Source organism: Carassius carassius, chromosome 7 (assembly GCF_963082965.1).
Source record: "Carassius carassius chromosome 7, fCarCar2.1, whole genome shotgun sequence".
Classification (NCBI taxonomy): Eukaryota; Metazoa; Chordata; class Actinopteri; order Cypriniformes; family Cyprinidae; genus Carassius; species Carassius carassius.
The window spans coordinates 28,256,615-28,519,080 of NC_081761.1; the positions used below are offsets into that span (position 1 = coordinate 28,256,615).

Below are 262,466 nucleotides of genomic sequence, written 5' to 3' on the forward strand. Positions count from 1 at the left end.
ACAGACGGTCAGATGTTATTGCTTCCATTGAAACATCAGTTGCTCTTTGGATCATCAGAATCATCCTGGATAACATGATCATTAGGTTTTACACAAATTTGTCAAGTTCATGCAACTTGTGTGCTGCAGAGTTCACAATATTCAAAATCAATTTTTTTACCATATCTATTTTTCTTGATTCGGTGGAATGCAATACATATCATTTACAGTAGAAGATCCAAACTTTTATCAACCAATAAAACTCTGCCATTAATTACTCACCCTCTTGTTCCAAATCCAAATCCTTTGGTACTCTTGTGAACGTGCATTGAAGACTGACACAGAAGAGAAGAAATTGTTGAATAAAGTTGTTATTTTTGTTTTCTTTGCACACCAAAAGTGCTCTCATAGCTTTATAATATTATGGTTGAAACACTGATGTCACATGGACTATTTTACCAATCTCATCATTACTACCTTTCTGGGCCATAAAAAGTGGCAGTTGCATTGTTGTCTATGCAGGGTCTGAAAGCTCTCGGATTTCATCACAAATATCTTAATCGATGTTCTGAAGATGAACAAAGGTCTTGCGAGTGTGGAACAACATGAAGGTGAGTAATTAATGACAGAATCCCTGTAAATGATGGCCTGTTCTTTCGCAATCATATGGCTTCAAAGAACAAAATGTTGCATTAAAATCATATGTACTCGTTTTTATCATGTTTTTGTTTACATCTGACAGTTTGTCAGCCTCTGGCCAACATTCAGTTTTACAGTATGGAAAAGAACTGCAGTAGCATTCTTCAAAACATTTCATTGTGTGTTCCACAAAACATGACAGACCAAACACAAGAAATTCTTAAATTCATGTAGTTAAAAAAAATAAACACACACACACACACATACATACATATATATATATATATATATATATATATATATATATATATATATATATATATATATATATATATATATATATATATATATATATATACTTAAGTTGTTATACTGATAATGTAATTTGTAATAACAATTTAATGTTATCTGCATATGTGTGGCCTGGGTTAAAATTAGCATTAATATTAGTATTAACTCAGCAAACATATTGCATTTAAATGCTTTCCATCTAATTTCTAAGTGTGCAAATATTTGTATTAAGATAAAGCACAAACCCAACATACTTTGCAGGCATTTGATGAACAGAAATGGAAAAATTAGTACCAGAACAAAAGTAGCAGTAAATATCTTGTGTGGTCACCAGCTGCTTTAAGCACTTCAGCGTGAGATGTTACCCCACTCTTTCACCCAGGAACTTGCAAGTTCTGGGGGGAAACCTGGTTACATTTTGATACTTTGACCCTGCAAGGACAATGGCATGTTCACACAGGTGATCATCAGGGACCATGGGCATCTTGTTTCTGGATTTTGAGAGTCAGTAGAAAGGTCTCTTTATTATCCTAAGTAACTGTGTCAGTAATTGACTACCGACTGTAAACTGTTAAGGACTACTCCACAGTTGCATGAGCAAAAATTACTATGGTTCATTGAACAAGCATGAAAAAAAAACCTTTTCAATAAAGACCCTGTTGCTGAGTTATATATGTATGTAGTCAGTAATCTAAACAATGCAAGAGAACAGAAACAGGAATATGGGTCATGTGTGTTTGAGGGGCTTTGGTTTTGAGTTAATTTGTGTTTACCAGTGGCAGGGAAAACCTCAGGGGTAATCCAGCATGACTAAAGCCAGTGAAGCAAAGAGATGCAGAAAAGATAAAAGCTTATAAGGCCATCCCATGATTGTGACATCTGGTTTGTAGACTGTAGTTCACTCAGAAACATTAGTCATCAATTCCAGGATATGATGTTCCACATGATAAAGTCACATTTTGTCATCCCTCTCTCCCTCATTTGTGGGGCAGTTTTTTAGGCCAGTGAGGTTGATGGAGTCCTGCATGCCATTCTGAATGTGAGTGGCTCTGGTGGGGGTGGGAGAGCTGGGTGAAGAGAGGAATAATGAATCTTTCTTCCTCATCCTTTCTGTAACCCATATTATGGGTCCAGCTTCCTCCACCAGCCCATCGAAAAGAGCCCCCAAACTTTGGCGGATGCGAGTGCAGAAGTTTGGACAGCTAAAAGTGTAGATAATTGGGTTCAATACAGAGTTTAAGAAGGAGAAGGTTGTCAAGACAGGTAGGTACACCTCCACAAGCTCCACAATCTCTGTCTTGTACTGAGCCGTCACCTCCAGCAAGCAGAAGACGTGGTAGGGCACCCAGCAGAGAATAAAGGTTGCAATCACTGAGGCGACCATCTTCATGAAACTCTCAGAGAGTCGAACGCTGTTTTGTCTGCCTGATGAAGATAGACTGCGGAAGAATTTCAAGGATCTCAGTTTGCCATTTCCCGCACCCTGTCGTCGACTCTCAAGCCTCTTTCTGCGAGCTTGCAGTTCAAGAAAAATGGAAGTGTAACTGATGGCGATGACAATCAGAGGTACGACAAATGCCAGCAAGACTTTGGACACTGCTGTCGCTGCCTGACGCACCTTACAGTCTCTGTGCAGTGTGTTTGAGGAGGAATAGAGTGCAAAATTGTGATAGCAGAGTTTGCGGCCATCCTTCTTTTCCACAACAGAACGGAACATGAAATACGGAAGTGCGTTAACCGCCGCCCAAGCCCATCCTAGACCACAGATCTTCCATGCTGCCGACACTGTACGATTGTTCTGAGTCCAAACCGGCTTAGTCACCAACAAACAACGGTCCAATGATATCACAGCCAGTAGGAAGGCAGAGACAAACATGTTGAGGAAAAAAATGGAGGCCTGGGCTGCACACAAAGCGCTGCCCAACTCCCAGCTGTGGTTCATCAATAGGTAATGAGTGAAAAGCGGCAAGGTTAGTGTGGTTAGGAAGTCCGACAATGCCAGATTGAGGACCCATACTGCAGCAACCGTCTTGCGACGAAGACGGAAACCAAGCACCCACAGCACCAGTCCGTTTTCCAGAATCCCCAGAGTGGATACCACACCGTGGATGCTCACCACTGCCAAGTTCACACCAGTGTCTTTGTTTAAGGTGTGAGAGCTCATTGTTTGCAGAAGAGGGCAGTGGAGCTCTGAGGTGGATGATGGGCTGAGGGTGGAATTAGGAGGGAATGAGGAAGTCATTGCTGTCACAAAAAAGAGAAAGAATATTAACATATATTATTACAACCTTCTGCAATGAAGCATATCAATGAAACTTTTATTATGTGTGTGTCAGTGTGTGTTTTATCTTGAAGATGAACATCTGTAGGACCTTCAGCCAGGTGTTGTATTGCATCCACACTCAGAAAAAAGGTACAAAAGCAGTCACTTTGATGGTACCTTTTAAAAAGGTATGCCTTTGTATGTAAAAGGTCCATATTAGTACCTAAAAGTTATAAAAGTGTAAATTTGGAACAGGTACCGCCCCTGTGTCAGCTTTCGTAGCTTTTTCTGAGAGTTTGGGATCTGCCAATTGTTTTAACTTTTTGGAAAATTTGTGAAAGATGTCTCTTATGCTCAACAAGTCCGAATTTATTTGCAAATAAAATACAGTAAAAAGTAAAATACTGTAAAATACTATGAAACATTAGTACAGTGGGTATAAAACATCATGGTTAAAACTGCAGCTTTTTGAGATTTAAAACTTAGCATGATTTGTTTGCATAAAAATTCCCTTTGTAATAAGACATCTGTTTTGGAATTTGAAAGGAGTGGTATTCCAAAGAATATGGTATCTGCCAAAGATTGATGAAAAAAAGAAAGAAAACATATTAGGCTGCCAAGAGACATACTTTAAAATTAAAGGAGCTGCATGAATGTGTGGAAAGTAATGGCCACTTGCTGCATGTTGCAATAACATTCTTTCATTTTTACCCAACGTCATTTACTGTAATGAACCGCCTTAGTCTCTTAAGTCTGTTAGACTGTCTGTGAAACATAACACTTTACATCCAAGACAAGGTATGTTAAATGTTTTTCTCTGTTTAGGCATGTGCATGGATGATCGTATAAGTGTTTTGAGTAACAGCATTTGTCTGCATTTTGTTTTATCTTGTTATCAAAAAAGAGCAGTAAGGAACAAGTCTTGCCAAAATGTAGTGAAATCTGAACCATAGTTTATCAAGTTCACTCATTCTCTAATCAATATAACAGTAGTTTACAGTGTCTAAACTAGCATATTGCTTTATAAATGTGCTCAGATTTAGATTCATTTGGTTTCACAGTGTGTTAAACAGGAATGTATTTCACACTTACATAACAATTGGTGTTTAAGCAGAAATGATGACTGTGCGATGTCTACCGTTCGTTTATCCTACATCATCCATTCATGTCAAAGTTGTCAGTTATTATTCCTCAGGAAAATCTTGGTGTTGATGATGTAAACCTACTAGAGTTTCATTCAGGAATGGTAATGGTTCTCATTGTACCTTGAAAAAAGTAGATTACGATTGGGAACACGAGCATGTCAGTGCCTGCCCCACAATCTCTCTGCAACAACAACATTTACTTAGAAACATGGAAAGGGCTGTGGGAAGATGAAAGGCAGTCTTAGAAGAAAAGTGAGCAATCGGTTTTTATTTGAATTATAATGTAATGACACAGGTGTTTACTCATCTAAGACTTAAGGATGGGTCTTCAGAGGAAACCTCCTGAAACACAGAAAAATACAGTGATCGTAAGGATAAATTATTTCATTTTGTGTAAAAACTGATGTTCATGTTCTCCAGCATGATGTTACAAATAGCATCTTTTGTTTCACAGAAAACAATTTATTTAGGGCAGAAACTGTAATCCCCATGTTATTGCAAACCTGTATGAATTTATTTATTTATCGGAGCACACAAGATATATTCCTGTCATATGAGGTCAAACAATAGCTTTGCCTGAGGAACAGACTAAAATGTAGTCATTGTTCACTAATAACTTTAACAATCAATATTGAAACAAGAGCAAAAAGCGACAACTTTTGTGGTATTTCATGGCACCTTTGAGCCTTGATTTTTGTCTGCCTTGATTCTTCTTCTCTTTTATTATTATTATTAAGAGATCAGTGAGGATATTCTTAAGTCCTTCTTACTTACTTCTTATTTTAGTTGATCAGTATCTTGTTACTGTAAAAAGGGAATTTCAGACATATAAATCTTTTTTGTACCATATTTGAGAGTAATACTATAAAATATGATTTTAAATTATCTCTTTTATTTTAATATATATATGTATTGTAATGTGTATGTGTGTGTGTGTGTGTGTGTGTGTGTGTGTGTGTGTGTGTGTGTTTGTGTATAAAGTGATACTTTCATATTTCAAATACATTTTGTGAAAATAAAACGTCAAAATATGGGGGAAATACTGTTCCTAAGTGTTATATATGTCATTCAGTGTAATGATCTGGACTTTGATTTTGCCATTACATCTTTAAATAAACATATGAAATACCAGGTTAAAACATTAAGTTTTTTTTTTTGGCCATTTTCAAATAAGTTTTGGCTGTGTTATATTAAAAGGACTATGTCTTATCAGTTATAACCAGGGGACTTCCGTACCGGAAATGCAGTTTATCAGAAATCATTCAGTGTAACATGAAAAAGAAGCCACTCTGAAATCATATAAAAAACTGACAGTCATTCGACAGTCTGTGACATCATCAGATGGCACCCTGAAGACAGTGCAGTGCTGCAAAAAAGTGAATTTATTGCTCTTAAAAATTTTATAATTACACCTTTTGTGGTATCTAAAGTTACAAAAACACATTTCATTCAGTGAAATGCCAAAAATCACTTTTGTGATTGTTAGATGTTTAGAACAATTGTTAGATGTTTTGAAAAATAAGTGAACAGGACAATCTGGCATCCACAGCCAGAACTCTGGGCTCTGCATGTATGGTCCCTCGATGGGAGCCTCTAAGCCTCCCCAGGGACGTGCTACACACCATTGCTCAGGCGAGAGCCCTGTCTACAAGACGCCTCTATGCCCAGAAATGGTCAGTCTCCGTTTACTGGTGCTCAGCGCGAAACAAAGACCCTGTTAAGTGTGTCGTATCTCAGATACTGTCATTTCTCCAAGAGCGTCTAGACAAGGGTCTCACCCCTTCCACGCTCAAGGTGTACATAGCAGCCGTCGCAGCATTTCAAGCTCCTATCGCTCCAATCAGTGGGTCGAAACAGCCTCATTGTGCATTTCCTCAGAGGTTCTAGGCTGTTGAAGCCCCCGCGTCCTCTCACCGTTCCCACTTGGGACCTTCACAGAGTCTTTGGAGCACTCAAAGGACCTCCCTTTGAACTGCTACGGTCAGCTGACGTTCAGCTCCTAACGCTCAAAACTGCTCTGCTACTTACTCTAGCATCGGTCAAGCATGTTGGTGATTTGCTGGCCCTCTCGGTGAGCCCTGCATGCCTTGAGTTTGGGCCCAATGACTCAAAGGTCATTTTAAAACCCAGGCATGGCTACGTCCCTAAACTGCTCTCGACACTGTTCAGAGCACAGGTAATTTCCCTCTCAGCTCTGCCTCCATTGTCAGGTGAGCGAGAGCTGGATTTACTCTGCCCAGTGAGGGCTTTGAGGATATACACTGAGTGGTCACAGACGTTCAGGCAATCTTACCAGCTTTTTCTGGTCCTCGCCGTCCACTTTTGTCAGGTTCTATAACCAGGACATCCCGACCTTGCACGCTCGGGTCCTTTCAGTTTGATACGACGGCCTCTATCAGACTCCGTCATCATGGCACCTCCAGGGAGCTAGCTCCCTCTAGCAGTGTAGCGTCAAGGGTTCGACGGCTACAGCCCTCTCACTTATCCTCTGGACCCTAAGGTGTTCAAGATAAGTCTGGTCGTTCCCTACTGTGGTACGGCGCGGTTGAATTCGTTCCCCATATGCAGTATGAGTGAAGTATCGAAAGGGAACGTACTCGGTTACGAACGTAACCTCGGTTCCCTGAGATATGGAACAAGTACTGCGTTATATGCCGTGCCTCGAGGCTGCGGCTTCAGTGTCGTCGCTTCAGTCGCATGACCTGATTTCCTCTGGCGATTTGCCTGCTTATATAGCCATTCGCCCCGCCCATTTTGGCGGGCTTTGGCGCACTGCATCACCACAGGCTTGCAGCGCTGTCATTGGTTTAAAAAGTTTACAGATTAAACCAATGGCAGTGCAGATGCACTGCGTTATTGAAAAAAGGCTTCAGTATCGAGGAAAAAAGGAGCTTTTCCCCATACACAGTACTCGTTCTGTATATCAGGGAACCGAGTTAACGTTTGTAACCGAGTACGTTTCTTGTTTTCAAAGTCTTTTCTTAGTTTCTTGTTTTCATAGTCTGGTTTCAGTATAGTTTCCATAGTCAAATCTTTTCTTTGCCCTGCCCTCTTTCTTGTGTTTTGACCCGTTTGCTCTGGTTACTGGATTACCCCTCTTGTTTACCCCTCTGGATATTGTTCGCTCATCAAAGACCCACACTTGCCCTAGGATTATTCTTGTGTCTTGCCCTCTATATACCTGTTTGCCAGTATTTGACCCATGCCTGTTATGACAACGTCTCTGTCTAATAAAAGCCTGCACATGGATCTGCACGACTTGTCAGAAACGTTACATACACCACATTGTCATCCATTATTATTAGTATTAGTATTATTATTATTTTTTTATTTTTCTAAAATCCTGTCAAACGTGCACAAACTACTAGCTACTATTAAATATTGTAGAAACATAATTTTCTGTAAAGTTGCTTTGTAACGATTTGTATTGTAAAAAGCGCTATACAAATAAACTTGAATTGAATTGAATTGAATCCATTACACTGAATGAGACTATCACTGAATAAATAAAAATTTTAGAATCTTATTTATATTACAGATAAATAAGGAATATTTAGCACTGACAAATGTGTTAAACTTATTAATATATATTAATATTTGAATGCATTTTTGCATTGTTTAGTTTGTGTTATTATTTTAGATGCCCACGAACCAAAAAGAGCTGCTAAGCACTGTCAAAAGCCAAAAAGCAAATAAAGTAAATGCAGACCCAGTAGTTTGGGTTGCACTTTTAAAAACCCATTCACACCAAGAACAATATCTATAATGATAGAGAACAATAGCTTATCAATATTTCTGAACAGAGAGTATCCTCACTACAGTATGTCACATGTCCAGTAGAGGCCATTTGAGGGGATTCTCCACTTAAAATATTCAGCCTAATAATTGTCCTTTATATATGTTGGCAAAAAGAAAGTACTACCTTTAAGCAGCAATTTTTTGGGCAGAGCAAATCAAAAACAAAGTGACAAGCTAAGCTAGCATGGCAGAGATCTTCAGAACAGTAGAATAAAATGCTTTTTAGTTTTCAGCATCTACTTCTGCCGTCATTTACTCTTATATTATTAAAACTAATTTAATGATACAGACTAATACTAAAACATTGCAATTATGGGCACAATGACAGTATTATTTCCCTCTTTGGCAAAACGAACTGAAAAAAAAAGGTCATTCATCGTAATGAATGCAATGAATTTAGTGATGATTCAACAATAAACTTATTCTGATCTGTACTTATTTAAATACATAAAATAATATGTGATCATACTATTTTTTTTATAATAATTTAAATTATTTTCACTTCTTTGCAAACACTCGTGGGTAAAACCTATTGGTTTGAAGGACATTGGCAAAGAATAAAGATTTAAAAATGAAAGTTGATTAGTATTTGAGGGCTGCACTTTGATCCTTAAATAAAGTCTTTTAATTTGCCAGCAAATGATTCTTGTTTTAAATATATTTAACAAGATTTTTTTTTGGTATATAAATATTGTTAATGAAATTTAGTGGGTTTCTTCTGTAAATTATAGGGGAAAAAATGTATCAGAAAAACATAAATCCCAGTTACAGTTAAATTACACTATTAATGTATCAATATTATTACTGTATTACAATTTTGTTGATTCTTGAAACACCTTTTCCTCTTTGACCCATATATGAAATATATTGCAATAAACATTTGTTGTTGTTATTTTCAGGGTTGACATTTTAAAGGATCCTTTAATAAATAGGAAGTTCAAAGATTTTAAGATTCCTTGTTCTTTTTACGATAAAATACAGTGACAGTATGTTAGTCAGGTTGACTTTTCTAGCTTTTTACTCTGCCACTGTCATTAGTTCCTCTATTCACAAAGCAGCACCCGGATAGACTAAATTGAAACATACCTTTTATGAAGTTTGTTTACTGTGCTCCCACAGAGCATCTTCTCCAGGTGATCTTTAGGTGTCCCTCAGTTTCTTTCTTCTGTGAATTCTTCTTCGCCTCTGCCTCATTTCTTCTTGCTCTTCACTCTCTTTTTTCCAATCCTGTGTCTCTTACATCATTTTGTATGTAGTTTTGAAGAGGTGGGGCCTATCACAGTTGAAGAACAGTAAAAAGCTGTAGGTGTAAGTGGGATCTTTGTGTTTTTCTGTTACATGACAGTACATCTATTCATAATTATTATGTTTTGTTTCGCCTACAGATAACAGCTGTTCAGACTGTTTGTATGTCTTTTAAATGTATGAATAGTACTGAACAATACATTTGAATTGTTTTATTAGCAATTTGAGGCCACAGAGGAACCAAATAAATAAATAAATGAGCAGAGACAATGAAACGTTTGACAAAATACAGACAAGATAATCACCACAGTAGATTTAAAACTTCTTAATGTGTGAAAATCTCATTACCTTGCTGTAACATGATGGTATGGCTTCTTTTTTGGCTCACATCCTTAGATCTTTTAATTTAAATTATCTGAGAGACATGGTCATATTTGCTGATATATAACAACCCATTCTCACTCCAAAGGCGTCAAAAACCGAAGCATGGTCAAGTGCCCCTAGCGTCACTTTTATGACGCCAAATGTGCCTCTCGGCGTCGAATATCGACGCACTACGACCTTCATTGCTTTCAGTGGGAAACTTTTGGCGTCTTCTTCTTCTTCTTCTTCTATTTTTCCTGGCGGTTGACAACTTGTTGTTGTATTACCGCCACCTCTGGACTGGAGTATACCCACAACTTATATTATCTCTATACTTTTAAATTCTTTTTAAAAGCCCTGTATTCTTTAAAAAAGAAAACAAAATTTGACACATCTTATCAGAACTTCTATGTAAAATATTTCTATAATTAAATATAATTTCATTGGCTTCTACTTGCTCAATAAACCTTTCCCTCTCATTCTTATATTTCTGACAATAAAACAATACATGCTCTACAGTTTCTGAGTTATTTCCAAGACAATACTCACAGATACCATCACCATGCTTTTTCATTAAAAATAATTTACTGTTAAGTCTGGTGTGCCCAATCCTCAACCTGGACAACACCACTTCTTCATGTCTAGTTCTACCTGACCCTGCATTCTTATTTAGGCCTACTTTAGACTGTAAGTTAAAAAGATGTCTCCCACTTGATTCATTTTCCCAACAGCGCTGCCATATTTCAAAAGTTCTTGTTTTAATAATACTTTTAACTTCTGCTTTACTGTGTTTTATGTCAACATCAATGATATCTTTATCTGCTGCTCTTTTGGCCCATACATCAGCCAGCTCATTCCCCTCCACCCCTATGTGTGCTGGAACCCATAAGAAGGAAAACATTTTACCCGCCTTCATGGGCGTGGTAGTAGGGGGAAAAGTGGACCTGACTACCCAGGGCCCCGTCTAGGGAGAGGGCCCTTTGAAATCCCATAAAAAAAATTTTTTTTGTATATTTTTTTATTTTTTTTGTAGCCTAATTCGAATTAATTGGGCCCTCCAATTGATGTCATTATTCATTTCAAAATATATTGATAACACCAACTGAGAGAAAATGGTTTAGTCCGACCATAGACGGCAGCCGGCGGCAAACAAGTAACGCAGTGAGTCTTGAGCGGTCTAGAGCCTGGGAGCCTGATCATGCTGCGCAAAAAAAAGCCCAAATCGGGCTTTCAAAAAAATGAAAGACAGGAAGGAAAAAGAAAGGAGGCAGAATGAGGGGAAGCAGCTGATGACTGCTTTCTTTCCAAAAGGTGAACTGAGTTTGCTTGTTATGCAGTCCAATGTATGTATGCTAATGTTAAATCTTTAGCTTAGTTTGTCAACCAGGCTGCTTGTTGCTGTAAGTAAATTATGGGCCAGGCCTAACGTCAGGTTGCCAACATTAACCAGTTTCAGAAACAAACAGTGCGGTGCTTAAAAGCTATAGTCAATGCTCAATAAATTCGTGATGTTATCAAAGCCAATGAATAGGGTTGCAAAATTCTGGGAATTTTCAAAGTTGGAAAATTTCCATGGGAGTTAACAGGAATATAAGGGAATTAATGGGAATTTACAAAACTGAAAAGTTATTCCTTTATAGTTGACATTTTTTTTTCATTATGGCAGGCTTAGCTTATTTGATTGGTTTCTGAGGGTACAGTTGTCTCGTGTTCTCCTGTTCAAAAATAAATGTTTTTAATTTAAAACTTGCATCAGTATCATGGATCAAAATGTTAGTACACAAACGAACCCGATGTAGCCTAAGGTTTAAAGGTATTTGAGCACAAGTAGGCCAAATGCATCAATTCAGGTGGTGAATGAAAGAACCAGTCATTACTATAATCTGATTTGATTATAGATTTAAACACTATTTATACTTGTTTATATTTAAATAATTAAGAAAAAAAAAAATCACTCAAAATTGAATTTTCATTTTGCTAACCCGCATCGTACAATGGCATGTGTAGGGGGCCCACTGACATTGAGAGTATACAGGGCCCAGAATTTGGTGCTACGCCCCTGCCCGCCTTTTGCAACCCACTCACTAACTGCAATACTTCAAGCAGAATGTCTTTCCTGGACCCTGAATGGGAATTCTTGATACTTAAAATAGAAGAACTGGAATTAGAAGCTATGACAGATTGTCTATTCCCCCCATTACTTTCTACCCATAACAGGGCAAACCATATAGCTACAAGCTCTGCCGTATATACTGCCAAATCATCACTTAGCCTATTTCCTACAGCCAAACCCAGCTCAGGCACCACATAAGCCACTCCCACTCTTTTATCTGATCTTTTAGATGCATCTGTAAAAATAATCCTGTCATTTCTGTAGTTTTCTGTTATATATCTATTAACTATCCCCTTATCTACTCCACATACCTGCTTTTCCTCCAGCAGCCCTTTTAATTCCTCAAAGGTCCACGGGGGAACTGTAGAGTATGGTACTGTCATACAGATATTAAGAGCACTTAAACCCATACACTCAACTTTTTGTTCAATACCCCACCCAAAGCTTTTTACTTTTTTATTTAATCGCTCTTGACAATTTCTTAGGGTTATGTGAGCAATATGATCCTCTCTATGACCTTAAAGATTAGCCCAGTACACTAGGGCCAGTTGATCTCTTCTTAAATTCAAGGGCATCTCCCCCACCTCCACTTGGATGGCTGCCACCGGAGAGGACTTGACTGCTCCACTGCAAATTCTCAAGGCTTGGTTTTGCATTACATCCAGTTTATATAACAATGACTTGGAGGCTGATCCATATGCTACACTCCCATAATCGAATGCTGACCTCATTAAACCAGTGTAAATTGTTGTCAAAGCTGCACCAGACGCACCCCACTCAACCCCACACAAGCACCTCATCAAATTTAGAATTTTCTTACATTTATCAACAATATTCTGGATATGGAAGGCCCATGTCAACTTCTTGTCAAACCATACACCCAAGTACTTAAAAAGCTCTACTCTTTCCAGCTCTTTTCCTGACAAGCTAATCTTAAATTCCGGTCTTATACTCCCCCTAGAAAAGAACATAACTTTTGTTTTCTCTGCTGATATCCTAAATCCCCATTGAACTGCCCATTTCTGAACTTCATTTACTGCTCAACTTTTGGCGTCAGAATTTCGACGCGAGGACATGAGATGTTTATCGCTATGAAATCACGTTCAAGAAGTCTCATTCAGCACACATCGCGATACTTGCTATCAGTTCCACAGTTTGGGTGAGTAGTCGTATATACGCTCTTTTAATGCCTTTTCTAAAATGTATTCTGTCTTCTTTATTAATCAGATTAGCGCCATATGTTTAATCGCTGTATTATATCGGTCATCCGCGGCTGTCTTTGAGCTTCATTGTGTTTAAATAAATGAACACAGCTGCTAATTAGTGTGATTAAACTCTATCTGTCACGTGATGTGCCATAGACACGTGCCATAGACGTGCCTTCATCCGTTTTATATTAATTTCAGGTTCAACGATGTAAGTTGTATTTGTAGTAAAATCATGTTAATCACGACACTTACAATTGTAATAAATGAAATGTGAAGTTAAAACACAGTAAACGGGACATTAGTAACTATAACTGTAGTTTTACTATGGTATATAAATAATCAATACAACAATACAATAATCACCAAACCAGCTATGTTTGTATCACTGTAATGTTAGTGTTTTTATGTGCTTTTATATGACAGATATCACAGTAATCATATGTTCTGTACCATGCTTTTAATACCTTTTAATGTAAATCCAAAAAAACAAAAACAAATTAAAAATAAATAAATAATTAAAAAATGTATTTTTTCATCTTGCAGTTCATTCATATCAGTTTATATCTAAATATTATGCTCACAGATCATGATTAACATTCTGTATATAATTCAATTTTATTTTCTCTCCCCTTTTTTATTATTTTTATTTTAGCTGAAAAGACCTAAAGGAAGCAGTCAGCCCAGTGGTGTTTCTGGAGAGGTATTCCTTCAGAAATGGAGAAGGCAGAAAGCTGCGGAGGCAGACAGTAAGTCTGTGATAGTTTGTCCCTTTTATCAAACATTCCTGCTGTTATCATTTGTACAGCATTTGTTGTTTCTTAAACTGTTGCACTGTCCAAATACCCACACTTGCCATCTTTGCACTTGACCACTTGAGTGAGCATGATGACCATAAGTGTGTGTCGAACTTTTCATGACCTGATGACTGTGTTTCCCAATCCTGATCCTGGAGAACCCCAGCACTGCATGGTTTTGTTGTCTCTCTTATCTGACAAACACACTTTTGAGGCCTTGGAGTCTTCACTGATGAGCTCATGAGTTGAATCAGGTGTGTTTGAACAGGGAGACATCTCAAATGTGCAGTGTTGGGGTTCTCCAGGACTACGATTGGGAGCCACTGCCTTATGGGACACACTTATGTGTTTACAGAGATTTTTTATATCTATTAATTATCAATATTTCACATACTGTACATTGGACAGCTTTCAGTGACCTCTTGTGAGATCTCGGCAAAAAGTCTGATGATTTATTCCAAAACATGATGCATGATGGGATACACTAAGCATTGTATAGTGCTCCGGAGCAGTATTGGAGAGGTTTAGTGTGTGTCTCATCTGACACTATCAAAAGAATTCATATGACTATAGCTTGCTATTAATTACTTGCTTTTAATAATAGATGCATTTAACATTTAATTTTACAGCATCTTTACAGAGGCTGCTTTTATGGTCTAAACAAAACCCAGTGTAATGTACAAGTTGCACGTAATTAATAATATTTCTTTCCTTTCTGTCTTACAGGATTGTTTGCAGATAATGCTGTTCTTCTTTTTCAGGTCTACAATATCGAGCTCAACAGCTCTTTTAAGAGCCAACCCTCACAAACCTTCCTAAAAAAGCTAATACTGAGTCTCAGTGAATCTTGCCATGATCAGCTCTTCCCAGGTACATTTGTCTAGAGTTTTTTTGAATCAACATTTACTCATCAAATGCTCTGATCTGAATCTTACTTTAAATTAACTTAATTATATGTTTAATGAGCAATATTAATTGCACACAGAGTAAGTAGAGATTATCTTGTTTCACAGAAGAGAAGGAAGACCAAGGAAATGATTTGCACAGGATGAATAATGAAGACGGCCATCTTGTGCTCAAACAAACACAAGTCCTCTGGTATGTGTGTGTTGAAGCAATGTTGTGTTATTTGTTACAGCACTTTATGATGATCTCTTACGGGACTGGTCATGTCAGCCTTGATTTAAAAAATAATAATATTACAATTACAGCATGTTAAGCAAAGTGTGACTGGACATTTTTAATCTTATGTTTTTTAAAACACACCACCTGTTTAACAGCAGACAAGTGTCATGAAATTGGTTTAGTTGATATAAACACCAATTGACATTATTTCATTGTTTTGTTAATGTTGTGTTATAAATTGTGGATTGATAGTTGATTGGTTAGAAGCAAGAACTTACACTGCACAGACTAAAACACATTTGTGAGAGAAGTCAGGAACTTTGGAGAAAGATTCTAGAGGAAAAAGACATATTTACTGCAACAATAGATAAATTATAGAGGCAAAAACTCCAGTCTCTGAGAACTAGACATGCTAGTTGAGCAAGTCCTTTGCCTCTGTAACTTTTTCTTAATTCTTGCAGAATGACATTTTTATTGCAGTATTTTAATTTGTACAGATGATCTCATCAGCCAAATGAGGGGTTTTGACCAAGTGATGCTCTTGAAAGGAGTGAAAGAATAGGATGTGGTAAATTGTCTTCAATGAAAAAGCTTTTCTAAAGGTCTTAAAGCAGCTTGAAGAATGGTAAGTGTACAATACTACAAGGGTCATAGTTGCTCACCCTGCTACAATCACACAGAACATAAGCTGAGCTCTCTGTCCATTAAACAACTTCATCTGGATTGTTGGTTTCACTTTGACCAGGTCTGGGATGTTAGGACTGAGAGATCCTCTGGCTGAGAACAAGCTACACCACATCAGTGCTGGATATCAACCACAAACTGTTTCCAGACACGAGAGAAGAAGATCATGATGGGGAGATGAAACCAGTTTAGATGTGATGATAAGGAATCATTATTTTCTGGAACAGTATCACATGTCTTATATGTATCACATGATCTGAATCACAGCTGACTGGATGGGACTGTGTGACTTTTAAGGACATTTCATCACTCATCTGTGTGAACTGATTAATATATGAGGTTAATGTATTTTGATGATAATTATTTTCCTTGAATCTCATTTGTCTTGATGCTACTTTATCAACTTTATAGTCTATGCTTCAATAAAATGAAAATGGTGAATATTGTGTTCTGAAGATTCTTGGTAAACACATCATTTTACTAGGTAGGTTCATATGTGTTTATTTTAGACTTGGAAAAACTACATATTAATTATTGGGATTATTTTTTACTTTAGACATACACATTTTTGATCGGATTAATAACATCTGGGACATCAGTACACCAGAAAGTTATTTTTTATATTTTAGTAACAAATATGCACATTTTTTGTGAAATAAAGGGAGTTACGAGATTAAATATTTTGTATTACAAGATGGTGCCATGGGCTTTATTTTTACAAACACTTGAGGGATAACTGAGAATGTAGCAGGAATGATCAACGTGGATCTTGTACTGAATTCAAACCAAGAGCACGCACATTACTGATGTCCAGCACATGAGGAGCAAGATACGCGGGTGAGGAGGACATTTTTATACTGATTTTTGCTAATTAGTTTATATATATATATATATATATATATATATATATATATAAATATTCTTAGCGCTGCATGAATTTGTCCTTGTGTTATAGTGAAGTATCACAATGTGTATACATTGTCCTTGATTACTGCTTTACAGTGGGGAATAGATAAAGGCAAGTTGTTGCAGGTTTATCCATTATATTTATTGCAATTTACTTCAAAAATCAAAGAAATAATCTATTATTTTCATTATTAAATAATTTCTTTATAATTTTTCCATGTTTCATCAGATGGCCTCACAATGTCCTGTCAAAAGGTATAATAGCAATGATGTAAGAATAGAAAACAGAGGACTGTGAAAACTGTCAGATATAAATGTAACTCAGTTTGTTGTCCATGATGAGGAGAATACATATATGTAGGTTTTACTGCCCTTCTACCCCCAGGGGCCCAGTAGCACCCCCCCCGGAAGAGCCCAAAACTGTACAGTTCAAATGGCTGTAAATCAGAGTCCAATTAACATATCAAAGAGAAAATGGGCAGGATTATTACTTATGCTATGCTGATAAAATAATGTTGAACTCAGTTTTCAGAAATAAATGGAAAGCTGGCATAAAGGCATTTTAAATATTGCTCACTGTAAAATACCACATTTCACCCTGCCTCTCAAATATATCATAGAGGTATAACATATTTAGATATCCAGTTTTCCTTAAAATAAATAATTTATTTAGTTTCGTTAATAAAAATTTTTAACTACATTACCCACAAGCCTCCGTCGTTCTATCTATGGAAAGGCAAAACTAGGGGGCTGTTTTTTGTAGTTCATTGAAGTTATGCTTAGGGTTAGGGATAGGATCTCGCTAAAGAGGTCATTTTTCTCAACATAGCAACACTTCATTGTTGACTTAATATATTACTAATGTGATGATAGCAGCAAAACATTACTTTTTAACATGATCCTCCGTTGTTCAGCTTGACAAAAATTGGGGCAATATTGATGTGGACATGCCCAGCAGTCGCAGTTGTATTCAACAGATAGATTCCTCTCATTAAATATAAGACACATTTTTAAGATTTTTTTTTTTTTGACCAAAGACAAATATATTTACTAATCAAATGATGTGCTTCTAAAATTTACATTGTATATTACATTGTGTTTTAAAGTTACAATTGTTCACATTTGTGTTTCTGTGATTTACCATTCTCTACTTGAACTCTAGGAATAAAAACAGAAATTATAAATGAATGAATGAATGAATGAATGAACAAATAAATACATAAAGCATAATGAACATGCATAGTTTTGTAAGGATCTTACATTATTTATTGATATGTCAAACTCATTTAAAGACGTACCCAAATTACTCTGTCACCAAGCTCGTTTTTGCCACCATAAAGAATAAAAAGGCAGTTATGTTGTAAACGTTAACTATTTTCAGTATGAAAATGAAAATGCTTGTATTAAAAAACCAAACAGTAAATACAGTATGTCTTTCAGAGAACACTGGAAAAAGATAAATTTTCTTAAAAATTAAATTGACCAAAATGTTATACAACACAATGTAAATGTTTCAAACTCACAAAATAACACCATGAAGACATGGCATGTATGTCAAGTGTGTAATTATGGAAGCACATGGGTAGCGATATTCAATTTGCAATGTAATATTCAAAATGACAATGCAATATGTAAAATGACAATGCATTTCTGTATTTACATTTACTTTTTCCAATACATTTGTGCAACGTTTGGTGCAAAATGAAAATTAAAATTAAATTACATAATTGCCATTTCATACACCAGTTTTAATATGTAAAATGAAAACTAATTTTAACGCTTTATAAGTTGCAAAATTAAAATGAAAATGTATTACAGAAATGATTAGATATGTCTAACATGTTCAAGCAAAAACTGTGGCAAAATTATCTTTTAAATGCTATTTTTCTTAAATGCATTTACACTCACAGTCAAGACACTTACGATTGCATTTTCATTCAGTGTCCCGCAATGAATGTAGCAAAATTCAATGTGCACATTGAAAATGCATTCCGAGCCGATCACGTGTCCGCCCCCTCCCGACACGTCAATCACTGCGTGAACAAGGCGGGGCTTGCAGAAGGTCAAGAGACTCAAATCTCAATAAGAGGATTCAAGTGAGAGAACATGGACAAGACCGTTGGTCCGTGTACGTTTTGATCATTTCAGTTTATGGCTTTAATATTTCATTCGCACTGGTGGGCGGAGCTGAAACACTCCTTTCATCTGATTGGTCGAATCGCTCCACCTTCAGCTCGGTCTTTCCATTCTTTCAGGCAGAATAAGAGTCAGTGCGAGTGCAGCACTGTAATGTCTGAAACCACCGCTCACTGTTAATTAGATTAATATTTGAATCAGATGTAGCTGGGCACATAATTCGTGCTGTTGAGACCTGCAAATTATTTCTAGGTTGTAGTATTGTATGAATATTGTCCCACTGATAAATACAGTGCAAATAGTTCTGTCTCTTTGGAAAAAAGTGAAGTGGAAATAAAAATCAATAATAGACTGAACAGTTCCATGTCTGTAACATTTACCACTCTCATATTTTAAGTCATAAGGCAACACTTAGCAACATAGCAACACTTCATTGTTGACTTAATATATTACTAATGTGATGATAGCAGCAAAACATTACTTTTTAACATGATGCGCGGTTTAATATGGGTTAAAAGATAGTCCAACCACAGACTGTCCTGAAAATTCACAGCCAATGACATCAAAGCTGAGCAGCGGCGTCACATTTCCTTATCAATTTATGACAGATGTCTTTCGTTTTTTGGCTGAAGGGATAGATTTGGTTAACAATAGATTAAGTTTGCTACTTATTAGATTCTGTTTTATTAACGTCTACACCTTCCTCCGTTGTTCAGCTTGACAAAAATTGGGGCAATATTGATGTGGACATGCCCAGCAGTCGCAGTTGTATTCAACAGATAGATTCCTCTCATTAAATATAAGACACATTTTTAAGATTTTTTTTTTTTTGACCAAAGACAAATATATTTACTAATCAAATGATGTGCTTCTAAAATTTACATTGTATATTACATTGTGTTTTAAAGTTACAATTGTTCACATTTGTGTTTCTGTGATTTACCATTCTCTACTTGAACTCTAGGAATAAAAACAGAAATTATAAATGAATGAATGAATGAATGAATGAATGAATGAATGAATGAATGAATGAACAAATAAATACATAAAGCATAATGAACATGCATAGTTTTGTAAGGATCTTACATTATTTATTGATATGTCAAACTCATTTAAAGACGTACCCAAATTACTCTGTCACCAAGCTCGTTTTTGCCACCATAAAGAATAAAAAGGCAGTTATGTTGTAAACGTTAACTATTTTCAGTATGAAAATGAAAATGCTTGTATTAAAAAACCAAACAGTAAATACAGTATGTCTTTCAGAGAACACTGGAAAAAGATAAATTTTCTTAAAAATTAAATTGACCAAAATGTTATACAACACAATGTAAATGTTTCAAACTCACAAAATAACACCATGAAGACATGGCATGTATGTCAAGTGTGTAATTATGGAAGCACATGGGTAGCGATATTCAATTTGCAATGTAATATTCAAAATGACAATGCAATATGTAAAATGACAATGCATTTCTGTATTTACATTTTCATTTTCCAATACATTTGTGCAACGTTTGGTGCAAAATGAAAATTAAAATTAAATTACATAATTTTCATTTGCCATTTCATACACCAGTTTTAATATGTAAAATGAAAACTAATTTTAACGCTTTATAAGTTGCAAAATTAAAATGAAAATGTATTACAGAAATGATTAGATATGTCTAACATGTTCAAGCAAAAACTGTGGCAAAATTATCTTTTAAATGCTATTTTTCTTAAATGCATTTACACTCACAGTCAAGACACTTACGATTGCATTTTCATTCAGTGTCCCGCAATGAATGTAGCAAAATTCAATGTGCACATTGAAAATGCATTCCGAGCCGATCACGTGTCCGCCCCCTCCCGACACGTCAATCACTGCGTGAACAAGGCGGGGCTTGCAGAAGGTCAAGAGACTCAAATCTCAATAAGAGGATTCAAGTGAGAGAACATGGACAAGACCGTTGGTCCGTGTACGTTTTGATCATTTCAGTTTATGGCTTTAATATTTCATTCGCACTGGTGGGCGGAGCTGAAACACTCCTTTCATCTGATTGGTCGAATCGCTCCACCTTCAGCTCGGTCTTTCCATTCTTTCAGGCAGAATAAGAGTCAGTGCGAGTGCAGCACTGTAATGTCTGAAACCACCGCTCACTGTTAATTAGATTAATATTTGAATCAGATGTAGCTGGGCACATAATTCGTGCTGTTGAGACCTGCAAATTATTTCTAGGTTGTAGTAGTGTATGAATATTGTCCCACTGATAAATACAGTGCAAATAGTTCTGTCTCTTTGGAAAAAAGTGAAGTGGAAATAAAAATCAATAATAGACTGAACAGTTCCATGTCTGTAACATTTACCACTCTCATATTTTAAGTCATAAGGCACTAGGTATGTGTGTGTGGCATTAATAAATAATTGTAAAAATTAATATTGTTACATTTCTGAAATAAAAATAGTAAAATTAACTCTGTGCTGCTCAGTGCTCCTGTAGCCTACCGCCCTCTCGCGGCTGTAGACGGTAATGCTTTCTCTTGGTTCTGAATAAATGTGACTTATATATGTTTTTTCCCTCGTCATTACGTATTTTTGGACTGATGCAACTTATACCGAAAAATACGGGTAACATTATTATTATTATTTATTATGAGAGTAACTGACACTGACTAGAACTTTAATGTTACACCAAATTCAGCTCAGATCTTCAGACTCGTCTGACTCGTATTTCTGTATAACTGGCCAGACTTACCTTCCCAAAAAAATCCTATTTAATTTTATTTAATAAATTTAACTATATTTATTTCCACTTCACTGTTATCCAAGGAGACAGAACTATTTGCACTGTTTTTATCAGTGGGACAATATTAATACAATACTATAACCTAGAAATAATTTAATTTAACTGGCCAGACTTACCTTCCCAAAAAAAATCCTATTTAATTTTATTTCATAAATTTAACTATATTTATTTCCACTTCACTGTTATCCAAGGAGACAGAACTATTTGCACTGTTTTTATCAGTGGGACAATATTTATACAATACTATAACCTAGAAATAATTTAACGGGGTCTCTTGCAAGTCGCAGCAGCACGAATTATGTGCCCACTTACATCTGATTCAAATATTATGCTAATTAACAGTGAGTGTAGTTTCAGACATTACAGTGCTCCACTCGCACTGACTCTTATTCTGCCTGAAAGAATGTAAAGACCGAGCTGAAGGTGGAGCAATTCGACCAATCAGATGAAAGGAGCGTTTCGCCCACAAGTGCGAATGAAATATTGAAGCCATAAACCGAAATGATCAAAACATACACGGACCAACGGTCTTGTCCATGTTCTCTCACTTGAATCCTCTTATTGAGATTTGAGTCTCTTGACCTTCTGCAAGCCCCGCCTTGTTCACGCAGTGATTGACGTGTCGGGAGGGGGCGGACACGTGATCGGCTCGGAATGCATTTTCAATGTGCACATTGAATTTTGCTACATTCATTGCGGGACACTGAATGAAAATGCAATCGTAAGTGTCTTGACTGCAGTGTTAATGCATTTAAGAAAAATAGCATTTAAATGATAATTTTGCCACAGTTTTTGCTTGAACATGTTATACATATCTAATCATTTCTGTAATACATTTTCATTTTAATTTTGCAACTTATAAAGCGTTAAAATTAGTATTAATTTTACATATTAAAACTGGTGTATGAAATGCCAAATGAAAATTATGTAATTTAATTTTCATTTTCATTTTGCACCAAACGTTGCACAAATGTATTGGAAAATGTAAATGTAAATACAGAAATGCATTGCCATTTTACATATTGCATTGTCATTTTGCATATTACATTGCAAATTGAATATCGCTACCCATGTGCTTCCATATGTAATATCATCTATAAAACTCTATCAGCACAGCATCAAATAAACACTGATTGGCCGAACAATGGAAGACAGAGAAAGTGTTCAGGAAAACAAACACCTGCTACCTTTGACAATAACATCATGAATTCACTTCATGACTGGAACTAGGGGATGACTGTGTATGAATACCTCCTTTACTAAAACTCTTAATTAAAGTCTAAAAATTTTACTGTATGAAGCTTGAAAAAGAGAACACAATGCTTTATCAATACGAAAAATACTATTTTAACTATTGTTTTCATCACTGGTTCTGTAATGTATTCATTATGAGCTTATAATTAAAACAAAGTTACATCTTCTGCAAAAATCAAACCACTGCAAAGTCTAATCACTGATCCAGGGACCATTTCTGTGTGTGCGGGGGATAAAGAGTTAACGAGGTGAGTCCTTTTGCATGATGGAGAACTACAGTGTTATCTGCAAACAATCCTGTAAAACAGAAAGGAAGGAAATATTACATTACAATCAACTTATACATTACACTGGGTTTTGTTTAGACCATAAAAGCAGCCTCTGTAAAGATGCTGTATAATTAAATGTTAAATGCATCCATTATTAGAAGCAAGTAATTAATAGCAAGCTATAGTCATATGAATTCTTTTGATAGTGTCAGATGAGACAATATCATACAAGTGTTAAACTGGATTATTAAGACAGTGATGTGCGACTGTGTTTAGGGTTCATTTTTAAGACTTTGACCCTGTCCAGATACCCACACTTGCAGTCTTGGCCACTTGAGAGTGTGTGTACGTTACAGTGTGTGCACAAGACTGTCCCCGGTCTTAATAATGCCAAAGCACAGCATCCTTAACACACACTAAACCTCTCCAATACTGCTCCGGAGCACTATACAATGCTTAGTGTATCCCATCATGCATCATGTTTTGGTATAAATCGTCAGACTTTTGGCCGAGATCTCACAAGAGGTCACGGAAAGCTGTCCAATGTACAGTATGTGAAATATTGATAGTTAGATATTAAAAATCTCTGTAAACACATAAGTGTGTCCCATAAGGCAGTGGCTCCCAATCCTGGTCCTGGAGAACCCCAACACTGCACATTTGAGATGTCTCCCTGTTCAAACCTGATTCAACTCATGAGCTCATCAGTGAAGACTCCAAGGCCTCAAAAGTGTGTTTGTCAGATAAGAGAGACAACAAAACCGTGCAGTGCTGGGGTTCTCCAGGATCAGGATTGGGAAACACAGTCATCAGGTCATGAAAAGTTCGACACACACTTATGGTCATCATGCTCACTCAAGTGGTCAAGTGCAAAGATGGCAAGTGTGGGTATTTGGACAGTGCAACAGTTTAAGAAACAACAAATGCTGTACAAATGATAACAGCAGGAATGTTTGATAAAAGGGACAAACTATCACAGACTTACTGTCTGCCTCCGCAGCTTTCTGCCTTCTCCATTTCTGAAGGAATACCTCTCCAGAAACACCACTGGGCTGACTGCTTCCTTTAGGTCTTTTCAGCTAAAAATAAAAATAATAAAAAAGGGGAGAGAAAATAAAATTGAATTATATACAGAATGTTAATCATGATCTGTGAGAATAATATTTAGATATAAACTGATATGAATGATATGCAAAATGAAAAAATACATTTTTTAATTATTTATTTATTTTTAATTTGTTTTATTTTTTTTGGATTTACATTAAAAGGTATTAAAAGCATGGTACAGAACATATGATTACTGTGATATCTGTCATATAAAAGCACATAAAAACACTAACATTACAGTGATACAAACATAGCTGGTTTGGTGATTATTGTATTGTTGTATTGATTATTAATATACTATAGTAAAACTACAGTTAATGTGGTAAAAACATGGTAAATGTCCCGTTTACTGTGTTTTAACTTCACATTTCATTTACTACTATTGTAAGTGTCGTGATTACCATGATTTTACTACAAATACAACTTACATCAGCACTGAGGAGCACTGAACCTGAAATTAATATAAAACGGATCGAAGGTCTATGGCACATCACGTGACAAATAGAGTTTAATCACACTAATTAGCAGCTGTGTTCATTTATTTAAACACAATGAAGCTCAAAGACAGCCGCGGATGACCGATATAATACAGCGATTAAACATATGGCGCTAATCTGATTAATAAAGAAGACAGAATACATTTTATAAAAGGCATTAAAAGAGCGTATATACGACTACTCACCCAAACTGTGGAACTGATAGCAAGTATCGCGATGTGTGCTGAATGAGACTTCTTGAACGTGATTTCATAGCGATAAACATCTCATGTCTTCGCGTCGAAATTCTGACGCCAAAAGTTTCCCACTGAAAGCAATGAAGGTCGTAGTGCGTCGATATTCGACGCCGAGAGGCACATTTGGCGTCATAAAAGTGACGCTAGGGGCGCTTGACCATGCTTCGGTTTTTGATGCCTTTGGAGTGAGAATGGGTAATGATTGACTTTTTGAAAAATGAGGTAAAAAGAGCTGAGCAGGGCACGATTCAACAACCATGTGATGTAAAAGACAGGTTGAAGTCTGCCACATTTGCGAAAGAAATTAATCTTTTGTCAACCTGATTGATAATTGGACCTAAATTGCACCTACATTTATTTTTATTTTCAGTTATGTAAGGAACTTCACATGAAATAATGAAAAAAAAAATCTGGTTTCACTTTAGAATTCAGGTGATTCATTGGCAAAAACAGTTGTCAATATTTTCCAAAAGTACTATTCGTTTATTTATTTTAATAAGGACCATTTTTGTACAAATTTAAATAAAGTAATAGTATAATACAAAAATAAATTCTGATTAAATGATTTAATTAATCTAATTATGGTTATATGGATTTCCTCATTGCATCCTGGCAAGTCTCAAGATAATGTATGAATCTCATTTAACCTGTAACGAAATACAGTCAATAATATTATTGACTGAGCAATTTACTGAACTTTCAGGGGGCCTCAGTGTTCGAGAACAGGTCTGCTCTTATTGCAGAATGTGATTGTTGTTTCTATAGATTATAATAAACTGGGACGAGGCTCATACATTCATAAAGTAAATTAAAATTAATCAATGTAGAATTTTTATATGTATGGTCAAAGGCGGTTTTGACCCAATATAAACTTATCTGACATGCTAGAGATCAGAAACAGTTAATTCGTAAACTCAGTTTTATCACAGCTCTACAGTCGTGGCCAAAAGTTTTGAGAATTACATAAATATTGGAAATTGGAAAAGTTGCTGCTTAAGTTTTTATAATAGCAATTTGCTTATACTCCAGAATGTTATGAAGAGTGATCAGATGAATTGCATAGTCCTTCTTTGCCATGAAAATGAACTTAATCCCAAAAAAACCTTTCCACTGCATTTCATTGCTGTCATTAAAGGACCTGCTGAGATCATTTCAGTAATCGTCTTGTTAACTCAGGTGAGAATGTTGACGAGCACAAGGCTGGAGATCATTATGTCAGGCTGATTGGGTTAGAATGGCAGACTTGACATGTTAAAAGGAGGGTGATGCTTGAAATCATTGTTCTTCCATTGTTAACCATGGTGACCTGCAAAGAAACGCGTGCAGCCATCATTGCGTTGCATAAAAATGGCTTCACAGGCAAGAATATTGTGGCTACTAAGATTGCACCTAAATCAACAATTTATAGGATCATCAAGAACTTCAAGGAAAGAGGTTCAATTCTTGTAAAGAAGGCTTCAGGGCGTCCAAGAAAGTCCAGCAAGCGCCAGGATCGTCTCCTAAAGTGGATTCAGCTGCGGGATCGGAGTGCCACCAGTGCAGAGCTTGCTCAGGAATGGCACCAGGCAGGTGTGAGCGCATCTGCACGCACAGTGAGGCGAAGACTTTTGGAAGATGGCCTGGTGTCAAGAAGGGCAGCAAAGAAGCCACTTCTCTCCAAAAAAAAACATCAGGGACAGATTGATCTTCTGCAGAAAGTATAGTGAATGGACTGCTGAGCAAAGTCATATTCTCCGATGATGCCCCTTTCCGATTGTTTGGGGCATCTGGAAAAAGGCTTGTCCGGAGAAGAAAAGGTGAGCGCTACCATCAGTCCTGTGTCATGCCAACAGTAAAGCATCCTGACACCATTCATGTGTGGGGTTGCTTCTCATCCAAGGGAGTGGGCTCACTCACAATTCTGCCCAAAAACACAGCCATGAATAAAGAATGGTACCAAAACACCCTCCAACAGCAACTTCTTCCAACAATCCAACAACAGTTTGGTGAAGAACAATGCATTTTCCAGCACGATGGAGCACCGTGCCATAAGGCAAAAGTGATAACTAAGTGGCTCGGGGACCAGAATGTTGAAATTTTGGGTCCATGGCCTGGAAACTCCCCAGATCTTAATCCCATTGAGAACTTGTGATCAATCCTCAAGAGGCGGGTGGACAAACAAAAACCCACTAATTCTGACAAACTCCAAGAAGTGATTATGAAAGAATGGGTTGCTATCAGTCAGGATTTGGCCCAGAAGTTGATTGAGAGCATGCCCAGTCGAATTGCAGAGGTCCTGAAAAAGAAGGGCCAACACTGCAAATACTGACTCTTTGCATAAATGTCATGTAATTGTCGATAAAAGCCTTTGAAACGTATGAAGTGCTTGTAATTATATTTCAGTATATCACAGAAACAACTGAAACAAATATCTAAAAGCAGTTTAGCAGCAAACTTTTTGAAAACTAATATTTATGTAATTCTCAAAACTTTTGGCCACTACTGTAGTTTTATAATAACAGTTTTAGATGTTATTTCACAGTTGATGTTGGCTATTATAGTAATGATTCATAATTTTGTGTTTGTGTGAGATGTAACAATATTTTAAAGGCAGCCATGTCTTAATAATGTAATTCCTCCATTGTGGTTAATCATTTGCTGCAGTCTGATTGCATGACAACTTCTGAGCACTGTGAGATAAGACATTATGTATATATATACTTGTCATCAGAGACTAACAAGGATCCACAATTAAGGGGAGGAAAAGAAGCAAATTGCAAGTTGGTATAAGGTAAGAAGGTCTTATATTTTCATTTCATATCATATATCATATCATATATCATATCATATTAGATCCACATATTCTAATGAAAGTAATAGTTTACTTTTATACTATATATATATATATATATATATATATATATATATATATATAGGTGTGTGTTTGTGTGTGTGTGAGACCCTGGACCACAAATAAGTCATAAGTCACTGGGGTATATTTGTAGCGATCGCCAACAATACGTTATATGGTTGAAAATGATTGATTATTCCATTATTCCAAAAATCATTTTGTCGATTTCCTACTGTAATTGTATCAAAACTTAATTTTAATATGCATTGCTAAGACTGATGAAAATTTCTCTTACATAGTTATTTTCACATATCTGTAACTAGTGCTGTTGCACAGGCCAGCTTTACTGAAAGTAAATAATTGTTCACTTAATTCAGATGATCATGAAGTTATCGGTGCCCGTCGTGGCCCTGATCGCACTAGCGGTGTCCAGGCTGCAGGCATTTATTTCAGTTGGGAAAAACGAAAACACCCATGTGACCATTACTCACAATGCGGTAATGGCGAAGATCCGTGAGGTGTGTGAAGCAGTGGCTGAATCAGAAGGAAGAGATTTCAAACCCATGGTGAGTTTGTATACAAGCAGAGGCATAAAACAGCACTACCATGAAAGCTGTGCACTTGAATATGAAAGACATATAATAATATTTTTCCAAAATTATGACACAAAATTTAATTTCCCACTTTAACTCAGGGCTCATCAGCAGAAGAGCTGCTGCATGCGTGTCTGGGCAGAGCCACAGGCGAGGTATCGGGGGCCAAGTTCTGGACAGCACTGAATCAGATCTACAAGCAGAATGGCTTTGTGGACCAGGACTTCATGAGCAGCGCACCACACCACTTCAATAATGAGGCCTTCAAAGAGGGTCGCAACCTTATCATTCAGGGGACTGTAGCCATTAAAGCGAACGTCCGCACCAACAACTTTCAGTCTGCCCGAGAAACACTGGGGCGAGTGTGTCACACACTTCAGGTCAGCAAGAGGGAGATAAGTCAGAATCAGTGACATTGCACAAGTATATTGCATCAGATTTGCTCAAGTCAAGTCAAGTCGAGCTTTGTTGTCTTTCCGCTACATGTGTGGACGCACAGTGGAATGAAATGTCGTGTCTCGCATGACCACGGTGATACAGAAATAATCATAAATATACAACACTAAATATAATACCACATAAATATAATCATAAAAATACAACACTAGAAGTAAGAACAATTTTTAGACCTACATAGCTAACTTTTTCTGAAGCGGTAATCTTACTATACATATACTATAATAGTTGACTATACATACATATAACCTAAGACAGACTACACAAGTACTTTACATAATAACTGTACATGATATTGTGCAAAAGAGTTGAGGTTAAGATGCAAGTAGTGCGATATGATTTGTGCTGAATTCACAAGTAAACATTTGTGTTATCTTATTAAGTCCTTGTAACATGAATTTACAAGAAATATAAGAAATTCTGGTGGAGTGGTTTGGACGGTATCTGATCATCATCAGTCTGTCTGGAATAACATGAAGAAACAGAACAAACTGAGACAGACTAAATCCAGAAGAACTGTGGCAACGTCTCAAAGATGCTTCAAGAAAACTACCTGCAAAGCTACAGGACTGTTAAAAGTTTTAGGCACTTGTGTAAAAATGCTGTAAAATAAGGATGTTGTCAAAAATAATGTCATAAAACTTCTATTAATTAAACTAACATTTGGTGTGAATAAACAAAAATCTTACTAGATTACAATTAATGGCAAAATGAATGTTTGTAAATGTAAACTGTAATTTCCTGTTGAGACACTACAACAAAAGACAGAAATAACTGACTTAAAACCATTTTTAGCTGGTGAAAATACTAGTGTTTTAATAATTGTGGCCACCACTGTGTGCGAGTATATATGTATATAAATAAAAGAATGAATATAAATATATAAATTATTATTTTTTATAAATTATATATATATATATATATATATATATATATATATATATATATATATATATATATATATATATATATATATATATATATATATATATATATATAAAATTTTTTTTTTTTTTTTTCAGGATTTTTACAGCCACAGTAACTGGGTTGAATTAGGTAACCAAAGTCCTTATGCCAACCTCATCAGTCCGGATCGCAACATTGAGAATATTGCAGGTAAATAAAGCTAGTGGCTGTGATTTATGAGAGAGGCTCATGTAGAAAAAAAGAGATTACTCTATTTTTTTGGTGTTGACATATCCAATGTTCATGTGTAATAGCTCTTAATAATCAATATTTTTAATGAAAACCGGAGGAAAGTGAACAGATGACTTGGTGCTTAACTGATTAGAGTTTATACTTGGGAGTACATATCATATTATGTGAGATTAATCTATTTTGACTGTTCCTAAACAGATTGCATTATTGTGATTTGCATGTGTTAATGTGCAGACATTGAAATGCCAACATGCAGTGACTGTGCCAGTGGTACCTGTCCAAACCAGCTGCTTCCAGCCATTCTGAATGGGAAGTACCTCACTTCAGGATATATGGGCTTGTTCTCCTCTGGAAAACCTCGAGGTGAGGAGACCTACCTAGATACATGGATGAGCAAACATACTGCAAAAAAAGTTGAACTCAAAATGTATTAGCAACTAGTTACTTAACTAACTTTACAGTCTTGGTTTTGCAAATCCTATAAACTATGTAAATAGATTAGCTGTTGAAAACACAAATCATACCCAAATGACCAAGTTTTGGTGTTCAGCCCTAGTATGGGTAAACAACTGAGCATGGACTTTTTTCAAATGATGTTGTAACTAGGATGTTGTCGGATGTTGTAAGGTTGTGGCAAACTGGCACATTTTTTCTTTCATTATTACATAATGCAGCAAAATCTATTTGATATATTGTATTCATGGGGTAAGAAGTGGCTTCAATTGAGCAGTGTCCAAATTTTCAAATCTGTTGTGAAAAAAAGAGTTGCTTTTTCAAATAAGTAACTCCAGTTATTCTGTTATTGACTGACAGCTCTCGTGTTGCAATGTTGAGAGAAATCGGGAGTAAGTGCAGAGTCTCACTTGCACAAAACAAATTTATTATTCTTCAAAATCAATAAAAACAGTCAAATGCAAACTCAGAATATTAAACAAACCTTTAATAATTAAATATGTTAAATAATACAATATAATTTATGTATTTAATCCCATTTTATAACTAACTTAATTACTTATTAGGGAGTAAAACAATATTGTAATGCATTACTTTTAAAAGTAACTTTGCCCAACACTGCTCTTATTAGTCTTTTATGTGTGTAAAAGGAAAATGTAGCCATGGTGGGGAGACTGATCTCAGCAGTAGCCAGAATCCTCGAGGTGGGATCAGTAAAGATGAGAGCCATTCCTATAATGCTAATCTACACAGGAATGCTGTGAACCTGGCAGCTGAAGCCACAATGGAGCTGCTAGAGGACATCCGTGGAGCTATAGGAAACAATAACTACCTTCGGTATGGAGATAGACTCCTCCTAAAGGGTTAGTTCACCCCAGAATGCAAATTTGTTCATCTTCTACCCTACCTCGAAGAATCCTAGGTGAATGTGACTGTCTTCTTTCAGTATAATCCAATCGAAGTTATAATAAAAATTGTCCTTGCTCTACCAAGCCTTTCAATGCGGGTAAGCAGGTGTTTGTTGTCAACAGTTCAGAAGACGGGAAATAAAGTGCGCGGATCTGTAATAAAACATCCCTCACACGGCTCCAGGGGATGAATAAAGGCCCTCTGTAGCGAACCACGCAGTGCTGACATACTACGACATCCACCTGTACGTCTTCTGGTAATAAAACATCCCTCACACGGCTCCAGGGGATGAATAAAGGCCCTCTTTAGCGAACCACGCAGTGCTGACATACTACGACATCCACCTTTACGTCTTCTGGTTCCCCACAGTCAGCCAAACTGAAAAAAAGGTGTTTATTGCGTTTGAAATCTGGATATTTATTTTACAAAAATGCATGGATTCGCTACAGGGGGCCTTTATTCACCCCCCGGATCCATGTGAGGGACATTTTATTACAGATGCACACTTTATTTCACATCTTCTGAACTGTTGACAACAAACACCCATTTACTTCCATTGAAAGGCCTGGCAGAGCAAGGATAATCTTTAATACAACTTCGATTGGATTATTCTGAAAGAAGAAAGTCACATACACCTATAGGAAGCTTCGACAGTGAGTAGAAGTTGGACGAATTTTCATTCTCGTAAGTGAACTAAACCTTTAAGACAAACCTTCTTAAACTTTTAAGAGATTTGCAAAGAACTTACAAATTTACGAGGTTGTTCTCTTAACAACCTGTTCTCTACACCACTATTCAAATGGTAATAGTAAATAAATTGAGGACAGTAAAAAAAATAAATAAAAAAATCTGTTTTAGAATCCATTAACCAAAATATTTCTCTCTTTTTCCTCCCCCATCAGGTTGATGGGTATTGTGCGATCTGCAGTGCTGGCTTTTGTGATTGACACCACAGGCAGCATGTCAGACGACATTGCAGAGGCCAAGAGAATCGCCTTCAACATTATTGACAGTAAGAAAGGAACTCAGGATGAACCATCTGAATACATTCTGGTGCCGTTTAATGATCCAGGTGAGTGCAAAAAACATAGCATATAGCACATAAAAATATTAGGTAAAGTTATCCATTTTAATTACACTGAACTGTTTCAATTTATTATAGGTTTATTTATTACCAACATTTGTTAATTAAATTATCCTGTAAAAAAAAAAAAACATGCATTGCTGCCTTAGTATATATCTTAGGAAACATAAGCAAAATGAATCATAATAAAGGCTTTGTGATATGGTGACTTAAATATCACCTTTGTAGGTAGCTCACTAGAATTTGAAATAGGGCAATGATGTACTTTTTCAATCGTATTATGGTAAAATTGAACAGATTTAGTCTAAATGAATATAAATCTAAATTATTTACAGACACAATATGTATATAATTTTCATGAATTTGTAGACTTTGGACCGCTATTAAGAACCACAGACCCAGATGTTATGAAGTCAGAGATCTCCAAGATCAGCGCTAATGGAGGAGGAGATATCCCAGAAATGTGCCTGTCAGCACTTCAGGTACTGTGTTTTATTTGTGGACTTTCAGCCAATCCTCTCACTTGTCATATGTGAATACTGCCAATATAATTAATTAGAACTAAGAAATATTAGATAATTGAGCAAGGAGTCAACCCTCTGTTTCTCCCACAGTTGGCTCTGACAGGAGCTCCTTCCTCCTCATATATATATGTATTCACGGATGCTCCACCTAAGGATACACACCTGGAGAATACCATAAAAGCCCTTGAGAGCAGCACCAAGTCTACAGTAAATCTATCCATTCTTATTTCACATGCAGTTCTTGTCATCCAAATGTTCAGCAGCCCTCCATCAGTTTCCCACTTTTCCATCTCTTGGCCTTTCTTTTCAGGTAACATTCATGCTGACAGCATCAAGCAGGAGAAGAAGGACATTGAGTGCATCGTCACAGTTTCAGATGTATTATGACATGGCCTTGGCCTCTGGCGGTCAAGCCATTGAGGTCTCCAAGTCCAGCATCTCTCAAGCCACTGCCATCATTGTAGACACCTCTACTTCAGCCTTGGTATGATCAGTGTCTTATAGTCTTTTCACAATTGTAAACATCTCACAAACAGAACAGTAATGCTAGCTCACTGACAAAAATACAAACAAAATAGCATTTTCAAATAACTTTCTATTATTATTTTTGATTGCACACTGTTTCTTTATCTATCAGGTGACAATTCTTCAGTGCTCTAGGGATCCAGGACGTGAAGAGAATTTCCCCTTCTTACTGGACAGGTCTTTGTCCAACACTATTATCTACATCACAGGAACTGGCCTCACGTTCAACCTGCGCAGCCCCACAGGTAAATTCAGGATCATTCAGGTAAATTCAGAGACACCTTGAACTAAATAAACTAAAATACTAATATTTTTTTCTAACCAAATTACATTTCCATGATAAAAAAACAAAACAAAAAAGAAAATAAACAAAAACTAAATAAAAAATTTGCAACTATAATAACTCCAACAAGAATGGATTGTATTATATTGTGTTCAGCTTCAATATAAGATATCTAGGTAAGTTCTAACTTGATTCCAGGAGTGACTCAATCGAACACTGTTGTCAACGGACCTCTGGGAACAATTCAGACAGTGGGAAACCTGCAACGAATCCAATTAAATGGAACAGAGATGGGGCTGTGGCACATTGACATGACGACAACACGGCCCTACACCATAAAAGTGATGGGTGAGCCATCATGTACTTATATGATAAATAAATGCAAAGCCAAACATAAAAACTATTGCCAACCTGTTATGAGAAGAATACAGATAAAGTCCCCTCATGAAGCTCAGGCATGTTGGGTCTTTAACACAAACTATGATATTATTTACAGCATTGAAACCAAGCTGATTGGTTCATGTTGGACATGCAGCCAATGAGTTTGCTGCTTTACATTTGAATGGATGGTTAGCATTTGCTTGAGCTTTTCAGAGTTCCTCTGAAACTCTCCACCTTCCCCAGCTCCACCTTTATAGATCTGCTACATATGCTATTTGTGCAGCAGCAGTATATCTAATACAGCACCGTATCAACAGCAATATCAGCAATAATCTAAAATAACAGCAGTAACAAACAACAGCAGCAGCGTAGCAGAGCTATTCTGCCAAGACCAAATACATTAACATTGTCATATCCATTACCATGATAAAACCTACAAAGAGTCATGATAAAAATTTATATTTATTCTTTAATAGGCACCCAGAGATGGATGTTGAGAGTATTCAGACCCTTTTTTGCCTTTCTAATTTTAAACCTTGTTTTACAGGTCAGAGTGCGATTACATTCATCTACGACTTTGTGGAGGAGTTCAAAGGTCCCCATCCTGGATTTGCTGCCATTGATGGGCGGCCGAAATCAGGTTTAAACTGTCGCCCTGTTTATTAAACAATTCTTATTGAATGATTTGAATGGAAGCATAGGGCTACAGATATTTTGCTCTTTATTTAGGCTCACCGGTTAAGCTGCTGCTAACACTGACTGGAGAGAAAGGTCCAGAGGCTCTAGAGCTACAGGAGGTTGCTCTCATGGAGGTGTCTGGGGTCAAAGTGTCTAAAGGAACCACTGAGAAAATGGCTAATGGAGATTACCTGGTTACTGTGAACGAAGTGCCAGAAGGAGAGTTTGTTGTAATGCTGAAGGGAAAAGACAAGACCTTCACCAGCCTGTTCCAGAGGCAGACCACCACACTGATGTCTCAGTCTAAAGTCACCATCAAGGTGCAGACTGCATTCTTCTTATTAAAACTTGAAATTAAAAATTAATTATATTTGTGGACTGTGTTATTTAGCTTATTTAAGTGTTGTGCTGTTCGCTTAACAACATGCTAACATAAACATCTATTGAAATAACTAACTAACTTGTGGGTCGAGAAAATCAGTCACTTCCAGTTCCCATGACCATTATACTTCCTTTTCGAAGGCAGTAGGCAGCTAGCTAATTGTTTAAACAAATGTAATTTTTTTTCTAATGTTATTTTCTCTCCATCTACAGGCAAGAGCAGACAGCTCCATGCTACCAGGACAAGTATTTAAACTCAATTTTACTGTTACAACCAATGGAATCAGTGGCACCTACACAATTCGTGCAAGGAATGACAAAAACATCCCTATGAATCATCCATCAACGTAATTCCTTCACTTAGTTCTCAAATCACTCAGTGATGATTGACATACATGCTTTAATCAGCTTTTCTTATAAAGAACAAAACTCAGTGCTACTATTCTGTTTCTTTGCCCTCACAGGCTCAATCTCGTGAGTGGCAGCAGTGCTCAGGGGACTGTGTTTCTCACTCCACCTGGAGATACAGTCTCAGGCACAGATGTTACGCTAACCATCCAGGCAGAAAGCCCAGGAGGAAGTGATTCTAACTATGCTGTCCTTCGCTTTTCTGTTCTCTCCAAGGTAACCTCAAGAGGTTTCAGAATGACTGACGAAGCATTCTGCTATTGTGAAATTTCCATGGAAAAGAATGTGGGCTTGGAATATTTACATGTGAATGTTATTTCAGTCTTTTCAGATTCTCTGCTGATTTTGCACTTGCATAAGAAAATGGACAGTTTAGATTTCAACATGATTTCCATGACAGCCAATTGTTTCGTAACACAAAACAAAACAAATTGTGTTTGACTTATTTTGAATAAATTCTGCCGAATTTCTATTCATCAAAGAATCCTGAAAGAAAATGTATTATGGTTTTCACAAAAATATTTAGCAGCTCAACTGTTTTCACCATTGCTTATAATAATTATACATAAATGTTCCTTGAACAGCAAATCAGTAGATTAGAATCATTTCGGAAGGATCATGTGACACTGAAGACCGGCGTAATGATGCTTTGCCATCACTGGAATAAATTACAATTAAAATATATTTAAACAGAAAAGTTATTTTAAATTATAACAACATTTCACAACGCTATTCTTTTTACCGTCATTTTAATGAAATCTCTATACCGCATAATTCAACACTAAGCTGTTGTTTCAACTAACGTTTACTGTTTCATCCAGGTTACTGACTTCACACCTCCAAAATGTGAAATCGTCGATGTAAAGGGTATTTGCTACTCCTCCTCTTGCTACTCCTCAAACTGGGAACTGTCTGTCAACATCACAGACGGTAATGGCACAGGCATCGAGAGCATTTCCATCCAGCAGGGAAGTGGAAACTTCACCCAGAGGGAAGTGTTAGACGGTGTGATCGTGGTGATGGGTCTGTATGAGGCCTCATGTTGTTCACCTTCTGTGACTTTGTCTGCAGTTGACAAGGTTGGGAATGTGGGCAGATGCAGTAACACCATGAAGTCCAACACAGGCTCGCGCCTTATTAGCATGTCCCTCCCTCTGTGGGCATCTCTGCTTTTATTCACTTTCTTACCTGACGCCTTCCCTCTGTAGTGAAATGGAGTTCATCCAGCCAAATACACAGTCAAACCATTATTTTATGCCAATATAAATGTAAAGCATTCTTAAAGCTTTGAAATTACAAAGCATTTCATCCCAATTAACTGTAACTCGCGAATCACCTGTTATTTTTATTATTTCAAAAGTTATGATCGTCATTTTTTGTCATATACTAGTTTTGTGTATGATCAGTACAAATAAATGTTTTCCAATCCACAATATACCATTTTCTGCTCAAATATAGATTTTTATTTTAGTATATTTTGTGTAAACATATAAGGTCACATATATTTTGAATATGAAAAGTTATCATAAATTGGAATGTGTACAACGTTCAATGTGCTTGTATGCTTGCCTAAAATGAAAATATACTTCTTTCCGTTAACAATTCTTCACAGTGTGTTACTGCTCCTGTTTTGCTTTTCATCTCTATGGCAATTCATGCAAGTTATTTCAATCTTGAGCTTTATAAACGGCGTTAGACAATCTGTGGTATCATACACTGCCTCCCAGTGGCTGATATGATTTCTTTCTTGTCTGCGTCACACTAGTACAATTCACATTCATACATAGAATATTTCTAATACTATTTCAAGATAAACTGTGGAGCAAACAAACTCAGTTTACATAGGTATCATTTTACAAAATGCCACCCAAGGTGTTTTATTTATATTTATAGTAGGATGGACAATATAAAAACTATCTATATATATCTATATATCTATATATATATATATATATATATATATATATACAGTGTTGGGGAGTAACTAGTTACATGTAACGGCGTTACGTAATTTAATTACAAAATTAATGTAACTGTAATTAGTTACAGTTACTAAGAAAAAATGAGTAATTAAATTACAGTTACTTATGAAATTTTGAACGATTACAAAGTGGATTACATTTGAATATTTACACACATCCACATACAGATTTAAATGATTCCTTTCCCAAATTGCACTGACTACTCTGAGACATACCACCCTAATAATTTCCGGGATGCGGAAACACAAGTCTAGTTTGTAGAATCCAGTCATAAAAACGGAATGCCTAACGCGGACGGAATATCCCACATTTTGGATGACTAAATCAAAAGTAGGTCAGTACACTTGAATCAAAACATGACATCGACTAGTGTCTGTGAATATTAAGCCCCAAAAATGCAATATATGACTCCTGCACATTCTGCGTGTCTGTGGAAATCAGGTGCGGACTGGACACCGGGAGAACCGGGACAATTCCCGGTGGCCTGGCAGCCGATTTTGCCCGCTATTTTAATATCATTATTGTATAATTGCCTGCCGAATGTACTAAAGCGATCATTTGCGAATCCGCCATTTGATAATTAAATCTCTAATAAATCAGGAAGTGTTAGTCATGACTCGCGCGCTCTCCGCGCCTCCGGTTTGGATCAGACTCAGAGTAATCAATGCGAGAGAGAGAGAGAGAGAGAGAGAGAGAGAGAGAGAGAGAGAGAGAGAGAGAGAGAGAGAGAGAGAGAGAGAGAGAGAGAGAGAGAAAATAGACTGCTGGAGCAGAGAAGCAGAACTATACTGTTCAGGTCAGTTTCATCTGTAAAGATGCTTTTTTGTCTTTGTTTTTTTATTTAATTAATCAAGCAGCAGCACGTTGCTCATCAGTCATCACTCAAAATACTATATAAAGGACATCATTATTATCTGTTGTGATGTTACAGTAGTAATTTAGCTAAAAAAAAAAACAGATTTTTTTATAGGTTTAGGGGGAGCTACGACAGACAACAACACAACCCTTACGAAAATTAACGTTTTAATATATTACTATAAATCCAGAGAAAATAGTTACTATTGTTTAACTGTGATAACCAAAAATTTTAAATGATTTTACAAATTGAGTTATTTAAAAATAAATACAAATCCATTTGCAAAAAACAAAACAAAACAAGGTTATTGTATATAGGCTAAAAAAAGCATGGTCAATTTTTGTAAGGGAAAAACATGACTCGTGTACAGTATTAGGATTTTTCTATAAAGATATTGTAGTATTGTAGAGTATTGTATTGTAAAGTATAGTTTTGTTCAATCTTGAGTATTAAAGTCATGAGAGAGATGGATAACAGAGCAAAATAAAGAGACTAAAGAGAAAAATGGAAGTGAAGGTACAGTTCAGGAGAGAACTTTTATTTATTTTGCATGTCCCCAAACTAAAGATTTAAACCTTTTTTATGTCAGGTCCATACAAAAAATAGTTTTGTCCATGAATTTGTTTGTATGAGTTTGAATTTTCCAGTCTGAATTGTTTTCCCAGTCCGCCCCTCCTGTAAATTAATGGCAAAGACATGGTTTCATTTACTACACATAGGCCTACTGAAGCTCGCAGTGTTTTCAACCTCTGCCATCTCAATATAGGAGTACACGAGCACATAAACATAATTTCTAGAACTGCTCTGTCACTTCATGTGCATTTTACTTATTTTGAGAAAACTATCATCATATACAGAGACAGCAGTTTCAAAAAAACACCAATGTTTCAGGAGTTTATTACACAGGATGCGACACATGCTTATTAGATAACTGTATTTGAGTTGATGTATATGCTTTTATTTATTATTCTTTAATTTTCACACATTTAGAAAAGTAATCAAAAAGTACTCAAAAGTAATTAGTTACATTACTTTAATAAAGTAATTGAAAAAGTTACACTACTATTACATTTTAAACAGGGTAACTTGTAATCTGTAACCTATTACATTTCCAAAGTAACCTTCCCAACACTGTATATATATATATATATATAAAGATGCAGTATGTTTCACACTGACAAAAGAATAGAAAAATCTTCACATTTAATTACTTCATATTTAAAATATGCTTCATTAAAGCACATTTCATTAAGAGAGCATCAAGAGTTATTTTTCTACTTTTCTATTTTAATAATGGCATCTTTATAAATTCATCTACAGTTGGGCCTAATACTGTTTTATTTTCTGTAACAGAATATTTATCAGTAGACCAACTAAATGCATAATATTTAACAATTCAAATCATTTTCTTCATGTAACATGTTGTGTGTTGACATGTTTCTTGAGATGGGCCGACTGAGTAAAGCGCTTCCCACATTCCTTGCACTCAAACGGTCTTTCCCCCGTGTGGATGAGCTTGTGTCTTTTAAAATTGCCTAGATCCACAAATCCCTTTTCACAGAAGGGGCAGATGTAGCGTTTCTCTCCTCTATGCCCCTGCATATGCATATTCAGAGCGACTCTATGTTTAAACTTCTTCGAACATAGAGTGCAAGAGAACGGCTTCTCTCCAGTGTGCATTCGCATATGGGTAGCCCAGTCCGCCTTGGCCAAAAACCTCTTTCCACAAACTTTACAAGGAAATGGCCTTTCTCCAATGAATAAGCTGATGTTTAGTGAGGGTAAAGTGGTATACAAAACTCTTCCCACACTGATACTGCTTCTCCTCTGCATTGACCTTCATGTGCCGGTTAAGACCTCGTACACTAGGAAACCACATCCTTAGATCTTTTAATTTAAATTATCTGAGAGACATGGTTATATTTGCTGATATATAAGCACTGAATAACACAATAATGATTTACTTTTTGAAAAATTAGGTAAAAAGAGCTGAGCAGAGCGAGATTCAACAACCATGTGATGTAAAATACAGGCTGAAATCTGCCACATTTGTGAAATTAATCTTTTGTCAACCTGATTGATAATTGGACCTAAATTGCACCTAAATTTGTTTTTATTTTCAGTTATATAAAAGGAACTTCACATGAAATAATGAAAAAATTAAATAAAAATCTGGTTACACTTTAGAACTCAGCTAGTTGGCTCATTGGCAAAAACAGTTGTCAATATTTTCCAAAAGTACTATTCGTTAATTTATTTTAATAAGGACAATTTTTGCACAAATTTAAATAAAATAATAGTATAATGTCAGGGATCTGGGAAGGAGGACCCAGTTGCAGGGAAATAACAAGGTTTTGACAAGACAGACTGATACAAGAGGTAGTGAAGAGCACAGATACCACAACAGGAACACAAACAGAACAGCTAGGGAAGGCCACTGGGAAGGCTTCAGGAAACAACTGTCAGAATACTTGGGCAACAGAGGGGGCAGCAAGACCAGGCTGATAAAGAAGGCCACACAAGGCACCATAGAGCAGAGCTCAGAAACTTGTTGACCACTGACTCTGGAGACAGACCAGATGCCAGGCTGGTAGAACCAGGCCAGGACACATGGGGACAGGTCAGGAACTCGAACACAAGACTAGACAGGACAAAGCTCCACAAAAACACAAGTTAAAGCCAAGACAAAGAATATAAACCAATGAACTAATAAAAGTAAAGTAACAAAATAAGAAATTACCAATTTAACCAACATAAGAGAATGATCAAACAAAACCAAGAATCAAGACTAGAAAACTAAATACTACAAATGAAAGCAAAGGGCAAGAACAAGCAAATTACTAAAACAAGGAGCAAGACAAGAACATAGAATCACAAGGACTAGACAAAACAAGGGCACAAGACAAACCAGACACGTATTCAGCCACATCCACAGACAAAGACAAAGACAAAGACAAAGACAAAGACAAAGACAAAGACAAAGACAAAGACAAAGACAAAGACAAAGACAAAGACAAAGACAAAGGGAGAGCGAATGACAATGGACCAGCAAACACAAAAGGGTAAGGTGCACTATAAATAGGGAGGAAAATATATGAGGGACAGGTGAGCCCAATTAGACCAAGTAGGCTAACAAGAGGGTGTGGTAAAGAGGAAACAAGGAGGAGGGGCTAAAGGAGCACATGGCCGAGAAAATAACCCACAAGGCCATGTGCAATGAAAACATGAAACAAAAACATAAAACAAAGTGACAGTGCAAAAACCTGACATATAATACAAAAATAAATTCTGATTCAATGATTTAATTAATCCAATTAAGGTTATATGGATTTCCTCATTGCATCCTGGCAAGTCTCAAGGTAATGTATGAATGTCATTTAACCTGTAACGAAATACAGTCAATAATATTATTGACTGAGCAATTTACTGAACTTTGAGGGGGCCTCAGTGTTCGAGAACAGGTCTGCTCTTATTGCAGAATGTGATTGTTGTTTCTATAGATTATAATAAACTGGGATGCGGCTCATACATTCATAAAGTAAATTAAAATTAATCAGTGTAGAATTTTCATATGTATTGTCAAAGGCGGTTTTGACCCAATATAAACTTATCTGACATGCAACAGATCAGAAACAGTTAAATCGTAAACTCAGTTTTATCACAGCTCTAGTTTTATAATAACAGCTTTGGATGTTATTTCAAAGTTGATGTTGGCTATTATAGTAATGGTTCATAATTTTGTGTTTGTGTGAGATGTAACAATATTTTAAAGGCAGCCATGTCTTAATAATGTAATTCCTCCATTGTGGTTTATCATTTGCTGCAGTCTGATTGCATGACAACTTCTGAGCACTGTGTAGGATTAATAAGGGAATTAAGATCAATATAACTCAAAGGGGATTGAATTACAGTGAATAAGAACTGAGTTAATATGCAAATTATTCAGAATTAATATTTAACACTTTATCAACTATTCGTCCACCGATAAATTGAGATTAGGGTATTTTATCAATTCTGGACAAAATATTATCCCGTGGTCTATGGTAATAATATCATAAAATTATGATGACTGATTATTAGCAAGGTAACAGAATCTACAGTTTAAGGCAGTAACTTGTAAGCACACAGCACAAGACAATGGTATGTAAAATCAAACAAGGCTTTATTGAACTACTCTAATACACACAAACATCCATTCAAACAGTAACAGAGAAAAGTGATGTTATTAACGGAGGGTGAATGGAGTCCCAAGTGTCTAGCGTTAGACACTATTTCTTGACCGCGACCTGAGAGAATCAATCTACCAGCACTTTAATCTTTAATAATCGTTTTCTTAATAAGATTTGCACCAGTTTCAGCCAGAATTAGTAGATATTGTGCACTTGCATTTGGATGCTCCTGTGGGCGCGTTGCTGGAGACGGATTCTTTGGCGCTGATTGGCTGGCAGTCAGTCGATGACGTGTTCTGAGGGACAGCAATCGATGGTGATGGTTGGTTGGCTTTGCCGGGTGGCGCTTCGTTCACAATTTTGTGAACTTCAAAATTGTGCAGAACCTCCAAAATGGGGCGGGGTATCCTTTCGCAAAGAATTTCACCATTGGTTGTGGCTTCAGCCAATTGTTACTGACTTACATTTCAAAATAAAACTTTATAAATTAAACATTGTTTCTAGTTCATCTAAAATAAAATATGCTATATAAATAAATGTTCTCCATGAGAGAAAGGGACAAAGCTTGTGGCCAGTGGTGTTTGGACCCAAGTTTGAACCTCTGCTTCATGATGTAAACCGGAATCACTCAAGAGCTGTCCCAGCGGATGGGAAAGATTTTACTCTATTGTTTTATTCCAAACAACAGGGCCGTCCCGGTACACGAAAATTGCAGGCTAGGAGGGTGTAGTGATGCTTGGTGTAACTAAAAAGGTGCCATTGGCCGGTGAGTCTTATATCGCATAATCTTATTAAAGGTCCCGTTCTTCGTGATCCCATGTTTTAAACTTTAGTTAGTGTGTAATGTTGTTGTTAGAGTATAAATAATATCTGTAAAATTCTAAAGCTCAAAGTTCAATGCCAAGCATATTTTATTTAACAGAATTCGCCTACAAAAATCGACCCGTTTGGACTTCATCATAGACAGTAAAAGAAATGGACACAGCGACCCCATTGGAACTCAATTGAGACAATTGAAGCCCATTTTTAGCGTCTTTTAGCACTTCCGTTTCTGACGTGCAGACTCAAACGAAGCTTAATGACGTCAGCAACCTGTCTGACAGATGTAAATATTCTAGTAGCTGTGCGTGAAAACTGCCATCGTTAATCTTCCAGAGACGGCGAGCTTGAGCGGGGAGTTCTTTGGCGCGAGTGAGCAGGAGTAATTATTCTGATTAATTATTTTGTATAGTATTTTAAAATGTAACGCCAGTATGCCATATTAAGTTAATGCATACTATTAAGAAGTTATGTAAAATGATGTTCAAGAACTGATATGAATTCATACCCGATAGTTATTTAACGGCCCAGGGATCAAATATTTTAAATATAATTTAATTTTTGATGCATATGATGTTGTATAACGTTAATGGGCGCCGAATATAATCACAAAATGGTGTTAACTGTTATCTACATCGCAAGAGAAATGGACGAATCAGTCATATAAAAAAAGTTATTCAGTAAATTGCTTGGACAAAAGCGTCTGCTTTGGCCTGTTAAATAACATATAGATAATAAATGGACAATAACGAATGTCACCAATAACATCTATAACTAATGGTTTCCCTTTTCATTTTTCTTTCCTCATAGGTAAAAATACAAACTTGAATTTCTGCTAACACCAGAAAAAGAAGAACCATGGCTAACTATGCTACCAACAAAGGTAAGCCATATTAATATAGTATCATTTAGAATATATTGTATAAAATATGGAAAGCAACACTGTAAGAGAGAATAAAATAATAAATTAACCTTGTGTAATACCTATATTGTTATTATTTTAATGAACTGATAAGAGCAATTAATTTGTGTTTTATTGTATATTTGCATAGACTTTTTTTCTGCTTTGTTCGGATATAAATAAAGTAGCTACATTCGTCGTGGGGAAGAGAGGGCCAGAGAGACCATCGGGGCCAAGGTTTACTGGTTTGGCTGGGGTGGACTTCGATGGCACGGACTCCTTCCTTTCTTCTACCGGTCCCTCAGAGGAAGAGCAGCCCCGGATGTCCTGCTGATTCACTGCGGCGGGAACGACTTGGGATGCAGGAAGAGCATCGATCTCGTTGCAGCTATGAAGCAGGATCTGCAACATCTCTATCGGCGTTTCCCTCAGATGACCATTGTGCTGTCTGACATCACCCAGAGACGTCGGTGGAGATCGGGCCTTCCGGGGAAAATTGACAAGTCCCATAAATGGGTGAACAGTGTCATGGCTACCTTTGTCTTGGGAATGCAGGGGGGTATTGTGCATCACCCTCAAATTGTATTTAACAAGCCTCAACTGTTTCTAAGAGACGAAGTTCATTTATCACCTGGGGTAATGATATTTTTTTAAATAATTTAGCTGAAGGCTTAAGAGTCTTAATCCAGTAGGGGTGATGCTGGATTAAACCTCTCAACATGTGTAAGAGCCACATAAGGATTAGTTCATCTGAAATAATAATTTAGTAAAAATAATAAGAAAATATTTCATGAAAATTCATAAGAAATTTTTTGGTTTAAAATGCATATTTAGTAATGTTTAGATCTGGTTATATTTAATTATTTTGAGCTTCCAGTCAGATCGCACTACGTCATAACGTAAGCGATTGGATAGTTTCAGTTTTGAAGTTAGAGACGTTGGAAGCAACACAGTTTTTTGACCATGCGTACCATGTCTATGTAACAGTTTTTATTTTATGTTTTTGAAGTAAACATTTTAAAAGAAGATCGTGGTTTGCTCGTGTTTCAAATACTGGTTACAATTTGACTGACTTCAAAAGGTGGTACAGAAGAATTAGACGCAAATAGGTGCCACTGCCACTTCATAGTAAAAAAACTCGCTAATAACGGCGCTGGATTACCTGGATAACGAGGACGTGGCTAGCTTGTTGTCGAGGAAGCAGCGGATTGGACTTTGGCGCGACAAACAAGCCACAGAACCGGGTCAGTTTTGCTCAAGAGACCCGCGACGGATCGACATGCACCAATCGGCAGCTAACGGTTGGTCGACCTGTCAGTCAACAGAGAAGTAACGCTGCGCGCCAAAGTGAGGACTTTTTTCTTCAAAAGACGTGATACGGACGCACGAGGATAATGAGTGAGTTTTGAAGAGAAAAGGTAGATCAACTTCTCCCTGTAAAAACGTATGCTTATTGCAAGCTCTGATTCAGTCAATGTGGAGTTATGGCGATCTTTAAGAAGTTGTTTTGCACTCTGTTTATCTAGAAAAGTACCTTTGAAGAAAGTGTTTGAAACATTTGCATATAACTAAAGCATTAACTCTGCTATTTGTAAGATGGCTGAGGAAGATGAAAAAAGATGTATTGAGGATACAATAAAAAAGGGAAGGTCACAAAAGCTGACAGAGAAGGCATTAGAAGAGAGATTACAGAGGTGCATTGCACTGAGAAGAAGAACATTAGGAATTCTGACAAGCAAAAAAAAGGAGTTGGAATCAACGATGAGTGATGCTCAAAATTTAAGGGTGAAAAAGGGTGAAAAACATGATGGAAAATGACTTTGCAACATCACTAAATGAGTTTAATCGTCTCAACAAAGAAGTTGCAAATCTTTTGACTGAAGATGAAAAAACAGCTGATCAAGAGATCTGGTTTGAACCTAAAATGGCAGTAATTAGAGGATTTATGAAAACTACAAAAAATTGGGTTGCATCTGAGTTTGAACCCATACTGCCAGTGGAAAAGGTGCTGCAAGAAGAAAATGTGGTTGATTATCTGCAAGAAACTGTTAAACCAAATGACAGTGTTTCACAAGTGGGGGTCACTGATGTCACACATGCCAGCACACGTGGATCACAAATCAGTCGCACCTCAGCTGTGTCACGAGTATCGTTAGCAAGAGCTAGACAGGAAGCAGAACATGCAGCCCTGCTCGAACGTGCTGCAGCATTAAAGAAAATGCAACAGCTTGAGTTTGAAGCAGCTAAAATCAAAGCTGAAGCAAAATTAAGGGTGCTTAAAGAATATGAAAGATCTGAAGATGGTTTAAGTAGCTATTCGGCAGTACAAAAGCTACAAGGTGGACACGTGAAGGAAAGAACTAGCATTTTGCTTCCACAGCAAGCTAATTCAAACACTCATGTTCAACCACAAACTCAGCACTCCCGAATACATCAATCTCAACCGGTCTCCAATTATGTGTCAAATGCGCAATCTAACAGAGGTGACGACATAATAGCGGTTATGCAAAAACAGAATGTAATCACTGAGCTACTAGTAAAACAACAGCAGCTATCTCATCTACCAACCAAGGACATTCCTGTGTTCAAGGATGATGCGCTACAATACAAGTCTTTCATGAGGGCGTTTGAGCACGCAATAGAGCAGAAAACCAGCAATGATCAAGGCAAATTGTACTTCTTGGAACAATTTACGGCCGGTGAACCTCAAGAGCTTGTTCGCAGCTGTGCTCATATGATGCCAAACAAAGGCTACTGCGAGGCGAAGTGACTACTTCATAAGCATTATGGGGATGAATTACGGATTGCCAGCGCGTACATTGACAAAGCACTCAAATGGCCTCAAGTGAAATCTGATGGTGGGAAAGCATTGAGCGCCTATGCAATGTTTTTGATTGGATGTCGCAATACTATGGAAGACATCAAATTCTTAGAGGAGATGGATAACCCAACCAACTTACGTACAGTGGTGTCTAAGTTACCATATAAACTGAAAGAACGTTGGCGTGCTGAAGCTTATGACATAAAAGAGCGAAGAGGCAGAAGAGCAAAGTTTGCTGATTTGGTGAGTTACATAGACCGCCAAGCTAGAATAGCAATGGATCCCCTCTTTGGAAATATCGCAGACAGCCGTCCAATCTCAAGTGGAAAGATTGACCAAAAAGAAAAGCATCATGGAAAAAGAGAGGTCCGTGGAAGCAGTTTCGCAACAAATGTTTTCACCGAAAGCAAAGGGCCTCAAGAAACGCATGTTAAGCCAACAAATTCAATTAAAACTGTGAGTGCCTTTGAGAAGCCGTGTTTGTTTTGCCAGCAATCACATACCCTTGCCTCGTGCAGCAAAATCAAACATCAACCACATAAGGAGCGTGTGGATTTCTTAAAACTGAAGGGCTTGTGTTTTGGATGTTTGGTTCCGGGTCATCTTAGCAAATTCTGCAAAAGAAGAATTGAGTGTAAAGAGTGTGCTTTGAAGCATCCAGACATTCTGCACATAATGAAGGAAGAAGGTTCCATCTCACCTGAAAAGAAAGATGGTCGTCATGGACGTGAAGTATCTTGTGCTCAAGTTTCTATTTTGCAAGAGTCCTGTAGCCTCACGAGCCTCAGAAGCAGAATGTGTGCTGTCAATAGTACCGGTGAAGATAAAATCGAAAAGGAGTGACAAGTGTGTTGAAACATACGCCTTTCTGGACCCGGGAAGCACAGCAACGTTCTGCACAGAAGACCTGCAAAGGAAACTAAACCTCAAAGGGAGACCGACACGAATACTTCTTAGCACCATGGATCAAGACAAACCTGGAGAACAGAAGCTCATGAACAGTTTCGTCATATCAGACTTGGAAGTGTGTGGGCTGGAAGACACCAAGTTCATTGATCTACCTAAAGTGTTTACTCATAGCAACATACCTGTTCACGTCGAGAACATACCTAAAAGGTCAGATATCCAAAAGTGGCCTTATCTCAATGAAGTACGCTTGCCAGAGATAGAAGCTGATGTAGGCCTGCTTATTGGAGCTAACTGTTCAAAAGCAATGGAACTAGTGTTGTCACGGTACCAAAATTTCAGTATTCAGTACCGATACCAGTGAAAATCCACGGTTCTCGGTACCAATTTCGGTACCAAAGCAAAACACAAAAATATGCTAATTAAAAAAAAAACTTTTTAGCACTAAAAATAAAACCAATGCCATTTTTTATACTCATTTACAATTCTGTTTAAAGTTTTTCTACAAGTTATATAATTATGAAAAACAGTAAACAAGTTTCACCCAAATTTAATTTGTCTTTTAATTTATGAAATTTATACACATTTTATTTTTGGTAAATAAAGGGGATTTGCTATTAAAATTAAAACATGGAAGAAATATTGTGATTTATTTCTTTAAAATATAAAGTTTTATAAATTTTTTCAACAGTAGTAGCAGTATCACATACATTTTACTAAATAATAGTAATATTTCTAGCACAATGCCTTCATGTAAAAATTAACTTTTAGGCCTAATGAATGCATATTTGTCATTTTAACTGAATTTAAGACTGGTGGTGATGCTTAAGATATTTTTGGTCATTGAGGGTTTCTGTAAAAAAATAGTAATAGATCATATTAATTATTATTTAAATATAATACTACTACTAATTCTACTATCATACTAATGTATATACAATGCACTATGAATTGATGAGCTGCTGGGTTCATGAATATTAATCACGTTGTCTGCGTTTGGTCAAAATGATTTGCTGAAATCAAAACAGGGACGGTAAGAGATCAGCGCCAGCCAATGAAATTGGCATTTGCGCATTAGCTCCGCCCACTACCGGAGAAACCGGTATGTCTTCTGCTTCGAAAATGAATATGAATAATTCTAAATGAACTCCATTATTTTGACAGGAGAAGACAACAAAGAATAGTTTACATATAGCGTGTCGATTCAGCGTGGTAAGACTATCGCTCTCTCTCTCTGCATGTGTGAGAAACAGCGCTATCAGTAAAGCGACGGTGAGTCGTGCGCCTTCACAGAGTTTACAGAGCATCAATTACAGGTGCGCTGTGCATCCATTGAGATGAACTGAAAAGTTCAGATCGCTTGATGGAGAGGGAACTCTGAAGCTCAGATGCTGAAATTAATGCAAGCGTCATGCGCTTCGGTCTATGTAGTAAACAAACCCGCACGTCTCTGCCATTCATTAATTCACACAGAGACGCGCAGAACACGGATTCATATTTCAAACAACTTTTGCGGCTTAACATTTACAGATACTGGTCCATATGGAGATTTGATTTGATTAATTTATGCTAACTTTGACAAATTCCATGACTGTCCATCTTAAAATGTAAGTTTCATTTTCATGACTGGATTTTGAGATTCCGTACTCGTTTTCTGCTTCGCGGAAATCATAGCGCTGAACCGGGTTTGAATGGGCCTCGGTTCTACCGGTACTTAAAGAAACGTGGTACCGTCACATTTAATTTTTTTTAGTACCGACTTGGTACCGAAGTACCGGGTCTTTTGACAACACTAAATGGAACCATGGCATGTTATTAATGCTGAGGATGAAGGCCCTTATGGTGTGAAGACTGCCACTGGCTGGGTTGTGAATGGGCCTGTAAGAAAGGAACTGAATGATGCAATGAATAAAACGCCTACTTTTTCAGTTAACAGAATTTCTGTGATGGAGATTGAGAAGCTGCTGGTCCAACAGTATAACACTGATTTTCCAGAGCGTAACTACGATGACCAAGAGGAGATGTCTTGTGAAGACAAACAGTTTTTGCAGTCTGTGCAGAAAACCACAATTTTTGAGAACGGGCATTACAGCATTGGACTGCCACTAAGGAATGAGAAGCTTCAAAAATGCCAAATAACCGTTGTGTGGCGGAACAGCGCATAGACAGTTTGCTTAGAAGGTTCAAGAAGAATCCTGAATTTTTTCAAGAGTACAAGAGCTTTATGGAGACCATCACTGAAAAAGGGTATGCTGTCCAAGTTCCAGTCCATCAGCTCAACCGTGACGACAACAGGCTGTTTTACATACCACATCATGGGGTGTATCACCCGAAGAAACAAAAGTTGCGGGTGGTCTTCGACTGCACAGCTTCGTTTCAGGATAGGTCTCTGAACAGCGAACTGCTCCAAGGACCTGACTTGACCAACACGTTAGTTGGTGTGCTTTTAAGATTTCGTGAAGAGCCCGTAGCTATAATGGTGGACATCGAGTCGATGTTTTATCAGGTCAAGGTGCTGGAGCGTGACGCAGACCTACTCCGTTTTCTTTGGTGGCCCAACGGCAAGTTGAACGAGCCTGTGGAGGAATTCCGAATGACTGTGCACCTCTTCGGAGCCACTTCTTCACCAAGTGTTGCCTCATATGCACTAAAAAGAACTGCTGAAGATCACAAGGCTGATGTATCTCCAGAAGCTGTCCAGACAGTTCTGCGTAACTTCTACGCAGATGACTGTCTGAAGAGTGTAGCTAAAGAAGAAGATGCAGTGACCCTGGCTAAAGATCTTCGTACCCTGTGTGCCAGCGGAGGATTCACTTTAACAAAGTGGATGAGCAATAGCAGGAAGGTGTTAATGACAATCCCTGAAGTGCATAGAGCCAGCGAAGTGAAAGACCTGGATCTAAGACATGACACTTTGCCAGTCGAGAGGACCCTCGGTGTACAGTGGGACACAGAAACTGATACTTTCACTTACAGTATGAAGCTGCAAGACAAGCCAATGACCAGAAGAGGCATTTTATCAGTCGTGAATTCTATCTACGACCCCCTTGGCTTTCTGGCTCCGGTCATCTTGCCCGCTAAACTCCTGCTGAAAGATCTTTGTAAAGAACAATATGGATGGGACGAGAACATTGGTGGAAAACACGCTGAAGTTTGGAAAAGATGGATTGAAGATGTCAGTCATCTCTCTAACTTCCATGTGAGCAGGTGTTTGAAGCCTACAGATTTTGGATGCACTACAACAGCACAGTTACATCATTTTTCAGACGCTTCTGAGTCTGCATACGGCACTGTGTCTTATCTGCTGTTAGAGAATAGCCAAGGTGAGAAGCATTGTGCATTCCTCATGGGGAAGGCAAGAGTGGCTCCACTCAAACTGGTCACCATTCCCAGACTTGAGTTGACAGCAGCAGTTGTCGCTGTCAAAATAGACAGGATGTTACATCAAGAGCTTCAAGTTCCATTGCAACAATCAATTTTTTGGACAGACAGTACTACTGTGCTCAGATATATTGACAATGAAACTGCTCAGGCCTAAAAAAAAAAAAGGTTTGGTTCCGGTTGGTTGTCAGTTGAGGTCATTGGTCGGTAGGGATTTATTATTTTTTTTATTTTTTTATTTTTTTCTCCAGTGGCAGTTTTACACACACACGCGCTGATTTTAAATGTGTGTACCGGTACTTTTACGACAGTGATTCTGTATTCCCGTTTAAAGTCTGTTGTTGCCATAGACAAGCAAAACGCACACACACACACACAAAAAGCCTTCGCGGGAGTTTGACAGGCGATCTCATAGTAGATTAACATGGAGGATTTGAACTTGAAAAACGGAGTGTACAGACATCTTTTTGTAGTCAAACAACATTCTTTGTTATGTTCATTTATGTGGTTTATTTGATTTTGATGCTATAAATTAACTAGAAGCAAGAGATGATCAGTTAATTTTTAACTGATGATCTAACTTACAGCGATCTGTTCGACACATTCAAGAGCCACAAAACGGTATTTATTGTTTACATTTCTTTAAAAAATGACCACATTTGAAAGGTGAAATAACCAAATGAGACTTTGTTTCATATTAAAAGTAAGCTGGTAATGTTAATGTCCTGTCTGTCAGCATGTTGTCAGTGCCCTCTCTGTTCCGCGATATATTGTTTACTCCCCCCTCCCCCCGTGTTTCTCTTAATGTTACGATTTCCAAACCTTAAGTTATAGCTCACTTTAGGAATTGACAGTTAAAGGGTTTTGATGCAATACTTAATGGTTTTTAACGGATTACTTAAGTGTAAAACAGCATTTAAAGGAAACTGTAATTTAATTAACGATGTGTGAAAGACCGTTCTTCCCCAGTCTCATAAAATAAATTTGGGTCGCACATAAATTGACAGGGTCGGTCGGAAACCGGAACCAAACAAATTTTTTTTTTAGGCCTCATTTCAAAACCTTCGTTGCGAACAGAATCTTGTTGATTCGAGAAGCAACCAAGCCATCACAATGGAAGTATGTCAGAACAACGGAAAATCCTGCAGATCAAGCCAGCAGGGGCCTGAAAGCTAAAAGTTTGACACAAGGAGGAACCTGGATCAATGGGCCGGAGTTCTTGCTGAACAATGAATGTGATTGGTCGGAACAGCCTGTGCGAAGGAAGGAAAGCCTTCAAAATGATCCGGAAGTAAGAATGGAGCTACAGTCAACATGATCAAAGTTGAAGAAAACATGGAACCAATCGACAAACTGATCAGCTATTACTCAGACTGGCATAAACTAAAAAGATCAGTGGCCTGGATTTTAAATGTGAAGGAAAATCTTTGGAAACTGAAAGAAGAAAGAAAGGAAGTATGAAGAAAGATCAGGGAAACCGAAAAGGACCCTGAAAAAACAAGATCAAAATTAGAACAACAAATGAAGAAATTGAAAGCAACAGAAAAGAAATCACTTACTTTGGATGATCTGGATGTCGCAGAATCGGAAATAATCAAATTCAGTCAAAGACAGCAGTTTGGAGAAGAAATCCAAGTACTGGAGAAAGGTAAACAGCTTAGTCGCAGCAGTCAGCTGTTTAAATTGGATCCGATTCTTCAAGATGGCACGTTAAGGGTTGGCGGAAGACACAATAAGTCTGCCATGCCAGAAAATGCTAAACATCCAGCAATTATTTCAAAACACAGCAGAGTTGCTACATTGATTTTGAGAGATATACACGAAAGAACAGGACAATGCGGACGCAGTTATGTCTTGGCACAACTGAGATGCAGGTACTGGATCCCACAAGCCAATTCTGCAGTTCGAAAGATAATCAACAAATGTACAGTGTGTCGCAGGATTAATGGAAAGGTTGGCGAACAAAAGATGGCAAACCTGCCTGAAGATAGGCTCTTGCCAGATAAGCCTCCTTTCACAAATACCGGTGTTGATTTCTTCGGGCCGTTTGATGTCAAGCGGGGCCGGAGTACAGTCAAAAGGTACGGCGTGATGTTCACTTGTCTCACTCTCAGAGCGGTGCACATCGAAGTTGCAGATAGCCTTGACACAGACTCTTGCATTAATGCAATTCGTCGCTTTATGTGCAGGAGAGGTCAAGTTACCATCATGCGTTCTGACAACGGCACAAATTTTGTGGCCGCTGAAAGAGGGTTGAGAGAAGCCATTCAACGGCTGGATAATGACAAGATTGAAAAGGCCTTGCAACCAAAGGGAATAAAGTGGATATTCAATAGCCCAGCTGCTTCGCACCAAGGCGGGGTTTGGGAAAGACAAATTCGGACTGTGCGAAGAATCCTTAACTCCCTTCTGAAAGAGCAAGCAGTGAACGATGATTGTCTTCTGACAATAATGTGTGAGGTCGAAAGCATTATCAATGGTAGGCCGCTTACCACTGTTTCAGATGATGTGAATGACGTAGAACCTCTAACACCCAATCATTTACTGCTGTTGAAATCTCAACCCAACATGCCTCCAGGGATTTTCAGCAAAGATGACATGTACACAAGAAAGAGATGGAAGCAAGTTCAATATCTTGTGGATTTATTTTGGACTAGATGGACGTGTGAATACCTTTCACTTCTTCAGGAATGCCAGAAATGGTTAAAGCCAAGAAGAAACTTCATGACAGGAGATGTCGTGTTACTAGTGGATAGTTCTTCCCCACGGAACTCCTGGCTCATGGGAAAGGTAGTTGAAACGTTGTCGGATTCCAATGGAACAGTTAGAAGAGTCAAAATAAAGACCAAGACCAACACTCTGGAAAGGCCTGTAAACAAACTGTGCTTGTTGGAAGAGGCGATGTCTGAAGAGTGAAGAAAGAAGAAACAAGTTGATAGTTTATGGACATTTAGAAATTGTTTGGCTCTCAGTGTTTAAGTTTATAATTGCTTAGTCTTCTTGCCTAACCAATTAGGGGCCGGGTAATGTAAGAGCCACGTAAGGATTAGTTCATCTGAAATAATAATTTAGTAAAAATAATAAGAAAATATTTCATGAAAATTCATAAGAAAGTTTTTGGTTTAAAATGCATATTTAGTAATGTTTAGATCTGGTTATATTTAATTATTTTGAGCTTCCAGTCAGATCGCACTACGTCATAACATAAGCGATTGGATAGTTTCAGTTTTGAAGTTAGAGACGTTGGAAGCAACACAGTTTTTTGACCGTGCGTACCATGTCTATGTAACAGTTTTTATTTTATGTTTTTGAAGTAAACATTTTAAAAGAAGATTGTGGTTTGCTCGTGTTTCAAATACTGGTTACAAATTGACTGACTTCAAAAGGTGGTACAGAATAATTAGACGCAAATAGGTGCCACTGCCACTTCAACATGTTTTAAACATGAAACAGTTGAAGACTGTTAAATTTTTTTGGGGTTGTGTATGTGCCTTTTGTCTTTAGTTTAATACATGTTCACATTGGTAGACATTACACTGTTCAATAGTCACTGCTCTTTCTCCCCCCACCGTTCTTTCTCCCCTCTGTGCCATTCATGTATCACCCTAGCCATCCACCCCATGGCCTCTCACTTTTCTTCCCCATGACGAATGTAGCTAGAGAGGATTGTTTTTGTGTTTCAATAAATAAATATTTATTAATGAAATGATTGAATATTTATTATCAAAACACACAGTAGACACTTCAAGTAGACATACTTTGACAGAAATGTCATGTGGTTTTATTACTTATGGTTTAGAACTTTGTAATGATACATATTCAGTTTTTCATTTTCGCACGAGGGAAAATATGCTAGCAACAAGTAAATTGAAGTAAATGGGAAGATGAAATCACGAAAAAAAAAGGAAAACAAACAGTTAACACACTGAATTAACAAAATACCACCTATAACACAATACTTAGATGTCTTGAATGATGATCAGAAGTTTCTAAGGTCGAAGTATCACGGCTTTCCAGAAATAAGGGCTCAGACTAGCCAGGTGTATATAACGTTACGTTAAGTGCAAGCAAGCTGAACTTAAACGCTCAATGACGCATCAGAATAAACTCACATATGTCTGTGTGTGTGTGATTTTGGAAATCAAATCGTATTGTATAGTAATAACATAATATAATATAATAACCTGATATAATATATTAATATTATAATAATTATATATAATATCATATTATGCTATATATAATTACAATATAACATCTTACATTAAAACATTATAGGCCTGACAAAAGAAGTGGCTAAAATCGACTTTTATTATTATTATTGACTCTGAAATTATAGCCTATTTTTGGATTGTAATCGTTTGCCTTTCTGCAGTACTTAGTCATTTTAGTTAGTTTAATTAGCTTATTTTGAACACACATAGATAACAAACAGATAACAAAGAACATGTACAATCATCCAAAATTATTAAAATTGATTCAAATAGCACATGCACACATACATAAACGCACACATTAAAAAATTTTCGTCATCTACATCAACATCAAACCGAATAGTAACCCATCCAAAACAGACATATATAACCCAGGAACCATACTGTCAGTATACAATATCCCCTCGAGTCATTTTCGTATCAATTCAATATAGGCTGTTCATTTATAGTCTCTTAAATTGCTTATTGTTCTACATGATTTCATCTCTTCACGTAAAACATTTGCCCATAGACTAATATTCAAATAATTGTGAGCTAGGTGTTAAATCATGCAGTTTTGGCTAATAAATCATGGTCAAAAACACTTGAACAAAAAACTTTTTTCTTTATTTCACGTTATGTAGGCTATGACATTTCATGGCTTCCGACCAGGATGAAAGGGATCACATTCATCTTCAAGCGTAGATCTGTAAATAAATAAAAGAACGTTAACCGCGACTGACATTGAGATTTTTCTTACACTGTCTGTAATTTCCTGATAATTTCTCCATTCCCGTCAATATACCGGCCGTTACCCATACTTCATTATTTAATGAAGTAGATAAATTATTAAAGTTCGTGGGTAAAAGCTACTTCATATGTATTCACTTGCCAAGTACCAAATTATTTCCAATTCCCCAAAAACGTTGTTTAAATATTTTGTCCCGTTGCTTTTATGGACTCTATATCAATGGGCTTCTCTCTTGACGTCTCCCCGATTGCCTGCGAGCTTCTCCTCCTGTCTGTACGGTAATTTCTCTACTGTGAGACAGAGAGCCGCGTGGTTATGACGCAATCGTTAGCCTATTTTTACAAAAACTGTTTCTACGGGGCCATAATGTAACATAGAAGGTAATGGAGCCCTTTATACATTGTCGTGTATCTGTAAAAATAAATAATGGACAAATGGAGTCTTTAAACGCCTCAGATGTAAAGTTATTCGCTGTCAAAGTGACGCCAAAATGAATGGGATGTCAATGGGATGCTAACGCAAGTGAAGTTCTGCTACAAGATGGCGGCCCCCAGCCGACTTCAACTTCCGGTCGACTTCCTTGCCGCCTGGACTACATCCGTCTAGTTCCTGCAGTAATTACGTAACTAAAACAGTTTTCTGATTAACCTCCGCCCACATGAATACACAAACAGGGGGGCGTGGTCTTGTTGCGCTCCGACGAGAAGAGGAAGAGCTGCGTTTGTCGCCATGTCTTCGAAACACTGTTATTTTCATCTCGGAGTCCAATCACCTTTTTTTGGGCTTCCCAGGGACGCTGTACTTGGAGATTAATGGTTACAATATATGTTTAACTCGGTTCCCGAAATTATAATCCACATGTAAAACTATGGGCAGCACATTTTGCAATTTCTGCATTGACAGTTGGGGTATAAGCCATAAAAACGTAACCATACATGGTAGACTTAAAACCAGCTATGGCTGTACTAAGCGATAGTATATGCTCATATAAACGCCAAAGGTTCTTGTTTTGAGATGAATGCCTTTTATTCACGATGTCTTGGATAAGTACTTCCTTACCCACAATCCCACAGTGATGCATCTGATTGGTGGAGCTTGTGTAACCATCTGGTTAAACCCCGCGAAAGTCTGTGAAGACTGAAGATCATTAATAAAAAAATAAAATAAAATAAAAACTTGTGTTGCGTTTTTGCACAGTAGACTTATCAGTGCAATCATGATCTCCTTGGCTGCCATGATGGCTTTTTTCAAGGAGGAGAACAAAAGTGTTCAAAGGGGTGAAAACCACTTCAGATAGGGTCATGTAGTTGATTGTAGCAAGTCCGAGGGTCAGCTTGTGGGTTTTGTAAGGGCCAGCATGAGGGACAAGACCCACAAAGTTTTGGTGAGTTTTGCAGGGAGGTTGGTAACGTTAGTTAGCATTATCGTCCACTTTAGCTAGGCTACCGTAGCCTTCATATGGTATGAGTAATATCAAGTATCAATCCCGCCATTCCGTCAATTTCACTGGTTAAGGTAAGGTGTGGGGTAGGTTTAGGGGTTAGCTTTTTTGTTGCATAGTTTAGGCAACACTTTAACTGACACAACCAATAAAAACTTCAGAATCAGCTGTGGGTCGGAGTTTGCACTGAAGTGGATTGGGGGAAAAAATTGTGCGCCAGTCTCTCAATGGGAGGAAGCCACGCCCTATTTTGGAGCTCCCACCCCGTTTTGGAGTTCTCCAGGCTGCAGTTATACCCTTCTGGATATACCCAGACTTCCTGGATTGCGGGTTGCTATACAACAGAGTTTGCTCTAAGGCTGGAGCGACTCTGAGAGGGTTTTCTTTGAAGAAGTTCAGCGAAGGATCTTACGGAAGTTTTGAGTGAGCTCTTGGTGGTTTGACGAGTACACGCTGGACGATGGAAAGGTCAGCACAAAACATTGGCAAGAGCCCAAGTCACTGCAAAAGCAGAAAAAAAGCAAGGCAAAACTGCTTGTCATTGGGTTATATGCTTGTCCATCTGACCCGTCCTTCTTATTGCACAGCCAATCAGATATTGTCTTGGGCGGGACATACGCCCCGTTCTCCGTTTCTTGCATGTAATTAGCGTAATGTCCATGTGATCGCGTGTGTCCAAACTCCTAAGAGTTTAGTTTAAACGCTTTAATAAGCAAACTTAATAGTTTCAATATGGTGCATCCTACACACATCTACTTTATATCAAAATTATAGAAATCATTTACCCATCAGGTAGGTACCAAAATACGTATAATTCCCATAGTTGAGGTGGAAGTAAATAAGGATTTAGCCGTGATAAGTGTTTAACTCACAAAATTACTTGAGTAATATAAAGCATGCATAATACAGAGAATACACATGTATGAGGCAACTTCTGGTGATTAGTTCCTATAACTGAGGTAGAAAACCCTACGAATAGGCTGCAATGAAAGATAAACACACAGAAATAATTCCACAGGTTATATAAAACATAAATAAATACCAGTAAATACTGGTTATCAATTCAGCTTATTGGAAGCAATTTTGAGACCGTTGTTTGTATTAAACCACAAGTGGGTTAAATTTCAGTCTATTGGTTTTGGAGACAAAAGTCTCTGGAATTTACAGCTGCAGAAAGGAGGTGTTCCCTGGTTTAAGGTTTAAATCTAGATTAAAGACCCATCTCTTTAACCTGGCTTACACATAACATACTAATTACGGCTTTTAATATCCAAATCCGTTAAAGGATTTTTAGGCTGCATTAATTAGGTAAACTGGAACCGAGAGCACTTCCCATAACACCCTATGTACTTGCTACATCATTAGAAGAATGGCATCTACGCTAATATTTGTCTGTTTCTCTCTTATTCCGAGGTCACCGTAGCCAGCAGATCCAGTTTGTATCCAGATCAGAGGGTCACTGCAGTCACCCGGATCCAGTACGTATCCAGACCAGATGGTGGATCAGCACCTAGAAAGGACTTCTATTGCCCTGAAAGACAGCGGAGACCAGGACAACTAGAGCCCCAGATACAGACCCCCTGTAAAGACCTTGTCTCAGAGGAGCACCAGGACAAGACCACAGGAAACAGATGATTCTTCTGCACAATCTGACTTTGCTGCAGCCTGGAATTGAACTACTGGTTTCATCTGGTCAGAGGAGAACTGCCCCCCCACTGAGCCTGGTTTCTCCCAAGGTTTTTTCTCCATTCTGTCACCGATGGAGTTTCGGTTCCTTGCCGATGTCACCTCTGGCTTGCTTAGTTGGGGTCACTTCATCTACAGCAATATCGTTGACTTGATTGCAAATAAATGCACAGACACTATTTAACTGAACAGAGATGACATCACTGAATTCAATGATGAACTGCCTTTAACTATCATTTTGCATTATTGACACACTGTTTTCCTAATGAATGTTGTTCAGTTGCTTTGACGCAATGTATTTTGTTTAAAGCGCTATATAAATAAAGGTGACTTGACTTGAAATTGGGGTCACCACAGGGTTTCTTGGCCATTTGGTCTTAAGTTTGGGGAACAAAGAGAAATCTTTTCCTGCCGTCCTGGCGTCGCTAGTATGACATTACACTCTAAAAAGTAAAACATTGCTGTTTTTCGTTTGATATATATTTTTTTCATTCCAATAGCCTAAGATTATTAGATTGTTAAATAAAACTACATTTTGTAATTTGTATGTGTCTTTCAATCTATTTTCTTAAATTGATACAATATAAAATTATAACATAACAATGAAATGAAAATTTTACATTCGATCAAACGACTTTTATTAGATTAAGCATGGTTTGCGCATGCGCACACATGAAAACTCGAGAGAAAGTTCTGGAAGAGACCGAACGCAGCTGAAGTCGGAGGAGGCTGGTTATCTGCTGAACAGCGCGTAAGGGAGGAATTAACCAAAATTGCACGTCTGCGTTATCCTTGCCTTTTATTTCAGCACTCACGCTATAATTTTTATAAGGTGACTTTCTTGGTACAGTTTTTACTGATTAGGTTAGCGTTGGCTAATGGCAGTGACCGTTAACATAAGCATTTACAGGCTAGCGCGACCTATCTACAGTAGCATAACCTTAATGTAAAAGGGGAAATTCATTCAGCATTTAAATACTTGAATAACATACGTAATATCATTTTAATGAACAGACACGCAGATTAGAAGTTATTATAACTTTAATTCTGAATGTTGTAAAAAAAAAAAAGTTGTATTCATGTCTAAGGCTTGAGTATATTGCATTTCTTTTTTTTCACAAATATCTTTATTGAATTTTTAACCATTTTCCAGACAAACAAAATAAAAAAAATATACAAAGAAATACATATACATATATATATATATATATATATATATATATATATATATATATATATATATATATATATATATATATATACTGTACACACACACACACACACACACACACACACACACACACACATACATATATGTCTTTTTTATATAATTGTTTAATTTCAGCTGCATAAAGATAAGATGTCAAGGGTAGCTTCAATGTATTGTTCTCAATGTGTATCCAAGATGGTGTATCAGTGGTAGAAAAATAATAAGTAGCAGCACAAAGTTGAGCTGCCCAATAGAACAACTTGACATTAGGCAATCTAAGCCCCCCTCGGTCATAGGGCAGATATAGAAGGGAGAGCCGCAGCCTGGGGCGTTTATTATTCCATATAAATTTGGTAAAGGTTTTATTCAATGAGGAGAAGAAGGATGCTGGAATGTGTAAGGGGATGGACTGGAAAAGATATAAGAATTTTGGGAGAATGGAGAATTTAATAACATTAATGCGACCTATCATAGAAATTGGCATTCCACCCCATCCAATACCTTGTCCAATACCTTTTTTACTAAGGGATCATAATTAATAGATACAATTTTCTTTATATCAGGATTTATTTTAATATTGCATTTCTTTGCCGACAATTAACATTAAATGAATCACCTCAATATGCCAGTGACGTGTAACGTTTCCCACTCAGAGTTTAGGCTAACAGTCTCTGCTCCGGGCGCTCAAATCCAATATGAACGAGGATTTTATATGCTTTATGTTTTAAATTTGCGAAGGCGGAAATGAATGTGAGGAACATGAATTTACACTTTGAAACTGTAAAACTAAAACGGATTAATGTTTGATTTGAATTTTAGGAAAGCTGTTGCTTGGTAGACCTAAATCCTGGTGCCAGTTTTGGTTGTCTGTCTTGTCTGTCTTCGCTGACTGGTAAGTAGTTTTACATTCAATACTGATTGCACTGATTCAGGGTTGGAGCAAATGATTACATATGTTGCATCCCAAATCACCTAACGTTACTTATACCACGCCCTAAAAGTATGTACCCTTTTTGTGGAGAAAAAGTATATACTTTTGAGTGTGTATCAAAAGAGTATGCAAGCTTTGGGACATACTACTTTGTCATCTTTAACAGACGGATCTGTCGTGTGCATCCTGTCACCGTAAACTGGCCTGTCAATCATCTTTTCACAGTTAAAATCCTCTATTCAATCTATTTTAATTTCCAACCTTTTTGAGAGAAATCTCCCAATAATTCTTTTGTTCAGGTCGTGGACATCAACACAAGGAGGGAATCCGTTCTTAAATGTTTAATCATCTACTTTGGTGAATGTGTTCACCATTTCATCAAGGAAATTCAGGTACGTACATTGCTCAGCCATCCACACACATACTTACTGGTAGGGCTAAAAAATATTGAATGTCCTCTAAGTTACAAAACAGTGTAACTAGTAAATTATATATATTCATTACACAAAGTGAAATATTTCACGCAATTATTTGTGCTACTTCTGTTGATTGCAGCCTATGCTATTTTCACGTTTATGCACTAAATACCTGGTTGAGTATTTTGGCCTCCTTTTGCATGAATTGCTGCATCAGTGTGGTGTTTTATGGAGGCAATCTGCATGTGGCACAAGTGCATGTGGCACAAGTGTTATGGATGCCCAGGTTGTTTCAAAGGGTTGTATCAGCGATGTCAGGCACAAATATAAATTATCATATTCATCCTCACGATCCGCTAGCTGCACGCCCCATAAGCAGGCTGTCAAAAAATATGCGTCTGTAGACAGCCTAGGCTCTGAGATCTGTACATCGACCACAACAGTGCTACCAACCACTCAAAGCCAAAATAGTGTTCCAACTGATCACTGATGAGATGAAGAAGAACATACTTTTCTTCAGGCATACATTTCTGTATTACAAATCTTTGTTTTTATTGGTTCTGTATAATATTATATAATGTTTTGATTGTCTGAAAGCTGCAACCATCAAAATTTACACAAATTTTACTTGAAATATTTCACTTTGTGTAATGGATCAATGTAATATACAAGTTTTCACTTTTTACCTTGAATTATTGAAATTTATGAACTTTTTGACTATATTCAAATTTTTTATCCCACACACACACACACACACACACACAGAGTTTAAGACACACACGCGTCAGCATGTCACAAAGTTGATTCATGACAATTATGTTTCAGGGAGGACACTGGTATTTGGCTACATGCTTGGTTCAGAACGAACTGTACAAGCAGTAGTCTCTCATACACAAGCAGGCACACACACAACTGGTGTCTCACACATACTCATGCAATGAGCAGGTGTGTCATACAGTTAAAACCAGATATTTACATACACTTCAGAATAGACAAACTTTTTTCCTTTACTGTCGAACATTAAATTTGACAGTAAGCTTCTCCTGTTTTAGCTCAGGCTATCCTTAGAAATATATTCACTATCCTTGGCTGCAATTTAATTCAAAGTTTTGCCTCTACTGTTTTGACTAACTTTCTTTTCATCGTCTAGTCTGTGAAATTATAGCTGGACAGCAATGGAACTTGTTAAATTTGCTTTTCAACTGTATATTCTCTCTCTCTCTCTCTCTCTCTCTCAAGCAGGGATGTCATATAAACACAGGCACAAACATAACAGGGTCTTTCTCATACATGCAGCTTATGAAATGCATAACAAGCAGTGGTGGACTCATTTATGCTCACACAACAGGGGTTACACACTCACTCAGTTCAGGAAATGTAGAATAAGCAGGAGTGACTCTCACACACTCAACTGGGTCTGGTCAGCGCTCTTTATTCATTACTATGTATTGTCTCGCCAGGATATGCCAGGTGATGGACTGGAGCAAACAATGGCCATCTTAATCAGTGACACAGACACCAGGGTTCTCATTGAGGGCACAGAGGTCCTCAGTAACGTGCCCTCAACCGCAGCTGCTGAAGCAATGGATTGACATATCTGCTAAACCTCGAGTATCCAAAAGAACTGAAATTCAATTGAGTTTTTTCAGAAAGTTTTAATGGAACTGGACACAAGAAAAATGACCCCCAAAATGACCCGCCTCTGCACTCTGCTGCATAGTCAATGACTGACTGACAGCCTCCATTTCAGTGCTTTGATGAACACACACACACAAACAAACAGGATGGCAGAAATGCTTTCACCCCAGTCTCCACTACATCGTAATAATAGTTCAGTAGTTGTTTGTTGTTTACTGGATGTGGCAATATCTGTTTTGTATTTGATTTACATTTATTTCTTCTGCCAAAAATGTTAATTCCTGAGAGAAGCAGACCAATTGTTTTTAGGTATTTGTTCTTATTTCTTAGTCCTGTTCTTATTTGTTCTTATGATATAATCACATTTTAATACTACTATGTATGAAATTCAGCTTGAAATGAACTGATCTCTGTCTCAGTCAATGTTTGTTTTGCCAAAAAAGTATCTTAAAAACAGTGATTTTCATACAAGATTTAATAAATCTTTAAAAGAACGTTTGATCTGACTCATTTAATATATGTGTATATGTAATGTATATACATTTTTTTTTGAGAGTTTACATTTTTTCGATTATGCCAATTGTGAAGCCTTTTATATTACTTACAATGAATACATATTTCAGATTGAAGAAAATTCAATTTAGATCAAGTCTCTTAAAAACCTTTATTTTTTTTTTAAGCCAATTTAAAATATTGATTTACACCAAATTCAGAAAAGAGTTTGCATGAAATGCAGAAAATTTGTTTGAACTGAATGGTTTCTGAACATTAGGTCAATGTAAAATCTTTATTGTGAATGGTTACTTCAATTTTATTAAGTTAATCCAATGTTTCACTTTTTACAGTGTAGACAGGCACAGAAAGGGAAAGGGAGGTGAAATTTCCTTTAGTCATCTTGGCACCCTGACTGTGTTTTATGACGCACTAATGGTTCGATGGAGAATGGACTGTTCAAGGATAATCCTACAACTGTGAGATAAGACATTATGTATATATACTTGTCATCAGAGACTACAAGGATCCACAATTAAGGGGAGATAAAGGAGGAAAAGAAGCAAATTGCAAGTTGGTATAAGGTAAGAAGGTCTTATATTATTTTATCATATCATATCATATTAGATCCACCTATTCTAATGAAAGTAATAGTGTACTTTTATACTATATATATATATATATATATATATATAGAGAGAGAGAGAGAGAGAGAGAGAGAGAGAGAGGTGTGTGTGTGTGTGTGTGTGTGAGACCTTGGACCACAAATAAGTCATAAGTCACTGGGGTATATTTGTAGCAATAGCCAACAATACGTTATATGGTTGAAAATGATTGATTATTCCTTTATGCCAAAAATCATTTTGTAGATTTCCTACTGTAAATGTATCAAAACTTAATTTTAGATTAGTAATATGCATTGCAAAGAACTTCATTTGGACAACTTTAAAGGTGATTTTCCTCAGATTCCAGATTTTTAAATAGTTATATTGGCCAAATACTGAGAAACATGGTCATATATTCTGACATATTATCACTGAATAAGACAATAATGATTGACTTGACTTATTTATTCAGTTTTAAGATTATGTATAAATCAATAAATTCAAAACATTATATTATATATATATATGTTTGTGTGTGTGTGTGTGTGTGTGTGTGTGTATATATTGTTTTTTTTTTATATAAAGTGGGACAGTTCCATCTTTGGAAGGACAGTCTGGTGCTTCTGGTTCACAGTCTAAGTGCGTTTTACATATGTAAAGTATTTGCCACAGATGATTCAAACGCGAGTTTTGAGCAGTGTAGAGTATTGCTTGTTGTTTGTCGTTTCTCCATTCCCAAATGCAGACATGGTATTATGTTTACGCAACGCTTATTAAGACAGTGTAACTCATTATAATCAGTATTTATATCCCCACTGGATGCAATAAATGTCTTGTTTGTAATGGGTTTTATTATTTTTGTCTTGTCCTGCTGGGACACACATCATCACAGTATGATGAGGGGCATAACATTTCTGTCACATGCTTGAGGCATTTGTCAAATCAAAAAGCACTGCATAGCTGGCCAATCAGAGGACACTTCACTTTTCAGAACAATGAGCTTTGTAAAATACAATGCATTACAGAAAGGCGGGGCATAGAGGAGAAACAATAATGTACAATATGTGGAAAATAATGTGGTTTTTTAAACTTTAACCACATAAACACATTGCATTACACCAAATACACAAAATAATGTTATTTTTTAGCTACATCATATGACCCCTTTAAGAGAATAGGGAAAACCTTTTTAGACCATGTGCCCGGGCACGCCAATCTTTTTTTCCCCTCGTTAAACCATCAAAAGCGGTTTAGTACACTCCTGTGTGCATCTGCGCCATGCGCTTTAGACCATGCGATTGATGAAAATTTCTCTTACATCGTTGTTTTCACATATCTGTAACTAGTGCTGTTGCACAGGCCAGCTTTAGTGAAAGTAAATATTTGTTCACTTAATTCAGATGATCATGAAGTTATCGGTGCCCGTCGTGGCCCTGATCGCACTAGCGGTGTCCAGGCTGCAGGCATTTATTTCAGTTGGGAAAAACGAAAACACCCATGTGACCATTACTCACAATGCGGTAATGGCGAAGATCCGTGAGGTGTGTGAAGCAGTGGCTGAATCAGAAGGAAGAGATTTCAAACCCATGGTGAGTTTGTATACAAGCAGAGGCATTAAACAGCACTACCATGAAAGCTGTGCACTTGAATATGAAAGACATATAATAATATTTTTCCAAAATTATGACACAAAATTTAATTTCCCACTTTAACTCAGGGCTCATCAGCAGAAGAGCTGCTGCATGCGTGTCTGGGCAGAGCCACAGGCGAGGTATCGGGGGCCAAGTTCTGGACAGCACTGAATCAGATCTACAAGCAGAATGGCTTTGTGGACCAGGACTTCATGAGCAGCGCACCACACCACTTCAATAATGAGGCCTTCAAAGAGGGTCGCAACCTTATCATTCAGGGGACTGTAGCCATTAAAGCGAACGTCCGCACCAACAACTTTCAGTCTGCCCGAGAAACACTGGGGCGAGTGTGTCACACACTTCAGGTCAGCAAGAGGGAGATAAGTCACACTGTTAACTATTTCCTTGTTAAATAACAGGAAATTACTGGCAGCAAGGTTGCCATTATTTTCCTGTTATTTTTACAGTTAATTCCTGGCAATGTTTTTTTTACAGTGCACTCCCCGTGATGTTTTTCAACAGGAATTTACTGTGCATCACAGAAAAAACAGGAAACAACAGGGAGCATTGTTACCATTATTTTCCTGTTAAATTAAAATTTATTTTATTTCCATTAAATATTATTAATTAATTTTAGCATAGTAACGTGTACCACGGATTGTTATAGACATAGCTTGAGTTACAAGAACAGACATAATCCATCAGATAACACTTAAGTGAAAGAAAACAAATAGTTCTGTGTTGAAATTAACTTTTGTTTTTTTGTAATACAAACACTGAAAGGTAAATACTTACAAATGTAGGCACTCATGGATCAGACCAATCACAGAAATATATTGTATATCATGTTCATTGCTGACATCTGTTGTCGCTGGATGGTAAATAACAACTGCGTCTGTCTTAAACTAGCAAAGACACTTGCGTTTGGCTTTGCGCTGCGTCGGGGCAAGATAGGACCCTAATCCTCAAACATTTAATGTTCCCTGAACTTCTAAATTTCAACTGAAAAGACTCAAACCAAGGATATACACTGTGACTCCTGGTCACATAAAAATGTTACACATACACTAAGCAGACATCGAAAACGCCTCTTTTACCGCCGAGGGTACTGCCGCCGCGCCGTCTGTAAAGTGCATTTGCAGCTTTTGACCGCTGAGTGGCGCTTTAACCACAAGTTATCAAACAAGCGCATCAAAGCACATTTTCGCAAATAGACGTCAGTTTTGCCTTGCTGATGTGTTACATTTGACTGCTTCAGTCACGGAAAATGAAAGAAAAACACTATAGTTTAAATATTTAATATTCACAGATGAAAGTTTGGTATTTATGAAGTTATGTGCATTTCTTAGAACGAATTCAAGCAGGATAAATGTCAAGACTGTGCCTGAGTCTGTGCTTATATTTTCTAAGCTACATGGTATTAAACCATATTTTAGATTTGACACATTTAAAAGGTGTGCTGTATTATTTATATTATATTAATTATCCGTTATATTATTCAAAAGAAATTGTGGTTTACTTTGCATTGGAGCATTAAAATTGGTAGCCTATTTTAGGGGGGTAGGCTACATGGATTAATATGCAAAATGTCAATATTTTAATATATTATGCCTATATTTTAATTTATATTTTAAATATAAATATATGTTTTCCTTTAATAAAACAACATGCATTTTTGTTATTCGTTACCTGTCCTTTATTTTGACATAACTTATTGGGAAAAAGACATTTGTCTGTAAACTGATTAAGAAATTGTTGCATGTTTAAATGTGAAGCACTGTATAATTTCGTTCCCATTATTTAGGCCTAATTTGCCTAAAACAAGAAACAAATAAAATTAAACCTGCACGATTAAATCTTTGAAACTCCAAAGAATTAATAAAACGTCCTCACGATTAAACTCAAGTTCTCTCATTATAATCAACAACATTCACACGATGTAAAAAAAAAAAAAAAGCTTTAGTAATTGAAAAAAAATCTGTTTTTTTTTTAATTTTAGAAAAAATCTGATTTATGATTTAAACCGATTCTTAAATCAATATTTAAATGACGAAGAAATTTTACAAAACAAGGTTTAAATATAGTTCTTTATCATTCATTTAGCAGTCAAATTTATAACTGCAACAAGATTATTTTAAAAAAACAGTACTGTTATACCTAAATGCTGGAAAGACCTTTATTTTTTCATTTATTTTTATTTTTTTTAATACTAGCCCATCATGCATCTAACCATCCACTCAGCTTTAAGAGCTGTTCAGATTAAAACTGCCAGCTTTGCTGTGAGTCAGTGTCATGGATGGAGGACCTGTTAATATTTTTTCTAGTTTATATTTGCGCTGTTTTTTTTTTATTTTTTATAGAACTTATTTGTAAATAGAGCAGTCACTGTCTGTGTCTACACCGGACGCGAGAGTTGTCATCTGTGCCCCACAGCGAAAAGTGTGTCTAAACTTGATGACATCACACTATAGTGTCAAATCATCTGAACGCAGTGTCAGAACATTTCATCATAAACAGAACGAGCATCAGTTCAGTGATGGGGATCGTGTCCAGTGTATCCATCACTGTGTTCTGCTGTCTTTTGTTGGATCGTTCCACTTGTGTCCGGTGTAGACCTGGCGTGCGTTTTTTATTGTTTTATTTTACAGCCCTGCTTGTTTTAATGTTTTTATTAAATATCTGTATTGACTGCATGGTCATATTATCGAATTATTTCCTGCTATGCGACCTACAAAAGTAAAGCTTGGCGAGTCGATAAACGAGCATTGCTGCAGGTTGATTTTTGGTAGATGTGCTGTGCTTGTGCAGCCGTCTTCATTTCGTCTGGTGAAACATCTCTCTCACTCACAGCAGAGTCTGTGAGCAGCAACAACTTCCCCTCCGCGCTCACTGATACCAGAGACACGCTCCGCCTTCACTCCGTGAATAAAGTATTTCAGTATGTTTGAAATGTTATGTTCATAACAAAGCTTATAAAATAATAATAAAAAAAATAACAGGAGAGTTTCAAAGTGGCTTAAGCTATTTTGTGTAAACTTTTTTCCCTATATCACATGCCAAACTAATAACATTGTAAGCATTACATCTTTAATTGCTGCTTTCTGCTGTGAACATTTTGTTTGTTATGAAAATAACAGTATGTTTTTGTCAGTTATTTTATCTAAACAGATCGATTAACCTCTTCAAGATTTCAAAATCAGATAGCATGCTGATAATAGCAGCACTGTAAGATTACATTTGTTTGAACGCATTATTGCAAAAGCGATTGAGTGTGAATCTGTTTATATCATGCTTTAACCCGAAAATAATCAGTAAAAGAAACAGACAAACTTCCCGCTGTACTCTTGCAGTCAACCTTCTGATCAAGCTAAATGGCTGTTGGCATGAATTTTACTCGTGATAAGAAGCTCATATTCAAGTGTTTGTGCAAAAATTATTAATGTGCATTAATGACAGGGAGGCGCCATCTCATCACTTTAATTTTTTTCATGATAATGAATGTATAATTTTTTAATTAACATAATATCGTGGTGTCTCACATAGGTACATTAAAAAATATATCTACAGAAAGCTTGAAATGTTTTTTAAACGAAAACGAATGTTGCATTTCTCTCGTCCGGAGAGAGCCAGCACTGTGAATATAACCAAAACAACAGTCCTATATAAACCAGTTCAGCTAGTGAAAGCCTCATAAGACACTGTCCATATGAAAGAGCAATTCACACCTTTATCTCGACCCCCACATCCATGAATAACTACCCAAAACCCAACCCACTCCAGCTGAACAGAATTCGGTCTGTGTTTTGGCTCTGAGGAACGGTGTGTTACTGGGCTGAAACATGCCTGCACTCAGCAGCACTACTCTTTGTATTCATAATTTTATTATTTTCACAAGACCATAATGATAATAAATCATCAATTAATAATCATTATTTTAAGAAAATCATTGTTATTTGTGATCGTGAGCTAATGCTGTTAAAGAGAGAGAGAGAGAGAGAGAAACGAGTCTAGGGCTATTCTTAAACTTGGAGCTCATTATATTGAAGTACAAATCCAAACACCAGAAACATTATGCATTTTATGAATAATGAAATGTTATGAAAATTATGCATTTTATTTATTCACATGCTGTATGGTTGAAATAATATTTTAGTTCACAACTTTAAGTTTGTTGTTTAAAAAAATGCTTTATTGGCTAATGTTTCATAAACCTTCAGTTGTTATGCTCTAAAATCCATGCCATTATTAATTTCACAGTATTTTTACCACCTAAATGACTAATCTTTAAAGTCACAATTCTATAATGGTCAAAATTACTCAGGCCAATGGTATTTTTTATTGACATTATTTTATCACTATTATTATTTTTTTTTTTTTTTTGAATAATTGTAGCTTACATAAGTAAAGCAAAACAAATATTCGGATTGTCCCTTATTTTTCCCTTGTTTTCTTAAAGAATAAACACATTTTTTTACAAGAATAAACATGATAACATTAATTAATAAAAATAATTTAAGCAATTAAAACCTTTTTTTTAACTTGAATTTAAATACTATTAAACTAACTTTAAATTCTCAAGGAGTTTATAAGTAAAAAAAAAGTTCTAAATGAACTTGTGTTAACAATATATTTAGAACTAACAATATAATTAGATTTTTTAAAATGAACAATTCCTGTATAAAATGGGACAGCAACCTTTATATCAGTGGTTCTCACCCTTTTTTTTCCAGCGGGCCGCACTATGGTCTAAGTGCAAGTCTACGCATATAATTTACATATTACGTCAGCAATACAAACCAACCTGATTTATAATATTATAGCCTAACTATTATGATATATAATCTATTACATTTATTGAAATAAACAATTATAAACACCCATAAATAAAACACCTGATGCTGTCGGGAGCTGACCAATTTTGTGAGATTCAGCTTGAAAGGAGTAACACAAAGAAGTTGCGATTGTAACGCCTGTGTTATACTTTCCGCATTAGCAATCCGGACGCGTACACGGCCAGCGCGGATGCAGACGGTCCGCTCTGCAATTGCCCAGAATTATTGCACATCTGACTGTCTTTATATTCTTTTATTGACGGATTGCACAGGTTCGAGTAGCAATGAGCTTCTTCACTCTGCCTGCACATGTGCAATTTTGCTTTTGAAGCCTACTGACCACGCGCACCTGTCCGTGCGGTCGTCTGCTCAAGAGCCTCGGCACACACTCTCCAATGACGATTTTTACGTCACGCCTACCTAACGGTCCATAGCGGACTCGCGGACGCAGAAAGTTTGACAGAGGCTTTAAGATGCAGGCTTGCATGACCTGACGCGCAACATTTCAGAAAATGTGCGTTCACAAATGTAGCCTATTTTGATCCAAATATGGAAAGCACTTTTGAATTTAATAATATGAGGTTCTCTCCAGAGATATTTTGCCAAATTTCTTCAATTAAGGATTGTTACAAAGTGTATGGTGTTTCTATTTATCTGAACTTCTTCAAGTGAGTTGCGGGGCAAAAAAAAAAAAAAAAAGAAAAAAAAAAAGAAAATCCAGCACTTCTCCTTCAATACTGATACTGCGATAGTTTGTAGGCCTACATGTTCATTCGCTGGCATTTTTTGAATTTCTTTTTTTTCTCCCTTCAAAAACAAATTTGTCCATTCTGATGCGCAATTTTACCTTAAAGGCAATTTACCTAATGGCTGTTGATGACTATTTGAATTGAATTCTGCCAAAGTGCGCCTTTGTATGTGTTCGTTAAATGCTTATGCCAGTAGGTCTGCTCATGACTGAAAATAATATATGTAGAAAAAAAATCACATAAAAACATTAGGATATAGCTTATATTTCATTAGTAGCATTTTTTTTAAAATTGATGTAAACAATACAATTTTACAAACTGATAAAGTTTTTTTTTTTTTATTTATTTATTTATTTTTTATTCAGCATGTGGTGCGGGCCGCATTTGAATTCGTGACGGGCAGCGGGTTGAGAACCACTGCTTTATATCAAATATTTTTAAATCGTCCACAGCTGAGCATCGCGGGAGGCTGATCTGCGCCAGAGCGCGTGAAGTGAATGTAATGAACAAAGTCATTTTCAGGTGCAATGAAAAAAAAAAAAAAACATGGATAACCTAGATTTTACGAGGCTCTGTTCTGAAGTAAAATAATTATAATTACTGTTAACCGAGAGTAACACATTTTAACGGATTAATCGCCTATTTTCATTTGCTGAATGTTTTCTTTATTTTTTAAACACGCTAAAAAATAAAGTTTGTCAGAGGAAAAAAATATATGAGTCGTGTATAGGTTTCATTTTAACGGATCAATCACCTATTTTCATTTGCTGCATGTTTTTTTTTAAACACGCTAAAAAATAAATCAGCGTTTGTGAGAGGAAAAAAATAGGCTATAAGAAAATATTTTACAACAAATCCTTTAAATTTAACAAATTTATCAGAACAAAACAATAATTAAAAATATATAATTCTAATGGATAAATATAATTGCAGTATATAATAATATAGGCTTAGTAATAAAACAAAAAAACAAAAAATAATAATAATTTAAAGCTAAGCATAAGGTAAGGTTGGGCTTTCTCAATCGGGAGAAATCAAACGTTTCCATATTTGTGATGTTGCCCATTTGAAGCTTAACTATTATTCATGAGGTAAATAGGCTGTGTGCGTTTCAGTATCAAGGAAAAAAAAATCATAATTAACAATATGTCAAAGTGCTCACGCCGAATGTCTGGTGAACCACTGCTGTTTCCAGTGAATATGTGCGGAGGCACCAGCACGCTCAAACAGCTGAAAACAAATAATACTTAATTTTTGGTCACACATAAGGCATAATTCAAAAATGCTGGTAGTTTGAAAAATCAAGAATAATAACAGGGTTAATATACTAATTATTGCTAAATGCTGGACCCTTCCCATTTCGCTCTGCATATGGAACCTGAAGATTTTTTTAAACCAAGAATGAACCGAAATGAAAATGAAATTAAAGCATTTAGCTTATATACATTGGCGTGGTAGTGGGGGGGAAAGTGGACCTGACTACCCAGGGCCCCGTCTAGGGAGAGGGCCCTTTGAAATCCCATCAATTTTTTTAATTTTTTTTGTACATTTTTTTTATTTTTTTGTAGCCTAATTCGAATTAATTGGGCCCTCCAATTGATGTCTATTCATTTCAAAATATTGATAACACCAACTGAGAGAATGAACTCAGTGCCAGACACTCCCCCCCCCCCGCCCCCGCCCATAGACGGAAGCCGGCGGCAAACAAGTAACGTAGTGAGTCTTGAGCGGTCTAGAGCCTGGGAGCCTGATCATGCTGCGCAAAAAAAAGACCAAATCGGGCTTTCAAAAAAAAAGAAAGACAGGAAGGAAAAAGAAAGGAGGCAGAATGAGGGGAAGCAGCTGATGACTGCTTTCTTTCCAAAAGGTGAACTGAGTTTGCTTGTTATGCACCTACATCCAATTAAAGTTAACGTAGTCAACTCCAGACAGCTGCTGCTAATGTATGTATGCTAATGTTAAATCTTTAGCTTAGTTTGTCAACCAGGCTGCTTGTTGCTGTAAGTAAATTATGGGCCAGGCCTAACGTCAGGTTGCCAACATTAACCAGTTTTAGAAACAAACCGTGCTGTACTTAAAAGCTATAGTCAATGCTCAATAAATTCATGATGTTATCAAAGCCAATGAATAGGGTTGCAAAATTCTGGGAATTTTCAAAGTTGGAAAATTTCCATGGGAGTTAACAGGAATATAAGGGAATTAATGGGAATTTACAAAACTGAAAGGTTATTCCTTTATAGTTGACTTTTTTTTTTCATTATGGCAGGCTTAGCTTATTTGATTGGTTTCTGAGGGTACAGTTGTCTCGTGTTCTCCTGTTCAAAAATAAATGTTTTTAATTTAAAACTTGCATCAGTATCATGGATCAAAATGTTAGTACACAAACGAACCCGATGTAGCCTTAAGTTTAAAGGTATTTGAGCACAAGTAGGCCAAATGCATCAATTCAGGTGGTGAATGAAAGAACCAGTCATTACTATAATCTGATTTGATAATAGATTTAAACACTATTTACTTGTTTATATTCAAATAATTAAAAAAAAAATTTCATTCAAATTTGAATTTTCATTTTGCTAACCCACATCGTACAAATGGCATGTGTAGGGGGCCCACTGACATTGAGAGTATACAGGGCCTTTTTACAATTACATTCATTTCGCAATCCGTCCCTTTGCGCCACCTGGCGGTAGTTTTGCGAATGATTTTAACACGCGATTGAATTACAGTTAGATAGGATGGCCACCTACTGTAGGTTCAGATTAATCACAAACAAATCTCATTTTCTCATGTTCATGGCTTAAAAAGTAGCAAATACATTTTTAAATCAAAATACATTGTTCATTATAACAAAATGCTGAACCTCAACACTTTGTGTTTACGTAAACCACTAAAATTCAACATGTATGAATACATTCAAACCAATAGTTAACACTTAATGGAACTATTCATCAATAAAAAGCAAAAACACTGTCACTGCTTAGACCACTAACCATTGTCTCAAAGCACACAATGAGGATCCTTTGCAAAGTCTTGGGTCTGTATATATATATATATAGAGAGAGAGAGAGAGAGAGAGAGAGAGAGAGAGAGAGAGAGAGAGAGAGATAGATATGAGTTCCATAATTTCAGATTTTTTATCCAAAATTATATTACATGGCTTGACCTAATAAAAGCTAATTTTAGAAACAGAGCACCAAACAGACAATAACAAAATAATAGAAAGTGTGCTGAGTACAATTCATTGAAAGAACAAAAAAAAGAATAGCAAAAGAGCATGGAAGAGGAGTTCAGCATTCTATCTTTGAAAGGCAGTTGAGAATGAACATTAGAATGAATTTCCCCAGCCTCCTGAGTCATTGCTGTTTGAACAGGTGCAATGTACAGGTACTGGTCATATAATTAGAATATCATCAAAAAGTTGATTTATTTCACAAATTCCATTCAAAAAGTGAAACTTGTATGTTATATTCATTCATTACACACAGACTGATATATTTCAAATGTTTATTTCTTTTAATTTTGATGATTATAGCTGACAACTAAGGAAAATCCCAAATTCAGTATCTCAGAAAATTAGAATATGGTGAAAAAGGTTCAATATTAAAGACACCTGATGCCACACTCTATTCAGCTAATTAACTCAAAACACCTGCAAAGCCTTTAAAGTCTCTCAGTCTAGTTCTGTAGGCTACACAATCATGGGGAAGACTGCTGACTTGACAGTTGTCCAAAAGTCAACCATTGACACCTTGCACAAGCCCCAACTAAGTACTGAGTGCTGAACATGCTCATACTTTTCAAGATTTCTAAAAATCCTTTCTTTATAATTCTAAGTAATATTCTAATTTTCTGAGATACTGAATTTTGGATTTTCCTTAGTTGTCAGTTATAATCATCAAAATTAAATATATCCGTCTGTGTGTAATGAATTAATATAATTTACAAGTTTAACTTTTTGAATGGAATTAGTGAAATAAATCAACTTTTTGATGATATTCTAATTATATGACCAGCACCTGTATACATCTTACTCACCATTTTCAAATGAAATCCCACTGAAAGTCCATGAGCCAAGAGGCTGGCGGTGTGTGATTTGACAGTTCTTCTTTGTTCCCCTTTGCAGCCTCTGTCTCTTTTTCTGGGTTTATACCCACAAAGCGTCAGAAAAATTAAACACTGGTTAAAAATCTAGTAATTAACACAGACTAAAAGCACAACAAAGACAACAAATGTACATGAACTGTGCTCGACAAGCACTATCTTCTTGCCTCTGTGAATATTGTAAGTTGCATTAAAACTTTCTAAATTAAAGTTAATTGCTAAATCCCATCACCAGACCTGTTGAAACCATGCTTGAGCCACAGCTAGGCCAGAAAAAAATGGAGGTGTTAGCAGACAATATCTTTCCTCTGGATGAATTTAAGCATGCAGGCTGCCTTCTCTTGGTACTGTAGGTTAGAGGTGTAAAAACAGGAAGAAAAAAAAGATGCCAGCCTAGTCACAAAGGTGGACTGGATCCCTGATTTGGCCCTCAAGGCTGAGCATCCAGCGCTGGAAGCGGCTTCCCGTTTCTCCTGAAACAGAAATATTTTGACTGTCAAATTTCTGTTTTAGTTTTCATTTTGAATACAGTTTAGTTTGATACCATTGAATTCACAACATACAACACTAAAGCCAACTGTCCTATCTAAAACCAACTTACCAAGAAGTATCAGATGAGGAGTTGCAGGTATAGAGGGAACTCTCAAGGTCAGCTGCAGTGGCACATCCCTACGACATAGAAATGACATACAACGACATACAAATTAAGCACAATATTAATGACATATTAACGAAATATTAATTCCACCTGGTTCTGAGATAGTCCTTGGATATCATCTTGAACAGCAGTGTGATCAGGGATGGTACCCTGCATCTGCATCTGTAATAATTTAAAAAATGTAAACATTGATCTACAACTCAATGATAATCAAAACAGCAAAAAAAAAAAAAAAAACACACAAAATAGGGTGCACTATGCCAATGCAATTAAAAGAGAACAGCTGTTCACATAGCCAGATGCTGCACTAGCCCGATCAGTACTGTTTTTGCTGGATTTACCTCACTGATAGGCTGAACCTGCACATAAAAAAGTCACACCAGCATGTCTGGTAGCCCAAACAGCTTTAATCCATCAAAAAGACAAGCAGCAGAGAGGGTAATGTGTGGGTTGTCTCAAAAAATTTGATTGATGAGGGTCATAAAAGCCATCTGTTCTGGACACCTGTTTGTACACCCCCTCCCCTCCCCTCCCTGTACACCCCAGTGACCTAAATATGAACTTATGAACCTAAGAAGGAATTTCGGTGAGGGAGGGGAAAGGGTTTTGTGTGTGTGTGTGTGTGTGTGTTGGGATCTATGTGCTTTTTTAAAACATTAAAATGTGAAATCGTGAAAATGGTATAAGGGAAGTTTTTATTAAGGTTTTAAGTACACAGTGCATTTCAAGAAAAAGGTTATAAACACATACGAAATGGAAACAATGTAATGATCGTTTTTGTCATTCTTGGAAAAGTGTAAAAACGTTACAAATGAAATTAAAATAAAACTAGGTTGCTGGTTATTTATCTAAAACAACTAAACAAGTCAAAAAATATCAGATATGTTTCGTTAAGCAACACGTGAAAAAGATGTGAGAGCTTGTAGCATTGCAGTTTAAAAAGGAGTAAATAGTTGCTAAAGTTGTTACAAATTAAATAAAAAGAAAACTAGTTTACTGGATATTTATGTAAAACGACTAAAGTCAAAAACTATCAGAAAAAGGTTATAAACACAGACGAGACGGAAACAATGTCATGGTTGTTTTTTTTCCATGCATCGAAGTGTAAAAACGGTGTTAAAGTTGTTACAAATTAAATAAAAATAAAACTAGGTTACTGGATATTTATCTAAAACAACTAAACAAGTCAAAAACTAACAGATAAGTTTCGTTAAGCAGCACGTGAAAAAGATGTGAGAGCTTATAGTATTACAATTTAAAAAGCTGTTTTGTTACCAGTTAGAAAACTAGGTAACAGTTTTAGCATTTGTACCTTACCTCATACTAAAAAAAGAAGTGAATGTAAAGAAACGATACAAACCAGAAAAGTTGGCGTTTGTCACGTCGGGATGAAAAATTAAAACAAAAGAAAAAATATGGTAGGCATTTTACGCGGATCTAAAATAAAATACATCAGACAAAATACTTGTCAAATCTATGCAGTACTTTACCACTAACTACAATTTAAAAAAATCGAGACTGTTACTGACAGAGTTAAACAAAAGAAAAAAAAAAGATCTCACAGCAAAGTGTTACCACGTCTCCGGTAAAGTTAGATCGACTCAAACAAAAAAAGAAGCTAACGTAAAGCAATGTTACAAACCAAGAAAGTAGGCGTTTGTCACGTCGGGTGAAAAGTTAAAACAAATGAAAAAAAAAAAAGGTAACGTTACGAATTTACGCTGATCTCAAATAAAATACATCGGACCCCGTCTTTAAAACACCAGCACAAGATACTTGTCAAAACTATGCTGTACTTTACCACTAACTACAATTTTAAAAATCTAGACTGTTACTGACAGAGAGTTAAACGAAAGAAAAAAAAAAAGATCTCACAGCAGAATTTGCGAAGCCTCCGTAAAACAACCTCCCAGCACCGCAGACACACTCAGAATGCTTGCGTCCGGTCCCACTCAAACCACTCCTTCTTCCTCTTTCACGCAAGGCTTTAGGTGCATTTACCGCCACCTACAGGGCAGGAGTGTGGAGCATTGACGTTAATGAAAACTAACTCAAACATAAGAGATAAAAGAAATACAAAAATAAAATTAATGATAATAATAAACTTAGTAGTGATTCTTTAAATACTGTTTATCAACTCTTTGAGATACTTAATCTGTGAAACATTTCTATAGCCACATCTTTATTTAACAAAATCTAAAATGAGATCTGATTTATTTCTATATTAAGTGCTTCTGTAAGTTGTAATCTTTCGTTGTCATATTTTTTACATTTTATTAAAATAGATTCAACTGTTTCAGAAGATCACATTTAACACAAAGTCCAGACACATGTTTTTCCTCTTATAAATAATGACTGATTAAGTGCAATGTGTCCAATTCTGTGGCAAGATCTTCCTTTCTATTCCCAAAAATTCTCCTTTCATTTCCAACTGTTCTTTGAATATTATATAAATGCCGTCCTTTATTCTCACCACCCCATTTAATTTGACACGTATCTTTTTATTTTTTATTTATTTTTTAATTAGACCTTTTATTTCTAATTTACTCATTGGAGTATTAAATACGATGTCTGACATTTTAATGCTTTTATCTGGTCCACTACTTTCATTACCTTAATTACCTATATGTGTGGGTATCCATACAAAATAAATATTTGTTTTGCTTGTATTCTGAACAAACCCTGTAAAATGACTGACAAAATGTCTTGTCTAGTAGAAGCTTCACCACTCTTTAAACTTGATAGTACTGAAAATGAGTCTGAACATATGACTATAGGTATATTAATGTGTTCAACCCCACTGAAGAGCCAAAAATATGACAATCATTTCTGTAGTATAAACAGACGGATGATCAGATGTTCTTTCTGGTATTCTATACCTAACCCTTGGAACATATATAGCTGCTGCTGCTGTATGGACTGTTTCAGGATCTTTAGATACATCTATGTATATGAGTTGCTTTAAAACTAGGTTAGCCTATATGCTCTTTATTTTTAATCTAAACAAAAGTCCTTGATGTTTCATTTTATTTTAATAAGCCACTCACACTTACCTTAGTAGCCTAAATCATTGAATATGTCTTTTATTTTGTTAATATTAACTTCTGGCACGAAATTCTACATACATAAATGTATGTTTTTCAATATTCCACCCACGTTTAGTGGCGTTTAAAGAAGAATTTGTGATGTATTTGGAGACGTTAAAAGGAATGAAAAGTCCCAAAGCAAGATTTTTGTATTCTTCATTAGAGGACTTTGGTTTCTTAATGTGAAAATCTGTTACAACCCCCCCCCCCCCCCCCCCACATTTTCTTTATCATTATATTTTTCTTTTTTCTTAAGTGTTGTTTTATTTATTTTACATTTATTATGTTTTATGATGTACAGAGTGTGAACAAAACATTTAGTGTAATCTCAGACCGTATTTGTAAATCTACCAGTAATGTATGCCTTTCTGTATTAATGTTCAAAGCAACCGATGTTTTTACTTTAAAATTAGGTTAACCTATACGGTTTAATTTTTTCATCTCAACAAAAATTCCTTGTTGGAAAAAAGTGTTGTTTTATTTAATTTTAATAAGTCACTCACACATACTTTAGTTGTCTAAATCCTTGAATACGTCTTTTATGTTGTCAATATTAACTTCTATCATTGATGTATCGTTGCTATATCAATTAAAACATGCGTTTAGACATACAAATATTAAACAGGAATGAATGTAGTAAGTCAAGATGGACTTTTCTTGCCAAAGAAACTTTTACAACATTACAGGAAAGACTAAATATTTCATCTCAAGTATAGTGCGTAGAAAAGCGTCTGGTGTCTGGCATCTGATGTCTTTGTGTTTACTTTTACGACCATGTCAGCGAAGATTGTAAAACATCTAAAGGTTTTTGGGGTTTGCAACTCAACTGTAATCTAATTAGTTTTCCGGAGTTCTGGTGTTGTAAATGGTGTGCTGCAGGTCAGCTATAGTACAAAAAAAAAATGTTTGTGTATTCAGTGATCAAAGGGTGACAATTTCAACTTTATGGCTTAGGTCTGTGATCACGACGTTAGCTGAAAGTTAATTTACTGGTCAAAAGGATGTGAAATCTTTTAACAAGTCAGACCATAGAAAAATGTTGTTTAACAAAATATTGTTAACATCAACATCGACGTACTGAGAATGCAAACAAGTACACAAACACAACCATACAATCATAAACACACACACACACACACAAATGTAAACATACAGAAAACATGAACATGTAACCAAACAAATACAAATACACACAAACAAGTACATAAATACACAAACAAACAAAATAGGTCACAAACACGAAAATACCTATATTAGATTGAAAATGAGTTGTCATAAGTTTTCTTTGAAACCAAAAGTGTTTGTTGCTACAAATGTTGCTACAAATTGTTGTGTACAAATTTTTTAGCTTTCATGTAGGATTCATGTCAGCACTCAAATGTTTTTAGCAAGAGTCCAGAGACAGATGAAAATAGATGCGTGAAGAAAAAAAAATGTAAGAGGTTTTTAATGACAGACTAAATGCTTTAGATTGTTTAAAACAATTGAGTTTATGCATTTCTCTTGAATGTGTGTACAGTAACCATTGCATACATGAAACAGAAACGCATTGTGGTTGATGTTAAACAATAACAAATATTATTTACATATCATAACTTACTTTCTTTTAAAAAACACAGTAAACATTCTTATGACTTTTTTAACTGAACAACCGGTTTGGTTGGAAAATAAAAAATAAATAAAAACATTATGTTTCTAAGTTAGAATGCTTATAGTTTGTAGTAAAATCACATATATAAACTAAAACATTTTTCTTTCAAACCACGCAGTTTTCACACACACACACACACAGACACACACACACACACAAGTATAGCCATTGCAGAAATTTATTATAGAGATGCAGTAAGATAAACTCTGGATGCAAGATTGACCGACTTATGACATGTTTACCATATTATTACAAGGCCCTGCTTACCTAGGTTTATGATGAAATATGTCTGTAAAAATAAACAAACATACACACAATCTCCAGAATGGGGGTCTGATGATGGGGGTTCATCATTTCATGATGAAGACAGACTGGATATTCAGACCACAGCAGCAGGACACGATTGTCTTTTTCTAAAGATAAAGACAATTATTTGGTTTCAGGACACACAAATCCTAACGCCCCAATGGTTCACAAGATAACATAACGGTTGCTCCATTACAACATAGCCAACCCTATTTTAGCCTGTTTTAGCACATGTACAGTATATCGTATTATTCTTGAATATAGTCGTTTAGTCTAAATATGTGTTAACAGTTATTTTATTGTTATTATATGTATTATATGTTTTTGTTTTACGAAGGGGTTCAATTTAATACGTTTAACTAATACCTCATTCAAGCTATGTAGATCTTCAGGTCAGGGAACTACAATACCCATCATACACCTCAGGCTTCAAACATGACCGTCGTGGATACGTACTCATATTGTATGTGGCAACGCTCTAAATCATTGGACATCTGATTAAACGCATGCGCAGATAACCTAAATAAAAAGAAGTAAAAAGATTTCTACACTGTTTGTGAAGTATACGCTCCTTCCATGTTGTGACGTTACAAACCCTCTTTTTTGTGATCTGTTTTAGTGATGCAAAGTCCGATTCACTTCTGAAAAATGATTCATTTGGACAGTTTGGTTCAATGAACTGATTCATAGGGCCCTTAAGTCATTTTCGCAGTTATGTCAGTACACATTTTTTTTCTTCTAACAACTCAAGAGTCATTTTATTTCTGTGAATCATCTAAATAAATGTATTGTGTGAACACATATTGGTGGTTATCATCTGTTGATTTAAGTTAGTGATGTTTGTTTTCGCAGTTTTAGGCACAGTGCCTCTGTCATTTGTTTAGCTTAAACATCAGTTTTTAGTCAGTTACAAAGGTGTCAGGCATTAAGTTTTTGTATTTTTAACTAACCTAATTATGACAGAGTTACAGGTTTCCGGTGTTTTTGGTGAGTGTAAGCGGTGAAAACTTAAATGTGACCGTCGAGTAACGTTAGCTACTCAAACGAAGACAAATTGTGTAAGTGTTCATTAAGATGCCGAAATGAAAATAAGCGTACAAATATTCATAATGACAATAAGTACAATATACCCTAAAAACACAATAGCCCCTGCTAAGTACACCTAAAATTTGCTAGAGTGGTGAGATATTTACATTTACATTAATTTAGCAGACACTTTTATCCAAAGCGACTTACAGATGAGGACGGTGGAAGCCATCAAAAACAACAAAAAGAGCAATGATATATAAGTGTTATAACAAGTCTCAGTTAAGGTTAACACAGTACACGAAGCATGGGCTTTTAAATAATATAATAAAAAGAAAACAGATTGAATAAAAAAAGAATAGATCAAGCTGTGTTAGAGATCTTTACACACACACACACACACACACACACACATATAAATAGATATAAACAGCAATGTTTTTCATAGCGTTACACTTTGAAACCAGAACGATAAGTTTCCATGATTTTGTTAGCTCTTTCTGTTTGAATCTGTTTACCGCAGTTTCTCCATCCTAATTGCAATGGTTTGGTCTTACGCTTAGGGCCTTATACGAGTCCTTTTCTAAGTTTTTGCTCTCGTGTTAGTGGTCTCTTTGTTCATACAAAGCAATATTTCTGTGAATTTGGGTATTAAAATATTGCTTTAAACATCGTCTTCATTCGAGACGTTTACTTATCATTATATTATCCTTTATATTATCCTAGTTTATATCAGATATAAGATACAAGATCGTTGCTTATTATTATTGAATTGTTAACAAACAAACAAGTTTCTGAACTCAGAGAACAGAATAGCGAGTGAAGTGGATCAATCTTTTATTTCAACACTATATTGTTGAATATACATAGATGTAGTGAAGAAAATTATCAAATTGTCATTAAAAACAAATATGACATTACAGGCAATCTAACCAGAATAGAAAATCTCTGCAGATTAACATGTTTTGCTCCAATATAAAATCAACCAACGATGCAACAATTTCACAGGTCATAGAATCATAATTTTTGGAAGCCAACAGCACACATTGATCTATTACAGATGTACGCAGATAGAGAATGTCATTAACGTCCATCTCATCTTCACATTCAGACATCACTTCCAGAATTTTACGTGCAGAAACATACACCGGGTCACACCCAGTTAAAAATAAGCTCGTCAAATCAGGCCATGTGTATTTCAGGCTTCTTACAAGTTTCATTTGGTTACTGAGATTTTTTTCCCCGCTTGCTATCGCCGTACAATCGTGATTTGGGTCGCATTCCGCCGTGATGATCTTTTGCATCAGACCGATCATCTGTCCTCTGTAGTGTAGTTTAAAAACAGGTTCGATAATGTCTTTTACAAAACAGGTGTTTCCCGCGGCGCACTCCAGTTTTTCGACCTCATCAGCGCCGCTCCATTTACCCTCCATGGGTCGTTTGTGCAGCGTCAGACGACTTTTTCAGAATTCGATTCTTTCCAAGGCATAAACTTTACCCCTAATCGATATAGAACTTTGTCGCCGAATGCGGATGTACTGTTTTAATTCACAATGAATTTCCGGTTTATTGATTTATTGTATTGTTTATTGTTCACAGCAGGCAACTGTAGCGTTTATCAGACGGTCTTTGTTGGTTTTAGTGATCGGACCCACCCTCAACCCCTTGTATGATGTACACGATGGGGGGTTCTCATCAGGAAGTCATAAACATTGGTCACGCCCAAGATAAGTTTCACTCAAGTCGGCCGTGATATTTTGGTTTATGATTAAAAGGTTGGATAATAATAATAATAATAATAAGCAACGATCTTGTATCTTATATCTGATATAAACTAGGATAATATAAAGGATAATATAATGATGTTAAGTAAACGTCTCGAATGAAGACGATGTTTAAAGCAATATTTTAATACCCAAATTCACAGAAATATTGCTTTGTATGAACAAAGAGACCACTAACACGAGAGCAAAAACTTAGAAAAGGACTCGTATAAGGCCCTAAGCGTAAGACCAAACCATTGCAATTAGGATGGAGAAACTGCGGTAAACAGATTCAAACAGAAAGAGCTAACAAAATCATGGAAACTTATCGTTCTGGTTTCAAAGTGTAACGCTATGAAAAACATTGCGGTTTATATCTATTTATATGTGTGTGTGTGTGTGTGTGTGTGTGTGTAAAGATCTCTAACACAGCTTGATCTATTCTTTTTTATTCAATCTGTTTTCTTTTTATTTATTATATTATTTAAAAGCCCATGCTTCGTGTACTGTGTTAACCTTAACTGAGACTTGTTATAACACTTGTATATCATTGCTCTTTTTGTTGTTTTTGATGGCTTCCACCGTCCTCATCTGTAAGTCGCTTTGGATAAAAGTGTCTGCTAAATTAATAAATGTAAATGTAAATATCTCACCACTCTAGCAAATTTTAGGTGTACTTAGCAGGGGCTATTGTGTTTTTAGGGTATATTGTACTTATTGTCATTATGAATATTTGTACGCTTATTTTCATTTCGGCATCTTAATGAACACTTACACAATTTGTCTTCATTTGAGTAGCTAACGTTACTCGACGGTCACATTTAAGTTTTCACCGCTTACACTCACCAAATCACCCGAAACCTGTAACTCTGTCATAATTAGGTTAGTTAAAAATACAAAAACTTAATGCCTGACACCTTTGTAACTGACTAAAAACTGATGTTTAAGCTAAACAAATGACAGAGGCACTGTGCCTAAAACTGCGAAAACAAACATCACTAACTTAAATCAACAGATGATAACCACCAATATGTGTTCACACAATACATTTATTTAGATGATTCACAGAAATAAAATGACTCTTGAGTTGTTAGAAGAAAAAAAATGTGTACTGACATAACTGCGAAAATGACTTAAGGGCCCTATGAATCAGTTCATTGAACCAAACTGTCCAAATGAATCATTTTTCAGAAGTGAATCGGACTTTGCATCACTAAAACAGATCACAAAAAAGAGGGTTTGTAACGTCACAACATGGAAGGAGCGTATACTTCACAAACAGTGTAGAAATCTTTTTACTTCTTTTTATTTAGGTTATCTGCGCATGCGTTTAATCAGATGTCCAATGATTTAGAGCGTTGCCACATACAATATGAGTACGTATCCACGACGGTCATGTTTGAAGCCTGAGGTGTATGATGGGTATTGTAGTTCCCTGACCTGAAGATCTACATAGCTTGAATGAGGTATTAGTTAAACGTATTAAATTGAACCCCTTCGTAAAACAAAAACATATAATACATATAATAACAATAAAATAACTTAACACATATTTAGACTAAACGACTATATTCAAGAATAATACGATATACTGTACATGTGCTAAAACAGGCTAAAATAGGGTTGGCTATGTTGTAATGGAGCAACCGTTGTTATGTTATCTTGTGAACCATTGGGGCGTTAGGATTTGTGTGTCCTGAAACCAAATAATTGTCTTTCTTTAGAAAAAGACAATCGTGTCCTGCTGCTGTGGTCTGAATATCCAGTCTGTCTTCATCATGAAATGATGAACCCCCATCATCAGACCCCCATTCTGGAGATTGTGTGTATGTTTGTTTATTTTTACAGACATATTTCATCATAAACCTAGGTAAGCAGGGCCTTGTAATAATATGGTAAACATGTCATAAGTCGGTCAATCTTGCATCCAGAGTTTATCTTACTGCATCTCTATAATAAATTTCTGCAATGGCTATACTTGTTATGGTGCTTTCAAGTCGGGGTCTGGGGTTGTTTTAAGAGCAAACCCTTGTTTGCCAAACTAGTGTTAAGCGACACTGTATGCATTTTTAAAGTTAAAGAGGGTAATGAACTCTTTCACCATCTATTATTGTTAGAACGCATAATCAGTGTTAGGGGGGGATCAACTAGTTACGTATAGTCAAATTATATAATTTGATTACAAAAATAAATGTAATCAGTTACAGTCAGTGAGAAAAAATAATTAAATTGCGGTTAATTATGAAAATGTTACATCTGAATATTTTTTCACACACGTACAGATTTTATTGATACATTTCATAAACTACCTTAACTACTCTAAAATATGAGTCAGATGTTTCAGGAGTTAAAGACCTATGCTAATTTCCTATTTGGCTGGTGTATATATATTTGTTAAATTGAACTGTTTTACCAACCCATTGTTAGATGCCGTGGCATTTCCATTCATAGGTGTGCAAAAACCTGATTTCAAAACAGTATCATAACTGTTAAACTTCCTTGTTGTGTTTTTAAATATGTATTTAATCTCCAAGTAAATCTGATTTCATGGTGGTTGTGCTTTAAAATGAAATGATCACAATCCTAATTTAAGTGATGAAGGATTTTGAAAAGTCTGACGGTCATTAGTTGTTGAGCACTCTAATGTTAACCCCGTCCTGTTTACACGTTTCAAAAGATTAACGGTTGAAAACATTACAAGTCTTAAAACGTAATCAAATGTTATCAGTTACATTACTTTTTTAAAGAAATTGATATAGTTGCACAACCTTTTAGATTTTAAATAGGGTAATTTGTGATCTATAACCTGTTACAAAGTTCATAGCAACCTCCCCAAAACTGTGCATAAAATAATTCCACCAAGGTCTCAGCTACAGCTAAACGTTAAAACAAAAACTTAGGGTCCTTGTTAGCAGTTTTGTGAGGAGTGTATGTGTGTGTGTGTGTGTGTGTGTGTGTGTGAAAACCGCGTGGTTTGAAAGAAAAATGTTTTAGTTTATATATGTGATTTTACTACAAACTATAAGCATTCTAACTTAGAAACATAATGTTTTTATTTATTTTTTATTTTCCAACCAAACCGGTTGTTCACAGTTAAAAAAGTCATAAGAATGTTTGTGATTTTGAAAAGAAAGTAAGTTATGATATATAAATAATATTTGTTATTGTTTAACATCAACCACAATGCGTTTCTGTTTCATGTATGCAATGGTTACTGTACACACATTCAAGAGAAATGCATAAACTCAATTGTTTTAAACAATCTAAAGCATTTAGTCTGTCATTAAAAACCTTACATTTTTTTTTTCTTCACGCATCTATTTTCATCTGTCTCTGGACTCTTGCTAAAAACATTTGAGTGCTGACATGAATCCTACATGAAAGCTAAAAAATAATACTTTTAACTATTTTAAACATCATGGTTAACAACACCATTTGGAAAGTGAGAAAGGACGTCTAATCTATTGTATAAAGTTATATGAGACATTTGTAGCAACAAACACTTTTGGTTTCAAAGAAAACTTATGACAACTCATTTTCAATCTAATATAGGTATTTTCGTGTTTGTGACCTAAGTAGTCTTATCATATCCTTAGTCTCAAATCTGGATGATTTATGATCCTGATTTATGGCCTGATTTATGTACGTACAGTCAGCGTAGACTGACAGGTAGTCAGAAGTGTACATGGTCAGTTTGGATTGATTTATGACTATATGACCTGTCAGTCAAAGCGGTTGCCATGTCACTGGGTCCTGTCCCCCTTGATTGACATGACAGAGGTGTGTGTAAATCAAAAGTTCAAACATGTCTCAGATTTGACTTGTGTTGCGTTTATTACTGGATATATGATGGTTTGTATCTGTAACCGGAGCTGTGGGGGTTTCTGTGAAGTTCCTTCCTGACCTGTTACCCACTTCCAGTCAGGGGTGTTTGGGTTCTTCCTGGGAAAAAAATGGCTGAGTAAAAGTGTGTGTATTGACGCCTTGACAGGATCAATGTTTAGACACCCACAGACCACATGCTCCCTGTCTACATCCACCTCTGAAAAGGAGGAGGATGTCTGGAGTCTTTCCAGGTGAGAATTTTATTTTTATTTTAGGAAATGCAACAGGAGAAAAGGAAGTACCGATTTAACATCTTAGAAACATCAAAACCTAGGACACTAGGTTTTATGACTTCTATGACAAGTCAAAGAGAGAGAGAGTGTGAGAGAGAGACAATTATTTAAATCAGCAACTAACCAAGCCAATGAAGAGATAAATTTAATGTTATCTGAAATTAATAAAATCAAACAGGCATTCATTAATGTTAAGAAAATACTATCCATAATATGTGATGTAAAAGGTGTTGAAATCTCATGTTAAATTTAAAACCAACTTTACACACACACACACACACACACACACACACATTGGGTTTCCATGTTCTATGGGACATCCCGTAGACGTAATGTTTTTTTATACCGTACAAATTGTATTTTGCAACACCGTACACCAACCTTACACTTAAACCTACCCCTTACAGAAAATTTCTTTCATTTTAAGATTTTCAAAAACACTTAATTCTGCATGATTTATAAACTTGTTTCCTCAAGGGGAGAAAAACAATCCCAAAGGATTTTCGATATTGCCATCATTGTTCCCCACACACAGTAAAACTGAGTAAACTAAATTTTAATTATGAGCAAAATCGTATTTGTTGTTTTTACTTTGTGTTATGTAAGAAATGTTTTCGTTTAATAATCTAACCTGTAGTACGTGTACTGTCAATGAACAAATATACATTTAGCTTAAACTCGGTAAAATAATTACACCTACCATTTTAAACATGTTTAAAAGATTACACATTGTGTGTCACTAAAGCAAGGCACACTGTCTATTGTCTTAATTATTTTTTAAATAAACTGATGACCAGCATTGTTTCTTTAGATCATTTATGCACACAAGTGCTTTTTTCACACGAGTAGAAAACTCTTTGGATGTGTTTGACAGAAACAATTTCTACATCAGAAAACTTTTTTAAACGCATGACTGAACTTTTCTCATTCGACAGAAATACTATTTTCAAATTTACCCAGGCCTATAACACCTTGTGTAAATGATCTTACCTAGAACAGAAAACATATACTTTGACTATTTGACTATTTTGTAGGCATCATGTAATGTTAAATGGTTTACTAAAAAAATTTAAGCACCAGCAGCTGTGATTTTCAAAATGAAAGAAATGTACAAGCTAAGGATGTTTCAACTATCGTCATTTCCTTTTGACCCTGATAAACCGGTAATGAATTTTCTATGCAAGTGACACGACAGTTCTCATACTATTTGTGTAAATAGCTGTGCTAAAACATTTATGACTATTTTTGCATGCCAATAGATTATGTCAAGGGTGTTTCACATCTAAGAATCACAATGTTTTGTGAGATTTAACCATATCAAGATTTTGGACGACCGTTCACAATTTGTTTGTTGGACTGTACGTTTTTAGGTGATCTTTGTGCGGTGTCATCATAATAGGAATAAATGAAAATTAAGAAATTAAGTTACAGTTTTTCTCTTTGAGATATTTCTTTTAGTGCAACTTTGTGTCCGTCCAAAAAGTGTGATCACATGAAGCATCAGCACAAAAATGAAGTCTAGCTGTTTTACACTTAAAACTGTTACAACCTAAACAAATCAAACGGTTTCACTGAAAGCTGCACACTCGTTTATGTTTGGGCGTGTTAAAGTTTCCACACTCTTGTGTATATACATTTTATCCATAACCTTTTGCGTATTCGAGCGACCAAATCACTAAGAAAGAGATTATAGCAGGAAAACAAATGTTTACAATGCATATAGAATTCAGAATACAATTGTAAAAAAAAAATTAAATGTTGATTTGTAAATGATATTTTTGTTAATTCACTAGATTAAGTCATCTTGTTCAGATACCAGATGACACAATTCACGTTTTGTTTGTTTGGCCGTTTTTGTTTTAAGACTCCTGTAAGTTCATGCTAATCCTTGCATGGGAAAGAGAGCAAGGTGAGCACATCCCATTCATTTAAGAAAAATTATTAAACATTTGAACGAACTTTTTTATTATTTTGACGAAACACAACACAACAACATTAAAGAATGTTATCAGTTCCTATGGCCGTCGTCTTTGATTCAAATAAAGCAACATCTACAATCGGTGTATGTGCTAAACATCTTTGTTTCTCCACTTCTGCCAGATTTGTTAGATGGGCTACTCGTGTAATACAAACACATTTGAGAACCACGATGTTCTCGCTTTTTTAATGGTTATAGAAAAATTCAAACATAACTTTTGCATATGGATTATCTGTGAGCAAAACTGACAAAAAAAAAAAAATCACTGAATTATGAAATGCAAAAGTGTTTACGGCATTTGGCAAAACAGGATTTTAGCTGTAATGAGCACATAATGTAGTGGAATTTACGAACAACTACAGCATAAAAATATCGCCCCTACATCTAGAGCTCTTGTTCATATAGCTGATGACAATGTTCACGTTTTTATTTGTCGTACTCGTTTGTTTCGAAATTTCCGCTTGACATTAAAGAGTAGGCCTATGTGTACACGGTCAGAATTGTTAGCATCTACCGTGTGCTGAGATTTTTCTGCTTTGTCCACTTTTGGTGGATTTGCTAGAGAGACTATGTCACCTTGTTGTAATGTGATTACGTTTAAGATCCATAAGATTGCACTAAACGCCCTTGAATAGGTTATAGACATTCTTCTATACAGGAAATATGTTTCCACAACAGAAATATGTATCAGAATAACAAATACCTAATAGTGAAATCCTCACTTCTAAACTATGGTGAAAACTTTTAGTGTTGATCTGGCCCACCAGCCGTGTATCTTTTTCATTGTTTTTTAGATAAAGACTATTCTCAGAGTTTGGTCAAACAGGCAAAAACATGAACAAAATAGAGTATTGAGATGAAAAAATTAAACCGTATAGGTTAACCTAATTTTAAAGTAAAAACATCGGTTGCTTTGAACATTAATACAGAAAGGCATACATTACTGGTAGATTTACAAATACGGTCTGAGATTACACTAAATGTTTTGTTCACACTCTGTACATCATGAAACATAATAAAATGTAAAATAAATAAGACAACACTTAAGAAAAAAGAAAAATATAATGATAAAGAAAATGTAGGGGGGGGGGGGGGGATGGGGGAGTAACAGATTTTCACATTAAGAAACCAAAGTCCTCTAATGAAGAATACAAAAATCTTGCTTTGGGACTTTTCATTCCTTTTAACGTCTCCAAATACATCACAAATTCTTCTTTAAACGCCACTAAACGTGGGTGGAATATTGAAAAACATACATTTATGTATGTAGAATTTCGTGCCAGAAGTTAATATTAACAAAATAAAAGACATATTCAATGATTTAGGCTACTAAGGTAAGTGTGAGTGGCTTATTAAAATAAAATAAAACATCAAGGACTTTTGTTTAGTTTAAAAATAAAGAGCATATAGGCTAACCTAGTTTTAAAGCAACTCATATACATAGATGTATCTAAAGATCCTGAAACAGTCCATACAGCAGCAGCAGCTATATATGTTCCAAGGGTTAGGTATAGAATACCAGAAAGAACATCTGATCATCCGTCTGTTTATACTACAGAAATGATTGTCATATTTTTGGCTCTTCAAAATGGGGTTGAACACATTAATATACCTATAGTCATATGTTCAGACTCATTTTCAGTACTATCAAGTTTAAAGAGTGGTGAAGCTTCTACTAGACAAGACATTTTGTCAGTCATTTTACAGGGTTTGTTCAGAATACAAGCAAAACAAATATTTATTTTGTATGGATACCCACACATATAGGTAATTAAGGTAATGAAAGTAGTGGACCAGATAAAAGCATTAAAATGTCAGACATCGTATTTAATACTCCAATGAGTAAATTAGAAATAAAAGGTCTAATTAAAAAATAAAAAAAAAATAAAAAGATACGTGTCAAATTAAATGGGGTGGTTAGAATAAAGGACGGCATTTATATAATATTCAAAGAACAGTTGGAAATGAAAGGAGAATTTTTGGGAATAGAAGGGAAGATCTCGCCATAGAATTGGACACATTGCACTTAATCAGTCATTATTTATAAGAGGAAAAACATGTGTCTGGACTTTGTGTTAAATGTGATCTTCTGAAACAGTTGAATCTATTTTAATAAAATGTAAAAAATATGACAACGAAAGATTACAACTTACAGAAGCACTTAATATAGAAATAAATCAGATCTCATTTTAGATTTCGTTAAAGATGTGGCTATAGAAATGTTTCACAGATTAAGTATCTCAAAGAGTTGATAAACAGTATTTAAAGAATCACTACTAAGTTTATTATTATCATTAATTTTATTTTTGTATTTCTTTTATCTCTTATGTTTGAGTTAGTTTTCATTAACGTCAATGCTCCACACTCCTGCCCTGTAGGTGGCGGTAAATGCACCTAAAGCCTTGCGTGAAAGAGGAAGAAGGAGTGGTTTGAGTGGGACCGGACGCAAGCATTCTGAGTGTGTCTGCGGTGCTGGGAGGTTGTTTTACGGAGGCTTCGCAAATTCTGCTGTGAGATCTTTTTTTTTTCTTTCGTTTAACTCTGTCAGTAACAGTCTAGATTTTTAAAATTGTAGTTAGTGGTAAAGTACAGCATAGTTTTGACAAGTATCTTGTGCTGGTGTTTTAAAGACGGGGTCCGATGCATTTTATTTGAGATCAGCGTAAATGCGTAACGTTACCTTTTTTTTTTTTTTCATTTGTTTTAACTTTTCACCCGACGTGACAAACGCCTACTTTCTTGGTTTGTAACATTGCTTTACGTTAGCTTCTTTTTTTTGTTTGAGTCGATCTAACTTTACCGGAGACGTGGTAACACTTTGCTGTGAGATCTTTTTTTCTTCTTTTGTTTAACTCTGTCAGTAACAGTCTCGATTTTTTAAATTGTAGTTAGTGGTAAAGTACTGCATAGATTTGACAAGTATTTTGTCTGATGTATTTTATTTTAGATCCGCGTAAAATGCCTACCATATTTTTTCTTTTGTTTTAATTTTTCATCCCGACGTGACAAACGCCAACTTTTCTGGTTTGTATCGTTTCTTTACATTCACTTTTTTTTAGTATGAGGTAAGGTACAAATGCTAAAACTGTTACCTAGTTTTCTAACTGGTAACAAAACAGCTTTTTAAATTGTAATACTACAAGCTCTCACATCTTTTTCACGTGTTGCTTAACGAAACTTATCTGTTAGTTTTTGACTTGTTTAGTTGTTTTAGATAAATATCCAGTAACCTAGTTTTATTTTTATTTAATTTGTAACAACTTTAACACCGTTTTTACACTTCCATGCATGGAAAAAAAAAAAAGAACCATGACATTGTTTCCGTCTCGTCTGTGTTTATAACCTTTTTCTGATAGCTTTTGACTTTAGTCGTTTTACATAAATATCCAGTAAACTAGTTCTCTTTTTATTTAATTTGTAACAACTTTAGCAACTATTTACTCCTTTGTAAACTGCAATGCTACAAGCTCTCACATCTTTTTCACGTGTTGCTTAACGAAACATATCTGATATTTTTTGACTTGTTTAGTTGTTTTAGATAAATAACCAGCAACCTAGTTTTATTTTTATTTCATTTGTAACGTTTTTACACTTTTCCAAGAAGGACAAAAACAATCATTACATTTTTTCTATTTCGTATGTGTTTAACCTTTTTCTTGAAATGCACTGTGTACTTAAAACCTTAATAAAAACTTCCCTTATACCATTTTCACGATTTCACATTTTAATGTTTTAAAAAAAGCACATAGATCCCAACACACACAAAACCCTTTCCCCTCCCTCACCGAAATTCCTTCTTAGGTTCATAAGTTCATATTTAGGTCACTGGGGTGTACAGGGAGGGGGTGTACAAACAGGTGTCCAGAACAGATGGCTTTTATGACCCTCAATCAATCAAATTTTTTGAGACAACCCGCACATTACCCTCTCTAGCAGCTGAAAATAATTAATCAAATACAGCCTTAGACCAACTATCTAGCATCATAAACAGCTATCAGTAAATAGATTTATGTTAGCCATTTAATTTTTTAGGATGAATATGCTTTAACCAGACGTGCACATGGCAAGAATGCCACACAAACTTGACCACGGGAATGCTACTTAAAAGTTATAGTCCTAACGTAAGCCTATTGTTTATAGATTTGGATCATATACATAAATGGACATAATAAGCGCATTGTTTCTAAAATTAATGGACAAACTATCGAAATGTTGCTAGCTTGAATCATCTTGGTGGCATTTAGTAGGCTATACATCAACATTAGTGATAGATGTTAAGACACACACACACACACACTGGGAGCGCAGTTCCTCAACTAAATGTATAGGCCATCTCGCTTAAAATCCGGAGTGTAGGGTATTAATAGGGTAATAAAAGGCTATTACACCCACGATAACAAACACATTTGCGCATGCACAGAAAACACTGCAAACTTTCTTATTTCGGTCTGTGAAATAGGCTATGCAAGATTATTCTTGATAACATTTGCAGTAGAGAAATCAGGTGCTTAAATTGTCTAATCTTCATTCAGTAAATGCATACAATATTTAATTTGTTCGTAATGGATTGCACCGTCGACTATTGATTGAATCAGTTATTGCGTTATAGCAACCTAAAAAAAAAAAACGAAATTGCTAAATTCTCCACTGTTAAATAATAACTCTTTGTTTATAATAAGCATAATATTGCATATCGGCATTTATCTCCAAACATACCAGACCATTTTTCTCTATCCGACATTATCGATTTTGCGGTTAAATAACAAAAATTAGGTGTTAATTAACAATGAGGTGTTAAATACCCAAAATTAGGCGTTTAAGATACATTTCCTAAATTCAACAGTAAAGCAAGCACAGTTATTAAAAATAACAGGTTAATCATGTTGAAATTTGGGTGTAAATTAACAGAAACATTTAACAGTGTAGAATCAGTGACTATGACATTGCACAAGTATATTGCCTCAGATTTGCTCAAGTCAAGTCAAGTCGAGCTTTGTTGTCTTTCCGCTACATGTGTGGACGCACAGTGGAATGAAATGTCGTGTCTCGAACGACCACGGTGATACAGAAATCATAAATATACAACACTAAATATAATACCACATAAATATAATCATAAAAATACAACACTAGAAGTCAGAACAATTTTTAGACTTACATAGCTAACTTTTTCTGAAGCGGTAATCTTACTATACATATACTATAATAGTTGACTATACATACATAACCTAAGACAGACTACACAAGTACTTTACATAACTGTACATGATATTGTGCAAAAGAGTTGAGGTTAAGATGCAAGTAGTGCGATATGATTTGTGGTGAATTCCCAAGTAAACATTTGTGTTATCTTATTAAGTCCTTGTAACATGAATTTACAAGAAATATAAGAAAAATTCTGGTGGAGTGGTTTGGACGGTATCTGATCATCATCAGTCTGTCTGGAATAACATGAAGAAACAGAACAAACTGAGACAGACTAAATCCAGAAGAACTGTGGCAACGTCTCAAAGATGCTTCAAGAAAACTACCTGCAAAGCTACAGGACTGTTAAAAGTTTTAGGCACTTGTGTAAAAATGCTGTAAAATAAGGATGATGCCAAAAATGATGTCATAAAACTTCTATTAATTAAATTAACATTTGGTGTGAACAAACAAAAATCTTACTAGATTACAATTAATGGCAAAATGAATGTTTGTAAATGTAAACTGTTATTTCCTATTGAGATACTACAGCAAAAGATAGAATTAACTGACTTAAAACCATTTTTAGCTGGTGAAAATACTAGTGTTTTAATAATTGTGGCCACCAGTGTGTGTGTGCGCGCGTACATATATATATATATATACACACACACACAGAGGTGGAAAGTAACGAATTACATTTACTCGCGTTACTGTAATTGAGTAGTTTGTGTACGAATACTTTAAGTAATTTTTAAAATCTGTAATTTTACTTTTAAGTATATTTTGATTGAAGTATTGTACTTCGCTACATTTTAAAACACATTAATTACAGAGTAAAAAAAAAATAAATCGCTCCCTGTAAACTACGGCAGTAAGTAATGGGCAGGAGGGCAAACTGGCACTTAAAAAAAAAAAAAAAAAAAAAAAAAAGCAGACGGACAAAACGGGCGTTAGTCGTGCAGACACCGCTGAAAACGAAACCCCGTCATATTCTGAAGTTGAACTCGAAGGAAATGAAGTGAACCCCTGGCCATATGTATGCTCTATTATGCAGTGTAAGCTGTACTTGCCTAGGAGGACCAAACTAGCAGCTTATGTGGCGCCCCCTAATTCTACAACTGACTACGCCACCCCTTGAGTTTAGCTGGTATCTAGTGTCAGAGCAAGGAGAACTCTGCCCCAATACAAGGTACAAACACAGGTTCGTAGAAAAGTATAAAAATACAATCTTTATTAATAAATAGTTGAAGGTGTTGGTTGGCCTAAATGTACACAAAAATAAGTCAAACAAAATAAATCTAACTAGAAGTCAACAAATCATCAGCATGGGAGCCAGTAGAGCGGTTTGAGAAAGCACTAAGAGAAGGCCAAGTTCTCACTGCCACCAGTGGACAGAGGCACAGAGCCTTATAAGTAGTACACACTAGAACTCAACGTCTACACACCGCAAACTCACAGCACTAATAAGTATGGTTAAGAGACATTAAGGTTCACGCTACACAGCACTGCAAATGTCTTAAGAGAAAAAAAAAAAAAAGAAAAGAACAAAAACCCACTTTACAGTGAAGTCTCTTGCACTACCCTGGCTCCACCCACACAGAGGTAGTTTACAAAAAATAAAAACAAAACAATTGGGAATAAATGGAAAAAAAAAGAAAGTAAATAAAACCACTCTAGCCTGTGACATACAATTCATACACTCACATACAATAACATATCGCCAAAAGGCTAAAGGAAAAACAAACAACAGCAAAAGAAATGAAAGTAGAATATATACTATAAGCAGCACCACACAATCAAATCACACAATATGGAGAACAGCAGCCAGCAACTCAGGTGTAGCTGTACAGGTCTGTAAGCACAACCACACCATTAAGAATATTTGTTTGATCATGATTCACATTCAATACAACTCACGTTTTAGATGTAATCTTCACACATTACATGATAAAATAGCCTCAAACAAAGGTGGTCAATATTGCATTGAGCGGTCTTCATATACCAAGCATATAAAACAAATACCCTCCTATATACATATATGTTAAAACAACGAAGGGAAATTAAACATACCGGTCGTAGCATTAACAGTGAAATAGAAAGAACTAAATTGCAGGTAAACATCCCACTGTAATCGTGGTATCCAGTCGACACTCGTTAACCACGGAAGTCGTTTTGGCATTACTTTGCCACAGTTCGCTCGCCCATTCACGGTCGCTCAGGGAGCGGGGTCAAGTTGGTTTTGTTTTCGATATTCGTGACACATTCAGCGGTAAACGCCAATAACTCCAAAACGAATTGCCCTAAAAAAATCTGAGCAGTGTGACCGCCAAAAGGGCAAAGTTGATCATGTTTCACATCCTTCTTTTACTATATTTTCCCTCGATATAATAGACACGGCCCCGTACAAGCCGTCGCAATGTGCAGAAAGCCGGGAGAGAACGCTCTCAGCAGAGCCTTCAGTTAGGGACCGTAGGGAAAGTGCAAACTTTCTTCGTTTTTTGCTATAGCTCAGTATGTGTTTTTGTAATAGCTTTTTAGTTAAAGGGCATTTAGACATGAAACCAGTGTCAATCAATAGTGGGGGACAGTGGACATTTTTAACAACCTTTCTTTTTACCACTACTGGTGGAAAAGGGAATTGCATGTCCAAAATTAGCCTTCTCTTTGTAATAACTTTCTACAGCAGGGACACAGAAACATGAAACCAGTGTCAATCAATAGAGGGAGAGAGGACATTTTTCACAATTTGCTTTCTTTGCCCAAAGTGGCTGAATAGGGAATTGCATGTCCAAAAATAACATTATTTTTGTAATAACTTTCTTCGGCAGGAAGATATAGAGATGAAACCAGTATCACTCAATAGAGGGAGAGAGTGGACATTTTTCACATCCTTTCATTTTACCCCAAGTGGCTGATTAGTGAATTGCATGTCCAAAATTAACCTTTTTTTTGTAACAACATTCTTAAGCAGGGAGACAGAGACATGAAACCAGTGTCAATCTATAGAGGGGGACAGTGGACATTTTTCAGAACCTTTCTTTTTACCCCTACTGGTATAAAAGGGAATTGTATGTCCAAAATTAACCTTCTCTTTGTAATAACTTTCTACAGCAGGGACACAGAGACATGAAACCACTGTCAATGTATAGAGAAAGAGAGAGTGGATATTTTTCACATCTTTTTATTTTACCCCAAGTGGCTGATTAGGGAATTGCATGTCCAAAATTAACCTTTTTTGTAATAACTTTCTACGGCAATGAGACAGATACATGAAACCAGCGTCAATCAATAGTGGGGGACAGTGGACATTTTGCACAACCTTTCTTTTTACCCCTAGTAGCTGATTAGGGAATTGCATGTTAAAAATATCCTTTTTGTAATAACTTTCTACAGCAGGGAGACAGAGACATGAAACAAGTGTCAATCAGTAGAGGGGGAGAGTTGACATTTTTCACAACCTTACATTTTACCCCAAGTGGCTGATAAGGGAATTGCATGTCCAAAATTATCCTCCTTTTTGTAATAACTTTCTACAGCAGGGAGACAGAGACATGAAACCAGTGTCAATCTATAGAGGGGGACAGTGGACATTTTTCACAACCTTTCTTTTTATCCCTACTGCTAGGAAAGGGAATTGCATGTCCAAAATTAACCCCCTTTTTGCAATAACTTTCTACAGCAGGAAGATAGACACATTAAACCAGTGTCAATCAATAGAAGGAGAGAGTGGATATTTTTCACATCCTTTCATTTTACCCCAAGTGGCTGATTGGGGAATTGCATGTCCAAAATTAACCTTCTTTTTGTAATAATTTTCTGCAGCAGTGAAACATGGAAATGAAACCAGTTTCAATCAATAGAGGGAGAAAGTGGACATTTTTCACAACCTTTCTTTTTACCCCTACTGCTAGGAAAATGAATTGCATGTCCAAAATTAAACTTCTTTTTGTAATAACTTTCTACAGCAGGAAGACAGACACATGAAACCAGTGTCAATCAATAGAAGGAGAGAGTGGATATTTTTCACATCCTTTGATTTTACCCCAAGTGGCTGATAAGGGAATTGCATGTCCAAAATTAACTTTCGTTTTGTAATAACTTTCTACAGCAAAGAGACAGATACATGAAACCAGTGTCAATCAATAGTGGGGGACAGTGGACATTTTTCACAACCTTTCTTTTTACCCCTACTGGTAGAAAAGGGAATTGCATGTCCAAAATTAACCTCCTTTTTGTAATAACTTTCTACAGCAGGGAGACAGAGACATGAAACCAGTGTCAATCAATAGAGGGGGACAGTGGACATTTTTCACAACCTTTCATTTTACCCCTACTGCTAGGAAAGGAAATTGCATGTCCAAAATTAACCTCCTTTTTGTAATAACTTTCTACAGCAGGGAGACAGAGACATGAAACCAGTGTCAATCAATAGTGGAGGACAGTGGACATTTTTCTCAACCTTTCTTTTTACCCCAAGTGGCTGATAAGGGAATTGCATGTCCTAAAAATTAACCTTCTTTTTGTAATAACTTTCTATAGCAAAGAGACAGGTACATTAAACCAGTGTCAATCAATAGTGGAGGACAGTGGACATTTTTCACAACCTTTCTTTTTACCCCTACTGGTAGAAAAGGGAATTGCATGTCCAAAATTAACCTCCTTTTTGTAATAACTTTCTACAGCAGGGAGACAGAGACATGAAACCAGTGTCAATCAATAGAGGGGGACAGTGGACATTTTTCACAATCTTTCTTTTTACCCCTACTGCTAGGAAAGGGAATTGCATGTACAAAAATTTACCTTCTTTTTGTAATAACTTTTTTTAAGCAGGGAGACAGAGACATGAAACCAGTGTCAATCTATAGAGGGGGACAGTGGACATTTTTCACAACCTTTCATTTTACCCCTACTGGTAGGAAAGGGAATTGCATGTCCAAAATTAACCTTCTTTTTGTAATAACTTTCTTAAGCAGGGAGACAGAGACATGAAACCAGTGTCAATCTATAGAGGGGGACAGTGGACATTTTTCACAACCTTTCTTTTTATCCCTACTGCTAGGAAAGGGAATTGCATGTCCAAAATTAACTTTCGTTTTGTAATAACTTTCTACAGCAAAGAGACAGATACATGAAACCAGTGTCAATCAATAGTGGGGGACAGTGGACATTTTTCACAACCTTTCTTTTTACCCCTACTGGTAGAAAAGGGAATTGCATGTCCAAAATTAACCTCCTTTTTGTAATAACTTTCTACAGCAGGGAGACAGAGACATGAAACCAGTGTCAATCAATAGAGGGGGACAGTGGACATTTTTCACAACCTTTCATTTTACCCCTACTGCTAGGAAAGGAAATTGCATGTCCAAAATTAACCTCCTTTTTGTAATAACTTTCTACAGCAGGGAGACAGAGACATGAAACCAGTGTCAATCAATAGTGGAGGACAGTGGACATTTTTCTCAACCTTTCTTTTTACCCCAAGTGGCTGATAAGGGAATTGCATGTCCTAAAAATTAACCTTCTTTTTGTAATAACTTTCTATAGCAAAGAGACAGATACATTAAACCAGTGTCAATCAATAGTGGAGGACAGTGGACATTTTTCACAACCTTTCTTTTTAACCCTACTGGTATAAAAGGGAATTGTATGTCCAAAATTAACATTCTCTTTGTAATAACTTTCTACAGCAGGGACACAGAGACATGAAACCACTGTCAATCTATATAGAGAGAGAATGGATATTTTTTCGTATGACTCGTGCGTTATATTCTGAGGCTTCACAATGGAGTTCAGATGTCCTGAAGAATTTTTTTTGTAGTAACTTTCTACAGCAGGAAGAGACATGAAACCAGTGTCAATCAATAGAGTGAGAGAGTGGACATTTTTCACAACCTTTCATTTTAACCTTTCAGTGGCTGATTAGAGAATTGCATGTTCAAAATAAAAATAAAAATTATTTGCTTGTGTTCATGTGAAGAAAGAAAGTCATAAAAATCTGGGATGACAGAGGTCAGTAAATGGTGATAGAATTTTCATTTATGGGTGAACTATCCCTTTGAAGATGTCAGGGAGTGGTAGAAACGGAGCAGTGGAAAGAACAGGGTCTGGGTCCAAGTGCAGGGAAGAAATTACTTTTTAATAAATGAGAACTAAAAGGCCAACAAGGCAAAACAAAACAGAAACAAATCATGAAGACAAGAGCAGACGCAGCCAAGATGCAAAAACACGAGTATCCAGGAACACTTACAAATCACAATTTACATTACACAATTAATACTGCCTGACAGAGTGGTGTGAGAGTGGAGAATATATACTCATTGACAATGGGCACCAGGTGTGTGTGTAAGTGTGTGAGTGGATGAAACAGCTGTGCAGAGTGAAGGTAATGAGTCCGGGAGCAATTGAGAAACACAGGTGGAGCAACTAAACAATAATGAGGTAACAAGATGGGTGGGGTCAAAAAAGACAGGAGAGAGCACATGGCACCAAACAAACACAACACTCGCAGAAAACAGTGACAGAAAGACACAAGACTATGACAGAAGAGCAAGATGTGATAGAGAGGCTAGAAATATATTCCAAACAGAAAACAAGAATGTGTTCAATTAATGAGTCATAGAATTAATACATACAAAATGTTTAAAGTCCACTTTATTTGTGTTGTCTATTCAGCGTCACTGTCTAAAAGGACAATTAATCTTTACAATTTTTATTTTGGGCATTTATACAGTAGTTTTTCCTAGCAAATATTGATAAATTGTTATTTGTGACTAGATTAATGAGAAAAAAATCCCACAAAAATATTAATAGTATTTAAATTCTCATCACAGATTTTATTTGCACTATTTTGTGCATTCAGTTTATCATAGCTAATGGCTCTATCAAAACAGAACAAATAAGGAATCAACTTTTTTTGTGGGGGAAACGCAACTTTGCTACCTCAATATGCTTCCTCAGATTTGATGGTGAACTTTTGAAGCCAGACATTTACCTGACAAAAGTAATAATTAAAGTAGAATTGTGTGTGTTTGATGCATGAAAACAATGATTATTAGTTCCCACGTCAGGCACACACGTTTGACTTTCTGTTTACCATATTTAATGTGCATAAGATAAAATAAAAATATAATGTACTTTTCAAGATTAAATAGAATTGTAAGGAGTAAAAAGCACTGTTTTTTTTCCACAGAAATGTAAACAAGTAAAAGTACAAGTAGTCAGTTTAAAATGTATTTGAGTAAAGTACAAATCCCCCAAAATAATCATTAAGTACAGTAATCAAGTAAAATGACTCAAGTATTTTACACCTCTGTTAATATGTGCTTACTACTAATAAATGGCTAATATTCTATAAATTCAATTCAATTCAATTCAATTCAAGTTTATTTGTATAGCGCTTTTTACAATACAAATCGTTACAAAGCAACTTTACAGAAAATTATGTTTCTACAATATTTAGTAGTAGCTAGTAGTTTGTGCACGTTTGAGAGGAATTTAGAAAAATAATAATAATAATACAAGACGTAGTCAGCTAGATGATGAACTATCAATATTATTAATTAATAGTAATTATATGATGCAGTCACACATGTAGCAATAATTGTTAGTTCTGTTTGTTGATTCAAGGTTAGGATCATCTGGGGTCCTCTGAGGGTCAGCATCATCTCTTCTCAGGTGTTCTGGATCCAGACTGGAGCTTGTGTAAATCCTAGTTACCACGGGATGTAAATCCCGTGGCAAAACATAGAAACAAAATAGAGACATCATTAGCATAGCTGCTGATCCAACAAAGTAAAATTAGTTTAACCCAAGCTAAAGAATAAAAATGCAGATGCAACTACACTCACAATTTAAGAGATACATTATTCGAATGCTTGGCGAAAGAGATGCGTTTTTAATCTAGATTTAAACAGAGAGAGTGTGTCTGAACCCCGAACATTATCAGGAAGGCTATTCCAGAGTTTGGGAGCCAAATGTGAAAAAGCTCTACCTCCTTTAGTGGACTTTGCTATCCTAGGAACTACCAAAAGTCCAGTGTTTTGTGACCTTAGGGAGCGTGATGGGTTGTAGCGTGGTAGAAGGCTAGTTAGGTACGCAGGAGCTAAACCATTTAGGGCCTTATAGGTAAGTAATGATAATTTGTAACTGATACGGAACTTAATAGGTAGCCAGTGCAGAGACCCAAAAATTGGGGTAATATGATCATATTTTCTTGACCTGGTAAGGACTCTAGCTGCTGCATTTTGGACTACCTGTAGCTTGTTTATTGACGAAGCAGGACAACCACCTAGAAGTGCATTACAATAGTCCAGTCTAGAGGTCATGAAAGCATGAACTAGCTTTTCTGCATCAGAAACAGATAACATGTTTCGTAGCTTGGCAATGTTTCTAAGATGGAAGAATGCGGTTTTTGTAACATTGGAAATATGATTTTCAAAAGACAAATTGCTGTCCAATATAACACCCAGATTTCTGACTGTAGAGGAAGTAACAGTACATCCGTCTAGTTGCAGATTGTAATCTACAAGATTCTGTGTGGTGTTTTTTGGTCCAATAATTAATATCTCTGTCTTATCCGAATTTAATTGGAGAAAATTATTTGTCATCCAATCTTTTACATTTTTAACACACTCTGTTAGCTTAGATAATTGGGAAGTTTCATCTGGTCTCGTTGAGATATATAGCTGAGTATCATCAGCATAACAGTGGAAGCTAATTCCGTATTTTCTAATAATATTACCAAGGGGCAACATGTATATTGAAAATAGAAGGGGACCTAGGACGGATCCTTGTGGCACTCCATACTTTACTGATGACAAATGAGATGACACCCCATTTAAGTAAACAAAATGGTAGCGATCGGACAGGTAGGATCTAAACCATCTTAGAGCCTGCCCTTGAATACCTGTATAGTTTTGTAATCGATCTATGAGTATGTCATGGAAATGGTGCATGCACGATACAAGGAAATGGAGCATGCACGATACAAGGAAATGGTCTGTAATATCATCACTTTGGGGTACAATATCTATAGCAGTAAGATCGATTCCATGCGATATAATTAGATCTAGTGTATGATTAAAATGATGAGTGGGCCCGGTGACATTTTGCTTGACTCCAAAGGAGTTTATTAGGTCAGTAAACGCAAGTCCTAATGTATCATTTGCATTATCAACGTGAATATTAAAATCTCCCATGATTAGCGCCTTATCAACTGTAACTAGAAGGTCTGAGAGGAAATCTGCAAATTCTTCTAGGAATTCTGTATACGGCCCTGGTGGTCTATACACAGTAGCCAGAGCAAGAGATACATTAGATTTCTTTTGCATGTCTGACAGTGTAACATTTAGCAGAAGCATTTCAAAAGAGTTAAACCTGTATCCTGTTTTCTGGGTAACATTGAGAATATCACTATATATTGTTGCAACACCTCCGCCACGACCAGTCTGACGGGGCTCATGCTTATAAATATGCATACTTATAAGCAACTGGTTAATAGACCCTGAAATATAGTGTTACTAATTATTTTAATTAATTTCATGTATTTAATTTGCATGACTGAATAGTTATTTTATTTTATTGTGGTTTGGTTACTACATATTACTAATAAAGTGTTTTCACTTGAAACATGGTGATGGTAGTTCTTAAGATCTTAAACTTTTAAAGAACCTTATATTTTGTAGTTTCACACTGAAGCTAGGTTGTAGAAAAAGGTGCACATAGGAGAAGATTCAGAAGGTATTTATTCCACATGACATAGGAAAAGGGTATCCACAGATAGCAGTCATGAGGTCAAAAACATTACCCGACAAAGTCAAACTAAAAGGACAAGAACGTAACTAGACAGAACAAATGAAATAATTAGCAACACCACAGGTGAACTTATGTAATCAAAATGTGAGACAAAATATAGGTCAAATGACAAAGTATGAAAGACAGACTAAGTCCAAACTAACAAATTGTGATAAGTAGAGTTAAGAGTTCATTATGCTTACGAAAACATAAAGGATAGACGTAAACCATACACTGTTGACACAATGACAGGAGTTTTGTGTAAATATACAAAGTATATGCCAGGTGCATGTGGATGGGATAAACTCCACAAATTCCAAGTATTTGTTATTATTATACTTCACCATCATGTTGCTTTACTTCACTTCACTACATATAGCACAATCCTTGTCAACAATGTATGGTTTTATGTCTATTTAATTACAAATAAAGGTACCTGAAAAAAAATGTTATGAGACAACATTAAAATACATCTTTCTGATTCAGTGGATAGAACATGCTATCCACTTATAAAGAACACTGTTATATGTACCTATTTTATATTTATGATGGTATTTAGATGGTAGAGTCAGAATTTGGCATAAACAGAATGAGAACATGGATCCATCATGCCTTGTTACCACTGTGCAGGCTGGTGGTGTTGGTGTAATGGTGTGGGGGATGTTTTCTTGGCACACTTTAGGCCCCTTAGTGCCAATTGGGCATCGTTTAAATGCCACGACCTACCTGAGCATTGTTTCTGACCATGTCTATCCCTTTATGACCACCATGTACCCATCCTCTGCTGGTTACTTCCAGCAGGATAATGCACCATGTCACAAAGCTCGAATCATTTCAAATTGGTTTCTTGAACATGACAATGAGTTCACTGTACTAAAATGGCCCCAAAGTCACCAGATCTCAACCCAATAGAGCATCTTTGGGATGTGGTGGAACGGGAGCTTTGTGCCCTGTATGTGCATCCCACAAATCTCTAAGATGCTATCCTATCAATATGGGCCAACATTTCTAAAGAATGCTTTCAGCACCTTATTGAATCAATGCAACATAGAATTAAGGCAGTTCTGAAGGCGAAAGGGGGTCAAACACAGTATTAGTATGGTGTTCCTAATAATCCTTCAGGTTAGTGTATGTCTGTCTGTCTGTCTATCTGTTTGTTGATACACTGGTCTGTCTGTCTGTCTGACCAAATGGTTAAAATAAAACTTTGATTTGTGATATTGTATTTTCAGTATTTAACCCCAAACAGCATTGCTCCCTGTGTGGAAAAGAGTGTCCAGTTGGAAGCATGGCTCCTTCATTGAGAAATTAGTAATTAGTGAAGTGACATGACATTCAGCCCATACTCAGAATTTGTGCTCTGCATTTAACCCATCCAAAGTGCACACACACACACACACACCATGAACACACACCGGAGCAGTGGGCAGCCATTTATGCTGCAGCGCCCGGGGAGCAGTTGGGACTAGGCCACAACTTCCCCATGAAGATGAGGTATTATACAATCTGTAGAGCTGAAATGTTAAATTATTTAAACTAAATAGATAATTATTATGCCGATAATTAGTATGCAGTTAATACAGAAATGACTTTACATCAAATATTAAGTAGTATTTTGTATTAGGTCAATACAGATCAAAAGGTTTTATTATTTTTACTGTTTGTTCAATTGTCTATATTTCAATTTGATGATTTTAAGCTGAAATTACAATTAATATCTTAATAATGGAGTAATAAAAGAATGAATTACAGTTTATTTTTAACTTAATATGTTGTCACGCTGTCTGGTCTCTGTTTCCCTGAGTCTCCGCTAGTGGTCTCACTTCCCCATAGGCACCTCACCGCAGGCACTACAATTCCCACAAAGCCTTGTCCCTTCATCACAGTAATTGCACTCCTGTTAATTGCACTCAGGTGTCTTTCCTTGATAGTCATTACCCTGCCTATATTAACCGGTCTGTTTCTGTTTGTTTTCATGGAGTCCTTTCTTTCCGTCACCCAGTTTCCTCGCCTTCCGAGTTTCAAGTTCTATTCCTGTTCCTATTCCTATTCCTGTTTGTTTGTTTGGATGGATTTTTGGTTTTGACCCCTGCTTTTTGGATTCTGAATTTGGATTACCCATTAAACTCACAGTGCGTTTGGATCTCTCGTCTCCTGTGTTTCCCTGGGTTCCCGAACGTAACATATGTTCAATATAATTAAAAATTAAGTTTACTTGTGACAATTTTTATTTCCACTAGATTCAGTGCAGCAACTGTAAAAAATGGTACCACTCTGTCTGTCTCGGAATGAATTAAAAAGAGGTACAAAAATGGAAGACGAGAAAGTGATTGTGTGTTTTCTATAAGTAAAAAGTACTTTACAAGTGTAGGTGTTAAAATATATTGTTTACTCTTGAATGTTTTTTTGTTGTTGTTTTTGTTTTGATCAGCTCCTTATAAATGTTAAAATCAGTAAATTTTAAAATCAGTATAAATTTTTGATCAGTGTATAAATACCAGTTCAGTCAAAAAGGGCTATTGTACTGTTGGCTGTTGTCGTTTCAAATTAGTTTACAGTATTAACAGGATCATTCTGCATTACATAAATTTCGTAATTGTCAGGATGTAAATAAGGTACAATTTGTAAATGCAACTACCTTGTGCAACAGTAAGGATTAAATGTGAGGTTGTGTAAGTTGATCACTGTCCGCCTCTATTAACTGACACTGCTTTTACATCTCCCTGGTGGAAAATGCCATTACTAAATTAAAGTACAAAATGCTTCAAGCTGCAATGACGAGCCCAAGTCACTAGTGCAACCACCATCCTCTAGTGTCATTGGGAAAGAGGTGTGCATGCATTGATATTAACCGTTTGGCAGTCTGGTTTACAGCAGGTTACAGGGTTACAGCAATGAAATGGTTAAACACCATGTACACAGACAACAAAATATAAACCTTTAATAATGGTTTACAATAAGGTTTAAAGGAACACTCCCCTTTTTTGGAAATATGCTCATTCTCCAACTCCCCCAGAGTTAATAAGTTGAGTTTTACTGCAGTGATAGATATCACTGCGACTGCTGCGCTCATGTTATGGCTGCACCGTTCCCTGATTATTACACCGGAATGAGTATAGTTTTTAATCATATCGGCCTAGAAAATCACAACTTGACATTTTCCACCGGTCTTAGTACACAATATAACTACAAAAGAGGAAAGTTTTAAATAGGAAAAATATCCATACTCTTTGGTCATTTCTGAATGCCATGCTGCTGGTCTCAAAAACCTGAGATCGGCTGAATGGATTCAAAAATGGTATAAACTGGGAGTTTGAGAATGAGCCCATTTCCAAAAAAGTGGAATGTTCATTTAATATGTTAACAGTACTTAACTGTGCATGTTAACTTGAACAATATGTTTTATAGTATTAATTCTATAATTACATACTAAAAATACATTATTAACTTTCAGTTGTGTATATGTTAACATCAGTTAATGTACCGTGGATCAACATGAAGAAAAATAAATCAAGTAACATTAAAACATTGAAAGATTGATAAATGCTCCAAAAATATATATTGTTCATATTCAGTTAATGTATAGTAATGCATTAAATAGTGTTAACAAATTAGACCTATTTTTAAAATACTACCAAAACTTAGTAATTTTGTAAAAACATTACTTAAATTATTTTAATGATCTAGTAGTGCAGTAATAATACTATACTTACAGTACATACTAACATAATTTATGTATTTGTTGGTCATTGTATCTTCTAGAATCCATCTAGTGAACAACTACAGTATCACAGCCTTCATCTGTCAACTTAAATGTCTGATATGAATATGAGCAGCACAGAATTGGTGCCAAGTAATGTCCCAAAACGAAAAAAACAATTGAGAAATGCATTTAAGTATTCAAACATTAGATATTTACCAAGATCCTTGTGTTATTTATTTAAACCCCCCATAAAATGTAAAATATCAGTAAACTTAAAACTGTATCATAATTATAATTTTTTGGGTACTTTCCAATGGCTGGTGGCTGCCCCGAACCGTAACCTCTAAATTTCATGTTATAAAATAATTTTTAAATGTTAAATAATTTTTTATTTTAAAAACAAACTTTGGATTTTTTTTTTAAATAGTGATGTTAAATATGTATGTATGTGTGTGTGTGTTTATCTTTTATATTTTATTTGTAAATTTGCAAATGTTTTGCTGTATTGGCCGAGATTGATTTTAACTACACCCCTACATTTATGAACAGGAAATATTAATGTGTTCCTCTCTCTTACATAGCTACATTTTGATTAGATATGTCCCATAAGTTTGAGGCACATGATTTCAAAATCTTAAAATCTGTGTGTAACTTTAATGTTACTGCCAAACACCTGTTTTTCTCCAATTAAGCTCTTTTTTGGTTTTTATTCAATAGTTTTTAGCTTTTATATGTGTCAGACTTTAAATATTGTAAAATGTTAATAGTTATTGATTTACTTCTAAAAACCTTTTAATAAAATAGAAAAAAAAGAGTAATATATATATATATATATATATATATATATATATATATATATATATATATATATATATATATATATATATATAATAAATAAATAATAATAAATTAATTAATAAAATAAATTTATTATAGATAATAAATAAATAAACACAAATAATGTTGTGTTGCAAAAAAAAAAAAAAACTACTAAAAGTAAATGAATAAAACTAAATAAAAATTTCTGTCATAATGTTAAAGTATGTTTTGATCAACCGGTATGTTGAAACAAAACTGTTGAAGAAAAGTCATTTTTCTTTCCTACCAGTAGTGGTAAAAAGAAAGGTTGTGAAAAATGTCCACTGTCCCCCTCTATTGATTGGCACTGGTTCCATGTCTCTGTCTCCTTGCTGTAGAAAGTTATTACAGAAAGAAGGTTAATTTTGGACATGCAGTTCCCTAATCAGCCACTTGGGTAAAATTAAAGGTTGTGAAAAATGTCCACTCTCTCGTTCTATTGATTGACAGTGGTTTCATGTATCTGTCTCACTGCTGTAGAAAGTTATTACCAAAAGAAGGTTAAATTTGTACATGCAATTCCCTTTTCTACCAGTAGGTGTAAAAAGAAAGGTTGTGAAAAATGTCCACTCTCCCCCTCTATTGATTGACACAGGTTTCATGTCTCTGTCTCCCTGCTGTAGAAAGTTATTACAAAAGGAAGGATAAATTTGGACATGCAATTCCCTTTTCTACCAATAGGGGTAAAAAGGTTGCGAAAAATGTCCACTCTCTCCCTCTATTGATAGACACTGGTTTCATGTCTCTGTCTCCCTGCTGTAGAAAGTTATTACAAAAAGAAGGTTAATTTTGGACATGCAGTTCCCTAATCAGCCACTTGGGGTAAAATGAAAGGTTGTGAAAAATGTCCACTGTCTCCCTCTATTGATAGACACTGGTTTCATGTCTCTGTCTCCCTGTTGTAGAAAATTATTACAAAAAGAAGGTTAATTTTGGACATGCAGTTCCCTTTTCTACCAGTAGGGGCAAAAGCAAGGTTGTGAAAAATGTCCACTTGTCCCCTTTATTGATTGACACAGGTTTCATGTCTCTGTCTCACTGCTGTAGAAAGTTATTACAAAAAGGTTAAATTGGACATGCGATTCCCTTTTTTACCAGTAGGAGTAAAAAGCAAGGTTGTGAAAAATATCCACTTGTCCCCTTTATTGATTGACACAGGTTTCATGTCTCTGTCTCACTGCTGTAGAAAGTTATTACAAAAAGAAGGTTAAATTGGACATGCGATTCCCTTTTTTACCAGTAGGAGTAAAAAGAAAGGTTGTGAAAAATGTCCACTGTCCCCCTCTATTGATTGACACTGGTTTCATGTCTCTGTCTCCCTGCTGTAGAAAGTTATTACAAAAAGAAGGTTAATTTTGGACATCCAATTCCCTTTTCTACCAGTAGGGGTAAAAAGAAAGGTTGTGAAAAATGTCCACTCTCTCGTTCTATTGATTGACAGTGGTTTCATGTCTCTGTCTCCCTGCTGTAGAAAGTTATTACAAAAAGAAGGTTAAATTTGTACATTCAATTCCCTTTTCTACCAGTAGGTGTAAAAAGAAAGGTTGTGAAAAATGTCCACTCTCTCCCTCTATTGATTGACACAGGTTTCATGTCTCTGTCTCCCTGCTGTAGAAAGTTATTACAAAAGGAAGGATACATTTGGACATGCAATTCTCTTTTCTACAAATAGGGGTAAAAAGGTTGTGAAAAATGTCCACTGTCCCCCTCTATTGATTGACACTGGTTTCATGTCTCTGACTCACTGCTGTAGAAAGTTATTACAAAAAGAAGGTTAATTTTGGACATGCAGTTCCCTAATCAGCCACTTGGGGTAAAATGAAAGGTTGTGAAAAATGTCCACTGTCTCCCTCTATTGATAGACACTGGTTTCATGTCTCTGTCTCCCTGTTGTAGAAAGTTATTACAAAAAGAAGGTTAATTTTGGACATCCAATTCCCTTTTATACCAGTAGGTGTAAAAAGAAAGGTTGTGAAAAATGTCCACTCTCTCCCTCTATTGATTGACAGTGGTTTCATGTCTCTGTCTCCCTGCCGTAGGAAGTTATTACAAAAAGAAAGTTAAATTTGGACATGCAATTCTATTTTCTACCAGTAAGGGTAAAAAAAAGGTTGTGAAAAATGTCCACTGTCCCCCTCTATTGATTCACACTGGTTTCATGTCTCTGTCTCACTGCTATAGAAAGTTATTACAAAAAGGAAGTTAATTTTGGACATGCGATTCCCTTTTTTTACCAGTAGGGGTAAAAAGAAAGGTTGTGAAAAATGTCCACTGTCCTCTTCTATTGGTTGACACTGGTTTCATGTCTCTGTCTCCCTGCTGTAGAAAGTTATTACAAAAATAATGTTAATTTTGGACATGCAGTTCCCTTTTCTACCAGCAGGGGTAAAAAGAAAGGTTGTGAAAAATGTCCACTGCCCCCCTCTATTGATTGACACTGGTTTCATGTATCTGTCTCACTGCTGTAGAACGTTATTACAAAAAGAAGGTTAATTTTGGACATGCAATTCCCTTTTCTACCAGTAGGGGTAAAAAGAAAGGTTGTGAAAAGGGTCCACTCTCTCCCTCTATTGATTTGAACTGGTTTCATGTCTCTGTGTCCCTGCTGGAGAACGTTATTACAAAAATAAGGTTAATTTTGGACACTCAATTCCCTTTTCTACCAGTAGGGGTAAAAAGGTTGTGAAAAATGTCCACTCTCTCTCTCCACTGATTTGACTCTGGATTCATGTCTCTGTCTCCCTGCTGTAGAAAGTTATTACAAAAAGGATATTTTGGACATGCAATTCCCTGATCAGCCACTTGGGGTAAAATGAAATAAAGTGAAAAACTTCCACTCTCTCTCTCTCTACTGATTCGCACAGGTTTCATGTCTCTGTCTCCCTGCTTAAGAAAGTTATTACAAAAAGGCAGTTAATTTTGGACATGCAATTCCCTAATCAGCCACTAGGGGTAAAATTAAAGGTTGTTAAAAATGTGCACTCTCTCCCTTTATTGATTTGAACTGGTTTCATGTCTCTGTTTACCTGCTGTAGAACGTTATTACAAAAATAAGGTTCATTTTGGACATGGAATTCCCTTTTCTACCAGTAGGGGTAAAAGGAAAGGTTGTGAAAAATGTCCACTGTCCCTCACTATTGATTGACACTGGTTTCATGTCTCTGTCTTGCTGCTGTAGAAAGTTATTACAAAAAGAAGGTTAATTTTGGACATGCAGTTCCCTAATCAGCCACTTGGGGTAAAATGAAAGGTTGTGAAAAATGTCCACTCTCTCCCTGTATTGATTGACAGTGGTTTCATGTCTCTGTCTCCCTGCTGTAGAAAGATATTACAAAAAGAAGGTTACATTTGGACATGCAATTCCATTTTCTACCAGTAGGGGTAAAAAGAAAGGTTGTGAAAAATGTCCACTGTCCCCCTCTATTGATTGACACTGGTTTCATGTCTCTGTCTCACTGCTGTAGAAAGTTATTACAAAAAGAAGGTTAATTTTGGACATGCAGTTCCCTAATCAGCCACTTGGGGTAAAATTAAAGGTTGTGAAAAATTTCCACTCTCTCCCTCTATTGATTGACAGTAGTTTCATGTCTCTGTCTCCCTGCTGTAGAAAGTTATTACAAAAAGAAGGTTAATTTTGGACATGCAGTTCCCTAATCAGCCACTTGGGGTAAAATTAAAGGTTGTGAAAAATTTCCACTCTCTCCCTCTATTGATTGACAGTAGTTTCATGTCTCTGTCTCCCTGCTGTAGAAAGTTATTACAAAAAGAAGGTTACATTTGGACATGCAATTCCCTTTTCTACCAGTAGGGGCAAAAAAGAGGTTGTGAAAAACGTCCACGGTTCCCCACTATTGATTGACACTGTTATTATGTCTATATGCCCTTTAACTAAAAAAACTATTACAAAAACACCGCCTACTGAGCTATAGCAAAAAACGAAGAAAGTTTGCACTTTCCCCACGGTCCCTAACTGAGGGCTCTGCTGAGAGCGTTCTCTCCCGGCTTTCTGTACATTGCGACGGCTTGCACGGGGCCGTGCTTATTATATCGAGGGAAAATATAGAAAAAGAAGGCTGTGAAACATGATCAGCTTTGCCCTTTTGGCGGTCACACTGTTTAGATTTTTTTAGGTTAATTCGTTTTGGAGTTATTGGCGTTTACCGCTGAATGTGTCACGAATATCGAAAACAAAACCAACTTAACCGCGCTTCACAGGGAAACAATGTTGCACCGCAGCTCAGTCAGCGTCGGCTCATACGCTCACTATTAAAACAAACAGTCGCTTGGTAACTTAACCCCAGTGAAAACGCCAAACAAGGAAAACGCTTATGAACGTACCTGAACACTCAAACACAGCCCTTGAATCACTGGTTCACCACACCAGAACCAGCAGTAAATTGACACGGTTCCAGTCTAAGGACCCCAGGTGTCTATATATAAGCCGGCTTCAATCACATTAAGTGGTTTACTAAATACCTACTCCACCCCCAAATTAGTGATGTAATTAAACATGAAAGTAAAGCGTCAGGGAAAGAGAGTGAACTAAAGGATCCCAATCCTAACCCAGCCCACAGGCTACATATAAAATCTCGACAAGACATCAACCCTTCGCAAGAATGTAGAGGTAAGCTAAATAATTGCATCGGTGGTTAAAATGAAGCTTTGACATTTTAGCAAGAGGTTTTGCACAAATTAGCCAAAAAGACCGTGGTGAGGAGTGTGCTATTTTTGTTTTAATGATGTGCGCGCGCATTTATAGTGCGTTCTTTCACTGTGTGATTCAGTCTCCTAAAATGCATTTAGAATGATCAAAAAATTGAAGATATAGGGGCAGAAAATTCACATATTTATATAATTTCATATATTAAATCAAAATCACACAAAGAATGCCGTCTTTTCCCCCAAAAATCATCATGAATATATACATGCATATATATAACAGTTCAGTAAACAAGTTAATTAAGAGACTTGCGTTTTAGACACCATATTGCCTTTTTTAGCTCTATTTCTACAACAGAAAATAATTCCAAACACCAAAGCACAGTTTTGCGTCTCTGAGCAACGTGACAGTGTTTCGTTCCTGAATGAATCAACCGTTTAAATGATTCGGTTCAATCGCAATGACTCACTTATTAACAGTGACTTGCTGACACATACTGGCCATTTTAATTTCACATTTAAAGTATCTTTTGATTTTTTTTTAATAATTAATTTCTTATCATTTCAAATGAGTATTCAACATTTTATGTCTTGTATATCAAAACATTATTTATGCATTTGTAACTGCAGGTTAAATGCATTCTTGTCCTGCACTAAACAGTGTAATACATCTAAATGCCACTTCCAATGAATCTTCTGCATTTCCTCTGCATTAAAAGATGAGTTTGTTGATACTGATTTGCCTGGTAACAGCCCAAATGTTTTATTATTCTAAATAACTGATTCCTTTAATTAAAAACAACTAGTTTGAGATTAATAGACCTATCCCAGGGGTGTCAAACTCAGTTCCTGGAGGGCCGTAGCCCTGCAGAGTTTAGTTCTAACCCTGCTCCAGCACACATATCATGTAGTTTTCAAATAAACCTAAATGATTAGATTAGCTTGATCAGGTGTGTTTAATTAGGGTTATGTCTAAACTGTGCAGGACTGTGGCCCTCAAGGAACGGAGTTTGACAACCTTGATCTGTCCCATTTTTGACTCCCTCCCACTGTTAAAATGTAACTAAGTAATTTTTACTCTGAGTAAATTTTAAATGAGCTACTTTTTACTTTTACTTGAGTAGATTTTTAGACTGGTACTTTTACTTGTACTTAAGTAAAATTTCATTAATGTAATGGTACTTTTACTTGAGTAGAATATTTTTGTACTCTTTCCACCTCTGTATATATATATATATAATTTTTTTCCCCCCAGGATTTTTACAGCCACAGTAACTGGGTTGAATTAGGTAACCAAAGTCCTTATGCCAACCTCATCAGTCCGGATCGCAACATTGAGAATATTGCAGGTAAATAAAGCTAGTGACTGTGATTTATGAGAGAGGCTCATGTAGAAAAAAAGAGATTACTCTATTTTTTTTGTGTTGACATGTCCAATGTTCATGTGTAATAGCTCTTAATAATCAATATTTTTAATGAAAACCGGAGGAAAGTGAACAGATGACTTGGTGCTTAACTGATTAGAGTTTATACTTGGGAGTACATATCATATTATGTGAGATTAATCTATTTTGACTGTTCCTAAACAGATTGCATGATTGTGATTTGCATGTGTTAATGTGCAGACATTGAAATGCCAACATGCAGTGACTGTGCCAGTGGTACCTGTCCAAACCAGCTGCTTCCAGCCATTCTGAATGGGAAGTACCTCACTTCAGGATATATGGGCTTGTTCTCCTCTGGAAAACCTCGAGGTGAGGAGACCTACCTAGATACATGGATGAGCAAACATACTGCAAAAAAAGTTGAACTCAAAATGAATTAGCAACTAGTTACTAACCTAACTTTACAGTCTTGTTTTTGTAAATCCTATTAACTATGTAAATAGATTAGCTGTTGAAAACACAAATCATACCCAACTGACCAAGTTTTGGTGTTCAGCCCTAGTATGGGTAAACAACTGAGCATGGACTTTTTTCAAATGATGTTGTAACTAGGATGTTGTCGGTTGTTGTAAGGTTGTGGCAAACTGGCAAATTTTTTCTTTCATTATTACATAATGCAGCAAAATATATTGCGTTCATGGGGTAAGAAGTGGCTTCAATTAAGCAGTGTCCAAATTTTCCAAAGAAAAATCTGTTGTGAAAAAAAGAGTTGCTTTTTTTCAAATAAGTAACTCCAGTTATTTTGTTATTGACTGACAGCTCTCGTGTTGCAATGTTGAGAGAAATCGGGAGTAAGTGCAGAGTCTCACTTGCACAAAACAAATTCATTATTCTTCAAAATCAATAAAAACAGTCAAATGCAAACTCAGAATATTAAACAAACCTTTAATAATTAAATATGTTAAATAATACAATATAATTTATGTATTTAATCCCATTTTATTAATCAATGTCTTTGCTACTGACCTTTGATAATCCAATTCAACCACACGTATAAGTAAAAATTAAGCATTATTTTCCGTAAAAAGTAACTAACTTAATTACTTATTAGGGAGTAACACAATATTGTAATGCATTACTTTTAAAAGTAACTTTGCTCAACACTGCTCTTATTAGTCTTTTATGTGTGTAAAAGGAAAATGTAGCCATGGTGGGGAGACTGATCTCAGCAGTAGCCAGAATCCTCGAGGTGGGATCAGTAAAGATGAGAGCCATTCCTATAATGCTAATCTACACAGGAATGCTGTGAACCTGGCAGCTGAAGCCACAATGGAGCTGCTAGAGGACATCCGTGGAGCTATAGGAAACAATAACTACCTTCGGTATGGAGATAGACTCCTCCTAAAGGGTTAGTTCACCCGAGAATGCAAATTTGTTCATCTTCTACCCTACCTCGAAGAATCCTAGGTGAATGTGACTACTGATATGACTAATGATACTACGACATCCACCTGTACGTCTTCTGGTACCCCATCTGTAATAAAACATCCCTCACACGGCTCCAGGGGATGAATAAAGGCCCTCTGTAGCGAACCACGCAGCGCTGACATACTACGACATCCACCTGTATGTCTTCTGGTTCCCCATCTGTAATAAAACATCCCTCACACGGCTCCAGGGGATGAATAAAGGCCCTCTTTAGCGAACAGTGCTGACATACTACGACATCCACCTGTACGTCTTCTGGTTCCCCACAGTCAGCCAAACTGAAAAAAAGGTGTTTATTGCGTTTGAAATCTGGATATTTATTTTACAAAAATGCATGGATTCGCTACAGGGGGCCTTTATTCACCCCCCGGATCCATGTGAGGGACATTTTATTACAGATGAGCGCAATTTATTTCACATCTTCTGAACTGTTGACGACAAACACCCATTTACTTCCATTGAAAGGCCTGGCAGAGCAAGGATAATTTTAATACAACTTCGATTTGATTATTCTGAAAGAAGAAAAACACATACACCTATAGGAAGCTTCGAGGGTGAGTAGAAGTTGGACGAATTTTCATTCTCGTAAGTGAACTAAACCTTTAAGACAAACCTTCTTAAACTTTTAAGAGATTTGCAAAGAACTTACAAAGATAGGAGTTGTTCTCTTAACAACCTGTTCTCTACACCACTATTTAAATGCTTGAGGACAGTAACTTTTTTTTTTTTAAATTCTAAAATCTGTTTTTGAATCCATTAACCAAAATATTTCTCTCTTTTTCCTCCCCCATCAGGTTGATGGGTATTGTGCGATCTGCAGTGCTGGCTTTTGTGATTGACACCACAGGCAGCATGTCAGACGACATTGCAGAGGCCAAGAGAATCGCCTTCAACATTATTGACAGTAAGAAAGGAACTCAGGATGAACCATCTGAATACATTCTGGTGCCGTTTAATGATCCAGGTGAGTGCAAAAAACATAGCATATAGCACATAAAAATATTAGGTAAAGTTATCCATTTTAATTACACTGTTTCAATTTATTATAGGTTTATTTATTACCAACATTTGTTCATTACCCCCCCCACCTATATTTTCCTGTGAAAATAAAAACAAACATGCATTGCTGCCTTATTATATATCTTAGGAAACATAAGCAAAATTAATCATAATAAAGGCTTTGTGATATGGTGACTTAAATATCACCTTTGTAGGTAGCTCACTAGAATTTGAAATAGGGCAATGATGTACTTTTTCAATCGTATTATGGCAAAAGTGAACAGATATAATCTAAATGAATATAAATCTAAATTATTTACAGACACAATATGTATATAATTTTTATGAATTTGTAGACTTTGGACCGCTATTAAGAACCACAGACCCAGATGTTATGAAGTCAGAGATCTCCAAGATCAGCGCTAATGGAGGAGGAGATATCCCAGAAATGTGCCTGTCAGCACTTCAGGTACTGTGTTTTATTTGTGGACTTTCAGCCAATCCTCTCACTTGTCATATGTGAATACTGCCAATATAATTAATTAGAACTAAGAAATATTAGATAATTGAGCAAGGAGTCAACCCTCTGTTTCTCCCACAGTTGGCTCTGACAGGAGCTCCTTCCTCCTCATATATATATGTATTCACGGATGCTCCACCTAAGGATACACACCTGGAGAATACCATAAAAGCCCTTGAGAGCAGCACCAAGTCTACAGTAAATCTATCCATTCTTGTTTCACATGCAGTCCTTGTCATCCAAATGTTCAGCAGCCCTCCATCAGTTTCCCACTTTTCCATCTCTTGGCCTTTCTTTTCAGGTAACATTCATGCTGACAGCATCAAGCAGGAGAAGAAGGACATTGAGTGCATCGTCACAGTTTCAGATGTATTATGACATGGCCTTGGCCTCTGGTGGTCAAGCCATTGAGGTCTCCAAGTCCAGCATCTCTCAAGCCACTGCCATCATTGTAGACACCTCTACTTCAGCCTTGGTATGATCAGTGTCTTATAGTCTTTTCACAATTGTAAACATCTCACAAACAGAACAGTAATGCTAGCTCACTGACAAAAATACAAACAAAATTGCATTTTCAAATAACTTTCTATTATTATTTTTGTTTGCACACTGTTTCTTTATCTATCAGGTGACAATTCTTCAGTGCTCTAGGGATCCAGGACGTGAAGAGAATTTCCCCTTCTTACTGGACAGGTCTTTGTCCAACACTACAATCTACATCACAGGAACTGGCCTCACGTTCAACCTGCGCAGCCGCACAGGTAAATTCAGAGACACCTTGAACTAAATAAACTAAAATACAAATATTTTTTTCTAACCAAATTACATTTTCATGATAAAAACCAAAACAAAAAAGAAAATAAACAAAAACTAAATAAAAAATGTCTATGGTATAAAGATATCTAGGTAAGTTCTAACTTGATTCCAGGAGTGACTCAATCGAACACTGTTGTCAACGGACCTCTGGGAACAATTCAGACAATTGGAAACCTGCAACGAATCCAATTAAATGGAACAGAGATGGGGCTGTGGCACATTGACATGACGACAACACGGCCCTACACCATAAAAGTGATGGGTGAGCCATCATGTACTTATATGATGAATCAATGCAAAGCCAAACATAAAAACTATTGCCAACCTGTTATGAGAAGAATACAGATAAAGTCCCCTCATGAAGCTCAGGCATGTTGGGTCTTTAACACAAACTATGATATTATTTACAGCATTGAAACCAAGCTGATTGGTTCATGTTGGACATGCAGCCAATGAGTTTGCTGCTTTACATTTGAATGGATGGTTAGCATTTGCTTGATATTATTTACAGCATTGAAACCAAGCTGATTGGTTCATGTTGGACATGCAGCCAATGAGTTTGCTGCTTTACATTTGAATGGATGGTTAGCATTTGCTTGAGCTTTTCAGAGTTCCTCTGAAACTCTCCACCTTCCCCAGCTCCACCTTTATAGATCTGCTACATATGCTATTTGTGCAGCAGCAGTATATCTAATACAGCACCGTATCAACAGCAATATCAGCAATAATCTAAAATAACAGCAGTAACAAACAACAGCAGCAGCGTAGCAGATCTATTCTGCCAAGACCAAATACATTAACATTGTCATATCCATTACCATGATAAAATCTACAAAGAGTCATGATAAAAATGTATATTTGTTCTTTAATAGGCACCCAGAGATGGATGTTGAGAGTATTCAGACCCTTTTTTGCCTTTCTAATTTTTAAACCTTGTTTTACAGGTCAGAGTGCGATTGCATTCATCTACGACTTTGTGGAGGAGTTCAAAGGTCCCCATCCTGGATTTGCTGCAATTGATGGGTGGCCGAAATCAGGTTTAAACTGTCGCCCTGTTTACCTATTAAACAATTCTTATTGAATGATTTGAATGGAAGCATAGGGCTACAGATATTTTGCTCTTTATTTAGGCTCACCAGTTAAGCTGCTGCTAACACTGACTGGAGAGAAAGGTCCAGAGGCTCTAGAGCTGCAGGAGGTTGCTCTCATGGAGGTGTCTGGGGTCAAAGTGTCTAAAGGAACCACTGAGAAAATGGCTAATGGAGATTACCTGGTTACTGTGAACGAAGTGCCAGAAGGAGAGTTTGTTGTAATGCTGAAAGGAAAAGACAAGACCTTCACCAGCCTGTTCCAGAGGCAGACCACCACACTGATGTCTCAGTCTAAAGTCACCATCAAGGTGCAGACTGCATTCTTCTTATTAAAACTTGAAATTAAAAATTAATTATATTTGTAGACTGTGTTATTTAGCTTATTTAAGTGTTGTGCTGTTCGCTTAACAACATGCTAACATAAACATCTATTGAAATAACTAACTAACTTGTGGGTCGAGAAAATCAGTCACTTCCAGTTCCCATGACCATTATACTTCCTTTCGAAGGCAGTAGGCAACTAGCTAGTTGTTTAAACAAATGTAATTTGTATTCTAATGTTGTTTTCTCTCCATCTACAGGCAAGAGCAGACAGCTCCATGCTACCAGGACAAGTATTTAAACTCAATTTTACTGTTACAACCAATGGAACCAGTGGCACCTACACAATTCGTGCAAGGAATGACAAAAACATCCCTATGAATCATCCATCAACGTAATTCCTTTACTTAGTTCTCAAATCACTCAGTGATGATTGACATACATGCTTTAATCAGCTTTTCTTATAAAGAACAAAACTCAATGCTACTTGATGCGTTTGATAAAGATCACACCGATACAGTAAGTAACATCAACTTATCGAATCTTTTGAAATCTTTTTACTTCACTTCTCTCTCTTCAGACCCCAGTAGACGAACACATACATTGGTCAGGCATGACAGAATGCTTTCAGCACAATCAAACTCGATGCATTACTGAACACTAACTCATTGCATTATCAAACAACACTTGTATGAGAACACAACACTACTATTCTATGGAGGAATTATTGAGTCAGATTATAAACTAAAAGTCTAAAACTAAAAGCCTTAAACCAAATCTAAAAATCTAAATTTGAAACTTAAAGTCCAAGTCGAAAATTAATTTGGTATTTAGGATTGGGCATTTGGTATTTAGGATAGGGCATTTTGTATTTAGGATTGGGCATTTGGTCATTTAGCCATTTAGGATTGGGCATTTGGGTTTTTAGGATTGGGCATTTAATCATTTAGCCATTCAGAATTGAGGATTGGGGATTTGGGGATTTAGGATTGGGCATTTGAGGATTGAGGAGTGTATGCAAATTAGGAGGCGTGGCCCAAATACTGGAGGCTGGGTTTGAAATGGCTGGTGCGCAGAGGCACCTTATGGACAGCAGAGGGAGCTCCCAGTGCTAAGGAGCACACTGTAATGCAAGTAATGTAATTGTAATGTAATTCTGTTTAATTGTAATGTAATTCTGTTTCTGTAATGAAACAGAGCGAGTGAGCGGCTTGAGCAAGGACTGTGTGATAACTTCAACTTAATGACAGCTTTGTAACATTTGTGGCCTCAAACACAAAGTCACCAGTGAAAGGAGGGCTATCGGTCTGACGACGAGAAAGCAGCAGACAGTGAAGCAGGTAAGATGCTAACATTAGCTACTAGTTATATAAGCTGAAATAGCTAACATGCTTTAGTAGGGTATTATTATATTGGGACATGCTGTTTTGTTTTTTTAAACTGCGGTTAACCCCTCTGACATTAGTAGATACACTCCTTTCACATTGCCACTAGATGGTCTTGTTTTTTTTTTTTTTTGCTATATAGCCTATATATAAATTTATAAAGATTGTGAGAGAAAAGAAATTAGGTTTGTTTGACTTGAACCGGTGATGCACACTGTAAGACTGATCAGTTTATGACATCAAAGTACTGCGAAAGCGATTCAAAAGCATAAGGAGCGTCTACTTTCTTTGATGTCATATGTCCTGTGTGTATGTATATATGTATACACTCACCTAAAGGATTATTAGGAACACATGTTCAATTTCTCATTAATGCAATTATCTAATCAACTAATCACATGGCAGTTACTTCAATGCATTTAGGTGTGTGTGGTCCTGGTCAAGAAAATCTCCTGAACTCCAAACTGAATGTCAGAATGGGAAAGAAAGGTGATTTAAGCAATTTTGAGCGTGGCATGGTTGTTGGTACCAGACGGGCCGGTCTGAGTATATACATACACACACGACATATGACATCAAAGAGAGTAGACGCTCCTTATGCTTTTGAATCGCTCTCGAGTACTTTGATTTCATAAACCGATCAGTCTTGCAGTGTGCAGTGCCGGTTCAAGTCGAACAAGCCTAATTTCTTTTCTCTCACAAAAAAAAAAAAAAAAAACAGAAACAAGACCATCTAGTGGCAATGTGAAAGGAGTGTATCTACTAATGTCAGAGGGGATAACCGCAGTTTAAAAGAACAAAACAGCATGTCCCAATATAATAATACCCTACTAAAGCATGTTAGCAATATCAGCTTATATAACTAGTAGCTAATGTTAGCATCTTACCTGCTTCACTGTCTGCTGCTTTCTCGTCGTCAGACCGATAGCCCTCCTTTCACTGGTGACTTTGTGTTTGAGGCCACAAATGTCACAAAGCTGTCATTAAGTTGAAGTTATCACACAGTCCTCGCTCAAGCCGCTCACTCGCTCTGTTTCATTACAGAAACAGAATTACATTACAATTAAACAGAATTACATTACAATTACATTACTTGCATTACAGTGTGCTCCTTAGCACTGGGAGCTCCCTCTGCTGTCCATAAGGTGCCTCTGCGCACCAGCCATTTCAAACCCAGCCTCCAGTATTTGGGCCACGCCTCCTAATTTGCATACACTCCTCAATCCTCAAATGCCCAATCCTAAATCCCCAATCCTCAATCCTAAATGGCTAAATGATTAAATGCCCAATCCTAAATCCCCAAATGCCCAATCCTAAATGGCCAAATGCCCAACCCTAAATAGAAAATGCCCAATCCTAAATACAAAATGCCCTATCCTAAGTACCAGATGCCCAATCCTAAATACCAAATTAATTTTCGTCTTGGACTTTAAGTTTCAAATTTAGATTTTTAGATTTGGTTTAAGGCTTTTAGTTTTAGACTTTTAGTTTATAATCTGACTCAATAATTCCTCCGTACTATTCTGTTTCTTTGCCCTCACAGGCTCAATCTCGTGAGTGGCAGCAGTGCTCAGGGGACTGTGTTTCTCACTCCACCTGGAGATACAGTCTCAGGCACAGATGTTACGCTAACCATCCAGGCAGAAAGCCCAGGAGGAAGTGATTCTAACTATGCTGTCCTTCGCCTTTCTGTTCTCTCCAAGGTAACCTCAAGAGGTTTCAGAATGACTGACGAAGCATTCTGCTATTGTGAAATTTCCATGGAAAGGAATGTGGGCTTGGAATATTTACATGTGAATGTTATTTCAGTCTTTTCAGATTCTCTGCTGATTTTGCACTAGTGGCGTCCCAGCATAAGAAAATGGAAAGTTTAGATTTCGACATGATTTCCATGACAGCCAATTGTTTCATAAAACAAAACAAAACAAATTGTCATCAAAGAATCCTGAAAGAAAATGTATTATGGTTTTCACAAAAATTTTTAGCAGCTCAACTGTTTTCACCATTGCTTATAATAAGTATACATAAATGTTCCTTGAACAGCAAATCAGTAGATTAGAATCATTTCTGAAGGATCATGTGACACTGAAGACCGGCGTAATGATGCTTTGCCATCACTGGAATAAATTACAATTAAAATATATTTAAACAGAAAAGTTATTTTAAATTATAACAACATTTCACAACGCTATTCTTTTTACCGTCATTTTAATGAAATCTCTATATCGCATAATTCAACACTAAGCTGTTGTTTCAACTAACGTTTACTGTTTCATCCAGGTTACTGACTTCACACCTCCAAAATGTGAAATCGTCGATGTAAAGGGTATTTGCTACTCCTCCTCTTGCTACTCCTCAAACTGGGAACTGTCTGTCAACATCACAGACGGTAATGGCACAGGCATCGAGAGCATTTCCATCCAGCAGGGAAGTGGAAACTTCACCCAGAGGGAAGTGTTAGACGGTGTGATCGTGGTGATGGGTCTGTATGAGGCCTCATGTTGTTCACCTTCTGTGACTTTGTCTGCAGTTGACAAGGTTGGGAATGTGGGCAGTTGCAGTAACACCATGAAGTCCAACACAGGCTCGCGCCTTATTAGCATGTCCCTCCCTCTGTGGGCATCTCTGCTTTTATTCACTTTCTTACCTGACGCCTTCCCTCTGTAGTGAAATGGAGTTCATCCAGCCAAATACACAGTCAAACCATTATTTTAGGCCAATATAAATGTAAAGCATTCTTAAAGCTTTTAAATTGCAAAGCATTTCATCCCAATTAACTGTAACTCGCGAATCACCTATTATTTTTATTATTTCAAAAGTTATGATCGTCCTTTTTTGTCATATACTAGTTTTGTGTATGATCAGTACAAATAAATGTTTTCCAATCCACAATATACCATTTTCTGCTCAAATATAGATTTTTATTTTAGTATATTTTGTGTAAACATATATATATATATATATATATATATACATAAGGTCACATATATTTTGAATATGAAATGTTATCATAAATTGGAATGTGTACAACGTTCAATGTGCTTGTATGCTTGCCTAAAATGAAAATATACTTCTTTCCGTTAACAATTCTTCACAGTGTGTTTCTGCTTCTGTTTTGCTTTTCATCTCTATGGCAATTCATGCAAGTTATTTCAATCTTGAGCTTTATAAACGGCGTTAGACAATCTGTGGTATCATACACTGCCACCCAGTGGCTGATATGATTTCTTTCTTGTCTGCGTCACACTAGTACAATTCACATTCATACATAGAATATTTCTAATACTATTTCAAGATAAACTGTGGAGCAAACAAACTCAGTTTACATAGGTATCATTTTACAAAATGCCACCCAAGGTGTTTTATTTATTTATAGTAGGATGGACAATAGAAAAACTATCAAAATATATATATACAGGTCCTTCTAAAAAAATTAGCATATTGTCATAAAGTTCATTATTTTCCATAATGTAATGATAAAAATTAAACTTTCATATATTTTTGATTCATTGCACACCAACTGAAATATTTCAGGTCTTTTATTGTTTTAATACTGATGATTTTGGCATACAGCTCATGAAAACCCAAAATGCCTGTCTCAAAAAATTAGCATATTTCATCCGACCAATAAAAGAAAAGTGTTTTTAATACAAAAAAAGTCAACCTTCAAATAATTATGTTCAGTTATGCACTCAATACTTGGTCGGGAATCCTTTTGCAGAAATGACTGCTTCTATGCAGCGTGGCATGGAGGCAATCAGCCTGTGGCACTGCTGAGGTGTTATGGAGGCCCAGGATGCTTCGATAGCGGCCTTAAGCTCATCCAGAGTGTTGGGTCTTGCGTCTCTCAACTTTCTCTTCACAATATCCCACAGATTCTCTATGGGGTTCAGGTCAGGAGAGTTGGCAGGCTAATTGAGCACAGTAATACCATGGTCAGTAAACCATTTACCAGTGGTTTTGGCACTGTGAGCAGGTGCCAGGTCATGCTGAAAAATGAAATCTTCATCTCCATAAAGCTTTTCAGCAGATGGAAGCATGAAGTGCTCCAAAATCTCCTGATAACTAGCTGCATTGACCCTGCCCTTGATAAAACACAGTAGACCAACACCAGCAGCTGACATGGCACCCCAGACCATCACTGACTGTGGGTACTTGACACTGGATTTAAGGTATTTTGGCATTTCCTTCTCCCCAGTCTTCCTCCAGACTCTGGCACCTTGATTTCCGAATGACATGCAAAATTTGTCCAAAAGTCCAGTGCTGCTTCTCTGTAGCCCAGGTCAGGCGCTTCTGCCGCCGTTTCTGGTTCAAAAGTGGCTTGACCTGGGGAATGCGTCACCTGTAGCCCATTTCCTGCACACGCCTGTGCACGGTGGCTCTGGATGTTTCTACTCCAGACTCAGTCCACTGCTTCTGCAGGTCCCCCAAGGTCTGGAATCGGTCCTTCTCCACAATCTTCCTCAGGGTCCGGTCACCTCTTCTCGTTGTGCAGCGTTTTTTGCCACACTTTTTCCTTCCCACAGACTTCCCACTGAGGTGCCTTGATACAGCACTCTGGGAACAGCCTATTCGTTCAGAAATTTCTTTCTGTGTCTTACCCTCTCGCTTGAGGGTGTCAATGATGGCCTTCTGGACAGCAGTCAGGTCGGCAGTCTTACCCATGATTGCGGTTTTGAGTAATGAACCAGGCTGGGAGTTTTTAAAAGCCTCAGGAATCTTTTGTAGGTGTTTAGAGTTAATTAGTTGATTCAGATGATTAGGTTAATAGCTTGTTTAGAGAACCTTTTCATGATATGCTAATTTTTTGAGATAGGAATTTTGGGTCTTCATGAGCTGTATGCCAAAATCATCAGTATTAAAACAACAAAAGACCTGAAATATTTCAGTTGGTGTGCAATGAATCTAAAATATATGAAAGTTAAATTTTTATCATAACATTATTGAAAATAATTAACTTTATCACAATATGCTAAGTTTTTGAGAAGGACCTGTATATATATAAAAAAAGATGCAGTATGTTTCACACTGACAAAAGAATAGAAAAATCTTCACATTTAATTACTTCATATTTAAAATGTGCTTCATTAAAGCACATTTCATTGAGAGCATGCACAAAGTCAGTGCAGTAAAACAGTTATTTTTCTACTTTTCTATTTTAATAATGGCATCTTTATAAATTCATCTACAGTTGGGCCTAATACTGTTTTATTTTCTGTAACAGAATATTTATCAGTAGACCAACTAAATGCATAATATTTAACAATTCAAATCATTTTCTTCATGTAACATGTTGTGTGTTGACATGTTTCTTGAGATGGGCCGACTGAGTAAAGCGCTTCCCACATTCCTTGCACTCAAACGGTCTTTCCCCCGTGTGGATGAGCTTGTGTCTTTTAAAATTGCCTAGATCCACAAATCCCTTTTCACAGAGGGGGCAGATGTAGCGTTTCTCTCCTCTATGCCCCTGCATATGCATATTCAGAGCGACTCTATGTTTAAACTTCTTCCCACATAGAGTGCAAGAGAACGGCTTCTCTCCAGTGTGCATTCGCATATGGGTAGCCCGGTCCGCCTTGGCCAAAAACCTCTTTCCACAAACTTTACAAGGAAATGGCCTTTCTCCAGAGTGAATAAGCTGATGTTTAGTGAGGGTAAAGTGGTATACAAAACTCTTCCCACACTCCTCACACTGATACCGCTTCTCCTCTGCATGGACCTTCATGTGCCGGTTAAGACCTCGTACACTAGGAAACGCTTTTCCACACTGAGAACAGGTATACGGTCTTTCGCCCGTATGAAGTCTCATGTGGTTCTCCAAGGCTGATGCATTGCTGAGGACCCTTCCACACTGGGGACACTCTGTATTTCTCTGCAGTGTTTTGCCCAAAGGTTTTGGTAATAGTGGACTTCCATTATTTGGGCCAGAATTTGATGTTTCACTAATCAAGTCATTCTGCGCCTGATCCACCCTCTTATCCTTTACCATAAGTCTGCCGTCCTCACCTGCAGGATCTATTGGTCTAGATTTGGAGCAAATCTTTCTCTGTTTTCTAATTCTAGACTGGAGTGTTGGCGTGTCATCATCTTCTGAAAGGTCTTTATCATTTCTTTCTGTGCAACATGTTGAAAATTGTACGTCTGCTTCAACGTTGTAAACTGGAGACCCAGAGGTACCTACAGATGGAATGGGTACTCGCCCTAAAACAACGTTAGTGGAAGCGGCAGCAGCAGCTTGTTGCTCCTTCAGTGTTAGCAGAGGAGCAAACTGCCCAGGTGGCTGAAAATGGTGCATGGGTGCCTGCTCCGAGGCATCTTGTGGCGTTATCACGATAGGCGAATGCAAATGTAAAGTATCAAGAGAGTCAAGCAAACCTGGTGTATTATCGGGTGGAGGAAAAAAATGGTCTGCAGAAGAGGAGAATTGATTGGATTGTGGTGGATATTGAGATTGAATGAGTGGAGCATGAGGTGGGTTTATGGAGATGGATCCCTGAATTGCATTAACTGGAATGTGTGGAGAAGAAAATGGAACATGCGTTGGCAGATTAGAAGGTGGCGTCGCCTGAACCGGATTGTGTGGCAGAACCAAAGGGAACTGGAATGATGGACTTGAATTCACAGAATGTGCTGGCATTACCTGTGGTGATGCAAAAGCATGAGATTGAGGAGGAACAAGACTGGATGAGGGAATCCGATCCTGAACTGGTGGAAGAGTATTCGGAATTGCTGCTGCGACAGGAATGTGTCCTGATGGCACGACAGTGTTTACTTGTGGAGGCATCTCTTGGTTTGGTGTTTTGATGGATTGTGGTGGAAAGAATGGTGGTTGTGTAAGTTGAGAGGAACATTGGGTTAATGGCTCAGTGGCCTGGTTTAGCGAGGCAATGGTTGAAAGAGTTTTCCCAGTATGTGAAACCAATGCCTGAGCTCGCCGTTTGAATAAATGAGGCTCTGTAACTAAGACTTGGCTTGGAGGTACAGGAGTTAGGTAAGGGTTTTGACAGATATTTGACCCCTCTTTTGGAGGGACTACTGTCTGGTTTGATGTTTGAGGATTTGGGTTCGGTCGACAATGAACTAATGAAGCTGTAGGCTTGGTTTGAGGTACTGATAGAGTGCCAGACAGCTCAATCATTGGCACAGATGAGTTAACATTGGAAGCAGGAGTCTGGGTTGAATTGGGAAGCACTGAAGAAGTTGATGTCTGTGCTGATGCAATGGCATTCTGTTTTTTGCTTTGGGAAGACAATCCTTCAGTGTTTTCCAATGTTCTTTCAGATGTACCTCGGCTGGGTTGTATAGTCTGATTGGTTGTTTGAACACTGAAATCCACTCTGCGACTACAAGAGGAAGGAATCACTGGTGGTTGTGGAGACTTTCCTCTGTTGCTGTTATTGGGCCTGGTTATTGTTCGCAATGCTGGTGGGACCACAACTGTGAATAGAGAGGTGAAGATGCAAGAAAGGAACATAAGGAAGACAAAATGCAAATATAAAGAGTTGCAAAGTTGCAAATGGAGTAATCTTTAGATACATTAGTTTAGTAGTATCTGAGTGGTGTACACTATGGGATGGGGTAATTTCATCTTCACTATATTTTTTTTTTGGTCTATGGACCTAACAGTGAAATACAACTGTGTAAATATTTATGCACATTTTTTATTTAAAAAAGACTGGCTCTTCTATGATAAATATATTCAAATGGAAGATTTTAATTTTTTTTTTTTTTAAAGTTCAACTTTTAAAAATGGTAATATAATAACTCTAATAAAATTGCTGCTAAATTATTAAATGCATATTATACCAAGCAGATGAGTCTCCATTGTGGACTTGTGAAAGAGCTACATATATGATATGACATAAATGAGAATTTATTCCCGCATTGTTCAGTTGAAATTGTGAATGACTCCTGTACCCCTTTTCACGATGTCCTTATTTGGCTCTCTGCGCACCAGTATGGGCTCAGCACCCTCTTGCTTTAGTAGAAAGTATCCTGGTGCATAGCTGTTGCATTCAGTCTCTTGAGGCTGAAGACACAGAACATAAAATAATAATGTTTAAATGGGCTATAGCATTAAAATACTATCCACTCCAGAAAGATCAACTATAAACATAAGATTTAAACTCAATCCTAACTGACCTCTCCTCCCATAGCACTTTCAGTCAAGCCTCTAAATATAGAAAACCCTTACAGAGAGGAAATATGACATCAGTCTGTGAACTCTGCTGTTTCTCGCCACATAACTAATATGCAAAATAATAATGGGGAAGAAGGGAGGAGGGAAAGACTAAACACTTACTCTTCTATCATATGACCTTTCATTTCTTACCTCTTTTTTGATGAGGAGCAATGCAAGCTGTCTGTTCCTATCCTCACTGGCACATAGATCTGTGAGTTTATCACTAGTTATGTCTCCCACATTAAGATGTTGTTCTATAAACTGAAGAGGGTTGCATCCTCGGTCAACCAAAGTGGGCTTTTCTGACCAAAACAACAACAACAAAACTGTAAACATCTTATGTTTTTATGAGAGATAATTACAAATGACATATTATGAGATAAAATGTATATAAAAATACATGGTTTAAATATATTTGTAAAAAATATATATCCACAACTGAAGAGCCAGAGAAAGAGGCCACTGAAATCATTATTATGTATTTACCATCTGACTTTGTCTATGGCGTTAAAAGTCGTTTTAATTTTCCAGGAAGTGTTTAACGCACGCCATAACCCAGGAACACACTGATGGAAAAAAAGACCTACCACACTGCACGCCGATATCCCGGTGTTTAAAGACGTTTCCAGTCCTCTGGCTCCCGGCTTCAGAGAATCTCTTGGTACTCTGAAAGGATGTATCACCTGTCTTCGTGTTGACTTTCTCTTGTCTCAACTGCACCAATTCCGCTTTCAAGCGTTGCAAAGTGCCTTCATAAAGTTTTGTCGCTTCCCTGACAGCAGTCTGTAAAAGTGTTTCCATGATGTGCGCGAACTGGGTCTGAAACCCGTCATAAACGTCCGCGCTCGCATCCGGCATGGTTTTAAGTTAAGTTTATGGAGAAAACGTTATGATCCCTTTCACATAGTCAACGAGAGTCAAAATGACACATCCAGAGGAGGGCGGTATATACTTCCGCTCTGAATGTTAAAAAGTTTTATTTATAGACTGCAGTAGCCTAAAGATAAAGCGGTCTAAACAATGTATACATGTCGATGTCTTTATAAGGCAGAGACACAATGTCTTTATAACTTACTGATTTATTAGATTTTTTTCAAAGTCCAGTAATCTATATCTTAAGTGGTTTAATGGATCAAGAAATCTAAATATATTTCATATTAGGCTATATACACTGGCATCTTGACAAAATTAGGATGATTTCCAAAAAAAGGCCTACGATTGCCTCAATAAAAATATCAATAAAAACTTTCATTTACATGCATTAAAAAATAAGAATATTATTTTCCAAATTATAGGCTATAAAACATGCCCTGTTTTTAGGCACATTGCTTTTAACTATGCTATCAGTAACTGAAAAGTCCACTAGCAGTTAATATTATAGTAATATTATAATATTATAGTAGGTCTACATTAGAAAAGAGAAGTACATGCAAATTGCATTTTCCAACAGCATGCCTATAGAGCAGTGGTTCTGAAGATTTTTTTAAGTCTTATATCTGCTACTTCTGTTGTCATAAAATAAGGAAACCACTGGTCTATATAATAACCTATGATCTAATATATTCTGTATTATAGTTCACAGGGAAGTAAACTTAAAAATATGACGTCAGTTAAATGTTGTTGCTACAACTTCATTTAAATTTTGCTTTTAAAATATTTATTTCCCCTGTGAAATCCCACCTTGTTGTCATTAGGGCTGTCATTCTGCCCTAAGTCTACTTTTCTGTCCCACAGAAGAAGAAAATTTCACACGTTTCTAACAACATGAAAGGAAATATTTATTTATTTATTTATTTTAATTGGGGAAATATATATGCAAATAAATGATGAGTAAAAGTAAACGCTATTGGGGAAATATATATGCAAATAAATGATGAGTAAAAGTAAACGCTATTTTCATTTTTGGATGAACTGTCCCTTTAAATATGTCCCTGACTGCCATCCGTAGGGTGGCTTCAGGAAGTACTTTCAGTCAGAACCGCTGTACGACAAGAACATGTGTTCGGATCAGCGCTTATTCTCCGCGTATCGTTTATGATACATTGTTTAAATGTGACCAATAATAAGAGAACAATATCCGGTAGTTAGCGTCAACGAACAGTGACACAATAACAGTCCTCGCGAGCAAGTATATGGAGTAACGTTAGTGCAAATTTGACAAAACTAAAAGATGGTTCGAAAACACAAATAATATGATGTGACAATTTGGTTTGAAACGTCAAACAATGAGCTGGAGGCATTTTTAGCTTGTTTATATTACAAAGAAAGTAGCTAAGTTAAACTATTCTCGGTTAGTTTAAGGCTTCTTAAGAATCTGTTGACTCATTATGTCCGAAGTCATACACTCGTTTCAGTCACAGCTGTCCGGGGTCATGGAGACCGTGTTTAAAGCTGCCATATTTGAGATCACCCGTCTCGTGGAGGACAGTTTCGTGAAGGAGGTGTCCCGCAGTCGAGAGCAAGTAGAGACTCTGAAGAAGAGGCTCCAGTGGAGCGAGACCAGACGGAAAGATCAAGAGACGAGTGTGAGGTGTGCAGAGTGTGACAAAGCCCGGGTGTGTGACGAGGGAAAAGAAGAAATGTCAACACAATCAGGTTTGTACACAATCGCAATTCATCTGATGCTCAATGCATTGATTGTGACTATTTTTAATGTTCTACAAAAATAAAATGTAATGATTTTATAATCTAAAGGAACCTTATGACCATATCTGAAATTGGTAAAGTAGTGATTTCTTTGTTGTAGAATTTTAGGAATTTATTGTGAACCATGCAAACCGACATCTTGCATTCTTAACCCTTGTATGAGGTTAAAAATAAAACATGGGATTTTGGTAGTTTTAGTGAGGGTCAGGATTCAGTACAATTCAACAAAAATCACACTATGAAAAAAATCTGTAACATTAATACACAATACAAAATAAATAAAACATGAAAATATGTTCTGTATGTATCTGTGTTTAACAACTTTATACATTTGTTCACAAATTATGAATATTATAAACAGTACTCTTTTAATTTTTATTATTTTACTTTGTTTGCAATTATTTTAAATTTTAACTTTTTAAACAAGTGGAGCAGTTCAGCATGATGTTAGTAACAATAATAAGATCAGTGTTGGGGAGTAACTAACGGCGTTACATAATTTAATTACAAAATTATTGTAACTGTAATTAGTTACAGTTACTACGAAAAAATTAGTAATTAAATTACAGTTACTTATAAAATTTTAACGATTACAAAGGGGATTACATTTGAATATTTACACACATCCACATACAGATTTAACTGATTTCTTTCCAAATTGCACTGACTATTCTGAGACATACCGCCCTAATAATTTCCGGGATGCGGAAACACAGTCTGGTTCATAGAATCCAGTCATAAAAACGGAATGCCTAATGCGGACGGAATATCCCAGATTTTGGATGACCAAATCAAAAGTAGGTCAGTACACTTGAATCAAAACATGACATCGACTAGTGTCTGTGAATATTAAGCCCCAAAAATGCAATAGCCTATATGACTTGCACATTGTGCCTGTCTGTGGAAATCAGGCGCGGACTGGACACCAGGAGAACCGGGACAATTCCCGGTGGCCTGGCAGCCGATTTTGCCCCACTATTTAATATCATTATTGTATAATTGCCTGCCGAATGTACTAAAGCGATCATTTGCGAATAATTTGATTAATTAAATCTCTAATAAGTCATGAAGTGTTAGTCATGACTCGCGCGCTCTCCGCGCCTCCGCCAAACGGTTTGGATCAGATTCAGAGTAATCAATGCGAGAGAGAGAGAGTGAACTGTGGAAGCGCACAGCTGGAGCAGAGAAGCTGAACTACTGTTCAGGGTTTTAGGTCAGTTTCATCTGTAAAGATGCTTTTTTGTCTTTGTTTTTTTTTTTTTTTTTAATCAAGCAGCAGCACGTTGGTCACCAGTCATCACTCAAAATACCATATAAAGGACATCATTATTATCAGTTGTAATGTTACAGTAGTAATTTAGCTGAAAAAAATCCGATTTTTTCATAGGTTTAGGGGGAGCTACGACAGACAACAAAACAACCCTTACGAAAATTAACATTTTAATATTTAACTATAAATCCAGAGAAAATGGTTACTATTGTTTAAATGTGGTAACCAAAAATGTAAAATTATTTTTCAAATGTATTTATTTAAAAATAAATACAAATCCATTTGCAAAAAAACAAAAACAAAACAAGGTTATTTTACTTTTTTATAGGCTAATAAAAGCAAGGTTAATTTTTGTAAGGGAAAAACATGACTCGTGTACAGTTTTAGGATTTTTCTATAAAGATATTGTAGTATTGTAGAGTATTGTATTGTAAAGTATAGTTTTGTTCAATCTTTAGTATTAAAGTCACGAGAGAGATGGATAACAGGGCAAAATAAAGAAACTGAAGAGAAAAATGGATGTGAAGGTGCAGTTCAGGAGAGAACTTTTAATTATTTTGCATGTCCCCAAATTAAAGATTTAAACCTTTTTTTATGTCAGGTCCATACAAAAAAATAGTTTTGTCCATGAATTTGTTTGTATGAGTTTGAATTTTCCAGTCTGAATTTTTTTCCCAGTCCGCCCCTCCTGTAAATTAATGGCAAAGACATAGTTTCATTTACTACACATAGGCCTACTGAAGCTCGCAGTGTTTTCAACATCTGCCATCTCAATATAGGAGTACACGAGCACATAAACATAATTTCTAGAACTGCTCTGTGTCACTTCATGTGCATTTTACTTATTTTGAGAAAACTATCATCATATACAGAGACAGCAGTTTCATAAAAACACCAATGTTTCAGGAGTTTAGTACACAGAATACGTCACACTCTTATTAGATAACTGTATTTAAGTTGATGTATATGCTTTTATTTATTATTCTTTCATTTTCACAAATTTAGAAAAGTAATCAAAAAGTACTCAAAAGTAATTAGTTACATTACTTTAATAAAGTAATTGAAAAAGTTACACTACTATTACATTTTAAATAGGGTAACTTGTAATCTGTAACCTATTACATTTCCAAAGTAACCTTCCCAACACTGGATGAGATTCACAGTGAACTGAACATGCAAGAACTGATTAAAATGTCAGATAAATGCGTAATGACAATGCATAAATATTAATGTAATATACCCTCATACTGGCTGAAAAACTGCCTTAACAAAATACATAAAAACATGCGTAGTTTCAGGTCTGTGCAGCTGCTTTTAATCGACCCATCATAACATCATAATTGTAGTTGCATTTTGCAAGCACATTCAACAACACATCAACACTTTGAAGGCATGTTCATGACCCTAAATGAAGAAAAGTCACAAAATTAAAAAAAATAAATAAAAAATCGGTTAACCAGTATATCTGACCAAACAAAAATCCAAACTTGCAATATAGCATTAAAAAGCAATTAAGACCCCCATGTCATTTCAGATATATGACTTTTCCTTCCATCCCTTTAAAGACCATTAAAGGCCTGTGTAATCAATGCCCTCTCACAGTTGCATTCACCCTTGACCACATGTAGAAAATGAACGGAGCCTCAAACAGGAGAAAGTTCCGGATAGGAACTGGGGAAGCTGCGAGTTGGAGTCTGACACACTTTTGGGAAAAGAGAGATTAGAAGTCCAAACCAGCACCAGTAATACAGCAGAGGTGAGTAGCCTTCTGAATAAACCACCTTTTTGATCACTTCAAACCTCGTTCGTACTGCAGCGTTCCTCAAAAGCTGTCTGAAACCTGAAAAATAACGCTGTTAAGATAAGGCATTATTTTATACATGCTTGTTATTGATCTTAATGTGAACATCTTAATCTGTGCGTACAGTATTTTACTTTTTTTTTTACTCAATCTTCTTTATGATGATATATGCATGACATCTCTAATCATTTAACCTGCTTAAACTCTGCCCCTTTCTTAAAAATCAACTGGATGCTCCATCCAGTGAACAACCTATATAGAACCAAGTCCCCGTCCTACATTTTTCATTTTTTTTATTATCTGTTTAATCACAATACAGAATATTTTAACATTCTGTGGAATTTTGTCACATTGTGCTCTCTGTAGTCTGCAAGCACAGAGGTCAGGAAACTGGACTGTGTATTAAAAGAGGAGACCCTTTATGTCACTGCCGATAATAAAGAGCTTCAGGATGGGTGGACGGTGGATACTGAAGGTGTGAATTATTATTAATATTATAATTTTTTTCCAAACATCTGATTACTGCTTTAACTCTCTCACTTTAGACTGTGTTTGAAGATTTTTCTTCATGTTTGGTTTCCCAGGAGCTCATTTCTCAGCTCACAGTTACAGTGAGCAGGAGCTGCAGCAGATTCAGGAAGAGTGGAGCTCTGGACTTGATCAGACCGCTGACAATGAAGCTTATGCAGATATTGCAGACATCCATGGCCTGACGTACCGAACACGTTATGACGTAGAAGAGCAAGCAAGCTACAGTGTGCATGAACTGGACATGGGAGACCTGGATGGTCTCGGAGAAAAAACTGAATACATGTTGGGTAATTCAGTATCGGTTGCAGTTGGGCCTGATCGTCACAGCTCTTCCATTAAGAGTAAGAGAGGAAACAGAGAATCTTTACCATTGCAGGTCAGCCCAGAGACAGAAGATGTGGATAGAGACATGCACTGTTTACTTATTAATGCAGATGGCCACTTGCAAGACATAAATTCCTTCACAGAAATTCGAAGTGGGGCTGCAGGATGTACTGGACACAGAGGACATTCACTGTATGTTGGGGACACAGCTAGTGGTGCAGTTTATAAGGGACACGCATTGAATCACTCTCTGAAACCTAATGTTGAACAAGCATTAGGAGACAGCAGGGCTTCTGCAAAAGTCAGTTCAAGTGCTGCTTACACATGTAACCAGTGTGGTAAGAAGTTCACTCAGGCCTGCAACCTAAAAGTGCACCAACGTGTCCACCAGCGGGACGGTCTCCACCTGTGCAGCCACTGTGGGAAAGGGTACTCGTCCTTCAGTGACCTGCGAAGGCACCGATGCAGTCAGACCGGAGACAAGCCCTACACCTGCACGCTGTGTGGGAACAAATTCAGCCGACTGTGGAACCTCAAGCTGCATCAGCGTATACACACACAGGAGAAACCACACAAGTGCACTTTGTGCAGCAAGAGCTTCACCCGGGCCGACATCTTGAAAGTCCATCAACGTACCCATACAGGAGAAAGACCATACAGCTGTGGTATCTGTGGACTGAGCTTCAAACGACTGGATCATCTCAGGTCACATCAGCGCAAACATAGTGCTGACCAGGACAATCCATAAGAAAAAAATTAACTTAAACTGCTAGAAGGTCATAGATCACAGATTGTTGGAGGGCCATAAATCCAGGTGTTTTCTATAAATCATAACATTGTTGCTGTAGAATCTCCCATTATAGTTATGTCTTCTGGATAATTTAAATAGTTTGTTTTGAAAGGGATAGTTCATTCTTCTGTGGAACATAAAGGACTTTTTTTTTGTCTGTATAATCCGTTTGGTTTCCAACATGCTTCCGAATTTCATCTTTTGTGTTTAGCAGAAGAAATTAAGTAAAACAGGTTCAAGAGTAAATTATGACAGAATATACATTTTTGGGTGAACTATGCCTATAAGTTATGCTATGGATAATGTGGCCAACTTTGCATCCCTTAAAAGTTTGAATATTGTTTACTTGTGATGCAGAATGGTCAGAAATTGTCACTTTTATCTCCTTTAGAGCCTTATTGTCTATCACACTCATTTTGAAAAATGTATGTATTGCGGCTTATTTTAATAAATCTACCTTTTTGATCAAATATGCAATGTGCATCACATCATGCTATATATCAGTCTATTTTCAGCTCCCTGCTTTAGCAATACATAGTCAAATTTCATTTGAAAAATTCATCTGGTTGTTGGTTGATTATATCCTCCAGCTGTTTATTCCAAATGCTTGCTTATTTTCATTATTGGATTATCAGAACTCATACTGCATTATAGAAAAATTATTTAAAGTAATGCACATACAAAGTGCTTAATGTGGCAACGATGTACAGAGATATTATAACGCAGTTGAAACACTTGGAGCTAGTAACTTTATAGCTGTGTGTTATAAAATAATTACACCCAGAATGTCTGTCAACAAATCAGAATCAAGCATTTGTGTCCAGTGTTATAAAACACTCGAGTAATGCTAAATTAATGAATAAAGGAGTTTTTGTTAGAAAAATATCCATATTTAAAGTGGTAAAAACACTTTTCTCTAACTTCCGCTATGGATGGATGCGTTTGATTGGGCTTCTTTTGGGCTGTTGAAAAAAAAACACCCACCCACTGCCATTCTAAAGCTTGGAAGAGCCAGGACAATTTTTAATATAACTCCCGATTGGATTCGAATGAAAGAAGAAAGTCATAGGGGCTGTTTACACCTGGCCACTTCATGCGTTTTCTCAGATCGGATAGCTATCTGATTTATCAAAACGGTTCCATTTACACCTGGTCAAATGAATGTGTTTTTGCGAAACGGATTTAAATCCGATCTTCCCACGCTATATGCAGATTTAATGGAGTGCACGTCACCGAAAGCAACAGATATGAGCTGCATTTTATTGATCATCAGCTAAAATTTCAAAATCGAAGACTTTAATAAGAGAGAGCGGCAACAGCACTGGTAAGATCATTTCGTTTCTCTATTATTAATGATGATGATTGTGTGTTAAGCGTTCGCGACTTACTTTCACTTTGATATGCGATAGTTTGCACGTTGGTTTAATGAATATATGCTCAGCTTCTCATCTGGTGGTGCGTGTTCCATTAGCGTCGTCATATCTGGCTATAACATTACATATAGCCTATAACACGCCCTCACACGTTTATTTTTTTTTAGCATTTTGGGGAGGAGTACAATTTACATATGTGGTTTTAACAACCAGATGCATTTACACTTGTCTAGTTTTGTCTGGAATGCGTCCCAGACCACCCCCTGAAGTGGTTTGAGCGATCGGATTCAAATCCGTCTCAAATGCGTTTCGGAGGGCATTTACACCTGGGGTGCTTCTCAATTCATATTTGTGCATCCTCGTTTCCTTTCCTCGCTTCCTTTCCTCGTGTCTTAGCTCCACCCTTTCAGGATGCGAGGGAAGGACGCAAGGAAAAGACGTGAGGATGGAAGACTTAGGTGCTTCTCAATTCTTATTTGTGCATCCTCGTTTCCTCTCCTCGCTTCCTTTCCTCGCGTCTCAGCTCCGCCCCCTGTAGGATGCGAGGGAAGGCTGCAAGGAAAAGACGCGAGGACGGAGGGATCGAATGAAAGCTTTTTTTACACATTGGAATCCTTGATCACTCGAGCGTCACTTCGTTGCGTCATCAGCAGCGCTCAGAGGATCTGCCCTCATGTTGTTGAAATTTGTTTATTTAAGAAATTCATAATAAAGAAAGATACCCTGTTGAAATATGTGAGGTGTGTGGTTTATATAAACTGTAAAAGTAAAGTAGAAATCAAAATTATTGTGACCGATGTGAAGGGGGAGGAGAATTTATACGTGCGTCACGTTTTAGTCGATAAAACTCTTCCGCATAGGATGCACCTGTGTATCCTCGCTCATGACTCCTCTGGAAGCCTCCTCACTCCTCGATCCTCGACTCCTCGCGGTGCAATTAGAGAATTGAGATGTCCTTCAAGATGGCTGAGCTCGATCGGTTTCCGGGTCATAGGATAGAGGACGGAGGAGAGAGGAGACGAGGAGGGATATTGAGAAGCACCCCTTGAATCAAGTGAAATGATTTATCCTCGCTCCCTTCAGCGTTACTTCAAAGTGTCATCAGCTGTAATTAAAGGGATCTGCCCTTATGTGGTTAAAGTTTGTTAATTAAGACATTCATAATAAATATTAATAAAGCAAGATGCCCTGTTTGAAATATATGACATGCATGGTTTATTTGAAGTGAAAAGGTAAAATATAAATAAAAATTGTTACAACAGATGTGAAGGGGGAGGAGAATTTATACGTGCGTCACGTTAAGTCGATAAAATACTTCCGCATAGGATACACCTGTGTATCCTCGCTCATCTCTCCTCATGAAGCCTCCTCCCTCCTCGATCCTCGTCTCCTCGTGGTGCAATTAGAAAATTGAGATGTCCTTCAAGATGGCTGTGTTCGATCGGTTTCCGGGTCATAGGATGGAGGACGGATGGAGGACGGAGGAGCGAGGAGACGAGTAGGGATATTGAGAAGCACCCCTGGTCTTTTCACGATCGGATAGCTATGTGGCCAGGTGTAAACGGCCCCATATACACCAAGACGCCTTGAGGGTGAGTAAAGCGTGGGCTAATTTTCTTTTTTCGGTGAGCTAACCCTTTAATACTACAATTTTAGTACCTTTCTGTGATTTAGGAAAGTGTCAATTTTAATATCAAACGAGATTCTATTACAGTTTTTAATCATATTGAATACGTTTTTATATTTTTAATTTTAGGTTTTAGTAAAAACATTTTTTTACTTTTTATGCTATTTTTAATGTCTAGATTTTAACCAAATTTATTTCAGTTTTAGTTCTTTTAGTATATACAGTTAAACAAAATATTTTCTTAATTGTTTTTAATAGTTAATTTGCAGTAACAAAATGTTTTTATGATTTTAGTTTAGCACTTGTTTTTTAACTTGCTGTGTTGCCGTCTTCTAAATTCAGCAAAATGGTTAAGCGTGAAAGTAATATGGTTTTTGTTTAGAAAATTATGTTGGTTTATTATTCCATAACAAAGCGGGTAAAAACAAACCCTTCCGTCCAACAAGGCCACCGTACAACCAGTGACGTCAAGCCACAACAACACCATTGTCCGCCTGCTGATCTCTTCGTTCATACGTTAGTCAAATTCACACACTGACAAAATAAACCAGGTAGCATGTACTACAGTCTTATTGACAGCTGCTCGCGCCTAAAGGACGTCTTTATTTTTGCTCGCGCTTCATACAGTCAGACATATGTAATAAGCTCGATGCTAACTTACACTGAGAATCTTATCATCGGGGTTTGATTGACTGGCTGCGAAAGTGTGAAGTGCAATATTTACCGTGAAATTAAGTTCCCGACATACTCATACGTGAAATGAGACTCAATAGAAACTAAAATATTTGAGGTATAAATCACCATGGGTGGTCTTTAATGTCATGATCATTCAGCGATCCGTTGATCTTGATAAGAGCGAACTCGAATAACGTTAGATCGGACACAGGATGACGGACACGGTGGTCCTCTCCTTCCAGACTCGGCTGTCCGCGGTCATGGAGACGGTCCTCAAGACCACCATGTACGAGATCACCCGGCTGGTGGAGGACAGCTTCTTGGAGCAGATGGATCGAGGCAAGCGGGAGGTGGAGGCGTTCAAACGGAGGCTGATAGTGTCGGAGGCCAAACTGAGAGAACGGGAGAGGTTTAAGAGGGTGAGGTGTGTGGACTGTGGTCGGACAGCGGTGTCCAGGAGGAGGATACTACACCGAGGCCCCGAAGCACAGAGCAGTGAGTAGAAACAAGACTTTCCAAGAGGACCGTCGCCACTCAGACAAATAATAACGTGCAGAATGGTGGCTATAGTTTTGTACATTATTAAAAATTGTTATGCAATTTTCAATAATTTAATGAACAAACAAGTGTCAAATGGTTTAAAAAGTACAGAATAATTTCCCTGTCATCATTTCAGCAAAAGTTTCTGAACATTCAGTGTATTATATTTCTCTTTTTTAATAAGAACTTAATGACCTTCTAAAGCAGTGATTCTCAAAGTTTTGGACCTAAAGGCCCCCATTACAGTAATAAGAGCTTTATTTTATTTTAATATATTAATAATAGTTTATGACCGTAAATACTTTGAACTAATCTTGTATTTTTAATATATATTTGAATAATTTAATAGATTCAAATCACAGTTTGAGTGTCAGGACACCATTGACTCATGTTTCACGTTACATCATCATGAAATTATTATATTCAATAAAATAATTAACACTCGTTAAGTGCGGCAATCTATTTGGCACTGAATGCTATTCTTCTTCTTCTTCTTGAAAGGTTTGGACCACGCACTTGTTGTAAAGCAGGAAAAAGCCTCTGACAGTAGCTGGAGGTGCAGTCCCAAGGGAAGCACAAATCATGAAAAGCCTTCAGCAGCTCCAGAAACTAAACAGAATGTGTGTATGGTATTATTATACTGGTAATATCCAGTGACCCAGAAGACAGTATGCATTTGGACATTTCATTTGGGTGCCAAAGGGAATTAGTGAACTTGAGGGAAACCGATATCATTCAAAATTACAATTATTTTTTGATAAATTTATGCAATAAAAATTCTGACATTTTAAACTTGGCTTAGATGTCCAAATACTTAAGCCATATACTGGGCCACTGTAGTTTGCTTAGATGTTATGTTAAAAATATGTTAGCATAATTTTAGCATCAGTATGTAGGAAGTTTCTAATGCGCATATGTTTTGTGCACGACAGGTCGATCAAGTGTGTGAACCTAAACCTGGAGAAGTGAAAGAGGAAGCAACAGAGGCTAGAAACCCGCAAACTCGTCAAGTGATACATCCTCAAATACACAAACAAAAAGATCCTCCGGGCAGTGTTGAAGAGACCAATGGATTCCGAATTACAGATTCTGACCACAAACCAGGTGGCAGATCTTGCACAGAAAGACCTGTGGATGAGGATGAAGTCAGACACAGAAACCTCAAAAAATGGTTTGATCCTAAAACAGACCCTTTAGCATGGTCACCTGTTTCACAGCCAGAACCAGCCAGGACCTCAGTATCTTCAGAGTCTCCGGGTTTGAGACCGCAAGTGGGCAGCATTGACTCAGGGCCTGTTAAAGAGGAAGTTGTAGTGATGCTTCCACCAGACTGGGAAGATATAGAAAGGATCAGGCCTCAGGTGGTTTCTGCTCAAACCAGTGCTAAGAAAGCACAGTTAGATCTTCAGCCTGGAGATCCTCTCACCACTGGGCCTCAAAGACAGGAGCGAGTTTCCTATCCTGCGCCTCCCGTCAAGGTTCAGAACCTTGCACCACACACCATGCAGCATCTCACATCACCCGTTAGGAAAAACACAAAAATCGGTCTACATCCCAGTTCGGTTGTGACGGATCACGGCGCTGTTGAAGTAGACCGGGTACAATCCATCTGTAAACCCCTTCCTGCTCCAAAACCCTCTCATATCCGTCAGTATCCTGAAGGAGCCACTACAGGTGAAAGAAGTTTCAGTACCATACACCCAGGAAGAAGTCTGCCTCAGATGGTCAGTATGAGGGTTCAAGGGGACACACGGCACCTTTCGGCAAAGACAATGCACAACTGCAGCCAGTGTGGAAAAGGCTTCTCTCATCTGTGTCACCTCAGAGCTCACCAGCAGATCCACACAGGTGAGAGGCAGTTCTGCTGTACCATCTGTGGACGCAGTTTCACCAAACTGAGTAACCTGAAAGCGCACCGCAGGGTTCACACCGGCGAGAGACCTTACATCTGCACAGACTGCGGGAAAAGGTTTACCCAGAAATGCAACTTGAAGAGACATCAGAAAATTCACTCTGAGTTCACTCACTCTAATGTATGACGAGACGTGGGGGGGTGATAGTGGTAGAATCTGGTACTTTACACATTAGAATATTAATTGATGTTTTGTTGAATGGTTAATTTATTTTTTTATATCATGCATTGTATTAAAATTACTTAACCTCATTTTTCGAACCTTATGCTCAGAAAGTTTTCTTCTGTAGTGATGTGACCGGATCACTCAGGGGAAATACCAATTTTATCAAGATAAATAGAAATATTTTAAAACTGAGCACTTTTCCATTTCCTCTTGATATGGAACAGGCTATTTCTCACAAATAAATGTCCACATTTACCCTAAAATCAAAAGAACAACAATAATAATATAGTGATCAATTATAACGGGCCTAAAAGTAGACTTTCTGTATACAAAATATAATTTTCCATCCTTTTGATTTTGGGGTGAAATACAACTTGGACAGTTTTAGTCATGCTTTGGAGTTTTTTATTTATTTGTTATTGGGTTTGGTGTTCTTCTGGTTCATAATGGAGTTTTACAAGCCTTGATGAATACAACACAATTGCTCAAGTATAAACTGGTAAATGAGATCCCTTTTGATTTGTTTGTATATTCAGATGCATAGCATTAGCTATTTGAAATGGTGCATTACTGTTTTTTCCTTTTCTTTTAAGATATGCGGTAAACTGTTTGAAAAACGAATTTATGTGCATATGCTGCTGTGGGCTAAAATAGTTACATGTTCATATTTAGATGTCAGTGGTTAAAGGTTCAAACCTGTGCAGGAGGGCCAATGAAAGCACCTGCTAAACTTCAAATGACTATTTTAAAATGTAGTGACATTAAATGTGATGGTTCCAGTGTTTTTAGAGCATAAAGAATGAGTAACAGTACAGCTGGTACATTCAAGCTACTTTCTCTTCTCTTTTTAGTTGAATGTCTTTTGTTGATTAAATGCCACACACTTAGTTTTATTACACACTGTGCAAACTCTTCCAGAAATGCATGCAAACAGATTATTGGTGAATCAGGTACACCAGAGTAAGCCATGTACATTACAGGCTCTGTGACTGCAATTCAAATTATTTGATTCTTTTTCTGTGAAAATGAAAAATATAAATGATGAAATTGCATTGAAAATGGACCAAATGGCAGGACGTTAATGTCTACATTTTTGTCATATATATGTTGTTTTGTAAAGTTAAATTCAGCTAAATTAAATACTTCTCCATCTGTTTGGTATGTACATGGGTCATGTGATATTCTCATGTGGTCCTTCTGATAACTGACATGTTCTCATTTCTTATTGTACTAATACTGATATGTGACTCTGCATGACAAAACTAGACATATGTTGAACTTATAGTTAACAATACATTGTGTGGGTCAAAATAATATTTTTTAATGCCAAAAATCACTAGGATGTTTAGTAAAGATCAAGTTCCATCAAGATATTTTGTAAATTTTATACCATAAATATATCAAAACTTAATTTTTCATTAGTAATATGCACTGCTAAGAACTTCATTAGGTTAACTTTAAGAAATTTTTTTCATGACCCTTATGACAGGTTTTGTGGTCACATATAATACTGATACACTAATAACACGGTGGTAACAGCACATGATGAAACACAAACTTGTGGCCCGTGCAGAGCAAGATGTGGCACTTTTTACCATGTTGTGCAATTTTTGTGACACTTGCTGTATGAAAACACAATTATAAATGATTAGAAAAGGTTAAATGGTCTTTTAAAATCACACGTTATCTTCACAGTCAAAAATGACTCCCATAGGAAATTACCGAGAATTGATACAGAGGAGGTTTTTTATTTTTAAATCTGCAAATCAGCATCTAAGTAGTCCTTGGTAATCTCTAAATAAATACATATTCAACTGATAAAATAGGTATAATAAAACAGGTCTTATTACAAAGTTAAAATACACAATATACAGGGCTACAGCATCTACTGGCTATACAATAGTATTACATGTGGTTCCCTCTCGAGGCGGTAACTCAACATTACGTCAGCTAAGATGTGTATGGGAACTCCTCCCTTCTCCACTTTCGCTGAAATCTTATTGGCGAACGCCAGCTGGGGACAGCTGGCCAATTGACACGAAGCATGCACATACTGACAGGTCAGCGGGCAGTATAAAATGCATGGGCGCGAAAATTACGTCAGAATCTCTTCACGCTAGAAGTCTTATCTAAGTCATCGTGGAAGTTGCAATAGAGGACTACTCACCCTGTTTTTCCTTTCTGCATCCGATGGCTGCTACTGCTAGACTCGGACCTTCACCAGTTCTGTGTGACCTGCCTGGAAGCCTTACACGGTCCACACATGCGCCCACTGCTGAGCTGCCAGTGCACGCCCTCAGAGCCAGAGTGGCTCGGACAACAGCGGGAATGAGGCCCACTGCCGCCAGCTAGCCGCTGGTGGGCCCTCCCCCACCCGAAGACGAGTTCGACGTCGGCTTGGTGGACGATAGCTTCCACCTCAAAGACTTCGTCCTCTCAGGAGCTGGCGAGAAAGACGACTCCATGTCGCTTTCGGCATCGGAAAAGGTTTGGGTGTCTCAGTCGGACCACCCCGACCAAGAGGGCCCTGCATACCTCCAGGAGGAGCTCGTCAGGGTCTTCGGCAAGGCCGTCACGGAGCTGGGTCTCGCTTGCAACGCACCTGACAAGCCTGTGAAAAGTAGCTGGACTCGTGGCTCCTCCAGTCGAGCCGCTGCCAGACGGCACCAAGGCATGAACAAGAGCTCGTGGTGAAGTCGTGGGCTGCACCCCAATTGGCGCGCACCCACTCTGCCACATAGGCCCTTGGATGGGGCGGAACCCCCCCCCCCCATCCGGGTCGAGAAGACTGTTCTCGCGCTGATGGGTACTAAGCGCTCTGCTCAGCCGTTTTATGGGGCTCATGGTCGTCCTTACAGGCACCTATGGCACCTATTCACAGAGACTCAGAAAGCGCGACAAGGCGATGAGCCACGTGATGCCCCGTCGTTCACTCCAGTCATCATCTGATAGGTTCCGCTCTTCTGTACCTCGTCAGGCTCTAAGACCAGCTAAAACAGCCCGACGTAGCACCCCGTTCCGAACCAGACACTCGTTTCAGCCAAAACCAGCAGTGGTAAGAGCCTGGGAGGAAACGTCAGGGTCGTTTGAGGACCCCCCGCCGCGAGAGAGCCAGCGCGCCATCCTTGGCCACCGAGCAGTCTCCCTGATTGACCGGTAAGGTGGAAGAGTGAGCGTGCGGGAGGCCCCGCCCCCCAAGCACCATGTTCAAATGCATCATGTCCCCCATGTTCGATTCTGCGATCGCCCTGTCTCAGAGCAGCGCTGAGCCACAGCCCATGATTATAATGGCCTCGCGAGGGTGCGAGAGTGCCAACACCACAAAAACACGGTGTCACTCTGCCGGTTCAGATGCATCATGTCCCACATGTTACTACGGGTGATGATTGCTATATGTTTTTAAATGCTGTCAGTGTGAGTAAAAATTCAGAATAGAAGCATGTATCCAAATCCTTGCACCCAACACCTTATCTCTAACAGCGCAGAGCCACAACCCATGATTATAATGGCCTCCCGAGGGCGCAAGAGTGACACACCATTAAATAGCTGATGCTAACAGCCCTCCCGCCAGTGCTTCTAGCCTCGCGGGGGCGGGGCCGGGGCCCTGGTCAAAACAAGCCATCAGTGGCTGTAGAGCTAACGCGTCCGCGGTGTCATTTCATGGACGGTAGGAGGGCTATCCCGGGCGTTTCACCGTGGATACTGGGAATAATTCACGACGGATATTCTCTCCAATTCAAACGCAGACCTCCCCGCTTCAATGGCGTGGTCCCTTCACTGACTTTGCCCCAAAACCGTCCTGTTCTGCGACAGGAAGTTCTCAGTCTGTTCGAGGGGCGCGATAGAGCAAAATTTCCCCTCAGATTGAGTGGAATGCGCATGTTGAATTATCTGGATGATTGGCTGATTTTAGCCCACTCAAGAGATGTGCTATCAGTCACGTGGAAACAAGGCTTCGCCATTTGGATACGCTGGGACTGCGAGTGAATATGCAGAAGAGCGTGTTTTAACCGAGTCGGACTGTAACATATCTGGGAATATGTTTGGACTCGATGGCGATGTGAGCCCATCTCTCTCTAGAGCAATTTCATCGACTCTGCGCTGTTTCAGACCGGGCAGGTCGTTTTCACTGAGGGAATTTCAGAGGCTTCTGGGACTGATGGCGGTGGCTTCTTCAGTGTGCCATCTCGGTCTGCTGAATATGGAGCCTCTACGGTTTGGCTGTAACTCGAGTTCCGCCGAAGGCGTGGTCCTCGGTCCACAAGCTCATTACGGTCATTCACAGTTGAGTCAGCATTCTGAGATCGTGGAACAGCCCGGATATGTTCAGCCCAGGAGTTATTTCTCGACGAACGCGCCTACTTCAGGCTGAGGAGCAGTGCCTCTGGGCGTACCTGCCTCAGGCCTGTGGTTGGAGTCACAGAGAAGGTGGCACATAAACCGTTTGGAATTGGAAGTGGTGTCCTTAGCCCTGCAAGCCTTGCGGTCGAAATTGGAGCGGCAACATGGACTGATTCAAACCGACAACACGTCTGTGGTCTCGTACATAAATCGCCAGGGCGAGAACATGCACTATAAGACTATCGCTATCTCACTCCCCGCTGTCGGGAGATGCTCTGTCATTGCGTTGGCCGGAAGCCAGGCTTTATGCTTTTCCTCTGGTAAAGATTCTGCCTATGGTGTTGTGCAAATTCAGGGAGGAGAGAGCGTCAGTTATACTCGTGGCCCCGAACTGGCCGAATCAGCCCTGGTTCGCGGACCTGAGAGAGTTAGTGATGGCTTCCCCATGGCGAATCCCCCTCAAGAAGGACCTGCTGTCTCAGGCGAACGGCACGATATGGCACCCCAGCCCCGAGCTGTGGAACCTTCATGTGTGGCCACTGCGGGGACCCTTATGAGTGGGACGCTCTGCACTCACGAGTGCTGAACATACTTACAGAGACGCGCGCACCATCAACCAGTCGCTGCTACGCTTTGAAGTGGGAAGCTTTAACAAAATGGTGCGAGGACATTTATATTGACCCGGGGACCTGTTCCGTGTCGTATGTTTTGCGCTGTCTACAGCACAGTATGGATAGCGGGAGTTTGCCATCCACGCTGAAGGTGTATGTGACCGCTTTTGCCGCTCAGAGCGCCGGGACCCTGTTAGGGTTTTACGGATGTATATGGATCGCTCGGCCGCCTTTCGTCAGTTGGACCAGCTGTTAGTGTGCTTGGTGATGTAATAAGGGATGTGTTGTTTCTAAACAGAGACTTTCTCACTGGATTGTGGATGCTAACAAATGCCAGGGGAAGTATTATCCCCTCAACATCAGAGCTCATTCTGCGAGGACAATATAAATGCTTCCTCAGGGGCCTAGTCTAGAGGTATGTCTATCCAGTATTTATGTTTTGCTGCTGGCTGGTCTTCCCAGAACACATTTGCCAGGTTTTACAAGCTGGATGTACCCTCTGTAGCGTCACAGGTACTTTCGGTGAGTTAAGTTTTATTCATGTGTTGTAAACTATTAACCAGCTATACAGTAGTTACCATGGCTGCTAACTCTGTGTTATAGTTTATATGGTTTATGCAGTTGTCACCGCAAACGCCGTCGACTCTGTGTTTAACTCTCATGCTTGAGTGCTTATTGCGTTGTGTCTGCCCTGGTTAGTGCAGTCTTCGACTTATTGCTTAAGATATGAACATTTTGTTAGGGTCGGAGCAGATGTCTCATTGGTCTACTTCCGCCTATCAGATTTGAGCACTCTTAGCGACACGGCCATTGGCTAGAACTGTCATGCCTATGTGTGGGGGTGATTGACTCTGTTCAGGGCTTATCTTCACTACTCTCACGGTGGGATTTTATACAGTTCCCATATACGTCTTAGCTGACGTAATGTTGAGTTACCGCCTCGAGAGGGAACGTCTCCAGTTACTATCGTAACCTCGGTTCCCTGAGAGGCGGGAACGAGACATTACGTTAGCCGCCGTGGTCACTGTTTGATCAGCCATGCTAGCATTCAGTCGTGATTCTGACGTAATTTTCGCACCCCTGCATTTTATACTGCCCGCTTACTTGTCAGTATTTTCATGCTTCGGGTCAATTGGCCAGCTGTCCCCAGCTGGCGTTAGCCAATAAGATTTCAGCGAAAGTGGAGAAGGGAGGAGTTCCCATATACGTCTTAGTTGACGTAATGTCTCGTTCCCGCCTCTCAGGGAACCGAGGTTACAATAGTAACCGGAGACGTTTTCTTTATTTCTCCCAGCAGGTTGCATCAATGCATGGATTTTAACTGAAGTATGACCTGCTTATAAAATATATTTATTACCCAATATTAGTATTATTTTATATAAATACATGGTGCAGATCTTGTCTATTAGCATGCAATCCCTTCGCAAAAGAAAATATTAAATAATAAATATTATTAAAACCAAAACTGTTAATTTTATTAAAAATGTTACGCCGAGGATCACAAGAGTTACGACGTACACTATGGCGTACACTCGACGCAGAAGTATAAATTGGCCTTTAGGGTTAAATCAAGATAACAACACAAGGATCATAATGTTTCAGTTCTGTGCGTTTATTACTTGTCATTAATGACTTTGATCTTCAAACACATTTTGAAAAAGCCTTAGTAAGAATGATGTGCAACCACTGAAGTGTTTAAATCAAGGCGACATGGGTTCAGTGGTTGATGAGCTTTGTAAACGAGTAAACTGTAAGCAGGGGTTAAAGTGGAAAAAAATCCTGAGCCTGAACTTTTTTTTTGGGGGGGGGGGGGGGGTTAAGTCTGTCCACAGACAGACTTAATTCAAATATTGACGATAATAACAAAAATACAGTAACAAGAGCTTAAAGTGCTTAAAAAAAAGGTAAACAGACTGAGATAGACATGAATATCTTCAATGATTATGTTTGGCACCATTTATGTAAAAGTACTGTCAAATAAAGTGATTTCTTCTAAAAAAATAACAAGTGCTTAAATAATTAAGTGCTCAAACTGCTAAAGAACTGAACTGCTAAACTGAAGATTAGAAGTGAAATCAAGGCTATTATCACTTTTTTTTCTGGGATGTAACTCGCATGTTGATTTGAAACCAACAGGCTAGTAAACGCTTTTTTTTTGTCTTCTGCCAGTTTTCTACACAGGGCGACCAGTGGCTGCGAAATTCTGAATGACAAATCATGTTCTGGTCTAAATGTGCACAAACATATTTTTTAAATCGCAGACATGGTCAGTCATAGACAACGGTGTGTCAGCTAATAGTTGCTCCCGGCTAGAGACCTGCTCTCCCGCGGGAGTACCACAAGACCCAGCGCAACCGATTGCGGCACGGGACAATATTTGATTGGTGAATGCGGACGCTGGCGGCTAGATATTATTGTGTGCGGGTTGCGGGAAAATAAAATTATTGTAAAATTATTTTATTTTAAGTGGAAATATCTACCAAAATAAAATAACTAGAAACAAATAGACATTTATTTAAAATAAAATAAAATAGACTTTGCAGAATGGGAGGATGCGGATGATACCATAGACAGCGACGTGTAATTCGATTCCGAAATAGCGATATATTTAAATGGCAAATTGGATGGATTAGAAGCACACAGACCGGATGATGTCCTCCAGTGGTGGAAAAGACGAATTTCCGAGATTAAGCAAACACGAATACTTTGCATTCCAGCTAGCGCAGGGCTTTCAGTATTTGCGGTCGCATACTGGAGCAGAGACGGATTAAACTGAAGCTCTCAACAGTGAACGACATGCTATTCCTGCATGGGCACAAGAAGTCGTACAGGTTTTTTTGTCAATTCAGTTCATTTCTATTTATTTGTTTAGCTAAATATTTAAAATTGGTATATTTTGTTATTGAGGAATAAGGATATTTTTTGTTAAATGTTTGAAGGAATTGCTCAGGCCCCTAAGCTACTTTTCCTTTGAACATGAAATAAATCCAGGTTTATTATTATTATATAATTTATTAGGCTATATAGCCTAATTATTATAGGTATATATTTTTTATTTACATTTCTTACTTTTTTACTGTATTTATATGTTCTAAGTTCCTTGTTCATGTTCACACTTTTAATTAAACGTAAATAAAATGAAACATTTGTTTATTTTCCGTTTATTATTTACATGTATATTCAACAGGGGAGCAAGTGAAAAAAAAAGAGTAGCAGGCAGAATATGCAATGTATTTAAAAAAAGAAAAACTACTATAAGTTTACCCGTGGGATTTTGCGGGCAGGAGCGGGAGAAAATAACATTTTTGCGGGAGAGGGAAGAAAAAATACCTCACGACCACGCCCCCCTGTTTGTGTATTCATGTGGGCGGAGGTTAATCAAAAAACTGTTTTAGTTACGTAATTACTGCAGGAACTAGACGGATGTAGTCCAGGCGGCAAGGAAGCCGACTGGAAGTTGAAGTCGGCCGGGTGCTGCCATCTTGTAGCAGAACTTCACTTGCGTTAGCATCCCATTGACCTCCCATTCATTTTGGCGTCACTTTGACAGCGAATAACTTTACATCTGAGGCGTTTAAAGACAACATTTGTCCATTATTTATTTCTAAAGATACACGACAATGTATAAAGTGCTCCATTACCTTCTATGTTACATTATGGCCCCGTAGAAACAGTTTTTGTAAAAATAGGCTAACGATTGCGTCATAACCACTCGACTCTCTGTCGCATTACCGTACAGACAGGAGGAGAAGCTCGCAGGCAATTAACTTAATATGGCGTACTGGCGTTACATTTTAAAATACTATACAAAATAATTAATCAGAATACTTACTCCTTCTCACTCACACCAAAGAACTCCCCGCTCAAGCTCGCCGTCTCTGCAAGATTAACGATGGCAGTTTGCACGCACAGCCACTTAGAAGATTTACATCTGGCAGACAGGTTGCTGACGTCATCAAGCTTAGTTTGAGTCTGCGCGTCAGAAACGGAAGTGCTAAAAATAGCTAAAAACGGGCTTCACTTGTCTCAATTGAGTTCCAATGGGGTCGCTGTGTCCATTTCTTTTACTGTCTATGGACATCATCCCCAGGCTTCATAAATTTGCGCTCCATTTTTTTTTCTCCGACAACGCTAACGTGACATTGACGTATGGGCGTCAATCATACTGTGTTGCAAGGACACGCCCTTCTCTGCTTCTGATAGGCTTGTAACGTTAGTTAAAGCTGCGTTCCTCTCATATGATTGGTAGAAGAAATAAATTGGCTCGAAAATATTAAACTGCATGCGCAGGCTCTCAAATATTATTATATATTTCTTTCCTCACGGCCACACGCCGGAGATCCGGCACGGTGCCGGAATACTTTAAGCCCTGTGTAAGTGAATCGATCTGTCAGTATCCGCGCTGATGGATTAGAATTGTTTTTATACAGTCTATGATTAGAACACGCGCGTTACAAATGAACAGGTAATTACTAATGGAGATTCATTCTATTCACGTCTATTACAGTCAGAAAAACTAAATGTCTCTCCTCCAGCTCACTACTTGCACTTTTAGCACACTATTTGTGGCATCTTCCAGGCCACTGGAGGGCAGTAGCACCGGAAACATCAACATTTTCTGCATCCGCTCAAGATGACACTGTCAACTTAAACGATCATATTACCACAATAACACCGTCTTTTTTCACGTTATTCCGCGTGTTTCTGCTGAGGAATTCGCTGTGTGAGGTTCGTTTTCATAAAGTACTTGCATAAGGTACATAAGGTTACCGTCTAAATAATGTGGCTTTCGTTATTTGTCACTGTCCTGTTCATTTCATTTACTTTTTACATTAAATGCCCGATGTGAGGGTCACAACTGAGCTTATTTACCACAGAAAACCAAGTGAAAACATTCATATGCATATATAGACGTATTTCTAATAACACAGCATTTGCAGCGTTGCAGTAATAATCAGATTGTGTGCTGCATCATTCACGTGGTCCACAAACAACAATAACAACTCGCCCACATGCTGAGAGTCTGGATGAAAATACCAGATTTGGAACAAGTTGACACGGGTTTGCTCGGTCGTCATCACAATTTTCTGATTCTGTCTTTATGTCTTTTTAGGGTGGTTATTTTCACTGCATCAGGGTGTCCTCGAGGAGACGGGACGATGTCAGAAGCGCTTTTCCTCACATTCCAGTCTCAGCTCTCCCTTGTCATGGAGACCGTCCTCAAGTCAGCCATGTTTGAGATAACCAGGCTGGTGGAGGACAGCTTCCTCAAGGAAGTGGGTAATCGGAAACAGGAGCTGGAGGTCTTGAAACGAAGGTTGCAGTTGTCTGAGAGTAAACTGAGGGAGCGGGAACGAGGGAGGAAGACACGGTGCCCGGACTGTGGCCGAACAGGAGAGTCCAGCAGAGATGAGAGCCAGCCTGTCGAGACAGTCCGGGGTGAGATACAACTACTGTTATTATTATTGATCATTTAAACTATTTAATCCATCAATCCTTTCCCGTTATAACTTATGTAGGGAGGGCTCAAGCCTATTCTGGCATCTCTGCGTCAGACCCAAATGCAGGCTATGAAAAACCATTTTACCATTTTCCCTTTAAGTGAAATAAAATCAAATAAATGTAAACATGCAACTTAGATGAAAACCTAAATGGCTGAAATAAAACAAGTTGAAATGCTAAAACTACTCGCACTTAAATAAAAATAGTTTTAAGCAAATAAAAATGTCAAAGCAAATTAAAAGTATTTTAAACATGAAAGTATATAAATAATACTGAAACAACACTGGCACTGGTTACAGCATATGAATCTAAAACTGGACAATAACAAGATTATAAAATCAAATAGGCTAAATCTGAAATACATAGATTTAAATAAATATAATACTAAACATCATATTTTTATTTTAAATGATATTATTAATCATTTATTTATTTATATATATATATATATATATATATTTATATATATATATATATATATATATAAACCATATTTATCTATACTATTAATAATCCACATTCATACAAATATTGTTAATGTGTATTATTTATTACAACATTATGAATACATTCTATCTATCTATCTCTCTCTCTCTCTCTCTCTCTCTCTCTCTCTCTCTCTCTCTCCCTCCCCTGACCTTTTAAAATAATTTATTATTTTAGTTAGTCTTAGTAATACCACACTTTTTATTAGGATTATATTCCTGCCCTTGGAAGTTTGCCAAGGCATGTCATTTAAAATGCCTGAAGAACCTCAAAATATTTATTTTCAGTTTAATAAATATTTGCAGTGTTTTTTTTTCTTCACTTTTATCATTGACATGCAGAATGAGAGTTTCATCTTACAAATCAGTACAGTATTCTCTAAATTATTGTAGACCTCCATTTATGGATTGCAATGCATCTGTTATTTTACTGTTAAGAACATCGCATGGCTTGTATATGTTCTTCATATGTTCAAATACTTTTTGTGCTGTTCCTTAATTTTTTCCCCTTTTTTCTGGTGCAGGAGCAGATGGTCTTTGTTTAGGTCTAAGCCAGAGAGATCAGTCTACCAATCAGCCTACACTACCTGTAGATGTGTGGAGCGCCAGACAACGCCTGGAGTCTAACAAACAAACAACAGCACACACGCACTCTAAGGAGAAGAATGATGTACACAGACAGAATGCAAAAGAGATCATCACACCTAACTCCAATGCACAAATTCATCAGGATTTTCTGCAGAGGATTCTTGCCAATTCAGTCATCCACAGTGAGTCCACTAGTGACTTCAAACCCACAGTGAGCAATGTAGACAAATCCGCCAAAAACTTTACTCTCGGTAAGGAAACGGACTCAAACACCTCAAGACTGTTACAAAGTGTTTCATCTCAGGATGCGCACGAGGACTTGCTGTCGTCTTCACCAAACAGCAAAGTAAAAACAGAAACTGAGCTGGATCTTCTACCTGTTAAGGAGGAGGAAGAGATGGTTCCCGTGTGGGACAGCGTCAACAGAGATGACGGATGCCAAGCAGAAATGGCTGATCCGAGTCCGGGAGAGCTCAGAGGTCCTTGTGATCAGGAGGAGATACAGGTAGAAAGCTTTCCAGGTCTAAACTCTCTCGACATCCCAGATGCCACCTCATATTTCACACCTTATTCAGTCAGCACACTGGTAAATCAAGGTATTAGGGCACAACACAGTCATTTATGCACAACAGAGCTGATGCTCTCTAGCATACCAGAGAGGTCACATTCATTTGTCCAACCAGAAAATGGACAAAGTTATCCTGGTTCAAAGAGTTCCGTCCTCTATTCTCACAATGATGTTTGTCCAGGTGTGAAATTAATCAGCCATGCACAAAACCCACAGCGTTTCTCCCAGGACAAACATGGGACGCCTGAACAAATCCATGCAGAAAGATCCCACCATTGCACCCAATGTGGGAAAAAGTTTGCGAGAGCATCTGACCTCAAGGCTCATTCGCTGAATCACAAGGGCAAGAAGCCTCTGAGCTGTTCGCAGTGCGATCAGACGTTCGCGTACAACTTCGAGCTGAAGGCTCACCAGCGAAACCACTCAGGGGAGCGACCTCATGTCTGTCCGCACTGCGGCAAGGCCTTCGCTCGAATGAGCAACTTCAGGCAGCATCAGAACATCCACACGCGAGAAAAACTCTTCAGCTGCGCTCAATGCGGGATGCGATTCAATCGAGCCACCAACCTGCGAGTTCATCTCAGACGACACAGCTACGCGGGGAAGACTTACAATTGCCCGTTTTGTGGAAAGAGCTTTCTGGGTCCCAGGCAAATGAAGGCTCATTTACTGAAAGTCCATGGAAGAGGAGGGAAATAAACATAACTAATTTATGTTTGGAAATACAGTTTGAACTGATTCCGAATTGGATCAATTCATGTTTAGATGTTATAAATGGTCTGCTCTGTTAAAACTCAAGAAGATACCACTGTCCCATAGTTGCCACCTTCGAGAAAACTAAACAAGATGTGGACAAATGGTCATGCATGGAATCTTTGCATTATGGAAAGATGAGGAAACCTATTTAGGTTTTATCAACAGGAGTTATTTTGCTGTTGTAGTGATCAGTCAGTGTGTAATAGCTGGTATATATTATGTATTTAATGTTTTTATATATTCTTTTCAACAACAGTAAAGAAAGAGTTATATGTAGCACATCCTCTTTCCTGAGATATCTTTTTTAGAATTACTTTACTCTTTATATTTTGACTAGAAAGGTACCCTGGCCTTCACTTAAATTGTGATGTGTCCCTGTAGCTTCAACTTTTTAATGGCATTTTGTTGGAAAAAGTAAATGAACCATCAGATGTACTGTAGCAGCTCTCTTTCTTGTTTCTGACAAATCAGTCCCTTCTCATCAAGACAGTAAAATTAGTCCAAAATGCTCCAGATCCATTTTAGTTTCCCATTCAGACTCCTTTTCAGTGTTTTTGTTTTTTTGATTGATGAACACTCTTGTTGGACAATACACGACCTCCTGCTCAGCCATTTCCACAAGGTTTCTGTGATCTCCAGCAGCATTGTGTCTTGATGCCTGCCTCTCCTGGAGTGATTGTAGTCGGACAACTATTATCCCCTACATACAGGTCATTATCTGATGGATTTGTATACTTTTTTCCAACAAAAGCAGTGAATTCTAGCAAGACATTAAATTAGGAGTATTTAATTTAATATTTGTTATTTGCTATATTTTATTATTCCTTCTGACTCATGCACGAATGCAGATATTTCTGACAAACATTCAGCATTCCATTTGAAATATAGTATTAAATTGCAGACTTATCTTTGTCTGTTATGATAATAAACAAGCAGGTTATATGCATGTGATCGTAAACATGACCTGAGAATTAATTGTACTTTAATTCAAAGCAGTCAGTCTCTCAAACACAAAGTTTTTTGAGCAGAATATTACAGAGGCATAGAAATGTTTCTAAATGCATCCAAGTTGAAATGAAAATTAACAATGGAAATTTAGGTTTACTAATTTATTGTTGTATTTGTTGTAGATCGGCCAAAGGTTTGCAGAGCACATTTCCACGGAACAAGGGAATCTACTGCCCATAAACAAGAAGAGGACGTTCAATGTAAGCAGTTGCACAAAGTGAGTTTCATTTAAAGGCTTTTGAACGATCGAGTGACCAGTATTATTTGTTTCTTTTGTTTTCACCAGGTTGTGGCCAGAGAGATCCTGACTCAGTTTCAGGTGTGGCAGAGGGCCTGTTATAGCAGGAACATCGAGTGGGGTCCCATTACAGCGAAGGTTCAGTCCTCTTCATTTTTCCATCTGATGAAATGATCCATTTTGATATCCTGAAATGCATGAAGATAAAGTCATGTTTTCAGGAAGTGTATTGTGGTTTGCTTTTACACAGATCATTTCTGCATTGCCGCAGTTTTATGGACGGGAGGCTGAGGTGATCATACGATGTACTAAGATGCTACACAACCGCAGGGATTACCTTCGAAGGAGAGTAAAGGTTAGAGTTCACAGGCTCAAAGATTTAAACTCTTAATTGCTTGTATGATGATGAATCATACATGAATTCACTTTTATTTATATTGCTTAAATGTTATGGAAGAAAGCTAATTGGAAAAAGGAAACATTTCAATTTGACATTATATGTGTAACTTATCTATTAGAATAAGAGATAAATAGACAAAAAGATTATTTTAAACAAATGTATTCGCATAGGTGTTTTGAAAATCTTTCCTACTAGCATAGGATGGTGAAACACAACTGACACAACATGAGCGAGAGTTCATCCAGATTTAAATTTTTGGGTGAACTATCCCTTTAAAACGTTGTATGGGTATACCATCCTGCTATGCTAGTAGGACAGATTTTTTTTCCCTGTTTATGCTTGTTTGGTTAATGGTGAAAACTGTAATGACTAGAATAAGACTGCAATTTACAATTTTGAAAATGATCAGAGAAATGATCAACAGATCTTTTGATTTAATGGATTGAAAAGATTAATGAAAATGTTCTGTATATATTGAAAAAAAATTTTTTTTCCATAACCTTTCAAAAAGTGTAAAGTATTAAAAAAAGGAAAATATATAATTGAATGAATTAAGGTTATTAAATACAATGTGCAAAAAAAAAAAATAAAATATATATATATATATATATAGACTTAGCATTATAAAAAAAACACACACACACAAGGAAAAGGACAATCCAATCATGTTTCAATTAAATATGGTCAGCATTATTGCACTGTCTCTGTAAGAACTGAAGAGGGTTTTGCTGCAGACTGTAGCATGATGATCCACTTCAATCATCTAATTCACTACATAATAATTTACCTTGCATAGTGGATGTTTTTAACATGAATGCGTATTAGGGGTGACACGCTGTATGTCTTTAATGCATGTGCATAACAATGAGGATTATTTGTCATATATCATACTCCATGACAAGGATGGACTCAAAACCACAAAAAAAAGTGATTCAGTAAGTGAATGAGCACAATTTGTCTTGTTGTTATATTGTTTGTGTATTTTAATGACACTTGCATTTTACATGAAGCCTTTTGGAATAGACTTTGTGTTTTCCTAACATCATGCTGGGTCCTCATAATAACCCCTATTCTGCAAATGTAAGAATATTTAGAATAGATTTTAAAAGTTGTCAAGGCAAACTTAAAAAATACTGAAATAAATATTAGCTGAGTAAAAAAGCTAAAATCTTGATTATTACAAATTGTTAGCAAATTTTAATAGTCAACATGTTGATGGTAAAGATGTAATCCTTGTTTAATTTGTAAAAATATCATTTTTAGACTCATATTACTGTCCTTAAAAGTGGAGAAACCCCCTGTATCTCTAAGTGCACTCAGTGTTGTGACAAGTATCACTGCCCTTATTGTGAGACCTGGGTCTACAAGCCAAGAGAGTCAGGGAGCGTTGTGAACCACGTCCAGAATCATCTGAAGTTGGCTGTCCATGAGGAGGGTGTGTATAGTGCTTCCAAATTCATTCAAATGTTCTTTCGTCAAGGCATGTTAATTCACTCTTGTTTGACTTTTTTCAGATTTCACTATTGTCAAGTGTAACTTAAAATGCAGAGAATATGCACATTTTCATTGCTGCTACTGTCCTGCTACTGTTCTTCGAAGAGGCCAGTTAAAAACACATCTCACAAAATGCAAGCAGAAGTTCAATGCTGAAGAGGAATTTGAAGGAACCTGCTCATTTGAGGAAAGTCCTGAACATCAGTAGTGCATTTCATTTTCTGTTACTGTTGATTCACTAGTTCATATATTTAGTTTCCTGTTAGCTAAAGATAACACTCAGAACTGTAGTATTTGGTGGATTATGAAACTTTGTTGTGGAAATAAACATTTACTAAGAATGTATCCGTGCTTCTTTCAGAACTGAGAAGTGCTGTGTAAGGACTGAAATATGTGTACATTATCTAAAAGAATCTTTCATTTTTACCACTACTGAGATACCACATGATATTAATAGTTCAACTTTTTAAATGGTCTTAACCATGGACTTCCTAAATTCCCAGTCCTGTAGTTTAGTTTTTCCTCTCCATATAAGTAATAAAAGTAAAACAGACACATGTAACATGTAATGTTAGAACAGTCTCCTGGAGTTAAAATATTAAACAAAGTATGTGTCAAAATAAAGCTTGACATATATAACTGCAAACAGAACTTAATAACGGATCCTCTACAAAAAAAACAAACCTACTTTAAAAAATAAATAAAGTGTTTGCGCATATTAAAAGCATAGCTGCTTCATCATACCACAGTCTGCAGCAGAAGAGTTTTCTGTTGTTTTCGGAAGAGGGGCGACACCAAGAAGTTTGGTTGTCTGGTTCAAACTTTTATTCAGTAAGGACACATTCATTTGATCAAAAGTGACAGTGAAGACATTTATAAATGTATCCATTTCCACACACAAATAATAATAATAAATATTTCTTGAGCACCAAATTATCATATTAGAATGATTTTTGAATAATATTGAGACACTGAAGACTGGATTAATGACTGCAGAAAATTCAGCTTTGCCATCACAGAAATAAAATAAATACATTCAGTAAAGACAGACTGCTCTGCTTCAACTTTTGTATTTCATTACTCATGTAAACAGGCAAAAGGTGCTTGATTACATTATCACCATACCAAACATTGTTGGAAAGTCAGCAGGGCCATTAACTCAGTAAGGTGTCACTGGGTCTTTTAACACTCTGTGAAACACTGCCTGACTTCTTGTGATCTTTTATTGCATATGTAAATGAAGAAGTCGAATGAAAATCTGCTATTGTGAAACTGGTTGTCCAAACAAACTCCTTAGTGGGCAGAATAAGCTACAACGTTGACCAGCTTTAATACTGATAAATATAGTGTGTGTGTGTGTGTGTGTATATATATATATATATATTAATTAATTTTACTGGGAAATATATAGACTGCAGACAAAACAGAGTGGTGCTCCTACACTTTAGTGTATTTGTTATTTAAGCTTTTAACAGCTTTTGTGTATCAGCCTTATCTCAGTTTATTGCAAAGCCTCACAATGTCCAGTTTCAGTTGCTGAACTTTAAAATGATGTGAAACATCTTTTTAAGATGTTCTTTTCTCCTGCAGGAAACTGCTGTGGAGAGACATCTTTTACCTGTGGGCCAGCGATATCTTGTACATTTTCAAAGAGGTGATGTTCAAAATGTACAATTGTGAATAAAATATAGTTATATATGAGCTTGTCCTCAAATATGCGTTTTGTGTGTGTGTGTTTGTGCACGATCATGTTATCTTTTCTAAGGAATATAGTCAGGCAGACTTTGTAACATTCATGGGAGCTCTGTGTGTTGGAAGGACATGGGGTGGGTTTGAAGAAAGGATCGAGGAGAAATCTTAAAGTAGATATGGTGCATTTTCAAGTTTAAGATTTGATGTCTGGTTTACAGATGATTTACATGTACGAGATTCATTGATAAGTATGTAGAGCATGAAACCCGGAATGCATGTAAATATATGCATGAAAATAATTTTATACACGTTCACCTATTTTCCTCCTCTAAACAAATGGGTTTGTTTACTTTTACTATGTTCGTTGACATGAACAACAAGGTTTGCCACGAGACATCCCAACAATACTAAAGCTAAAAATGCAGTTTGTCCGCAATGTTGTGGGATACGGTCCCGCTGATATTTGTTTCCCGTCGGCCCGTTAAGCGGTGACGCTTCACACTCCCCAAAGCGACTGGGATTCAGAGCCCCGTCTCAAACGGGGGAAATTTACATTTCATCGAAGGTAAGCTTCTCTTTTATGAAATATTTGTTTACCTTTGAATATGTGTTCTAGTGGTTCTCGTTTCCAGAATTTGCACAGACTCCATCATTAAATGATTCCCGCTTCAGACTATTGATGAGGTGAGGAGGAGTTTTTAGCTTTTCTAGTAACGTTATCTGAACTTAACAGTGCTGATTACGTGAATATTTTATCTTTGCAGTTAGTTTAGAGAAAGTGTGGTTATTATTTTATGCACACTTCTATGGGGAGAAATCAGTTTTCTTCCTTAGTCTGCTTGCTTTAGCAGACATGTCCCTTTAAACGAGAGCAATACCCCATCCACGTTTGTTTTCTACAGGCATCACAGGCATGACCTGTTAAAACCTGCACAGTCAGCTTTCTTTCTTTCTTTCTTTCTTTCTTTCTTTCTTTCCCAATTTTGATTTAATGATGAGATTGTTAATAACTATCAACCGGTTAATCCAGGTACGTACAAAAAATGGTTAGCTGCAAAATCTTAAAGTGGCCACCAAAAAATACATTTATTTCGTAAAAATCTTAAGATTTTCTGCTTGTTCGTGGTGACAAATAATGTTAGATGATCAGTTACCATCCTGGAGTTATTTGTTCACTGACATAAATGCTGGGTCTGTCCGTATTTTTTAATAAATGTGCAGATGTTTTCAAAGAATCAGAAGCATCTACACATAATAGACTTTTGCTACGTTTTTAAATACTGTATTTAATGTTATTTATTACATATAATTTTCACTTAAAAGGATAGTTCACCCAAAAATGAAAATGTTATGTTTATCTGCTTAGCCCCAGGGCATCCAAGATGTAGGTTAATTTATTTCTTCAGCAGAACACAAACAAAGATTTTTTAACTCAAACCGTTGCAGTCTATCAGCCATATAATGGAAGTGAATGGGAAAAACGGCTTTAAGAGTAAAAAAAATAAACCATACACAAACAAAACCAAATTAAGCCCTACAGCTCTTGATGATACATTGATGTGTTAAGACAAGAAATGATCGGTCTGTGCAAGAAACTGAACAGTATATATATTATTATTATATTCCCTTCTGATTCACAGCAATGTCCGAACTGTTAGGTTTTCCTAAAATCTTAGCTACTGCTATTGATGGATATTTGGAATAATAACTACCATTTATAGTGGTATTAAAACTCTGAATTCATACACATTTTATCATTTTGTCAAAATGGCTTATTGTGCAAAACATGAACGTGGATGATTTGTTAGATTCTTCCAAGTGTATCATAAAGTAGGCAGCCAGATGATAAAAAAAAAATTAAAAACAAGTCTCAAAACAATCTCAATCAACTAACACGAGTTTCAGTGACTAAGAAGCATAACCTATTTATAACGGCTCATGAACAATACGTCTCCTCTTTTGAAAGGTAACCTGAAATTAGACGGCTAATTTTCAGCTTGACTGATTAAGAAGGCTTTGCCCGCAGGAAGTAAGTCTGCCCTTTCTGTGTAAGAAATCCACCACCAGCGACCCACTATGGAAGTGGAGGATGCCTTATCAGCTAAGTTCAGGGTCCTGATTCAAGGGCTCATGGTGACAACGACCTCAGAGATAGTTAAAATATTCAGCAAAGTGCTGCTGGAGACCAGAATGGAGATCACCCAGAGCTGGAGGGAGATCGACTTGTTGAAGCAGCAGCTGGAGGAATGTGAGCAGCAGAAGACAGAGGCCATCATTAGGTCCCAGAGGAGCGAATTCAAAAGAGAAGACGAGGAGGTGGAAGTGTCACCTGATGTACAGAGCTATGACACGGTCACACCAGAGGCGATGGTGAGTGGGCAGGCATCTGTTCTGTGGTCATTACCTTCACTTGTTTTCAGTGCAGTGCAAATCTGCAAAGAATCGATGTTGTTATTTCTGTGCTGTTTACCAAAAAAATACAGAAGTACAAATATATTTTATAAAATGAAAAGCAGTGATTGGGCTTGTTTCCAGTTGGTCATCATAGCCGAACTGTAATTTTACTGACATTCTGTTGAAAATGCATTATTTTCTGTAGAATCATTTGTGCTGTTTTGTTATTAATAATAACCATGTTTTGTGTGTTACAGGGGCTTGAAAAAAGAGCAGAGAATGTCTCAGAACTAGAGATGAAAGAGTCAGGCACACCAGGTACTACAATTTTTGATAGTAATTTAGATAATCTTTCATGATAATAAATAGCAATAGACATAAATCTCAGGGAAGTACCAAAAAAAAAAACAGATTATACATATATTAAAAAAAGGAAAAATGATAAACCGTAAAGTTAACTTTAACTTACTATGGTTTGTTCTCACCATGATGAAAAAGATTGATGAAAAAAACGATTTTGTAAACTGAAAGAAAATGAAGATGACAAAATAATTGAAGAACAAAACAAAATGAACACCAGTTGTTAAAAAACTAACTAAAATAAATAATTATCAAAAATAAATAATCGTTTTCATAATCCTTACGTTCTCACCCCTTGGCGAAAAAATATGAGTTGTGTGGTGGTTTAGGGAAATGTCGGTAAATGGCACATCGTGATAGTTAAAAGAAAAAATATGAGAACGCACATCCTTTCTGTAAACAATACAAAACTTTAACCTAGCATCTTGTGATCATTCTGCCAGGATTTCGGACCAATGTGCATAGGCTAAATCACATCATACATGCTTATAGTTCTTCATAAATGAGAAAAAAATAAACGTATTCAAATATGAGCCTTTACTGTTACAATATCATGATTATAGTTAAATAAGAAAAAGATATCTAACCATCATAACCAAATTAGTCTACTTTGGAGTGTTCTCTTTGGAGTGTAAGAAGCTCTTGGTGCATAAAGATGATCTGTAAAGTTGCAAAGACTAAAGTCTCAAATCCAAAGACATATTCTTTATAAATGTTAAGACTCATCCACACCCCGGGGATTCCACGTGGAACATGAATACAAACTGAAAAGCCTGTGAAATCTACGCTGAAAGGTTCCGAGAATGTTCATGGGGTTTTGTTTTCTTTAGGAATCCTGCAATAACTGTATTTTTCAGTGATATTAAGCAGATGTAAGTTTTTGTTCAGATCAAAACATTATATGTCACAATAGTAAACTTAGACTGTGAACCTTTAAAGCAAGGTCTAAAAATATATACAGCCTTTTTCTAAAATACACAACCCCTGTATCATGATACGTATCGTATCGCCAGATTCTTGCCGATACGCAGCCCTACTATAAGTAAGGGATAATGTACATCCAGCCTGTTGTTATCTCAGAATAAACCCAGACAGGGTGATCAGGACCCCGACTCGAACACGGCTAAACATATTTGTTTATTACACGCTAAAAAGATTAGTTTTTACCATATATGTTGAAATTAATGCTGAAGTCTTCCATTGTAACACGCAGTGGTTAAGTGTTTTCAGTCACAAGATGGCGCCAGACAGTCAATGTTAGCGATTGGTTATAGTGATTCATTAAGCATATATGTAAGTACCAGTCAAGGTAACTGGATGAGCAGTGAGTTATTCAATTTGCAGGTTGTTATCTGGGAATAACATACTGCTGGATGGCACGATTGACCAATCAGAATCAAGTATTCCACTTAGACGTGTAATTAAATACAAATATTTTACATCATTACTGTTGTTGTGCTGAAGCAAAATACATACATTCTGATGTGAGTTTTAGCAATACTAATTAGCAATTTTTTTGCGTGTTGATTCATTAGGCCGAAAGGTTCAGAAAATCTGTGCTATTCCTGAAAACAGCCAGAAGGTCAAGTGCCAAGAGACGAAATGCACACAACATGTGGTAAAACAAAAAATAGTTTGTCCAACCAATGTGCCACGGGTGAGGGGGCGGAAATCATCAAGCAAGACCACATCTAAAATCATTGCAAATGGACCATCTACAAGTGTGGACATGTTTACAAAAAAAACAAAATCAGAGGCGATGAAAAAAAGGAAATTAATAAAAACGGCAAAGCACACTAATGATGTTAGTGTTGCTCGTGGTCTTCGAGACCGACAGCACCTCAGCATGCAGAGGCACTGTCTGTGTTGTTCATCGGATGAGTGTGACCTCCAGTCTAGCCCCTCCAGAGCCCTGCACCAGGTCCCTAGTGTGTATATCTGTCGTAGATGTGAGAGAAGGTTTAAAACAGACCTCCTCTTCAAGAGTCACAATTGCCCAATGCCTCAGAATTGCAACAGGTGTGGGCAGATGTTCACTACTCTTCAGGGGCTCACTGCACACAGTCAGGAAGTTCAACCTCAATTCAGCTGCAGTCAGTGTGAGCAAAGGTTTTCCAATCAGTGTGCTTTAACCATGCACAAATGGATCCACACCAACCTTAGTGTTCCCAAGGATATTAAGGCTAAAAGGTTCGAGATTCGTCTCGAGAGAATCTCAGACTCCCAGCTGGAGGCTGCTTTGTCCTCAAAAAGTTCTCTCTTGCAAATTAACTCTTCAAAACAGGATCTTTTGAGTGAAGCGCACAATATGACTACAGCAGATGCAACTCCTGGATCTTTAAGCAAACATAGTGCAGAATCCATGGCAGTGAACGTACCTGAGACCAGCGAGACACAACTATCATCCCAAAGTGTAGCTGAAAGCCTGGACTCAAGGCCAGGAACCATGTCAGATTCCAGTTATGGACAGTCAAGTATCAGGAAAGTCTATGCTGTCATGTCATCCACCTCATGCCAATATCAGATTACTGAGGATGCAAATGGATCAGAGGCACCAGATGTGCATGAAACGGAGAAAGTAATTGATAACGGAAAACATGCCAGTTCAAGTGATGAGTCAGGAATCCGTTCTCCTCCAAGAAAGCGGAAGATGTCAGGTAATATTACAAAAATGGGAAAATATTTATTGAACAATCATACAATAAGTGACTGGATTCAGTATTTGATTAGTGTTAATGTTGTGGATACTATATTGTTATATTTAAAGGGTTAGTTCACCCAAAAATTGAAATTACCCCATAAATCATCCTAGGTGTATATGACTTTCTTCTTTCATATGAATCCAGTCAGAGTTATATTAAAAATTGTCCTTAATCTTTAATCTGTTTAACGCCACTCAACGGTAGGCCTGTTGCAATAGTCAATATATTTACTTATCGCATGATATATAGAAATGAGCACGATAATTTTTGGGCCCATTGATATATAGTGACACATGCGATATATACTCTGTGGCTCAGGCAGCGCCTCCCAACACACACACATAGAGAGCGGACAGCTTTCAAACGGCTCCAGGGTGTTAACAAAGGCCTCCTGTAGTGAATCGATGCATTTTTGGTAGAAAAATATCCATATTCTTAATGTAATAATCACTTTTAATGTAGCTTTTGCCAACAGTTGGAAGCAGCTCTGGGCAGATGACGTATAAAGTCAACATTGCGCATGTGTCGGTGAGTCTCGTGAAAAACAACATTTATTTACAGGATCAAAAGAAGCAACGTTTCCTTACTTTAGCAAAAGAAAACCAGTCTCCTCTTTGCTTATATCGAAATCCTATGACATTCTTCTTTACAAATCCTCATTTTGTACTTCTAATTAGTGACTGTTGTTTTGTTTTGATCTCTCTGCTGCACTTCCATTTTTCTCACTTCTGAGCGGCCTATGCGCAAAGCCGACCTCATACGTCATCTGCCCGGTGAGCCCAAGCTAGATTAAAGTGATTATTACATTTTAAATGTGGTTATTTTTCTTACAAAAATGCAACAATTCGCTACAGGAGGACTTTGTTCACCCCCCTGAGCCATGTGAGACACTTAAAAAAAAAACATAAACACTTTTTTTATGGATGGGCGCTTTTTATTTCATTTATTTTGGACTGATGCACTGCAAAACCAGTGTCATTAAATAGCTATAAGTAAGTCATAATAGGATTCTTAGAAGAAAGTCATATACACCTAGGATGACTTGAGGGTGAGTTACTTATGGGCTAATTTTTGAGTGAACTAACGCTTTAAGAAGTATTGTAAGTTCTGAGTGATGTTTTTCCTCTAGACTGTTCTCATGATGCATACAATGGCGTGTTTCCTGTTGAAAATATTCTGAGATGGAGAAACAATAAGGTAGGAATGAAGTTCATCATTTATACATCAAGAGCCTTTTAATCACTTTGAGAGAAAAAACAACAGCCTCAACATTACGCTAAACTCTGATATTAATTTCATTTTCAAAGGGAAGAAATGAAGTTAGGGTCAAGTGGATGCCTTGCACATTGTGGTAAGTCTTAATTAAGCCTTAATCAAGTCTTACTTGTGGTAGTCTTATTTAATCTTAAAATTAGAATATTAAAAAAACCTTTCTCACTGAAACAATCTTAAAAGAAACCTGTTATAAATATTATCACCTTTGGATGTGCTTCTTATATAGTGGATTGTATATACAGTAGTATAGCGAGGTTTATGACTATAAGTATCAGTTTAAATGAGAGCTGAAGTTAATTTTTCCCCTCTAAATTTTGTGCATTCATTTTCAAAGTAAATAAGAAAATGACCATTTAAACATTTGGTATTTATTTTTTTAGGTGAGGGTAGATCCTCTTGTTACAAGTGCAAGTATTTGCACTTATTATCGCAATTTCATTTGTGTTTCTCAATAATTGAGATGTGATAAGATGCTACTGACAGGATTAAAAACGGACAGCCAGGGAGAGATTTAATGATCATATATTGTAACGCTAGCCAAAGGGTGTGGGGAATGAAAAAACATTAGCATAGCTCAGGGAGAGCGCTATTTAGACAGCTCTAATTACATCATTTTTATTAATATTTATTAATTTATTGTTTAAAGACTCGGAGAAGGTTTTAAAAGATTATGGCACATTTACTATTCCATTATAGTGAGGGTTTATAAGGTTTAAGACATTCCTTAAAAAAAAAAATGTTTCTTTTCTTAGTGGTGCAAAGTTTCAGAACACGTGGGAACCTGCAGAAAGCTTTCCAGGCTATTTGGATGACAAGAACGAAGAGCCGAAGAAAACATAGAACAGACAAAAATGATATTATGTTGATTCTGCTTTTAAGAAGTTTTCTGTTTACAACAATAAGAATGTATGCTTTACAAAGCAGTTAATTTAATGATTTTTTTCCCCTAACCATTTCATTTTTCCTGTAATATACTTTAGTTGAGTTTTAACCGGTTTCTTACAGCTACTCTAGATAGATGCATTGGTGTTAAATAGGTGATGTTACATTTTAATACATCATTTTAAGTGTCTGAGATGGAAATCTTGTTATAGCTTGTCTCATTATGAACAACAACAAAAAAAATATTATTAGTGTTAGATTAGATATTTAGAATTTCAATGACATCCTCCCATTTACCTCTGCAATTTTTTTTTTTTTTTTTTTTTTTTTTTAAATGAGATTCATGTTTACAGGTTTTGGTGAAAATTTTTGGATTTTATTTTTTACTCCACAATTTAATGAATGCTATTAATGACTTGCACAGTTTATTACCTAATCACCATAAATGTTCATTGCCTCTTCCTGTTTTTAACTTTTATGTTATACCAAAGAATCTTGTAATCATCAAGGCATCTCACAGTTGAATGTGGGCTGGTAAAAAAAGCTGGTAAATGTATTGGAAAAATTAAATAAACAATTTTCAAAGTGGCAAGGCTTATCTTATCATGACATACCTTTTTAACAGCATGAAAAAACTTGCTAGTATTGTTGTTATGCTCATTGCAAAATATCTGAGTTGGAAAAATTGTACTTGGTGGTGTTCAGCCTGACACATTAAAGTGTATACCTTTTCTGAAGATCACTATTATTTGATTGACTTGTGTGGAGATAATCCATGCAAACAGCTCAAGTTTAAACACATTTTTAAACAGTTCAAGGTGCAGACTGCAGAAGTCATGAAAACTGGCTCTAAGAAATAAACATTGTGGCTTTAACACCTACAGAACACTTGCTGCATTATGTATTTTGGTCAGTTAAGTTCCTGCTGCAAGTGGAAAAATATTTAGTGTGGACTCTGAACATCTACAGATACCACAGAGAAGAATTCAAGAATTCAGAAGAATTTCAGCTGAAAGGTCTGTAATGGCTCAACTTAATGTTAAAACAGGGATCGGACTGCTTTTATGTTACAGAAAAATCTATTTGTTAATTTCCATTCCAAAATGACAGTATTTAATATTAACAAATACAGAGCGTTATAGAAGTATCTATTTTCAATTGTATTTTATTTAATTTTGGGGTGCTGAGATATTATGTATGAAAACAAAGTTAATAATTTCTACTTCGAATATTTGTCTTGGAAGAGGTAAAGGAAATAACTAAAGTCTAAAACTACTGGTTTTACTTTTACAGGAAGTGTGTTTTTTCTTTTCGAAACTAAAGCAGATACTGGAGTACCTACAGGCTACATCAGCAATGGGAGTATTCTTAACTGCTCTAACAGGTAAGATGTAAATCTAAATGTCCCAAAAGTCTTTAAATAGTGTTATTATGGCACTAACTGTTAATCTGTAATATGGTATATAATTGTCATATATCAATTGCAGATTCTAAATTAATAATTATAAAAATTATTGCAGATGATGACTTTTTTTAAATCATATATATATATATATATATATATATATATATATATATATATAAAATACACCTAATTATATGATACATAATTTAGAAAGCATACTTTAACTGTTTTAGAAGGATTTTGAACTGGTAAACGCCAAAAAATACTTTTTTTTTTTTTTTTTTTTTGTCAGTTCTCATTGTTTCACCCCTGAAGCGTTTGGAAGCAGTAGAGTTAAAAGAAGTCAGACTTGGAGAGACAGTGGCACTGATGTGCAACCTGTCTGTTTACTCTGAGACCCACTGGCTGAGGATGAGTGAGGGGCGGCTGATGGCTCTGATGGTCACAAGTCTGAAACACACTGGAGAACTGTCTGTTATCTGGAATTACAATGAAACTCATTTTGAAGGCTTTATGGAGAAGCAAATGACTGGACTGAAAATTCTCCACGTCTCCACCAGCGATCTCGCCACATACTATTGTTCAACGTCATATCAAAAACGCTTGGATTTTGATAAAGGAGTGCAACTATATAGTAAGTGGGACATTTAATTTCTTATTTTATATATATATATATATGTGTGTGTGTGTGTGTGTGTTCATCATTATTTATAGTCTGATTGCTCTACTAATTTCTTTTTGTGGTCTTTTTAGCCAACCAACAAGGTAAGCAAAAAAGTCTATTAACACTAATTTGTAGCCTAAATACATATCCCTGTTGTTTGAATCCAATATAAACAAGTGTTACATTACTTTTTCCAATTACAATTTTCCATTTTTTTAAATTATATTTACTAAAATCTAGGGTTGTCTGCATGTCTTGATGGACCTTCTCTTCATTACCAAGTTTTTGCAGCAGTGCTGAGTTTTGGCCTTCTGGGAATGCTGCTTGCTGTTTCTGTGGTGCATATGAAGACCAGGACAAAAAATGTCAAAAATGATGAGAAGTAAGGGAGCCAAAACAATTAGCATAAAAGCATTTCAAATACAGGATTGTTTTCATTTAATGGGCTTACTCAGTGTTTTATGTGCTACAAATAAAAGTTGCTTTGAGATCTTTTTGTACGTGTTTATTTTGTTAATCAAATTTACCTTTGAATTAAAAAAGATTTTTAAACTCCAACAATCACTTCCTTGTCTCCACTCTCCCTATTACATTTGAAGCATTTTAATAAAGAAAAAAAAGGAAACCTATTATTCAAAAACTTTTTATTCTGAAGTTTGGAAATTATTGAGCAAATAAATGCAGTTGCCCAATGAACCTCCAAGAGTTATGGGAAGTCCAGTTTGAGAAACCCTGCTCTACAGAATGGCCTGTTTTAAATAGTTGAAGTCATTTTTGTTGCTTCGTTGTGCCTTGAATGTCAAATATAAAAATGACATTACAAAAATAGCTCCAATTACTTTATAAAAAATTTAACCCTCTGAATCATGAATTATTTTAAAATGTAATATTTTTTACATGTTTGGTTTTACATTGAAAGTAAGTATTGGTGGATGTGGGGGTGGTGGGCTGTTCATACACGTGTGTGCACTAATACACAAGCACACACACCCTCCCACCACACACTCAAACGCAATCATGCACACATATATCTGCATTCATACAGTTGGCTATACATGTATACCTGCATACACTTTTATGACCTAATAAATCTAGACTGTAAGCATTGAAATAAATGATAATTGAAATAAATGATCATTTGTAGCTGTCTGGTTTTTTTGAGAATAAAAGGATTTAACACTTATCCCAGAGGCACATGGTGAACAAAGACAGCATAATCCTTTCATGCAGTTAAAAAAAATAAAAACCCAGAATTTCTATATTTCTATACCTTATTTAAAATTATTAAGTGTATGTATAAAATACAATTTGATTTAAATATAAAATAAAAATAATGCTAATTTATTATTTAAGTAGAGCCGTGGCAAGCATTCAATTTTAGAGTCCTACTAAAATGAATGGCAGAAATATTAAGATGTAAGTCAGAATGACAGACATTTCTATTAATAAAATACAATGTAAAGTGAGACAAATAACTAAGCAGAGTTGAAGATATCATGCTTACTTGGTTAGGAATAGATGATACAAAAATTAACTCGATACATTACATAATGGGCAAACATAAGGGTTTATGTGACATTTAGTTTTGTGTGACAAAGGGAATAGGCCTATAGTGCAGGGGTTTTAAGTGTGTGTTCTTAAGCTCGGAATGACCATAACAAGCATGAAATATACAGTATCTGAAGTGAGGTTTTCAGTTATTATTGCAAATTAATTGTTTTACATGTATATGCAATATATATAGACGGTTTCAACGGCAACAACATAAACAAACGTTACTTTGCATGCGCGCTTTTATGGACCTAACTTAACTTCCGGTAGACTTCCAAATAGTAACAACTCAATAACAACAGCCAAGTCCCTCTAGAGTAGATATTTTTTGATAAACAAACAAAATGTGTTTGCCGCGTGGATCAGGCGGACTTAATGAAAATGCAAATTCATTCTTTGCCAGCAGGAGATGTTTTAAAGCATAGACATAAAGCGCGAGAAATAGAGGTTTCCCCAGTAACAGCTGTAAACAAAGCAGAGCAGGTACGCTCGCACGCTGTTTTATCAGGCATATAACATGCAAGTCTTCCTTCAGAAATGCAGCGATATAAAAACACCTGTGTTTGTTTTGATATTTAAAAATATAAATGTAAGGAATTATTATTATTAAACGTGCAGTACATTACTCATGTTTATTCAACGAAGCCTTTTTGAAAATCGATCAGTTTTAAAATTGTGGCGAGTCTCCAAAAATAAATAAATGTATGGGAAACACATCCTGCAGCACAACCACCTGACCCCAACTTCAGTCTACTCATCACCTTGACTTTAACTGCGTTTGTAGAAGGCACCGCAGCCAGACCGATATACACAACACAGACCGGAAGTTAACTTAGGTCCAGGCGCGTGCGCCCGATGAAACCGTCTATATATATATTGTTGATAGATGGTTTACATTTCATTTGTCACATTATTAAAGAAATTTGTCTTATTCTTTGAGATAAAAAAATCATTCTGGGTTTAGCTGGATTTTCTATTTTGACATATTTTGTAGACCCTGGAACAACATTTTATATAAAAATTTAGTCTTGACCATATCCCTACACCTAAACCTAACCTTAACCATGAGTAACTGGTTATGTTCCAGGGATGTTGAATTCCCACCACTCTATGTGAAGGAAGTCAGGTTTGGTATTTTTCTTGAAAACAAAGATTTTGAATTTGTTATTAATTTCCTAGTAGGCTATGTTCTGGATTTTTTTTATTTATTCACAAGTGCAGATGGTTGAAATCTTAACCCAACTTTATTCAGTGGTGTAATGAGTTAAAATTCTAATGTACAGAACAAGAAATCCCTTAAGGTGACTTTTAATTCAAATGCCCATTTTGTTTTTTTCTTTTTTTATGTATTTTATGTACTTTTATTTTTATTTTTGTTACAGGCTCTTTTTCTGACACTTTATTTTTATTTATTTATTTTGTTCTTCTTTTGGTTATGCTCAACCAAGGCAGAATAAGATTGGATTTATTTTGGAATGTGATTATGTATCGTTTGGGTGTGAACCTGGTTGTAAAGTTCTAGGCCTGTGCTCCAGCTCAGTAAGGGACAAAGGCTACGTTCACACTGCAAGGCTTAATGCTCAATTCCGATTTTTTGAAAAAATTCGATTTTTTTTTGCAAGGTCGTTCACATTTCCAATTAAATGCGACCTTTTGTGATCTCCTGTGTGAACGTGAAATGACCCAGAAGTGACCCGCATGCGCAGAAGAGTACTCAACGCTCAACGACGTCACTCGTTGTTTGCGGAAGTAGCTAACGTTAAACATGGATGTCAACAACAGTGTAGTCAACATATTTATTTATTATTATTATTTTTTTTATTTATTTATTTTTTTTTTATTATTATTTTTTTTTTCTTCTCTGGAGGTTTGAGCTGAAGTTGAAGCTGGAGGAGCTGAACACGCATCGCTAGCTGAAGCTTGGGCTCTGATCTCTTTTTTATTTTTTTTTTTTTATTTTTTATATATATATTCTTTATGACTTCCCAATGTGATCACACCTCAATCCAGTAGATGGCGGTAATGCACAAAGATTGCAAACTGCCAATAAAATTCACTGAAGAAGAAGTGTAGTCAACAGCGGAGCTCTTTTTGCAATATTAAAGTTATTTTCCCAACGGAGCCAGCACAATTACAATCTTCTCATTTTAAGAAGAAAATTAAAAAGAAGGAGGAGAGCAAGGTTTTTGGCCATAGTGTTTTGTGGAGCAGTGTTAGCAACGTCGGTACAGAAAAACGTGTGGGTGCGGAGTCGCAGCCAGGAGTGGTGGGATACTCATAGACATGTATAGAAAGGCTAGATAGCTTACCGGCGCTGAGAGCCAATGGGACCCGACGACGTCACACGGCGGCCATCTTAGGACAGGACCGTTCGTCCAGTTATAACATTAAAGTCTATTGTGCATGTAGTGCTGAAATAACTATATTTTGCTCAATTTTCAACCGATTTTCAAACGGCTTGGTGTGTCATAAACTTCAGGGATGCGGCTATCTAACTGCATACTTGTGAAAAATTATAGCCACGGAGTTTATTAAGAAAATAGTATATTAAGTAGACTAGACAGGTAAAGTACTAGATATACCCATACACACACACAGTAATGATGTCAATATTTATAAGGTACATGAAACATGAAATAGTGCAATTTAGTTTATTACTAATATTTACATTATTAAATACATGTGTAAATTTATGTATAATATAAATCTGTCTCAAGTTGCCATTCTGTAAAATAAAGAGAAAAGAGATGGGTCTTTGTTTTTTGTTTTTTTACTTAGGTCCAAAGGCACACAATTAGAAAAAACTTACAAAAAAAATATACAAAATATACAAAAAAAAAAAAAACATTAAGACACAATTGGACACAAAACTCTTTCCATCAATACAATATAATCAATACAGCTCCCTCCCTCTCCTCCTCTCATTTTCCACAAGCGTAATCAGAAGTTCTGTAAACAAAAAACCAACAAAGTAATCCAAATGTAAAGATGTTTTTAAGAAACCAAACCACTTGGAAATCATGTGTAACTCAAAGCTATGTTGAAACGAAAGACTAACCCTGCCTCTCCCACCAATTTACAATTGCTTGGTGACTCACTTACGACCTCTTCACTGCTAGCCAGCAAATAAATACAACCACATCCACAAAATGACATTTAGACAAAAGATTAGGTTGTCAAGAAACGTTGTTGGTCTCAGGAAACCTGTTAATAATTGAAAATGTCGACTGTGGTATCACTTTAGAGTAGAGGGCAGCCATGAAACACACAGCTATGCTGCAATGTTAAGGGTTTCTCAAAACGTGAAGCTACAATTTAAACATCGGCATCAGCACAAATCATAGCCACGTTAATAAGGTTTGTAATAAACCAAACCGTTTGTAAATCCGTCAAGAATTCAGCAAGTTACGAGCATTTTAGTTGGCGTATGTCACTCACCTTCCGTCCACAGCAGCAGGGAGCAGCAGCGCAGTCTCCTGACCTAAGATGGCCGCCAAGTGACGACACAGCTGACTCCGCCTTGAGCCATCTAGCCTTTCTATACATGTCTATGGGGATACTGATGTGAGTGGCTTCACTAATACAGAATTCATCAGTTTATCTTCTCGTTCCCGCCTACTTCAACGCAGAATTATGACGTTTGTAGCGTATCAATGACGTACGGGTCGGATAAATGTGGCCTGGCCGTTCAGACGGAGGTCGCATTTCAAAAGATCGGATACGTATCGGATTCAGGACCACATATCCAAGTGGCCTGGGTCGCATTTGAAAAGATCGGATCTGTGTCGTTCAGACTGTCATGAAAAGATCAGCTACAGGTCGCATAGGGGCAAAAAAATCGGAATTGGGTCGTTTCAGCCTGCAGTGTGAACGTAGCCATAGTATATGCAAAATGTCATGAGTGTGCATTGGACGGTATATCCAGTGTTAGTAGATCGATTATTGTATTAAGTGCAGTGTGTAGGCTACTTATAGTCCAGTATTGAACTGTGTTAGAGTTAAAGTGCAGTGTGTGGGATATAGTATAGTGGGAGGACGCTGGAGAGTGTATTAGTTCTGACTGTTCATTAGTAATGCAGCCCGTCAGGATTCTTTCTATAGTGCAGGTGAAGGATGTTTTGAGATGCTGCGGCTCATTCCAAACCTCCTCAGCCGTCTCAGGAAGAAGAGGCGGTGATGTGCCTTCTTCAGCACTGCATCAGTGTGTGTGTAGACCATGTGAAGTCCTCATTGATGTGAACGCAGAGGAACTTGGTGATGAGTGTGTGTTCTCTGCTCTTACTCCTGAAATCCACCACCAGCTCCTTGGTCTTGTCGATGCTGAGTGTTTCCTGACCTCATTAGTCAGGGAGCTCACCTCCTCTCTGTAGGTCGTCTCATCTTTGTTTTGAGGAAAACTCACTTGTAGCTCGTTTTCATCACTACAAATGAAAAGAGGCATTAATTGTGTAGTAAAAACGTTTTGCTCATGATTTATTGATCCAGAAAATTTGAATCTGTGAATATCTTGCTAGCTACATCTGCTCTGTGCCGCCTTCTTCAATGGATCCGCTACAATTTGCATATTGTAGCAAGCGTTCCCAAGATGATGTTATTTCTTTCACTGCTCTCTCCAATCTGGAAAATTAAACCACCCATGTGAGAACACTGTTTGTGGACTACAGCTCAGCATTTAATACCATAGTGCCTGTTGCAAATACCACACTTTATACCACACTTGTTGCAAAGCTCCAGACTCTGGGACTAAATAGATCTCTCGCAGCTGGATCCTGGACTTCCTGACAGGCAGAAGTCAGGTGGTCAGAATGGGCAACAATATTGTGTCCTCAGCCCACTCCTGTACTCGTGCACACATGACTTTGCAGCCACACCTCTCTAATGTCATCGTCAAAATCACTGACGACCCAACAGTGTCCAATAACAATGAAGTTAATGACTATTTTTATTAATAAATAATCATAAAAAATTCTGCCCAAGCAATTATTTTCAAAATAGGTGTTGTAGCATAACCGGCAGGAGAGCAGTGATGTGCAGTGTGTTACAGTGAAGTTATTAACTATTTTGTACAATAACAATGTTAATAATTATTTTTCATTTTAAATAAGCATAAAACTATGCAAAAGCAATTGTTTTCAAAAATAACTGTTGTAGTATAACCAGCAGGAAAGACGTGATGTGTGAACTGAATTTGGTGATACTACAGTGTGTTACTGTGATGTTATTGAGTATTTTATTAGTAAACTTTTTCGTGTTTCACAGGTTGCAGACAGTCCCTTCAGACTTGTCTCTCAGATGCCAGCGAATTGAGATCAATGCATTTTGTACAGAGCGGAGGAAAGCTTGTTTTGAGGAAATTACATTACTACGAATGAAAAGAAGCATCAATTGTGTAGTAAAAACTTTTTGCCTGTGAGTCATTGATCCGGAAAAGTTGAATCTGTGAATACCTTACCAACTTTAGCAGACTAATTACTTTGGTTCTGGCACTGGACCTCTAGGGTAGATTTAACAATCATTCATATTTATTTATTAAATAGACACATAATAATCACATAATTGACTTTGGCTTTACAATAAAAATAAATGATTTTATATTATCATATTTTACATAATACATATAGTGACTATCTTTTAAAGTGGACACCCAGCTCAGTGAATTACAGTGTGTTGACAATTTGAATGTAACCATGTCATGTCAACAAATGAAAAAGTCTGACATTTATTTATTGTGCAATTTTAACCCAAATACCATACTTGTACATATTCCTCAATAATTGAAAGACAATTTAATTACTTTGAACAGAACTGAAAATCACTTACAACTGTTAACCTAGAGAAGAATCTGTCAACCTTGTTTTTGTCTGCGATTTCATCAAGGGTCATCTGTTTTTGTGCCATCTATTTCTAGAAGAAAGTAAAATAAAATTTGCCTTTAGCCCCATTGTACCCTATTCTAATATGTCTACATTTAAGTTATATTAAAGTGCATTTAACATAAGAACTTGTTTTCTATTTCTTTTTAGGACTTTAATTTAGGTTTGGACACAAGAAAGCCAACCACAACATCGATTGAAACATCTGCAAAATGACGTATAAAACAACTTTCATGCTAATACTCATGTCAGAATTGGCATTCACTGTACTGACATTGTCAACTAGTCGCCCTGTGGCAGTTATTCTTGGGGAACGTGCCATTCTCCCTTGTAAAAACACATGTACTGGACCTTTAACCTGGACATTTACTGGTGGTAGGAAGAGACTGGAGGTTTTGAAATGTGACAGAGACAGTTGTACCGAAGGAGGTGGCTTTAAGACCAGATTGAGCCTTTCCCCTGAAAAGACCAAGAATGGAGATCTGTCGCTTACATTAAATCATGCTTTGTACAACGACAAGGGATGGTACGAGGCCAGATGCGGTTCAACAGTTCTCTGCAATTCATTTTTAGAAGTTCTGTGTAAGTTCTGTTTCTTATTTCATTAGTTTAGGAACACAAGGCATTTAATGTTTAATTTAATGAATATATAGTAGTGCATAGTCATCTATTTTACTATTAGCAGATATATGAGCTGCTAGTCATGTTTAATTGTTATCTAATCATTTATCTATTGCTTTCTACTATTTAGTTCCTGTAACAGTAAATGTGTCAGTTGGGGAAGACGTGACACTACCTTGCTATGCTCATACTGACAAAGAGGTTGCTGACGATGCTATAAACATCCTGTGGAAAAAGGGCGACCAAATAGCTGTGCAAGTTCAAAATGGAATTATGAACTATGCCTCAGGTTATGCAGAGAGGGCATCTGTTTCAGTAAGTGGTTATAAAGATGGAGACCTTTCCTTTTCAATACGCAGAGCCACCACATTAGACAAAGGACTATACCAGTGTTATCACAGCACAGAAGAGGAAAATGGATACCCAGGAGCTGTTGTTCTCAACATTGAAGGTATTAAAATGTTTATTTGCATTTACAATGTTCACATTGTTTACAGTGTTTCTTTCTGCCACAAAAGGGAAAGCGTCTGTTAATTGAAACATTTCCATTGTTTATCCTCAGCTTATCAGAGCTTTCAAGAAAAAACGTCTGGTGATTTTCTTACCCTGGATTTGTTCGTCTCAGACCCTGTGACAATAAGTTTCACCAGTGTTAATACAACAGAGATCCTGCTCTGCAGTGTAGAAAGAAGCATCGCTACATGTAGTCCTGACTACACTCACAGAGTGTCTGTCGTGGATACCTCCCTTGTGCTGCATGAATTAACCGGATCTGATACCGGAATATTTACAGTGAAAGACAAGATGGATGTAATGGTTGCCATTTACAACGTTGCTGTGAAGAGTATGTTTTAAATTGTGTACGTTTTACATACTGTTCACTAGAAGGTGCATTATGTGTTAAAATGATTGACAGGCTTAATGATTGATCTGTATTTCTTTCTATGTCTTCTACAGGTCTGGAGACTTGTGAGGTTGGGAGAACTTACAGTATTATTCTGATACTAATAACTGGTTTCATTCTCATTTGTGCTGGTCTGTACATTGGGATTAAAATCAGAGAAAAAAAGAACATCGAAGGTCATGTTTAAACTTTCCTGAAATAAGGCTTTATCAATTCAAGATCAAGGAAAAGGGACCAGATGTCCTGTTCCAGTGACATACTGTTGTACTTCAAACTAACGATGCACGATCATGGTTTTTCATGGCCGATTCCGATACCGATTTTTTTACAAGCAAACTGGCCGATTCCGATTTTTTAAAAATCTTTAAGCAACAAACAAGAAAGAAGGAAAGTGTGCATAAACAAGATGTTTATTTGGAATTTAACAGGCCAAATTTGGTTATTGAAAACAAAAACTGTAACCATCTGAAATTAATGGCAGTAACTGCACAGTAGTAGCCTACATTAAATACAAACATAGATGGGACAGACATCAGCATTTAGCTTTTGTTTTTGAATTGGGTTGAAACTACCTATACCGTAACTGGCCTCAAAGAAAACATTAACTGTAACCATGTGAAATTAAAGGCAACAACTGCATACAGGTCCTTCTCAAAAAATTAGCATATTGTGAAAAAGTTCATTATTTTCCATAATGTAATGATAAAAATTAAACTTTCATATATTTTAGATTCATTTCACACCAACTGAAATATTTCAGTGAACCTTCTGCTGAGGTGTTATGGAGGCCCAGGATGCTTCGATAGCGGCCTTAAGCTCATCCAGAGTGTTGGGTCTTGCGTCTCAACTTTCTCTTCACAATATCCCACAGATTCTCTATGGGGTTCAGGTCAGGAGAGTTGGCAGGCCAATTGAGCACAGTAATATCATGGTCAGTAAACCATTTACCAGTGGTTTTGGCACTGTGAGCAGGTGCCAGGTCGTGCTGAAAAACGAAATCTTCATCTCCATAAAGTCTTTCAGCAGATGGAAGCATGAAGTGCTCCAAAATCTCCTGATAGCTAGCTGCATTGACCCTGCCCTTGATAAAACACAGTGGACCAACACCAGCAGCTGACATGGCACCCCAAACCATCACTGACTGTGGGTACTTGACACTGGACTTCAGGCATTTTGGCATTTCCTTCTCCCCAGTCTTCCTCCAGACTCTGGCACCTTGATTTCCGAATGACATGCAAAATTTGCTTTCATCTGAAAAAAGTACTTTGGACCACTGAGCAACAGTCCAGTGCTGCTTCTCTGTAGCCCAAAGGGGCTTGACCTGGGGAATGGGGCACCTTTAGCCCATTTCCTGCACACGCCTGTGCACGGTGGCTCTGGATGTTTCTACTCCAGACTCAGTCCACTGCTTCCGCAGGTCCCCCAAGGTCTAGAATCGGTCCTTCTCCACAATCTTCCTCAGGGTCCGGTCACCTCTTCTCATTGTGCAGCATTTTTTGCCACACTTTTTCCTTCCCACAGACTTCCCACTGAGGTGCCTTGATACAGCACTCTGGGAACAGCCTATTCGTCAGGTCGGCAGTCTTACCCATGATTGCGGTTTTGAGTAATGAACCAGGCTGGGAGTTTTTAAAAGCCTCAGGAATCTTTTGCAGGTGTTTAGAGTTAATTAGTTGATTCAGATTATTAGGTTAATAGCTCGTTTAGAGAACCTTTTCATGATATGCTAATTTTTTGAGATAGGAATTTTGGGTTTTCATGAGCTGTATGCCAAAATCATCAGTATTAAAACAACAAAAGACCTGAAATATTTCAGTTGGTGTGCAATGAATCTAAAATATATGTGTTACGGATCACACGGAACACAGAGGAGTAACAGATGTAGATGTTTATTACGAGACACAAGCAGAGGAGCAGGTAGTGAGGAGTGAATGGGAGTTGGGATCCGTGCAGGTAGGCTGTGACTTCTGGAGGGATAGGTGAACCACACACACGCACTTCGGGGAATAGGATCCTTCGGAGAATATCCTTAGAGAGAGAGTAGAAGAGGAGTTAGTTTCCATTATGGAAAATAATGAACTTTATCACAATATGCTAATTTTTTGAGAAGGACCTGTATTTCTACAATCCAAACAACACAATCAACACACATTCAATAAGATGTTTCTTAATCAGCATTCAGTATTTAAGTTTTTAAATTTGGTTTTAAATAAAAAAAAGGTCTTTACCAGTGAGACTAAATAAAAGTATGCTATATAAATACATTATTCCAAAATGTTGCAATCAAATAATATTAGTGCGAATAAAACAAAGATGCAAAGTGTTTCATTCATCCAAAAAAAAAAAAAGAAATTGGGTAATGATTCACATCTATATTTTTTTAACTTGATCCAGTGAAAAATAAATAACTATTGTCTCGTTAAAAAAATATAGATGTGAATCATTACCCTAAAATGTTTTAATTGGATGAATGAAACACTTTTTTTCAGTGTGCTACAGCAGGTGATTTTTAAATCAAATTAAGTCAATATAATTTTAAGTTAAAATAAAAAAAAAATCATCCTATACAGAACTGACGTTTACTTCTGTCTATTCAAACGTGTATGCAATGTCTACTCTACAAAAAATAAGAAAAAAAAAAACATTTAAGTTTTGTCACAGTTTAGTCTGTTTCGTTTCTCATTCAACACGCGAGAAGTTGAGCCAAACATTCTTCACTGTCTCCGCTTGTGCAGGGCGCGGACATATACAGTATGCTCGCGCAACTTCAGTGATTGGAAAAGGGACTCTTATTTGTGCGTCAGTACACTGACTGCTGTTCGCTTCCTGCTATCTGTGCCTCAGACATGTATCTTTGCACTTCCAGTACTGAACGGCTGCCTGTGTCCTACGCACAGATTTCGAAATACTTCCACACAAATGACATAGCGAATATTTACAATGTAGTCTAATTTCAGTTTGTTAGCACAGAATGTTACTAATTTTATATATAATTACATACAAATATACACTACCACTCAAAAGTTGCAGTCATTTCTTCTGCTCACCGAGCCTGCCTTTATTTGATCCAAAGTACAGCAAGAGCAGTAATATTGTGAAATATTTTTACTATTTAAAATAATGGCTTTTGATTGGAATATATTTTATATATAGGGTGCTTTAAATTGATGAAATGATGATAAAGACGTGTAACATTACAAAAGATTTCAGTTTTTTTATGTAACTTTACAGTCGATATTGATGTCCTTTAGCAGAGCATTGAATGTTGATGATAATTGGATGCTACTGATAGCCTCAATGAGGTTTATAAAGTATATGGATTCTATTAAATTTATTGATAGTAAAAAGAAATTGAATATACAATTGTACTTGCCAAAAGTGATCTCCCATATGCTGTCTTTGGATTATTGAAATGTAGATGTTTTTTCTGTATATTCAAGTGTAAAAATGTATATTTGAATATTTCTCCATGTTAATTTTAACTTTTTTATTTGTATTTTGGATGTCTTGTTTTAATTGCATATGTTTCTGTTTTGTTGTACTTTCTAAAAAAACAAAAATAAAAAAAGACAATTTTATAGAGAAATCAGTATTGATATCATTGATTCTGGCCTTCGGCCGTAAAAAAAGAAAAGAAAAAAAAGTAATTAAACAAATACACTTTGTCTAATCAGCATCTTGATATGCCACACCTGTGAGGATGGATTATCTCTGCAAAGGAGAAGTGCTCAATAACACTGATTTTAGACAGAGTTGTGACCAGACAATGTTAATTTGGTGCCCGTTGTGAGAATTTTGTGGTGCACTCTAAAAAATGGTTCTAAATGGAATTAAAATTGGTTAACTGGCTTAGGGGAACCACTTTAAGTACTATATAGCACATATCTTTAAAGGTGCTATGTAGAACCATATAGGAATCTCATTCTCTATATTAGATTGTAGATGTCTCTATACTCACCCCTTTTCTGAGGTCAAAGTCTTGTCCGGAGGCCCTGGAATATTTCCTTATGGGGGAAAAAAGATTTGAGAACCACTTTATCTTAAGGAAATATACTGTATTTAAATTTAATGTAATATTATAAACCCTTTCACTGATTAAACTAATCAGACACTAAGGGTGAGTTAGAGAACCTTTAAAGAACTATATAAAACTATATACTGTGTAGACCAAACCCGCTTTTGTGGTGCTCTTGTAAGCAAAATATTACATTTCCACTGTATACTGTAAACTTGGCTTTATGTGTGATTATTTTGTATTTTTTGTAATCTCTTTTTTTTTTTTTACCAAAATATGTTGCAATGGGACATCTGATTCTTTACTTGGGCACATGTTGAAGCACTACAATACTGTGGTTTTCAATCATATGGGTTTGGGAGATATGCTACAGTTTATATTATCAATTTAATTATCTATGTGTATTGTTTATGATTTGTTGTTAATACACTTCTATACTGCTTTTTTCTATTTCTATTATCAAGTATTTATATTTTATGTAATGTTATGGCTGCTTGTCATAACGAATACCGTAGTTTGATAGAAACAATATAGTTCTAAACTAAAGTTTCACATAACTTTTACTTGCCCTCAGAAACTTCAAAACTATGTCTGAATTTTTGCCATTATTAGAATGATGAATTGAGTCCCAAATCAGACTTTATTGACTTACACTTGTTAAAAAGTGTCAGCTTTTACAAATGTACAGTTGGTAAAAATGTATATCTGCAATTCAGTGCAATATCACTGCTTTACTGTAGAATGTCCGTTTTCAATGTACTAAAATGTGAAATATTAATAACTTATTGTGGAATGCAACAATCCTGCAGTGTTTAAAAAAATGATGTTACTGAATCCAAATGACAGCTACACTGTTATATATAGGTAAAATACAGTTTGGTGAGTGTGCTCCCCATCTTCAAGTGAATCAGTTTACATGATGAAGTTTGTATTAACTTAAATACTGAAACCACAAACTGATGACATGCTATTTTCAATATCTTTCTTGTTTTCTGAGAACTTTAGTTTACAAAACCAGGAATGTATATTGTACATAAAGTGTCCTGCTGTGCTGCTAATCAGAGATTCATGATTTTCCCCCCGACGTGGTTTGACATGCAATCTCCAAAACCATTGCTATTTTTAACTACTATTTAAAAATGTTTCCCAATGTTGTCCAAAGTCTTTATGAATACACTTGACTCATTTTCAAAACAAAAATTCGTGTAGTTTGTGGCTTTCACACCTAAATCTCTTGTATGTGCATGAGTAAACCTATTTCCTTTGGCCAAACAACTTCCTGCTGCAAATGAGAACATTGTCATGCCTCTGATCTCAGAACAGACTTTGGTATCTGAATTGTCACCTTCAGTGACAAGAAAATCTGATCCCAGTACAGCACCCAGCAGTAAACCTCAGAGAAAGAACAAAGAGCAGTCTCATTTCACCTGAATCGCAAGTGAGAACATAACTTGCAAAATACTTCATTTCTCAATTCCATATCTCTTTTCTTCTTCTTCTTTTTTTTATTCTTAAATGATCTTTATTGGCTAAACATATTTTAGTGGGGAATTACTTGAACTTTATTTCATAGGTTACCAATAACGGCACAGATGGAAATTTTAAATACCCACGCACACTGAGAGCGAGCAGAAAGCGGGTTTTACTTCCTTTATTGGAAATCTAGCAGTTCTTCAGAAATCAAGCAAACACTGAATTATGACTACACTTTCACAATGGTGTTACCATGTTTAATCGCACTAACAGGTAAAGTGATTTTTGTTGTTGTTGTACTTTGAAAGCTAAAAAAAGTGCAATCATGGCACCAAATGATTACTTTTATATATCTGTTATATATATATATATATATATATATATATATATATATATATATATATATAGTGCAGTTCTAAACAAGCTGGATAAAATCCCTGTGCTTGCTTTCTGTCAGTTCTCATTGTTTCACCCCTGAAGCGTTTGGAAGCAGTAGAGTTAAAAGAAGTCAGACTTGGAGAGACAGTGGCACTGATGTGCAACCTGTCTGTTTACTCTGAGACCCACTGGCTGAGGATGAGTGAGGGGCGGCTGATGGCTCTGATGGTCACAAGTCTGAAACACACTGGAAAACTGTCTGTTGTCTGGAATTACAATGAAACTCATTTTGAAGGCTTTATGGAGAAGCAGATGACTGGACTGAAAATTCTCCACGTCTCCACCAGCGATCTCGCCACATACTATTGTTCAACGTCATATCAAAAACGCTTGGATTTTGATAAAGGAGTGCAACTATATAGTAAGTGGGACATTTCATTTCTTATGAAATGAAATATGGGAACATTGTTTCTATTGGATTCTTTTTGCTTATATATATATATATATATATATATATATATATATATATATAATATTTTTTTTTTTAGCAAATCAACAAAGTAAACAAAAACCATCTGATCATATGCAAGGTAAGAGTCAAAAGCTTTTTTTGGGGGGGGGGGGGGGGGGGATTTACAAAGCCACATTTGAAGGCCTACTTCTACGTATCTCTGTTTGTATACAGTAAATCTAGCATAAAAGCATTTAAAAAAATGTTTCCTGGCCCTCCAATTTGATTGTTATTTATTACTTTGTTATATCAACAGATTTGTCAGGAGGAGTGAAACAAACAGATTTATCAGGAGGTTTTAGCGGAGCCTCTCTACATTACCAAGTTTTTGCAGCAGTTTTGTGTTTTGGTCTACTGGTAATGTTACTAGCGGTTTCTGTGGTGCATATTAAGACAAAAAACTAAACAAAACCCCATCTACAACCATAAAAGTATGTCAGTGCCTTGGGTATTAACTTTTTTTGTTATTATTTATTTTCATAAAACTAACATTGCCCTGTCATATTGTGGTAGGACAGATTGTCATATAGAGGATTCGAGGACTTTTAAATATATTTATTATTAGTTCTTTTTTTTTCTTCTTCTTTTTTTGCATTCATTAAGCTACTTAATAAATAAGGAGAAGTGAAGATCATTTTGTGGGGAGTCAATCAGTCAAATCAGTTTTTTAGCTTTTGCTTCTTTAAAATATTGAATGTAGGTTAGTAATAACACCTGAAGACCTCTTGATGGTCAGGATGGCCTCAATTTTTAATAAAGCTAAAAATAAACATGCAATATATTTGGTCTCTGTGTATTTCTTATAAAAGTCATTTAATTCAATAATGCGTGTAAGGCCCATATTCGTTAAAATCAACCTATGTTACTAAGTTCCCATCACTGTTCATCTCAATAATAAAAAAACACAAGGTGGCCACCTAGCGGCCCTCTCACCCTGCCTCACACAATATAAAGATGGCGGTGTTAACTTCTTTGACTTCCGGACTCTATTACAACTTCTGATCGATTAATAGGTCTATTATTACTTATCACCTTCGATGGAAGTTGCTCTTTGAAGCTGATCGGAGTTTTAAGTCGATGTACTTGGCTACAGATTCTTTTGCGAGTTAAACGACGCGCGTTGACAGCTTGTCAACAGAATTCCCAGGAGTAACTGCTTTCGGAAAATTCCTATAGAGTCTGTAAACCTCGAAGCAAGACCAGAACAGGTGTGTAAAGCCTCTTATTTATAGACGTGGTGTGTTTTCAACATCTTATATATCATCTGAATATATCTGATGTAAATCAGGTATTAGAAAATCAAATATTTGAGAAAAAAAATCATATAATAAAATGAGAATAGAAGTTGGATGGATTATAACAAATCATTTATTACATAATTAAATTAACTTCCAATAATAATAACAATAACACATTTTGAAAAGTTTAAAGTTGCATTATTTATTAATTATAAGGTTAATTAATTTTTTTTTTTTTGTAGTAAAATAAATTACATTCTTTTTTTCCTTATTTTGTTCTTTTTTCACTCTTTCATAAATGCTCCAATTCTAGAGACTGCAGACCAGCTATGATACTATCTGACCATCCGCCAACCTGGAATTTATCAGGAGTCCACAGTTATCGTCTTTTATTACTCTTTGGTAAGATGCCAACCTTTTTTTCCCCTGGTGTATTAAGTATTAATATTTTGTAACTACACTTTTTGACATCTTTCAATAAGCAGTCTGATCTGTCCTCACAACCACATTTCACTGCTCATCTTCTGCTCATCTACGCTCCTATTTATATATATATATATATATATATATATACAATATATACTTACTTCGCTCCTATATATATATATATATATATATATATATATATATATATATAAATACTTTTTTTAATCTTCTCTTCCCTGCTAGCTTCCTGTCTTGGTGGAATGTCAGTCCCTGATGCCGTGAAAGTGAGGGATACTGCAATTATCCCTTGCCTCAAGACATGTAATGGGGATATTTTATGGGCATTAACAACTAAAAATGAAAAGTTGGATGTCCTACGATGTGTCCAAGGGAAATGCACAGAAGGATTCAGTTTTAAGAACAGAATACACCTCTCCCATGAAAAGTCTGGAAACCCCTCTCTAATAATGTCTCCTGTTCTGTACAATGATGAAGGCTGGTACGAAGCCAGGTGTGGTTTAGAATTTCTTTGTAAATTTCACTTGGAAGTTTTCGGTATGTTCTTACTTCAGGTATTAGATCAAAACTGTAGTTAACTCACCACTGTTAGATGTGATCTTATTCTTTGTTTTATGTCTTTTCAATGTTTAGTACCCACTACTGTGAATGTCTCAGTCAGAGGCAACGTCACACTACCCTGCTACGCACGCACAGAGAAAAATATCGCAGATGATGCTGTGAACATCCTGTGGAAAAAAGATGACCAAACTGTATTGCAGGTTCAAAAAGGACTTATAAACTATGGCTCTGGTTTTAGAGGCAGGGCATCAGTTGCACTACATCACTATAAGGATGGAGACCTTTCCCTTAACATGCTCAGGGTCACCACAGCAGATAAGGGATTGTACCGGTGCTATCACAACACAGATGATGAACATGGCTATCCTGCTGCTGTCACTCTCAGCGTTACAGGTAATGTCTTTTATATTGTTTATTTTTTCTCCAGAAAAAATAAATAAAAAGTTTACTAAAATGTGCAATTCTTTCTTCAGCTCATCAAAAGCTCTGTGTAAAAAAGTTTGGTGATAATCTCACCCTGGACCTGTTCGGCTCTGACTCTGTGACTGTAACGTTCACCGGTTCTGGTGCAAAGGAGACCCAGGTTTGCAGTGTGACAGGAAACAACACTACATGTTTCTTCGACTATAATAACAGAGTATCTGTCATGAAATACTCCCTCGTGCTGAGAGGATTAACTCTCTCTGATGGAGGGACATTTACTGTGAAAGACAACATGGGTGAAGTCATTAGTATCAACACTGTCACTGTCGAGGGTAAGTTTGAAATCAAACTAATTCACGTTTATAATGTTTCAAATATCAGAGTGTCTGTTTTTACAAAGTGCAAGTAGCCCATTTTGATGGCCAAGGCTATTTCTACTATTTCTACTTAATCCCACTCACTGGTTGACAAAATTGACAAAATTAGGAATAGAAAACGTATGGTCACAAGAACAGGGGTGTGTGGTGAGTAATGACCAGTGGGTAACACTTTAGAATAAGGTGCATGAACTAACAATGAATAACTGCGTTTTCATTAACTAACATTAAGAAAGTTCAATAAATACAGTAATAATTGTATTGTTCATTGTTTGTTTATGTTAATGAATACATTAACTAACATTAACCAATGGAACCTTATTCTAAAGTGTTACCTGACCTGTGATAGACCCACTGATCTATATATGAAAAATTCAGAATTTAATTTTATTTATATTATAGATATATAAATATCTAACAGATATTTTATAGGCCTATTATTGAAGTTTGATGTGGTGTCCTCAAATTTTTATGACAGGCAGGCATATCGACCTTGACACGTACAGCTCATATTGTTAAGCCCAAAATATACAGTACTGTCCAAAAGTCTTAGGACACTAGTATTTTCACCAATAAAAAATGGGTTTAAGTCAGTTATTTCTATCCTTTACTGTAGAGTGTCAGTAGAAAATATCAGTTTACATTTCCAAACATTATTTTTCCATTAAATGTAATAATTCAGTGAGATTTTTGTTTTCACGAGGAGTCTGACAGCAGCCAGTGCTCCACACAGAGACATGATCTCGACATCTTCTACCCGTTTATGATTTTAATAAATATAATATTTACACTGAATATTATTATTGCATTAGTTTTTCAGGTTGTTTTAGCTTTTGGTTAACTGTGCTCCTTTTGTGTCATTCAAAGGTGTGGCCCGGAACCGTTTCTTTGTGGCTCTGTTAGCATTGCCTGTTTTTCTCATCCTTTTCATTGGTCTATTCCTTTGGCGTAAATATCATAGAACGTCACAAGTGCCAGAAAATCACTTTTATTATAATGCCAGAGAGTCTACAGTGGTTATAGAGTCTGCATACATTGGAGTGCCACAACAAGAAACCAACCCAAATATCTCAGGGGATGTTGAAGATTATCCAGGCCTAGCAGTAGAGGAGACCATGCCTGTGATACCAACCACTGAGAAGCAGGACAGCACTGATGAAAACATGTAACATCTCAATCAGAACAAAAATGCCCAAACCAATTAAAATTTCAATTAGGTTGCTTTCTCAGAATTCTCATCAGCACACATTTAATTTTGGGCATGGGAATGGAGATTTTTACTACTTAATATAAGCATTATACTTGTATGTGCTTGTCATCTCCTAACTAGACCCCCCCCCCCCCCCCCAAAAGATAAATATTAAGTCTGCTTTTTAAAACAAAGAAAATGCGAAAGTTTAGTATGCAAAAACAGTGGGAAACTGTATATTCATGCAGTGTGTGCATGTTAAAAGGTAAAACCTGATTAAGTCAGAATGATTTAATTCTGATTGAAACGAGAGCTGATGAACTGCTTACGTTTTCTTCTTCTGCTCTTCTATATACTAATTAGATAAGATTCGATTAGATTAGATTACAGTAGATTCAACTATTGTCATTGCACATGTAAGGTACAAGGCAACGAAATGCTGTAATACTAATAGCTAATGTTTAAGGGTGCTCTTGAGTAGTTCATTTGTGCCAGTGAACAAAATGTGAAACTTTTTTTTAAACCACATTGTGGACCAAATTGCTGCACAATACAAATGTACACAGAGATAATTTACAGAGGGATAGCGAAAAGGATCAAAACAGAGTCTTTAGCGAACTGTGAAATACACTTAATGTAAGGGATATTACAGATATTAAGATAGAGGTAGCTCCTTCCAAAGCCTTGGAGCTGCTGCAGAAGTTACCTGTACCTTTCAGTTAAAACTGAGGGACTGTAAGACAGCTGATCATTTCATTTAAGTGACCTCCAAATTTGATGCAGGCTAATTACATCAAAAACCCTCTGGTGCTAAGCAATGCAAGGCTTTGAACATATAACAACTCTTTGTAATGTGTTCTGTATTTCTAATAGGAAAGCAATTATATATTGCTTAGCTCAGGAATTATTATTTTAGTGACAATATGAACTGCCTTCATTAAGCCTTTTTACTATGGTCACGGATATGTCCGATGCACTGATCTCTGTACTGTGGATTTATCTATGTGTAAAGTGAATGTACAATCATAAGATGAGGAAAGCTCACCAGTTTTTAGGGTTTTATGGTTGCATCTTGTTACCCACAAAATGCACTTAAAATATTTGATGTTTTTTGTTATTTTATGATATTTTATTTAATGATCTTTTTTTCCTGATATGCTTACATTGCTGACACACATCTTAAGTCATTAGGGTTGAGCCAGACATGGTTGGGCTGCACAACTGTTATTATTACCGTAATGATGATGATGTCAGATGTGCCCACACCATGTAAACCCACCTGTTGCTGGTATTATGCTGCTTCTTTCTAAGCATTACTCTGCACTTTTCTTGCTGATATTATTTGTTAACTATTATTACAATTATGTACAATTATTTGTTTGAACTGTATCTTTAAATGTCTTGTGTTTTAATAACTTTTGTATTAAAATTCCTATTATATGAATGTGCGATAGTGACAAATCTACCAAACAAATTCAAAGCATTCAGAGATTAAAAGGTATATTTATCTGCTAAACTAAATGCGTTTAATGTTCTAAGAACCTATCTCTCTATGCATCCATCCATCCATCCATCCATCCATCGCAATGATCTTTTGGGAATCCAGCAACAACAAACATGAAGAAATTATGTGAAATGTATACTTGTTCATTCAGGAAAAAATAAACAGTCAAAAGTTATAGGATTCACCTGGTCATTTTATTTCCCACAGTTTAGAATTATATAAGTAAATTGTTTTAGATTCTCCAAAGTAAAAAAAAATCAGATATTGACGTCATTAATGTTTGTGACCTGTTTTGCATAATTGTAATTTAACCTATGGATTTATAGCATTGTTTATACATATTAGTCTTCTAAATCTTCAAAAGCTAAAATCCCCAGATAAAACTTTTTCTCTGTCCATATTTATAAATATCTTCAAAAAAAATTCAACCTTTCTACAGTTTTTCATTTATAACCGCTTTTTTGGCATCATGGGCAATGGAGCTGACATCTGTTACATGACCCTGCAAATGATCTAAGACCAAAAACCTTCAGACCAGGATCAAACCATGTTTTCATATAGGTCATGAGCAAAACTATAGCTCAAACCTCATCTCTGTTTTTGTGCAGTCTATGGAGTACACGATGATGTCATGTGACTAATGTTGTGTGTTCATCTATGTATGTTTAGTCACTCTGAGAGCTCCAAAATGACCACGAATTCTGCCAAAAGATATCCTTGTGGTAAACTTGAAAATATCTGCATAACAAAACCATAACATAACTAATGCTTTCAAATACCCTGCTGATAAACACAGCTGGATTAGTGTTGAACTCCGATTGGCTGAACTAGATCATTCAGCTCAATAAAAAAGCTTTGGAGATCTATGTTGCACTGTACATGGCAGAGCATATCACGACTCAAGCGAGACACAGGTGGGTGCCAGAATTATTATTATTTTTTTGCTACTGAGACATAGAAGTAAAAATCTTGGTTTATATTTATGCAGCACAATGTATCATTATCAAATTCAGGCTTTGAAATTTAAAATATGCTATTTCCAGATTGCAAGATGAAGAACTTTGTTATAATGTTAATGGTTCTGACTGTAATTGCTGATGTGAGTACACTGATTTCATCTAACCATGTTACTTTATATTTTTTTGGTCACTCGTGATTTATCAGTTCATCCACACATGCTTTGATCACTTTAATCCTTCCCTCTCTTCTAGATAACCTCAGCTAAGGTAAGAAAATTATTAATTTCATCAGAAATATTAAGTGTGTAAACACTGGCACTTAGCTGCATTTATTTTTAGAAGCTGCGACTTATCAATGGTCTGAATGGTGGTCTGGTTACTGGTGTAAATGGAGTTAACCCTCTATTGGTGGGTGGCCTGAACCCACCTGTGCTTTCTGGTGGTCCTGCTGTTATTGGCCAGCCTCCATTAGCACAGGTAGGAACTGAAGATTTACCAATTAAAAGAACAGTTCATCCAAAAATGAAAATTTGCTGAAAGTTTACTCAGACCATAAAATGATATGAAGGAGTTTGTTTCTTTATCAGACCTGATTTGGAGAAACGTAGCATTACATTATTTGCTCACCAAAGGATCCTCTGCAGTGAATGGGTGCCGTCAAAATAAGAGTCCAAACAGCTGAAAAAAACATCAAAGTAATCCGCAAGTAGACCCTAGTACATCAATTAATGCCTTGTAAGTGAAAGAAAAGCTATGTGTTTATAAGAAATAAATCTAAGGCATTTTTAAACCATCACTTCTGGCCAAAATAGATCCATAATAATGCCTCTAGTGAAAATATCCATTCCCTCTTGTCGTCTCACTTACTCAGCTATGTTTTGAAGTTGAAACCATCTTAATGCTGGATTTGTTTATTACAAACACATAGCTTTTCACTTCACAAGACATTAATTAATGGACTGGAGTCATGTGGATTACTTGTGAATGTTTTTATCAGCAGTTTGGACTCTCATTCTGATGGCACCCATTCACTGAAAAGGATCCATTGGTGAGCAATTGATGTTAATGATACATTTCTCCAAAACTGTTTTGATGAAGTGAAAAATTTTAAATTTTCATTTTTGGGTGAACAGTTCCTTTAAGCACTTTATCCCAGTTAAAAGATAATGTCCTACAGAGACAAATACTAACTCTTTTGTGTCTGACAGATTCTGCCTGCTGCTGCTCTTCCTCCATATGTGCTTCAGCAGCCACCAGTTCCCTTCGCTCCCCCCAACATCGGACCTCAGATGGCATACCCTTTTGCTTCACCCAATGGGGTATGTGTTCATTTTCATTCACAATGTTTGTGTAACAACATTTATTTCCGTCTGAATTAATGTAATTTGGGGTGTTGTTTTGGACTTTCCTTAACGACAGGGACTGCCGTATTACATCGGTGGATTCCAGAATCAACCAGCCATGATCCCTCTGCAGCAACAAGTTGCGGTACAAAACAACCTTTTTAGTTGCTTATACTATTCTAATGCTGTAAATTATAAGCATGTGCTATAAATATGTTCATGAAGCTTTTTCCTAATGCTTTTAGGCTGGACAAGGTCCTACTGGAAATAATCAAGCTGTACCACCAGGCTCACTGAATAGATTTAAGGTACATTTTTATAAAGCTATTACAGGCAAAACCATCATTTTTTGAAGCTAGTGTTTAGACATTGATCCAAAATCTTCTCTGTAAATACCTTTAACTTGATCATATTTACTTGTAGCACATTGTCTAAAACTACTAATACCTAACTATAACTGATAAGTTTGTTCTTAGTAAAAAGTAACTTCATTGTTTAGCAATATTCAGTGTTAATGCAATATACAAAAGGTAGAATTGCTGCCATCCACCTTTCTAACTGTGTTAAATCAATCTTCTCAGCGCTCCTTCCTCAGAAGGACCACTGCAAGACCCCCTGTCTCAATCACCCAGGTTTGTAGAAAAAAATCATTTTGTATTGTTCTAAAATCTATTGTAACCTGGAATATAATATAATTGATCATTTACATATGCTGCAGATGCCAGCTCAGGTCAACCCTGCCGTGTCTGGAAACCCTGTTGGGTAAATCTGAGTGATACATGTGCTGAAATAGGAAATTTAGGTGTGTTTTATACATGTGTTGACACAGTTATACTCTGGTGTTAATGTACAATAATGAATACTATTGATGAGAAGCTGACTGAGTTTGTTTCTTTTCACAGATACATTCAAGAGATCTTCTCTTCTCTGCAATAAATGTCATTTTTAACGAAGAATATTCAGAATCACAGCTAAGTAAAATGTAGGGAAAACTGTCTAATGCTTTGCTTTATACTGACAAATGATCGCTATTTGTAACAAATGTTTATACTGAATGCTGAATAAAAGTCACTAGTTTGTTGCAACTGTGAATATTTTCTCCTTTGATTTCCCCCTTACTCGTGTGATATGACCACACCTGTTTCTTTCTTCATTCATTGTGTTATATTGCCATCTACTGGCAACAATGTTCTTGAAGTAAAAAAACGAAACAAAACATTTTAACTATGTAATTAACAATGTAAATGTATTAAATGTAATAAAATAATCATGCAATTAATTCTATCATGCTAATCATCATCATCATCCTCATTATCACTGTTTTAAAATGAGTTTTTTATCACTGTTTTATATTCCCAAATTTGTCTCAATATCTCACATTAAGGTTGTGTATTCTTTTGTTAGTCTCTGACAAAGCTCATTTCTGATATGGGCACTGGTTCAAAAAGACTTCTGTTTAAAGAAATCCATTACAAATATTAAATTCAGACTAAGAGCATGTCAAAAATGTGGATGGCATCAGGACAGAAAATGTCACAACTCATCAAATTTACATAGATAAATAAATAAATGAATCTAAGAAAAAAAACAGATATAATATACATAATATAATATAATAAACAAATAAAGACATCAAGCTGCTCAGATTTGTTGGTATTTGATCATACAATATACCATTTAAAAGTTTAGGTCAGTAAGACTCTTTATTCAGCAAGGATGAATTAAATTGATCAAAAGTGTCAGTAAAGACATTTAAAATTTATTTGTGCTTGTGCTTGAATATTTGGACTTGTAATACAGTAGTCCCCAAAAATCATATATCACATTATTAAGCAGCACAACAGCTTTATTTAATTATTTAACAAACACTAGGAATGCATTCTACAGGATCATGTGACACTGGAGGAATGGCTGTTGAATATTTATTACTGAAATAACATAAAAATTTTTTTTACATAGAAAACAGATATTTTAAATTGTAATTATATCTAATTTTTGATCCAATAAATACAGCCTTTGTGAATATAACAGACTTTGTTCAGAAAATCATACAGACCCCAAATGTGTATGTATGATTCACTATGGGGATTTAAGGAGAGTGCAAATGGTTTGTGTCACAACTATTGTGTTTCTCAAGGACGGAAAATACAAATTTTTCTATACTTATCATATGAGTTGAAAAAATATTAACCTTCTAATATAAAAATGTTCTGATGTCTCAGTTATGAATGAAATAATGAAAATATAAATAAATAAATCTTCCCTCCCAAGTAAAGACAAGAAGAATTTCAAAAATTCAAATAAATATACTTTTTTTTCTGCCTATAAAAAGACTATTAAATTGGGTTGCATAATCAGACATGCTGGGTTTTTGACTATTTGTTAAAAAATCAAAGCATAGTTGGATATTGGCTGATTGTATTATCTATTGGAGTCTTAAAGTTCCTGAACAGTTTAGAAATGAGAAAGGTACACTACAGGCGAGGAAACACAAACCATATGTGACCCTGGACCACAAAACCAGTCATAAGGGTATATTTTTCGAAATTGAGACTTATATAACACATGAAAGCTGAATAAATAAGCTTTCCATTGATGTATGGTTTGTTAGGATTGGACAATATTTGGCTGAGATACAACTATTTGAAAATCTGGAACCTGAGGGTGCAAAAAAATCTAAATATTGAGAATATCGCTTTTAAAGTTGTTCAAATTAAGTTCTCAGCAATACATATTACTTTTCAAAAATTATTATTTTTTAAAATATTTTTACAGTAGGGTATTTACAAAATATCTTCATGGAACATGATCTTTACTTAATATCCTAATGATTTTTGGCATAAAAGAAAAATCAATAATTTTGACCCATACAGTGTATTTTTGGCTATTGCTACAAATATACCCCAGCGACTTAAGACTGGTTTTGTGATCCAGGGTCACATTTGAGTCTGGTTCTTCTGTCTGGGATACTCAACTCCTAAACCATGTAAATACTGCCTGAGATGACCACACAAATTGCCATAATTATTGTTTTGTAGAGAATGGTTCAATCTTGTTTTGTTTTTTTTTCATTCTCGGTCAGACAATAATTTGTCTCCTTACCTCACAGAGCAAACAGCTCTCCATTCATTCTGCTTATTAGTCTGAGACAAAGCTCAATCCTGAACTCGGCACTGGTGCATCTCTTCTATTTTAGTTCATTCTTAAATGTTTTAGTGACTTTGTATAATATCATGATAGTTCTCATCTCATCAAACACACATACTGTATGCATACTCAAACCCTGACAATAAATTAATGAAAACAATTAGCAGCTCATTTGCCCATAATGAGACATGTCTATACATGATGCGGTATAGACAAATTGAGACACATGACACACTGTATGTGTCACAACTACAGCAGTCTGATATTATAAGAGGGCATGCACCAGTTTAAAAGCAAACGGGAAAAGACGCTAATAGTTTGCACTTCTGCTCTGCCTTGAATGTACTTTTATTTTCTCTAATATTCTCAATTTACTGACTGTAATATTAATAGTATCTTAAATAATAGAGTCTTTTTGAAATATATATCTAAGGACAGTATCTTTCTGTTTTTAGTATATATTCATTCTCATTGATTTTTCACCCACAGATTACCAAGATGAAGTTTCAGGCCATCTTTTCCATGGCCGGTCTTCTCAGCATTTGTACTTGTGCTCCTGTAAGTCTTCATTGAGAAATTCATGTTTTCAGTTTGAATCTATAGTAACAGAACTGTTTGTGTTTCACAGATCTACCAGCCACAAATTGGAATAATTGGAAGTAACAGTAATGAGGTATGTTTCTTGTGAAGTTTTGTCACAAATTATACACTTATTATTATATATCAAATTCTACCATTAAAAAAAAAAAAAAAAAATATATATATATATATATGTATATATATATATATATATTTTTTTTTTTATTTTTTTTGCTCACTAAGACTGCATTTGTTTGATCAAAAACACAGGAAAAACAGTATTATTTTTTAGTAATATTGCAAAATTTTATTACTAATTAAATTAATGTATTTCTATTATAATATTTTCAAGTCCAAGGTTCTATTAGTTAATGTTAGTTAATGTATTAACATGTTCAAATGATGAACAATAAATTGCCATTTGTTAATGTTAGTTCATGAAAATAGTTATTCATTGTTAGTTCATGCTAATTCAGTGCATTAATTAATGTTAACAAGCGCAACTTTTGATTTGAATAATAAACCTGCATATTCAGCATCAACACTCCAGTCTTCAGTGTCACATGACCCTTTAGAGATCCTTCTAAAATGCTGATTTGCTGTTATTTTCAGATGAATTAATTAATAGAAAGTTCAAAAGAAAACTGTTTATTTGAAATAGAAATTGTTTGCTTAAAATGTATTCACTGTCAAAAAATATATAGCATGTGTATGTATATGTAATACAGTTTTGGTATAAGATTGTATTTTCTGTTATATATTCAGTTGTTTTCTGTCATCCTCACAACTGTTACTTGCTCCTTCTTTGTAGGTTTTGCGTTTCAATGGACTCACTCTGGCAGGTGTGGGTTTGGGTCCAGGACAGGTAAATCAGCTTTCAGTCACTGAAAAATGAGATTTTTCAGACAGGAATAACATGTTTGCCTTGCATATGACAGAGATATATAATTTCTTAACCTGAAACAAGGAATTTCTTCTGTTGGCATGGTGCTATGGGGCTCATTAGAATCTCTGCTTTCTTTCTCCTTAGGGAACTGCATTTTTTCCTCCCTTCCTGATCCAGCAGCAGCCCCCACAGGTGCTCAACTTTAACCCTGCGATGCAGGGACCATTCCTGCCACCTCAAATAAATCAGCTGAACCCAGCACAGTTGCCCCCGTTTCAGCAGGAGCAGCCCATACCTGGCATTATTCCCAACAATGGCTTACCAGCACAGAACCTTCCTCCGGTACAGACAGACTGCAGGGAACATCATGCTCTCATGGATTTATTTTTTTCTTTTTTTGTTCCTTTTCCACACATTTTTTTTATTATTATTTTTCTGGAGATTAAAAAAAAAGTCATATTTTGTTTTTAGGGTTTTCCGTTCTTCCTGACTAATCTATATCCTTTGAGGAACACTCCTGTAAGACTGACACCAAACCAGAACGCTGGCCCAAGTGTTCAAGCCCAGGACACCCTGCAACCAGTGCAGCCAGTGCAACCAATCCAGGTATTGTAAAGCCTTCTCTAACATTTTCTCCTTCTTTATTATTAAATGAAAAGTGTATTGCATTTTTAAAGTGTGTGCATTTTTATCTGACACATCTAAAAAATATTAAACATATTTAAAATGTAAAATATTTTATACCCCATTATTTTAATCAATATTTATTTTTTAATGTACATTTATATTTAATCATTTATTAGACACTTTTATATCAAAGCAACTCACTAACAGACATTTAATTACATGATGTAGTCCACAGGGGCTTGTATTTGTGTTTTCTTTAAAAGAAAATATTTCACATTTTTCAGAACAGGGGGAAAGCAGACCCGAAGATAACGTCTGCTCCTGATTACCGTGGGGATCTGACTGGTCCTGGAACTGGAGAGGTTTTTTCAGAAGTTATCTTTTGTTAATATGTTGCTAATAATCAAACATGACAATACATGACTGGGCTGAATAATTAGACAGTTTGTTAATCAATCGTGTCTCTGACAGGGGCGTCCTGGGTTCCCACTGTTTGAGCCGCTCAGAAGATTTCATTATTAGAAAGGTATTAAAAGTTTTCTAAAATTGTATATCATACCAATTCATTGTTTAGAATGAAAATTTGTTGTTGGTTTTCCAGATATCCCTCCATGGAGACTGGAACACTCACACGTCACAGGAAACTTTTTTGTTCAACTTGGACATCAATATGTTACCTAATAAAATAAAATAAAAATATGCTCATTATTAATTTTGTCTAAAGTGATTTTTTTCCCATGTTGAAAATACTCGTTTTTACTTTCCACTAAAATCTGATTAAGAGCAGTGTTCATATGTATTAACTATTGAGAATACAAGAATGCACTTCAGTGACAAAAGGATCAAAGTCAGTTTTGATGCTGGAAATTTTATTGAATAGATTCTCAACAGTAATGATTAAAGAAAGAAAAAAACCCCCAGCAAATTAAGAGTGAACACCCATAAATATGCATTAATTAATAACAAACAAACAAACAATCAAACAAACAAAAATCTATATGACACATTTAAATTCTATTGCTGAATTTTATAACAGCTGTATGTTCACCTGTGGAAAAAGAAAAAGAGGTTATTCAAAGCCAAAATGAAGTTTTTAATCAAACTAGACACAGCAATCTGCCTTACCAGTGTGATTATTGTACATGGTTCTTTTCTAGTTTGTCTCACGATCACTTTCAGACTCCGCCTGGATAACCAGAGTCAAAAGCAATGTTGAATAAATAAATATAATAAGAGAATCATATGAAATATAAATATAAAACAATATAAAATCAAAAATGAAAAAATATAAAGCAATCATATATATATAAAAAAAGTATACTGAAATACTTCAAAACCAGTCACTCTTAACTTGAGAACCAAAATACTGACCTTCATGAATGAAGGGAGCTAATCAAGAGAAAATACATTATAGCAAGAAAGAGAATGCAGTTAGGTGAAAAATGATAATGGCAGATGTCTATAATGTAACTGATGTGATATTATTACATATTCCTGATTACTTACAAGCTGTGTAATGCCATATTCAAATGAGATTTTTCGCTGTGGGGAACACATATACAATAGACTGTTGTGTTGTTTAAAAAACTATATTTAGTGCCCAGATATGACTCCAGATAGAGATGATATGACTTACTGTTGCAGTTGGGTTGTAGATGAGCTTCACATAAGGCTGTTAGATATGGATAGTGTATTTACAGATTTGGTAAACTGAATTTAAATGTACTTTTATTGATATCTTTCTTTTATATGCTGTATGTTGTCATTTTATATATATGTTATCTTTCTATTTATTTGATATTAATAGTTTATTAAAGATGAAGAATGTTCATTATAATGCCTGTTACCTGCGGGCCGTAGAAGTTGAAACCCTGACCGTACTAAATGAGATTAAAAAAAAATTGTAATTAATTACACCACAAAGAAATCATATGGAACCTATCTCACTATAATAATAATAATATTAATAACTACAACAACTTTACCCCCAGTTCCTGAGGTCTATTCACTCCACTCTGTAAATAAGTCACAAACAGTATACATTTCTTCAATATGAAATATTATTATATCTGTAAGAGTGATTTGAATTAGAACTTCATTACCTTTTTAGGTGGCTGCATCTGCCCTTTGTCCTGGATAGAAAAAAAAGTATTTTCTGTGTATATCAAACCGTTAACATTTACTGTGTGTTTAAATTATAACTCTCATTATGAAATAAAAAAAGACATATTGTAAACTATTGCAAATGATAAATGAATGGCAAAGTATTATCTTTACTTAGACTGTTTCATTCACTTACTTTTGGTAAGAGGAACACATTCTCTCCCTGAAACAAAAGCAAAAATTAATTCAGATTTTATCTTCTGTTTTACCGTATTTTTGTTTCTTGAAATACAGTATGTTAGGTTAATTAATGTCAATTTCCCCAGTATAGTGGCATTACCTCCTTTAGATGGAAAGAACTAATATTCTGTTAAAGGGAGAACATATTTAATTGTTTATTTAATGTTTTTCTTTGATATATTTACTCATCTCAAAATATGAAAGATTATTTCTATTTCTGGATACAAAACAACAGCAAGGTATATTTTACTCACCTGCAAAGTGACATTGTCAGCCTATGTTGATCCAAGTGAATAAAACACAGATTACAGACTTCATATGCATTCAGTTCATGACATTTAATGTCTTTAGTTGAATCATCAATATCTTACCTTGAAGACAGGAATGAACTGCCTGTCATCCTAGAAAATGTATTAGAGTGAACTCATAAATCTATACACAATCAATAGCAACTCAACATAAAACCCTGTTTATTCCATGAATCAATTTGTGAAAAGTGCTTGTTAATATTAGCAGAATGAGCTTACCATCATGTTGTGACTCAAAGGTTTTCCAAAGAGTGTATTCATTTGATTCTCTTTACCCCCATCTACTGGAGCTTGGGTTGGACGCATTGGCATCCTATGCAACTGAAGGGATTTAACAATATTTATAATTCATTTTCATATTTCAGCAAATATTCAATTGTTCTAATGTGCAGTCTAACTTACTTTGTAAGATGGTCTACCAGCTCTCCCATTCCTCTGTGTTTTTTTGGTTCCTCCCCATCTATGCCATTGTGCTCTCTGCTGTGTACAACAGAACATAAATCTTATGTTTATTGTAATGCATAATGATTGCAAACTTTGCAAAAAGAATTGAAAATGTTGCTCACCCTGTCTCCTCCGTTTTGACCAGGGAACACTGGATCTTGTCCAAACGGAGAGCCATTAGATGGATCTTGTGCGTGTGGCTCAGGTCCATCTGGATACAACGGGCCAACTGCATCTGGCTGTAGTGAGTGTCAGTTGACGTTTTGAAGTAAAACTACCTCAAATAATTATGAGTTATGAATAAAGTGGAAAAACTTACAAAAACTGGATGCCCAGAACTCTGCTCCCATCTGGCCCTGATTGGAGTTGGCTGAAGTACTTTCACTCCTCCATCTTCTGGAGCTGAGAAATATTGCTCTCCATTTACTGGGTTAACCTGATCCCAGTGGTTTCTGTCATTGGGCTAATAAAAAAAGCATTAATGCATCAAAAGTTTTGGACACCTGCCGTGGCAATAATAAAATGTAAAACAGTGTGAAACTCCACACTATGACACTAATGATAAACTGTATACCCAAAATATCTAAATACTTACTTGAGCCGCCACCACAACACATGATAATGCCACTAGAAACCACATTGCTTCTATAGAATAAATATATGCAATTTTCAGCATTAATTTGAAGTTAAATATTAGCTGATGTGGCACCAGAATCAAAGACTTTGACTTCTCAATGTTGGTGCCTGTAGCCTATGTCACATCTGTCGTGCTTCTCTCTTTATAAAAGCCAGGTGTTGAGCAATTGTCACTGTTTTTGTGGATCATTTGTTTTGAACAAGGACTAATCAATTGTTAGAGAAATTGTTACTTAAAATACTAATACAAAGCTGAAGTTATTTAAGGTGGTCAAAATATAAGGGTATGTTGTAGTCCATTCAAGCATTTCATAACATCACAAACATTTTGCATCAAAGAGATGTACGTAAGTGTGTGGACTTTATTATAATTCTTTCTCTGTTGCAATATCAGTCAGATAGATTAACGAAAGCCACAGAGGAGTGTCTTCTGTAGGAGGGATTGTACTGATTGCTAAACTAATTTGTTGCCTTAAACCCAATGTCTTTATATCCACCCTGTGCATTTAGCAACAGCAGTCAGCAATTTAGCAATTTAAGGCATCAACATAACAGAGGGGTGTGATATCTAATGCTGTATTTAAATCCTCAGGTTGTTCAAATTATTATTATATTTCTAGGCATCAGAGCAATACATAATCTTTCTAGAATTTCTGCTGCTTTGGAGAGTCATACTGTTTAATAGAAACATGAAGACAGTGATCTTATTTGCGTGTCTTCTTGGTCTGTCTTTCCAGGTAGGTTTCAAAAGCTATACTTTTGATGTTTACACAGTTTAAGTTGCATGTAAATAATGTGACAGTGATAACAATGATTATTTTTAATTGCAATTAGGCTGAAGTTCACCAGCGTGTGGCTCGCTCATTATCCAGCTCGGATTCTGATGAGGTTAGTCAAAAATTTTACCTCCAAGTTAAAAATGTAAAATTCAAGATAATGTTTTAATTGCTTGTATGTCTGTCTTAATGTCTTTTATCAGAGTGGAGCATTCTTCTCCAATCTGCGTCAGCCTTTCCCGCTTCTCAACTATGATAAGCTTCTTCAGCTGCTGATGGCCTTTAGAATTGTCCCAGATCCAGATCCAGATCCAGCCCCTGCCCCGGTGCCAACTCCCCCCGCTGCCCCATCCACTGCCCCAAACCCAGAGCTAACCCTCGCACCTATCACAGCACGCTAAGACCTGCTCATTTGTTGAGAAAAATTTACATTTTCTGTTTGCATGAGAGTAGCGTAATGATTAGAAGAGCTCTTATAGCCAGTGATATTAGTCTAACTGTCTGACTGTCTGAAAAAAACAGAAATACAAAACAAATCAACACTTTCTGGACAGCTTGGAACATTAGAAAAATTATACAATAATTATACACAAGTGCAATTTATATGGGAGATAAAAATTGTCATTTGATTAAATTGTTGTTGTTCTCAGTGTATTTCAACAGTTTGTTCCCATTAAAACAATTACGCTTTTTATCAGTTTGACTTTTTTTTACATTTATGAATACAAACATGACTTATACATTTCACATGCTCAATACACAACACTATTTAAAAATATATAATAAACTTTTTTGTAAAAACATTTATTCTTCCAATTACTTTTGACATTTTCTATATTTTTGAAGATATCTAGAATGACACAGATATGAGGAAAGGTATAATTTATTATCCAAGAATCCCAGTCACGTCCGGCCCTAAGGTGTGCCTTAATCTTTTGTTTTGTTTATGTGTTGCATAAACTCAGTTTAAGTATGTGTACAATTATTATATCATAAAAAGGCAACCCAAGTAACTCATTTCTCTATTTCCCAATTGCTGAGTAAAGTCTGATTTGCTAAATACTAAGTGTTACATTTTTTCAATTGTGTCACCATGTCACTTCTGCTGATTGGCCAGTTGCATGTCAATAATGTATATATAAAGCATATATGACTGCTGTTTTGATGTCACACAGACAAGTCTTTCATACTTTTGGAATAAAGGTAAGAAGCAATGGTAGACACAATGAATAGCATTTACATTTAGATTTGGTCATTTAGCAGCCATTTTTCTTCAATACGATTAACACGCTTTCTCTATTAGACCAGAGCCGCTCTTCTTGAGAACCATGAAATCTTTCCTTATTGTTGCCTGTGTATTTGGACTCTGCTGTGCTGTGCTAGTGAGTATTATGCATATTTAATTGCATGTGCATGTCATTTTTACCACCACTTTGTTCTGTAACATGATTTGGAACAACGGAAATGAAATGATGATGGTGATGAAGATGCAAAATGACAAATTAATTTTCCTTTTTAAGGCAGAGGATGAAGAACTTCGAGAGAAGCGCTCATCAAGCCGTTCCTCAGAGGTCAGTTTGAAATAAAAAACATAAAATCCTTGAATCAATGAATTTATAATTTTTGAGGCTACATTCTGAACATATTGTACATGTTTGTCTTCATTTTGAAATCTGTTTTATATAGACATCTTACATGTTTTTACACTAATATTTCTACAGAGACAGCCTGGAGGCTTCTTCAACCCATACCAATTTCAGCGTCCCTATCCCTACCCATACTATCCCCCTTACCAGCCCCAGCCTCTGCCACGGCCTTTGCCTCAGCCTCTGCCACCAAACAACAATGCTCTCCTCAGCCTCTTGCCATTCATCTTAGCACAGCTGGCATCCAATACCCCTGCTCCGGCACCGGCACCGGCACCGGCACCGGCACCGGCCCCTGCACCTGCACCTGCCCCGGCTCCTGCACCTGCACCTGCCCCAGCCCCAGCTCCTGCCCCCGCACCTGCCCCTGCCCCTGGTGGGAGATAAGACACCAGTTAAAACTGAGCATGTGTCTGATTGACTTGATATTCTTGTTCTTGGTATATTAAATCAAATAAACTTTGCATCATTAAATTATACATTTGTGTTTGTGTTATTCTTTTAAATGTATAGGAAAATGTACATGATCAGTTTATTTTTTTTTAACAAATAGCAGCCAAAAAATTTAAAATGATCCAACAGATAATAGTCATTTAATCTGTTTTGAGCAGCATTCCAGGTACCAGGACTTCTCTGAGTCTCTGACAGACTAGTCAGTATTCGGCGACAATTTATTGACTTTTTTTCAGGAACGAAACAAGTTACAGTGGGGAAAACGTTTATTTTAAGGTATAGAGACAGAATATCAACCAAAAATCCAGAAAAAACCTCCCCCACATTATATAAAGGTTAGAATTGATTTGCATTTCAGTGAGTGAAATAAGTATTATTTCACTCAATAAGTATTTCACTCACTTTTTTTTTACCAGATTAGTTCAAAAGCACTGAATCATTCAAGAACAATGGGTCCTCTGTGGCTATTTTTAGTAATGGAGCAAAAACAGACAATGTGACTGGCAATATTGTGTCTAAAATCTAAGTTCTTAATTTCCTCTTTATTGAACTGTTAGCCAACACAAAGGAATGCTTGTCACTAGAGTAACTTCAAAACGGTTGCTTGTTTAGAGACGTTTTTAAATTATAATAGTGGGTTGGACATTTCATGCACTTACTGTTTTTATTAAAAGCAACGATGAACAAAATTTTTAATTAATTAACTAAAGAATAAGTTAGTCACTCTCACCAGAGTGAGTTAACACTGCTCAGCTTTTGAGACCTTGACAGGGCAGATTTTTTTTTAAATTGTTTAAATGTTTTAATCATAAAAAAGTACATAGTTTCGCAGAGGTGCATGCAAGTTTTGGGACATTTTGAGATTTGGTACAAATTAGGCCTACTATCACATCATTGAATTCCACAGAGTGTATTTTTTATTTTTTTGCTGGCCGTCAGTCATCTTGTTAACATTGTCCTATAAGGACTTCTCACATCATTTCATGTATTCACTCAACAATTCCTCCAACCATACTGGAAAGTGAAGAGCAATGTCTACCTGGCAGGCTTTCATGGAGAATTTACAGTTGATGGCCAAACATATCTGATTTCCAGTTGTGCTGTTGGGATCTTTTCAAAAGTGAATAATTATGTTCCAGGTCATAATATCAATAAATGTATTCATGTTTTTAGCTATGAAATGAAACATCACAAATCCTCCTCCACAGCAAAAGAGACATGATAAACACTCATGAAGTTTCGTTCATGATTAAATTAAAGTTTTTGAGCAGATCGGTTGAATGAATGATTCAGTGACTCTGTTGCTTGTTTGTCTTCATCTGCAGATGTATTGATGTAACATAAATTTTTATACTTTTGGTTGCTCTCATGCATGAGTCATAACAACCGCACTTTATGTGCACTTTTAATCAGAAAGCATAAGACAAGAACAGGCGTATGATTCAGTAATGCAAGTTTATTTATGTTTTAAGATAACAATAACAAGAGTATCAAATCAATCAGACACATGCTTAGGTTTAACTGGTGTCTTATCTGCCACCAGGGGCAGGAGCAGGAGCTGGGGCTGGGGCTGGGGCAGGAGCAGGAGCAGGAGCCGGGGCTGGTGCAGGAGCAGGAGCAGGAGCAGGAGCAGGAGCAGGAGCCGGGGCTGGTGCAGGAGCAGGAGCAGGAGCAGGAGCAGGAGCAGGAGCAGGAGCAGGTGCCGGTGCCGGTGCCGGTGCTGGAGCAGGGGCGGTGGATCCCAGCTGTGCTAAGATGAATGGCAAGAGGTTGAGGAGGGCGTTGGTGTTTGGAGACTGGTAAGGGGGAAAGTATGGGTTGGGATAGGGACGCTGAAATGGGTACGGTCTGTAGCCTCCAGGTCTGTATCTCTGTAGTAATCAGTAGAAGAACAAAGCAATTTCCACTAAACAAAGAGTCCACATAAAACGGATTTTCAAACTGATGGCAGGCATATATCAGCTTAATTAGAGTGCATTCTGTGCATAAATAATTTTGCATTGCTCAGGACAATTTTTGCATTTAAGATTTTAAGATAAATTGATTGAAAGTATTTTATGCAATGACAAAAATGTTAGATTTTAAACAGACCTCAGAGGAACGGCTTGATGAGCGCTTCTCTCGAAGTTCTTCATCATGTGCCTGAAAAAAAAAAATATATATTTTATAGAACAAGTTACAAAAAAGTGAACATTTACAGTTTGTGGTGATTAACAGCAGAGAATGATACTCACTAGCACAGCACAGCAGAGTCCAAAGACAAAGGCAACAATGAGGAACGATTTCATGGTTCTCAAGAAGAAATGATCTGATCAAAAAGAGAAAGATTCCTTATGTGTTAATCACACTGGGTAAACAAAATGTCTGCTAATTGACCAAATATAAATGCAGTTTGTTCTTTCTATTTTTCATTCTTACCGTTATGCCAAGCGTATAAGAGACTGTTTCAGGTGTGACATCAATACAGCAGTGATATATGCTTCATATATATACATTAACAACATGCAGCTGGCCAATCAGAAGTAACACAGTGACAGGTTTGAAAAATGTAAAATTCAATATTTTGCAAGTTGAACTTTACTCAACAAATAGGGAAATGAGTCACATGGTTGTCTCTCTTATGGTATAGTTATTATAAAGATACTTAAATTGAATTTATGCAATTCACAAACAAAACAAAAGCATGAAGCACACCTTAGGGCTGGATGTGACTGGGATTATAATGACTATTATTCATTTTCTTTATTATATCTGTCAAGGTTTTTATACTGTATATGTACTTAAACCTTTCTAGGCCTTGAATGAGTCAGTTGTGTTGCTGTCTACGAAGGGTCAAAAAAAGCTCTCGGATTTCATCAAGCATTTCTTAATTTGTGTTCCAAAGATGAACAAAGGTCTTACGGCTTTAGAACGAAATGAAGGTGAATAATTAATGACCGAATTTTCATTTTTGGGTCAAATATCCCTTTGAAATAAAACTGTCCATAAGTAATAAGTATGTATTTTGCCAATGCATTTATTCAAAGGACCCTTTGACATAATTTTTCATTTAATGATTTAGTAAGTTTAGTTAGTTTCTTACGGTATGGCAACCTGGCGTTAAATGTCCCTGTATTGGAGTTCTGTATCAAGGCACCTACTAAGTTTACGACCCATTCTTTCACTTCTCTTGTCCTTGAGATATATCAGCTGCCATTATTTTATATAGCTTCTGTATATGAGTGTTTTTTTTTTACTTTGTCTTTAGGTACAGAGAGATACGTAGACATGGCTCGTCTTGCAGTAAATCCATGATTATCAGAGATTAGCTAATCCTCTGTAGCAATGTGTCCAGGAAGTTTTTAAAATGTTCCATAAGATGTCACAATTGCACAAACTGACAGTGAGCTTTTGGGGATTTGGGGGATTTTAAGGATTACAGCATGACTAAATAATGTCCATATAGATTAAGGTTTGTACAATAAGTAAAAAAGTAAATGCATGTGCTAGAACTCTGAGATCAGTCAATTCGAGTGCTCCTTATGCTGCAGGGGCTGGGATAAATCTCAGTCTATTCACATTTCCTTCAGGATATCAAGTGTGCTGCAGGAGTGTAAGTATGGATAAATACACTTCACTATTTTTGCTACTTTGAGTTAACGTTATCTTCATTGACTGCATTGAAGTATAGGGAAGACTGAGGCAAGGAGTCACACTTTTTACTCCAGTGAATGTTTCTTAGTGTTGGTTAAGTTTTGAAAATATGTATATGAAAAAAAGGGGTTTCGTTTAAAAACAAGAAGAAGCTACTGAACATTTTCAGTGACAACAGGATGCCACTTAAAATGAGGCAAATTGTAACAATAGATTTCACCATTTAAACAGCTTATTAAATGCTTTTTGGCAAAACTGAAACAGGAAAACAATAATAAAACTTTTTAAAGGAACAGTTTTTGTCATGTAAAACTATAATAGTATCTCAATGATACTGAAATTACCCAGCAGATAACCAGCAAATATTATGTTATACACATTTTTTTACATTTAAAACAATGTTTCTTACGACCTTTAAAATAAATGTCATATTTTTCCCCAGGCTGACATGGAATGTCTTTGCTTTCATTATTCACCCAATGTTACTTTAAACTATTATGGTTTTAAAGTATGATTCATACTACAGATATAAGAAGAATATAATTTTACCATTTTGTTTTTATTAAAATTTTTTGACATTTGTTTCCCTCAAGCTCTTTTTTTTTGCTCATGAGTGACTCTATGTGGCTAACTATAGTACTTGCATGTAAAACAAGTTGCTGTCTTTAAACCTTGTGTTTGAGTCTAATGGGTGTGCACTTAAAATCACTGGTCTGTTAAATATCAGTATATCAGTATTACTGAATTGCTATTAATAATGATCTCACTGTGATTTTATATGACCCGGGTTTTTTTCTCTCTCCCTAAATAAGGTTAAAAAACGTGCCACCACAAAATGAACAGTCTCATTTTACTGACCATGCTGTGGCTCATTCCCTCTGGAGCCGTAAGTTAATGTTGTTTTTGAAAGATGCTTCTACTATCATAGGAGTTTTCTATCACGTCTTATAATGCTGATGTGACATAACTGAGCTGCCCAGCTCATTTAAGCCTCAAACAACATTGTATGATACTTTATTAAATGACATATGAAAATGATATAATGACATTTTGTATTCCTCACAGCTCTGTCACCGCTATAAACCCTGGAGCTCCTCTGGCAGTGATGAGGTAAACTCAAAGTGCTCCCAATTAAAATAAAAGTAAAGTTTTTAAAAATGCATAATGTCCTCAAATTGATCCAGATAATGTGTTATTGTTCATAATATCTTTGCTCTAGAGGATCTATGGGCCCTATTTTCCAGGAGGTCACTACTACTATGTGAGGCCTGGACCTCTATTTCCCTTTCTATGGTCCCTCCTGCCTCGTCCAGTCCCGGCCCCAGCCCCGACCCCGGCTCCAGCACCAGCCCCGGCTCCTTCCCCCGCTCTGACTCCTGCCCCAGCAGCCACAGCCTCACCCAGACCCCCAGTCATCAGCACAACTGTCCGAGGAGATGGTTGACCATTGAACAGGAGTCATTTTGTAGCTGAACAATGACCAAATGATTTACTAGTAACTTTAAGATTTTATGTGATGCTTTCAATAAACATAATGAATTAAACTCATTTAACATGCTATTCAGTTGTTATTTAGAAATAATGAAAACAACTTTTCCTTTTAACATTTATTTATAATCATTGCAGCCAGTTTTTTTTTTTTTTGAAAAATATCCAACAACTAGTTGCCCTAGCTATGTGACAAAATGCCAATATAAGACATGCATAGACACCCAAAATTATGAAGTGAAAACGATTTCTGAATGAATCTTTAGTCATTTTAAATTATACCTTGGTAGTTCTGTTTAATGTAATGGTCAATATATGCAACTCTGAGGCACTGTGGACTAGGTGTGGTGCAAGTGTCAATAAAAAAAAAGAGGTGGATATATAATTTTGAGATTATGAGATTGTTTTTGACGGGACAGTATGACTCCTGAGTCTATCTGAGGAGGAAATGTCTTCAGCTGAATCTTAGCAGAGATAGCATAACAGATACGTACAGTCTATGCACTGTCTTAATTTTTTTCAAATGGAGTTTTGTTGTTTGCATATCCAGTCATGTTTGAGGAATTCCTGGTTGTTTCTTGAAAACAGTTGTCTGTGTCTGCATTCCTATTTGGTCTGAACCCAACTTAACAATAACAGTTATCTAACCACAATGTGAAATGAGTATATTACTGTGGGAATGACAGAATTATACTGTCATTAACTGAACCAAAGTGCCTTTTCAGAAGCTAACTGTGGTTTTGCTTTAATCAACATTGGAAAGGCGAAATCAGTGAGATGCAACCTCAGATGAGACAAAGGATTCTGGTGTGGGTGAATGCAACGTTGTGATTTATTGAAACAAACCAGATTTCTCCATTCTCTGATGCTTACATGCTATCACATTGTTTTTTATGGAAAATTGACACACTGTGAGAATAAATTAACTTATTTTTGACTACCACAAAACACACATAGTTTTTATGATCAAATTGATCTTTTATTCATTGACTTTTAATATTATAAAACTCGCCTGGATATATTGAATGTTTCAAAATGGGTTAATTTGATGATTCATTCAGACACTAAGTGTTCTCTGGATTGTACAATTAAATTATGGTCTGAGGTTTTATATTGTCTGATTTCTCAAGTTTGAGGAAAGGACACTGTTTAAGTACACCCTTCTCCACTTACAATTTTCTGTTGTATTAAAAGGATTTTATTGGGCTTTTTTTCTGTCATGCAATATTAGCTAATAATTTCATATTTTTCCATGCTGTATGGTGCACATGTATTTATTATGTGTGTATCTTTAGCTACGACACAAATTCTAGCTGGAGTTCCGGTGAGTCACTGTTGTTCATCTAGTTAAAACTTGAGTTGTTTAGAAATACTTCAGGGGTACGTTAAAGAAATCGTACTTCATTCATGCTAATTCATGCTAATGAATGAATGTTTATTACTCCTCTGTTTGAACGCACTACTGCATTAATAATCTAAAGTGCAGCAAATAGTGATAAATCATAATTTATAACACTAAATGCATTATTTGAAAGTCACCTTTCATTGATTATGTACAATAACTAAATTAGGTACTATACATTTTCAATCAACCTTTTCATAGATCTTCCTAAATGCTGATTTAATACAAACCCGATTCCAAAAAAGTTGGGACACTGTACAAATTGTGAATAAGACAATGATGTGGAAGTTTCAAATTTCAATATTTTATTCAGAATACAACATAGATGACACATCAAATGTTTAAACTGATTTATCATTTTAAGGGAAAAATAAGTTGATTTTAAATTTCATGGCATAAACACACCTCAAAAAAGTTGGGACAAGGCTGTTTTTCATAACAGTCTGCAAACTTCTGGGGACTGAGGAGACAAGTTGCTCAAGTTTAGGGATAGGAATGTTGTCCCATTCTTGTCTAATATTTAAATTACATTTACATTCATTCATTTAGCAGACGCTTTTATCCAAAGCAACTTACAGATGAGGACAGTGGAAGCAATCAAAAACAACAAAAAGAGCAATACAGGTATATATATGTAATACAGGCTTTTAGTTGCTCAACTATCTTAGGTCTTCTTTGTCACATCAACCTCTTTATGATGTGCCAAATGTTTTCTATGGGTGAAAGATCTGGACTGCAGGCTGGCCATTTCAGTACCCGGATCCTTCTTCTACACAGCCATGATGTTGTAATTGATGCAGTATGTGGTCTGGCATTGTCATGTTGGAAAATGAAAGAGACGACATCTGGATGGGAGCATATGTTGTTCTAAAACTTGGATATACCTTTCATTTTTGATGGTGCCTTTAAAGATGTGTAAGCTGCCCATGCCACAAGCACTCATGCAACCCCATACCATCAGAGATGCAGGCTTTTGAACTGAGCGCTGATAACAAATTTTGTTGTCCTTGTCCTCTGTAGTTTGGATGACATGGCGTCCCAGTTTTCCTAAAAGAACTTCAAATTTTGATTCCTATGACCAAAGAACAGTTTTCCACTTTGCCACAGTTCATTTGAAACGAGCCTTGGCCCAGAGAAAACACCTGCATTTCTGCATTATGTTTAGATATGGCTTCTTTTTTGACCTATAGAGTTTTAGCCGGCAACGGTGAATGGCAAGGTGGATTGTGTTCACCGACAATGTTTTCTGGAAGTATTCCTGAGCCCATGTTGTGATTTCCATTACAGTAGTATTCCTGTGATGTGATGCCATCTAAGGGCCTGAAGATCACGGGCATCCAGTATGGTTTTCCTGCTTTGACCCTTACGCACAGAGATTGTTCCAGATTCTCTGAATCTTTGGAAGATATTATGCACTGTAGATGATAATAACTTCAAACTCTTTGCAATTTTTCTCTGAGAAACTCCTTTCTGATATTGCTCTACTATTTTTCACCGCAGCATTGGGGGAATTGGTGATGCTCTGCCCATCTTTACTTCTGAGAGACACTGCCACTCTGAGAGGCTCTTTTTATACCTAATCATGTTCCCAATTGACCTAATAAGCTGCAATTTGGTCCTCCAGCTGTTTCTTATATGTTCATTTAACTTTTCTGGCCTCTTTTTGCTACCTGTTCCAACTTTTTTGGAATGTGTAGCTCTCATGAAATCCAAAATGAGCCAATATTTGGCATGACATTTCAAAATGTCTCACTCTCAACATTTGATATGTTATCTTTATTCTATTGTGAATAAAATATAAGTTTATGATATTTGTAAATTATTCCATTCCTTTTTTACTCACAATTTGTACAGTGTCCCAACTTTTTTGGAATCGGATTTGTAGAACCTCCCAGAATGCTCTGTGGTCCTCAGCCACATCTGCCTACTCTGACCAATCTATGGGCATCTCAAACCAACCCCAATACTGGTCTCAGGCAGCTTCCAGTACACTTCCAGTACTTACCCAATCCTCTTGCAGATAAGAAACGTTAATGAATTCACTTAATCTCATATATATATATATATATATATATATATATAATTTTACATGTAATATTAATAAAACACTGTATTGTATTTTTACTGTATTTTTCTGTTTTTCTATTATCCAATTCTTGGACCACAATCAAGGAACCCACCAGTAAGAGTGTTTCCATCATTCATTCAGTTACAATATCAGAAGTATGTGTGGTTTTGTTTGTAGTCAGCAGAAATAATGCCACAGGAAGAGCTGAAAGATAGTCTGGGTTCAGCAGGTTTATTCTGATTTGAGATCCAAACTCAAACTTAATTAACTTTTGCTATGTAACCCTAAAGCAAGCCTTTGCGCTTTAAACTGTTTGATAAATTATCAGAAATATTCTGCTGGAGGAAATCTTCTTGTCTGTCTTCTGTGTCTCAGATCTGAAGCATTTTGATTTATTGAGGAAACCCGCTGCACTCGATGTGTCCAGACAAAGAGAGTTTATGTAATACATTGGCTCAAGTATCAGTAAAATTATCAGTTTGAGATTTTATCGCTAAGAAAAAAGTAGTTTGTCTGCTCAGCATATTTACCATTTATCAATCCTAAGAGGAGTCATTCAGTTTATTCAGTCTTTTCATTAAATATCATCTGGCCCAAAATGCACTTATTTTTGCACACTTGTCAGTCTTCTAATTCCTTACATTACATTATTTCTCTCTTGCCCCTTTCTATCATCAGTTCTCATATGGAGTGCCTGCTTTTCAGCCTGCAGCATCTCAACAATACCCTGCTAATGCAGTTCCAGTTTCACAGCCATTAATGACATAAAACGAACAACACAAGCCTCTGTACCAGCCTCAGCAACAGCAGGTATCACACAGACTTTCTGGACTCATGCAGCTCTAGCTTTTTGAAAAAAAAAACATTCTAATATATAATGTGTTTTTTTCCCACAGGTTCATTAAATTCTTTACATGGTTCCACATATTCATCAACGAATGGTAAATGACTACATTTAAATAGCTTTCATATGGAGTATTTATTCACCATAAGTATGTTTTATTCGGGTGTAATTCCTTATGTTAATGCATTTTAAAGGCTGGACCATATGGTGGATTGAGCATAAATGACTGCCCACTGCTCCGGGTGTGTGTTCACAGTGTGTGTGTTCACTGCTGTGTGTGTGTGCACTTTGGATGGGTTAAATGCAGAGCACAAATTCTGAGCATGGTCCAGCTCACCCCTAAACCATCTCGATTGGGTTCAGGTCCGGTGACTGTGGAGGCCAGGTCATCTGGCGCAGCACCCCATCACTCTCCTTCTTGGTCAAATAGCCCTTGATGCCTTCAGTGTGACTCTACAATTTTCATAGTCATGAAAATAAAGAAAACTCTTTGAATGAGAAGGTGTGTCCAAACTTTTGGTCTGTACTGTATGTGTACACATATGTACACACACACACACACACACACACACACACACACACACACACACACACACACACACACACACACACACACACACACATATATATATATATATATATATGTGCATATATATATGTGCATACATATACCTATATAGGTACATATATGCAGGTATATATGCACCTATATGTTCACCTATAATAGTATAATTAAAATCCATAGCTGCTATGCAACATAAATAAAAGTCCAATATGTACATTATGTATTTACAAGAACAATCAAATAGTACATGAACAAAAATAAGACAAAAAACTGAACAGAAAAAAAAATTATCTTGTTGCTCTTCTCAGCTCCATTAGCTATATAGAAGACATATCTTGTATGTATAGGGCTTATATGTGGATATGAAGAAGCAATACAGGAGACCTATATTTCCTGTATATGCACATTTATGCACCTCAATTTTGCCTACATGTGGCATATATATGCAAATATGCATCTTATATCATGCTAATGCTATACAATGAGATAAGGCATTCCTGGTACTTTTCATGTATCTTTTCAGCCTGGTCTCGTTGATTTTTTTTTTTCTTGTTTATTTGTTACTGTTTCTTTATCTTTTATTCTAAGCATAAGATATATGAACTAAAGTTTTGACTTTGTGAGGATTAGTCAAAGTCAAAGTCACCTTTATTTATATAGCGCTTTAAACAAAATACATTGCGTCAAAGCAACTGAACAACATTCATTAGGAAAACAGTGTCAATAATGCAAAATGATAGTTAAAGGCAGTTCATCATTGGATTTAGTTATGTCATCTCTGTTCAGTTAAATAGTGTCTGTGCATTTATTTGCAATCAAGTCAACGATATCGCTGTAGATGAAGTGTCCCCAACTAAGCAAGCCAGAGGCGACAGCGGCAAGGAACCGAAACTCCATCGGTGACAGAATGGAGAAAAAAACCTTGGGAGAAACCAGGCTCAATTGGGGGGCCAGTTCTCCTCTGACCAGACGAAACCAGTAGTTCAATTCCAGGCTGCAGCAAAGTCAGATTGTGCAGAAAAATCATCTGTTTCCTGTGGTCTTGTCCTGGTGCTCCTCTGAGACAAGGTCTTTACAGGGGATCTGTATCTGGGGCTCTAATTGTCCTGGTCTCCGCTGTCTTTCAGGGATGTAGAGGTCCTTTCTAGGTGCTGATCCAGCATCTGGTCTGGATACGTACTGGATCCGGGTGACTGCAGTGACCCTCTGATCTGGACACAGACTGGATCTGGTGGCCACGGTGACCTCGGAAAAAGAGAGAAACAGATTAATATTAGCGTAGATGCCATTCTTCTAATGATGTAGCAAGTACATAGGGTGTTATGGGAAGTGTCTCCAGTTCCGGTTTACCTAATTAATGCAGCCTAAAAATCCTTTAACGGATTTGGATAAAAAAGCATATTAGTATGTTATGTGTATGCCAGGTTAAAGAGATGGGTCTTTAATCTAGATTTAAACTGCAAGAGTGTGTCTGCCTCCCGAACAATGTTAGGTAGGTTATTCCAGAGTTTTGGCGCCAAATAGGAAAAGGTTCTGCCGCCTGCAGTTGATTTTGATATTCTAGGTATTATCAAATTGCCTGAGTTTTGAGAATGTAGCGGACGTAGAGGATTATAATGTAAAAGGAGCTCATTCAAATACTGAGGTGCTAAACCATTCAGGGCTTTATAAGTAATAAGCAATATTTAAAAATCTATGCGATGCTTGATAGGGAGCCAGTGCAGTGTTGACAGGACCGGGCTAATATGGTCATACTTCCTGGTTCTAGTAAGAACTCTTGCTGCTGCATTTTGGACTAGCTGTAGTTTGTTTACTAAGCGTGCAGAACAACCACCCAATAAAGCATTACAATAATCTAACCTTGAGGTCATAAATGCATGGATTAACATTTCTTCATTTGACATTGAGAGCATAGGCCGTAATTTAGATATATTTTTGAGATGGAAAAATGCAGTTTTACAAATGCTAGAAACGTGGCTTTCTAAGGAAAGATTGCGATCAAATAGCACACCTAGGTTCCTAACTGATGACGAAGAATTGACAGAGCAACCATCAAGTCTTAGACAGTGTTCTAGGTTATTACAAGCGGAGTTTTTAGGTCCTATAATTAACACCTCTGTTTTTTCAGAATTTAGCAGTAAAAAATTACTCGTCATCCAGTTTTTTATATCGACTATGCAATCCATTAGTTTTTCAAATTGGTGTGTTTCACCGGGCTGCGAAGAAATATAGAGCTGAGTATCATCAGCATAACAGTGAAAGCTAACACCATGTTTCCTGATGATATCTCCCAAGGGTAACATATAAAGCGTGAAGAGTAGCGGCCCTAGTACTGAGCCTTGAGGTACTCCATACTGCACTTGTGATCGATAGGATACATCTTCATTCACTGCTACGAACTGATGGCGGTCATATAAGTACGATTTAAACCATGCTAATGCACTTCCACTGATGCCAACAAAGTGTTCAAGTCTATGCAAAAGAATGTTGTGGTCAATTGTGTCAAACGCAGCACTAAGATCCAATAAAACTAATAGAGAGATACACCCACGATCAGATGATAAGAGCAGATCATTTGTAACTCTAAGGAGAGCAGTCTCAGTACTATGATACGGTCTAAATCCTGACTGGAAATCCTCACATATACCATTTTTCTCTAAGAAGGAATATAATTGAGAGGATACCACCTTTTCTAGTATCTTGGACAGAAAAGGGAGATTCGAGATTGGTCTATAATTAACTAGTTCTTTGGGGTCAAGTTGTGGTTTTTTGATGAGAGGCTTAATAACAGCCAGTTTGAAGGTTTTGGGGACATATCCTAATGACAATGAGGAATTAATAATAGTCAGAAGAGGATCTATGACTTCTGGAAGCACCTCTTTTAGGAGCTTAGATGGTATAGGGTCTAACATACATGTTGTTGGTTTAACATGATTTAACAAGTTTATACAATTCTTCCTCTCCTATAGTAGAGAATGAGTGGAACTGTTCCTCAGGGGGTCTATAGTGCACTGTCTGATGTGATACTGTAGCTGACGGCTGAATGGTTGCAATTTTATCTCTAATAGTATCGATTTTAGAAGTAAAGTAGTTCATAAAGTCATTACTGCTGTGGTGTTGGGAAATGTCAACACTTGTTGAGGCTTTATTTTTCGTTAATTTAGCCACTGTATTGAATAAATACCTGGGGTTATGTTTGTTTTCTTCTAAAAGAGAAGAAAAGTAATCGGATCTAGCAGTTTTTAATGCTTTTCTGTAGGATATGTTACTTTCCCGCCAAGCAATACGAAATACCTCTAGTTTTGTTTTCCTCCAGCTGCGCTCCATTTTTCGGGCTGCTCTCTTTAGGGTGCGAGTATGCTCATTATACCATGGTGTCAAACTGTTTTCCTTAACCTTCCTTAAGCGTAAAGGAGCAACTTTATTTAAAGTGCTAGAAAAGAGAGAGTCCATAGTTTCTGTTACATCATCAAGTTGTTCTGAGGTTTTGGATATGCTAAGGAATTTGGTTACATCAGGAAGATAACTTAAAAAGCAGTCTTTTGTGTTAGAAGTGATGGTTCTTCCATACTTGTAACAAGAAGTAGAATTTACAATTTTGGCTATATGAATTTTGCACAGAACTAAATAATGATCTGAGATATCATCACTTGGCTGAATAATTTCAACACCATCAACATCAATTCCATGTGACAGTATTAAATCTAGAGTATGATTTTGACAATGAGTAGGTCCTGAAACGTGTTGTCTAACACCAATAGAGTTCAGAATGTCTATAAATGCTGATCCCAATGCATCGTTTTCATTATCAACATGGATATTAAAATCACCAACTATTAAAACTTTATCTGCAGCCAGGACTAACTCGGATGTAAAATCACCAAACTCTTTAATGAAGTATGTATGGTGCCCTGGTGGCCTGTATACAGTAGCCAGTACAAACATAACAGGGGATTTATCATTAACATTTGTTTCTCTGGATAATGTTATATGAAGCACCATTACTTCAAACGAGTTATACTTGTAGCCTGCCCTTTGAGAAATCCTGAAAACGTTGTTATAAATTGAAGCAACACCTCCACCTTTGCCTTTTAGACGGATTAGTCTAAATGTTAAAAGATTTTTTAATTTTTTTTTATTATGTCTGTCTTTTGTAGCCTACTGTGAACTATGTGTGTGGGCTTTAACATATATCTCTGACATGTAATTAAATGCTAAGCTAATTACAGCCTGAGTCTCCTTCTGTGTTGCATACAGTATAATTGTCATCAAGTGTCAGTGGTGTTAATAGTACTGGAGAAATGTGCACACTTAACACTTAACTCAGAGAAAAATAACCTGAGTGAATAAAAAGTATAGAATTACAGTGTAGAGCGTTCCTGATTATCAATGCCATCAGAATAACACAGTCGCCTGTTTATAGAGGATCAGGAAAACCATCTACCGTTAACTTACTTTAAAATAAGCATTTTATTAAATTTTGTGACAATTTTTTTCAAGGTCCAGTTTATTGATAAATGTTACTGATTAGTACAAACAACGTATGGAGGCACTTTGTAGGCTAAAGATATCCAAAAATACAAATTATGACAAAATTAATGCCAATAAACTATTTAAACAATCTTAAAAATAAAGGTGCTTAAAAGGTTCTTCACAATGATGCCATAGAAGAATTAATTTTGGTCCCACAAAGAACCATTCTGACAAAGGTTCTTTCAAGAACCATCTCTTTCTTACCTTCTTAAGAAACCTTCTTTCGCCACAAAGAAACTTTTGTGAAACAGAAAGTTTCTTCAGATATTAAAGGTTCTTTATGGAATCATTTAGACAAAAAGGTTGTTCTAAGTTTTAAACAACACATGAAGAAATGAACAAAAAAAAAAACATCTCGGTTACGAATGGTAACCCTCATTCCCTGAAGGAGTGAATGGAGATGTCACGTCGGTGAACAATGAATTGGGATTTCGCTTCAATAGCCTAATCAACTTTGAGTGTAAACTAAACAAGCCAATACTCATTGGCATGCAATTATTGCATCTAGCAGCTGCTGATTACAGCGTGTGTATAAGAAGGCAGCAGGTGCAATGCATACCAGGTTTTCGCTGGGGAGACGAACCGGAGACCTGACAGCCAAGTAGTGGTACAGCAACCATGGCGACGGGACGTGGCGTCTCCATTCCTTCTTTCAGGGAACGAGGGTTACCATTCGTAACCAAGACGTTCCCTTTTAGTCGGTCACTCTCGAAGTCAGGTCGGTGACGACGAATTGGGATCCCTACGAAAGCGCCATGGGTGCTGCCCTTTCCAGTGCCCTGTGTGAGCCGCCTGCGCCCCTATTAGGTGTAGACCAGGGCTCGGAACAAGTAGTTCCACTCACCATTGTCAAAGCACTACTTCACTAACTGAGATTGGATAACGCTGAGAAAACGTACCCGTTCTGCTGGAACAGGGATGCTGCGGCAGCACCATCCTTACCGAAAGAGTTTTCGGAAGCAAATACACATATAGCATCCATTTAGGTGTATATGGAGAAATTTGAGGTTATTAAAACCCTCTTGGGAAGGCAGAAGTCTGCTGGGGAACCACAGGCTCTAAGGCTATACCATGGACTATACACATACGAGTACCACTTAGGTCTCAATATGGAACCCAGCCTTCCACGGTTCTCATGGATTCATCATGGAGGTCTGGCGCCGGATGTTCCGCTGTGTTCAGCTGCCTAGGGTGATGGAGGATCTCAACAGGGTCTACACTATGGACTCTCTGGAGCAGTTTTAGCAAGCCGACACTAACCGGGGCCTCTCAGTTCCACTATCCATTTGAGGTGAGAAAACAGGAGGATATCGGCTCTACACGAAGGCTGTAGAATCTAGCGAATGTGTTGGGGGTCGCCCAGCCTGCAGCTCTACAAATATCTGTCAGTGAGGCCCCACAAGCCAGTGCCCAGGAGGATGCAACACTTCTAGTTGAGTGAGCTCGCAACCTCAAAGGGCATGGCACACCATGTGCCTGATAAGCCAGGGTTATGGCATCCACAGTCCAGTGGGCCATCCTCTGCTTGGAGACGGCATTACCCTTCTGCCGGCCTCCGTAACAGACAAAGAGGTGGTCTGAGGTCCTGAAGCTTTGTGTCCGGTCTATGTAGCATCTCAGTGCTCGGACAGGACAGAGCAAAGCTAGGGCTGGGTCTGCCTCCTTCAGGAGCAGTGCTTGTAGGATCACCACTTGGTCTTTGAAGGGTGTAGTGGGAACCTTTGGCACATAGCTGGGCCGGGGCCCCTGGGAGTCAGCTGGCTCAAACTCTAGGCACAAATCATCGACTGAAAATGCATGCAGGTCCCCTACCCTCTTGATGGAGGCCAGTGCAAGCAGGAGCAGTATTTTCAATGAAAGAAACTTTAGTTCTGCTGAATGCAAAGTCTCAAATGGGCCATCCTGCAGTGATTTTAACACTAGAGTCAGGTCCCAAGAGGGTATAGAGGGGGCCAGGAAGGATTTAACCTCCTGGCCCCTATAAGGAAACTGATGACGAGGTCATGCTTACCTAAAAAACCCCTCAGACTCCAAAGCGGGAGGTGGTGGGCGAGTTGCGTCACGCGACAGGAGCGCCGACCAGACCAGTTGATGTAAGTAACTGTCGCTTTGTTTGTTGTCACATCACGTGCTTGTCTCGTAAGCAACCTTTGAGGCGGTTCAGAGCAAGACGTACTGCTAGCAACTCTAGGCAATTGATGTGCCAGTGCAGCTGCGGACCCGTCCAAACCCCTGAGATTGCATGCCCGTTGTACGTGGCCCCCCAGCCGGTGGTAGAGGCATCCGTGTAAACCACAGCATGCATGGAGATCTGTTCTAGGGACACCATATGCTGCCATATGCTCAAGGAGCCTCTGGAAAAGTTTCAGTGGGACCACTGTCCTGCCCTTGAATGTATTCAAGCAGGCTAGCACCGACCGTGCACATTCCTCTGTGAGGTGCGCTGTCTGTTTGACCAAATCCAACTCCATACCGATAAAAGAGATGAAGGCCGACGGGAGATGACCGCTTGGAACACAACGGGGATAGTGCAGCCTCGAGTGTGCAATCCACTTGACACCTGAATGACCACCGCTGAAGTGCCATCTCGCCAAAACAGGAAGCTTCCGAGAGCGTGCTGAACTCGTAGTTCACAGTAGACACAGTTGAGCAGAATGATACTGTCGCTCGGCTCCGAAGCGAAAAGCTGGTATGCATTGCACCTGCTGCCTTCTTATACTCACGCTGTGATCAGAGGCAGCTGGATGCAATAATTGCATGCCAATGTGCATTGGCTTGTTTAGTTAACATTCGAAGTAGATTGGTCTGTCGAAGCGATATTCCAATTCGTCGGTTACTAACGTGACATTGAGAGTGACTGACTGCAAGGGAAATTTCGTAAATTACTTTGTAAATCTTTACATAAAAGGCAACAAAGTCAAATTATTGACTTTCACTGATGTTTCCCAAAAACGTAAATCCAGCCTATAACTCAAAGAAAGTGGTACTGTATATATTTATTTTCACACAATACTGCAAAAACCATTTATATTCAATATAAAATTATTTAAAACATTGCTATGCTACAGTTTTTTTTTTTTTTTGGTATTTATTATATATACATTATTTATGAATGCACAGCCAGGCAGTTTTTACAGCTTAGACAAGTGAGAACAGTGCTGTCAAATATTATGATTTCATCACCTTTAACATAAATGTATTTTTTGATTGCATTTGATTTATCTGTTCTATACTGTCACATACCTTTAATGAATCTTGCCAGATTTCAATATAATTACAAGCACAGACAAAATTTGGCTTTGAGATAAGAAAATATGTATTCTTGCTTTTTTGTTCTCTTTAAAGGAACTTGGCTGGCCACCAAAGCCAATGAGATGCTGATGTTATGGGCCTTTTGTTTTCAAAACGTATATAAGGGCTAAATCTAGAGAGCAGTATCAAAAAATCCTCTTCAACAATCCCTGATCAAGCTCACCAGTCTTAAACAAAGGTAAGGTGCTATTAATTTAATGTTGATCAGTAACTTTGCTGTTTGGGGTTGAAGGTCTAGTTCTAGTTCTAGATCCTGTTGTAGATGATTACATATATGATACTGAACAATGAAACTATATCTTTCACAAAAATTTGTATTTCACGTTTCATTTCAGACGATATCATTCAACATGAGAACCCTCTTTTTGCTGGCATTTGTCATTGGAATGGCCTACTGTGCTCCAGTACGTCATCTACAATATTTGTCTGTTATATATTTATTCATGAATCAGTTATGACAAGAAAATATGTGATACCAGCTTTGAATTTCCTGTTTTTTGACCCACAGCAATTGATGTATTATGAGCTAGAGTACAAACCTGCCCTGGCTCCACAGGTTAGTTTGGTCCAAACATGAAATAAAGGTTTCTAATAGTGTAAATGAAATGAATCATAGCATATGGGAGTATATAGTGCATGTATAGTAATATATATGTCATATTTGATGATACTGCAGTTTGTATAATATAAGAAGTGTGTATAATGATCACCAGGCTCTTCCTGCGGCTGCCGCTGCACCTAGACCTTCTGAAGTCGAAATTGTAAGTGTGGACTTTGTGAAATAGATTGATTTTAGCATCACTCAATAATATATTATGGAGACATTTTTATTTTATTTTATTTTATCAGCTCTTGGCAGCTCAGCAGGCTGCAGCTGGTGTTCCTGTAAGTTTCAACTAGTTTTCATTTCTTTTCACAGTCTATTCATTTATACCCTGCTAGTTTAGGATGCAATCTGTCCCCATTTTGTCTTATTCTCCACAGGCTCAACCTGTCCGTGGCTTCATTAAGCATGAGATTCCCCAGCCCGGAGGCAGAGAAAGTATTGAAGTTGTACGTGTTTCCTCCCTTTTTAATTGTCTACTGTTACACACAATGTGAATCTCCAGTACAATAACCCAATTTCTTCCTAAATTAATTTTCCTCTTTTTCTAGCTGTACCCATTCGGCTTTCCTCAAGCTGCTCCAGCTGCTCCTGCCGCTCCTGCTGCTCCAGCTGTTCCAGCTGTTCCTGCTGTTCCTGCTGCCCCTGCTGCCCCAGTACAGTCCAAACTGAACATTTGTAATATGTATTATAATATCACATATATATGTGGCTATTTCTAATTTTCAAATATTTTTTAGGCCCCTGTTCCAAAGGACGATGATGATGATCATGATGACTAAACCAGACTGGTTGGTTCAGTATTTATTAACCGATATATCCATCACAATGCTGTAATTCCATCAGTTTAAGGTTTTATTTAATTTTTTATGTTATTTTAATGGAAAATGCAACTTTATACACTGGTCACTCACGCTGACATTTTGCATAGAGAATTATATATTTTGTAAATAAAAGAAAGATTACTGGAGCAGGCTATACAAGAAAATACTATTTAAGTCATTCTACTTCAAATAGACACATTAGGCACATTATTCTTATTTTATTTTATTCTAACATAAACAATAGAACAGAAACCTTTCTATACAAATCAACATATTTCTAAAGCCTTCTTTTTTTCTTCTCTCACAGATGAACAGATAAGCTGACCACCAATTCCTGAATGGCAAAGATCTGCTTGTAGTGTTTAGCAAATTGACTGTGTAAATGCTTTCCTGCATTAGAAATATTGACAATCAATCAAATGGTGCTTTCTCAGTGGCTTGATGCATGAGAGCCATATTGTTTTTTTTTTGCTACCATGTTTTTAAACCTTGATTTATAATAAACCATTCAATCAATTCCTTGCCTCCTTGTGTGTGTTACTGTGTTGTTGTATTATTTGTTGTATGCTGTTAATACAAATACATAACAATTCCTAGTTTGTCTGATAATAAATATCATCCCAAAAAATGCTCTTCCAAACCTGACATTGTTGCTTTTTAGTTGCAATTAAACACCACTAAGTTCATACACACACACACAAAAAAAAAACTCAGTACCTATTTTTGATAGCACTGATATTTTGTACCTTTAAAATATAGCTTCAACAACACAGGCTGGTGATATCAGCACTTCCCATGACTATCATCATTATAATAATAGCTGACAGAAAGGCAGACAATGTCTGACTACAGGTCATTTTCTCAATAACCATCTGTGAGGTCATGATAAAGTCTAGTCTGAGAGGGATTGGCTAAGCGCTAAGCCAGAGACCAAATAAAAGCATGAAAACTCTCAGAGCTAGTGAATCTACCTGCAGCCAAGGTGAGAAAGCTGGTTGACCGTTCTGTGCACTGTAAGTTGTTCTGTTTCTATGTTATGACTCAGCACTAGCGCTTCTTCATTGGTTTTGACAGTCTCAGCTCATGTCTTTGTTTGTGTAAGGTTGGTGAATCTCTAAACATGTGGACATCTCTCCTGTGTCTTCTTCTGGCTGGTGCAGTATCTGCAGCACCAGTAAGTACACATTAAACTTTTTCTCAGGAATGTCTTTGTAGTCCTCAAAGCTTGTTTTACGTCTCTGTCGGCCAGCTGTTGTAACTGATCCTTTTTTTTCCCATGTGTGTTTATATCTCTTTCTAGCTTTCACCATTTTTCAATTATCTCCCTCATTATGGCAACCCGAAGCAGGTGGGGTTAACCACACTTGAACATTCTTGACTTTTCCGTATCCATAAACAGCATAACAGTCTTCGGAATCTTTTACTTTAACCATAATCAACACATTGCACCCAGTTCCATGATGAAAATAGCTCTGTAATATTACACTGGATGATGACATGCTACTCCGTGACATGTGTTTATATGATTTATAGGTTTAACTGACTCTACTGAGGTTGTTACAGAACATGAATTGAACATTGTAATTATAACCGAACTTAACATGTTCTTTTTAGGCATCCACTTAAATTAATTTTAACTCCTTTCATTTGTATTTTAGGTAAATAATGGTGGCTTCCAGGGAATACCATCACAGCCACATCCTGGTCTGAACGCTCCAATCAGCATGGAAATCGTATGGGCTACTTTTCTTTTTTATTACCTTAAATATAATAATTCAAAGTGGTACCATATATATAGTTTCATTCATTTTTCAGTTTGAATTTAGTTAGGCTATTTTAGTGTATAAGTAATAATAAGCTAAATGAAAATAAGAAAATTGTTTTATGGTTTTAGTTAACCCTGCTGTAAAGATGTCTTTTTGGTACCTGAAGTAGTCATTTCTAACTGCCCTAACCCTTAAAATTACTTACTAATTTTCTGTAACCTAATGTATTCATGTTTATTCAGTTATATTAAATCATTTATTTATCATTTTATTAAAGATGGTACCATATGAAGCATATTTGAGATTGCCTGAAAAAATATATAGTGTATTGCTTTTATTAGGTTAGTGTAACTGATCTAACCCATAAAAATACGTTAGCGTGACCTAATATAATAAGGTTTATTGAGCCATGTAAAATAATCATAATTTTTAAAAATTAAATTTATATTTTTTATTTTATTTTATTATTATTATTATTATTTTTATGGTACCACATGAAGCGCATTTATGGCCCTTGCTGTAAAAACCCATCTCAAAGATTGAAATCATATTGAAATTAATGGTTTAAATCAAACTTTGATGCTTGTTATCTCAAAATTTTATTTTGATACTTCAAAGACGGTTACATTATAGTGTGTTTGTGCTGTATAGCATCCTAAATGTATTAATAATAATAATAATAATAATTTATTTATATTTTTATCAAATAGATTTTCCCTCCGCAATTCCCTGCCAGTCCAGTAGGAGGAGCAGCTGGCACATCGGTTAGTCAGTAATGTTTTTCTCTCTACAAGCTTCCGAGACACTTGTCATCTACCATTGCCTTTTTGATAAGCTCAGCTCAATCAGTTGAATCAATATACAAAGTGTGTATTCGAAAAGAATAGAACATGATTACTAGGCCTACTTTTATTGACTCTCTCTCTCTCTCTCTCTCTCTCTCTCTCTCTCTCTCTCTCTCTCTCTCCCTGTTCTCAGTCATTCCCTACAAAAGCTTTCATCAAATACTCTCTCCCTAAAGTTCCCGGCAGAAAAAGCGTGGAAATCGTGAGTGAAAAAAAAAAATTCATCAAAGACTAGAGATGTTTAAGTACACTCTTTATAAAGTTACATACGCAGAGTGTTGCTTGAGCTCTGCAAAAGTCTCATTAAACTTCAGAGATAAACATAATTTTGTGATGCAATAAAATAACTGGTGATTTTGCTTTTCTCCTTAAGTTTTACCCCTATGACTTCAGTCAGCATCAGGTAATGACCTTTTTTTTTCTGCGAGCACTACGCTAAAAAAAAGTTGGTCTTTGCTTAACTGTAAATGTGCATGAAATGCTGATGGTAATATTGGAACCAATTTAATTAACGTTCAAGTAAAAAGTAAAACTTAAATTAAAACCCCCGTTTTAACAGTGTAGATGTTGTTTTGATTTCAGGACCAACCCAGTGTTCCCCTGATACCTCAGATTCCAAATGTAAATTCTTGGAATTACTTCAACATTTTGACATTATTATTTAAAAAACATGCTTGTGAATGCATGTTTGAATGTGGTCTTTTATATGTTTGTGAATATACAGATCTTCCCCTTCGATTTTATGCCACAGACAGTTCCCCAGCAGCCACCTGTGGTGAGACAATTACGCTTTGAACTTCTTTGCTTTCATAATCACTTGCACTGCTATTGGAATTTGCTGAGAGACTGAATCCTGAAACATGGTGAACTTTTATTGCATTTTTTACACAGAACCCACCATTCCAGGATGCTCCTCCACAAACCCAAGAGGCTCAGCAGCAGACCCAGCCAGAGCAGCAGGCTCAGACAGGACAGGTGTGTGTGTGTGTGTGTGGTGGGGGAGCTAAAAACACAACCTTCAGCAAAGCTCTGATTTGACAACATAATTACTCCTTCAGTGCCGCATTTAGCCAGGATGTCTTTAACCAAAATGAGAACTTGCGAATCTCGTATGTCAGCAGCAGTTTTGCAGAAACAGCAGATTATGCGTGCCACACATTGGTTAATTATCCGCACTTTTGTTTTCAGGTGTCTAACAAGCCATGAAGACTGGTGAGATACTGCTTAGGTGTATCTGAATTTAATTCATTCAGTCTACTTATGAATTGCAACACAATATTGTTTAATATTGTTTCGACATTGTTTGAAATGCTTGTTTAACATATAATTTATTGTGCCCACAGGCACATCTTTGAAGCTGAGTGAGGAAAAAAAAAGTAAATCAACAAGAGTGTGTTAAAGTTTTGTGTCTAATGCTATTTAGAATTAATACATACTTTTTTCTGGAATAATAATTTAAAATGAGATGATTATTTAACATGAAGATGATTTACCCATATGTATAACACAATTTTTTTAAGTTCTGTAATTGCATGGTATACAGATTGAAATATGCTGGTTTGGTCTTATTCTGTTGTGAAAAACTGAACAAATTTCAATGAATATTTTCTAATGTAGGCCTTTTGTGAGTAGTGTTTTCAGTAATAAAGTCAATTAAACAAAACTTTTTAAAATTGTACCTGCACTTATTTATCATAGTGCCAGTTGTTACAAAGCAGGAGACGGAGTTTTAAAATGCAATTATATACAAAAATATATATAAAAAAACATATTTTTTCAAAGTTGTAAAATATTTTTGTTGAAAGGTTCAAATGAAATATCATGCACCTTCAACTTAATCAATCTGCAGTAGAGAAAGCATGATGCAGCATGATCAGAATCATTAAATTCATGCTTGTTAACACTTTAGTAGAGCAAACACTTTGTTAGGCCATGTTCAACCTCAAGAAAGCTTGAAGATGTGTGTATATCAAATTAGAGAATTATTTAATATGCTCATACAAACAAAATGCAGGGAAATTTAAAGAGTAAACGATGAATAATTTAAAGAGTAAACTATGACAGGTCATGAGGAATTCTAATATTTTCTTTACATACAAACAAATATAAAACCACAAAATAATAGATCTACAGTATGTTAGCATCAGTCCATTTCTTAAATAGGCTATATTCAAATTTGAAGTAACAGCCAGTTTACTTCTTTTATGATATTTGCTCATTCTAAGCTCTACAAGTATTTCTGGTAGTCTAAATAACATAGATATATATGTAACTATTATCTCAATATGCCAGCAAATCATATGACTTTAGATGGAATAGTTTTGTTACCTTAAATATATAACTGTATTTAGGCTATGAGTTGAGGTTTTTATTTTGTGACACTGTACAGTATCATGATTGTTAGAAGACTATTAAATAGGTAAACTGACACAAAATGTTTTATAAAGTAATTATTATACAAAAAGATTTTACCTCTGAATACTGTGGCAAGATATTGGCAAAATATTTAAAGACTGAATTATATAATACAATTATAGAATAATAATAATAAAAAGGTTCTGTTTAGCAAATAAATGAATAAATAAAATGGATAAACACACACACACACACACACACACACACACACACACACACACACACACACATATATATATATAGCCTATATGTTTAAACATAAAACTGTATTGTATCGATCAACTATAGAAAAACAGCTACCAGTGAATGAATGAAACATCTTCAAATGTATCTTGTCTAGAAAATTGACCGAAGGGGAACAAGAGTATATGTCCTCTCTTGCCTGAATCTTTTGAGCTCAGCAAGTGGATATCTATAAACCTTTTATATTCACACTTTATCAGATGGAAGACATCTTGGATTTGGATTCCCTAAAGCATAAGGCATATCAATCCTTGTAATGCTCCAAACCATAGAGTAAGGGAAAAAACGCAGACAGCAACAGTACTAAAGAAGCTGTCAGTGTGCTCACAATAATTAGGAGCCAAAAGATTTATACCTACTGTATCTCCAAATGAATCAGCAAGAAATGGTGCATTCAGTCTGTAATTAAGAGTTCAGAAGAATGTGTAATATGAGCTTCATTGTGAAGATCTGTTTTAATTAGATCGATCAATTTGGCAGGCGCCCACAAGTCCCACTTTCATGCAAAAAGGGGCCCCTTGAAAGTCATATATATATAAAACTTCACCATCAAACACCACAGACAGACAACCCTCCTGTCTGGAGGATCGGGTAGATAATTTCATTTTTCGTCTGTCTTTTTGAAGAACTGTGCACCAAGCAGAATTGCACAGTGTATAATTACACATAATGAGTCATTAACATTTGTAATTCCAACCTTGTTTTAGGAATAAAGGCAAAAAATAGATTTCCCTCTTTGCCGAGAGATGATTGGCTTGTTTCAGGATCTGCTAAGTATATATAGCAGCCCTGTACAGTAGTTATGCATTCAACTTTAAACTTCAAGAAGCCAGCCAATTCTCCTTGTGATTTTCAAAAAGAGGTAAGCTCTTACCATTTCTAGAGAGTTATAACTCATGGATATGTTACACTATGCTACACCAACATGTTTTGTTTGTTTTTCTTTTTCGGATCATAAGAGCAAATATGAAAGCTCTGGCGTTTTTGATGTGTTTGCTGGGCTCTTCAATAGCTGCCCCTGTAAGTTCTCGTTTCTCAGTTCAAGACAGCATAACAAAGTCTAAGTTTCACACATGTTTGACATCTTCCTCTTGCTTTGCACATTTTAGGCCCCTGACAGTGGCAGCAGTGAGGTGAGATGGATGTTAATGGATGTTAATGTTTGGCTTAAAATTTTGTATAACACTTGTTGTCTTTTCTCTCCAGCAGCAGGCTATTAATGGTCATGCTAACACAGCTCTACAGTTGATGGAACTCTACAGAATGTTTGGACATCTGCAGCAACAGGTCAGTTCAGTGGCGCTAAAGACATAGGCCTAGAGGCATTTTATAATAATAACAATATATTGTAATCAATGTTTTTGCAGGGTTTTGGTGCTGTTGCTAATGGTGCTCAACTGCCTGTATGTTAAAAATTGTACCATTTCACGTCATTTAAAGACTTTACTGTGTGAACATGTCTCAGAAGTAACCTGTTTCATGGAACTGATGACATTTTGTGTTCCTCACAGGCAGCACCTGCAGCACCCGCACCTGTTAATGTAAACCCCTCTCATTTTATCAAAACCATATATCATACACATTTTTGAGTTTTTAGGAGAAACAATAACCTATTGAAAACATATTTGAAAATATTTGTTTTTCTTTTTACAGGCCCAGTCTCAAGTTTCACCTCAAGCACCACAGCAGGTTAGCAAAATGCTATTGCTATTTTGGGTCAGTGTCAGTCAAGCCATTTTAGAGTATGTTATGCCACAGCAGATTAGCAACATGTTATCAATATTTTGAGTCATTTTCTTTTAATGATTTCTGTTTCTTTTCCGCGTCTGTTTATGATGTGAAGTATCATTTAGGGTACAACATAAAACATACATTATACATTGCTGTTTAGCTTTGTGTATTGAGTAGTAGCCGATAGCATTTTAGCTTTTAGCATGGCTTTGCTAGTAATCTTTGAAAAAAAAAAGATAAAAACTACAGAGTGGTAATACACTCTTAAAATAAATGTTTTGTGTCAGTGATTCACACATCCACGGAACCTTTCCATTCTACAAAAAGTTCTTTATAGTGGAAAAATTTCTTCAGACTAAAATACTGAATGATACTAAGAAAGAAAATGTTATTTTAAGAACCATTTACTGAAAAGTTCCTTGGAGAACCCAAAATGGTTTTACTTTGCATTGACACTGATCTTTAAACTTTTCTTCAGGGCTATTTTCTCAACCCTGCTCTTTTCGCACCCAGAGGAGATGAATCAGATGAGGAAGGAGCTGTAGGTTATTTCATCTTATCAAAATTGTATCACACATTTTTAAACATTATGTACTTTATGAGTTTGGTCCTACTTTTCTATCTACCATAGCCACAGTTTCGTGGGTTTTACCCTCCCTACGGCTCCCAGCCTGCCCAGCCGGCTGCTCCGTTGAACTCAGATGAGGCCGAAGGGGCAGAAGAAGCAGAAGTAGTTGAAGCTGGTGCTGAACCTGAACCTGCTGGAACCGCTGCAACTGTTGATGTTACTGCCGTAAATGAGATCGCACCCGTGGATGTTGCCATAGAGGTTACTGCTGAACCTGTTATTGCTGCTGCTGTTCCGTCTCTCATCCCTGAGGTACCAGCAGTCGCTGTGGAAATCGACACCACTTTGGTGGGGCCTGATGCTACTGCTGGTGCAGAACAGGTGTTGGTGGCTGATGCTCCTGATGCTGCTCTGCTAGTGCAGTGATAGAGATGATCACAAGCCGCACTCCCAAGATCAATCACATCGCCGACATTAAGGCCACAGCTCTATGGTCTCAAAATTGTAGCACAGGGACTTGGCTAGACAGAGGGGGTGTCTAACTGGCTTGCTGGAACAAAGTGTGGCACATTCCTGTTGTGTTGTCTGTGAAAATGTTTCCTGGCAGATGACAAGTTTTATTAACCTCACTGTAAGAATTGAGCCGATAATGCTGCAGAAAGCAATTTTTGTTATTCTTCTCTTTCAGTTTCTTAAAATAAAATGTCTTTTGTCTTACTGCCTTTAAAGGCCTCTTTAATCAACTGAAATGTAACTATGCAAAACTTTGGAAATAATAAAAATGGACAAAACAGTTTTGTGTGAAGAACCAGTCACTAAAGGCACACACACACATGTATGCATGCACACACACATGTTGAGTTTCCATGTTTTATTGGGACATTGAATTGAAGTAATTGTTTTTATACTGCAAAAACTTTTTTTTTTCGAAAACAAAAATAATTAATAAAAAATGTGTTCCTCATAACATAGAGAATAACAGGACCACACACACATGTTGGGTTTCTATGTTTTATGGGGAGATTCCATAGGCTGATAGTTTTTATACCGTACAAAGTGTATATTCTATTGCCCTACACCAAAATATTACAAGTAGTAGTAACAATATGAAGACCTCTTCAATCATTAGAAAAATAACTACATACATACTATAAAACAACTACATATATCTACATCTATGTATAACAAATGACTCTATACAAAATACATATTTACACACACAAACACACACATATATATATATTCAAACATTCACTGATGCTCCAGAAGGAACACAATGCATTAAGCGACAGGGGGTGAAAACGTTTACATTTGAAGATCAAGATAAACAGTACTTAATTTTTCTTCCGGCAAACATGCAAGCATATTCAGTTTTGTCCAATTAAAAAAATATTTAAACAAAATAAGAGAAATTTGGACATCTTCATCCTGTTCAAAAGTTTTTATTGTACATTTTACTTATGCATAAATGTAGTTTTTATGAGAAAAAAAAGAAATACTACATATATAAAATGAAAATGTAAAAACAAATGAAAACTATGCATATCCAACAAAACAGGCCATATATTTCTCTAAAAGGCTTGTAATAAAGCTGTGAGTAGCTGTGAAAGTAAGGCTGGCAGGCTTGTTTTAATAGGATAAAGCAGATCTGTGCAAGAGTGCTGACTGGGCAGATGTTACTACATGAGGAAAATCTCTCACTCCATAGCTCCAGTCTAGCAAGCGCATGCACATAAATTACACCATTATAATGTTGCGACAGCATAAGTACAGTGAAATTACAGTTAAATAAATACCACCAAAAAAATGTGGTCATTCACATATGCCTTATTTGAGGCACTCTGGTGAAATCATTTAGAAATGAACATAAAATTAGTTCTGAATATGATACAATTATAAAAACTACAGGTTGCTAAAAATGCTCAGTGTAATTGTATAAACGACATGCCTCAACAATACTTTGTACTTTTGTTGGAGGGAGTATAAATTATGTACCATTCAAGAAGGCAGTGGGGAGGCTTTGTCTTTGTCACTCTAGTCTTTCATTAATCTCTAAATCCTTCTCAGGGTCATGCAAGTCTGAGATATCATTACAGAGCACAACCAAACAAATGAACCGCAAGCGTACTCCTCCTTTGAAAACACTTACTGTAATTTGACTGTATCTTTCATTTCACCAGACAGAAGGTCTGTAATTCTAAGGGGCTCTGCGAATCTTCTGATCAAGAGAGAATGGGACAGGATTTAGGCTAAAGCAAAACAGTTGGTGAGTTTTTGATCTGAATTTATGGCAATTTTCTCTTAGAGTAACATTTTGTCCATTGCAGATTTTTTGTGACTTTGAACAAATGTGTAAATTATAAATAACTGCTATAGCCTGTTACTTTAGGGGAAAAGGAATCATGACTGTTGTACCTGCATCAGGAAGTATTGCAGTCCCACACCAAATGTCTCCAATAATGGAAGTGGACACAGATGAGGACAATGAAGACCCAATTCCAACTCCAAGTGCAGGACGTGTATTTAACATAAACAACAGCAACAACAATGAAGAGTAATCAAAGATCATTAAATATAATATAATAAATACAATATGTATGTATATATATATGTAGCATGTGTGGCAATGTATTGTATAGTGACAGTGGTATATTTTGCTGTCTGTAGGGAAGACAAAAAGAAAAAGAAAAAGGAGAAAAAAGAAAAGAAGGAGAAGAAAGAGTAAGTAGCATACCAAGTGTTTCTTAACTGAGACAGCTTGGATATAAATAATCTTTAAATATTTTGCTGTCTTATCCTATAGGAAAAAAGAAAAGAAAGAGAAGAAAGAAAAAACTGAGAAGAATCAAAAGGATGAAAAAGAAAAAGAAAATGAGAAAGAAAAGGAAAAGGAAAAAGAGAAGGAAAAGGAGAAGGAAAAAGAAAAGGAGAAAGAAAAAGATAAAAAGGAAGGGTTGTTATCAGACTTTTTATCCATCATTTCTACTCTGTGATAATGTTCCAAAAGTTCAAAGTTATCACCACTGATTACCGCTCATGTCAACTTTATTTTCTCAAGGCCTAAGGAGGTGTTTGTGATTAACCCAGCGGGACTCCTGTACTATCAATGGCTGCTTATAATCACAATTCCCGTCATGTATAATTGGACAGCCATAATTGCAAGGTAATAATTAAATGTTCATGTTTTAATAAGACGAGAAGACCATGAGATTAGAGAAGAATACAAATGTAAGATGTCTCCTTTTTATTAACCTCTGAAGTGTGCTTCCTTACGTCTCCGTTAGTCGTTCATATTCTGTAATAAATATGATGAAGGCAATATGGTCAGTTATATGTACATTTTGAAAGCTTGATAAATGGGTGTAATACATTTGAGAGCTTTTACATTTTGTCTCTTTGCATAGAGCCTGCTTTGAGGAGCTACAGCACAATTATCTCCTGATATGGTTCCTCCTGGACTACACATCTGACCTGCTTTATTTGGCTGACATGGCCTTCAGATCACGAACAGGTTTATATAACATCAGTAGTGCGATCAGATGTCTTTCTTTAATGACAAGACAAAGTTTAGTGATCGATTTGTGTTATGTTTTCATGCCACCTTTCTTTAACCAGGTTACCTGGAACAGGGCTTACTAGTCAAAGATGAAAAGCTCCTTCTTCAGCGGTATAAAGACAGTCTCCAGTTCCGCATCGATGTCATCTCTATGCTACCCACGGACATCTTCTACTTCGTTTTAGGGTTAGACTACCCAGAGATCCGCATAAACAAGTTGCTCCGCCTCAACCGCATGTTTGAGTTCTTCACAATCTCAGAAACCATGACCAACTACCCCAACATCTTCCGAATCTGCACTTTGATCATGTATATCATCATCATCATCCACTGGAACGCATGCCTCTACTTCTCCTTCTCCAAGGCCATCGGGTTCGGATCAGATGCATGGGTGTATCCATCTCTCACCGAAGATGAGTTCGGAGAGCTTGGGCGAAAATATTCCTTCAGCCTCTACTGGTCCACTCTTACCCTCACCACCATCGGGGAGACGCCGTCTCCAGAGCTAGACTCTGAATTCCTCTTTCATGTGGTTGACTTCCTGGTGGGTGTGTTGATCTTTGCCACCATTGTGGGTAACATTGCTACAATGATCTCAAATATGAACGCGGCCCAGGCTCAGTTTCAAGCCAGGATTGATAACATCAAGCAGTACATGCACGCGCGGCATGTCAGCAAGGATCTTGAGATCCGTGTCATCAAGTGGTTTGACTTCCTGTGGACTAACAAGAAAGCACAAGATGAACGAGAGGTTCTGAGGTACCTGCCAGACAAGTTACGGGCAGAGATAGGCATGAACGTGCACTTAGATACCCTCAAGAAGGTGCGGATCTTTGCCGACTGTGAAGCAGGGCTGCTAATCGAGTTGGTGTTGAAGCTTCGCCCACAAGTCTTCAGTCCCGGTGACTACATCTGTCGCAAGGGTGATATTGGTCGGGAGATGTACATCATAAAGGATGGCAAACTCGCTGTTGTGGCTGACGATGGTGTCACTCAATTTGTTGTCCTTGGGGATGGAAGCTACTTTGGAGAAATCAGCATTCTAAACATCAAGGGCAGCAAGGCTGGGAACCGTAGAACGGCCAATATCCGAAGCATAGGATACTCCGACCTCTTCTGCCTGTCCAAAGATGATCTGATGGAGGCTTTGACTGAATATCCAGAGGCTAAGGCCATGCTGGAGGACAAAGGGAGACAGATTCTGCTGAAGGATGGTTTGTTGGAGCTGGACCCTGCGAAACTGAAGCCAGACGAGAGGGACTTGGAGGACCGTGTAAACCGAGTATACAGCACGATGCAACTCATGCAGACCAAAGTGAAGAAGCTGCTGGCCGAACACGAGGAAACGCAAAAGGAAATCAAACGGCGGATTGCTCAGATAGAGCACTTTGCTGGAGAGGTGGTGGAGGATGAAGATGAAGAGGAGGAGATGGAAAAGAAGGAAGAAACGGAAGAGCAAAAGAAAGAGGAAGAGCCAGAGAAAGAGAAGTCAGAAGAAGACAAGGAAAAGACGGAAGAAAAAGAGGAGGAAAAAACAGAGGAAGCAACCAAAGAGGAAAAGAAAGATGAGGAGCCATAGGATAAAACCTTATGAGACCATTTCATAATAAAAGAGAAAATAAAATCTTATTGTCCTTAGTAACTCTACTTTGAATTTGTTGATTCATTGCATGCAAAATATATTGTGCAGCCAATAAATTCTTATCAAGGCAACAAAAGATTTCTTTTCTGGCGAATTATCAATTAGTAGTACCAGTTTAATTTGTATTTCTTTCTAACATATTAAATATTTCTATATGATGTTTGCATAAAGCAAACTCTAAAAAACGAGAGACGATACCTGCAAATATGAGCTCTGCACTTTTATCATTTATCCATGTGACAGTGCATATTGGAAGCTCTCAAATCAGCAATATCCTTCCTAAAGAAATAGTTTTTCATTCAACTTGTTAGTTGGTAATTGAGACAACCATTTTTTTTTTTTTTTTTAGAAAATCACATTACCAAAGTAATGTGCTTGATGGGCACAAGGGTGCAGCAGAGTACCAAAGATTAACGACACTTTCCTCCTCAAAACCTATTTGTTGTTTTAATCTGAGATAGAGAAAGGTACACGCATTTAGAAACACTTTCATCATTTTTAACCTTAACCTTAACTGAATTCTCAAAACATTCTCAGACAACTTAAGTGCGTTAAAATCAGCATTTTTAGTTAAAGGGCATGTACGCATTTAAGTGGTTTTGTAAAAATGTAGAGAATTAAAAAGGCAGACTTTCTGACATTTAAAAAAAATAAAAATAACTTGCTCAGCCCAGGCTTTGTAACAGCTAACTCTGCCTATGCTTTATTTTTTCCATGCCAGTTTGTAAAGAACTGCTTTTATCCATGACGTGTTCCTTCCTGTGGCCTCCTTCAATTTTCCTTTGCCTGCATTATTGATAACGCAATTGCAGTTCTACAGGTATGCAGCAGAAGTCAGTTTTCAATTTTGTAACGTTTGAGGTACTTTAAATGAATGGAGACATATTTGTACCAATGTTTCATTTCCAAGAAGCCTTAAATATAGTCAGAGCTGATTAGGAGTCCTGTGGATACCAGCTCATATGTGGAGATTTTGCAGTGTGTATGTCTCAATATTATCTCTTCTTTCATTTTGAACATTCCCACCTGTTCTCTCTGTCGGCATTTGCTGTCACATGTGGACACTTATTGTATTTGCTCAGAGAAGTGATGAGAAAAGGAAATGAAAGAACAGTGGAAGTATGTCTCCCATGGGAAAGCAAGATAAAAAAGGAAGCTATTGCCTGTGATGTCAGCCATGAAAAGGCTCCTCCACCATTTCATCTCTCGAGCAGCAGGAGTGACACGTTTAATTAATTACACTGTGCCTGTGACTTTTAGAGGCAAATCAAGAAGGACCATGTGACTTTCCTTCAAGGAGAAATTATTACTTACTGAATTAACTTGTTTACATACGTGTTAGGGAATATGAACATAACTTTTTGTTATTTAAATGAAAGCTTGACTGGAATATGCATAAATGAATGAGTGATTTACAAAAACAAGAAGTCATGGGGCAGCCAAAATCACTGAGACAGATTCAATCTGATAGATTGGATAGGACATTTAGTAACATCTACACTATTGAGGGCCATTTTGCCTCACATCAAACATGAACTAGTGGTCAGTCAAGCAATTTTATTGTCCCATTTGGCCTTTCATCACAGGCACACTCAGAAGCCCATCACATCTGTGAGAGCACATGCAGATATTTCGAAAAAGCTGATTTGAAGAGCCAATTTAACTCAAACAAAATTTCTTATACAATAGAAATGGTGCCGCAACAAGGGTCTATAGGGAACACTGTGCCTCAGAGTATTTTCCTCAAACGCTCTGATCTAAGCAGTAAGTGGAAGTCACACGGGCAGCTCACACCATGGTGTTTTGGAGTCTGGTGGCAGAATGATACACCATAGCATGTAGGCACCTGCGTTTTGGTCTTACAAGCTGGTACTTCCTGTTGTTTCCTATTTGTTTCTTAGAATGCTTCAGCACTTTACCTGTCCCTTTCTATTAGTGTGTGTAACTGACCAGTTAGCCGCTGCGCTGTTGTTTCTCCTAAACAATTTACTTTACGATAATAGCATTTGGAGTTGACCCGATCAGTTCTAGTAGGCAAGAAAGGTGACCTATGTGGAAAATGACATCCTGTGACAGTAGCACTAAGGGCCAGCCTGTTTCTGGAGAACTGGGTGAGGTATTTAAAATAGGCCTGCCAGTATAAAAATCATCACAAAATTAAAGCATACACAGAACCACTGCAACACAATGAGTGGTCTCTTTTCTTTCTGAAAGTTATACTCTATATACTCATATAATCACATACTGGAAAAAATATGGAATAGGATTTACTTTTAAAAATGTTTTACTGAAAAAGTATTACATTTCACACATCTTAAATTAAACATGAAATTCTGTTTCTAAATGTACTCCAATAATCTGTTTTAGTTAAAGCTATTATTATTATTTTTTTGTATATTATTAAAGATCAACTGGGGCAAAATGATGTATAAAACTTATTATAATACATTTCACAGAAAGTGTTCTTTCATTAAAATTTGTTAAAATAATGTGGAAAATAAATAAATAATGTAAATAGTAAGAAAAACATTTTTGTAATAACTATGAACTAGATTCTTCTAGAAAAGCTTGTTTGGTTAAATTAAATTAATGCATTTAGCAGATGCTTTTATCCAAAGCGACTTACAGTGCATTCAAGCTAAGAGTTTTTACCTAACATGTGTTCCCTGGGAATCAAACCCACAACCTTGTGGTGCTAACGCAATGCTCTACCACTTGAGCCACAGAAGCACTAAATTAATTACTCATATTTCCCTGTGACTTCTTTACTTCTCGTTGAGAGTGTCTGAGTTCGTTCCCCATATTGTTTTTGAAAAACCTGCAAATTTTATCCTTATGACAAGCACAGATAATGAAATGCAAAAAGTGCTTTTTAATATCAAACAGCAAGCACTGAAGACAAAGCATGCTTTAAATAGCTCAGTTTAATATTTGTTTATTCAGTATGAGTGTTTTTGAGCAAGGCGTGGGATCTGTAAATAATGCTGTTTTGCATGGTTATAGAAGGATGGATAAATTATGCAGATTACATCGTTACTATTTATTCTTTAACGGTTTACAGCTTTTATGTCGTTGTTCTGTTGCACTATTGTGGTTTGTGTGCTAGATGTTGAAATCCATGTGTGCTTAGACTTAAATGTATTCTCCATACTCTGGTGGTGAGTGGCATGTCAAATTGTAGCCAAATATAGACTGATTCTTGATTTATGTATATGACAGATTTAGCTTCTGCTTCCAGAGTAGATGGAGTGTTTATAATGTCCTCACTTCCAAGTTGTGATCTATATGGTTTGAATGAACGCTAGAAGCTCCCCTGGGAAGTCTGAGCAATCGCCTGCATCGCCTATAGACTCTTGTAGCACTTGATAGCCTGCATTATAGGTTATTGTACTGTCATTGTTTGTATATGGAGACTACACGGCGGTACTGGAATTTCTACGCCCTTTATTCAAACTGCGATAGCTGAATTCACCACTTAAAACTAGTCCAAGTATTGTGTGACGAAAAAGATATTTTGTTCCATTATCCATAAATGGATCCCTTTCCTGTCAGAAATGTTTCCTCCACTTGATCACAAGTGATTACTTGCGTTTATGTCAAATAGGTTCTTACACTGGATATACCGTGTATGTAGATATTGAAACTGGAAATATGGAATATTGAAGCCAGTGATTTGAATCACAACCTACAGACTACCGCAAAATCATTTTTAGCATTGTGAGAAGGAAAGATCACTTACCATCATGTGCAGGCATGGGATTGGAAGTCATTTTGTTCCATTGTTTTAGGTCTTGTTTAATTTCTTCTACATTTAAAAGTCTGCTAATTGAAAAGCTGTTGTCTGATGCTTTCATTCACCACGTAGCACTTTGATGCTGATTTCTCTTAATAAACAGCACACTGCGCTGTCTGATCTCATCTTAATTTTCATAATTGCCTGCGATTGTGAATCTCCCTCGATGCTCAAACATAAGCTTGATATGAAAACCCATGATGTAATTGTAATTAGTCTATTCAACAGCAGAGCTCCTGCATTGCTATTATCACGGTATGCTAAATTAAGCAACAGCCCTCTTACTTTCTTATCAGGTCTCAGTGACATTTGCATCACTGTCATGCCTCTTCCCAAAGTCTGTGACCTAACCTTCCTCGGTCAGAATGCCAAGACCTTGCCAGACCAATGAGCCTCTTCATGGATTCAGATCTGAACAGAAAGGGAAGCCGAGGAACATTTGATGCTGAAAAGAATATGAGACATTTTTAGTATACGATGCAAATTAAGCATTGACTCCCAACTGGGTTTCTGTGGAGCATTTAGTGATTGCTCATCAATGTGTTAGTAGCGGAAAAGCTCAAGGTTTCTGAAATTAATAAACAGAAAATACATGAAAGTCAATTAAATGACTGCATTCTGATTCTGCTACTTTGGTGGCTTCTGCAATTTTTTCTTTCCCTCTCGAGCTCTGAGTGACAACCATGAAATCTCAGCGATGCCAGTGTCACTTGCATTTAGTTGAGCAGTTCTGAGAAGATGTGTATGAAGTTCTGGCAATGTGTTCTGCTGTGGTCTTTGTGCCTTGAGGTCGACATGGAAATGATGGATGAGGAAGACGAAGAAGCATTGGTACAGTGTAACACTTACAGTGTGTGAAGCACCTCAGGGTTGGTACTTTCTCTATGGCTGGGAATATGTATCTTAGACAAGTTATCACTTTCTTTTGTAATTTGTAATATGGTTATGAAAGCATTTCAGATGGAATGGGACTTGGCTTAAAAAGCTTTTTTAAAAGCATAGTGATGGACAAGACTTGGTTTATAACTAACTTTTCTTTTTGCAGGCTTATAATTGTAATGTGGAGGGAAATGTGGCAGTTGGTTTCAAATAAAATTGCTTAGCCCTGTCTGAAGCGCTTTATTTTCTTTGTTACAGGACATTGCTGACAGAGTACTTCATCTTCTAAAATTTTACTTTAGACAGTATTAAATTTTGTGACCTGACCGAGGGACAGAATTTGAGAAGACATGAGCAATCCTATTTCCTTTTACATTCTTCTTTGACTTCCTTTTACCAGTTAAGCTGGCAAAACAAGAAATATGCTTCCTTTAAACCACATGAACCTGTGTGATCTTGCATAAATCATAGCCAAGCCCATTCAGACAGATTTGTTTGGAGGGAAATGAAACAAGCTTTTTGAGCTGACTCCATCTGTGCCCCCATATCTACTGATTTTTTTTGTCTAAGTTATAGTATTGGACAGAGAAACAGCTTGATTGCTTATGAGATTGCGCCATTTTTTGCTTCCTCAACCACTGTGAAAATGAAAAGATACCTGAGACACCATTCAGGGTTTCTCAAATGCCACTTACACACTTATATGGGCCGATGCATCCTGAAAAGAAGAAAATAAACTGTGAAAAAACAAGGGTTTTAATCTCTGTCAGTTCATTAGTTTGCGCTTTATCAACATAAAGATGCACTATATATCAGTTATGCATTCATTATTAGTGATTATTAGTGTCTTGCCTGAGCTCTTGTAATCGCATAGTCTAAAAGGATGCTAAAGGGATAGTTCTCTCAAAAATGAAAATTCTGTCATCATTTACTCATCCTCAAGTTGTTCCAAGCATGTATGGGTTTCAATCAATTGACATTAGCCATTGAATTCCATAGTATGGAAAAAAAGGGCTATCAATCAACTGTTTGGTTATCCACATTCTTCAAAATGTATTCTTTTGTGTTCAGCAGAAGAAAGGAACTCAGATTTGGAACAATTGGAGTTTGAGTAAATCATGACAGAATTTTCATTTTTGGGTGAACTATCCCTTTAATACCATGTAAAAACAGGACACACATTGCTGCACTGCTGAAGAACCCACTGGAGAACCTCCAGGCGCCCTTTGAAAAATGCCAGTTTCCAGAGGAACAAAGTGTATCCCATATTTTCCTTCAAGAGCTCTAAAGACAGCAACCCCATCATAAGGGGAAAGACTTGAGGCACTTGATATAGATACCTAGAGGTTCTCCAAAATGTTCAGGCAGTTTCAGGACTATTGCTTTAATTCATGAATATTGGAATTCAGCATGACCTAATTGTATTTGTTGAAACATATATCAAAATTCTAAAAGCTGAAAGGTTAACTCTTTATAGGGACCAATTCTCACCAATTCTCACCATTTGCTTATCAGCATTCCTATTATTAACATTTTGGCTGTTTAAGTTCTTATAAAGCACATATTCTGCATGCCCATATTCTTCATCCCTAATCCTAACCAATACCTAAACTTAACTACTACCTCACTAACTATTAATAAGAATCAAATTATGAATATATTAAAGGGATAGTTCACCCAAAAAATTATGTCATTAATTACTCACCCTCATGTCCATAAGACTTTCATACTGTACATCTTTGGAACACAAATTAAGATATTTATAATGAAATCTGAGAGCTCTCTGACATTCCATAGTGATATCTCCACAATCAACGTACAGAAATGTAGCAAGGACATTGTGACGTAATTTTACGAAGCTACGAGAATACTTTTTGTTTGCAAAGAAAACAATAATAACATAATTTATATATAATTGATAGATAATTTATTCTAAACACTGCTTTACCAAATCATAATTTAGAAGAAGTATAATATAATTCTTAATTTAATTTTTTTGTGTATATTTCAAGGGAAAACTGGAAAGCAAAAAATGTTGAGTTTGAGTCAGTACTACTGTCTGAAAACTGTCTTTGTCGGTCAAACATGATTGACAGGAAAGCTTAACAAGGTCCCCAGCTCGAGAAGTGTCTGACCAGCCAACTTATTCTCATGTAATGAATCCAAGGCTGATGTTGTAATGCTATTTAAACTGTCTTGAGGCTCAGAAAACCTTGATTTGTTCACATGTGTATGTTAGGCTTATGTTGGACATTCGTGAATGCTTCATTAATATTACACTTGTTTTAGACCTCTAGCTGCAAAATGTGCTGTGTAAGACTGATAGGAGAGTATTGAACACCTCATTAGCTGAGGTTAAAGGGTCACTGAACTGCATTGTAAGGGAGTCGATAATGCCCAAAAGACTTGTAATTTTTTTTATATTAAATGAATATTGGCAGATAGGAAATATTTGTGTATGACTGAAGCAAGAATTGGGCCTGAGGGACACTCAACATTTAGCCTCAGATTCTCAAGCATTGCTACTGATGCTTACTATCAAGAAAATGTAACCTTTTATTTATTTATTTTTAACACAGACACTTATTTACACTTTTGAAATTTCTTCAAATCATTTCTTAGAGTAATGCACCATCTCAGTCTAGCAATCACTTTTCCATCAATTTCTGAAAGGTTTAGTCAAACCTATTTTCTTCATCACCAAAGAAGTTTAGATGTGCAACAATTACGTTCAATTACCCCATTTTTAAGTAAAGAAGAAATACTGATTTTCTCAAGCTGAATAATACCATAAATGAAGTTCCTTTTTGGTTGGATGTACTGTATGTTTGACAAATTGTGCACATTTGACACATCAATTTTGGGCTGTGCTTGTTTCCATTTGGATACTAATTTAGAGTTGTTTTCTCTCCACACTCTGGCAGAAGAAGCTCACAGGATTGTGTGTGTATATTGGTTATGGCTCTTAAGTGACCTTAGGCTATGTCAGAGATGGTGGCAGGTGAAGTACCATGAGGCTAGCTGTTTATTTCCTCCCGGCTTTTACAAATGTGACATGTTGATGTGATAACTGAAAGGAGGTGAGACTTTTTGGAGGAAACCTTTGCGGTGACTCTCCATGTAGCAGCTAATTTAAGCTATACATCTCTGCCGTCATTAGAACATTGAAGACATTATGTCTTGTGGATCGATGTCGAGGTCTCTCCGCAGTTCATGACTGGCATTCTGACTGATGCCCGTGCTCCATGTGCACGTTCTGCATTTTAACAATTGTGTTGGATGGAAACAACTGGGCCCAAAGGGAGTCAACCTGATGCAATGTTCTGGAGGTTCTTCATTTAGAAAATACACAAGAAATGCAGTTTATGCATGTATATACACACTTATATTTAGTATCTGAGCAACTTTGCACTTTATCACACTGACAGGAAATGAAAACAACAAAACAACAAAACACATTCTCCAGCTATTTGAGACTCAGTCCTCAATTTCACATAAACACATTGCTTGCGTGCATCATTTTGAAACTGGGGAACTCTGCAATTCGCTGTCAGCCTTTTCATAGACAGTCAGCTATTAACACTTTCCGTATATTAATGATTGAATATTTCTTTGAGCTACAAACCCCAGGTCTTTATTATAGGTTGTGACGAGTCAAGCGCCGTGGCCAATGAGAAACTGCGGTCAAGCCAGCCGCGCTTTGAAAATACAGGGTCAAGCCAGCCGCACTCTTTTTTTTTTTTTTTTTTGTCTTGCGTGTGTAATCATGAACTTACAGTCAGGGCCGTAGCTGGGGTTTGCGGGGCCCCGGTGGAGGTTGTAGGCTTACCAGTGGACCATCTTTGAAATTGTTTAATTTGTATGTTCATTCTATTTATTTGTGCTATTTACACAATGTTTAACTCAGCGGACAATTGATGTCAAATTGACGTCAAACATAGCCATCAAAGAATTGGTCACAAATGCAAATAATTTTTGGGTTTTGCATTTTTTGGTGAAGTCTGTGTGTTCCGCGTCTGCACTGATTAGTTTGTGGGCATCTCCGTTAATTGTCATCAGCAACAGCTGTCACTCATTACTCACTCTCTATATAATGGCTTGTCTTACGTCTTGTGTTTGTGAGATCGTTGTTTAATGTCGTTACCCTGTTTGTTCGGCTTCAGTGTTGTCTGCATTTTGGATGTTCGTGTTTTCCCGGAACCTCATCCACCTTACGCACTTCCACTCAGCCACCATTACTTACCTTCGGCTCTATTCCCCGCAGTTCCTGTGCCATCCTCTCCTGCTGCCTTCTCACCGCCATCATCCGGATTCCTCACCACCTCACCACCATCTTGGATTGCCGTCTTCCCAGCATCATTGTGTGTTTCCTGTTTGTTTGTTTATTTTCATTAAATCGTCTAACTCGCTATTGTTTCCAGTCCTTCCTTCACCCCACCGTCACAACTTTATAGTTTTGGAGAAAACTAAAAGCAAAATCACCCCAAATAACAAAATGCATCCTAGCAATTGCACTGTGTCCCATGTTCCAACACTCATAAAAAGGGTTCCTTTATAGGTTAGCTCATCCTTTCAATGGATATGTGTCACAGGTCGGAGCGGACCACAGATGTCGTGAGTCACGCCCCTCCCTAGTTTCCACCTCGAGGAGGTCCCAAGAACACCCCAATGACCAGACACACGAGAGACGGTAAGTAAATATTAAAACAGCTTTATTAAATTACTAAAAAAGGTATAGGGAAGGGAGGGGGGAGGGAGGCTAAAATCCAACTCTCCAATTGGGGGAGTATCAGTCTCGAGTCTCTTAGACTCCGTCACGGGAGATCTCGGTAAGTCCTTCACTCCTCTTTCCTTCTGGCTATGTGACGACAATCAGCTTATTCACAAGTGCCTCTTTGTTCTAGCTTGCAGGACAGCTGCCCGGGGCCCTCTCCTTTTCCTGGACGTATCAGATACAAGTGGTAAGCATTTAGAGTTTGAATGCATGGTGGATACCTGCTGCTTCCCGTGGCGAACTCCAAGGCGGCCCAGCGGGTTGGACTCCCAGTCGTCCGGATGCTGGTGGAGCTGCACAATGGCTGTCGGGACCCGACTGAGACCGTACTGGTAAGTGTACGGGAGGTGTTTGCGGTTCCTGTATCCTGAGTAACGGGTCGACGTGCAGGTAGACACTTCAAAGGGACCTGCTAGATCTGCACAAGAACATACAAGTAAGTATGACAGGACTGGACATGGACGGTGGACAGAGGGGCCACTGGCTCTTTGCTCGGGGCACAGGTAAGTCTGTAGGAAAGACAACTGAGGCTTCACTTGGGCATACAGGCGAACGTACAACACAATATGCTGGCTTTAGCTTTGGGCATAGGGTAAGTACATCAAAGGTAGCTGGGACTTCACTCTGGGCATACAGGCGAATGTACAACACAATATGCTGGCTTTAGCTTTGGGCATAAGGTAAGTACATCAAAGGTAACTGGGACTTCACTCTGGGCATACAGGCGAATGTACAACACAATATGCTGGCCTTAGCTTTAGGCATAAGGTAAGTACATCAAATGTAACTAGGGCTTCACTGGGGCATACAGGCGAGTGTACAACACAATATGCTGGCTTTAGCTTTGGGCATAAGGTAAGTACATCAAAGGTAGCTGGGACTTCACTCTGGGCATACAGGCGAATGTACAACACAATATGCTGGCTTTAGCTTTGGGCAATAGCTTACGGTGAATATACAGGGAAGCAGAAAGGGATGTAACTCACACCTTTTGGGGAAATAGACGTCAGGCGTTCCTTTTCTGAGGTTTACCAACTGCTGATAGGAATGCGGGTCGAAAGCTGCTGCTGCGTTGGGCCGAACACGGCCTCCGCTAATGTCACACACAGGTAAGTTGTTTCACCCAGGGAGTGCTACACTGGGTGGGTCGGACGCTTCCCTCTCCTTTCTGCCAACCAACAGGGTAAGTCTTCTAGACAGGGGCGAACCTTTGAAGAACTCCGCAGCAGGTAATAATACACACATAGCTGATTTCCTGCTCCAGCAGCCAACTCCTCACCATTAATACTTCCCACTATATCCACGCTGTTCTTACTTGAATTTGTTTCCCACCTCCGTTACGTGGGGTAGAAGGGTCAGGATGTCATCGACGGCATCTAATTAGAGATGTTGTTTTCTTCGCCCGCCTCAGTACTCACTCCCTCCACAGGATTTCGTCGGGCCTGAAAGGTGGTTTTTGACGACACAAATACAGCACAACACTGCAATTTTCAAGTGTATACACTCACAGCAAAGGACAAAGGCTCACCCACTGCACTCCACACACTCTTGGTGAATTTAGGGTCAAACCCCCGTCTGACCAAAGACTCGTCCTGGAAATCGTGAGAACACTGATGCAAAGAATATTCAGATTTAAACGTCACCGCCACGACACCCCAACGTCTTCTCTCACTCCTGGTCCCGGCTCACCCACAATCCTCCTCCACGGTGGGGCCGCTCACTTACTATGCCAAAAACTCACAAAAAGGCTCACAGATAGTTCACTCCAGATAATTATGCTGCTGTACGCTGGTTTGGAGTACTCACACCGTTAATAACACGAGGTCTCTTTTCCCTCTTCTTTCCAGCTCCTGGATACTTCTCCTGCTGCCATGTGACCGGTCCAAAAAGGGCCTCCTTCAGCGATATTTCCGGTGAGTCTTCCTGTTCTCAACCACTCAGAATTCGTTACACATGTCCATAGAGCATTTCACAGTTAGATAGACATCCCAATATACTCAGCCCGGTTTCTGTTTCTGCCACACCCTTGTCTCCGTCTTCGCCCAGCCAACAATATTCCTCCGCCTTCTTTCCGCTGCCCTTGCCCAAACACTCCAACTCACTCGCCGTATCGGCTGGAATAAAACAACTCCCCTCTGCAGTTTCTGAGGCCCTCTTTATACTCCTCCCTCTCTTCACACTGCCCAATCCGCGATCGCCCCGTTCATCTATCCACCTGCGATATATGAAACCCTGATTTCCTTCCCCGGAGTTCCCGGAAGTAACCGGTGTTTGAGGAATTATGGTCCGGGCGGAACCAATCTCCGTCCTTTTAGTTCCGCCCTTACAAAGTCACTCCGTGACATCCTCCCCCGCCAATCCGTTCTAGTCCCTAGAACGTCTCTCTGCCCACTCACCGTAACGTGCAGGAGGGCGTCCTCGGTTCTCTCGGTGGGACCGCCGAGGTGGCGAAGCAGGGCCAACTCTGGCAGGAACATCCACAGGGCCCCTTGGGGCCACTCGGGCGGGCACATTCACAGGGACCCTTGGGACCACAGCCCATCCCCCAATCCACGGGGCTACGGGCGCTGGCGCTCTTGGAGCCTCCTCCACGGGTCTAGGATAATTTGGACAGGGGCGGATCATGTTGCGGGGGACTACTCGGTCCGGCCCGGCCTTCCCTTCTGGGCGAATCGTATACACGGGTTGTCCAGACCGCTGCTGTCCTTGGATCACATATGGAGTGGTCTCCCACCGGTCACTCAACTTTCCTTTACCTTGTCGCCTGTGGTCCCGCACCAGTACTCTTTCTCCAGGGAGTAGGGGGGCCTCTCGTGCGGTCCGATCGTATAGCCGCTTGTTTCTTATCTCCAGCCACTCATATCCGCTTGGTGACCTGCTCATAAGCAAAATGGAGGCGTTGATGATGACGGCCCACCCACTCTGTCAGGCCCACCTCTTCCTCGGCCATTGCTGTTCCCAACATCAGATCGGTTGGCATCCGCACATGTCTGCCAAACATTAGATAAGTCGGGGCATACCCCGTAGTACTGTGTACGCTGTTATTGTATGCCTGGATTAGATTTGGCAAGGCACTCACCCAGTCGTTCTGATGATCCCGGTCCAAGGTGCCCAGTAGGCCCAGCAGGGTCTGATTAAACCTCTCGCACCCCCCATTACCCTGGGGATGGTAGGAAGTAGTGTGGGTCTTCGTACACCCATACAGTTGGCACAGCTCCTTTATCACCCGAGACTCAAAGTTAGGTCCTTGGTCCGAATGCAGGAACTCGGGGCATCCGAACGGCTGGAAGACAGCCCTCCACAAGGCTGTGGCGGTGGTGTTAGCCGTCTGATCTAGGGTAGGAACAGCCCAAGCATATTTCATAAACAAATCAGTGATCACAAGAATGTTCTGGTAACGGTCCATGGGTCGGCCCAGTGTCAGGAAGTCCATAGCTACAATGTGGAGAGGGGCTTTTGCGTTTATGGGGACCATCGGTGCTCTGGCCTCTTGCCTGGATTTAAATAGAGTACATCGGGGGCACGCCTGGATGAAAGCACTCACCGATGCCTCTAGTCCTGGCCAATAGAAGTGTCGGCGCAGAAGGGACACCGTTTTCTCCTGTCCTTGGTGCCCCAGCTGGTCATGGTAAGCCGCTAATAAAGCTCGTACCTGATTTTCTGGTACCACAATCTGGCAGATCTCCTCATCTAGCCCCGGATCTCTGATGATTCTGCACAGTACTCCGTCTCTCAACCTGAGCTTCGTCCATTGCCCCAGCAACTTTCGTCCTGTCCCAACTTGGGCTTGTCTTTCCGCCGGCGTTGGCCTTCGGCCCTGTTCCAGCCATTGACTCAGGGTCCTCACCTCTCTGTCTCCCTGTTGCCTCTCCCTCCATCGGCGGGGGTCCCATCCCCAACTCACGGGCACCACCTCTCGCTGTCCTCCAGGCGCTTCCACCACGCCTACCATATACCCCTCCTCTCCTTGGTCCGATACTGGACCTGATGGACTCAAGTTCCCCACCGCCGGGAGTCGGGACAGGGCGTCGGCGTTGGTGTGCTCTCGCCCAGGCCGATACTGAAGCTGGTAATCATAATTCGCTAACTGGGCCACCCACCGCTGCTCCACAGCCCCCAGCTTCGCTGTCTGTAGGTGCACAAGCGGGTTGTTATCGGTGACCACTGTTACCTGAGCGCCCCAGAGGTAGTCTTTGAATTTTTCGCTGAGTGCCCACTTCAATGCCAACAACTCCAGTTTGAAGGAACTATAATTGGTATCGTTCCTCTCTGCGGGATGAAGACTCCGACTAGCATACGCGATGACCCGTTCCACTCCCTCCTGCCGTTGGGCTAGTACTGCCCCCAAGCCGAGGTTGCTGGCATCTGTGTAAAGAACAAAGGGTTTAGTGAAGTCCGCGTAAGCTAAAATTGGGGCTTGCAACAGCTCCTGCTTCAGCCGTTGAAAGGCAGTCTCACACTCGGGGCTCCACGTAATGGCCGGGGACCCGCGGCCTCGAGGGCGTCCCGTCCCGGACAGCAGCTGATTCAAGGGTTTTGCGATCTTAGAAAAATCTTTGATAAACCGTCGATAGGATCCTACAAAGCCCAAGAATGATCTCACTTGCCTCACGGTCTTTGGGGCACTCCATTCTCATACTGCTGCTACCTTTTCCGGGTCCACAGAAAACCCCGCGGCACTCACACAGTGGCCCAAAAACTTGACCTCCCTCCGCAGCAGGTGGCACTTGTCTGGTTGGAGCTTCAACCCATACCTCTCCATCGCCTGAAAGACCTTCTACAGATGTTGCAGATGGGATTCAAACTCTGGGGAATAGACAATCACATCATCAAGATATACAAGTGTGGACTCCATCAACTGACCTCCCAAACACCGTTGCATGAGCCGCTGGAACGTGGCTGGGGCGTTACAAAGGCCGAAGGGCATCCGTTCCCATTCAAAAAGACCAAACGGGGTCGTGAAGGCGGTCTTTTCCCGGTCTACCTCTTCCACCTGCACCTGCCAATATCCGCTGGCCAAATCCAATGTGGAGTACCAAGCTGATTTCGTTAAGCTGGCGAGTGAGTCTTCAATTCTAGGTAATGGAAAGGCATCCTTCTTAGTCACTTGGTTCAGTTTTCGGTAGTCGACACAGAACCTCCAGGCCCCTGTCTGCTTCTGCACCAGTACAATAGGAGCCGCCCACGGGCTGCTGCTTTCTCGAACGATCCCTTGGTCAAGCATACCTTGCAGCAGAGTCCGAACCTCGGTATATAAGGTAGGTGGTATCGGGCGATATCTCTCACGACTGGGTCCGGCTTCTCCCGTGGGGATCCGATGTTTCACTATGTTCGTACATCCGTAATCTTCATCATGGGCAGAGAAGACATGCTGCCACTTCCTTAGAAGTTCCTGTAGCTTACGTGTCTGAGTCTGCTCCAATTCCTCTCCTCGTAGAGATTCGCCCAATAGATGGCCGGGCACTTCTTCCCCAGCCGTCCTGGCAGGCGAGTCTACTTGAGTCAGGCCCACTTCGACCACTGTAGGGCATACCTGGCGGAAACTCAATCAGCCACAACACGTTCCCATTCTTGTCGTTCTGCAGGCGGTATTTTCTGAGCGGGCTTAGTCCGAAATAATTCCTCCCAACACTCCGAGAGGACGTTCATACCTAGGAGGGCTCTATGAGTTCCCAAGCAGTGGTCTTGGACGATAATCACTCCTTTCTGGGGCACGACAACTCCGTGAATTTCCAAGTCCGTTAGTCTGTAGCCAATATAGGGGATGTCTAACCCATTTGCTCCCTTCAGGGTGAGGCAGGGGGCCTCTGTTCCTTGCACGTTCTGTTTCCCAAACAACTCTTGTGACAGACTCTCCGAAAATAGGGTGACTTGTGATCCAGTGTCAACAAGACAACGTACCTTGATGCCACCCACTTGGACCTCCACCACAGGGCTATGCCCAATCATCTTGTCCTTCGAGCCAGCTTCTATAGATGGGTCATCCAAGGGGGTCCCGACCACACGACCCACTGTGGCCGGTCGACCTAAAAACCCCCCTCTGAGCCTCTTCGGGGACCACACTGTCGACTGTAGTGGCCCGGTTCTCCGCAACGGTTACAAATCGGTCGCCCCTGTTCATCCCACTCGAATCGAGGGCGGGTAGGCCGGCTAGGTCGCCTTCCTGGGTCTCGGCCACCATCTGAATACACACGGTCTCGGGGGGCAGACCTTACCTCTTGCCTCGAAGTGCCGCGTCGCAGTTCCTCCAAAAGGGTCTTAGATAACTCCGTCATTTGTTCATGGACATCTTTGAGGAGTTCCAACTTCAGGGCCTGTTTCCAGTCTGCTGCTTCTGGAACAGCCGTTGCAGTGCCACTTACGGCCGCACATACAGGGGGGTCTTTTACTTCAGCCTGATCGATCTCCAGAGCCACCGCCTCCTTCTTCAGGTCCTCGAATGTAAGCTCAGGATCTCTTCGGAACTGCACTCGCAGGCTCTGTCATACTGGGCCTTCTCTCAATCCCAGCAGAAATTGGTCTCTCAACAAGGCCTCTCCGTCCCCAAGACCATGATCTTGGCGTCCTTGTAGCCTCGTAAACTGCTCTCGCAGTCGCAGTGCAAAAGCTCTGATAGGTTGTCGGGGGCCTTGTTTACAGTTAAAGAACTGTGCTCTAAGGACAGCTACTGGGGTGGTATCGCCATATTGTTCCGTCAAGAACTGGAAGACGGTTTGAGCGGTGGCTCGGACGGTTTCTGGGGCGGCCTGGACTTCCCGCCATGCTTCCCCCTCTAGAGAATTAAGAACAAATTGCAGCTGCTGTGCCGCACTCAACCCTTGAATCCCGGCCAAATATTCGATCTGAGCTTTCCATTCGGCTAATCGTACTTCAGACTCAGTTCCGCCGTACTTCTGGTTCCAGGGGTTCCCCATAAACACTGGCATGACTCGGGGTAGGGCCTCTGGTAGTTCGTTGTCAGCCATTGGGGAACCTTGGTCACTCAACCCGAGGTGAAACCCTGCCGACTACGCCAAAATCTGTCACAGGTCGGAGCGGACCACAGATGTCGTGAGTCACGCCCCTCCCTAGTTTCCACCTCGAGGAGGTCCCAAGAACACCCCAATGACCAGACACACGAGAGACGGTAAGTAAATATTAAAACAGCTTTATTAAATTACTAAAAAAGGTATAGGGAAGGGAGGGGGGAGGGAGGCTAAAATCCAACTCTCCAATTGGGGGAGTATCAGTCTCGAGTCTCTTAGACTCCGTCACGGGAGATCTCGGTAAGTCCTTCACTCCTCTTTCCTTCTGGCTATGTGACGACAATCAGCTTATTCACAAGTGCCTCTTTGTTCTAGCTTGCAGGACAGCTGCCCGGGGCCCTCTCCTTTTCCTGGACGTATCAGATACAAGTGGTAAGCATTTAGAGTTTGAATGCATGGTGGATACCTGCTGCTTCCCGTGGCGAACTCCAAGGCGGCCCAGCGGGTTGGACTCCCAGTCGTCCGGATGCTGGTGGAGCTGCACAATGGCTGTCGGGACCCGACTGAGACCGTACTGGTAAGTGTACGGGAGGTGTTTGCGGTTCCTGTATCCTGAGTTACGGGTCGACGTGCAGGTAGACACTTCAAAGGGACCTGCTAGATCTGCACAAGAACATACAAGTAAGTATGACAGGACTGGACATGGACGGTGGACAGAGGGGCCACTGGCTCTTTGCTCGGGGCACAGGTAAGTCTGTAGGAAAGACAACTGAGGCTTCACTTGGGCATACAGGCGAACGTACAACACAATATGCTGGCTTTAGCTTTGGGCATAGGGTAAGTACATCAAAGGTAGCTGGGACTTCACTCTGGGCATACAGGCGAATGTACAACACAATATGCTGGCTTTAGCTTTGGGCATAAGGTAAGTACATCAAAGGTAAATGAAAGCTTTAGCATAAGTTCTGCCAGGAAGACTCAATTGTTAGCGTCACCTATTACCTTCTCAATTGTCCAATCACGTTCTAATAATAGAAGTATAAAAGAACCTGTGCTTACACTTGTCTGAGTTTGCAGATGCTGAACGCTTCACTCAGTTGCTGAGTGAAAAAAAAAAAAAAACAGTCTCAAACTCGCAATATATTTGCGATTATTCCGTTTCTGACAATGAAATCGTCCTGCCATCTCCTGTTACTGCTCGCCGAAGTTCGCGTTTACAGTGCCGCGTTCACCATGGGCTCAGTGGTCTTCAGAAAATATATCAAAAGCTCTCGAAAACGCGTCATACCAATAAGGGTGCGCTCTTCAGTTATTCCAAGGTCTCGTCCTCTCCCTTCTAATTTTAGTGGCGATCGGAACATGCCATCGACTTCGGCTTCTTCGCCAATTCACTATCCAGACGACTTTTCGAAATGTCTCCGCTTCACCGGCTTCCTCAAACTTTAACCTCTCCATAGCAACTCCAGCTCAATCATTCGGTAGGCGTTTTGTCCCATCAGCCGCCGCAACAGTGTCTAACCATTTAAGAAGCAATATCATCCAAGGTAAGGACATCAATCTTGCTACCTTACTGCTTCTTTCGCCTGCTGCCGGAAGGAAAATGGTTGACTGTGGTGACGTGGCAGTACTTCTTAAAAACTTCCGATCCCCGTTTACAACGAAATCTCTCGTTTGGCGAATTCGTTATTGCACTCAGTATTTACAGTGACATTCTGCGTCAAACCTACCCCGAGATAAGGGAAGAGCTAGATCTATATCTATCAATGATGGCGGACTTCAGTCAAAGATACGGGGGAACTCTATTTTACGAGTAGGCCTACCACAAGTCCTTCTCAGTGAAATCTGCCACCTTTATCTCACGTTTTAATTCAAGATTAGACTGGTCAGTTACAGACATCGAACTGCTCATCCGTCATGTCGGAGGCCAAAAAAAAAAAAAAAAAAAAAAAAAAAAGAAAAACGCTTAACTTGCGCCATCTGCAGCGCTCACGGTCACAAGGCTTCATTTGTCCTAAAGCGCTTGCTAGTAACGATCCAGCCGCTGTCCACGGTCCTGAAAATGCGTCCAGACGGCTTTGGCCTTCAGCCAATACCAACACCCTGCCCTCCCCTATCAGCAACTGTTAAATTAGACGATTTGGAAGATCGGCTAGGCATTATATATCTAAAGGAGTTGCTCCTTCAACTTTAAAGCTTACACTTCAGCTTGGTCTTCTTTTCTTATGTTTTGCTATTCCTTCCAGATTCTTTTATTTCCTATTCTGGTTACCATTGTTTGCTCGTTCCTTGTTTTTAATTTCGAAAATAGCAATTTAAAAATCTCCTCAATTCGCAGATTGCTCGCTGGTATTCAAATTTATGCTAAATATTTTAATCCCGATTTTCCAAGTCTCTTCACTGATCTTCCATTCGATTACTGCTCAAAGGCTTCGCTAAATCCTCTACGAATTTCCCTGACAAAAGGTTGCCTTTCTCTCTGCTCTCTGCAAAGATTAAACCTTTTCCTACGCAATGGCCTTTTTCCATATACTCTAATATTCTGCTAGAAGCAGTATTCTTAACAGCTTTCTATAGATTTATGCGGCCAGGCGAATTCACTTCAGCATCTAAACGTCTTGATCCTGTCCGTGGTCTTTGTATCTCTGACTTACACTTCTCTCCTAGCTTCTTTACACTTTTCTTAAACACTCTAATAATAAGCAATAAGCAAAATAAGCAATAATTTCTGCCCCTTCTCATCCAGCAAGCTCCGCAATAATAATTCAGGTAAATTCCTATGCAACTACTGGTGGTGGTGCAATGCTCTATCTATCTGTCAATAGTACAGTTTTCATAATTCGTGCCATGAATTAGTTGCGTTGTTCTGCGTCACTTCGTCTATGTGTGGCTCAGCGTGGCCTCGTCTACGTGTGGCTCAGCGTGGCCTCGTCTACGTGTGGCTCAGTGTGGCCTCGTCTACGTGTGGCTCAGCGTGGCCTTGTCTATGTGTGCGTGGCCTCGTCTATGTGCGGCTCAGCGTGGCCTAATCTATGTGTGGCTCAGCGTGGCCTCGTCCATGTGTGGCTCAGCGTGGCCTAGTCTATGTGTGGCTCAGCGTGGCCTAGTCTATGTGTGGCTCAGCGTGGCCTCGTCTATGTGTGGCTCAGCGTGGCCTCGTCTATGTGTGGCTCAGCGTGGCCTCGTCTATGTGTGGCTCAGCGTGGCCTCGTCTATGTGTGGCTCAGCGTGGCCTCGTCTATGTGTGGCTCAGCGTGGCCTCGTCTATGTGTGGCTCAGCGTGGCCTCGTCTATGTGTGGCTCAGTGTGGCCTCGTCTATGTGTGGCTCAGCGTGGCCTCGTCTATGTGTGGCTCAGCGTGGCCTCGTCTATGTGTGGCTCAGCGTGGCCTCGTCTATGTGTGGCTCAGCGCGGCCTCGTCTACGTGTGGCTCAGCGTGGCCTCGTCTACGTGTGGCTCAGCGCGGCCTCGTCTACGTGTGGCTCAGCGCGGCCTCGTCTACGTGTGGCTCAGCGCGGCCTTGTCTACGCGTGGCTCAGCGCGGCCTAGTCTACGCGTGGCTCAGCGCGGCCTAGTCTACGCGTGGCTCAGCGCGGCCTAGTCATGTGTGGCTCAGCGCGGCCTCGTCTATGTGTGGCTCAGCGTGGCCTCGTCTATGTGTGGCTCAGCATGGCCTCGTCTATGTGTGGCTCAGCGTGGCCTCGTCTATGTGTGGCTCAGCGCGGCCTCGTCTATGTGTGGCTCAGCGCGGCCTCGTCTACGTGTGGCTCAGCGCGGCCTAGTCATGTGTGGCTCAGCGTGGCCTCGTCTATGTGTGGCTCAGCGTGGCCTCGTCTATGTGTGGCTCAGCGTGGCCTCGTCTATGTGTGGCTCAGCGTGGCCTCGTCTATGTGTGGCTCAGCGCGGCCTCGTCTATGTGTGGCTCAGCGCGGCCTCGTCTACGTGTGGCTCAGCGCGGCCTCGTCTACGTGTGGCTCAGCGCGGCCTTGTCTACGTGTGGCTCAGCGCGGCCTTGTCTACGCGTGGCTCAGCGCGGCCTAGTCTACGCGTGGCTCAGCGCGGCCTAGTCTACGCGTGGCTCAGCGCGGCCTAGTCATGTGTGGCTCAGCGCGGCCTCGTCTATGTGTGGCTCAGCGCGGCCTCGTCTATGTGTGGCTCAGCGTGGCCTCGTCTACGTGTGGCTCAGCGTGGCTCGTCTACGTGTGGCTCAGCGCGGCCTCGTCTACGTGTGGCTCAGCGCGGCCTCGTCTACGTGTGGCTCAGCGCGGCCTCGTCTACGTGTGGCTCAGCGCGGCCTCGTCTACGTGTGGCTCAGCGCGGCCTCGTCTACGTGTGGCTCAGCGCGGCCTTGTCTATGTGTGGCTCAGCGCGGCCTTGTCTATGTGTGGCTCAGCGTGGCCTCGTCTACGTGTGGCTCAGCGTGGCCTCGTCTATGTGTGCGTGGCCTCGTCTATGTGTGGCTCAGCGTGGCCTCGTCTATGTGTGGCTCAGCGTGTCCTCGTCTATGTGTGGCTCAGCGTGGCCTCGTCTATGTGTGGCTCAGCGTGGCCTCGTCTATGTGTGGCTCAGCGCGACCTCGTCTATGTGTGGCTCAGCGCGGCCTCGTCTATGTGTGGCTCAGCGCGGCCTCGTCTACGTGTGGCTCAGCGTGGCCTCGTCTACGTGTGGCTCAGCGTGGCCTCGTCTACGTGTGGCTCAGCGTGGCCTAGTCATGCGTGGCTCAGCGCGCCCTCGTCTATGTGTGGCTCAACGCTGCTTAGTCATGTGTGGCTCAGCGTGGCCTAATCTATGCGTGGCTCAGCGCGGCCTCGTCTATGTGTGGCTCAGCGTGGCCTCGTCTACTTGTGGCCCAGCGCGGCCTCGTTTATGTGTGGCTCAGCGCGGCCTAGTCATGTGTGGCTCAGCGCAGCCTCGTCTATGTGTGGCTTAATGCGGCCTAGTCATGTGTGGCTCAGCGTGGCCTAATCTACGTGTGGCTCAGCGCGGCCTCGTCTATGTGTGGCTCAGCGCGGCCTTGCCTATGTGTGGCTCAGCACGGCCTTGTCTATGTGTGGCTCAGCTTGGCCTCGTCTATGTGTGGCTCAGCTTGGCCTCGTCTATGTGTGGCTCAGCGCGGCCTTGTCTATGCGTGGCTCAGCGTGGCCTCGTCTATGTGCGGCCCAGCGTGTCCATGGTTTATAATTTTTAGTAAAATTTCTTATGTCTTTGCTTTTATAGCCCTGAGGTTGTTGAATTTGTTTATGGTGATTATGCCTGGAAAGCTATTATTTATTTAGCTGTGTTTGTTTACCATAATCATAAGTCTATTGAATAGGTCTGCTTAGCTGCAATTTCTTGTTTCAGAAAACAACTTTGTGCATCTTAAGGAATAATAGCACTTTGGGCATACTGTTGTATATCCCATCAGACTGCACAACAGTCCTGTGGCTTCAACACCTGTGAAAATTTATTGACTGTCTTCTGCACACTGATGCACACCTAAAATCATCTTCTCATATTATGCTTTTGTTTAATTGCAAAAAAATTACATATTTGCATTTGTATCTGTGAAATGTCATAACACAGGTTACATAATATGTGAAATGTCATAACACAGGTTACATATCACAGCTTATTTCTGTATTTCAGTCTTAATAAAACTTGATTAAATTCCATTAGGTTGTATTGCAGTCGATCAATCAATAGCCTACTGTTATTTCAAGGTGTCATTGAGTATTGAAAGTGCCTAATAAATTGTCTTATTATTATAATTAAATTATTATAGCAGTAAGCGGCAGCAGAGGCTGTGGAAGAATGACACCAAGGAGTTCTGCAGAGGCATGAGGACTATAATTGGTTACAAGCTTTCTGTACAATAAAAACAACAACAAATAAAAATAATGGAAAATAAACCTCAACAATTTTTCCCATCAAAACATGAACATGGCTGTTTTCTGTTGTCGGGAAGTCGTGGCCTAATGGTTAGAGAGTTGGACTCACAAACGAAGGATTGTGAGTTCGAGTCTCGGGCCGGCAGGAATTGTGGGTAGGGGCAGTGCATGTACAGTGCTCTCTCGACCCTCAATACCATGACTTAGGTGCCCTTGAGCAAGGCACTGAACCCCCAACTGCTCCCCGGGTGCCGCAGCATAAATGGCTGCCCACTGCTCTGGGTGTTTGTTCACAGTGTGTGTGTGTGTGTGTGTGTTCATTGCTCTGTGTGTGTGCACTTTGGATGGGTTAAATGCAGAGCACGAATTCTGAGTATGGGTCACCATACTTGGCTGAATGTCATGTCCCTTTTTTTTCTACCATTCACACTCAAACAATAATAGACTAATATTAATAATAGCAAATAATATTTGTTATATAATACTTAATCTCATACTTTTTAATCTCAAAAGATAAGATATATGTTTTAAATTAGGGCATTTAACAGGATGCAAGAGCTAAATTAGTTTAGCCAGGTCTTATTTTAAATGTCATCAAATAGAACTTTCCTGACCTTTTTTTGTGCTCTTAATTACTTATTATTATTTGAATTAATACAAGTAATAATAGTCAGGGTGACTGTGAACAGGAATCAATTGAAAGAACGAGCAAACCTACAGTCATGGCCAAAAATATAGGCACCCTTGGTAAATATGATCAAAGAAGGCTGTGAAAATTTATCTGCATTGTTAATCCTTTTGATCTTTTATTTAACAAAATCACAAAAATCTAACCTTTCATTGGATAATAAGAATTTAAAATGGGGAGAAATATCATTATGAAATAAATGTTTTTCTCAAATACACGTTGGACACAATTACCGGCATCCCTAG

The 262,466-nt window shown here is 37.5% G+C and overlaps 17 protein-coding genes and 1 long non-coding RNA gene across 29 annotated transcripts; 16 read left to right on the forward strand and 2 right to left on the reverse strand.

Moving 5' to 3' along the window:
• Nucleotides 1-971: 971 nt before the first annotated feature.
• On the reverse strand, nucleotides 972-5,015 carry LOC132143860 (prostaglandin D2 receptor 2). Its single transcript, XM_059554449.1, has 2 exons — nucleotides 4,265-5,015; nucleotides 972-3,153 (listed from the first exon to the last, which is right to left on the reverse strand). Exon 2 carries the CDS (start codon nucleotides 3,149-3,151, stop codon nucleotides 1,862-1,864), a length of 1,290 nt encoding a protein of 429 aa, XP_059410432.1. The 5' UTR covers nucleotides 3,152-3,153; nucleotides 4,265-5,015; the 3' UTR covers nucleotides 972-1,861.
• Nucleotides 3,898-125,580, forward strand: LOC132143858 (von Willebrand factor A domain-containing protein 7-like). The gene is made up of 18 exons (XM_059554448.1): nucleotides 3,898-3,981; nucleotides 64,624-64,681; nucleotides 66,103-66,291; nucleotides 66,420-66,698; nucleotides 116,056-116,149; nucleotides 116,426-116,554; nucleotides 117,381-117,567; nucleotides 118,468-118,637; nucleotides 119,029-119,141; nucleotides 119,274-119,390; nucleotides 119,494-119,667; nucleotides 119,821-119,953; nucleotides 120,121-120,270; nucleotides 120,953-121,045; nucleotides 121,139-121,407; nucleotides 121,681-121,814; nucleotides 124,349-124,508; nucleotides 125,086-125,580. The coding sequence occupies exons 3-18, from the start codon at nucleotides 66,103-66,105 to the stop codon at nucleotides 125,470-125,472; spliced, it is 2,778 nt and encodes a 925-aa protein (XP_059410431.1). The 5' UTR covers nucleotides 3,898-3,981; nucleotides 64,624-64,681; the 3' UTR covers nucleotides 125,473-125,580.
• LOC132143857 (von Willebrand factor A domain-containing protein 7-like) lies at nucleotides 3,916-37,098 on the forward strand. Its single transcript, XM_059554447.1, has 18 exons — nucleotides 3,916-3,970; nucleotides 27,552-27,611; nucleotides 28,049-28,237; nucleotides 28,366-28,644; nucleotides 29,743-29,836; nucleotides 30,113-30,241; nucleotides 30,982-31,168; nucleotides 32,143-32,312; nucleotides 32,694-32,806; nucleotides 32,939-33,055; nucleotides 33,159-33,332; nucleotides 33,486-33,618; nucleotides 33,855-34,004; nucleotides 34,585-34,677; nucleotides 34,767-35,035; nucleotides 35,310-35,443; nucleotides 35,561-35,720; nucleotides 36,326-37,098. Exons 3-18 carry the CDS (start codon nucleotides 28,049-28,051, stop codon nucleotides 36,710-36,712), a joined length of 2,778 nt encoding a protein of 925 aa, XP_059410430.1. The 5' UTR covers nucleotides 3,916-3,970; nucleotides 27,552-27,611; the 3' UTR covers nucleotides 36,713-37,098.
• On the forward strand, nucleotides 52,818-54,547 carry LOC132143136 (uncharacterized). Its single transcript, XM_059553282.1, has 2 exons — nucleotides 52,818-53,420; nucleotides 53,529-54,547. The coding sequence occupies exons 1-2, from the start codon at nucleotides 52,861-52,863 to the stop codon at nucleotides 54,253-54,255; spliced, it is 1,287 nt and encodes a 428-aa protein (XP_059409265.1). The 5' UTR covers nucleotides 52,818-52,860; the 3' UTR covers nucleotides 54,256-54,547.
• Nucleotides 125,581-127,929: 2,349 nt separating the features above from the next.
• On the reverse strand, nucleotides 127,930-132,126 carry LOC132143861 (zinc finger and BTB domain-containing protein 49). 2 transcript variants are annotated; one of them, XM_059554450.1, is made up of 4 exons: nucleotides 131,575-132,126; nucleotides 131,138-131,289; nucleotides 130,723-130,834; nucleotides 127,930-130,242 (listed from the first exon to the last, which is right to left on the reverse strand). In XM_059554450.1, the coding sequence occupies exons 1-4, from the start codon at nucleotides 131,843-131,845 to the stop codon at nucleotides 128,087-128,089; spliced, it is 2,691 nt and encodes an 896-aa protein (XP_059410433.1). In that variant the 5' UTR covers nucleotides 131,846-132,126; the 3' UTR covers nucleotides 127,930-128,086. The 2 variants fall into 2 exon arrangements, with proteins under 2 accessions (XP_059410433.1, XP_059410434.1); XM_059554451.1 differs by lacking the exon at nucleotides 131,575-132,126 and adding an exon at nucleotides 130,948-130,994 and having other exon boundaries at nucleotides 131,138-131,254.
• Nucleotides 132,127-132,931: 805 nt separating this feature from the next.
• On the forward strand, nucleotides 132,932-138,465 carry si:ch73-109d9.2 (uncharacterized protein LOC565042 homolog). Its single transcript, XM_059554452.1, has 4 exons — nucleotides 132,932-133,582; nucleotides 136,532-136,659; nucleotides 137,071-137,179; nucleotides 137,289-138,465. The coding sequence occupies exons 1-4, from the start codon at nucleotides 133,315-133,317 to the stop codon at nucleotides 138,305-138,307; spliced, it is 1,524 nt and encodes a 507-aa protein (XP_059410435.1). The 5' UTR covers nucleotides 132,932-133,314; the 3' UTR covers nucleotides 138,308-138,465.
• A 3,341-nt stretch (nucleotides 138,466-141,806) lies between these two features.
• si:ch73-109d9.3 (zinc finger protein 324A) lies at nucleotides 141,807-144,830 on the forward strand. The gene is made up of 3 exons (XM_059554454.1): nucleotides 141,807-142,519; nucleotides 143,066-143,184; nucleotides 143,497-144,830. The coding sequence occupies exons 1-3, from the start codon at nucleotides 142,237-142,239 to the stop codon at nucleotides 144,601-144,603; spliced, it is 1,509 nt and encodes a 502-aa protein (XP_059410437.1). The 5' UTR covers nucleotides 141,807-142,236; the 3' UTR covers nucleotides 144,604-144,830.
• Nucleotides 144,831-154,164: 9,334 nt separating this feature from the next.
• si:ch73-109d9.1 (zinc finger and SCAN domain-containing protein 2) lies at nucleotides 154,165-162,334 on the forward strand. 4 transcript variants are annotated; one of them, XM_059554458.1, is made up of 8 exons: nucleotides 154,165-154,322; nucleotides 154,708-155,033; nucleotides 156,127-156,674; nucleotides 158,624-158,701; nucleotides 158,788-158,877; nucleotides 158,990-159,094; nucleotides 160,403-160,574; nucleotides 160,654-160,978. In XM_059554458.1, exons 2-8 carry the CDS (start codon nucleotides 154,754-154,756, stop codon nucleotides 160,839-160,841), a joined length of 1,461 nt encoding a protein of 486 aa, XP_059410441.1. In that variant the 5' UTR covers nucleotides 154,165-154,322; nucleotides 154,708-154,753; the 3' UTR covers nucleotides 160,842-160,978. The 4 variants fall into 4 exon arrangements, with proteins under 4 accessions (XP_059410441.1, XP_059410442.1, XP_059410439.1 ...); XM_059554459.1 differs by lacking the exons at nucleotides 160,403-160,574; nucleotides 160,654-160,978 and adding an exon at nucleotides 162,224-162,334; XM_059554456.1 differs by lacking the exons at nucleotides 158,624-158,701; nucleotides 158,788-158,877; nucleotides 158,990-159,094; nucleotides 160,403-160,574; nucleotides 160,654-160,978 and having other exon boundaries at nucleotides 156,127-157,933.
• A 402-nt stretch (nucleotides 162,335-162,736) lies between these two features.
• zgc:66472 (uncharacterized protein LOC327494 homolog) lies at nucleotides 162,737-170,526 on the forward strand. The gene is made up of 7 exons (XM_059554455.1): nucleotides 162,737-162,890; nucleotides 164,292-164,695; nucleotides 164,977-165,037; nucleotides 166,615-167,736; nucleotides 168,911-168,978; nucleotides 169,089-169,132; nucleotides 169,809-170,526. Exons 2-7 carry the CDS (start codon nucleotides 164,402-164,404, stop codon nucleotides 169,894-169,896), a joined length of 1,677 nt encoding a protein of 558 aa, XP_059410438.1. The 5' UTR covers nucleotides 162,737-162,890; nucleotides 164,292-164,401; the 3' UTR covers nucleotides 169,897-170,526.
• An 8,884-nt stretch (nucleotides 170,527-179,410) lies between these two features.
• Nucleotides 179,411-181,258, forward strand: LOC132143138 (uncharacterized). 3 transcript variants are annotated; one of them, XM_059553285.1, is made up of 4 exons: nucleotides 179,411-180,013; nucleotides 180,412-180,503; nucleotides 180,615-180,896; nucleotides 181,010-181,258. In XM_059553285.1, exons 1-4 carry the CDS (start codon nucleotides 179,955-179,957, stop codon nucleotides 181,141-181,143), a joined length of 567 nt encoding a protein of 188 aa, XP_059409268.1. In that variant the 5' UTR covers nucleotides 179,411-179,954; the 3' UTR covers nucleotides 181,144-181,258. The 3 variants fall into 3 exon arrangements, with proteins under 3 accessions (XP_059409268.1, XP_059409266.1, XP_059409267.1); XM_059553283.1 differs by having other exon boundaries at nucleotides 179,426-180,013; nucleotides 180,183-180,503; XM_059553284.1 differs by having other exon boundaries at nucleotides 179,429-180,013; nucleotides 180,183-180,503; nucleotides 180,615-180,912.
• Nucleotides 181,259-186,217: 4,959 nt separating this feature from the next.
• On the forward strand, nucleotides 186,218-187,853 carry LOC132143139 (uncharacterized). Its single transcript, XR_009434199.1, has 4 exons — nucleotides 186,218-186,717; nucleotides 186,902-187,243; nucleotides 187,371-187,412; nucleotides 187,590-187,853. It is a non-coding gene; the product is annotated as an uncharacterized LOC132143139 (long non-coding RNA).
• Nucleotides 187,854-188,303: 450 nt separating this feature from the next.
• si:dkey-22i16.9 (uncharacterized) lies at nucleotides 188,304-191,720 on the forward strand. Its single transcript, XM_059554460.1, has 7 exons — nucleotides 188,304-188,346; nucleotides 188,427-188,541; nucleotides 188,879-188,973; nucleotides 189,241-189,552; nucleotides 189,649-189,969; nucleotides 190,050-190,331; nucleotides 191,244-191,720. Exons 3-7 carry the CDS (start codon nucleotides 188,901-188,903, stop codon nucleotides 191,543-191,545), a joined length of 1,290 nt encoding a protein of 429 aa, XP_059410443.1. The 5' UTR covers nucleotides 188,304-188,346; nucleotides 188,427-188,541; nucleotides 188,879-188,900; the 3' UTR covers nucleotides 191,546-191,720.
• A 2,400-nt stretch (nucleotides 191,721-194,120) lies between these two features.
• scpp9 (secretory calcium-binding phosphoprotein 9) lies at nucleotides 194,121-196,442 on the forward strand. Its single transcript, XM_059555018.1, has 9 exons — nucleotides 194,121-194,168; nucleotides 194,281-194,295; nucleotides 194,368-194,505; nucleotides 195,237-195,347; nucleotides 195,448-195,516; nucleotides 195,617-195,679; nucleotides 195,953-196,003; nucleotides 196,090-196,173; nucleotides 196,274-196,442. Exons 1-8 carry the CDS (start codon nucleotides 194,121-194,123, stop codon nucleotides 196,135-196,137), a joined length of 543 nt encoding a protein of 180 aa, XP_059411001.1. The 3' UTR covers nucleotides 196,138-196,173; nucleotides 196,274-196,442.
• A 2,358-nt stretch (nucleotides 196,443-198,800) lies between these two features.
• Nucleotides 198,801-201,321, forward strand: LOC132143140 (uncharacterized). Its single transcript, XM_059553287.1, has 9 exons — nucleotides 198,801-198,860; nucleotides 199,008-199,076; nucleotides 199,147-199,191; nucleotides 199,909-199,962; nucleotides 200,128-200,325; nucleotides 200,455-200,589; nucleotides 200,895-200,972; nucleotides 201,082-201,136; nucleotides 201,212-201,321. The coding sequence occupies exons 2-8, from the start codon at nucleotides 199,017-199,019 to the stop codon at nucleotides 201,130-201,132; spliced, it is 621 nt and encodes a 206-aa protein (XP_059409270.1). The 5' UTR covers nucleotides 198,801-198,860; nucleotides 199,008-199,016; the 3' UTR covers nucleotides 201,133-201,136; nucleotides 201,212-201,321.
• A 24,090-nt stretch (nucleotides 201,322-225,411) lies between these two features.
• scpp7 (secretory calcium-binding phosphoprotein 7) lies at nucleotides 225,412-226,932 on the forward strand. The gene is made up of 8 exons (XM_059553288.1): nucleotides 225,412-225,465; nucleotides 225,570-225,617; nucleotides 225,775-225,822; nucleotides 225,911-225,946; nucleotides 226,046-226,114; nucleotides 226,217-226,321; nucleotides 226,406-226,456; nucleotides 226,797-226,932. The coding sequence occupies exons 1-7, from the start codon at nucleotides 225,412-225,414 to the stop codon at nucleotides 226,445-226,447; spliced, it is 402 nt and encodes a 133-aa protein (XP_059409271.1). The 3' UTR covers nucleotides 226,448-226,456; nucleotides 226,797-226,932.
• A 501-nt stretch (nucleotides 226,933-227,433) lies between these two features.
• Nucleotides 227,434-230,743, forward strand: scpp5 (secretory calcium-binding phosphoprotein 5). Its single transcript, XM_059553289.1, has 12 exons — nucleotides 227,434-227,502; nucleotides 227,592-227,663; nucleotides 227,790-227,837; nucleotides 228,148-228,222; nucleotides 228,966-229,019; nucleotides 229,234-229,302; nucleotides 229,474-229,503; nucleotides 229,683-229,721; nucleotides 229,825-229,875; nucleotides 229,992-230,075; nucleotides 230,289-230,312; nucleotides 230,444-230,743. The coding sequence occupies exons 2-11, from the start codon at nucleotides 227,610-227,612 to the stop codon at nucleotides 230,304-230,306; spliced, it is 522 nt and encodes a 173-aa protein (XP_059409272.1). The 5' UTR covers nucleotides 227,434-227,502; nucleotides 227,592-227,609; the 3' UTR covers nucleotides 230,307-230,312; nucleotides 230,444-230,743.
• Nucleotides 230,744-232,559: 1,816 nt separating this feature from the next.
• On the forward strand, nucleotides 232,560-234,509 carry LOC132143143 (uncharacterized). Of its 4 annotated transcripts, none has more exons than XM_059553291.1 (8): nucleotides 232,560-232,620; nucleotides 232,718-232,778; nucleotides 232,868-232,891; nucleotides 232,968-233,054; nucleotides 233,270-233,299; nucleotides 233,412-233,447; nucleotides 233,968-234,030; nucleotides 234,121-234,509. In XM_059553291.1, exons 2-8 carry the CDS (start codon nucleotides 232,725-232,727, stop codon nucleotides 234,481-234,483), a joined length of 657 nt encoding a protein of 218 aa, XP_059409274.1. In that variant the 5' UTR covers nucleotides 232,560-232,620; nucleotides 232,718-232,724; the 3' UTR covers nucleotides 234,484-234,509. The 4 variants fall into 4 exon arrangements, with proteins under 4 accessions (XP_059409274.1, XP_059409276.1, XP_059409275.1 ...); XM_059553293.1 differs by having other exon boundaries at nucleotides 232,968-233,045; XM_059553292.1 differs by having other exon boundaries at nucleotides 232,561-232,620; nucleotides 232,971-233,054.
• Nucleotides 234,510-236,140: 1,631 nt separating this feature from the next.
• cnga1a (cyclic nucleotide gated channel subunit alpha 1a) lies at nucleotides 236,141-239,331 on the forward strand. 3 transcript variants are annotated; one of them, XM_059554461.1, is made up of 7 exons: nucleotides 236,141-236,323; nucleotides 236,434-236,611; nucleotides 236,725-236,778; nucleotides 236,861-237,010; nucleotides 237,116-237,220; nucleotides 237,462-237,568; nucleotides 237,673-239,331. In XM_059554461.1, the coding sequence occupies exons 2-7, from the start codon at nucleotides 236,460-236,462 to the stop codon at nucleotides 239,190-239,192; spliced, it is 2,088 nt and encodes a 695-aa protein (XP_059410444.1). In that variant the 5' UTR covers nucleotides 236,141-236,323; nucleotides 236,434-236,459; the 3' UTR covers nucleotides 239,193-239,331. The 3 variants fall into 3 exon arrangements, with proteins under 3 accessions (XP_059410444.1, XP_059410445.1, XP_059410446.1); XM_059554462.1 differs by having other exon boundaries at nucleotides 236,447-236,611; XM_059554463.1 differs by having other exon boundaries at nucleotides 236,482-236,611.
• The last annotated feature ends 23,135 nt before the right edge of the window (nucleotides 239,332-262,466 follow it).

What these genes read in the sequence shown, in the direction of transcription:
- scpp9 (XM_059555018.1), top strand. Translation starts at nt 194,121, where the DNA reads ATGAAGAACTTTGTTATAATGTTAATGGTTCTGACTGTAATTGCTGAT. An exon ending in GCCAGCCTCCATTAGCACAG is followed by an intron (nt 194,506 to 195,236) that starts GTAGGAACTGAA and finishes TGTGTCTGACAG; the next exon opens with ATTCTGCCTGCTGCTGCTCT. An exon ending in CTCTGCAGCAACAAGTTGCG is followed by an intron (nt 195,517 to 195,616) that starts GTACAAAACAAC and finishes TAATGCTTTTAG; the next exon opens with GCTGGACAAGGTCCTACTGG.
- LOC132143860 (XM_059554449.1), bottom strand. Translation starts at nt 3,151, where the DNA reads ATGACTTCCTCATTCCCTCCTAATTCCACCCTCAGCCCATCATCCACC.
- si:ch73-109d9.3 (XM_059554454.1), top strand. Translation starts at nt 142,237, where the DNA reads ATGACGGACACGGTGGTCCTCTCCTTCCAGACTCGGCTGTCCGCGGTC. An exon ending in AGGCCCCGAAGCACAGAGCA is followed by an intron (nt 142,520 to 143,065) that starts GTGAGTAGAAAC and finishes TCTTCTTGAAAG; the next exon opens with GTTTGGACCACGCACTTGTT. An exon ending in CTCCAGAAACTAAACAGAAT is followed by an intron (nt 143,185 to 143,496) that starts GTGTGTATGGTA and finishes TGTGCACGACAG; the next exon opens with GTCGATCAAGTGTGTGAACC.
- si:ch73-109d9.2 (XM_059554452.1), top strand. Translation starts at nt 133,315, where the DNA reads ATGTCCGAAGTCATACACTCGTTTCAGTCACAGCTGTCCGGGGTCATG. An exon ending in GCACCAGTAATACAGCAGAG is followed by an intron (nt 136,660 to 137,070) that starts GTGAGTAGCCTT and finishes TGCTCTCTGTAG; the next exon opens with TCTGCAAGCACAGAGGTCAG. An exon ending in GTGGACGGTGGATACTGAAG is followed by an intron (nt 137,180 to 137,288) that starts GTGTGAATTATT and finishes TTGGTTTCCCAG; the next exon opens with GAGCTCATTTCTCAGCTCAC.
- si:ch73-109d9.1 (XM_059554456.1), top strand. Translation starts at nt 154,754, where the DNA reads ATGTCAGAAGCGCTTTTCCTCACATTCCAGTCTCAGCTCTCCCTTGTC. An exon ending in GCCTGTCGAGACAGTCCGGG is followed by an intron (nt 155,034 to 156,126) that starts GTGAGATACAAC and finishes GTCTTTGTTTAG; the next exon opens with GTCTAAGCCAGAGAGATCAG.
- LOC132143858 (XM_059554448.1), top strand. Translation starts at nt 66,103, where the DNA reads ATGATCATGAAGTTATCGGTGCCCGTCGTGGCCCTGATCGCACTAGCG. An exon ending in TGTGCCTGTCAGCACTTCAG is followed by an intron (nt 119,142 to 119,273) that starts GTACTGTGTTTT and finishes TTTCTCCCACAG; the next exon opens with TTGGCTCTGACAGGAGCTCC. An exon ending in CAACCTGCGCAGCCGCACAG is followed by an intron (nt 119,954 to 120,120) that starts GTAAATTCAGAG and finishes ACTTGATTCCAG; the next exon opens with GAGTGACTCAATCGAACACT.
- LOC132143138 (XM_059553283.1), top strand. Translation starts at nt 179,644, where the DNA reads ATGACGTATAAAACAACTTTCATGCTAATACTCATGTCAGAATTGGCA. An exon ending in TTCATTTTTAGAAGTTCTGT is followed by an intron (nt 180,014 to 180,182) that starts GTAAGTTCTGTT and finishes TCTACTATTTAG; the next exon opens with TTCCTGTAACAGTAAATGTG. An exon ending in TTACAACGTTGCTGTGAAGA is followed by an intron (nt 180,897 to 181,009) that starts GTATGTTTTAAA and finishes TGTCTTCTACAG; the next exon opens with GTCTGGAGACTTGTGAGGTT.
- LOC132143140 (XM_059553287.1), top strand. Translation starts at nt 199,017, where the DNA reads ATGAAGTTTCAGGCCATCTTTTCCATGGCCGGTCTTCTCAGCATTTGT. An exon ending in TGGGTTTGGGTCCAGGACAG is followed by an intron (nt 199,963 to 200,127) that starts GTAAATCAGCTT and finishes CTTTCTCCTTAG; the next exon opens with GGAACTGCATTTTTTCCTCC. An exon ending in CTGGTCCTGGAACTGGAGAG is followed by an intron (nt 200,973 to 201,081) that starts GTTTTTTCAGAA and finishes TGTCTCTGACAG; the next exon opens with GGGCGTCCTGGGTTCCCACT.
- LOC132143861 (XM_059554450.1), bottom strand. Translation starts at nt 131,845, where the DNA reads ATGCCGGATGCGAGCGCGGACGTTTATGACGGGTTTCAGACCCAGTTC. An exon ending in GGATATCGGCGTGCAGTGTG is followed by an intron (nt 131,290 to 131,574) that starts GTAGGTCTTTTT and finishes TGTTTTGGTCAG; the next exon opens with AAAAGCCCACTTTGGTTGAC. An exon ending in TGCTCCTCATCAAAAAAGAG is followed by an intron (nt 130,835 to 131,137) that starts GTAAGAAATGAA and finishes CTGTGTCTTCAG; the next exon opens with CCTCAAGAGACTGAATGCAA.
- scpp7 (XM_059553288.1), top strand. Translation starts at nt 225,412, where the DNA reads ATGAGAACCCTCTTTTTGCTGGCATTTGTCATTGGAATGGCCTACTGT. An exon ending in GACCTTCTGAAGTCGAAATT is followed by an intron (nt 225,823 to 225,910) that starts GTAAGTGTGGAC and finishes TTATTTTATCAG; the next exon opens with CTCTTGGCAGCTCAGCAGGC. An exon ending in CTGCTGCCCCTGCTGCCCCA is followed by an intron (nt 226,322 to 226,405) that starts GTACAGTCCAAA and finishes AATATTTTTTAG; the next exon opens with GCCCCTGTTCCAAAGGACGA.
- scpp5 (XM_059553289.1), top strand. Translation starts at nt 227,610, where the DNA reads ATGTGGACATCTCTCCTGTGTCTTCTTCTGGCTGGTGCAGTATCTGCA. An exon ending in ATTATGGCAACCCGAAGCAG is followed by an intron (nt 227,838 to 228,147) that starts GTGGGGTTAACC and finishes TTTGTATTTTAG; the next exon opens with GTAAATAATGGTGGCTTCCA. An exon ending in GAGGAGCAGCTGGCACATCG is followed by an intron (nt 229,020 to 229,233) that starts GTTAGTCAGTAA and finishes CCCTGTTCTCAG; the next exon opens with TCATTCCCTACAAAAGCTTT.
- LOC132143143 (XM_059553291.1), top strand. Translation starts at nt 232,725, where the DNA reads ATGAAAGCTCTGGCGTTTTTGATGTGTTTGCTGGGCTCTTCAATAGCT. An exon ending in TGCAGCAACAGGTCAGTTCA is followed by an intron (nt 233,055 to 233,269) that starts GTGGCGCTAAAG and finishes TGTTCCTCACAG; the next exon opens with GCAGCACCTGCAGCACCCGC. An exon ending in CACCTCAAGCACCACAGCAG is followed by an intron (nt 233,448 to 233,967) that starts GTTAGCAAAATG and finishes ACTTTTCTTCAG; the next exon opens with GGCTATTTTCTCAACCCTGC.
- zgc:66472 (XM_059554455.1), top strand. Translation starts at nt 164,402, where the DNA reads ATGGAAGTGGAGGATGCCTTATCAGCTAAGTTCAGGGTCCTGATTCAA. An exon ending in CGGTCACACCAGAGGCGATG is followed by an intron (nt 164,696 to 164,976) that starts GTGAGTGGGCAG and finishes TGTGTGTTACAG; the next exon opens with GGGCTTGAAAAAAGAGCAGA. An exon ending in TGAGATGGAGAAACAATAAG is followed by an intron (nt 168,979 to 169,088) that starts GTAGGAATGAAG and finishes TCATTTTCAAAG; the next exon opens with GGAAGAAATGAAGTTAGGGT.
- cnga1a (XM_059554461.1), top strand. Translation starts at nt 236,460, where the DNA reads ATGACTGTTGTACCTGCATCAGGAAGTATTGCAGTCCCACACCAAATG. An exon ending in GAAAAGAAGGAGAAGAAAGA is followed by an intron (nt 236,779 to 236,860) that starts GTAAGTAGCATA and finishes CTTATCCTATAG; the next exon opens with GAAAAAAGAAAAGAAAGAGA. An exon ending in GAAAAAGATAAAAAGGAAGG is followed by an intron (nt 237,011 to 237,115) that starts GTTGTTATCAGA and finishes TATTTTCTCAAG; the next exon opens with GCCTAAGGAGGTGTTTGTGA.
- LOC132143857 (XM_059554447.1), top strand. Translation starts at nt 28,049, where the DNA reads ATGATCATGAAGTTATCGGTGCCCGTCGTGGCCCTGATCGCACTAGCG. An exon ending in CTCCTCTGGAAAACCTCGAG is followed by an intron (nt 30,242 to 30,981) that starts GTGAGGAGACCT and finishes TGTGTGTAAAAG; the next exon opens with GAAAATGTAGCCATGGTGGG. An exon ending in GCTTTTCTGTTCTCTCCAAG is followed by an intron (nt 35,721 to 36,325) that starts GTAACCTCAAGA and finishes TGTTTCATCCAG; the next exon opens with GTTACTGACTTCACACCTCC.
- LOC132143136 (XM_059553282.1), top strand. Translation starts at nt 52,861, where the DNA reads ATGAAGAAATTGAAAGCAACAGAAAAGAAATCACTTACTTTGGATGAT. An exon ending in GGCCGGAGTACAGTCAAAAG is followed by an intron (nt 53,421 to 53,528) that starts GTACGGCGTGAT and finishes CTTTATGTGCAG; the next exon opens with GAGAGGTCAAGTTACCATCA.
- si:dkey-22i16.9 (XM_059554460.1), top strand. Translation starts at nt 188,901, where the DNA reads ATGATACTATCTGACCATCCGCCAACCTGGAATTTATCAGGAGTCCAC. An exon ending in ATTTCACTTGGAAGTTTTCG is followed by an intron (nt 189,553 to 189,648) that starts GTATGTTCTTAC and finishes TTCAATGTTTAG; the next exon opens with TACCCACTACTGTGAATGTC. An exon ending in CAACACTGTCACTGTCGAGG is followed by an intron (nt 190,332 to 191,243) that starts GTAAGTTTGAAA and finishes TGTCATTCAAAG; the next exon opens with GTGTGGCCCGGAACCGTTTC.